At 44.1% G+C, this 288,358-nt stretch overlaps 2 protein-coding genes and 1 long non-coding RNA gene across 7 annotated transcripts; 1 reads left to right on the top strand and 2 right to left on the bottom strand.

The window, feature by feature from the left end:
* Positions 1–54,255: 54,255 nt before the first annotated feature.
* On the bottom strand, positions 54,256–81,213 carry LOC134354223 (ARL14 effector protein-like). 3 transcript variants are annotated; one of them, XM_063063121.1, is made up of 3 exons: positions 81,069–81,213; positions 62,460–62,596; positions 54,256–54,983 (listed from the first exon to the last, which is right to left on the bottom strand). In XM_063063121.1, exons 1-3 carry the CDS (start codon positions 81,198–81,200, stop codon positions 54,755–54,757), a joined length of 498 nt encoding a protein of 165 aa, XP_062919191.1. In that variant the 5' UTR covers positions 81,201–81,213; the 3' UTR covers positions 54,256–54,754. The 3 variants fall into 3 exon arrangements, with proteins under 3 accessions (XP_062919191.1, XP_062919193.1, XP_062919192.1); XM_063063123.1 differs by having other exon boundaries at positions 80,947–81,103; XM_063063122.1 differs by lacking the exon at positions 62,460–62,596 and having other exon boundaries at positions 80,947–81,122.
* Positions 81,214–81,538: 325 nt separating this feature from the next.
* On the top strand, positions 81,539–97,454 carry LOC134354222 (uncharacterized). The gene is made up of 3 exons (XR_010019733.1): positions 81,539–82,127; positions 89,060–89,130; positions 97,214–97,454. It is a non-coding gene; the product is annotated as an uncharacterized LOC134354222 (long non-coding RNA).
* A 13,559-nt stretch (positions 97,455–111,013) lies between these two features.
* On the bottom strand, positions 111,014–259,667 carry mapk8ip1b (mitogen-activated protein kinase 8 interacting protein 1b). 3 transcript variants are annotated; one of them, XM_063063118.1, is made up of 12 exons: positions 235,075–235,242; positions 177,374–177,479; positions 157,117–157,344; positions 154,497–154,578; positions 150,568–151,380; positions 140,814–140,889; positions 134,887–135,059; positions 132,919–133,031; positions 121,058–121,177; positions 118,415–118,485; positions 115,603–115,701; positions 111,014–111,920 (listed from the first exon to the last, which is right to left on the bottom strand). In XM_063063118.1, the coding sequence occupies exons 1-12, from the start codon at positions 235,101–235,103 to the stop codon at positions 111,848–111,850; spliced, it is 1,983 nt and encodes a 660-aa protein (XP_062919188.1). In that variant the 5' UTR covers positions 235,104–235,242; the 3' UTR covers positions 111,014–111,847. The 3 variants fall into 3 exon arrangements, with proteins under 3 accessions (XP_062919188.1, XP_062919187.1, XP_062919189.1); XM_063063117.1 differs by lacking the exon at positions 235,075–235,242 and adding an exon at positions 259,474–259,667 and having other exon boundaries at positions 111,015–111,920; XM_063063119.1 differs by lacking the exon at positions 235,075–235,242 and adding an exon at positions 214,475–214,557 and having other exon boundaries at positions 111,015–111,920.
* Positions 259,668–288,358: the final 28,691 nt, after the last annotated feature.

Here is a 288,358-nt window from a genome sequence, read left to right as displayed (position 1 = left end):
CTGGTGTATAATGACACCCAGGTCTCGTTGCACCTCCCCTTTTCCTAATCGGCCACCATTCAGATAATAATCTGTTTTCCTATTTTTGCCACCAAAGTGGATAACTTCACATTTATCCACATTAAATTGCATCTGCCATGAGTTTGCCCACTCACCCAACCTATCCAAGTCACCCTGCATCCTCTTAGCATCCTCCTCACTGCTAACACTGCCACCCAGCTTCGTGTCATCCACAAACTTGGAGATGCTGCATTTAATTCCCTCATCCAAGTCATTAATATATATTGTAAACAACTGGGGTCCCAGCACTGAGCCTTGCGGTACCCCACTAGTCACCGCCTGCCATTCTGAAAAGGTCCCGTTTATTCCCACTCTTTGCTTCCTGTCTGCTAACCAATTCTCCACCCACACCAATACCTTACCCCCAATACCGTGTGCTTTAAGTTTGCACACTAATCTCCTATGTGGGACCTTGTCAAAAGCCTTTTGAAAATCCAAATATACCACATCCACTGGTTCTCCCCTATCCACTCTACTAGTTACATCCTCAAAAAATTCTATGAGATTCGTCAGACATGATTTTCCTTTCACAAATCCATGCTGACTTTGTCCGATCATTTCACCGCTTTCCAAATGTGCTGTTATCACATCCTTGATAACTGACTCCAGCAGTTTCCCCACCACCGACGTTAGGCTAACCGGCCTATAATTCCCCGGTTTCTCTCTCCCTCCTTTTTTAAAAAGTGGGGTTACATTAGCCACCCTCCAATCCTCAGGAACTAGTCCAGAATCTAACGAGTTTTGAAAAATTATCACTAATGCATCCACTATTTCTTGGGCCACTTCCTTAAGCACTCTGGGATGCAGACCATCTGGCCCTGGGGATTTATCTGCCTTCAATCCCTTCAATTTACCTAACACCACTTCCCTACTAACATGTATTTCGCTCAGTTCCTCCATCTCACTGGACCCTCTGTCCCTTACTATTTCTGGAAGATTATTTACTATTGTGGACTGAGAGTGGGAAGGGGCAGGGAGAAACATAGAAACATGGAAAATAGGTGCAGGAGTAGGCCATTCGGCCCTTCGAGCCTGCACCACCATTCAGTACAATCATGGCTGATCATCCAACTCAGAACCTTGTACCTGCCTTCTCTCCATACCCCCGATCCCTTTAGCCACAAAGGGATCTAACTCCCTCTTAAATATAGCCAATGAACTGGCCTCAACTGTTTCCTGTGGCAGAGAATTCCACAGATTCACCCACTCTCTGTGTGAAGAAGTTTTTCCTCAGCTTGGTCCTAAAAGGCTTCCCCTTTATCCTCAAACTGTGACCCTTTGTTCTAGACTTCCCCAACATCGGGAACAATCTTCCTGCATCTAGCCAGTCCAACCTCTTTAGAATTTTATACGTTTCAATCAGATCCCCCTTCAATCTTCTAAATTCCAGAGAGTATAAGTCTAGTTGATCCCATCTTTCATCATATGAAAGTCCTGCCATCCCAGGAATCAATCTGGTGAACCTTCCTTGTACTCCCTCTATGGCAAGAATGTCTTTCCTCAGATTAGGGGACCAAAACTGCACACAATACTCCAGGTGTGGTCTCACCAAGGCCTTGTACAACTGCAATAGTACCTCCCTGCTCCTGTACTCGAATCCTCTTGCTATGAATGCCAGCATACCATTTGCCTTTTTCACCGCCTGCTGTACCTGCATGCCCACTTTCAATGACTGGTGTATAATGACACCCAGGTCTCGTTGCACCTCCCCTTTTCCTAATCGGCCACCATTCAGATAATAATCTGTTTTCCTGTTCTTGCCACCAAAGTGGATAACCTCACATTAATCCACATTAAGCTGCATCTGCCATGAATTTGCCCACTCACCTAACCTATCCAAGTCACCCTGCATCCTCTTAGCATCCTCCTCACAGCTAACACCGCCACCCAGCTTCGTGTCATCGGCAAACTTGGAGATGCTGCATTTAATTCCCTCGTCTAAGTCATTAATATATATTGTAAACAACTGGGGTCCCAGCACTGAGCCTTGCGGTACCCCACTAGTCACTGGAGAGGAGAATTATGGTTGGGACAAGGGGAAGGCAGCAGGAAGAACTGGAGAGACGTTCTATAATGATCAATAAACCAATTGTCTGGAATCAAATGACCTTGTCCAGTGTCTCAGGAACGGTTGTGTCTGCACTCACGCCATCCCCACCCTACCCCTGGCACTCCTTCTCTGCCACCTGTCCCCCTCCCCTCCCGCAGCACTCCACCCTCACTATTCCCGACATCTTTGCTCCTGCCAGATTCACAAAAACTCTCTCCACTCCATGTTGACAAACACAGTACTATGCAAAAGCCTTAGGCACCCGTTAGTCTTGCGAGATTATGGATCTGCGCCTGGAAAGTCTTCACTCTCCAGGGCGCAGGCCTAGGCAAGGTTGTATGGAAGACCAGCAGTTGCCCATGCTGCAAGTCTCCCCTCTCCACGACACCAATGTTGTACAAGGAAAAGGCATTAGGACCCATACAGCTTGGCACCAGTGTCGTCGCAGAGCAATGTGTGATTAAGTGCCTTGCTCAAGGATACAACACGTTCCCTCGGCTGGGGCTCGAACTCATGACCTTCAGGTCGCTAGTCCAATGCCTTAACCACTTGGCACCCTAGCTATATATATGTTCCTAATACTTTTGCATGGTACTGTATGTCAATAGATACTCAGTGGGAGTATCCTGCTTCACGGCCTGGTAAGGAAACACCAATACCGAGGAACAGGGAGGACTTCAGAAAGTCAACCCAATTTATCAGAGGTGAAACCCTCCCCATCATTGAACATCCACCGTACATGGAGTGCTGCCACAAGAGAACAACATCTAGGGATAAGGACCCCAACCATCCAGCCCATGCTCTCTTCTCGCTTTTGCCATCAGAAAGAAGGTACAGGAGTCTTAGGTCCCCACACTACCAGGTTCAGGAACAGTTATCACCCCTCAACCATTAGACTCTTGAACCAGGATGGATAACTTCACTCTCCTTCACTTGCTAAATCACTGAAACTTTCCCACAACCTATGGATTCACTTTCAAAGATTCTTCATCTCATGTTCTCAATATTTATTGCTTATTTATTATTATTATTATTTTGTTTATTTGTTTTTACTGAGAATGTCCAGAAGAAAATGAATCTCAGAGTTGTACATGGTAACATATATGTATTTTGATAATAAATTTACTTTGAACTTTAATCCCTGCAAATCACCATTGACCACATATACAACAGTTCCAGCCACCTTTCAATGGATATCCTGTAGTGAGTGCCATCAAAGCCTTTGACCCATGCAAAAAGCGTAACTCTGGAGTGTGAAGGACAACTCACTCCTACACAATATTGCCAAAAACTACTCTAATCACAACCTGGTATGGAAGTTGTCCTGTCCAAGACCGGAAGAAGCTGCAGGAGATCGTGAACACAGCCCAGCACATCACACAAACCAATCTTCCGTCCGTGGACTCACTTTACACTGCACGCTGTCAGAGCAGTGCTGCCAGGATAATCAAGGACACGACCCACCCAGCCAACACACATTTCATCCCTCTTCCCTCTGGGAGAAGGCTCAGGAGCTTGAAGACTCGTATGGCCAGATTTGGGAACAGCTTCTTTCCAACTGTGATAAGACTGCTGAATGGATCCTGACCCGGATCTGGGCCATACTCTCCAAATATCCGGACCTGCCTCTCGGTTTTTTTTGCACTACCTTACTTTTCCTTTTCTATTTATGATTTATAATTTAATTTTTTAATATTTACTACCGATTTGTGCTCCAGGGAGCGCAATGTGCAGAATCAAATATCGCTGTGATGATTGCACGTTCTACTATCAATTGTTTGGCGACAATAGAGTATAAGGTATAAAGTAACACCATCTCACAGAACATGACCTTCACCATTCAGGGCATCAGAGACATGCCAACACTACCCCCTACAGGCCTCGTTCCAAGCCAGATACAGAAAAACTATCATAATCTCTCGCATTCCACACAGACTGCTGACACAACTCAGCAGGTCAGGCAGCATTAATGGAGAGCAATAAACATCAATGTTTCAGGCCAAGACCCTTCTTCAGGACCGGGAAGAAACCAGAATAAGGAAGCGGGAGAAGGGGAAGGAGGACAAGCTAGAAGGTGACAGGTGAAGTCAGGTGGGTGGGGCAGGGGGGGGATGAAGTGAGAAGCTGAGGGGTGATAAGTGGTAAAAGAAAAAGGCTGGTGAAGGTGGAATCTGATAGGAGAGGAGAGCGGACCACGGGAGAAAGGGAAGGAGAAGGGCCATTGGGGGAGGTGACAGACAGGCAGAAGAGCTAAGAAGCCAAACTAGGCCTCCCTGATTGCCTGATATAAATCCAACAACACAGATGCAACACACACAAAGTGCTGGAGGAACTCAGCAGGTCAGGCAACATCTCTGGAAATGAATAAACAGGGGACATTGTGGGCAAAGCCCTTTCTTTAGGACTGGAAAGGAAGGGACAGAAACTGAAATAAGAAGGTAGTACAAGCTAGTGGGTGATGGGGAAGGTGAGTGGGTGGGGGAGGATGTTTGCAGTAAGAAGCTGATAGGTGGAAAAGATAAGAAGGAATCTGATAGGAGAGGAGGTTGGACCATGGGAGAAAGGGGAGGAGGAGGGGCACCAGAGGAAGCTAATGGGAAGGTGAGGAGAAGAGGAGAGGTAGAGGGGAGCCAGGATGGGGAATGGAAAATGAGAGAGGGAGGAGGTGGAGAAATTACTGGAACCAAACAGAATATGAGTGTACTCCTGGAGCCTGAGGGTAGCCGTGGACCAACATGTCGGAACGAGAATGCGAACGTGGTAGAATTAAAATGGTTGGAAATCCTGCCTGTTGCAGACAGAGTGAAAGTCGTCCACAAATCTACTGATTTGGATTTGCAGACCACTTTGTTGAGCACTGGAAAGTTGGGGAACACCCAGCAGTCCTCATTGAAGGGACTGTTTCTGGGCGTCAATGTCGTCGAAGGTCTATCCTGGGTTCGGCATAGTGATGCAATTACAAAGAAGGCACAATAGTGGATATATTTATTTGTTTGCTTGTTTATTTATTGAGATACAGAGTGGAATAGGTCCATCCAGCACTTGAGACAGACCACCCAGCAATCAACTGATTTACTCCGAGACTAATCACAGGACAACTTACAATGACTAGTTAACCTACCAACAAGTAACAGTGAGAATAAACAAACTCCTTAGAGGCAGCAGTGGGGATTGAACCCAGATTGTTGATACCCTAAAGCATTTTGCTAACCACTACACTACCGTTCTTCTCATCAGGAATTTGAGGATATTTAATATTTCACGAAAGACACTCACAAATTTCTACTGGTATACTGTGGTGAGCTTTCTAACTGGTTGCATCACTGTCTGGTATGGTGGGGCTAATGAACAGGATCAGAAAAAGCTTCAGAAAGTTGTAAACTCAAACAGCATGGAGTGGAATAAACAGCCACATTCTGAGCTGAAATCCTTCAGCAGGACTTTATTCCTCTCCACAGATGCTGCCTGACCTGCTGAGTTCCTCCAGCATTTTGTCTGTGTTGCTTTGGGTTTTCAACATCTGCAGAATCTTGAGCTTGGATTCTCGTATTGACCAGGGACTTGTCTCTGAAATGGTTACTTCTGTACTGATATCTTGCTTTGCACAACAGGGGGGCTTTCCAATGAATGGCTTCTGCCACCTTCCTTTCCAGTCCTGTAGAAGAGCCTCACCCGAAAACATAGACTGTTTCTTCCCCTCCATAGCCACTGCTGAGTTCCCCCAGCATTTCGTGTGCTGCTCCCATTTACTCACACACAGAGAACTTTACACAGATTTTTTTAAAAAACTTTGCTGCAAGCCTACTTTCAGCTCTGTTAATAAATCTGTAACGAGTTAAACAACTCCGCCATTGTTGGTCCCAAGACCGGCTGTGAAGGAAGGAGGTTTGAACATGGGGCTGGCAACCCCATCCTGTGAAAAAAACCAGAGCTACAGAAACGTCAACAGAAGCTGCAAAGACCTCATCCCCGGGAGAGGAAGGATTTTCGCCTGGAAGACGTATGAAGGTGTGTGGTGAAAGCGGAAGCCACAGAGCAGATCCACCTTTGGCCCAGAAGTGAGCACTCCTCTGAGGCTGCTGTGTGCAGCCTTCGCCCCATTTGAGGTGATAGGCTTAAGAAGAACGACCAAGTTAAACTCATCCCTTTTTAATAAAAAGATAAAGCAATTATGCCCTTCCACAGTGCCTGTTTGTGCTGTTTCATGGAATATTTTATATAATTAATCGGACAAATAAATTTGAGTAGAATGTGATCCCTAATCAAGGTAGAGCTATTTGCTGACAGCTCCCGACTAGGAACCCAACTCCTTTTCTTAAACTAGCCATTAATAAGCAACAATATTTCTTTTGTCTTGCACATTCTCTGCTCTGCAAGTATTTCAGTGAACGTGGAATTAATCTGCGTTGAAAAAAAATTCTTAAAATTAAAAATAGCAACCTGCAATATTTCACTTTGCCAGTGATCTCGAGGGGTCTATATTTATATAATGATTTGAGAAGCATTAAATTCTGCAGAGTATATGATCCTCACAGCCAATTACTCTCACGAATGAAAAAAAACAAGGGAAATTTATCCCTCTTGCTAGCTCTGTTTGCCCGGTATGTTGACGTCCACATCGGCGCAGTAACCGCATAGACAGCAGCTGTTTCTTCATCTCCGCTCAGTAATGACAAAGGGCCGACTCAAGGTCGTTGCCAGGTCATGATTCTAACAAGAACTCCTGATGAAGTGATATCCTGTCCGCCTGACAGCGTCACGAGACTTTAACAGTGAACTTCGGGATTGAAACTCTCGCAAGCCGACACAATGAAATGTGGTTTCCTCAGGGAGAGGGACACGGAATGGAAACAGCATTAAACTGACACAGTAGAAGTATTTGGACAGCAGGAGACCGTTTAGTCTCTCGACTCTCGAGCTGGTCTCGATTTCAATAAGATCACAGCAAACTCTGTGACCCTGCTCCATCTACACACCTTTCCCCCACGACCCCTTCATACCTTTGACTGACGAGCTTCAACCATAGTTAACCATACAATTTTAAAAATTCATTTGGAGATGGTTGCACTGGTGAACGTGCAAAGAACACCAATCTCTTTGGATGGTTCAATGGCAAATAAGATGAGCCATAGATTTTAAACGCAAGCAATTCTGCAGATGCTGGAAATCCAGAGCAACACACACACACACACAATGCTGGAGGAACTCAGCAGGTCAGGCAGCATCTATGGAGAGGAATAAACTGGCTGAGATGCCATCACCCCAAGCAGCACGTTCCAGGTACCCACCACATCCTTCTAAAAAACCTGCGTCCTTGAACATATCCTCTATCACTTTAAATGTATATCTTCCTATAACCCTCTGTGTAACTCCATGCATCCCTGGAATGTTGTGTCATGGAAGTCAAGATCACGGTTACCAAGTTTAGTGGGAAAAAACTACATATTGACACTATCTATACACCTTACAGTCTCATACTGTCCAAGTAATAAAGTCCTACCTCTCCCTATGACTCAGTTCCTCAGGTTCTGGCAACATCCTTGAAAGACTTCCTGGTGCTTTTGCAGATTTTTTCCTCCGTCATGATCATCAGTATGCGTCATGAGTGATCATGGTCTTTCTTGGCAAATTTTTCTACAGAACTGCTTTGCCATTGCATTCTTCTGGGCAGTGTCAATGATTTAGGTAATGGAATTGACGGCTTTGCGGCAAAGTTTGTGGATGATACGAAGACAGGTGGAGGGGTAGGTAGTGTTGAGCGATTGCAGCAGGACTTAGACAAATTGGAAGAAAGGGTAAAAAGTGGCAGACGGAATACAGTGTTGGGAAATATATGATCATGCATTTTGGTAAAAGGAACAATAGTGCAGACTATTATCTAAATGGGGAGAAGGTTCAAACATCAGAGGTGCAGAGGGACTTGGGAGTCCTCGTGTAAGACTCCCAGAAGGTTACTTTACAGGTTGAGTCTGTGGTAAAGAAAGCAAATGCAATGTTGGCATTTATTTCAAGGGGAATAGAATATAAAAGCAAGGAGATGATGCTGAAGCTTTATAAGACACTGGTCAGGCTGCACTTGGAGTATTGTCAACAGTTTTGGGCCCTGTGTCTCAGAAAGGATGTGTTGTCATTGGAGAGAGTCCAAAGAAGGTTTACAAGGAAGATTCTGGGAATTTAGAGCAGGGATTCCCTACCTTTTTAAGCCATGGACCAATACTACCCAGCAAGCGGGTCCATGAACCCCAAGTTGTTAACCCCTGATTTAGAGATACAGCATAGAAACGGGTGTTTCAGGCCCATCGAGCCCCTGCTGTGAAATTACACCCAGGTGACCAATTAGCCTACTAACCCCTACGTCCTTAGAACGTGGTAGGAAACCATTGCACCTGGACGAAACCCACGCGATCACTGGGAGAACAGTGTCAGGATGCTCTAAGTAAGCGGCAAAAATAATAGGAAATACAGAAACCGCTGTGCTGTAACTACTGGAAAACTCACTGAATAATTATATGTACTTAGGTGATTATCTAAAAATATAAGTAGACATAGAAAAGTTAAACTACAAGAAAGCTAACAATTCTACCGGGTTGTTCGTGTTGTAATTATATTACACTAACTGTTACACTACCATGAAACCTGGTAGATTTCAGTAGCAGGTATCACAAAACTTGAGGCAGTTTAAATGGTGTGGCATGGACTAGATGGGCTGAAAGGCCTGTTTCTGTGCTGTACTTTTCTATGACTCTCTTTTATAGATTAATTATTGTCACTGGAATGTTTGCTCTAGTCTCCAGTCTGAATATGAGAATTTCCACGACTGCTTTTTCCCTGTCTTTCTTTTACTCCCCTAGCTCCCTCTTGTTCGTTTTTTTGTTCTTGTAGCATTTAATAACAAAATGACTGTAATCAACAGGTTTCATTCCTCTTTTTGACTTCCAAAGAACGTTTGTATTTTCTTGTGTTGCCATGAAGCGAGTTCGAGATCTCTGCCTTTTTAATATTGTCAGATAATTTAAACTTGTTACCCTATTTCAGTCTGCTTTGGGTCTGCACTACCCTTTCTATGTAAATATTCTGTTCTGCAGTATTATCAGATCTAATATTAACAATTGAGCTGGCATCAACTGCAGCCTTTGGAAGCATTCCAGATTGCTCCAGCCCTCTGCGTGCAGAAGACTTTCCTAATCTAAAAGTCTGGCTCTAATTTTCAGACTCTGCCCCTGGTCCCAGACTCTAAACCACCGGAAATAATTTTTCTCCATAGACTCTCAGTTCCCCTTAATATCCTGAAACCTTAACTTCAAATTCCAGGGAACAATAATCTGACTTTCTGTAAGCTCACATCACAACTTATACCCGATCGACATAACCAGGGTACATTTTCAAGAACAATGGAAAATTTATTACGATTCCTGCCTGCATTGAATAATTATATATGTACTTAACCTCATTAAAGGAAAGCTATAATGATTAAATCTTTGCCATTATAAACATACTTGAGTTTTCCTGGCAAGACTGTTGACTCCAGGAAATGCATGTGGATGGGCTCACTCAATTCCAGTTATTAACTTCATTATTCAATTGTCTGCCTGTCTGCGTTTACACCTATGACTGTGTGGCTAAGCACAGCTCCAACGCCAACACCATGGTTAAGTTTGCTAATGACACCACTGATATGGGCCGTATCAAAGGTGGTGATGAATCAGCATACAGGAGGGAGATAGAAAATTAGGCTGAGTTGTGTCATAACAATAACCTCTCACTCAATGTCAGCAAGACCAGGGAACTGATTGAAGACTTTAGGAGAGGGAAACAGAGAGAAACTGGAAGGTACAAGAGCATCAGGACATGCACCACCAGGTTCAAGAACAGTCAGCCTCAGCCATCAGGCTCTTGAACAAAAAGGGATAACTACACTATGTTCCCACAACCAATGATCTCACCTTGTCTTGTTATTTCATGCTCTCGTTATTTTTTTGTTATTTATTTGCACCGTTTGTTGTCTCCTGCACTCTGGTCGATCTTTCATTGATCCTGTTATAGTTACTACTCTATAGATTTGCTGAATATGCCCATAAGAAAAGGAAAATGTATGTGGTGACATTTATGTACTCTGATAATAAAATGTACTTTGAACTTTGAATTTTGAACCTACCTTCCTCCTCACCTGGCTTCACCTATCACTTTCTAGCTGACATCTTCCCCACCATCACTTCTCTTTCTGACCTCTTCTCCCTCCCTTTCTAGTCCTAATAGTGAGTCTCGGCTCGAAATGTTGACTCCTTATTCCTTTCTGTAGATGTTGTCCATCCTGTTGAGTTCCTCCAACATTTTCTGCGTGGTGCTCTTCCTGTGTCAGACCAGTCAGCTCCAAAAAAAATTCCAGGATTTTGGCATGAAATACAGTGGAGCCAGATCGAGATTCAGTAATCCTTTCCATACAACCTTAAGACATAGGCTATTTGGCCCATCGAGTCAGTTCTGCCATTTTATCACGGCTGATTTATTTTCTCTCTCAAGACCATTCTCCTGCCTTCTCCCCGTAACTTTGATGCCCTTACTAATCAAGAACCTATCAGCCTCTGCTTTAAATATACTCAATGATTTAGCCTCCACAGCCATCTGTGCCAATGAATTCCACATAATCACTACCCTCTAACTAAAGAAATTCCTCCTCCTCTCTGTTCTAAAGGGATGTCCCTCTGTTCTGAGGCTGTGCCCTCCAGTCCTAGACTACACCATTTAGGAAACCTAAACACAAAATAATCTGCAGATGCTGGGGTCCCCCACCATCCTTATAGGGCCCCTATCCCTTACCTCTTCAGTCCTGACGAAGGGTTCCGGCCCGAAACGTTGACTGATCGTTTCCACGGATGCTGACCCACCTGCTGAGTTCCTCCAGCGTGTTGTGAGTATTACCATTTAGGAAACATTCTCTCCATGTCTACTCTATCAAGGCCTTTCAGTAGTTTGATAGATTTCAATGAGATCCCAGCACATTCTTCTAGATGCCAGCAAGTACAGGCCCGGAGCAATCATACGTTAACACTTTCATTTCCAGAATCATTCTCGTGAACCTCCACTGGACTCTCTCTAACACCAGCACATCTTTTCTTAGATAACAGCCCCAAAACTGTTCACAATCTTTCAAGTGCCTCAGCATTACATCCTTGCTTTTATATTCTAGTCATCCTGAAATGAATGCTATCGTTGCATTTGCCTTCCTCACAAGTCTAAGCTAAGATGGTGTGAGTCTCCAGAATCAGATTAATTATCACTGATGTATAATGTGAAATTTGTTCTTTTGTTGCAGCTTTACTTCTCATTGAGGAGATCAGCTGTGGGAATTGTCAAGTTGCTGAGTGACAACATCTCTGAAAATCTATCCTGGGCACATCACATTGATGAAATCACAAAGAAGACACAACAACGGCTATATTACATTTGGAATTCGAGGAGAATTAGTATGTCGCAAAAGACTCTGCAAATTTCTGCAGATGTACCGTGGAGAGCTTTCTAACTGGTTGCGTCACCGTCTGGTACGGTGGGGACACTGCACAGGACCAGAAAAAGCTGCAGAAAGTTGCAAACTCAGCCAATTCCATAATGGGCACTAGCCTCTCCACCACCGAGGACACCTTCAAAATGAGATGCCTCGTGAAGGCATTAAGAACCCCCATCACCCAGGACAAGGAGAAGGTACAGGAGTCTGAAGACACACACTCAACAATTCTAGAACAGCTTCCTCCCTATCGCCATCAGGTTTCTGATTGGACAATGAACCCATGTACACTACCTCACTAATTTTTTTTCTTATTTTTGCTCTTTTTTTGCTCAACTTATTTAATTTATTTGTATATATATTATTGTATAGATCATTGTAATTTATAGTTTTTTTATTATGTATTGCATTGTACTGTCTGTTGCGGCAAAACAACATATTTCACAACATATGCCAGTGACTCTTTGTAACTATTTTACAAAATCTCATAAATGAATTACTCTTGAATTTTCATTACCAACTAATAAGTAGATCATATTCAAATTACAAAATGAATAAATGCTGTCCTTCTTGCAAATAATTTGCTAACCAACAATTAATTATCAATGGTTAGTTAAAAGCAGAAAATGCTGGAACTTCTTTTTAAGGTGACCAGAGGAAAGTATGGGGGTGCTGTCAGAGATAGGTTTCTTTACACAGAGAGTGGAGGGTGTATGGAACGTCCTGCCAGGAGTGGTGGTAGAGCCAGGTACATCAGGGGTGTTTAAGAGGCTTTTAGATAAATACATGGCTCATAGAAAAATAGAGGGCTATGTGGGAGAGAAGGATTTGATTGATATTAAAGTAGGTTAAAATGTCAACACAACATTGTGGGGTGAAGAGCCTGTACTGTGCTGTACTGTTTTATGTTCTATGTCCTATTTATCACCAAATCAGACAGCATCTACTAAGAGAAAAATTTTAGGTGAATTAATTACTCATTCAATTTAATTGAGGTATATGGAATCTCTAGGGAGACGAAACTTATCTGGTGAAAAGACTTGTCGGGTCCAATCTAGGGTACACTGCTTCGACAAGTGGGCTGAACCAGGTTTGGGTAGCTGATGGACCCCACACCCCAGTAAAATAGGGACTGTCCTATCCTAGCATTCTAAAAATCCTGCCCTAGTTAGCTCTGGCGGACCCACCACACAAGACCAGCAGTGAGATCCAACAGCCAGAAGGGTCTTTCTGCAATGCTCCATGAAGAGCAAGGGGCATAACAAGGCCCAGAAGAGGTTATGGTCTTCCAGTGAAGCCAAGGAAGGCCTATGTGTACCACTGGACCTGGACTTCCAAGGTCAAGACAGTGGGACTGCCCCAGTGCAACATTCTTTCCACTTTAAAAAAAATCACAGGCACAGGTTTCAACTGTCATCAACAGTACAACAGACAGGCAATCAATTGAACCACAGTTAGCATCATTTAAAACCCAAGCAGAAAAACAATTAATATAAAGGGTTAATTATGAGAAGGCATCAAAACCATTGACCCACTGAGCACCAAGTTCAAGCTCTATATAAATTTACCACTGAGATCAGTTACTGAGGTCAACATAAGTTGGAGAAATTAATTTGTTAAAAAGGGTTCATGTAAAGCTGGCAAAGTAACAGCAGTGGACAGCGAGACTGCTAAATAGATTACAACCCGTATGGATGTAATTTGTATTATTTCCAGATCTGAAATGTCCCGATCGTTATTTGACAGTCTGGATAAACTGGTGACTCTGTTCCTCTGGGAACCTAGTGTGAGGCTTCACAGATGTCAGGGTGATAAATCACCATCTGTAAAGGTGTTGTTCCCTGCTCCTGAGGAATTTCACCTTCTCCGCCATTAAGAACATGAGCACAAGTAGGTCACCAAGCCCTTCGCTACAGTTCCACTACTCAATAGTCTGATGCTTTTACAATCCACACAGTATAAAGACAGTAAAATATAGGAGCTATTTGGCCGATCAAGGCTGCTCCGCCATTTCATCACCCCCTCAGCTTCATTTTCCTACCTTCTCCCCATAACCTTACTAATCAAGAACTTACCAAACTCCACTTTAAATATACCCAATAACCCAGCTTCCACAGCTGCCTGTCTCAATAAATTCCACAGATTCACCACCCTCTGGCTAAAGAAATTTCTCCTCATCTCCATTCTAAATGGACACCCTTCTATTCTGAGGAGATACCCTCTGAATCTAGATTCCCCCACTAGAGGAAACATCCTCTCCACATCCACTCATTTTGGTCTTTCAACATTCAATAGGTTTCATCAAGATCCACCTGCCACCCCATTCTTCTAAATTCTCGCCAGTAAAGGCCCAGTACCATCAAAAACTCCTCATATGATAACACTTTCATTCCCAGAATCATCCTCGTGAACCTCCTCTGAGTAAGAAGTCTGCGTCCAGTGGCACATCCTTAATTAGATGGTGCCCAAAATTGCTCACAATAATCCAAGCGAGGCCCCGCTGGTGTCTTATAAAGCTTCAACATTACATCTCTGCTTTTATATTCTAGTCCATTTGAAATGAATGCCAACATTGCATTTGCCTTCCTCACCACCAACTCAACCTACCAGTTGGAAGTTAAGAATGAGGAATAAAACCTGTTTCTTCTGGTTGTTTCTGAACAAGGATTGTTAGGCTGAGTAACAGTTTCTTCCCCCAGGCTGAGAATTCTGAACACCCTGCTACCGCCCAGTACACACTACGAGCAAAGTGGTTAGCACAACGCCATTACAGCTCGGTGTGTTCCGGAGACTGGAGTTCAATTCCACTGCCATTCTGTGTGGAATCTCTGCTCATCCTCCCCATGGAATGCGTGGGTTTTCTCCAGGAGCATAGCTCAAATGCAATCTATAAATTTGCTGATGATACAACCATTGTTGGTAGAATCTCAGATGGAGATGAGAGGACATAGAAGTGAGATATGCCAGCTAGTGGAGTGGTGTCGCAGCAACAACCTGGCATTCAACGTCAGTAAGACATAAGAGCTGATTGTGGACTTCAGGAAGGGCAAGACGAAGAAACACATACCAATCCTCATAGAGGGATCAGAAGTGGAGAGAGTGAGCAGCTTCAAGTTCCTGGGAGTCAAGATCTCTGAGGATCTAACCTGCTCCCAACATATCGATGCAGTTATAAAGAAGACAAGACAGTGACTATACTTCATTAGGAGCCTAAAGAGATTCAAAAACTCAAAAACTTCTATAGATGTACCGTGGAGAGCATTCTGACAGGTTGCATCACTGTCTGGTTTGGGTGGTGGGGGGAACGGGGAACTACTGCACAGGACCGAAAGAAGCTGCAGAGGATTGTAAATTTAGTCAGCTCCATCTTTGGTACCAGCCTACAAAGTACCCAGGACATCTTCAAGGAACGGAAGGAGCGGTGTCTCAGAAAGGCAGCGTTCATTATTAAGGATCTCCAGCACCCAGGGCATGCCCTTTTCTCACTGTTACCATCCGGTAGGAGGTACAGAAGCCTGAAGGCACACACTCAGCAATTCAGGAACAGCTTCTTCCCTTCTGCAATCCAATTCCTAAATGGACATTGAACCCTTGGACACTACCTTACTTTTTTAATATGTATTATTTCTGCTTTTTGCACCATTTAAAATTTATTCAATATACATATGCTGTAATTTATTTATTTATTTATTTATTATTATTATTTTATTTTGTTTTTTTTTCTTCTATATTACGTATTGCATTGAACTGCTGCTGCTAAATTAACAAATTTCACGACACATGCCGGTGATAATAAACCTGATTCTGATTTTCATTCCTTTCATCGTCCTAAGACATATCGGGTAGGTTAATTGTTCATTGTAAATTGCCCTGTGATTAAGTTAGTGGTAATCGGGTTTGTCGGAGGTTGCTGGGGTTGTGTGGCTTGAGGGACCAAAATAATCTACTCCGTACTATATAGCTAATTAAAGAAATAAATTTGCAAGAGCGCCAGTACCATTTTACTGTTGTATATTTAACTACATGCCATACAATATATACATCTTCTGTCAACTTGTACATCTACAGAATATCTTTTTTCTATTAACACTATTGTGTTAATATTATTTTATGTGGTATATGTATTGTGTTTTTAATCTTGATCCCAGAGGAATGTTGTTTTGTTTAGCTGTATACATGTGGACAGTCAAAAGACCATAAACTTGAACTTGAAGTGTTATGAGAATGAAGAAGAAGAAGGGAGAAGAAACTTGAGAAGGAAGAATGAAGAAAGAACAGGCAGGGGAAGAGAGCCCAAGGAAAAGTGTGCAAACCAAGGTATCTGCAATGGTTCTTGAGGACTGGAAAATTTCAAGAAGGGAGGCAGAAGAAAATAAATTATAGGCCAGTTAGCTTGAACTCTCTGGTTAGGAAGATGCTGGAGTCGATTGTTAACGGTAAGGTCTCAGGGTACTTGGAAGCTCATGATAAAATAGGCATGGCTTCTTCAAATGAAAATCTTGCCTGACAAATCTGTTAGAGTTCTTTGAGGAACTAACAAGCAGGATAGACAAAGCTGGATGTTGTGTACGTGGATTTTCAAAAGGCATTTGACAAGGTGCTACACATAAGGTTGCTTAGCAAGTTGAGAGCCCTTGGTATTACAGGAATAATTCTAGCATGGATAGAGCATTGGCTGATGGGCAGGAGATAAAGAGCGGGAATAAAGGGAGACTTTTCTGGTTGGCTGCTGGTGATTAGTGGTGTCCCACAGGAGTCTGTATTGGGACCAATTCTTTTTACATTATGTGTCAATCATTTAGATGACAGAATTGATGGCTTTGTGACCAAGTTTCCAGATGATACAATTATAGGTGGAGGGGCAAGTAGTGTTGGGGAAGCAGGGAATTTGCAGAAGGACTTAGTCAGATTGGGAGAATGGGCAAAGAAGTAGCAGGTGGAATATGGTGTCGGAGAGTGGGGTCATGCACTTTGGTAGAAGGTATAAAGGCATAGACTATTTTTCAAATGGGGAGAAAATTCAAAAATCAGAGGTGCAAATGGACTTGGGAGTCCTTGTGCAGAATTCCCTAAAAGTTAACTTGCAGGTGGGATCTGTGGTAATGAATGTCAATGTAATTTTAGCATTCAGTTAAGTGGAGTAGAATAAAAGCAAGAAGATAATACTGAGGCCCTATAAGCCATTGGTCAGACCACTCTTGGAGTACTGTGAGCAGTTTTGGGCCCTGTATCTAAGAAAAGATGTGCTGGCATTGGAGAGAGGGCCTGGAAAAGGTTCACGAGAATGATTACAGGAATGAAAGGGTTAACATATGAGGAACATTTGATGGCTCTAAACCTGTACCAACTGGAGTTTAGAAGAAAGAGCAGGATTTCACTGAAGCCTACTAAATATCAAAAGGTCTAGATAGAGTGGATGTGGGGAGAATGTTTCCAACAGTGGGAGAGTCTAGGACCGGAGGGCACAAGATCAGAATAGAGGGACGTCCACTGATAGCAGTTATGAGAAAGAATTTCTTTATCCAGAGGATGATGAATCTGTCAAACTCATTGCCATAAGTGGCTGTGGGGGCCAAATCATCAGGTCTATTTAAAGCAGTGGTTGATAGTTTCTTGGTTAGTTGGGGTGGCAAAGATTGTGGAGGGGGGGAAGGCAGGCGAATGGGATTGAGAGGGATAACTCAGGCATGATGGAATGGTAGAGCAGACCTGATGGGCTGAATGGCCCAATTTTGCTTCTATGTTTTATGGTCTTACGTGACAAATAAATGAATATGAACATCTCGCAAGGTTCAACAATCACCATCTTCCCATTCCCTATCAGTTCACATCCCACTGTGCCTGCTTTTCAAGTTCTGTAAATGTCCAATTACTCAGGGAGTAAATTTAGATTCAATTAATTGTGGTGTCCATCAAGAAGGTACCATGAAAGGTATGCGTGAAAGAACTGTCCAAACCATATATTGCTGGTTTTATTGATAGGTTGGTAAGGCAGCTAAGACAGTTGTTTTACGCCACTGTCCAAGGGCACAATTCCATTCAGAAGGCCAATCCAGTTGCAAAGCTCTATGCATGCCTGTCTCTTCAGGTATGGATTTCTTTGCACACCTGTCTCCTAGTTGTCAAACACTGGAAGCAGCTGTGTGAGCAGGGATCCAATCGCAGACCCAGTACTGTGCACGCAGTGATATTAATTGAGTAGCAAATCCTGAGGTGCAAACCAAGTCAGTATCAAGTTCAGGCAGAGATCAAAACATCCAGAGAAATCAAAAAATCAGATCGGGAAATAGGCAGAATCGATATTCAGACAGCCAAGTACAGATATGAATGCTGGAAAGGCTCAGGGGAATTTATTGGCACAATCTAGCAACAAACAGGTGAAAACACAGGACTGAAATACACTGAGCAATAAACAGAGAGGCAGATGATAGGTGGCAGCAAAACAGGTAATAATGAGAAACAGGTGAGAGGCAGAGTACTCAGTAATACAGGGGCCGGAGTAGAGCAGGAGTGGGGACAGGAGCACATGGGGCGTGAAAACAAACAAGAGCACATGGCAATACAAAACCACAGACTGACGGCTAGGGGGAAACACACAAAAAGACAAAGTTCAACTGGAGGTACTGACAGGTTCACTATGGCAAAATTCAGAATCAAAATCAGTTTTATTATCGCTGACAAACTGTACGTCAAGAAAATATTTGTCTTGTGACTGCAGTGCAGTGCAAGAGAAAAAGTATACTATAGGTTACAAATGGTGAAAGTGAGGAATGATGAGATGTGGTTCATGGGTTCACGGACCATTCAGAAATCTGATGACGGAGAGGAAGAAGCTGTTCCTAAAACATTGAGTGTGTGTCTTCGGGGCTCCTGTACCTCCTCCCTAAGCTTAGAAAAACAGAAGGCTATGCAGTGGGGAAATTCTAGGCAGTTTCTAGAGTAGGTTACATGGTTGGCACAACATGGTGGGCCAAAGGCCCTGAAATGTGCTGTAGATCTCTATGTTCTATATTCTATATTCTAAAGGTAGTAACAAGCAGAAGCATTTCCTGGGTGCTGAAGGCCCTTAATGATGGATGCCACCTTCCTGAGGCATCACCTCTTGAAGACATCCTTGAGGCAGGAGAGGGTAGTGCCCATGATGGATCTGGCTACAACCTTCTGCAGCCACAAAATAATCTGCAGATGCTGGGGTCAAAGCAACACTCACAACACGCTGGAGGAACTCAGCAGGTCGGGCAGCATCCGTGGAAAAGATCCGTCGACATTTCGGGCCGGAGACCTTTGTCCTGACGAAGGGTTCCGGCCCGAAACGTCGACGGATCTTTTCCACAGATGCTGCCCGACCTGCTGAATTCCTCCAGCATGTTGTAACCTTCTGCAGCCTCTTGCCCTCTGGTTCATTGGAGCCTCTATGCCAGGCTGTGATGCAACCAGTCAGAAGGCTGAATCATGAATTCCCACATATGTCTGTGTTGAGGTGACAAAGTGATCCATATTTATCTATGTTCCAGGTGTAAAATTCTAACTGTGCTTGTTCTTCAGTGAAACGTTGGTGCTAAACTGGGATGAATGAACGAAAACTGAATATTGGAATTAAAAGTTAATGCTCTTTGATCTCACTCGGAATATTGTGCTCAGTTCAGCCTGTCTCATTACAGGAAAGATGTGGAAGCTTTAGAGAAAGAGCAGAGGAAACTTATCAGGATGCTACTTGGATTCACACCACCAGGTTCAAGAACAGCTGCCACTCCTCAACTATCAGGCTCTTCACAACTCGGCTGGGGTGGGGTGGGGGGTTGGAGTTCCCATGTTTTTGATGTCACTCATTCTTTGGAATACCTTGTGTTTTCATAGATGTCTGCGAAGACCAAGACTTTCAGGTCGTATACTGTATGCAATCTCTGATATGAAGTGGAACTATTGAACTACACTCACATTGAGATATTCCCACAACCAATGATTTCACTTTAAGGACTCTTTATCTTGTTATTTCATATTCTCATTATATTATTATTTATATTTACATTTGCACAGTTTGTTGTCTACTTGATCTTTCATTGATATTGTTACAGTTACTATTCTATAGAAATGCTGAGTATGCCTGCAGGGAAATGAATCTCAGGGTGGTATGTGGTGACATATATGTACTCTGATAATAAAATTTACTTTGAACTTTTGAACTTTGATTGGAAGGCATATCTTATGGGGAAAGGTTGAATGAGCTAGGGATTTTCTCATTGAAACAAAGGAGGATGATAGAGGTGTATAGGGTGATAGGAGTCATTGATACAGTGGATGGACAGTGCCTTTCTCCCAGGCAAAAAAGGCTAATATATGAGGGCATAATTTTAAGGTGATTGGAGGATGTCAAAGGTAGGATTTATAAACACAAAGTAGCGGATAGAGGCAGAGAAGTCCTTCCATTGGTCGGTATCAGCCACAGATATTCCGTCCTAGCTGTTTGCATCAAAGTTGATATGCAGGTCAGGACTGCACGATATGAGAGCAAGCTGTTGCCCGTGTAGCAAGCTCCCCCTCTCCACGCAGCTGATGAATCCATAGGAACAGCAGAGACTGATACAGTTTGTCACCAGCAGCATCTCCGGAGTTGCCAGTCAGCATTGAAGTCAATGTAGGACTGTGTTAGGGACTCCGGCTCCAGATTTTTCCTCGGGGTATAATCCTGAAGCCTCCCCCATGAATGGGATAGCCTTAAGGCAGTGGAGGTTTGAGATCAGAGTTTTTCTTCTCCTAGATGAACTGCCAACTACAGCTGACAAGTCCCATCTGAGGGTAGAGTCGGATACATTAGCAAATTTAAGAGACTCTTAGGCACACGTATGAAAGAAAAATGGATGGCTGTGTGGAGGGAAAAGCTAAAGTGAGATGTATCAGGTTTACAGGGGAGTACAGCACCATGAGAGAGGAGAGGAACTGATCAAAGCTGATTGGACACTAACAGGGATGACAGCAGAGCAGCAATGACTGGAGTTTCTGAAAGCAATTGGGAGGAAAGGAAAGGAACATCGCATCTGGAGTTTCTCCGGTTAGCGGACGATTTCCCTCCACGCCTCTCTGACGTAGTGGGGAACCGCGTACAAGGCAAGTTACAGCAGTGGTTTGCCATTGCTTTTTGCCGGCTGAGTTTCCAAAGAGATCACCAGCTCATAACCCAGCACGGATGGAAAGCGTGCAGGGGAGCCGGCTGGATTCGAACTCGGGACCTTTCGTCCCAAACTCCGGCACTGCTGCCACTACGCCACCAGAAGGCACAGGATAAATACATACCAAAGGAGAACAAGTATTCTAAAGGCAGGATGAAGCAACCGTGGCTGACAAGACAAATCAAAGCCAACATAAACGTCAAAGAGAGGGCATATAATAGAACAAAAATTAGTAGGAAGTTAGAGGATTGGGAAACTTTTGAAAATGAACAGAAGGCAACGAAAAAGCTCATAAAGAAGAAAAAGATTGAATTCGAAGGTAAGCTAGTCAATAATATTAAAGAGGATACCAAAAGTTCTTTCAGATGGATGAAGTGGAATTCTTTGGGAAATAACAAGCAGGATAGGCAAAGGAGAATCAGTGGAAGTTGTGTCTCACTTGAAGTATTCTGCCCTTTTAGGCCCTTTATTTAAGAAAGTGTGTGTTGACATTGAAGAAGGTTCAAAGGACGTTCACAAAAATGATTCCAGGACTGAATGGCTTATCATATGAGAAGCATTTGATAACTCTGGGCCTATACTTACTGGAATTCAGAATAATGAGTGGAGATCTCATTGAAACCTATCAAACGTTCAAAGGCCTCGATAGAGTGGTTGTGGAAAGAATGTTTCCTATCATGGGAGAGTCTAAGATCAGAGGACACAGCCTCTGAATAGAGGGAATGTCCAATTAGAACGGAGATGAGGAGGAGTTTCTTTAGCCAGAGAGTAGTGAATCTGTGGAATTTGTTGCCATTGGTGGCTATGGAGGCCAAGTCATTGGGTATATTTAAGGCAGAGGTTGATAGGTTCTTGATTGGTCAGGGCATGAAGGGCTACAGGGAGAAGGCAGGAGATTTGGGCTGAGAGGAAAAATGGATCAGCCATGATGAAATGGCAAAGCAGACTTGATGGACCAAATGGACTAAGTCTGCTCCTGTATCACAGAGCCTTATGGACTAGAAAAGTGGACAAAACTGTAGGTGAGGTCAAAATGCAGAAACATGATCGAACAATCACAAGCACAAAACGTTCTGCGGATGCTGGAAATCCAGAATAATGCACACAAAGTGCTGGAGGAACTCAGCAGGTCAGGCAGCATCTATGGAGAGGAATAAAGAGCCCGACATTTCGGGCTGAGATATGCCCTGATGAAGTTTCTCCACCTGAAACATCAACTCTTTTTTTTTTGCGTGTGCCTGCGTGCGTCCGTGATGATGTCTTTTTCATGGCTTTTTACAAGGTGCAGAGCGAGAGAGAGACTATGTGGCACGCCACTCCCCACACAGACACCTTTGCAGTATTTTCCATTTATTTTACGAGGTCGAGTTGCAATCTCGACACTCAACCCGGCACGGATGGAAAGCGTACTCAGTAGCGGACCCGACTGGTTTCGAACCCGGGAACCTCCGCTCCCGGGTCCGGCGCCGATGTCATTGCGCCACCAGCCGGCCCGAAACATCGACTGTTAATACTTTTCTGTAGAGGCTGCCTGGTGTGCTGAGTTCCTCCAGCTGTTTTTGTGTGTTAAGAAGGAACACAATCTGGAATTTCTTTTCAGTAACGAGTGACTGAGGAACTGTGAAGGACCATTGAGATATAGGTGAAGTGAATTACTAAAGTGACTGAAAAGGAGAGACAATAGACAATAGACAATAGGAGCAGGAGTAGGCCATTCGGCCCTTTGAGCCAGCACCACCATTCACTGTGATCATGGCTGATCATCCACAATCAGTACCCCGTTCCTGCCTTCTCCCCATTTCCCTTGACTCCACTATCTTTGAGAGCTCTATCTAACTCTTTCTTGAAAGCATCCAGACAGTTGGCATCCACTGCCTTCTGAGGCAGAGCATTCGACAGATCCACAACTCTCTGGGTGAAAAAGTTTTTCCTCAACTCCGTTCTAAATGGCCTACCCCTTATTCTTAAACTGTGGCCTCTGGTTCTGGACCCCCAACATCGGGAACATGGTTCCTGCCTCTAGCGTCTCCAATCCCTTAATAATATAACCATATAACAATTACAGCACGAAAACAAGCCATCTCGGCCCTTCTAGTCCGTGCCGAACTCTTACTCTCACCTAGTCCCACCGACCTGCACTCAGCCCATAACCCTTCATTCCTTTCCTGTCCATATACCTATCCAATTTTACTTTAAATGACAATATTGAGCCTGCCTCTACCACTTCTACTGGAAGCTCATCCCACACAGCTACCACTCTCTGAGTACAGAAGTTCCCCCTTGTGTTACCCCTAAACTTTTGCCCCCTAACTCTCAACTCATGTCCTCTTGTTTGAATCTCCCCTACTCTCAATGGAAAAAGCCTATCCACGTCAACTCTATCTATCCCCCTCATAATTTTAAATACCTCTATCAAGTCCCCCCTCAACCTTCTACGTTCCAAAGAATAAAGACCCAACTTGTTCAACCTTTCTCTGTAACTTAGGAGATGAAACCCAGGCAACATTTTAGTTAACCTCCTCTGTACCCTCTCAATTTTATTGACATCTTTCCTATAGTTCGGTGACCAGAACTGTACACAATACTCCAAATTTGGCCTTACCAATGCCTTGTACAATTTTAACATTACATCCCAACTCCTATACTCAATGCTCTGATTTATAAAGGCCAGCACACCGAAAGCTTTCCTCCCCACCCTATCCACATCAGATTCCACCTTCAGGGAACTATGCACCATTATTCCTAGATCCCTCTGTTTACTGCATTCTTCAATGCCCTACCATTTACCATGTATGTCCTATTTTGATTCATCCTACCAAAATGTAGCACCTCACACTTATCAGATTAAACTCCATTTGCCATCTTTCAACCCACTCTTCTAACTGGCCTAAATCTCTCTGCAAGCTTTGAAAACCTACTTCATGATCCACAACGCCACCTATCTTAGTATCATCTGCATACTTACTAATCCAATTTACCACCCAATCATGTAGATCATTAATGTATATGACAAACAACATTAGACCCAGTACAGATCCCTGAGGCACACCACTAGTCACCGGCCTCCAACCTGACAAACAGTTATCCACCACTACTCTCTGGCGTCTCCCATCCAGCCACTGTTGAATCTATTTTACTACTTCAATATTAATACCTAATGATTGAACCTTCCTAACTAACCTTCCGTGTGGAGCCTTGTCAAAAGCCTTACTGAAGTCCATATAGACAACATCCACCGCTTTACCCACGTCAAATTTCCGAGTAACCTCTTCAAAAAATTTAATAAGATTTGTCAAACATGACCTTCCATGCACAAATCCATGTTGACTGTTCCTAATCAGACCCTGTCTATCCAGATAATTATATATACCATCTCTAAGAATACTTTCCATTAATTTACCCACCACTGACGTCAAACTTACAGGCCGATAATTACTAGGTTTACTCTTAGAACCCTTTTTAAACAATGGAACAACATAAGCAATTCGCCAATCCTCTGGCACCATCCCCGTTTCTAATGACATTTGAAATATTTCTGTCAGAGCCCCTGCTATTTCTACACTAACTTCCCTCAAGGTCCTAGGGAATATCCTGTCAGGACCCAGAGACTTATCCACTTTTATATTCCTTGAAAGCACCAATTCTTCCTCTTCTTTAATCATCATAGTTTCCATAACTTCCCTACCTGTTTCCCTTACCTTACACAATTCAATATCCTTCTCCTTAGTGAATACCGAAGAAAAGAAATTGTTCAAAATCACTCCCATCTCTTTCGGTTCCACACATAGCTGTCCACTCTGATTCTCTAAGGGACCAATTTTATCCCTCACTATCCTTCTGCTATTAATATAACTGTAGAAACCCTTTGGATTTATTTTCACCTTACTTGCCAAAGCAACCTCGTATCTTCTTCGAACTTTTCTAATTTCTTTCTTAAGATTCTTTTTACATTCTTTATATTCAAGATGCCATGCCCATTTTGAGCTTTGACTGCCATGGCCCACACACTCCTGTTTCGGGTCAAGTGGATCAATTCATTGGTATTCATTTCCTGTTCTCTGGTTGCTGTCTCCATCATCATTTGTCTTTGTCTTCCTTTTGCTTTCTTCCCTTCAATCTTTCCCATAATTACTGTGCATTCTAACTCCTCTTTCCTAATCACATGTCCAATGAAGTTACCTTGCCTTTTCATGATCTCATACACTATTTCTCTTTTTGTGTTTGCTCTGTTCATGACATCCTCGTTAGATATTCGTTTTGTCTATGATATTCTTTGCATCCTCCTCAAATACCACATCTCTGCTGCTACAACTCATTTCCTCATGTTACTAGATATTGTCCAACATTCTGAGCCATATAACATAACTGGATAAACGTAATATTGCAGTACTCTGAGGCAGGTTGTCATGCCTGGTTTAGTATTGGTCAGTATACTCTTCATTCTTGTAAAGGTGTGTTTTGCCATCCCTATTCTTCTTTTAATGTCCAAGTCGCACCTGCCATCCGATGTCACCCAGTTTCCTAAGTAGCAAAAGTTCTTTACTTGTTTTACGTCTTCCCCATTTATTCTCAGCCTGCAGATAGGATTCTACTTCTTTTCGGTTATCACCATACTTTCTGTCTTTATGCAATTGATAGATAGACCCATTTTTGCACTTTCTTCAACAATTATATCAATTAAGTTTTGTAGTTCTTCCTCCATACTTGCAATTAACACAGTGTCATCTGCATATCTGAAATTATTGATGTTTTCACCGCCAACTTTGATTCCCAAGATGTTTCTTATATTTTGTAATATTGCTTCACCGCACACATTAAATAAATCAGGGGAGAAAACACACCCTTGTCTAAAGCCTGTCTTGATTTTCATAAACTGACTCACTTCTCCATCTGTTCTTACAGCGGCAGTTTGTTCCCAGTACAGATTTCTGATTAGGTGGAGGTCTTTCGAATCTATATCTAGAGTTTTCTGTAATATTTCAAATAATTTATTGTGCTTCACTTTATCAAATGCTTTTGTGTAGTCGATAAAACAAACAAAAATAGCTCGTTCTGATAGTATCCTTAACATCAATATTGCGTTTCTTGTACCTTTGTCTTTCACAAAACCACATTGTTCTTTACGTATTTCAGCTTGTATCTTACTTTTAGCTCTTGTCATCAAAATTCTTAGAAGTATTTTGGTGATATGACTCATTAAACTTATGGTCCTATATAATTCACATTCTATTGCTCCAGGTTTCTTAGGAAGAGTGATAAATACTGATTTTTTCATCTCTTCTGGTATTATTCCAGTCTCATAAATGTCATTGATTAAATCAGTAAGTTTTTCAATTCCATAATCTTCAAGGGTGGTAATTTGTTCTATTACTAATTCATCAGGACCTGCTGCATTTCCTTTCTTCATCTTATTTATTGCATTACGAACTTCAGATTTTAAATTACTTGGACCTTCAATGTTTTTCTTAATTTCTGGTTTTTTGCCTCGATCGTCTTCAAACAATTACTGAGTACACTCAGTCCTTCTATTCATAATCTCATCTTTTTCCATGATAATGGTACCGTCCTTTGCTTTCAAACGTCCACCTGAAGAACAGAGGAGCTTCTTACCAATGATATTCTTGATTTGATAATGTAACCTTTTTGGATCAGTAATAGGGATTCTTTCTATTTGCTCACATTCCTGGTTTAACCATTCTTCTTTGGCTTTTTGACATAAGCTTTTAATTTTTTTATCTTAAGGACTTATATTCTGTAGGATTTGCTTTCTTCCGTCTCCTTTCTTACATTAGATTTTTGATTTCATCTATCATCCATTTACTCTTTGTGCTTTTATCTTTTTTAGGAATCACTGACTTTGCTGATTCTACCAAGGCATCCTTTAGAGAGTTAAATTTCATTTCTACATGATTGCTATCATCTTCAACAGATTCTATTTCTAGACTTTGAAATCTATTCCTTACTTCAATTGTAAATGTTTGTCTTAAGTTTTTTTCTTTAATTAATTGCAAGTAGTCACGGGATTCTTCAGGTTTTTGCTGCTTTAGTTTTTTAAGTTTTACTTTTACATGACATAATACTGGGTTATGGTCACTATTACAGTCTGCACCTGGATATGTTTTGCATTGAGTCTCTAAGTTTCTAAATCATCAAAGTTGCTGGTGAACGCAGCAGACCAGGCAGCATCTCTAGGAAGAGGTACGGTCGACGTTTCAGGCTGAGACCCTTCATCCTGACGAAGAGTCTTGGCCTGAAACGTCGACTGTACCTCTTCCTATAGATGCTGCCTGGCCTGCTGCGTTCACCAGCAACTTTGATGTGTGTTGCTTGAATTTCCAGCATCTGCAGAATTCCTGTTGTTTAAGTTTCTAAATCTTTGGTTTATAGTAATAAAGTCAATTTGATTTCTAGTGTTATAACCTGGACTTTTCCAGGTCCACAAGTGTCTTGGATGGTTTTTAAAGTAGGTATTCATAACGACCTGATTATTCATCTTGCACCATTCGACCCATTTCTCACCTCGTTCATTTCTTTCCCCTAGTCCAAATTTTCCTATGGTATTTCCATCAACGTTTAGAGATACAGGGCGGAAAAGGCCCACGCTACCCAGCAACTCTTTTTTTAACACTAGTCTAATCACAGAACAATTTACCATGTCCAATTATCCTACCAATCGGTATATCTTAAGAATGTTTGAGGAAACCAGAGCACCCAGAGGAAACCGACACACACATGGGAAGAATTTACAAACTTCTTATAGAGGGCACTGGAATTGAACTGTGAACTCTGACGTCCTGCACTGTAATACAGCTAACCACTACGCTACTGGTGCCCAAAGTACAAGATTGTCAGATCAAGAACGCATCTGATTATACTATGAAACCATTCAATAATCTGATTACAATGGGGTTAGAGCTGTCCTTGAGCCTGGTGGTATGTGTTCTACTTGACAGGAGGAGGAGAAGAGAGGAAGTCTGCTGTGGGTGGGATCTTTGATTATGCTGGCTGCTTTACTGAGGCGGGGAGAAGTCTAGGCTGAGTCCATGGAGTGGAATCCGGTTTTGTGATTCACTGAGCTGTGCCCACAATTCTTTGCAGTTTCTTGTACTGCTGGGCAGAGCAGTTGCCGTACTAACTGGAGATGCATCCACACAGAATGCTTTCTGTAGTATATCAATATAACTTGGTAACACTTTAACAGAGATTCAAGAGGCAGATTTTCTTGCTCTGAGAGTGGTTGACCATAGACCACGAGACCATAATATGTAGGAGCATAATTTGGCCATTTAGCCCATCAAGTATGCTCTGCTATTCCGTCAAGGCTGATTCCAAGTCTTAAGTTCAAGTTTATTGTTATCTAACAGTATATACATATATCTATATACACAGCCAAGTGAAACAATGTTCCTTTGGACCACAGTGCACCCACAAAACATAGATCACACACAGCACACATAACAAAATATTTCAATAAATAAGTTAATAATATATAACTCAAAATGCATATAGTGTGCAACACAGGTAAACAGTAATAGCTCACCATTGTAGTGTGAGACTTTGGTGGTGGCAGCATATTCATCAGTCTCAGAGCCTGGAGAAAGAAGCTGGTACCCAGTCTGCCAGTCCTAGTCCTGATCTCCTGTGGTGGGTCAAAGAGATTGCAGGATGGGTGGTAGAGATCCTCAACAATGCTTTGGGACCTTCATCAACAATGCTCCCAGTAAGTGCCACAAATAAGGCATTATCCCTCCCAACCCCACTCTCTTGTCTTCTTTCTGTTATATTCGATGCCCTTGCTAAACAAGAGTCTATCAACCTCTGCTTTAAATATACCCAATGATTTGGTCTCCACAGCCATCTGTGGCAATGAATTCCACACATTCACCACCCTCTGGCTAAAGAAATTCCTCCTCATCTCTGCTCTAAAGGGATGTCCTTGTAATCTGAGGCTGTGCCTTCAGGCCCTAGACTCCCCCAGTATCGGAAATATCCTCTCCACATTCACTCTGTCTAGGACTTTTCAATATTTGATAAGTTTCAATGAGATCCCCCTTCATTCTTTTAAACTCTAGTGAGTACAGGCCCAGAGCATTCAAACGATACTCATACATTAACCCTTTCATTCCTGGGATAATTTTCGTAAACCTCTCCAGCACCCTCTCCAAAACCAGTATAATATTTATATAAAGGGCCCAAAGCTGCTCACAATACTCCAACCGTGGTCTGAGCAATGTCTGAAAAAGCCTCAGCATTTCGTCCTTACTTTTATATTCTAGTCCTCTCTATATTAATGCCAGGCATGTGCTGTCAGAGGAGGAAAAGAGATTTTAAAGGTTAACTTTAAAGATTAGCTTTAGTGGGATCAGATAAAATTAGTTTAAGAGACATTTCCCTCCACAGAAGCTGACTGACCCACTGAGTTCCTCCAGCATTTCATGTGTTGGTTCATATTCTAGCTTCTGCAGTCTCCTTTGTCTCCCTATAACCCAGTCCCTCGAGTCCCAGAAACATCCTCGTGAATCCTTCAAGAAGGGAAGTATACCATCATTCCTTGGTCTGAACATAGTCTTTTCTCCAGGGTAGGCGAGTCCAAAACTAGAGGGTACAGGTACAAGATAAAAGGGGAGAGATTTAAAAGAGACATCAGAGGCAACTTCTTTACACAGATGATAGTGAGAAACCTGGAATGAGTTGTCAGACGAAATGGTTGAAGGTGGGTACAAAGTTCAAAGTTCAAAGTACGTATACATTATACAACCTTGAGATCTGTCTCTCCACAGACAGCCACAAATACAACCCCAAGATACATTTTCTTGCAGGCAATTACAGTAAATATGAAGAAACACAATTGAATCAATGAAAAACACGCAGGTAAACAAAGACAGACATACAACCAATGTGCAAAAGACAACAAATTGTGCAAATGCAAAAAAAAAACAAAACGATAATAATAAATAAATAAATAAATAATATTGAGAGCACAAGTTGTAGAGTCATTGAAAGTGAGTCGATAGGTGTGGAATCAGTTCGGTGTGGAGGTGAGTGAAGTTATCCACTCCAGTTCAGGAGTCTGATCATTGAGGGATGATAGCTGTTCCTGAGTTGCAACATTGCAACACTTAAGAGGTACAGTATCTGGATAGGTAAATGGAGGGGAAAGGCTTGGAGAGTAATGGACTGAACATGGGCAACTGCAACTAGCAGGGAAGATGCTGTGGTCAGGATGAACTGAATGGCCCGTTTATGTGTTGCTTACTTTATGGCTCCATATCAAAGTCCTACGATGGGTTCAACACTAACTAGCAACTCCTGCAACACCATTGGTGCCAAACTGTATCGGTGTCTGCTTCCTTTGGGTTCATCAGCTGCGTGGAGAGGAGAGCTTGCTACATGTGCAACACCTTGCTCTTCACGTCATACTGCCCTGGCTTGCTCATCATGTAGACAACTACAATGCAATATCCAGGATCAACCCTGACCAACGAAGGACCTCAGTGACTCTATGACTCCATACCAAAATGTGACTTCATACCAAAATTGTCAACTTCCATCTGCCCAGAGAAATGGCCATCTGCGCGAAGCAACTGGTTTTAAGGCACCAGTGACCCACCTTTGCCCCTTCTCCTGTCGGTAGAAATGGTTCTGCTGGGCTTAGTACCTAAGCCACATGTGAAAGCCAGGAGCTGAACTTGTTTGTCAGAGGCTGTTTGAGACACAAGACATTGGGAGCATTTAATAGGTAGTGGGAGCTTATCCTCACTACCACCCCCAGGTATAACAACCATAAGGAACTATATATGTATATATTTATATAAATTACATTGAACAAGTGGCAAAAAGAGAGAAAAACAGGTGATGTTAATGAGCTGGTTCAATGTCCATTCAGAAATCTGATGGTGGAGGGAAAGAAGCTGTTCCTAAAACATTGAGTGTGTGTCTTCAGGATCCTATACCTCCTCTCTGGTGGTAGCAATGAGAAGAGATCATGTTCTGGGTGATTGACTCCTTAATGACAGATATGTAGGTTATGTTTCAGGAGTGAACACCAAGGAAAAATCCAGAGCTGGAGCCCCTAAGGCAGTCTTATGTTGAGTTCAACACTGACTGGCAACTCCTGCGATACCATTAGTGCCAAACTGTATCAGTCTCTGCCAATCCTTTGGATTCATCAGCTGTGTGGAGAGGGGGAGCCTGCTACATGGGTGACAGCTTGCTCTCCACGTTGCACTGCCCTGGCTTGCATATCACGTAGACAGCTAGGACACAATATCCATGCTTGGACCCGACCAGTGGAGGGCCTCAATGACTATGACTCCATGGCCTGTACGTGACTCCATACCAAAGTTGTTAACTTCCATCTGCCCAAACGGCCAAGATGGTCACGCAGTTCGGGGGTTAACTGAGGAAGGGCAATAGATGCCAGTTTGTCAGGGACATCCGCATCCTGTGATCACCTAAATAGAAGTTCAAAGTTCAAAGTAAGTTTATTATCAAAGTACATATACATCACCATATTCTACCCTGAGATTCATTTTCAGTTTTGGTCTCCAAATTTGAGGAAGAATATTCTTGCTATTGAGGGAGTGCAGCATAGGTTCACAAGGTTAATTCCCGGAATGGCGGAACTGTCATATGTCAAAAGATTGGAGCGACTGGGCTTGTATACTCTGGAATTTAGAAGACTGAGAGGGGATCTTATTGAAACATATAAGATTATTAACGGATTGGACACGCTGCAGGCAGGAAGCATGTTCCCGCTGATGGGTGAGTCCAGAACCAGAGGCCACAGTTTAAGAATTAGGAGTAGGCCATTTAGAACAGAGTTGAGGAAAAACTTTTTCACCCAGAGAGTGGTGGATATATGGAATGCTCTGCCCCAGAAGGCTGTGGAGGCCAAGTCTCTGGATGCTTTCAAAAAAGCGATGGATAGAGCTCTTAAAGATAGTGGAATCAAAGGTTATGGGGATAAGACAGGAACTGGATACTGATTGTGGATGATCAGCCATGATCACAGTGAATGGCGGTGCTGGCTTGAAGGGCTGAATGGCCTACTCCTGCACCTGTTGTCTGTTGTCTATTCTTGCAGGCATTTACAGTAAATACAAAGAAACACAATTGAATCAATTCAAGACTACACCCAACAAGACAGGCAAACAACCAATGTGCAAAAGACAACAAACAGTTCAAATACAAAAATATACTGGCAATAAATGAATAATCCTTAAGTATGGAGAACATGAGACACAGAGTCCTTGAAAGTGAGTTCATAGGTTGTGGGAACAGTTCAGTGACGGGGTGAGTGAAGTTAACCCCTTTGTTTCGAGAGACTGATGGCTAATAACGGGTCCTGAACCTGGTGGTATGAGTCCTGAGGCTCCTCAGAAGCAGAAGTCATCACCACCTCTGTAGGCTTCGCTGTCTGCAGATTTGGTTTCCTACTTAAAGGATTAAAAATCACAGCCAGTTATTTAAAGCGACGGGATGATGTAGAGCACAGCACGGAGTGTAGAATCTGTGTCACAGTGCTTCACAAATGTGTCAGCCTTACTTCTACCCCTCAACCCGTTTCCCAAATGCAAAGTGAAAAGTCCATTCATCAAACAATTACAGCCGATGGCTGCGCTCTCTGGCCCTGCCACCCAACCACAGGGACTCCCGAGGATCCGGGAGTGAGCCTCCTCCATGTTAATTCCACAGCCTGCCTCGAGACGATGCTCGAGTGATGTCTGAGTGATGAGGAGCCCACTGCAGAGGCAGGCAGCTGGCCAGAAATTACTATTGACATTTCAATTTTCCACGATTTTTCTTCTTTGATTGCATAATAGGGAAAATTTACATTTGAATAAAGTGCAAATAGTACACGTATCTGCGAGTTTCACAGAATGTCAGAGCGTTTTTTTTTCCAATTACAGATCTATTTCAGATGGTATGATGCAATTAAAGGGTAATTGGTTACAAGATCGCCAGCAAGGTTATGATCCCTTTCTCTGTAGTGGTACTGCCTTTAATACCTTTTTTTTACTGGAACGGAGAAGTGGTGTATGGTTCAAGTGGTGGCTACGTAACTGAGACACCTTCCTTCTCTGACACTCTCAGGCTGAAGATGAGCAACACCTCACCTTCCAGCTGGTAGCCTCCAACCTGATGATATGATCATCAATTTCTCTAACCTGGTAGTTCTCCCCCTCCCCCCTTGCCTGGTCTTCTATTCCCCACTCTGGCTCCTACCTCTTTTGCCCGCTCTACGTCGATGCATCAGGGGTTGATACGGCAACTGCTCTGCCCAGCGACGCAAGGAACTGCAGAGAGTTGCGGACACAGCTCAGCGCATCACGAAACCAGCCTCCCCTCCATGGACTCTGTCTAAACTTCTCACTGTCTCGGTAAAGCAGCCAGAATAATCAAAGACCCCACCCACCCTGAACATTCTCTCTTCTCCCCCTCCCCGTTGTGCAGAAGATACAAAAGCCTAAGAGTATGAACCACCAGGCTCAGGGACAGCTTCTACCTTGCTCTTATTATTTTTTATTTCAAAATATACTTTATTCAAAAATAAAATTATGTACAGTAAACCATTCAATGACTCTCAATCCTTTACAGTTGTTTCCATTACGGTCTATACATTTCCACACTTCCAGCCACCCACGTGGTAATCTGTTGTTTCACCTTTCCACACCATAGTTGAGGGGTATACTCCCCGCCACCCGACCCCTCCCACTTCCGCGGGAGACGAACCCTAAACCGTGGTCCTTTCCCACCGGGCCCTTGCGGTAGCTGCACCAGGTTTCAGTGCGTCCCTCAGCACGTACTCCTGCAGCCGAGAATGTGCCAGTCGGCAGCATTCTCCCACGGACATCTCCATGTGCTGGCAGATCACCGAGTTTCAGGCCGACAAAAGAGAGTCTTTCACCGAGCTGATGATCTGCCAGCAGCACCGGATGTTGGTCTCCGTGTGTGTCCCCGGGAACAGCCAGTAGATCAGAGAGTCCTCTGTTACGCAGCTGTTGGGGATGAAACGTGACACTAGCCCATCTTATAAGACTTTTAAATGGTCCCCTAGCATAATAAGATGGACTTTTGACCAGACAGTCAATGGCCTTGCACCTTAGGGTGCCACGGTAGTGTAGTGGTAAGCTATTGCAGCTCAGGATGTCAGAGTTCAATTCCAACATCCTGTAGAAGAAGTTTGTACGTCATTCCCATGTGTGCGAGTTTGCTCCAGTTTCCTCAGGCATTCTTAAGATGCAGTGGTTGGTAGTCATTGTAAATTGTCATGTGATGAGACTAGTGTTAAATAGATGGGTTGCTGGGTGGTGTAGCTCGTTGGGACAGAAGGGCCTGATCTGCGTTGTATCCCTAAATAAATAAATTATTGTCTGCCTGCACTGCACTTTCTCTAACTGGAGCACTTTTCATTCTGAATTCTGCTCTTGTCCGAGCTCAATGCACTGTGTAATGATCTGATCTGTACGAACAGTGTGCAAGACAAGCTTCTCACTGTCTCCGTACATGTGAGAATAATAACCAACTCAAATTCCAATTTCACTCATTTTAAAACTTTACCCTCTTGTTTTCCCATGAGAAAAAATGGGTAGCGGGGTGGAGATAACTCCTTACCCACAAAAGTGTAATGTGCTCCTTCCCTCCACTAGCCTGTAGGTCACCCTTGGGCAGGGTGTAGCACCTGCTTAGATCCCCAGTCAGGGTCACGTGAAGCTGTGGGAGCAGGTGGGCATATGACAAGTCCTGGTTATGCAACCACTGACACCAGGCAGACACTCATGTAAAGACACTGCCCAGAAGAAGGTAATGTCAAACTACTTCTGTCAAAAACAATTGCCAAGAACAGTCATGTTCATGGTTAAGACCATGATCACCCACATCAAAAGACAGGGCACATAATGATGATGGGGAAATAGTCAAAGTTATTTTCCCATTGCAGAAATGTCAAATATAAGAGGGCATAATTTTAAGGAAAGAATGGGAAAGTTTAGAGGGTATGAGTGAGACAAGAGGGTGGTAGGTACCTGATACACACTGCCAAGGGAAATGGTAGGAGCAGATACGATCCCTGAACTGGCAGAGGATGGAGGGATACTGACCATAAGACATATGAGCAGAGTTAGGCCATTCATCCCATCAATTCTTCTCTGCCATTACATCACGGCTGATTTATTATTCCTCTCCATCACAATCTCCTGCCTTATGTCTTCTCTGCATAACCATTGACACCCTGACCAATAAAGAAGCTATCAACTTCACCTTTAAATACACCCAATGACTGGGCCTCCACAGCTGTTTGTGACAATGAATTCCACACATTCACCACCCTCTGGGCTAAATAAATTCCTCCTTACCTCTGTCCTAAAGAGGCACCCTCCTAACCTGAGGCTATCTGAACTTGCACAGTTTCTTATCCATTGATCCTGTTTACAGTTACTCTTCTATAGATTTGCTGAGTATGCCCACAGAAAAAAGAATCCAGAGTTAAATGTGGTGACATGTATGTACTCTGATAATAAATTTTACTTTGAACTTTGTGCCCCCTGTTCCTAGACTCCCTCACTATAGGAAACATAATCTCCACCTCCACTCCATCTAGGCCTTTCAATATTCAATAGGTTTCAATGAAATTCCCCATCATTGTTCTAAACTCCAGCAGTTACAGGCCCAGAACCATCAAGCGCTCCTCAAATGTAAATCCTTTAATTCCGGAATCTTGTGGATGACACCTAGGTTGGGGGTTTAGTGGACAGTAAGGAAAGCTATCAAAACTTCTGACATGATCTGGGCTCGTTGGGAAAATGGGCTGTAAAATGTAATGCAGACAAGTGTGAGGTTTTGCATTTTGGGAGGACTAACCAGGTTAAGGTTTCCACAGTGAGCAGTGGGTCACTAAGGTGTGTGGTAGAACAAAGGCATCTGGAAATACAGATTCATATTTCCTTGAAAGTCACATCGCAGATAGATAGGGTTATAAAGAGAGCTTTTGGCATATTTGTCTTCATAAATCAAAGTATTGAGTTCAGGTGTTAAGATGTTAAGACACTGATGAAGCCTAATTTGGAGTATTATATGCAGTTCTGGTTACTTACCTACAGAAAAGATAAAAGCTTGAAATAGTGCCAAGAAAATTTACGAGGATGGTGCTGGAACTTGAGAACATGAGTTACAGGAAAAGAGTGAATACATTAGCAGTTTATTCCCTGGAGTGCAGGGGAATGAGGGGAGATCTTGTAGAGGTATACAAAATGATGAGATACAAGATCTTACAGAGGTATACAAGGCGATGAGATACAAGATCTTACAGAAGTATACAAGACGATGAGATACAAGATCTTATAGAGGTATACAAGGTGATGAGATACAAGATCTTACAGAGGTATACAAAGGCGATGAGATACAAGATCTTATAGAGGTATACAAGGCGATGAGATACAAGATCTTACAGAGGTATACAAGGCGATGAGATACAAGATCTTACAGAGGTATACAAGGCGATGAGCTACAAGATCTTACAGAGGTATACAAGACGATGAGATACAAGATCTTATAGAGGTATACAAGATGGTGAGGGGCATTGCAAGGGTAAACCTGTGTAGCCTGTTTCCTCTCAGGTTGCCTGAGTTGAGAACTAGTGGTCATAGGTTTAGGGTCAAAGTTGAAATATTTAAGGGGGAATTTCTTCACTCAGAAGCTGGCAAGAGTGTGAAACGAGATGCCAGAGGATGTGGTATATACAGGTTCAATTGTAATACTTAAGAGAAGCTTGGATTAGTACTTGGATGGGAGGTGTAAAGAGAGCTGTGGTCTGGGTGCAGATAGATGGGAATAGGCAGAAGACCTGACTGGCACAGATCTGATGGCCTGAAAGGCCTTTTTCTGTGAGATGCTTTATGACTCTACGTGCAGACGTATGTAATTAGTTAAATTGACACCCTTCCTCTGTGTACAATGGGCTGAATAACTTTCTTCTGTTTCTTGTGCTCTTTTGCTACCCTGAAATATTACAGCCTCCAGTTTTTTGTAGATCTTGCGTTCTGATCACATATCCATCAGAACTATCAAGTATATGGGGGCGGTGGGATTCTCACTGGAACTAACTGAATATTGAAAGGCCAAGATGGAGTGGATGTGGAAAGGATGTTTCCTATCGTGGAGGAGTCTGGGACCAGAGGGCACAGCTTCAGGATAGAAGGACATCCCTTTAGAACAGAGATGAGCAGGAATTTTTTAGCCAAAGAGTGTGTCTGTGGAACTCTGTCGCAGATGGCTGTGAAGGCCAAGTCATTGGGAATATTTAAAGCAGAGGTTGATGGGTTCTTGATCAGTAAGGGGGTCAAAGGTTGTGGGGAGGAGGCGGGAGACTGGGGTTGATTGAATGACGGAGTAAACTCAATGTGCTGAATGGCCCGATTCTGCTCCTGTGTTTTAGAAACATAGAAACATAGAAAATAGGTGCAGGAGTAGGCCATTCGGCCCTTCAAGCCTGCACCGCCATTTATTATGATCATGGCTGATCATCCAACTCAGAACCCAGCCTTCCCTCCATACCCCCTGACCCCTGTAGCCACAAGAGCCATATCTAGCTCCCTCTTAAACATAGCCAATGAACTGGCCTTTGCTGTGGCAGAGAATTCCACAGATTCACCACTCTCTGTGTGAAGAAGTTTTTCCTAATCTCGGTCCTAAAAGGCTTCCCCTCTATCCTCAAACTGCGACCCCTCGTTCTGGACTTCCCCAACATCGGGAACAATCTTCCCGCATCTAGCCTGTCCAATCCCTTTAGGATTTTATACGTTTCAATCAGATCCCCCCTCAATCTTCTAAATTCCAACGAGTACAAGCCCAGTTCATCCAGTCTTTCTTCATATGAAAGACCTGCCATCCCAGGAATCAATCTGGTGAACCTTCTTTGTACTCCCTCTATGGCAAAGATGTCTTTCCTCAAATTAAGGGACCAAAACTGCACACAATACTCCAGGTGTGGTCTCACCAAGGCCTTGTACAACTGCAGTAGTACCTCCCTGCTCCTGTACTCGAATCTTCTCGCTATAAATGCCAGCATACCATTCGCCTTTTTCACCGCCTGCTGTACCTGCATGCCCACTTTCAATGACTGGTGTATAATAACACCCAGGTCTCGTTGCACCTCCCCTTTTCCTAATCGGCCACCATTCAGATAATATGGTCTTATGATCATATATATATTTAAAATATAGAAACAGAGCCATCAATGCTCATCAGAGGTGAGTTAATTAATCACAGGGTTGTTTTACACCCCTGTGGAACATAACAATCACAACTCCTTCTGTCCAGATTTCTTGGCCATTGACCAAAGCTTGTCCATAAAGTACCTCGTCAGAATTAGATCTTATTACTAAACTTCAGTCGTTTCAGTTCACTCTTACAGATGGGCAAAACAAACATTTTTTTAAAAATCATTAATGCGCACACTTGCAATAATAGATCTGAGGTTTATTTTTCTGCCTTCGATTCTATTTTACAAATGCAATGTTAGTGGGCAAATAAACACATGGAATTAAAGCTGGTAGGATTTATTGATTTATGCACATTTTCTTTCTTATATTTGACAAGTGATTATATAAGCCATACTATAGTATACTGACGTTGATAAATTGCTTGCCCTCTCACCTCTAATTTTGTGCAATTTTGAAAATTTAAATCGATAAAAATGAAAATAGGTGCCTAAGCATAACATCAATTTTATCCGCTGGAATGAGTAAAAAAAAGGCAAATTCTGCCAAGCATGGATGCAAGGAAGAGAGGCACTGTCTTGGGACGGTATTTTCAAAACCATGGGATGGTTATATTTCATTAGGAGTCTGAGGAGATTTGGTATGTCACTAAAGACTAGTGCAAAGTTCTACAGATCTACCATGGACAGCGTTCTAACTGGTTGCATCACCGTCTGGTAAGGACGGGCCACTGCACAGGATCGGAAAAAGCTGCAGAAAGTTGTAACTCAGCCAGCTCCATCATGGGCACTAGCCTCCCCAGCATCGAGGACACCTCCAAAAGGCGATGCCTCAAAAAGTAGGCATCCATCATTGAGAACTTCCATCAACCCCCAACTTCACTTGCCCCGTCGTTGAAATGTTCTCACAACCAGTGGACTCACATTCAAGGACTCTTCCTCTGATCTTCTCAATATTTATTGCTTATTATGTATTATTATTATCATTTCATCTTTTTGTATTTGCACAGCTTGCTGTCTTCTGTACTCTGATTGAATGCCATAGCTGAGCAGTCTTTCATTGATTCTGTTATGGTTAGTATTCTATAGATTTATTGAGTATGCACACCAGGAAATGAATCTCGGGGTTGTATATGGTGACATATATGTACCTTGATAATAAAATTTACTTTGAACATTTTAAATTATTATGTGTTGCAATGTACTGTTGCTGCATAACAACAAATTTCATGACATATGCCAGAGATATTAAACCTGAATCTGATTCTAATTCTGTCCCAAAGCACTTTACATCTGATGAAATACTTCTCAGGCATTGTTATTTCTGTAATATTATACTGTATACGCGTTAGGCATCAGTGTGAAGCAGATCAGATCTGCTTTTATTTAAGCCCTGTTACTCAGGGCAATGGGAAAGACCTGCAGCTCTCTTCAACAAAGTGTACAGGGGTGTTTCACTTCCATTTCGAAGCCAGACACATCTAACACTGTAGCCCTCCCCAAGACCTGCGCGAGGAATGTTTACGAGAATGTTCTTGCTCGTGAGAATGTTTCTGGGAATGAAAGGGTTAACATATGAGGACCTTTTTGATGTCTCTGAGCCTGTACTCGCTGGAGTTTAGAAAAATGAGAGTGGACCTCATTGAAACTTTTCAAATATTGAAAGGCCTGGACAGAGTGGACGTGGAGAGGATGCTTCCTATAGTGGGGAGGCTATGACCAAAGGGTGCAGCCTCAGAATAGAGGGGTGTCCATTTAGAACAGAGTTGAGGAGGAATTTCTTTAGCCAGAGGGTGGTGAATCTGTGGGATTCATTGCCTCAGGCTGCTGTGGAGGCCAAGTCACTGGGTGTATTTAAAGTGGAGCTTGAGTAGTCAAGGTGGTCAAAAAATTACAGGGAGAAGGTTGGAGAATGGGTTTGGGAGGGATAATAAGCTATGATGGAATGATGAGCATACTCAATGGGCTGAATGGCCTAATTTTGTTCCCATATCTATGGAGTGTTGGCCTTTTGATGAATTCCACATTCCAAAGCACCTTATAGTCAACAATGAATTTCTTGGAGCTCAGTGCTGGAAACGCTGCAGATAAGATCAGAATGGGCAGGTCTGAATTTCTGAGAGTGACACAGTAGTGTTGCGGTTAAGATTCAAGATTCAAGATTCAAAAAACTTTATTGTCATTCTAACCATACATCAGCTCTGCAGGGCAGAATGAGACAGCGTTTCGCAGGAGCAGTGCAATCATAACATAACAAACGCAACACTAAATAATAAACATAACAATAAATAGTAAAACACAACAGCCGCATGTCAGTTAAAATCAATTTATAAGTGTCCAGTGCAAGTGAAAAGTGTCCAAAGCAGAGTCAGGTGGAGCAGCTATTTAGCAGTCTGACTGCCTGTGGGAGGAAGCTGTTTAGTAGCCTTGTGGTTTTAGTTTTGATGCTCCTGTAACGTTTGCCTGATGGCAGAAGAACAAACAGCTCATGGAGAGGGTGTGAGGGGTCTTTAATGATGTACCGTGTCTTCTGGAGGCATCGACTCTGAAAGAGGTCTTGGACTGAAGGTAGGGAGACCCCAATAACCTTCTCTGCTCCCCTAACCACCCTCTGCAAGGCTTTTTTGTCGACAGCACTGCAGCTGGAGTACCAGGTTGTGATGCAAAAGGTCAGCACACTCTCAACCACACCTCTGTAGAATGTAGTTAAGATGTTAGTGGGGAGTGATGCTTGTTTAAGCTTCCTCAGAAAGTGCAATCTCTGCTGGGCCTGTTTCACAATCCCAGTGGTGTTCCTGACCAAGTGAGACTTGGTCTCACTTTAGTTTAGAGTGATTATGATCAGGGTTCAATTCCTACTGCTTCCTGTAAAAAGCTTCTATGTTCTCCCCACAAATATATGGATTTCTTCCAGGTGCTTCAGTTTCTCCTCACATCTCAAAAGACATACAGGTTAGGGTTAATGAACTGTAGGCATGGTATAGTTGGCGACATTTGCAGGCTGCCCAAAGCACATCTTCAAACTGTTCTGATTGTTGATGCAAACAATGCATCTCACTGTATGTTTCAATGTACATGTGACAAATAAAGCTAATCTTTAATCTTTCTCATGAGGAACAAGACCTGAAATGTCCAAACTTCAAAGTTCAAAGTATATTTATCATCAAAGTACATACTACATGTCACCATTCACAACCCTCCACAACCCTAAGATTCATTTTCTTGCAGACATTCACAGTAATTACAAAGAAACACAATAGAATCAATGAAAAACTATACATCACTGGACAAACAACCAATGTACAAAAGCAAATAAATTGTACAAATACAAAAAAAAAGTAAGTAAATAAATAAATAATATTGAGAACATGAGTTGTAGAATCCTTGAAAGTGAATCAATAGTGTATGGAATTAGCTCAGTGTTGGGTTGAGTGAAGTTATCCGCTTTAGTTCAGAGGGGTAATAATTGTTCCTGGACCTGTGGTGTGGGACCCAAGGATCCTGTACATCCTTCCTGATGACAGCAGCAAGACAAGAGCATTACCTAGATAGTGAGGGTCTTTGACAGATGATTCTTTCCTGTGTCAGTGCTCCTTGTGGATGTGCTCAATGGTGGGGTGGGCTTTACCCGTGACGGACTGGGCTGTATCCACTAACTTTTGTGGGCTTTTCTGTTCAAGGGCATTGGTGTTTCTATGATGCAGCCAGTCAGTATTCTATCCACCATCCATATATAGAACTTTGTCAATGTTTTAGATGACATGCTGAATCTTTGTAAACTTCTAAGAAAGTAGAGGTGCTGCCAAGTTTTCTTTGTAATGGCACTTGCATGCTGGACTAAGCACAGATCCTTTGAAGTGATAACGCCAAGAATTTTAAAGTTGCTGCCCCTCTCCACCTCTGGTCCCCTGATGAGGACTGGCTCATGGACCTCCTCCTGGAGTCAATAACCAGCTCTTTGGTTTTGCTGAAGCTGGGAGAGAGGTTCTTGCCTTGGCATCATTTGAGCAAGATTTTCAATCTCCCTCCTGCAGTATATACAGATTTGTCACCACCTTTGATTCAGCCCACAACAGCCGTGCCATCAGCAAACTTAAATATGGCATTAGAGCTGTGCTTAGCCTCATAGTCATAGGTATAAAGTGAGTCAAGCAGGCGGCTAAGCACACAGCCTTGTGGTACTCCTGTGCCAATGGTGTTTGTCGAGGAAATGTTGCTGCCAGTCCAAACTGACTGAGGTCTGCTAGTGAGGAAATCCAGGATCCAATTGCTCAAGGAGGTCTTGGCCTCGGAGCTTAATTTTGAGTGAATGATAATTTTCAAAGTAAATTTATTATCAAGGTACCTACAGTTTATGTCACCATATAGTACCCTGAGATTCATTTTCTTGCAGGCATTTACAGGAAAATAAAGAAATACAACAGAGGTTATGAAAAACTATGCATAACGAACACTGCATGAAAGTGAATCTCCAGGTTGTGAAGTCAGTTGGGAGTTGAGGTGAGTGAAGTTATCCACACTGGTTCAGGAGCCTGGTGGTTCAAGGGTAATAACTGTTCCTGAACCTCGTATGTGTGGGTCCTAAAGCTTTTGTACCCCCTGCCCAATGGTAGTAATGGCTAGGATGGCAGGGTTCTTGAAGTTTTCTGATGACTCTGCCATAGTTGGATGCATCAGCAAGGGAGATGAGGCTGAGTACAGGGCTACGGTAGGAAACTTTGTCACATGGTGTGAGCAGAATTATCTGCAGCTTAATGTGAAAAAGACTAAGGAGCTGGTGGTGGACCTGAGGAGGGCTAAGGCACCGGTGACCCCTGTTTCCATCCAGAGGGTCAGTGTGGACATGGTGGAGGATTACAATTACCTGGGGATACGAATTGACAATAAACTGGACTGGTCAAAGAACACTGAGGCTGTCTACAAGAAGGGTCAGAGCTGTCTCTATTTCCTGAGGAGACTGAGGTCCTTTAACATCTGTCGGACGATACTGAGGATGTTCTACGAGTCTGTGGTGGCCAGTGCTATCACGTTTGCTGTTGTGTACTGGGGCAGCAGGCTGAGGGTAGCAGACAACAACAGAATCAACAAACTCATTCAGAAGGCCAGTGATGTTGTGGGGATGGAACTGGACTCTCTCACGGAGGTGTCTGAAAAGAGGATGCTGTCTAAGTTGCATGCCATATTGGACAGTGTCTCCCATCCACTACATAACGTACTGGTTGGGCACAGGAGTACATTCAGCCAGAGACTCATTCCACCGAGATGCAACACAGAGCGTCATAGGAAGTCATTCCTGCCTGTGGCCATCAAACTTTACAACTCCTCCCTTGGAGGGTCAGACACCCTGAGCCAATAGGCTGGTCCTGGACTTATTTCCATCTGGCATAATTTACATATTATTATTTAATTATTTATGGTTTTATATTGCTATATTTATACTCTATTCTTGGTTGGTGCAACTGTAACGAAACCCAATTTCCCTCGGGATCAATAAAGTATGACTATCTATCTATCTATCTATCTATCTATCTATCTATCTGTGGTGGATGCTGCTTCCTTGTGGCAGAGCTCATTGCAGATGTGTTCACTGATGTGGAGGGCTTTGTGTCTGGTGGACTGGCCTGTATCCACCACTTTCTGTAGACTTTCCCATTCCTGGGCATTGGTGTTTCCATTCCAGGCCACAATTCAACCAGTCAGGATACTTCGAAGTTTGTGCATCTTTAGAAGTTTGTCAAAGTTTTAGATGGCATGGCAAATCTATGCAAGCTTCTACAAAAATAGAGGTGCTGTCATGCAACACACATCAAAGTTGCTGGTGAACGCAGCAGGCCAGGCAGCATCTCTAGGAAGAGGTACAGTCGATGTTTCGGGCCGAGACCCTTCGTCAGGACTAACTGAAAGAAGAGCTAGTAAAAGATTTGAAAGTTGGAGGGGGAGGGGGAGATCCAAAATGATAGGAGAAGACAGGAGGGGGAGGGATGGAGCCAAGAGCTGGACAGGTGATTGGCAAAAGGGATACAAGAGGATCATGGGACAGGAGGCTCAGGGAGAAGGAAAAGGGGGAGGGGGGAGAAAACCCAGAGGATGGGCAAGGGGTATAGTCAGAGGGACAGAGGGAGAAAAAGGAGAGAGAGAGAAAGAATGTGTGGATATAAATAAACAACGGATGGGGCATGAGGGGGAGGTGGGGCATTAGCGGAAGCTTGAGAAGTCAATGTTCATGCCACCAGGTTGGAGGCTACCCAGACGGAATATAAGGTGTTGTTCCTCCAACCTGAATGTGGCTTCATCTTTACAGTAGAGGAGGCCGTGGATAGACATGTCAGAATGGGAATGGGATGTGGAATTAAAATGTGTGGCCACTGGGAGATCCTGCTTTCTCTGGCAGACAGAGCGTAGATGTTCAGCAAAACGATCTCCCGATTCAGCAAAACGTGCTGTCATGCCTTCCTTGTTAGGTTCTCAGGACAAACCCACTGACATGGTAACACCAAGGAATTTCAAATTTAAATATCCCCTCCATTCTTTCCTGAATGTTGCCTGTGCATTGAATCTCTTAAATGGAAGTGGTCTTGAACCTCACTGCAAGGAATAAAAAAGGAGGTCCAAGACGACTAGAGATGGGCCTCTTCCGTACACATGCAAGTGGACACAGATGCCAATACTCCAAGTACAGTATGTACAGAACTGCATACACACACACACACACACACACACACATACACTACTAACACACAAAATCTCAGGTACACACTTGCAAACACACAGACAAACATTTACTCTGATTCAAATGTGCTCTCTCGTACACACATTCGTACAGTCACAATCACCTTGTTGCACACACTTCCTCTCATGCACTCACATTCTCTCTCAAACACGTTCGCACTCTCCGTCTCTCATACACACACTCACATTCACATACACACTTATTCACACACACACACACACACACACACACACACATATCGTCGCTAATTAACAGGACTCCGACACATGCACACTTATTCCTCAACCACACTTTACTTGTACACTTTGAGAACAGCACGGTCTCTGTCACCACACTGTTCTGAATTCTGAATGCCACTTTTATACAGAGTTGACGACCAGTTACGGATATTGGCCATTTGGTAAATTGTGTATGTTTGACTTTCTACTTGCAAGATCAATCACCATTCACAATACAGGTGTTAAAAGTCAACTCAGCATACAAGCTGACAACTGATGATACTTTGAAGTTAGTAAAGCAATTGTCCCTTAGTTGCTGAGTGTTTCGTATCCTTTCATTATATTGTTATTTTGTCTCCAGTAACACATAGGTAGATATGCAAAAGGTGGCTCTGCTCTTCAAAGACCCTTTCTTGCCTGGACTACTTGCGTTTTATCTGTATCTACGCTTGCCTGGACATTAATTAACCCTTGCCTTGCCACAGCTTCTACACACACATTCATTCACTCCCTATGACACACACAGACATAGGTATGCGCTTGCTCACACACACACATATCCTCACACAGATACAGACACACATACACACAAGCACACTCCCTCTCTCTCCCTCTCTCTCTCTGTCTCTATCTCTCCCTCTTGCTGTCTCTGTCTCTGTCTGTCTTTCTCTCTCCCTCCCTCTCTCTCTCGTTCCCTCTCTCTGTCTGTCTGTCTTTCTCCCTCCCTCTCTCTATCCCTCTCCATATCTCTCTCTCCCTCTCTCTCTCTGTCTGTATCTCTCTCCCTCTCTCTCTCTCTCTCGTTCCCTCTCTCTGTTTCTGTCTGCCTCTCTCTCTTGCTCTCCCCTCCCTCTGTCTCTCTGTCTCTCTCTCTGTCTCTGTCTTTGTCTCTGTCTCTCTCTCTCTCTTTCTCACACACACACACACACACACACACACACACACACGCAGGCGCACACAGGGTGTGGTTTTGTTGTCCCCATGGTTCCAGCCGCTCGTGCTCCCACACTCTGGAGATGGAGTTATCTTTTGGGAGTAAACTCCTCACCCTCTGCTGCCAATGTCATTCGGAACATTCCCTAGGTCTCCATCTCCTGCTGTCCCCGAACCCACAGCTCCTCACTCCTCCGTTTAAAGACAGTGGGGGAACCACATCCTATACTTCATTGGTATGGAATTGTCTGTCACAGGCTCGTCGCTTCCTTCCATTCAGTCCATCATCGTGCTGTGTTGCTTCAGGAGGCTGACAGTATCATCAGGGATGCCTGTCACCCTCACCATTCACTTTTCTCTCTTCTACCTTCTGGGAGAACATGCAGCAGCTTGAAAGCCTAGACATCCAGACTCAAGGACAGCTTCTTTCCCATTGCTGTCAGACTCCTGAATCGTCCTAACTCTCATCCTAACCACCCTGCATCGGCTTCCTGGATCTTTCAGAATTGATTTTAAAGTTCGCTATTTGATTTTAATGCTCTTAATGGTCTGGGGCTAGAGTACATCACAGAGTCACTTTTGTTTTTTCATGCTGCCTGAGCTCTCAGGTCATCGTCCGCTGGTCTCTTAAATTTAAACAATCTCCCTCAAAAGATAATTGGCAAGTCAGCTTTTTTGAACTATGCTCCGAAACTGTGGAATTTAATGCCTAAAACTATAAGGAGGATGAGGGGTGACCTGATAGAGGTGTAAAAGATAATGAGAGGCATTGATCATGTGGATAGTCAGAGGCTTTTTCCCAGGGCTGAAATGGCTAACACGAAAGGGTACAGTTTTAAGGTGCTTGGAAGTAGGTACAGAGGAGATGTCAGGGAAGTTTTTTACACAGAGAGTGGTGAGTGCGTGGAATGGGCTGCTGGCGATGGTGGTGGAGGTGGATACAATAGGGTCTTTTAAGAGACTCCTGGATTGGTACATGGAGCTTCGAAAAATAGAGGGCTGTGGGTAACCCTAGGTAACTTCTAAGGTAGGGACATGTTCGGCACAACTTTGTGCTGTATGTTTTCTATGTTTCTATGTTTCCGTAAGGGAGGCAGACTCAGTTGACACTTTTAAACACCAGCTCAAAACTTATTTATTTAACTTTTGTTTTAATTAACATCTTTTTGTCTTTTATTTTCTTTTATTTTTTTATTTTATTTTCATGTTTGCACTTTATCCCATTGTAAAGTACTTTGAACTTCATCATCTGTATGAAAAGTAGGCTATAAATAAGTTGCTATTATTATTATTTTTGTTTTTTCTCAGCTCAAGATGGTAAAACCTGAAATACAGGCATAGCCAAGCACGATCATTTCCCAATTGCTAGGAACTTTCAGACTATTCTAGTAGTGTTTAGTATTGTGGCTTTCTGGAGATTTGCATAAATATTGCTGTGTCGGCCTAATTGTTTAATGCTATTGTGTAGTGACTTTGGGATGATCCCAGTTGTAGATATTACTATCAGGACAAAGCATACCCTGTTCATGTTCCATAGTCTTTCAAGTTCGTCTTTTAATGCAGCATATTTCTAGTGTTTTTCAATTGTTTATTTCTGTATGTTATCTGTGTTTGGAATGGTTATATCTACTAACTATCTATTAACTGTCTTGTTCATCCTGAAACATCATATCCGGACAGTTATAGTGGATTGGCCTATCTGTAATAATGGATCAGTCAGAATATAGTTTGCAGGACTCTGTCACTAAAACTGGATCACACTAGTAAGCTATGTTGTCTTTTATGAGTTTGTATTTTAAAGCAAGATTATGATGAACTTGGTTGTGCCAGTGTAAAGCTGCAGCAGGATCCTGTAATGTGTTTCTGGTTTCTCTTGGCATTTTCTGCATTTATCAACTTGAATTTGTTGGTCTTTTCTTATGTATTTTTGATCATTTTTTGTGTTAACCACTGGTCCTGTATTGCCACAAGGAACCCCTCTGTATCTGGGAAGAGTCTCCAACTCTGAGCCAGGCTTTTGACGCTTCCTTATCGACATCGAGTCTGCTCGGATCATGGGAATGTCTTCCACGGAGGGTCATATTGGTTAACTTTTTCTTCAATAGTGATCATTTCTTCATTTTTCTGGGTTCAGTGGTGTGTACTTTTTATCAGAATTGTAGATGCTCGAGTGGAGTGCTGAACCCTGTTTTCACTGTTGAAAATATGTCCCTTAGAAATTTTATCTGACTGTTGTGCAAATTTATTATGTCTGTTATTCCTCTTCCACCCTCTGTCCTAGATACTGTTAACCTAAGTGTGTTTGAGTATACACAGTACTTTCTAAAATCTGTCATTTCAGTTCTTATTTTCCTTCGTAAATTTTCTAGATTGGTTTCAGACTGAGATATTATGCCAAGAGAATGTGTTAATATAGGCACAGTGAACAGCTTATTGCCTTTGTTATATTTTTACAATTGAACCCTGTTTGACAGATTTTCTTAAGCTTGAATTAAATTCTGTTGAAAGTTTTTCCTTTACAGCACTATGGTCTATTTCCTTTGCTTGTTGATATCCCAGATACTTACACATTTCATATTCATCCATCGGTTGTATTGGATCCCACCGTTCCGTTTTATATTCTACTAGTTCTATGGCAGCTTTCTCCAGACAGTAGAAACGGTTCCACCTGGCTTAGTAACTGAGCCATATGTGCAGGCCAGGAGCTGGACTTGGTTGTCACAGGCTATTTGAGATGTACACCTTTGGGAGTATTTAATAGATAGTGGAAGTTTATACCCACTAAATTTTCCTCCCTCCCCCACCTCCAGCTATGCTAACCTTAAGGAACCAGTTTATATTAATCATAATTTTATTGAAGCAAATGGGCCAATATTATGCTGAAATGTGCAAATATAACCACAAACAACAGAACCATCTGCATTTATTCAGCTGTTCATACTCTCTGAAGCACAATAAACCAGGGAAGGAAGTAACGTTTTGATAATTATTAATCCATAGACTCTGCAATGAGTCTTTCAACACTAGTGCTATTGAGTAGATCCAGCTCCTGAAATTAAATGCTTTACTGACACCTAGTGAGCACTAATATAACCACAACGCCGTAACATATACTCAGTGGCCACTTTATTAAGTACTTAGTAAAGTGGCCACTGAGTGTACATTCATGGTCTTCTGCTGCTGTAGCCCATCCACTTCAAGGTTCGACATGCTGTGCATTCAGAGATGCTCTTCTGCACACCACTGTTGTAACGCATGGTTATTTAACCATATGACAATGGCCCCTTCTGGTTTAAGATGGCACTGAAGATGAGTGACAGATACTGTTAGTTGAAAAGGCAAGAAATTTGACTAAAAACATTATTAATAACACCTTTTCTGAAGGAAATTGTGGTAAACTATCACTTGCTCTTCTGCAACGTCCACTCCTCTCTCCACAGCACCGAGGCTGTGAGACTATTCCGGCTGCTGTGCTTCATGTCTTCGAGCTTTGAGGTGATAGCTCCGCTCATATGATGAACTGAGACCAAGCATTTGGGCCTACTCCGGGCTGCTCCGACGATTTGGATTGAAGGACTCAATTAGGTTGGGCATGCTGTTGCTCGCTTCTATTGTTTGCATGATTAGTGTTTTTTTTCTCTTTCTCTGCACATTGGGTGTTGGTCTGTCATTCTTTAATTGGGTTCTTTCGGGTTTCTTGCTTTGAGGCTGCCTGTAAGCAGACAAATCTCAAGGTTGTATAATTTATACATAGCAACACACCCAAAATGCTGGAGGAACTCAGCTGGCCAGGCAACATCTATGGAAAATAGTACAGTCGACATTTCAGTAATTTATACATATGTACTTTGATAATAAATGTACTCTGACTTTAGTTGTACTGTCACATTCCTGTCAGCTTGAACCAGTCTGGCCGTTCTCCTCTGGCTTCTCTAATTAACAAGGTGTTTTTGCTCAGAGAACTGCCACTCACCTGATGATTTTTGTCAACTCTAGAAACTGTTATGCGTAAAAATCTCAGGAGATCAGTAGTGTCCGAGATTCTTAAACCCCGTCTGGCATCAACAATCATTCCGCTATCAAATTCACTTAGATTACGTGCAGACATGCTGAAGGGTTTCGGTCAGAGACGTCGACTATACTTTTTTCCATGGACGCTGCCTGGCCTCCTGAGTTCCTCCAGCATTTTGTGAGGTTGCTCGGATTGCCAGCATCTGCAGATTTTCTCTTATTAACTCACACTTTTAGATTATTATGAGAACACTCAGTCCTCCTTTATTGTCATTTAGAAATGCATACATGCATTAAGAAATGATACAATGTTTCTCCGGAGTGATATCACAAAAAACAAGACAGACCAAAGACTAACACTGACAAAACCACATAGTTATAACATATAGCTACAGCAGTGCAAAGCAATACCATATTTTGATAAATTTAAATAATTTGATAACTTGATTCTTATGTTTGGTCAGAACAACAACTGAACCTCTTGACCATGTCCGTGTGTATTTATGCACTGAGCTGCTGCCACATGATTGGATAAGCGGATATTTACATTAACGTGCAAGTTGTACAGGTGTACCTAATAAAGTGGCCACTGAATGTATGTCGTGAAGTTTTATGTTTTGTGGCAGCACTGCATTGCAAGATATAAAAATTGCTATGTCACAGAAAAATAAATAAGCGCTGTAGGTTTTCTATGGTTCACTGGTGCGAAAGAGTAACAATGAGTAATAGTGAAGTAGTGTTTATGGATTCATGGACCATTCAGAAGTCTGATGGCAGAGGGAAAAAGCTGTTCCTAAAACAGTGTGAGGGTCTTCAGTTTCCCATACCTCCTCCCCAATAGTAGCAATGAGAGGAGGCCGTCCCAGATGGTGAGAGTCCTCAACAATGGATGCTGCCTTCTTGAGGGACCAGCTCTTGAAGATGTTCTTGACAGTGGGGGGGGGGGGGTTGTGTCCATGAGGGAGCTGGCTGGATCTACAAGCCTCTGCAGCTTCTCCTGATCCTGTACATTGGAGTTTCGGTACCGGATGGTGATGCAACCGGTCAGAATGTTCTCCACCATGCACGTGCAGAAATTTGACAGATTCTTCAGTGGCATAACAAATCTCCTCACACTCCTCATGAAGTATAGTCGCTGGTGTGCCTTCTTTGTGATTTCATCCATATGTTGGCCCGAGGGTTGAACCTCTAAGACGTTGATACAAACTGCTCACTTTTTCCACCACTCAGTGAGGACTGATGAGTGTTCTCCAAACCTCTCCTTCCTGAATTTCACAATTCCTTAGCCTTGCTGACGTTGCATGCAAATTTGTCGTTGCAACACCACTCTAGCTGCCAATCTATCTCACTCCTGTGCATATCCTTATCACCATCTGAGATTCTGCCAGCAACAGTGGTGTCATTGGATTAAATATGGTGTTTGAGCAGTGCCTAGCCAAACAGTCATGAGTGTAGGTCAAATAGGGCAGATCACACAACATTGTTATTACCGTTCCTCCCTGACTGTGGTCTCCTGATGAGGAGGTTAAGGATCCCTTTGCAGAGGGAGGTAGATACCCGGTTTTGAAGCTTGTTTCAGGGGACCCTGTGCTCACCATATCAGTAAAGTCAGAAGTAAGACTATCACACACCAGTCAACATTGAAGAGTTTGCTGTGGAAAGGGTGAGCAGCTTCAAGTTCCTGTGCGTCAGCATCTCAGAGGACCTATCCTAGGTCCGTTACATAGATGTGACCATGAAGAATGACATGGGTAGGACCATGTCTGCAAAGGCAATTCAGGGCATTAGGCACTAAGTTAAAGAGCAGGACCTCCAGGGTTGTGATTTCAGGATTGCTATCCATGCCATGTGCTAGTGAGGCCAGAACTAGGAAGATTATATAGTTTAATACGTGGCTAAGGAGCTGGTATAGGAGGTTTTTGGATCATTGAGCTCTCTTTCAGGGAAGGTGGGACCTACACAGAAGGGACGGTTTGCACCTGAACTGGAGGGGGCCTAATATCCTAGCAGGAAGGTTTGTTAATGTTGCAATGGTGGGATTTAAACTAGAGCTGCAGGGGATTGGAAACCAGAGTACCAGAAGTTAATGGAGAGGAATCAAAAGGTTGGGCATGGTGCGCCTAGTGTCCTGAGCTGCATATCTTTCAATGCAAGAAGTATCATAGGAAAGACAGATAATCGTGCTGAAGACAAGGTAGCTGGTTTACAAACAGAGGCTATGTGCAGTGAGTAGAGGGTGCTGGTAGGGTAAAACTGCAGTCAACAGGATGAGTGGCAACGTAAAAGGTGGACAAAATCAAGAAGGGTAAATACAGGACAGAGGTGTTATATTTGAATGCATGCAGTATATGGAATAAGGTAGATGAACTTGCAGCACAGTTGCAGATTGGCAGGTATGATGTTGTAGGCATCACTGAATTGTGGCTGAAAGATTACAGCTGGGAGCTTAATGTCCAAGAATACACATTGAATCAAGAGGACAGGCACGAAGGCAGAAGAGACAGCATTGCTCTGTTGGTAAATAATTAAATTAAATCATTAGAAGAAGGTGACATAGGGTTGGAAGGTGATTAATCATTATGGATAGAGCTAAGGAACTGCAAGGGTAAAAAGATCCTGTTGTATACAGGCCCCCAAACAGTAGTAAGAATGTGGCCTGCTAATTACAAAGTGATACAAAAAATGCGTGCCAAAAGGATGATGTTACAATAGTCACAGGGAAACTTCAATATGCAGATAGATTGGGAAGATTAAGTCGGTGCTGGATTACAGGAGAGGGAATTTCTAGACTGCCCACGAGATGTCTTTTTAGAGAAGCTCGTGGCTGAGCCTGCTGGGGATCAGCTATTCTGGATTGGGTGTTGTGCAATGATACAGAATTGATTGAAGAGCTTAAGGTAAAGAACTCTCAGGGGAAAGTGGTCATAATATGACTAAACTCACCCTGAAATTTGAGAAGCTAAAGTCAGATGTATCAGTATTATGGTGGAGAAATTGGCCAGAATTGATTGGAAAAGAACACTGGCAGGGATGATGGCAGAGTAGCAATGGCTGGAATTTCTGGAAGTAATTCAGAAGACACAGGATATATACATCCCAAACAGGAATAAGTACTCTAAAGGAAAGATGACAAAGCCGTGGCTAACAAGTCAAAGCCAATATAAAAGCCAAAGAGAGGGCATATAATAGAGCTAAGTGGAAGGTTAGAGGATTGGGAAGCTTTTAAAAATCAACAGAATGCAACTAAAAAAGTCACGAAGAAGGTAAAGATGGAATACAAAGTAAGCTAGCCAATAATATTGAAGAGGATACCAAAACTTTCTACAGATACATAAAGTGTAAAAGAGAGGTGAAAGTAGATATTGAACCATTGGAAAACAATGCTGGAGAGGTAGTAGGTTCATTGGTCACCTGGGTGCAATTTATTTATTTATTTAGCGATACAGTACAGAGTGGGCCCTTCAAACCATGCCACCTCAGCAATCCCCAAAAACCCAGATTAGCCCTAACCTAATCTCAGGACAATTTACAATGACCAATTAATCTACCTGGTACACCTTTGCACTGTGGAAGGAAAGCAGAGGGTCCAGAGTAAACCCATGCATTCCACAGGACATACAAAGACTCCTAACAAAACCGTGCCCGAATGGAATTCCAAACTCTGGAACACCTCGAGCTGCAACAACATCACGCAAACTGCTATACTAGGATATATAGTGAACATGGACTTCAGCAACCAACCTTTAGATCTGAAGCAACACACACAAAATGTTGCAGGAACTCAGCAGATCAGGCAATATCTATGGAAATGAATGATCTCGGCCCAAAATGTCGACTGCTTATTCATTTCCAAAGATGCTGTCTGACCAGCTGAAATCCTCCAGCATTTTGTGTGTGTTACCTTGATAGCCAGCATCTACAGATTTCCTTGTGTTTGTCCTTCAGATCTGAATATGGATTGTAGGTTAAATTTAAAATACAGCACGAGACAGTAAAATACAGACCAGGGAGACCAGGAAACCGGCACTTAACTGATTTGTCTGCATATGCATGAATGCAATCGACATCCCATTGCATGAATATGACAGTAATTAACAATTACTTTGGGTGAGTTGGCAGTAAGATCCAGGCATTTGGAAACTACATGTAGCTCAAAAGAAGCATTATGAGAGAATTGTAACTATAGAAATCATCCTGTTATCTTTGTTCTTTAACATAAAAAAATGTGCTGTAATATTCAGTCAGGGAGTCTCTCCCTCTTTCTCTCTATCTAATGCATCAATTCAGTACATGTAACTCACTCAAAGTGCCCCACTGATAAGGAAATGGTGCATTTGGAAAAAAAATGAGCAGTCAGACAAACAAATAGCGTCCAGCAGCTTTAATATGCAGCAGCACAGCGTCACAGAAAGAAACAGCTTTATTTAATAGCCAAGGTGGAAACAACTTAGTCTTGACAATCAAAATACAATCTTCCATTGATTATTTTTAATTACCCAGTAATTCAAAGTGAATGAAAATTAGAAGTTATTGCTTAAAAAAATTTGAATTCAACAATTCAAATTGGTTGACAAGTAGAAGAGGAAGTTAAACTCTTCTAGCAAACATTAGCACTTACAGCACATCACATTAACACTGCCCATTATATATTTAAATTGCTCTAACATTAAAAACTATTAAATATGCTAGTATATCTTTAGAGATTTGTGACAGGTTTCCTTTCTGCAGAAAATACCTTGGATCAAGTGCCAGCTAAATACCAACACTTTTACAAGGATGCAGTTCCAATGGGTTGCAGACAAAAATGGCACATTTTAGGTTAAATTTATAAATAAAATCTTTTATAACTACCCCACCCCAGCAACCTAGTTAACATTTTTATTTCGAATTATTTCGCCGCCCTCCACTTCAATTTGCTCGTATAACCATTTTCGGTCACAACGACATTCAATGCCACACTTCTGGGATCCACAGTTGGGACAGGGGTAGAAGCAACCCAAACAATGCTCGTCCAAACAATCACATCTATCCAGTCCACTGAAGATGAGGAGTCCTTGACTGTCATAAACTTTGCTTTTTACGGGCATCGTCTGCCTGCAAGAAAAAACAGTGAGTCTAAGCATTCAAGTACACACCAACTTAGAACCACAAAGCCATGAACTATAAGATGATACAACACTATAAGAGCAGAAGTAGGCCATTCAACCCATCAAGTCTGCTCTGCCATTCCATCATGGCTGATTTTTTATCCCAGTCAACCCCATTCTCCTGCCTTCTCCATGTAACCTTTGACACTCTCACTAATCAAGTCTGCGGTAATGAATTCCAAGGATACCCTTCTATTCCAGGGGTTCCTAACCTGGGGTCCACGAACCCCTTGCTTAATGGTCTTGGCCCATGGCATAAAAATAGTTGGGAACACCTGTTCCATTCTGTAGCTGTGCCCTCCGTTCCTGGGCTCCCTCAATCTATACAATCTTTTCTGCATCCAACCCTCCCCTACACCTTCACTCTGCCAGATCCACAGATTTGTGCAGCACAGGACAGTGTAAAGAAATGATCTTTATAGAATCAAAGGGCAGAATTCAACAAGTGGTAAAAGAAAATCATGCCTTGCATGGTACAACTATTCTACAAACATGAGGTGTTTTGCACATTTGTCAACCTTAAAAGCACATGATACTTCCGTTTACAGAAACTATATTTCATTATTTTGTATGTCTACATCATATTCTGAATAAACTTCAAGCTGATCTCGTCTTTTGCACCTACAGCTGTATGTCAAATGGTACTGCAGTGCTGTTCCACACGGTGAATTTTAAACTTATTGATCACGTCTCATTATTGGCTACACACTGCAGTTATTAACATACGACACCTTGAAACTGACTCACTGTTCAATAAGTTCATGGCTCAACTCAACTGTCTGGGCTTCTCGCTGTATCCCTTGATCCCATGAGATTCCAAAGATCTAATCGATCTAAATCTTGAATATATTTATCAACTAAGCCCTCAGAGCTCACTGAGGAAAGCATTCCAAAGAGGTAATTTCAAATTCTCAATCACCAGCAGCGAAGCCCTTTACCTTTAATTCTGACCTCTCGATCTATACGCCCCAGACTTGGAAAAGCAGCCTCCCTGTACTGACTGCAAGTCCTCAGAAGAGGTTTTATATTTTATAAACATTTTGTAAAGATAAATTCTCTTTGAAGAATTATTTAAATATGGCAATTATTTAGTTTAATTTTATTTCTTTAAGCATATTGCTTCCTTCTCTATACAAGAAAGATGAATCGTAATGTAATACAATAGAATTAAGCTATTTCCCTTTGCCATACACAGACACACTCTACACTCCTGCAGGTATTATTTATGACTGACCTTGACCTTTTTCAGTTACAGACCTTCACAGATATTCTCAGTCTAAAGAAACATTCCATTAATAATGGAAAAGCAAAGATAGTCTTAATCCTTTTACTTTTCTTTTGGTTTTGACCAAGAACAATTTACATGGATGCCTGCAATGCTTTGTCTCTGCCCCATTTCCATATAAAATTCAAGATCAAGATTTAAGATTGTTTAATGTCATTTCCAGCATACAAGTGTAGAGAATGAAATAATTGTTACTTCAGATCAGATGCAGCACAAGTAAAAATTCAATTAGATAACACAATTTTTTTTAAATTACAATAGATAAAGACTCACAAGATAGCTTATATACATTGATTGATTGTACGTCCATAAAGTGATGCTAGGCACTGGAGTGGCTGTACTAAGGTGACTGACAGGAAATGATAAAGTAGTGGTGGTTGGGGGTGTGGAGGGGTGGGTTAGTGGGTGGAGGTGTTGATCAGTCTTACTGCTTGGGGAAAGTAACTGTTTTTGAGTCTGGTAGCCCTGGTGTGGTTGTTACGAGCAGGATGGGTGGGATCCTTAATGATGTTTCTGACCCTTTTCCAGCACCTTTCTGTATATACTGTAGGCATGTCCTTGAAGGCACATAGGCTGGAGCCAGTGATGCGCTGAGTCAACTCGGTGAAGAGCTAAAGGAATGTCAAGAAGAAACCAGATAATCGGAAAATAAATTTAAACTGAACAGGATTTAGAAAGAGCAGCAAGATTTATTTTGGTTAGAAACAGAAGAGATTTGCAAATGTGGAAAATCCAGAGCAACACACACAAAATACTGGAGGAACTCAGTAGGTCAGGCAGCAACTATGGAGAGGAAGAAACAGTCAGTGTTTCAGGCCGAGACCCTTCACCAGGACTGGAAAGGAAGAGTGAAGATGCCAGAATAAGAAGGTGGGGGAGGAGTAGTATAGGCTGGCAGTGATAGGCAGAAGAGGCAAAGAGCTGATAGTAGAAGAGAGCGGGCCTGGGGACAGAGGGAAGGAGAAGGGGCACCAGAGGGAGGTGATGGGCAAGGTGTAATTTAGAGAAACAATCCAACTTTCTTGCTATGGAGGCTTTCAACTTAAAGCAAAGAAATTATTAAAAACATCAGCAGTTTTGTTTTGATTCAGGCTTGTAGTTTAGATGGCTGAAGATAAAACAGAAACTGCTACAGGAATTAATACAAGTAGCTCTTTGATTAGGAACATAATTAATGATGAATTATTCCCATCTTACCATTGCATGTGCAGAATTAAAACCATGTGGCTCAAAGTGTAACTAATAAGATCTTTAACAAGTAAACTAGCCTGGTATTTCATTAACCTGGTAGACCCGAAAATGGATTCCAGAGCAGTTACAAATGCAGTTTGTAAGTGATCTGATATTACATAATCTGCTTGAGAATTATGTGAAAAAAAATACCCAGTAAGGATAGTGGCATGCCTGTGTTTCTCGCAATCTCAATCAATCTGTGATTAATATGTCACATGCACCGCAGGTGAAAGCAAATTACCGACCCACGGATAGATTTGATGACACCGTTTTAATGATGAGGTTGCTAGTTTTCTGGATACGTTTGCAGAGGGCCAAATAATACACAAGCAAGCAGCTGGAATGCTCGTGTGTTAGACTGGCTCACAAAATCTAAACCAAAATCCTTTGTGATCTGATGGGCCTGTACCTATGCTGTACAGTTCTACGTTGACAACATTTTCCCAAACCAGCTATAAAGTAAATCAAAAACACCCCAAAACTCATCTCTCCTACCTATACAACGTCCAGATCCCTCCATCTTCCTCATATTCATGTGCCAATCTAAATGTCTCTAATGTATTTGCCTCTATAGCCATATCAGGCAGCACATTCCAGGCATCCACCACTGAGTAAAAAAACTTACCAGCAATATCCCCTTTGACCCTACCCCCTCTCACCTTTAATGCATGCCTTGTGGTATTAGACATTTCTACCCCTGGAAAAAAGATACTCCCCCTCTATTCTATCTATGCCTCTCATAATCTTACAAACCTCTATCAAATCTCCCCTCAGCTTCCACCACTTCAGAGAAAGCAACCCAAGCTTATCCAGCCTCGCATGATAACACATGCCCTCTAAACCAGGCAGCATCCTGATAAACCTCATCTGCACCCTCTCCAAAGAATCACCATCCCTCCTATAGTGGGTGACCAGAACTGTATGCAGTACCCCAATTGTCCATAAGGGTTCACAAAGAACATATCCATGGAAAAATAATTTTCTGGCATTTTTCAGACATAGGAGTAGAATCAGGCTACTCAACTCATTAGTGTGCTCTACCATTTGATCATGGTTGATATGTTCATCCTCTCAGCCCTATTCACCTGCATTCTCCTATAATCCTTGACATCCCTACTAATCAAGAACCTATCAACCTCTGCTTTAAATATATCCAATTACCTAGCCTCCATAACCCTCTGTGGCAATGAATTCCACAGATTCACCACCATCTGGCTAAAGAAATCCCTCCTTATCTCTGTTCTTAAGGGTACGTCCTTCTATTCTGAGACTGTGCTCTCTGGTCCTACCCTTTCCCACGATTGGAAACGTACTCTACAGCACCTTGTAAAAGTATTCAGCCCCCAACCCTTTGTTCACACAAATGAGTATTACAACCAGAGATTTTGATCAACTTAAATGAGAATATTTACTTGTGAATCACATGCTCCTTTTTTCCACAGTAGAGACCAAAAACAGGGAAAATTATAAAGCATGCAAAACTAAAAATTCTAAACCTGAAATGACAGTAGTTCAAAAGTATCCATCCTCTTTGCTCAGTGCTTAGTTTAACTACCTCTCACTGCTACTACAGCCAGTAGTCTATTGGATAAGTCTCTACTAGCTTTGCACAACACGATGGAGCAAGATTTACCCATTCCTCCTTGCAAAATTGCTCAAACTGTTGCAGGTTAGTTGGGGAGCAGTTGAGACAACAATCTTGAGGACTTGCCAGAGATGTTCAGTAAGGCTAAGGTCAGGACTGTGACTGGGCCACTCAAGGACATCAAATTTCTCCATTTGAAGCCACTCCATGGTTGCTCTAGCAGTGTGCTTTGGGTTGTTGTCCTGCTGAAAGACAAAGGGTGTCGGCCCAAAAAGCAATATTTTGTGTGTGTTGCTTGAATTTCCAGCATCTGCAGATTTTCCCTTGTTTGACACAAACTTCCTCCCCAGTTTAAGCTTTACCAGCAGAGGCTAGCAGGTTTTTATCCTGGAGCTTTCTGTATTTAGCAGTATTCATCTTCCCATCAAGCTTAACCAGATTTCCAGTCTTTGCTGCTGAAAAGCATCCCAATAGCGTGATGCTACCTCCACCATACTTTACAATAGGGATGGTGTTACCTGGCTGATGTGCAGTTTTAGGTTTGCGCCACGTGTACCGTTTAGTGTTGACACCAAAAAGTACCACTTTAATCTCATCTGACCACAGCATCTTCTTCCACATCTTTACAGTATTTTCTAGTGATGCTTTGCAAAGTCTTTAAAGGCAAGGAGATGCTTCTATTTTAGTCTTCCCGTTTTGTACAAGGTCTGAGAGATTGTGGAGCCATGAACTTCATTTCCAGTTGCAGCCACCGACTTCTACAGCTCATTTGCATCACGACAGCCTCTCTTACAAGTGTCATCCTTCTCCAGCAACGAAGTTTAGAGGGGCGGCCTGACCTAGGCAGTGTGGCTGTGGTTCATATTTTTCCCCCAATTTTTCACGATGGACTGCACTGAACTCTTGAGGTATGTGGTATGTTCAACACCTTTGAGATGGTCTTGTACTCTTCCAAAGATTTGTGCTTCTCTATTATCATTTCCTTGACTTGTCTTGAATGCTCTTTTGTCTTCATTTTGGTTTGATCTGTTACAAATCTACCATACTGTTGGACTTTACAGACAAAAGGAAGAATTCATTGAAAAGAAGTGATCCTCCAGTTTTCTACAGCAACTAATTGGGTGAGTTGGTAAGGTAGTACTTTGCACCTGAAGAAAGTTAGCATAGTAATTGAAAGGGGGATGAATACTTTTTCAGCCTTACAGTTTTGGTTTTTACATTTTTAGTTATTTGACAAGTTTTGGATTTTTTCTTTTGATTAGACATCATGCACAACGTTTTGTAGATTAGCTCAAAAATCCTACTTCGATATATTTTAAGCTTAGAAAATGAGACGGTAAAATGTGAAAATGGTAGTGGGGACTGAATACTTTTTCAAAGCACTGTATCTAGACTCTCAAAATTCTATCTATGCACGGTGCCTTTACAAACATATGGAAACTTCTGTTGTTACAAAGCACAAGATTGTTTTACTATCCATAAGTGGAACCAAGTTTAAGGATAAATTTTGTACCAATTTTTGTACCTCCTCCATCCATATCTTTCCCAAAACTAAAACATTAAAAACCATCTTAACCACCACCAATAGAACTTTATCAAAATAAGTTATTTTCTTTCATCAGAAGCAGGCCTGGACCAGACTTAATCATTCCCCGTAATGAAGGTACCATGGTAGTGTAGTGGTTACCATGACACTATCACAGCTCAGGTCTGAGTTCGGAGTTCAATTCCACCGCTACCTGTAAGGAGTTTAAACATCCTCCTTGAGGTTAATTGTGATTCCATACCAGCACCAGGGATGGCAGGTTTGCTGTTTTGAGGAGAGACTGCAGTGACCTAGTATCTAGTATGTATTCTCCAAAATATATTTGCAAAACCACGGTAGTGTAGCGATTACAGCTCGGGTTGCCGGAGTTCGGAGTTCAATTCTGATGCAGTCTGTAAGGAGTTTGTACGTCCTTCCTGTGAGTGTGTGGGTTTCCTCCTACAGTCCAAAGACTGGTAGATTGTCCTGTGTTTAGGATGGGGCTAAACACGTGTGTTGCTGTGGTAGATTGTCCTGTGTTTAGGATGGGGCTAAACACGTGTGTTGCTGTGGTAGATTGTCCTGTGTTTAGGATGGGGCTAAACACGTGTGTTGCTGTGGTAGATTGTCCTGTGTTTAGGATGGGGCTAAACAGGTGTGTTGCTGTGGTAGATTGCCCTGTGTTTAGGATGGGGCTAAACAGGTGTGTTGCTGTGGTAGATTGTCCTGTGTTTAGGATGGGGCTAAGCAGGTGTGTTGCTGTGGTAGATTGCCCTGTGTTTAGGATGGGGCTAAACAGGTGTGTTGCTGTGGTAGATTGCCCTGTGTTTAGGATGGGGCTAAGCAGGTGTGTTGCTGTGGTAGATTGTCCTGTGTTTAGGATGGGGCTAAACAGGTGTGTTGCTGTGGTAGATTGCCCTGTGTTTAGGATGGGGCTAAGCAGGTGTGTTGCTGTGGTAGATTGTCCTGTGTTTAGGATGGGGCTAAGCAGGTGTGTTGCTGTGGTAGATTGCCCTGTGTTTAGGATGGGGCTAAACAGGTATGTTGCTGTGGTAGATTGCCCTGTGTTTAGGATGGGGCTAAGCAGGTGTGTTGCTGTGGTAGATTGCCCTGTGTTTAGGATGGGGCTAAACAGGTGTGTTGCTGTGGTAGATTGCCCTGTGTTTAGGATGGGGCTAAACAGGTGTGTTGCTGTGGTAGATTGCCCTGTGTTTAGGATGGGGCTAAACAGGTGTGTTGCTGTGGTAGATTGTCCTGTGTTTAGGATGGGGCTAAGCAGGTGTGTTGCTGTAGTAGATTGTCCTGTGTTTAGGATGGGGCTAAACAGGTGTGTTGCTGTGGTAGATTGTCCTGTGTTTAGGATGGGGCTAAGCAGGTGTGTTGCTGTGGTAGATTGTCCTGTGTTTAGGATGGGGCTAAACAGGTGTGTTGCTGTGGTAGATTGCCCTGTGTTTAGGATGGGGCTAAACAGGTGTGTTGCTGTGGTAGATTGTCCTGTGTTTAGGATGGGGCTAAGCAGGTGTGTTGCTGTGGTAGATTGCCCTGTGTTTAGGATGGGGCTAAACAGGTGTGTTGCTGTGGTAGATTGTCCTGTGTTTAGGATGGGGCTAAGCAGGTGTGTTGCTGTGGTAGATTGCCCTGTGTTTAGGATGGGGCTAAGCAGGTGTGTTGCTGTGGTAGATTGCCCTGTGTTTAGGATGGGGCTAAGCAGGTGTGTTGCTGGACAGTGCAGCTTGTTGGGCCGCTCTGTGTCTCTGAATAAAGAAAGAATGTCAAAAGCACATCACCATGTTACCTGTCTGCATTAGACTGATTTGGCTGCTTCGTCTGCTGCTTCCGTTTCACTCTCCGACTGGTTTCCGGAGTAAATTCTTTTATCTGACGGCCTGGATTTGCAAACTGTAATGACCTAAGTGCTTTTGTGGTCCGTGCCTATGGGAATTAAATGCGATCAAAAAGATAAAGAATATTCATACAAAGACAGCTTGCTTCTGACCCAAGCTTGTTGCAGAATAAAAAGAGTGGGTTGTGTCAATTCCAGTCCCTTTCCCCTCCCTCTTCTCAGCTAGAGAACCTTGTCAGATCCCTCTTTAGTACCAGCATTCACCTCAAGAGGCCAGAATATAAAAGCAAGGGATGTGATGCTGAGTCTTTATTAGGCATTGGTTAGACCACACCTGGGAGTGATAGGAGCAGTTTTGGGCCCTTATCTAAGAAACGATGTGCTTGCATTAGAGAGGGAGCAGGGGAGGATCACGAGAATAATCCTGGCAACGAAAGGGTTAAAGCATGAAGGGCTATGGGCCTATATTTGGTGGAGTTTAGTAAAATGGGGTTGGGGGAGATCTTATTGAAACTTGAGGGATATTGAAAGGCCTAGATAGAGTTGACATGGAGAGGACATTTTCTATAGTGGGGGAGTCTAGGAGCAGAGGGCATAAACTCAGAATACAAGTACCACCTTTTAGAACAGAGGTTAAATGAAATTTCTTTAGCCAGACAGTGGCAAATCTGTGGAATTCATTGCTACAGGGGCCTGTGGAGGCCAAGACATTGGGTATATTTAAAGTGGAGGATGATAGGTTCTTGATTAGTAAGGGTGTCAAAGGTTATGGGAAGAAGGCAGGAGAATGAGGATGAGGAGTATAATAAATCAGCCATGGTGGAATGACAGAGCAGGCTCAATGGCCTGAATGGTCTAATTCTGCTTCGATGTCTGATAGTCTCCCCAATTCAGTCGTAACAGTACCCAAAACTTTCCTGAACAATAGCACACTGTAGCTTTCTGAACTTCTGCCAAACAGTGAGGAAATTTGTTCAACAGCAATTAATAATGTCTCCTGGCTCTTTTTTGTCATTCTTTTTGTTACAGTAGGACAAAAGTCAACTGTGACATCAAATCATTGTGACCACCAGGCCCTTTCAAAGGAGTGCATTTCAATGTGGAACAGAGTTTGAGAAGTGTTTTTTTTATATAATTTATACTACAATCCCTGTCATTATCCTGGCTATATACTTAATTTTACATGGTCATGTGCTACAGTACCTTTCTCTCAAGCTATAGTATGCACTGAACTGTGGCCCACTGTAATGGTTAAGTGGTTCAATTTTAATTCCACAGACTGTTGTATATTATCCCCCAACAGTTTGGAACATTCTAGTCATCAATTATTTCCTTAAATATCAGCATTTATCATAACTGCACAACTAACTTCACAAGAAAAGCACGGATAAAAACATTCAGCCTTTGTTGTTGTAGGAACGAAAGATAAGAGGTGTAGAATACAATAAGAGGCATAGATCAAGAGGTTGGCCAGAGACTTCTTCCCAGGGTTGAAATGGCTAATACAAGGGAGCATAATTTTAAGGTGACTGGATGAAAGCATAGGGTGATATCAGAGATAGGCTCTTTACACAGAGAATGGAGAGTCCATGGAACATCCTGTCAGGGGTTATGGTAGAGGCAGACACATTAGGGACATTTTAGAAACTCTTAGATGTGTGCATGGATGAAAGAAAAATGGAGGGTTACGTTGGAGGGAAAAGTTAAGATTTATTTCAGAATAGGTTAAAAGGTCTGCACTACATCGTGGCTGAAGGGCCTGTACTGTGCTGTAATGTTCAGTGTTCCATGTGTTCTGCCTTAAAAAAAATTTAAAGCAACTTTGCCACCTTAAATCAAAGCAGTAACTACTTTATCAGCTGGGTGGTATTCAGAATTTTAGTTTCAGTTTATTTTTTTGAAAAATACCAGGAATTGTTCTTAAACCTAATCAACACAAGGTCAGAAGATAGGTGTGTAGTGGAGAATATATCACAGCCTGGTATGGAAACACCAATACTCTTGAACAGAAAAATCCTGAAAAAGTAGTGGATACGGCCCAGTCCATCATAGGTACAGCCCTCCCTACCATTGAGCACATCTACATGTAATGTAATGGGTGACTTCAATCTACATGTAGACTGGGTGAACCAAATTGGTAAAGGTGCTGAGGAAGAGGATTTCTTGGAATGTATGCGGGATGGTTTTTTGAACCAACATGTCGAGGAACCGACTAGAGAGCAGGCTATTCTGGACTGGGTTTTGAGCAATGAGGAAGGGTTAATTAGCGATCTTGTCGTGAGAGGCCCCTTGGGTAAGAGTGACCATAATATGGTGGAATTCTTCATTAACATGGAGAGTGACGTAGTTAATTCAGAAACAAAGGTTCTGAACTTAAAGAGGGGTAACTTTGAAGGTATGAGACATGAATTAGCTAAGATAGACTGGCAAATGACACTTCAAGGATTGACGGTGGATATGCAATGGCAGGCATTTAAAGGTTGCATGGATGAACTACAACAATTGTTCATCCCAGTTTGGCAAAAGAATAAATCAAGGAAGGTAGTGCACCTGTGGCTGACAAGAGAAATTAGGGATAGTATCAATTCCAAAGAAGTAGCATACAAATTAGCCAGAGAAAGTGGCTCACCTGAGGACTGGGAGAAATTCAGAGTTCAGCAGAGGAGGACAAAGGGCTTAATTAGGAAGGGGAAAAAAGATTATGAGAGAAAACTGGCAGAGAACATAAAAACGGACTGTAAAAGCTTTTATAGATATGTAAAAAGGAAAAGACTGATAAAGACAAATGTAGGTCCCCTGCAAACAGAAACAGGTGAATTGATTATGGGGAGCAAGGACATGGCAGACCAATTGAATAATTACTTTGGTTCTGTCTTCACTAAGGAGGACATAAATAATCTTCCAGAAATAGTAAGGGACAGAGGGTCCAGTGAGATGGAGGAACTGAGCGAAATACATGTTAGTAGGGAAGTGGTGTTAGGTAAATTGAAGGGATTGAAGGCAGATAAATCCCCAGGGCCAGATGGTCTGCATCCCAGAGTGCTTAAGGAAGTGGCCCAAGAAATAGTGGATGCATTAGTGATAATTTTTCAAAACTCGTTAGATTCTGGACTAGTTCCTGAGGATTGGAGGGTGGCTAATGTAACCCCACTTTTTAAAAAAGGAGGGAGAGAGAAACCGGGGAATTATAGGCCGGTTAGCCTAACGTCGGTGGTGGGGAAACTGCTGGAGTCAGTTATCAAGGATGTGATAACAGCACATTTGGAAAGCGGTGAAATGATCGGACAAAGTCAGCATGGATTTGTGAAAGGAAAATCATGTCTGACGAATCTCATAGAATTTTTTGAGGATGTAACTAGTAGAGTGGATAGGGGAGAACCAGTGGATGTGGTATATTTGGATTTTCAAAAGGCTTTTGACAAGGTCCCACATAGGAGATTAGTGTGCAAACTTAAAGCACACGGTATTGGGGGTAAGGTATTGGTGTGGGTGGAGAATTGGTTAGCAGACAGGAAGCAAAGAGTGGGAATAAACGGGACCTTTTCAGAATGGCAGGCGGTGACTAGTGGGGTACCGCAAGGCTCAGTGCTGGGACCCCAGTTGTTTACAATATATATTAATGACTTGGATGAGGGAATTAAATGCAGCATCTCCAAGTTTGCGGATGACACGAAGCTGGGTGGCAGTGTTAGCAGTGAGGAGGATGCTAAGAGGATGCAGGGTGACTTGGATAGGTTGGGTGAGTGGGCAAACTCATGGCAGATGCAATTTAATGTGGATAAATGTGAAGTTATCCACTTTGGTGGCAAAAATAGGAAAACAGATTATTATCTGAATGGTGGCCGATTAGGAAAAGGGGAGGTGCAACGAGACCTGGGTGTCATTATACACCAGTCATTGAAAGTGGGCATGCAGGTACAGCAGGCGGTGAAAAAGGCGAACGGTATGCTGGCATTTATAGCGAGAGGATTCGAGTACAGGAGCAGGGAGGTACTACTGCAGTTGTACAAGGCCTTGGTGAGACCACACCTGGAGTATTGTGTGCAGTTTTGGTCCCCTAATCTGAGGAAAGACATCTTTGCCATAGAGGGAGTACAAAGAAGGTTCACCAGATTGATTCCTGGGATGGCAGGTCTTTCATATGAAGAAAGACTGGATGAACTGGGCTTGTACTCGTTGGAATTTAGAAGATTGAGGGGGGATCTGATTGAAACGTATAAGATCCTAAAGGGATTGGACAGGCTAGATGCAGGAAGATTGTTCCCGATGTTGGGGAGGTCTAGAACGAGGGGTCACAGTTTGAGGATAGAGGGGAAGCCTTTTAGGACCGAGGTTAGGAAAAACTTCTTCACACAGAGAGTGGTGAATCTGTGGAATTCTCTGCCACAGCAAACTGTTGAGGCCAGTTCATTAGCTATGTTTAAAAGGAAGTTAGATATGGCCCTTGTGGCTACAGGGGTCAGGGGGTATGGAGGGAAGGCTGGGTTCTGAGTTGGATGATCAGCCATGATCATAATAAATGGCGGTGCAGGCTCGAAGGGCCGAATGGCCTACTCCTGCACCTATTTTCTATGTTTCTATGTTTCTATAATGCTGTCACAGGAAAGCAGCATCCATCATCAGGGATCCCAACCACCCAGGTTATGCTCTCTTCTCACTGCTCCATCAGAAAGAAGGTACAAGAGCCTCAGGACTTGCATCACAGGTTCAGGAACAGTTATTACCCCTCAACGATTTCAGGCTCTTGAACAAATGGGGATAACTTCACTCAACTTCAGTGAAATCTTCCCACAATCAATGGACTCAGTTTCAAGGACTTACAACTCCTCCCTTGGAGGATCAGACACCCTGAGCCAATAGGCTGGTCCTGGACTTATTTCCTGGCATAATTTACATATTACTATTTAACTATTTATGGTTTTATTACTAATTATTATTTATGGTGCAACTGTAACAAAAACCAATTTCCCCCAGGATCAATAAAGTATGACTATGACTATATTCTCGATATTTATTGCTTATTTATTATCTTTATTTCTTTCTCTTTGTATTTGCTCATTTCATTGTCTTCTACACTCTGGTTGAATGCCCAATAGATTATTGAGTATGCCCACAGGAAAATGAATCTCAGGGTTATACATGATGACATATATGTACTTTGATAAACAGAGAAACAGAGAAAATAGGTGCAGGAGTAGGCCATTCGGCCCTTCGAGCCTGCACTGCCATTTATTATGATCATGGCTGATCATCCAACTCAGAACCCTGCCCCAGCCTTCCCTCCATACCCCGACCCCCGTAGCCACAAGGGCCATATCTAACTCCCTCTTAAATATAGCCAATGAACTGGCCTCAACTGTTTCCTGTGGCAGAGAATTCCACAGATTCACCACTCTCTGTGTGAAGAAGTTTTTCCTAATCTCAGTCCTAAAAGGCTTCGCCTTTATCCTCAAACTGTGACCCCTCGTTCTGGACTTCCCCAACATCGGGAACAATCTTCCTGCATCTAGCCTGTCCAATCCCTTTAGGATTTTATACGTTTCAATCAGATCCCCCATCAATCTTCTAAATTCCAACGAGTACAAGCCCAGTTCATCCAGTCTTTCTTCATATGGAAGTCCTGCCATCCCAGGAATCAATCTGGTGAACCTTCTTTGTACTCCCTCTATGGCAAAGATGTCTTTCCTCAGATTAGGGGACCAAAACTGCACACAATACTCCAGGTGTGATCTCACCAAGGCCTTGTACAACTGCAGTAGTACCTCCCTGCTCCTGTACTCGAATCCTCTTGCTATAAATGCCAGCATACCATTCGCCTTTTTCACCGCCTGCTGTACTTACATGCCCACTTTCAATGACTGGTGTATAATGACACCCAGGTCTCATTGCACCTCCCCTTTTCCTAATCGGCCACCAGTCAGATAATAATCTGTTTTCCTATTTTTGCCACCAAAGTGGATAACTTCACATTTATCCACATTAAATTGCATCTGCCATGAATTTGCCCACTCACCCAACCTATCCTGCATCCTCTTAGCATCCTCCTCACAGCTAACACTGCCGCCCAGCTTCGTGTCATCCACAAACTTGGAGATGCTGCATTTAATTCCCTCATCCAAGTCATTAATATATATTGTAAACAACTGGGGTCCCAGCACTGAGCCTTGTGGTACCCCACTAGTCACTGCCTGCCATTCTGAAAAGGTCCCGTTTATTCCCACTCTTTGCTTCCTGTCTGTTAACCAATTCTCTATCCACATCAATACCTTAGCCCCAATACCGTGTGCTTTAAGTTTGCACACTAATCTCCTGTGTGGGACCTTGTCAAAAGCCTTTTGAAAATCCAGATATACCACATCCACTGGTTCTCCCCTATCCACTCTACTAGTTATATTCTCAAAAAATTCTATGAGATTCGTCAGACATGATTTTCCTTTCACAAATCCATGCTGACTTTGTCCGATCATTTCACCGCTTTCCAAATGTGCTGTTATCACATCTTTGATAACTGACTCCAGCAGTTTCCCCACCACCGACGTTAGGCTAACCGGTCTATAATTCCCCGGTTTCTCTCTCCCTCCTTTTTAAAAAGTGGGGTTACATTCGCCACCCTCCAATCCTCAGGAACTAGTCCAGAATCTAATGAGTTTTGAAAAATTATCACTAATGCATCCACTATTTCTTGGGCTACTTCCTTAAGCACTCTGGGATGCAGACCATCTGGCCCTGGGGATTTATCTGCCTTTAATCCCTTCAATTTACCTAACACCACTTCCCTACTAACATGTATTTCGCTCAGTTCCTCCATCTCACTGGACCCTCTGTCCCCTACTATTTCTGGAAGATTATTTATGTCCTCCTTAGTGAAGACAGAACCAAAGTAATTATTCAATTGGTCTGCCATGTCCTTGCTCCCCATAATCAATTCACCTGTTTCTGTCTGTAGGGGACCTACATTTGTCTTTACCAGTCTTTTCCTTTTTACATATCTATAAAAGCTTTTACAGTCAGTTTTTATGTTCCCTGCCAGTTTTCTCTCATAATCTTTTTTTCCCCTTCCTAATTAAGCCCTTTGTCCTCCTCTGCTGAACTCTGAATTTCTCCCAGTCCTCAGGTGAGCCACTTTCTCTGGCTAATTTGTATGCTTCTTCTTTGGAATTGATACTATCCCTAATTTCTCTTGTCAGCCACAGGTGCACTACCTTCCTTGATTTATTCTTTTGCCAAACTGGGATGAACAATTGTTGTAGTTCATCCATGCAATCTTTAAATGCTTGCCATTGCATATCCACCGTCAATCCTTTAAGTGTCATTTGCCAGTCTATCTTAGCTAATTCACATCTCATACCTTCAAAGTTACCTTCAAATCAACCCTTCAAATGTTGATAACACATTTACTCTGAACTTTGAAGTTGTACTCTGGTGGGGAAACACCACTGGGGCAGAAATCGCATCACACCAAAGTCCAAATCTGAGGTGTAGACTACCCTTGGGCAGAAGTCCCACAGACTGCATTGGCTTATTATTGCCACATGTACTGAAATACAGTGAAAAGATTTTGTTTTTTGTGCACTGCAGGCAGATCATACCATACAAAATTACAGTGAGGTAGTAAGGAGAGAAACAGAATGTAGAATGCCGTGCTGTCATTACAGAGAGAGTGCTGTGTAGTTAGACATATAAACTGCAAGGACAACACATAGGTCGATACATTTTGAAAATTCAATAAAAATTATATTAAAAAAAATAGGTAGATTGAGAGAGCAAGAATACATCTTTGAGGACAGTCTGTTCAATTAGCAGTGGGACAGAAGTCATCTAGATCTGGCAGTACATATTATCTTCCACTGATGTGGGGGGAGGGTGGGGAGGAAGAGAGAATGATTATGTTGGCTGCTTTCCCGAGGTAGCAGAAGGTGGAAACAAAGTCATAGGAGGAGAGGTTGTTTTAAGGATACCCATCGAAGTGAGTTATTTGCTCAATATAACTTTAACAGATACCAGCTAATCTTAAAGTAATAGAACACCACAGCACATAAACAGGCCCACCAACCTAATCACCTGCCTAGCCCCTGTTGCCTGTACCTGGACCATATCCCTCCCATCTATGCACCTATCCAAACTTCACTTAAATGTCACACGTCAAACTGCATCCACCACTTCCACTAGCAGCTTTTTTCACCCTCTGGGTGAAGAGTTTCCCCTCCAGATTCCCCTCATCTTTCACCTTTCACTCTTCGCCCTAAACCTACCATCTCCAGTTCTAGATTTTACACAATCTGAGAAGAAAAAGCCTGCATACATTCACTTCATCTATACCCCTCATCATTTTGTATCCCTCTATAAGATCCCGATGATCCTTTTCTACGCTAGGGGCAAATTTCACTATTCTTTTCCATGCCCTCTGTGGTCTTCATGTCCACTATTCTTTCCCAGAAACTTTCAAGAAGTCCCAAGACTCAAATGCAGGCATGTCCCCACATGAGCTGCTCCCCTACAACTCTAGAAACATGGAGCTCAATGCTGAATGGAGCTTGCGTGCTCTCTGTGTGGGTTTCCCCTCGATACTCTAGCTTCACCCACAGTCCAGAGATACACAGGCTGCTGGGTTATTGGGAGACAGAGTGATGCCCCTAGTACGAGTGAATGGTAGAACCTGGGTGGGATTGATGGGAAAGTGAGGACAATTAAACACAATAGTGTAGGACTGGCATGATGGGTATTGGATCATCTGGGAGTTGGGCTAAGGGCCCAATCTGCATGAATCAATCACCTAATGACCGACAAGTCAAACACTGAAAAGCTGTTGGAACTTCCTGATGGGATAATGATCTATTATTTGAAATTTTCAAAGTTCAAAGTAAATTTATTATCAACATACATATATGTCTCCATGTACAACCCTGAGATTCATTTTCTTGAAGACATTCAGTAGAAGAAATACAACAGAATCAATGAAAAACTACACACACAAACTAACAAGTAACCAATGGGCAAAAGAAGGCAAACTGAAAATAATAAATAAATAAATACTGAAAACTTAAGTTGCAAAGTTTTTGAAAGTGAATCCATAGGTTGTGTTAAGTAGTTCAGTTCAATGTTGACATGAGTGAAGTTATCCCTCTGGTTCAGGAGCCTGATGGCTGAAGAGTAATCACGATTTCTCAACATGGTGGCACGTGGCCTACGGTTCCTGCACCTCCTTCCCGATGGCAGCAGCAAGAAGAGCTGGTAGGGGTCCATGACGACGGATTCTACTTTCTTGTAGCAGATGCTCAATGATGGGGAGGACTTTCCCCATCATTGAACTGGGCGGTATTCATTACTTTTAAATGAGTACCCAACTATTCTCAACTACTCAAGTTACTCAACTCAAAGCCAAAACTAGCACAGAACATTTTATAGAATTGCCCATTAATCCACAAAATGATGTAGGCTGCTATTCCCAATTTGTGCCGTTGGTCAATTTTCATATTATTTCAAATTCATGATCTGCTTGCCAACATCTGCTGTAAACCTGGGCTGCTTTAGAAGCAAAGAATTATTGCAATAATTTAGTAGCTTTAAAATTGTTAAAGACAATTCCAGAATCTCAGGTGGTGACGAGAGGGCATTCAGGAGCAAGGTATACCAGCTTGTTAACTGGCGTCGTAACAACAACCTTGCAATCAACTTCAGTAACGCCAAAGAACTAATTGTGGACTTCAGAAAGGGAAAGATGTGGAACACACACCAGTCCTCATAGAAGGATCAGAAGTGGGAAGAATGAGCAATTTCAATTTCCTGGGTATCAATATCTCTGAGGATCTAACCTGGACCCAATATATCGATGCATCTACAAAGAAGGCACAACAGTGGTTACATTTCTTCAGAAGTTTGAGGACATTTGGTATTTCACCAAAAACACTCCCAAATGTCTACAGATGTACCAGAGTGAGCATTCTAATGGCTGCATCACCGTCGAGTATGGGTGGGAGGTTTACTGCACAGGCTTGAAGTAAGCTGCAGATTTGTTAACCTTGCCAGCTCCATTATGGGCACTCACCTCTGCAGTATCCAAGACATCTTCAAGGAGTAATGCCTCAAAAATATGGCATCAATCATTAAGGACCCCCATCACCCAGGACATGCCTTGTTCTCACTGCTACCATCTGGTAGGAGGTACAGAATCCTGAAGGCACACACTCAACGATTCAGGAACAACTTCTTCCCCTCTGCCATCCAATTCCGAAATGGACATTGAACACACGAACACTAGCTCACTACCTTTTACATTTCTATTTCTGCACTAATATATTTAATTTTTTTTATATTTTGTATGTTTTTCTGATTCTGAAGATGCCCCTTCAATTTTGTCCTTTTTTAAAGAAACAAATCAAGCATCAAGGAGCACCACTGCAGAAGGGCCTGATGCCTGATGAAGGGTCTCCACCTGAAACATTCACTCTTATTCCCATTCCACAGACACTGCTTGACCTGCTGAGTTCAACCTGCTGTTTTGTATATATGTTACCTGTCACTGCAAACTCCACAACAGACAGTCCCAAACCCGGCTGTGAAAGGAGGAGAGTTGGGTATGCAACTAGCAACCCCATACCGTAAAAACCCAGAGCCACAGATATGCCAGCAGAAGCTGCAAGGACCTCACCCCTGGGAAAGGAAGGATACACCAAGATGGGGTGTACCTGGAAACAGCGTGAAACTCTGGCACAGGACAGAGGACTCTGGCAAGCTACTGTCGGCGGCCTATGCCCCAGTAAAGGTGATGGGCTTAAGTAAGTAAGTAACCAATCACTGCATCGATTTGAAAGATGCTGCACTTCATAACATTCATGCTTTCACTCGGATAACAATACACCGGTTTTCTCTGCTAATGTAAATTTGGCAGTCATTCAAGCTACAATGGGTCGGCCATAACCAGAGATGTGGCTGGAGAATGAATTTCTCCTGCTTGTATTAAAAGTTGCACTTATTTAAAAACCCTTACAAATGTGCACTTGCTCGCCAACCTTTTCCCTCAATAAATCTCTCAGCTACAATTAGAATAGGGGACAAAGGCACTGTCAATGTTGACAATAATCATTTCTTACACACCTTCATGCAAAAATACTCTTCGGAAACTCATCATCATTCTGACTGCTCTAACAGCTCCTTTGGGAACTGGATGCGCTCTAAAACCTCATCACGCCATCCCCAACGAGGGCTAAAAGTGAACAAAAAGCAATAAAAAGCACATGCCAAATACAAGTGCCAGCTGTTGAAAAACATAGCAGATGAAAATGCAAAGAGAAGCAAGTGCCTTATTGCCCACAAACAAGAAAACTAATGGAAATTGGAGTTCAATTTGACATAACGGTGAGTCAGAGTAAATTATGGAGATAGAGAGCTTAGTGACATGGTGTCATGACAAAAATCTTTACCTCAACGTCAGCAAAAGTCAAAGCTGGTCATTGATTTCAGGAAGAGGGAGGGAATGCACATGCTCCTCTTTACATCAGCGGTACTAAGATTGAGGGAGTTGAGAGCTCCAAGTTCCTAGGAGTAAAACATCACCAAATCCCCGCCCTGGTCCAACCATGTAGATGCCATGGCCAAGACAGTGCACTAGTAACCAATCAGAACAAGTTGGACCAATATAAACACGAGCATTCAGCAGAAACACTCAATTACGCACTGACGTCACCTTGACTGGTGATGAAAATGTTTGTGACCTAATCTCCAGGCTCGGCGAACAGCCCTACAAACAAAAAACAGTTCCTCAGGAGGCTCAAGAAATTCAGCATGTTGCCACTGAACCTGATAAACTTCTACAGGTGCACCCCAAAAAGCATACCATCAGGATGCATCACAGCTTGGTATAGCAAATCCTCTGCCTGAGACATCAAGAAGCCGAGAAGAGGTGAGGACACAGCACAGAAATCACAGAAACCAGTTTTCTCTCCATCAACACTGTCAACACTACTCACTGACTCTAAAAAGCAGCCGACATAATCAAAGATCCCACCTACCCCAGACATTCACCCTTATCCCACCAGGCAAAATACATAAAAGCCTGAAGGCACATACCACCAGGCTCAAAGACAGTTTCTATCCCACAGTTATAAGACTTTTGAATGGTTCTCTTGTACTTTAAGGAGTGTTACCTTTACCCTACTGCTCAGGTTTCCTGTACAACACCACTTCCATCCCTCGTTCATTTGATTTGTGCCGTGTCACATGACATGGGCGATCACAATCTTTCCACAGCCATGATAGTTCTTGGCGATTTTTTCTCCAGAAGTGGTTTGCCATTGCCTTTTTCAGGGCAGTGTCTTTACAAGATGGGTGACCCCAGCCATTATCAATACGCTTCACAGATTGTCTGCCTGGCATCAGTGACTGCGTAACCAAGACTTGTGATCTGCACCGGCTGCTCATACGACCATCCACCACCTGCTCCTGTGGCTTCACATGACCCTGATCAGGGGATAAGCAGGTGCTACACCTTGCCCAAGGGTGACCTGCAGGCTAGCGGAGGGGAGAAGCACCTTACACCTCTTTTGGTGGGGACGGATCTCCACCCCACCACACAACTACATCTCTGTTTTACGAATAAGAAAGCGGCCACTTACAACTGAGGAATTTTTTCTTGCAGGGGTAAGGAATCTCTGCAATTTTCCATCCTGTCATATATGGAGGTAAGATGACAGAGTTATTTAAAGAAGCAGACTGTTCTTGTTCTGAAAGATGGGAAAGAAGGGCTACAGGGGAGACATGAAGCTGGTCATATTGAACAGTGGGTAGGCACAGAGGGCCAGGTTCTTGCTCTGTTCTTCATTTCACGTGCTCTTCCTCTATGTTCACACAGGCTTCATTTGTGTCAGAACCTTAGATCCTATGTTCTCTTATACCTCTATATTCTCCTTTATGACCCCCTTCCTTTCCAGTCCTGATGAAGCATCTCGACCTGTTTATTCATTTCCATAGACACTGCCCAACCTGCTGAGTTCCTCCAGCATTTTGCACCTGTTGCTTTGAAGCAAATTTATGCCATATGGCTCATCGAATCTGCACTGGCATTCCATCATGGCTGATTTATTATCCCTCTCAACCCCATTCTCCTGCCTTCGCCCCGTAACCTTTGACATCCTGTCTAATCAAAAACCTATCAAACTCCACTTTAAATATGCCTAATGACTTGGCCTCAACAGTCATCTGTGGCAATTAATTCCACAGATTCACCACCCTCTGGCTAAATAAATTCTTCCTCATCTCTGTTCCAAAGCACCATCTTTCCATTCTGGCACAGTGCTCGCTCGTCCTAGACTCTCCCACTATAGGAAACATCCTCTCCATGTCCACTCTATCTAAGCCTTTCAATATTCGATAGGTTTCAGTGAGATCCCCCCACATTGTTCTAAACTCCAGCAAGTACAGGCCCAAGAGTCATCAAATGCTCCTTATATGTTAACCCTTTCTTTTCTGTAATCACACTTGTGAACCTCCTCCGCATCCTCTTCACTGCCAACACATTCTTTCTTAGATACAAGGCACAAATCTGCTCATAATGTAGTCTGACCAATACTTCATAAAGCCTCAGTAGTATACACTTACTTTTATTTTCTAGTCCTATCCAAATGAATATTAACATTGCTTTTACCTTCCCTACTACTGACTCACCTGCAAGTTAACATTTAGGGAATCCTGCACAAGGACTCCCAAAAACTTTGCACATCTGATTTCTGAATTCACTCTGTTCAGAAAGTAGTCCATGTCTTTATTACTTCTACCAAAGTGCATAACCATACACTTCCCTACACTATATTTCATCTGCCACTTCTTTGCCATTTATCCTAATCTATCTAAGTCCTTCTGCAGCCTCCCTGCTTCCTGAACACCACCTGCCCCTTCACCTACCTTTGTATCATCTGCAAACTTGGCCTCAAAATCATTGATTCTGTCATCTCGATCATTAATATAAAATATAAAAAGCAACAGATCCAACATCAACCTCTCCGAACACAACTGATCACCAGCAAGCAACCTGCTTTCCTTGTTTTCTACTCTTTGCCTTCTGCCAGTCATCCAATCTCCTGCCCACACTAGTAATACTGTGGGCTCTTATCTTGTTTAGCAACCCCTTTAAGAGATCTTTAGATTCAGCTTTTTAAAAGCAATTGGTTACCCGTCCTAACATGGGCACACTCTCTTTATATCAGTATCTGTCTTAACCTGTAGTAAAGTGCCAAGCATTTCAACCTGTTTAAGTCACTGCGTGAAGATCATAACAAAGACCACACAGTGTTGTCCACAGATGCCAGATTCCAATGACATTTGTCATGCTGTCAAATCTTTCCATTCAGAAATTGGAAACTAACTGAGGTACATCATACCATCAGTGAAGAGGGGAACGTCAACAGAATTTGATTTCAGCTACTAATGTGGACATAGTTACCTGTCACAGCAATAACAAAATCACTTTTAAGGACTCTTCATCTCATGCTCTCGTTATTTATTTAACAACATTATTTCCAGTCTTCTCCTATCATTTTGGATCTCCCCCTCCCCCCTTCAAATCTCTTACTAGCTCTTCTTTCAGTTAGTCCTGACGAAGGGTCTCGGCCCGAAACGTGGCCTGTACCTCTTCCTAGAGATGCTGCTTGGCCTGCTGCATTCACCAGCAACTTTGATGTGTGTTGCTTGAATTTCCAGCATCTGCAGATTTCCTCGTGTTTGCATAATTTCATTTTTATCTTTTGTATTTGCACAGTTAGTTGTCTTTTGCACATAGATTGTTGTCTGTCCTGTTTGGGGGGGGGGGGGGGCCTGGGTCTTTCATTGAGACTATTATGTTTCTTGGACTTACTGAGTATGCCCACAAGAAAATAAATTTGGTGACATATATGCACTTTGGTAATAAATTTCCTTTTAACTTTGAATGATAAATACACTGAATACATTCCGTAATGCTGGAAATCCAGAGCAACCCACACAAAATACTGGAGGAACTCAGCAGGTCAGGCAGCATCTATAGAGAGGAATAATGCTGCCTTATTCTTCTCCATAGCTGCTGCCTGACCTGTTGAGCTCCTCCAGTATTTTGTGTGTGTTGTTAATATGGAGAGGATGCAGGAATTCAAAATACATGCTCAGGGCTTATCACCCTGTATTTTAATCAAAAAGTGCCAGAGTTTATCAACCACTACTCATATCCGGGAGTGAAAAGAAACCCAAAATAAAGCAATGCCTCTAAACAAAACAGCAACCAATTTGAGTGCTGGAGAACCACCAGTAACAGAGTCAGGTATATGCAGCACAGAAACAGGCCCTTCGTCCCAAGCTCAATCACACAAACCAAGGTGCCCTCCTAAGGGAGACCCTTCTTTCCATGTTTGGCTTCGACACAAACACTCCGAAAGTTTATGCCATGGAACCCCTGGCCTAAACATTTCCTGTACATGAACCTGTCCAAATCACTTCAAGGTGATTGAAGGGGCCATCAGAGGCAGGTTCTTTACAGAGGGCATGGTGGGAGTGTGGTACGTCCTGACAGCGTTGGTGGTACAGGCAGATACATTAGGGATATTTAAGAAACCTTTCAACAGGCTCATGGATGATAGAAAAATGGAGGGCTGTACAGAAGGAAGCAACACACCCAAAATGCTGGTGGAACGCAGCAGGCCAGGCAGCATCTATTGGAAGAGATACAGTCGACGTTTCGGGCCGAGACCCTTCGCCGTACGAAGGATCTCGGCCCGAAACGTCGACTGTACCTCTTCCAATAGATGCTGCCTGGCCTGCTGTGTTCCACCAGCATTTTGAGTGTGTTGCTTGAATTTCCAGCATCTGTAGATTTCCTTGTGTTTGCCGGATAGTTCCATCTCCGAGTAGGTTAAAAAGGTCCGCACATCGTGGGCTGAAGGGCCTGTACTGCGCTGTAATGTTCTATGGTCAAGTCTCTCTTAAACTTTGTAATTGTTCCTGCCTCAACACTTCCACTGGCAGTTCGTTCCGTATACCCACCACCCTCTGAAACACCTGGCAGAGTTCTCTATCACCTTAAATCTATCCCCTCTAGCTTTAAGGGGACCTTATTTACATCTCCAATGATTTTATCTTTATTTAACCTCTAGGGTGGTGGGGTGGACATACGTCACTACCAAAGGAAGTGTAATGTGCTACAGCCCTCCGCTAGCTTGCAGGTCACCCTTGGGCAAGGTGTAGCACCTGGTTAGCACCGCACCCCCCCCCCACAACTGATCAGGGTCACATGAGCCATGGGGGCAGGTGGTGGATGGTCATATGAGCAGCCTATCACAAGTCCTGGTTATATGACCACTGATGCCAGGCAGACAATACCTGAAGAGTATTTTTAATGGCTGGGGGCAGTTGTCTTGTGAAGATACTGCTCAGAGGAAGGCAATGTACCTCATAAGGCATGATGATGATGATGATGATATAACCTCAGCCCCCTCTGTTCCTAGGAAAGCCATTCCAGCTGATTCTCTCCTTATAACTGTGGCCTAGTCCCAGGGAGTAGAAGGTATGCTGACTGGGTCCAGGAAAAATTCGCAAGAACGATTCTGGGAATGAATAGCTTAACATACGACAAACATTTCACATGTGGAGCTGAAAGTGAAGTTTAAAAGGACTGGGAGGAGATCTTGTTGAAGCTTATCAAATACCGGAAGGCCTGGATAGACTAGATATGGAGAAGAAGTGCCTGTTAATAGGTGAATCTAGGATCCAAGAGCACAGCCTCAGAACAAGAGGGACATCCTTTTACAACTGAGATGTAGAGGAATGTATTCAGCCAGAAGGTGGTGAATCTCTGGAATTGCAACAGAGGCCTTTGGAGGCCAAGTTATTCGATGTATTTAAGGCAAATTGATGGGTTCTTGATTAGAAAAGGCAATTTGGGGAAGGTGCAAGCAAAAAGAAATCAGTCATGATTGATTGAATGGACGAGCAGACTCAATGGTCTGAAAGGCCTAATTCTATTCCTGTTAGGAGATGAGAAACAGCAGATACTGAAATCTGATGCAACACACAAAATTCTGAAGAAACACAGTAGGTCAGGCAGTGTCCATGGAGGGAAATAGACAGTCGACCCTTTGAAGGTCTTGGTCCTAAATATAAACTCAGAGGACGCAGCCTCAAAATAGAGAGGCAGCAAATCTGTGGAATTTGTTGCCATAGTCGACTGTGGAGGACACAACATTGGGTATATTAATGCATAAGTTGATAGATTTTTGATTAGTCAGGGCACTTAAGGGATACAAGGAGGTTGGAGCTGAGAGGGAAAATGGATCAGAGATGATTAGCAGACTCAATGGGCTAAATGGTCTAGTTCTGCTCTTGTATCTGATGATCTTACGGAAATGTCAACTGCCTATGCCCCCTCCCCACACAGATGCTGCCTGACCTGCTGAATTCCTCTCTATTGCTTCCTGTCTGTCTGTGTCTTGTTTTACGGCGGTTGGCACCCAGCTTAATGGTGCATTACCACCACCCTCTGCTCTGGAGTGTGCAAAAGATGTACATTCTAAACCCCTTCACCCAATCTCACACACACACCCTAACCTATACTTTATCCTCCCATCTTTGGCCATCCTAGTACACTATTCCTGTTTATCCATCATATCCTATAAAAACCCCCTGTACCCCTTAAGAAAGCTAAAAATACCCTAACCTGTGTTCTCTCACCCATGCCCAGCAAACCCTTTTAATATGAATTCCTGCACCCCCAATTCCCTTAGTTTAATTCTCATCATCTCTCTCTGTATCCCACACTTCCTGCAACTCAGAACTACATGTTCTACTGACTCCTCTTCCTGACATTCCTCACACAATCCTGTCTGGTGTTTCCCTATCATTTTCAATGTTTTGTTTAATGCAGTGTCCCAGCCTTAACCTAGTCCACACAATTTCCTCTCTTCTGTTTCCACTACCTACCCTAGTACCTGCAACACTTTTTTGCATTTGATATAAAAGCCTCCCTTTCCCCTCCCTGTCCCAGCTTTCTTGCCATATTTGGTTGATTTTTTCCCAGATTACACACTTAACCTCTGCTTTACTGATACTACTCTATTGCTTCCTGTATGGCTCCCAGGTCTTAAGGAGTTGGGGAGGAAAGAGTTGGGGACAAGGCCGAGTTTCAGGGAAGGGGTGGAGCTTACCACGACGGACAAGTCATAGACAGGGGGCGTGTCCAGCGGCACGTGGGGCGGGGCCAAGCAGCAGAAAGGGGAAAGTAGCCTAAAGAACGGGGCGTGGCCAATTCGAGAGGCGGGGCATGTCAGAGGGGCGTGGTCTGCAGATTGATGACCGAAATGTGGGGGGAGGGACCGCACCCGAAGGTCGGCGACGGCCTTCTCCTCGCCCTCGGCCCACTCCGCCACTCCCCCCTCCCCTCCCGCGATCGCTGCCCAGCAGTCAAAGCTCGGCGAATATACTTCACCTTGCTGCCGGACGCCGGCTGAGCTCGCTGGGCGCGCTTGCCGGCGTTGTGACGGGAGCCATTGCCACTGCCCGCGGACGGAGGCCTTTCGCGCTCCATCCGCGCCTGCTCGCCCTGCTCACCTGCTTCCGTGGCCTCAGTTCCCCTTTCAGTTTCCGCATTTTGCCGCCCCAGGCGACCGTTGAACGACGCCTAGCTGCAGCGCTCCAACCCGGGGGGGGGGGGGAGGCGGCAGAAGGCGGGGCAAACACCATCAATGACACCAATCGACAACCAGACTAGTTGACAGTTCTCATCTCCTATTCGTCTATCGAGCTGCTAATCAACTCACCGAGTCACTGGAAGGCGGAGCTATAAAGGTTGATTGCCAGTATTCTCTACCAATGGTAATTAAATGCTCTACACTGATAGGCTGATTATGATGTCCATTATGTCTTCAGCCCAATCTGGGGTAACCGCGGAGTGTACGCCCCCTGCAAGGAGGCGGGATTGCACATGATTGACAATACAGTGCACCAATGACGTTAGGAGCTGGAATGAAACTGACTTCGCTGGGGTGACCACGAGGAAATCTGCAGATGTTGAAGTGAATGGCTTTCGGCAAAGTCGATTTCGGGAAGTTGCTTTGCATTTAATCAAACGAGAATAGCTCGGCAAATTGAGGTGGCGAACATCGAAACCTGCCACATACATTCCCTGACTGCACCCAAGTTCGTATTTCTGGTCTGCATGAATAAAGTGAGGTCTTCATTGGTTGGGGGTCGACCATGTATGTTTTGTCCTAGCTGTCTACAAATACACAAGCCAGGGCAATACGATACAGAGAGCAAGCTTTTGCTCATGAAGTAGGCTCCCCCCTGTCCAGGTAGCTGATGGAACAGCAGAAGCCGCTACAGTTGTAAATGATGATTTCAATACCCACTGCAGATGCTTGAAGTCCAAAATAAAATGGGAATATCCATTTCTGACGAAAGGTCTTCGACCTGGCTCGTTACTGCCGTTTCTCTCACCAAAGAAGCAACCTTACGTACGACAAACAACAGGAATTCTGCAGATGCTGGAAATTCAAGCAACACACATCAAAGTTGCTGGTGAACGCAGCAGGCCAGGCAGCATCTATAGGAAGAGGCGCAGTCGACGTTTCAGGCCGAGACCCTTCGTCAGGACTAACTGAAAGAAGAGTGAGTAAGGGATTTGAGAGGGGGAGGGGGAGATGCAAAATGATAGGAGAAGACAGGAGGGGGAGGGATAGAGCCGAGAGCTGGACAGGTGATAGGCAAAAGGGGATACGAGAGGATCATGGGACAGGAGGTCTGGGAAGAAAGACGGGGGGGGGGACCCAGAGGATGGGCAAGAGGTATATTCAGAGGGACAGAGGGAGAAAAAGGAGAGTGAGAGAAAGAATGTGTGCATAAAAATGAGTAACAGCTGGGGTACGAGGGGGAGGTGGGGCCTAGCGGAAGTTAGAGAAGTCAATGTTCATGCCATCAGGTTGGAGGCTACCCAGACGGAATATAAGGTGTTGTTCCTCCAACCTGAGTGTGGCTTCATCTTTACAGTAGAGGAGGCCGTGGATAGACATGTCAGAATGGGAATGGGATGTGGAATTAAAATGTGTGGCCACTGGGAGATCCTGCTTTCTCTGGCGGACAGAGCGTAGATGTTCAGCAAAGCGGTCTCCCAGTCTGCGTCGGGTCTCACCAATATATAAAAGGCCACATCGGGAGCACCGGACGCAGTATATCACCCCAGTCGACTCACAAGTGAAGTGATGCCTCACCTGGAAGGACTGTTTGGGGCCCTGAATGGTGGTGAGGGAGGAAGTGTAAGGGCATGTGTAGCACTTGTTCCGCTTACACGGATAAGTGCCATGAGGGAGATCAGTGGGGAGGGATGGGGGGGGACGAATGGACAAGGGAGTTGTGTAGGGAGCGATCCCTGCGGAATGCAGAGAGAGGCGGGGAGGGAAAGATATGCTTAGTGGTGGGATCCCGTTGGAGGTGACGGAAGTTACGGAGAATAATATGTTGGACCCGGAGGCTGGTGGTGTGGTAGGTGAGGACCAGGGGAACCCTATTCCTAGTGGGGTGGTGGGAGGATGGAGTGAGAGCAGATGTACGTACGAAGTAGCTGCAAACTTTCCCTTCCGTAACATCACGTTGTTTGACTGCAGACTGCACCCAGTAGAGTGCGGAAAAGGTTGAGGGTTGACCAATTGTACTTAAGCACGATTTAAATACCAGAAGCTACTAAGAAATGCGGGCTTGCGAATCTTAATTACTGCTTGATTCCAGCCGAGATCAATGGTATTCCATTATTTCGAGCAATTCTTTAACATGAACTGTACAATGAACCAAACGTACTGTGGGCGTGGTTCTTTGACTGACAGAATTAAATTTACCCAGTCATCCAAAGGTTGTGAGGGGAAGGCGTGACTTTTGGGAGGCGGTCCGAAAGTTACCCTGAGAGGAGGGGCACGGTCTAGGACAAGGCCATTCAGCCCATCTAATCTGCTTTCGTATTTTTGCATTTTTTAAATTTATTTGTTTATGCAGGATCTGGAAATCAACGGCAAGACCAGAATTTGTTGCCTATTTTCTAATAGTCAGAATCAGGCTTTATTATCACTATCTCGCATACTGTGAAATTTGTCATGAGGCTTCAAAACAGTGCAAAGGTTCCTTAAGGTTGTTATAGCTGAGGGTGGTAATGGGGACAAGCTCCCAATGGTGTGCATCTCAGATAGCCTCTGACATCCAAGTCCAGTTCCCGGCCTTCACGTGTGGTTTAGCTACTAACCGTTTCTACTGACAGGAGAAGGGTCAAAGGTGGGTTACTGGCACCTTAAAACTAGTCACTTCATGCAGATAGAGCTCATTAGCTGTGGTTGGCTGCTCATCCAGGAGAAGGAAAACTCTGATCTCAAACCTCCACTGCCTTATGGCTATACCCACTCATGGGGAAGGCTTCGGGAGTAAATCCCGGGGGAAAATATGGAGCTGGAATCCCTAAGGCAGTCCTACATAGAGATCAATGCTGACTGGCAACTCCTGTGACGCTGCTGGTACCAACTTTATTGGTCTCTGCCTTTCTTTTGGGTTCATCAGATGCCATGATCTTATTGAATGGCAGAGCAGGCTCGACGGGCCAGAAAGCCTACTCCTACTCCTATTTCTTATGTTCTTATGTGTGGAGAAGGGGTGCTTGCTACATGGACAACAGCCTGCTCTCCACATCACAATGCCCAGGCCTAGACAGATAGGACACTACATCCGTAGTCAACTCTGATTGACAGAGGCCCTCACCTCACCTCACTTCACAGAGCAAAGACATAACATTTCTATAAATCACTAAATAAATAAATAGATAGATAGATAGATAGTGAAACCAGACAGGAATAATGAGATTCATGGAACGTTCAGAAAACTGATGTCAGAGGGGAAGAAACTGTTCCTGAATCATTGAGTGTGGGTCTTAGGGTTTCTGTACTTCCTACTAGTGGTAGAAATGAGAAGAAGGCATGTCCTAGATGTTGAAGTTTCTTTGAGATGTATGATGCCTTCTTAAGTAGCCACCTTCAACTACCGCAAGTTGTCTATGCCATTGGTGAGAGTATTCCAGAGTTTCACCTCACAACATTGAAGGATTTGTCATAATCCTACCTCAGCAATTAAACACTATGGACTATTGCTTGCACTATCATGCATAAGTCTCTGATTGAGGTTTTTTGGCACCAATGTCTGGCAATTCAATAATAATTTATGAATTATTTATATTTTGTGCATTGTCTGAACATACAAAAAAAAGTGCCTGAAAAGGGGCAGAAATGTCATAAAGGATCTTACCCACCCTGCTCATAGTGTTTGTCCTACTCCCATCAGGGAGGACGCTACGTAGCATCCACACCAGGACAACCAGACTCAAAACCAGTAACTTTCCCCAAGCAGTAAGGCTGATCAACACCTCCACCCACTAACCAACCCCTCCACACCCCCAACCACCACTACTTTATCACTTCCTGTCAGTCACCTTATGATCCGGAGTAAGAATTATTTTGTTCTTCTTTACACTTGTGTCGTCGTCGTGGCTGTCCCTCGAGGTCAAGGATGATGGTCTTCATTCTGAAGAAGTGGCCCACAGAGCGAAGATACCTGTTAAACATGTACTTGATGTTGCACTCCAAGAAGCACACGATACTTCACAAATCAACCAACTGATTCCAATGGCATGGAAACCACGATGATGGAAGCTGATGGATTTGTTGCAGCCTTCATCCGCCTTCACAGCCGTTGAGTTCGAAGTAACTTCGTCCACCTGTTCCACCGTTGAGGTCTTGGTTGGATTGTTCTTTGTCGGGGACCTCACCCTCGACCTTACCGCCATGGGTGACCCTACCAGGAGCATAGCTCCAGACAGCATTGCTCTCGGGATCACAGGACCACACAAACTTCTCCACCACGACAAGATGACAATCCACGGAGGAGACACTTGTGTACTGGAAATGACATTAAACAATCTTGAATCTATGTACCTGTGATGCTGCTGCCAGCAAGTTCCTTGTTCACATGACAATAAACTCAAGATGCCATTTTTACAGTTTATCAGTCTTCATATATCACCTAAAATAAAAGAATAAGAGAAAATAAAATAAAAGAACACTGAGGCTGTCTACAAGAAGGGTCAGAGCTGTCTCTATTTCCTGAGGAGACTGAGGTCCTTTAACATCTGCCAGACGATGCTGAGGATGTTCTACGAGTCTGTGGTGGCCAGTGCTATCATGTTTGCTGTTGTGTGCTGGGGCAGCAGACACCAACAGAATCAACAATCTCATTCGTAAGGCCAGTGATGTTGTGGGGATGGAACTGGACTCTCTGACGGTGGTGTCTGAAAAGAGGATGCTGTCCAAGTTGCATGCCATCTTGGACAATGTCTCCCATCCATTACATAATGTACTGGGTGGGCACAGGAGTACATTCAGCCAGAGACTCATTCCACCAAGATGAAACACTGAGCGTCATAGGAAGTCATTCCTGCCTGTGGCCATCAAACTTTACAACTCCTCCCTTGGAGGGTCAGACACCCTGAGCCAATAGGCTGGTCCTGGATTTATTTCATAATTTACTGGCATAATTTACATATTACTATTTAACTATTATGGTTCTATTACTATTTATTATTTATGGTGCAACTGTAACGAAAACCGATTTCCCCCAGGATCAATAAAGTATGACTATGACTATAAAATGGCTAATCCAACAAAAAATTTAGCCCCCTCCCCCGCCACTGCTCTTTGATATGAAAACCATGGATTGCCTACAGGGACACCACCTTCTTCCTCTATAAATTTTACTTTGAGTACCGAACTAAATTCACATCAGCCTTTTCAAGATTCAAGATTGTTTATTGGCATTCATCAGCTCACGAGTATAAAGGAGAACAAAATGATTGTTACTCCAGATCTGATGCAGCATAAAAAACACAGTACGCATAAAGAACATAATTTTTTTTAAAAACACAATAAATATAAATACATCTGATTAGTTTATATACACTGAGTGGCCAATTTATGAAGTACACCTGCTCGTTAATACAAATATCTAATCAGCTAATCATGTGGCAAAAACTCAGTGTGTAAAAGCAGGCAGAGGTTCAGTTGTTGTTCAGAGCAAACAGAATGGGGAAGAAATGTGACTATGGAACAATTATTGGTACCAGGCAGGGTGATTTGAGTACCTCAGAAACTGCCAGTCTGGGATTTTCATGCACATTGGACTCTAAAGTTTACAGAGAGTGGTGTGAAAAACAAAAAAAAATCCAGTGAGCAGCAGATCTGTGGGTGAAATTGCCTTGTTAATGAGAGAGGTCAGAGGAGAATGGCCAGACTGGTTCACGTTGACAGGAAGGTGACAGTAACTCAAATAACCACGCGTTACAACAGCGGTGTACAGAAGAGCATCTCTGACTGGACATCACATCAAACCTTGAAGCGGATGGGCTACAGTAGCAGAAGACCATGAACATACACTCAGTGGCCACTTTATTAGGTACAGGAGATACCTACTGAATTAGCCACTAAATGTATATTCATCGCAGAATTTTAAAAATGTTAAAAAGAACATCCTTAATGATCAATTGTTTTTGGAAAATAAAGAATGTTCTCACATCACAAAAGGTGACATCATAAACTGGTAATTATGTTTTGCCAATAGTCATTCAAATGATTCTCTTGAACGTTTGAAAGTTGATCCAATACTAATGATTATGATTGCACGTAAAATATTGTATTTAAATACCCTGCTGCTTAGTTCCTTGGTTTAATGGAACAATGAACACGCAAATTGGCAAAAAGTACAACTGTTTGAGGAGACATTATTTCAACAGTCTTTTATTTTTTACTGTTCTTTTTGACGTGGCTGCCATGCTGACTCTTGACCGGTAGGTTACTGGCAATGGTCAATATCAATCGTTTCTAACGTTAACTTATCAGAGCGCATCCAGTTAAGGTGTATGAAGGAAAGGTAAGAGGAAATGTCAGAGGTTCCAGGGGTTCCCAATCTTTTTTATGCTATGGATCCCTACCATTAACTGAGGGGTCCGTGGACCCCAGATTGGGAACCCCTGCTTTATACGGACAGGTAGGTACCTGTAATGCATTGCCAGGGGTAGGGGTAGAGGTTTTGATAGGGACATTTAAGAGACTCTAAGATAGGCAAATGGATGAAAGAAGAATGGGCAGTGTAGGAGGGGAGGGTTAGATTGATGGTGCTTTATAGAGGTTTATATAGGTTGGCACAGTATCCTAGGCCAAAGGGCCTGTACTGATGTGTACTGTTCTCAGATTAGATTAGCTTTATTTGTCTCATGTACATTGAAACATACAATGAAATACTTTGTCTGCATCAAATCAAATCAAATCAAATCAAATTGAGGACTGTGCTGAGCAGCCCACAAGTGTCGCCATGCTTCTTGCGCCAACATAGAATGGCCACAACTCACTAACTGTAACCCATACGTCTTTGGAATGTTTGAGGAAATGGGAACATTCAGAGGAAACCTGCGTAATCACAGCAAGAACGTACAAACTCCTTACAGTCAGTGGTGGAAATTGAACCCAGATTTTATTAGTAAATGTGGCAAGATTGTGTCAGTGAACCATGGCGACATTCTCCAGTGTACATACAATACTTCTAAATATACCAAGTTGGTGCAGTCTTTCATTGACAATATAATGATTATTATTCTATTATGGATTTATTAAGTATGCCCACAAGAAAATGAACCTCAGGGTTGTATATGGTTCTTTGATAATAAATTTACTTTCAACTTTGAAATTTGAACTTATTATTGTTCTAGTTGTAGCAGCATTACGCTACTACTCTCTGTTCCCGTTCTGCCCCTAAAGTGTTCTATATTACAAGGACTGAAGAGCTGTAACCTACAAGGCCATGGGCCCAGAGAAGGGAAGTGTGATTGCTTGGCAAAATTGCTGACTTCTTTGTTATTCACTCAGTGGCCACTTTATTAGTTACACCTGAACACTGGCTCGTGAATGCAAATATCTAATCAGCAAATCATGTGGCAGCAACATAATGCATAAAAGGACGCAGACGTGGTCAAGAGGATCAATTGTTGTTCAGACCAAAGATCTGAATGGGGAAGAAATGTGATCTTTGTGTTAGTGACTTTGACTGTGGAATGATTGTGGGTGCCAGACCAAGTGGTTTGAGTATCTCAGAAAGTACTGATCTCCTGGGATTTTCACTAACAACAGTCTCTAGAGTTTACAGAGAATGATGCAGAAAACATCCAGTGAGTAGCAACTCTGTTGTCAAAAACTATCTTGCTTACGAGAGAAGACACAATGTAGTAGCTAGCACAACACTATTACAGCTTGGGGTGTCAGAGTTCAGAGTTCAATCAATACCAGTGTCCTCTGTGAGAAGTTTGTATGTCCTTCCTGTGAGCATGTGGGTTTCCTCCTCCAGTCCTAACACATACGGATCAGGGACCTCCTGTACCTGATAAAGTGACCAACGATTGTACATTACTTTGATTGTTAATCAATGTCACAGGTCTCTTATTGACCCCCTTTCTCTCCCTGTTTCCCTTTCAGAGTGAAGCAGGATGGCAGTAAAGATGAAGCAAACATTGACTTACCGAGAGACCGCTTTGGATACTTTGATGGTGAAGTTAATCTCTTTATGTTGAAAGCTGTATTTACGGGACACCTCTCACAACCTCGGGCTGTGATAATGCACCCAATGAAATGGTGTCAGTGTACAACATAGGAAGTATGGTGGACAACTGTGCATACAGTTGTTACTAACATTCTCGTTACTACCATCGGGAAGGAGGTACAGGAGCCTCGGGTCCCACACCAGCAGGTTCAGGAGCAGTTATTACCCTACAACCATCAGGATCCTGAACCAATGTGGATAACTTCACTCACCTCGACACTGAACTGATTCCACAAACTACAGGCTCGTTTTCAAGGACTCAGCAATTCATGTTTTCAGTATTATTTATTTTACTATTTATACAATTCGTCTCATTTTTGCACAGTTTGTCAGTGTTTGTTTACGCATATTTTTACATAAGTTCTATTGTATTTCTTTATTTTCCTGTGAATACCTGCAAGAAGATTAATCTGAAGATAGTGTATGGTGACATATATGTACTATGATAACAAAATTCACTTTGACCTTTGACACAAGTAATCATAGGATCCAGGGAGACCGAGCTAACTGAATATGCAATTGTCTTGACAGGAAGCAGGGGTTGATATTTCTCACAATGGAGACCTGTGATCAGTATTGTGTCTCAGGGATTAGTGCTGGGCTCATGTTTGTCATTTATATAAAATATTTAGAACATAGAACAGACAACATAGTTCAGGCCCTTCATCCCACAATGTTGTGCCAACCTTTTAACCTGCTCTAAGATCAACTTACCCCTTCCGTCCCCCAAAACCCTCCATTTTTCTACCATCCATGTGTCTGTAAGACCATAAGATATAGGAGCATATTTAGTCTACTTGGTCCATCGAGTCTGCTCTGCAATTTCATCATGGCTGATCCATTTTTTCTCTTAGCCCCAATCTCCTACCTCCCCTCACCACCCCCATATCCCTTCATGCCCTAACCAATCTATCAACCTCTGCCCTAAATATACATAGAGATGTAATGCCCTGGTTCTCACCTTTAGTGTTACGCTGTAGGTATTTCCTGTAGCAGTTCTATAATAGCTGTTTGTTCTGCTTTCAGCCTGATTGAGTTGTTGTTGAAGATGAGGGATGATGCGGAATGTATGCCATCCAATTAGGATGGTGGAACTGGGGGGAGGTTTTTATTGGTGAGGGACACTAAGGTTAGTCTTGGATCTTTTGTTCGGCGGGAGATGAAGAGAGAAGACGCTGGGAAGAACCAGTCATAGGATACAACCCGATGAGAGACCTGTTTGTTCGAGATGAATTACAAGTGACGTTTGGAAGATGGTGTGTGCTTTCACACTGACTGAAGACCCAGCACGTGAGTGACAGAAGTTCAAGATGAGCTCCAACTTGTGCACGTTTGACTGTTTAATTATAATGGGCCCTTTTTATTTTTCTTTCTTTTCTTTACTAACCCTTTAGTTAAGTAAGATTCATGAATATAATTCCTGTAGTGGTATATAGTGTGCTGTGTGTTATTTCTTGGCACTGAATTGTAATCAGCATCATCAGGTGCCGTGCCCAGTTTGAGCTTTGACTGCCATGGCCCACACACTCCTGTTTCCGGTCAAGTGGATCAATTCATTGGTATTCATTTCCAGTTCTCTGGCTGCTGTCTCCATCATCATTTGTCTTTGTCTTCCTTTTGCTTTCTTCCCTTCAATCTTTCCCATAATTACTGTGCATTCTAACTCCTCTTTCCTAATCACATGTCCATTGAAGTTAGTTTCCTTTTCATGATCTCATACATGATTTCTCTTTTTGTGTTTGCTCTGTTCATGACATCCTCGTTAGATATTCGTTTCGTCCATGATATTCTTTGCATCCTCCTCAAAAACCACATCTCTGCTGCTACAACTCGTTTCCTCATGTTACCAGATATTGTCCAACATTCTGAGCCATATAACATAACTGGATAAACATAACATTTCAGTACTCTGAGGCGGGTTGCCATGCCTAGTTTAGTATTGGTCAGTATACTCTTCATTCTCGTAATAGTGTCTTTTGCCATCCCTATTCTTCTTTTGATGTCCAAGTCGCACCTACCATCTGATATCACCCAGCTTCCTAATTAGCAAAAGTTCTGTACTTGTTTTATGTCTTCCCCATTTATTCTCAGCCTGCAAATAGGATTCTCCTTCTTTTTGGATATCACCATACATTCTGTCTTTTTGCAATTGATAGATCAACCCATTTTTGCACTTTCTTCAACAACTATATCAATTAAGTTTTGTAGTTCTTCCTCCGTACTTGTAGTTAACACAGTGTCATCCGCATATCTGAAATTATTGATGTTTTCACCGCCAACTTTGATTCCCAAGATGTCTCTTATTTTTTGTAATATTGTTTCACTGTACACATTAAATAAATCAGGGGAGAAAACATACCTTTGTCTAACGCCTCTCTTGATTTTCATAAACTGACTCACTTCTCCATCTATTCTTACAGCGGCAGTTTGTTCCCACTACAGATTTCTGATTACGCAGAGGTCTTTCGAATCTAGATCTAGAGTTTGCTGTAATATTTCAAATAACTTATTGTGCTTCACTTTATCAAATGCTTTTGTTTTATCGACTACACAAACAAACAAATCCTTTTGCACTTGAATAGCTCATTCTGATAGTATCCTTAACATCAATATTGCGTTTCCTGTTCCTTTGTCTTTCACAAAACCATATTGTTCTTCACCTATTTCAGCTTGTATCTTATGGGAATTCGTGGGAATTAGCGAAGTTCGTTGGATAGGTGCTGGAACATGTCAGAATAGAAATAAAACACTAGTTTATTCTTGTGGAACATCCCATACTAATGGAGTAGGAATTCTTATGGATGAAAACATAGCAAAAAGTGTTTTAGGACATTGGGCAATATCAGAAAGAGTGCTCCTTGTTAGATTCAGAGGACAACTATTTGATTTAGCAATTAAACAGGCATATGCACCAACAACAGATGGAACAACTGAGGATATAGATAAATTCTATGAAGAGCTTGAACAAGCAAAGAATGGATGCAAATCTCAATGTATTGTTATTGTCATGGGAGATCTAAATGCTAAAGTAGGACAAGGTGCTGATGGAAATACCATAGGAAAATTTGGACTAGGGGAAAGAAATGAAAGAGGTGAGAAATGGGTCGAATGGTGCAAGATGAATAATCTGGTCATTATGAATACCTACTTTAAAAACCATCCAAGACGCTTGTGGACCTGGAAAAGTCCAGGTGGTAACACCAGAAATCAAATTGACTTTATTACTATAAACCAAAGATTTAGAAACTCAGTGACTCAATGCAAAACATATCCGGGTGCAGACTGTAATAGTGACCATAACCCAGTAGTATGTCACGTAAAATTAAAACTTTACGAAACTAAAGAAGCAAAAACCTGAACAATCCCTTGACTACTTGCAATTAATTAAAGAAGAACAACTTACAATTGAAGTAAGGAATAGGTTTCAAAGTCTAGAAATAGAATCTGTTGAAGATGATAGCAAGCGTATAGAAATGAAATTTAACTCTCTAAAGGATGCTTTGGTAGAATCAGCAAAGTCAGTGATTCCTAAAAAAGAAAAAAGCACAAAGAATAAATGGATGACAGATGAAATCAAAAATCTAATGGAAGAAAGGAGATGGAAGAAAGCAAATCCAATAGAATATAAGTCCTTAAGATAAAAAAGTTAAAAGCTTATGTCAAAAAGCCAAAGAAGAATGGTTAAACCAGGAATGTGGGCAAATAGAAAGGATCCCTATTACTGTTCCAAAAAAGATTACTTCCACAAATCAAGAATGTCACTGAGTTGTAACAGGGCGGCAAGTTACACAGCATCCACACAAACTGGGGTCTGGGGTGGGAGAGTTGTCTCAATCTCACAGGTTTGGTGGGGCCGGAATGTGTCTTCCCTAGACTTGCGCAGCCAAGGAAATTGGTGGGGTTTCAAAGACTTGGCCTCCACAGCTGTCTGTGGCAATGAATTCCACAGGTTCACCACTCTCCGACTATAGAAATTCCTCCTCATCTCCCTTCTAAAAGGACGCCGCTCTCTCTGGTCTTAGACACTCCTACCATAGGAAATATCCACTCCATACCCACTCTATCAAGGCCTTTCACCATTTCGCCATTCCTTGCCCATCCTCTGGTCTTCACCCCTCCCCCTTTCTTTCTCTCTAGGCCTCCTGTCCCATGATCCTCTCATACCCCTTTTGCCAATCAACTGTCCAGCTCTTGGCTCCATCCCTCCCCCTCCTGTCTTCTCCTATCATTTCGGATCTCCCCATCCCCCTCCCACTTTCAAATCTCTTACTAGCTTTTCTTTCAGTTAGTCCTGACGAAGGGTCTCGGCCTGAAACGTTGACTGTACCTCTTCCTAGAGATGCTGCCTGGCCTGCTGCGTTCACCAGCAACTTTGATGTGTGTTGCTTGAATTTCCAGTATCTGCAGAATTCCTCATGATTGCGCTTTCACCATTTAGTTGGTTTCAATTAGGTCACCCCTCATTCTTCTAAATCCAATTACTACAGACCAAGAATCATCAAACATTCTTCATATGACAAGCCATTCAATCCTGGAATCATTTTAGTGAACCTCCCTTGAACCTTCCAGTTTCAGTACATCCTTTCTAAGATAGGGGCCCAAAACTGCACACAATACTCCCAAGTGTGTACTCACCAGTGCTTTATAAAGTCTCAATGTTACAACCTTGCTTTTATATTCTAGTCCTCTTGAAATGAATGTTAACATTGCATTTGCCTTCCTCACCACAAACTCAACCTGCAAATTCAGCAACTTTGATGTGTGTTGCTGCAAATTAACCTTTAGAGAATCCTGCACAAGGACTCCCAAGTCCCTTTGTACTTCAGTTTTTTTTTGTATTTTCTCTCCATTTAGAAAATAATCAACCCTTTCATTTCTTCTACCAAAGTGCATGATCATACACTTCCCAACATTGTATTTCATCTGCCCCTTCTTTGCCCATTCCCCTCATCAAAGTCCTTCTGTAACTTCTCTATTTCTTCAAAACTACCTGCCCCTCCACCTATCTTCATTTCATCTGCAAACTTTGCAAGAAAGCCATCAATTCCATCATCCAAATGATTGACATATAATGTAAAAATAATCAGTCCCAAAACAGACCTCTGTGGAACACCGCTAGTCACCCACAGCCAGACAGAAAAGGCTCCTTTTATTCCTAGTCTTTGGCTCCAGCCAATCAACTACTGCTTTATCCATGCTAAAAATCTGTCTTGAATTTCTGCCTTTCTAACAGGAATCCTTCTTTATTCAAAGAATTCCAAGAGATTTTCCCTTGAAACCATGCTGACTATGGCCTATTTTATCATGTGCCTCCAAGTAGCCCGAGACCTCATCCTTAATAATCAATTCTAACATCTTCCCAACCACTGGCCTATAATTTCATTTCATTTTTTTCCCTCGCGCTCTCTCTCTCTCCATTTGCAATTTTACAGTCAGGGTCACATTACACATGAAGCCATGGGAGTAGGTGGTGGATAGTCATATGAGCAGCTGGTGTGTATCACAAGTCCCGCTTATGTGACCACTGGCACCGGGCAGACAATCTCTGAAGAGTACTGATAATGGCTGGAGTCACCCATCTTGTAAAGACATCGCCCAGAAGAAGGCAGTGACAATCACTTCTGTAGAAAAATTTGCCAAGAACAATCGTGGTTATGAAAAGACCATGATCGCCCACATCTTACGACATGGCACATAATGATGATGATGAACGTACCTGCTTCTACTCTTTAGATGAGAATGTACAAAGTGTGATTAGTAAGTTTGCTGAAGGCACAAAAGTAGGTGGCATCATAGTGAAGAAAGTTATCAAAACTTGCATGGGGATCTTGATCTGCTGGGTAAGTGGGTCAAGGAATGGGAGTGTTTGTCCAGTAGGGAGGTGTCGCATTTTGGGAAGATAAATCAGGGCAGGACTTTCACCATCAATGGGGAGTGTTGTAGTCAGTCAACACCTTGGCAGGAGAAGTGTCTCGACCTGAAGCATCAACTATCCATCTCCCTCCACAGGGGGCCATAGTAGTGAAGCAGTTACTGTGATGCTATTACAGCACCAGGGTCAATTCCCACTGCTGTTCTGTAAGGAGGTTGTACATTTTCCCTGTGACAGTTCAGTTCAGTTTCCGTTTGTTGTCATTTAGAAATGCATGCATTAATAAATGATACAACGCTCCTCCAGAATGATATCACAAGAAAACACAGGACAAACCAAGACTAAACTGACAAAACCACATAATTATAACATATAGTTACAACAGTGCAAAGCAATACCGTAATTTGATAAAGAGCAGACCATGGGCACGGTTAAAAAAAAAGTCTCAAAGTCCCGATAGACTCATCATCTCATGCAGACGGTAGAAGGGAGAAACTCTCCCTGCCATGAACCTCCAAGCGCCGCCAACTCGCCGATGCAGCACCATTGGAAGCACCCAACCGCAGCGGACTCTTGAGTCCGTCCGAAAACTTCGAGCTTCCGACCAGCCCCTCCGACACGGCCTCTCCGAGCACCATCCTCTGCCGAGCGCTTCGACCCCGCCCCGGCCGCTGAACAACAAGCAAAGCCGAGGACTTGGGGGCCTTCTCCTGCGGAGATTCTGGACCACACAGTAGCAGCAGCAGCGAAGCGGGCATTTCAGAAGTTTCACCAGATGTTCCTCCGTGCTCTCACATCCGTCTCCATCAAATCAGGATTGTGCACAGCACCCTACTTAACAAATAATAGACATTACCACCAAAGTGGCTGCTGCGAGCTGTGTCGCGTCGCCATCTTCCCGCCATTTAATACAGCATGGGTTTCCTCCGGATGTTCCGGTTTCCACCCACATTCTTAAGATGTACTGGTTGGTAGGTTAACTGGTCACGTATGTGTAATTCGTCAGCGCAGTTTTGTTGGGCCAGAAAAGTCTGCTACTGTGCTGTATCTCTTTTTAAAAATAAAAAATACTGCCTGACCCACCAAGTTCCTCCAGCAGCTGGTTTTTCCTTGCTCTAGAATTCAGTATCTGCAGTCCCTTGTGTCTCCAAACAACAGTAAGCTTTAGAGCCCCTCATCATCACTTATCATCATAATAGGTGTCTCTGCCCCACTTTTCTGCTTCTCTGTAATCGCAAACTTCCCTGTAGTGCTGCCCCCAGTGTTTGCTCAGCTGTATTGTGGCCAACTACAGATTTCTGCAGCATCCATGGACTCAGGGTCCTGGACTATATATTTTTTGTGTTTAACTGTATTTTATTGATATCTTATGTGTGCTTGCCAATTTATATGTGCCTTGTGCTGTGTATGACTGTTGGTACTGTATTTTGTACCTTAGCTCTGGAGCAATGCTGTTTTGTTTGGCTATATTCATCTGGGGTTGAATGACAATTGAACTTGAACTTAAACTTAATTAGGCTATCTCACCCATGTCTAAATTCCAAAGTTCAAAGTAAAGTTCTTATCAAAGTACATATGTCACCATATATGACCCTGAGATTCATTTTCTTGTGGGCATTTGCAGTACATATAAAGAAAAAATAATGATAATAATAAATAAGCATAAATATTGAGAACATGAGGTGAGCCCATGTGGAAACAGTTTAGTGATGGGGTGAGTGAAGTTGAGTGAGGTTATCCTCCTCGAGGTGTTTACTTTTTTCACACAGAGTGGTGGGTGCGTAGAATGCACAGCTAGTGGTGGTGGAAGAGACAGATACGTTAAAGATATTTAGAGTACTCTTAGATAGGCACATAGATGAAAGAGTAATGGAGGGCTATGTGGGAGGGAAGAGTTAGATTGACCTTCGAGTAGGTTAAAAGGTTGGCACAGCACTGTGGGCTGAAGAGCCTGTACTGCACTGTTCTATGTACTGTATATAACCCTAAACATTTTCTGAATGGGAGGAGAGGAAAATCTGTTGCCCTATCAAGAGTCCTAACGTGGTGCTCACAGCATTGGGTGTCGAATCCTGGCAATCTATGTCAACACACCAATAGAAAGCAAGCACAACGTTATGAAACAATTTGCTAATTATTTTTTTGCTTAACCTTTCAGAGTATGGAATCAAACCAATCATTCCCCGGCTGAGCAAGCAAATAAAGAAAGCACCGTTGTCATTCTTGCAGAAAGCAGGACGAAGCAAGAGGGACGACCCAGACATGGAGGACTATTATAATTATCTTGGATAACTACTTGTATCAGAATATTTATACTTTATTTTCTAGCTGTGAATGAAACATGAAGTTTGGGAACTGTGTAGATGTGAAACCAAAGTGCGTGTATTTTGTTTTGGACATGTTATATAAAGTGTTTTATTTGATTATCTCAAAACAAAGACCATTTAAAATTATTTTTATTATTGCTTTCTTAAGTGTATTGACTTCCAGTGGGATTTACAATGTGCAGAGTATACACTGATGTCTCACTCAGCGAGCCATGCAACATGTATGAGAATGTTATTAAAAAGACTATTGGGAGGATGTGACTGTGGCTAAGTTCGACACCAATGCTCACATTCATCCATTTCTGCATCGATTCCTCCGTATTAACCAAGATCAGGAATCTAGAAGATTATCCCTTCTCTGCTTTTCCCTGCCAAGACAATTTGTAGGTCCTCAGCAAGCTGAGAACTTGAACCAATTCCTCTATCCACTCTCAGGTCAGCGTGGGGAGGGAAGTCTAGGTTTGACAATATCTACATTTCTTGGGAGCATATCAACAAGATAGTGACACCTTCTTGCTTTTTTTTCACTATTTGCAAGATTTGTCCTCTTTTGCAAATTGGATATGTGGGAGTCCTGTTGTGTGTTTTAGTGAATTCTATTGTGTTTCTTTGTTTTGTGAGTGCGTGCAAGAAGGTGAATCTCAAGGTTATATTTGGTAATAAAAATGTGAACTTTGAGATGCTCAGGACAATCCCCATTTCCCCAGCATTTTTACTGGTGCAGAATTAAGTTGCTCTGTGAACAATACCTTGCCTAAAAGGAGCTTGCTTAGCAATCCCATCTTGTTGCTCAAGAGTCTGCGACATTTTCAATAGTTCTGTTTTGGTTTGAAAACTCAGTGAATGAATGGGGTGAGACCCCATGGTTTCTGCTGAGTAAGAGAAGCTGTTAAATGCTTTGGTGCACGCTAGCAGGTCAACATGTATGTCTTTTATTTCGCCGATAACTGATTACTGAATCATCTATTAATCCAGGGGTTCCCAGCCTTTTTTTATGCCATGGACCCCTACCATTAAGTGAGAGGTCCATGGAGCCCAGGTTGGGAACGACAGTATTAACCATTCGTTGATGGTATTGTGTCAAGCTGTTAATTCATTTTCAACGCGTGTATTCCTGTTTATCAAACTGGAGTTCAGAGAGGAAGAGTGCAATCACAGTCCTCCTTGTATATTGAAAGGAGCAACTCCATGGAATTATGCTGAATTGCAGCAGTAACTCAAAACTGAGTTGTGTCTTAGATTAGCAAACACGAGGAATTCTGCAGTTGCTGGAAATTCAAGCAACACACATCAAAGTTGCTGGTGAACGCAACAGCATCTCTAGGAAGAGGTACAGTCGACGTTTCGGGCCGAGACCCTTCGTCAGGACTAACTGAAGGAAGAGCTAGTAAGAGATTTGAAAGTGGGAGGGGGAGGGGGAGATCCAAAATGATAGGAGAAGACAGGAGGGGGAGGGATGGAGCCAAGAGCTGGACAGGTGATTGACAAAAGGGATATGAGAGGATCATGGGCCAGGAAGCCCAGGGAGAAGGAAAAGGGGGAGGGGGGGAAAAAGCCCTGTTTAAAATTAGAAACCAAAAATTGTCTGTTAGAATAACTTGAGGATTGACTTAACCTTAATTTGTGTTGAAATGAAGGGTCTCAGCCCGAAACGTCGACTGTACCTCTTCCTAGAGATGCTGCCTGGCCTGCTACATTCACAAGCAACTTTGATGTGTGCTTGAATTTCCAGCATCTGCAGAAATCCTGTTGTTTGCACAATAAATTTATTATCAGTTTGGCTTTTAACTGTGTGTTTTGCACATTCCTTGAGTTAAATGAGTCTTTGGAAATAAGGCAGAAGAGTTGATCATTGCTGTATTTCTTGATGTGAGGAGAGAGAGGGAGGGAGAGGGAATGGTATGGAGGAACCACTGCAAAGGATCAGAAAATGCTGCAGAGGGTTTCAAACACAACCATCTCCACCATGAGCATGAACCTCCCCTCCATGGAAGCCACCTGCAAAAGGCAGAGCCTCGAGAAGGCAGCATCCATCCTTAAGGATCCCCATCACCCAGGACATGCCCTCTCCTCACTACTACCCTCAGGGAGGAGGTACAGAAGACTAACACTCAATGTTTTAGGAGCAGTGACTTCCACTGCGCCAACAGATTTTTGGATGGACAATGAACACGGCCTCATCATTTTTCCTCTCTTTTTGCTCAACTTGTTTAATTTTTATATACTTATTTCTCATTGTAATTTATAGTATTTTTATGTTTCCCAGAGGAAACCCACACGGTCATGTGGAGAACGTACAAACTCCTTAAAGGCAGTGGCGGGAGTTGAACCCGGGTTGCTGGTACTGTAGAGCGTTGTGCTAACCACCACACTGCCATGTCACCCATGTCAGGACTTGAGAACCTAAGTTGTAGGGAAAGGTGGAATAGGTTTGGACTTTGTTCCTTGGAACAGAAGAGGATGATGATAGATTTGATAGGTGTATACAAAATTATGAGGGGTATAGATAGGCTAAATGCAATAAGGCTTTTTCCATTGTTTCGGTGTGACTAGAACTAGAGGTCATAAGTTAAGGGTGAAGGGGAAAATGTTTAAGGGCAACATAAGGGAGAACTTTTTCTCTCAGAGGATGGTGAGAGTGTGGAACAAGCTGCCAGCAGAACTGATAAATGCTAATTTGATTTCAACATTTAGGAGAGAATAGAAGATGGATAGATACATGGATGGGAGAGGAATGGAGGGCTCTGGTGTGGGTGCAGGTCGATGGGATTAGGCAGAATCATAGATTGACATGGATCAGGTGGTCTGAAGTGCCTGCTTCTGTGCTGTAGTGTCGTCATCTAATATAACCCTGGCTGATCCATTGACTTGACATAGACCAACAAAAGCAAATTGCCAACAGCTACAAGCAGCTCAAATTGACGTCACCTTTTGCTCGGGCAGCGACCTTGGCTGTGCAAATGTGCTCCAGAACCCAGACTGTCAGCAAGAAATGTCAATGAAAATGACTTAGTAAATCACAAACACCCCAAGGCATGAATCTCCAAATACAACTGCAGATGACATCATGATGTCATGACTTACTGCTTGGGTAAAAGTTGCTACCCACTACAACACTGAACTGTTCCCACAACTTATGGACTCACATTCAAGGACTCTTCATCTCACATTCTTGATATTATTGCTCATTAAATTATTATTATTATTTTGCTTGTTTTTTGTTGCTTCTTTGTATTTACATTGAATGCCCACAAGAAAATGAGTCTCAGGGTTGTGTATGGAGACATACATGTACTCTTACAATAAATTTACTTTGAACTTTGATCAGCACATCCACTCACTGACCCACGCCAGCACACTCTCCCACCACCACTACTTTATCATTTCCTTTCACCTTATGTACAGACACCCCTGGACATACAATCATCTATGCTATAAGCTGTCTTATGTATTTATATTTATTGTGTTTTTTTAATATTGTGTTCTTTATCTTATTAAGTGTTTTGTGCTGTATTGACTCTGGAGTAACATTTATTTTATTCTCCTTTACACTTGTGTACTGGAAATGACATTAAACAATCTTGATTCTTGAATCTTGGGGTTCAGAATCAGATTTAATATCATTGGCATATGTTGTGAAATGTGTCGTTCTGCGGCAGCAGTACAATGTAATACATAATAATAATCTATAAACTACAATAACTATATATAATGTGGCAAAGTCGTTTCCCATGGTGGGGGAGTCTAGTACGAGAGGGCATGACTTAAGGATTGAAGGGCGCCCATTCGGAACAGAGATGTGAAGAAATTTTTTTAGCCAGAGGGTGGTGAATCTATAGTATTTGTTGCCACAGGCGGCAGTGGAGGACAAGTCATTGGGTGTATTTAAGGCAGAGATTGATAGGTATCTGAGTAGCCAGGGCATCAAAGGTTATGGTGAGAAGGCGGGGGAGTGGGACTAAATGGGAGAATGGATCAGCTCATGATAAAATGGCGGAGCAGACTCGATGGGCCGAATGGCCGACTTCTGCTCTTTTGTCTTATGGTCTTATGGTCTATATATGCATTGCAAGAAGAGATCCAAGAAAAATAGTGAGGTAGTGTTCATGTGGCCATTCAGAAATCGGATGGCAGAGGGACACTGTCAGATATTGGTAACGTGGGCCGCAAGTCTGGTTACCTGGTTTATTGGCAAACGTCGAGTTCCGACAGCGGAGGAGTTGCAGGGTCTTGGTCAGAGCAAGGACTAGGCCTCAGGCTGTGGTGTCGCCCGTTTGTGGCTGGCCGGGTGAGGGGTGGGGGGGGTGCAATTGGAGCTGCCCTCAGTGTTCACTCGGCAGAGGACAGGCTGTGTTGTATTCGGCTGCAGATCGCTGTGGCGTTCATTGGCTCAGGGACTTTGAGTGTGTTCTTTTTTGTTTGACTATGTTTTACTGCTGTCTTATAGATGCTGTGTGTGTGTGTGTGTTGTGCTGTGCAGATGGCAGGGGCTTGGTCATCGCGAGGAACAGGCCTTGTGACACCAGTTTGCGGCCATTAGGGGAGAGGCATCGGAGTCGGTGCTGCCCTCCAGTGGTCTCTCGGCAGAAGACCGAAGTATTGTGTTTGACAGTAGACTGCTGCAGCATTATTGGATGGAGTTGGTGACTTGGACAACTTTTTTTGTGTGACTGTGTTTTACTGCTATCTCATGTGAGCTATATGTGCCTTGTGCTGTGTTTTGCACCTCATCCCTGCACTAATGCTGTTTCACTGTGTATCCATGTATGGTTGAATGACAATTAAACTTGAACTTGAACCAGCTGTTCCTGAAATGGTGATGGAGAAGAAGGGCGTGTTCTGGATGATGGGGTCCCTAATGATGGATGTATTGCCTTTTGAAGGTATCCTCGTCGCTGGGGAGGCTAGTGCCCATGAAGGAGCTGTCCGAGCTTACAACCTCCTGCAGCTTTTTGAATGAGAGCACAGCAGCAGATGAGTTTTCCAGTGGAATAGAAACCAAAAGCTGGGGAGTGGTAATCCACAAACGCGAGTTCGATTCCTCCCCAGCGGCAGCCGGAGAATCTAAACTTTATTCAAGTGAGTTAATTGCTGACATTAGTAATGGCGATTATTGAGTTAGTATGTTTCGAAAGCTAACCAGTTCACTAATATTTTTCACAGTCCTGACGAAAGCTCTTGACCCACAGATGCTGCCCATTCTGCTGAGCAACTGCGGCAGAGTGACTGTTTCTCCAGGTTCCGGCGTCCGCAGTCTCGTGTCTCCAGCCTACCTTGTTAAATGTGTTTGACCGATATGAGGCACCATCTCCACGTGAGAGGTGACTTGACAGAGATGGATAAGAGGCACAGAGTGGACTTCAAAAGCCTTTATCCAGGCCAGAAATGGCTAGTACAGGAGGGTTAAATTTTAAGGTGATTGGAGGAAAGTATGGGGCGGAGATGTCAGAGGTAGGTTTTTTTCTCCCCCACAGAGAGTGGTGGGAGCACAGTGGGCGCAGATACATTTGGGATATTTAAGAATGTCTTAGATAGGCTCATGGATAATTGAAAAATAGAGAGCTGTGTGGGAGGGAAGGTTTAGATTGATCTGAGAGAAGGTTAAAATGTCAGCACAACATTGTGGTCCAGACGGCCTGTATTGTGCTCTGTTCCATGTTCCATGTGATATACCTTTTTCAGGGATCAACACCTCATCGTGGCGGAGGGGCTTGTCCCTGAGATGCTGGGAGTGACATTGTCTGGAACTTAGCCCCTAGTAGGGTCACCCATGGCAGTGAGGTCAAGAGGGAGGCTCCGAACAAAAAGCCATCCAACCAAGACCTGAACGGTGGGGCTGGCGAAAGGCGGTGACACATCACAGTGGCAGTGAAAGTGGAGGAAGGCTGCAGCAGAGAAGGGTCCCTGCTCCATGCCACAGGACCCCAACCCTGATCCATCATGGACCATAACATCACCCTCCCCATGTTAAACAAAGTCACGCCACAAGTGTTTTCCATTAGGGGTATCCACCCTAATATCCTGCATTACATTCCATGGTGAACAGCAAGTGGCAAAGGGGGCAAGATCGTGAGGTCAGTCTCAAGTTTAAGACATACCAATCAACAATGCCTTAGGAGAACATCATACTCAACTCAATTGATCACACTACCACTCTGTAAACTGCCTGTTACACTGCTGGCATTTAAGGCAGCAATGGATGTCCTCCGTCCCTGGTGATGTTCAGGGCTTGCTTCATCATGTCAGTAGCCTCCACTCGGTGTTCACTACAGTCGTGCAAATCCCGGGTGAAGACTCAGGAATGCCGTCACACTCAGAAGTAGAAGGATTCTTCGTTGCTGTACCCATAACAGTTTTGTTTTACCAGTCGGGGTTGTTATCTCTGAGATGAACCCCCAAACCTGGAGGATTGGTGGACCCCTCCTAGTCTGGCTTTGACCCTTTGACCTGTTTGGCATGGGTGATCTTATCAAGAGCCAAAGCATAAAGCCCTGACTCCAGCCAACATAGCTCTCTGGATCATGGAGGCATGCACACCTCCAAACCACAACAAAGTTGTGACTCTCTTGGAGGTACCACCACATGATATACTTTAAAATGCCCTCTGAAATGGTCAGTAATCTGTTCAGTTGAAGTATATTCATAGGCTAGACAATAAATGTCCACTTGCAGTGAAGACCATAAGACCATAAGGCATAGGAACAAAATTAGGCCACTCGGCCTATCGAGTCAGCTCTAACATTCCATCATGGCTGATTTATTATCCCTCTCAACTTCATTCTCCTCCCTTGACACCCTTCCTAGTATCTTTCCTGCAATATCAAGAGCCCTCTTGTTAAGCAACCTTGTCACAGGCCTTCTGAAAACCCAAGTAAACAACATCCACTGACTCCCCTTTGTCTATTCCTTATAGAATTCCACCAGATTTGTCAGGCAAGGTTTCCTCTTAAGGAAATCATGCTTAATCTGCCTATTTTATCATGTGCCTCCAAATACCCTGAAACCTCATTCTCAATAAAGAACTCCAACACCTTTACAAACACTGAAGTGAAGCCCACGAACAAGCAATTAATAAACTGGACCAACAAAAATTGTGTTTTTCTCAACAAAAAATTCTGGGTGGCGGTAGAACAGGAGAAGGTGACATACCGGCAAGTTAAACCAAAACAGGGAAAATAATAATGAAAATAATGAAGGGTCTCAGCCCGAAACGTCGACTGTACCTCTTCCTAGAGATGCTGCCTGGCCTGTTGCGTTCACCAGCAACTTTTATGTGTGTTGCTTGAATTTCCAGCATCTGCTGAATTCCTCGTGTTTACAAAAATAATGAATTCACCTGCTCTCTGATTCGGCCGTGGAACATGGAACTTGGGCCAATGGCAGTAGGATGGGTGGATACTGATGTCCTGTGACAGTAGAATAGCCAATCAGGGATGTTAAACTAACTCGGTCCATGTGGTTGATGGCGCAGAAGAACAGTTGAGAAGTCAGGAGAGGGTCAGAGTGTCTGGGAGAACACTAATGAGTCCTGATAAAACAATATCAGCTGCTGGATGTAACCACCTGCTGACACAATCAGCTCCATGGTCTGAGTCCAAACTAATATGCTACAAAATCAAGTATACTTTAATAGATAACTGCATGGTTCCCTCGTATGATAAGATGGACTCTTGACCTCACAATACCTCGTTATGATCTTGCACCTTATTGTTTACCAGACCGCACTTTCCCTTCAGCTGCTAAGCTTCATTCTGCATTCTGTGCGACAGACACAAAATGCTGAAGGAGCTCAGCAGGTCAGGCAGCATCCATGGAGAGGAATAAACAGTCAACATTTCAGGTCAAGACCCTTCATCAGAACTGATTACTCCCGTCTTTAGATGATGCCTGATCTACTGAGTCCCTCCAGCATTTTTGGTGTCTTGCTCTGGAGTCCCAGCACCTGCGGAATCACTTGTATTTATGATTCTGCTTACTGTTGTTGATTCACCTGGCACTGCGTAATGAATAGATGTGCACATGCTGTATACAAGACGAGCTTTTCGATGCATCTCAGTACATGTGACATTAACCACTTCCAAACATGCAGAGGTAAGTACTCGCCAAGAGGACCACAACCTTGCAATGGTTTAGAGGCTTGTGTGCCTCAGCGACCCAGACAGCTATGTTGGCTGGAGTCAGGACCTTGTGCATTAGCTCTTGGTAGGGTCACCCATGCCAAGCAGGTCAAAGGGTAGAGGCCAGACTAAGAGTGGCCCACTGGTCCTCCAAGTTTAGGGGTTCAGCTCAGGGATAGGTCAAACAAAACTGTTAACGGAAACTGCAATTCAGAATCCTTCTACACCTGAGTGGGTCAAGGACCGGCAGAGATGGAGTAACGGGCAGTAAGAAAGTAGGTAAGAGATAAGCACGTGGATAGGTCAATTACTGCTCAGGAGTTTACTGCTCGCAATGAAAAATAAAATTAGTGTGGTAGCGTAGTGGTCAACATAACGTTATTGCAGAGCTAATGATCCAGCTTCAGTTCTCACTGCTGTAAGGAGTTTGTATGTTCTCCTCTTGAACGCGTGGGTTTACTCCCACAGTCCAAAGACTAAGTGTTAGTCATTAGTCATTATTTAGTGATATAGGCGTAACTGGGTGGTGTAGTGTTATCGGGCTGAACGGGCCTGTTTCTGGGCTGTATCTCTAAATAAAAACTTTTTTTAGAAAGCTATCACCATGTGATTAAAACCAAAATATTTGCGGGGATAAGACTATGTTACCGTGGCAGAAATCTTCAGCTTCTGCAAGAAAAAAAAAGAACTTGAATCCAGGGAATTTTAAATCTCGATATTCGATTCTACTTGCAGTTCTTCAGATAATGCAGATGTCCTTGTCTGGATCCAGCAAGACCAAAGCAATGCCCAGACATGGGCTGATAAGAATTATATAAAATTATAAGGGGTATAGATCAGGTAAACACAAGCGGGCTTTTTCCACTGGGGTTGAGTGAGACTAAAACTAGAGGTCATGGGTTGCAAGTGAAAGGTGAAATGTTTAAGGGGAATCTGAGTAGGCACTTCAGAGGGTGGTGAGAGCGTGGAATGAGCTGCCAGTGGAAGTATTGGATGCAGGTTTGACGGCCACAGTTAAGAGAAGTTTAGACAGGTACATGGCTAAGAGGGGAATGGAAGGCTATGGTCTAGGTGCGGGTTGATGGGATTAAGCAGTCACAGTTCGGCATGGACTAGATGGGCCGAAAGACCTGTTTTTGTGCTGTAGTGCTCCATGACTCTAATGGCCTTCTCCCACTAGAATCCAGTCAGCTTCCTTTGAATGGCATCACCATTGACTAGGTTCTCTGTTATTAATAGCCCGGAGCAAGGGGGCCACAAGTGACCAGAAATATAATTAGAGCAGCCACAACTATGTAACAGCTCTGAGACCTGATCAGAGAGCAGATATGCTGCAGGGAGCAACTCACCTCCTCACACCTCAATTCCTCCCTCCCCCCAACCAAACACAAGCCAGAAGCTTGACTGAACACTCTACTCTTGCCTGGCTGAGGGATATCCCAACAATAACAAAATGCTCAACACTAAAGCAGCCTACTAGATCTATCTGCTGCCTTCTCCACAGAGTGAGTCATCTACAAAATGTACTGTACTTTCTCACCTCAGCTAACTACACAACCTATATTATCTGGCGTAGCACAATTAGCATAACACTAGTACACCACCAGCAAACACCGATCGGGGTTCAGTTCCTGCCTGTCTGTAAGAAGTTTATACTTACTCCCCTTGACCACGTGGGTTTCCTCTGGGTGCTCTGGTTTCCTCCCACATTCCAAAGATGTATGGTTTAGGGTTCAAGAGTTGTGGGCGTTCAGTGTTGGTGTCGGAAGCATGGAGATTCGCCATGACATCTGAGCATTTGACAAACTTCTATAGATGTATAATGGAGAGTATATTGACTGGCTGCATCACAGCCTGGTATGGGAACATCAATGTCTATCTCTACAAAAGGTTGTGCATTCAGCCCAATACATCATGGGTAGAGCCCACCCAACCATTGAACACACCTACATGAAACACTGTTGTAACGAAAGCAACATTCATCATCAGAGATCCCCACCACTTAGGTCATGCTCTCTTCTCGCTGCTGACATCTGGTAGAAGGTACAAGAGCCTCAAGACTCATACTATCAAGTTCAAGAACAGTTATTACCCCACAACCATCAGGCCCTTGATCAAAAGGGGATAACTAAAGTCACTTGCCCCATCATTGAGATATTCCTACAACCAATGATCTCACTTTAAGGGCTCTTTATCTCATTATCTTATGTTCTTGTTATTTATATTTGCATTTACACAGTTTGTTGTCTTCTGCACTCTGGATGATCTTTCATTGATCCTGTTATCATTACTATTCCATAGATTTGCTGAGTATGTCCTCAGAAAAATAAATCTCAGGGTTGTATGTAGTGACATATATGCACTTTGATAATAAAATTTACTTTGAACTTTGAATGCCTGCAGGCTGCCCAGCACAATCCTTGCTCATTTGATTTGACACAAACAATGCATTTCACTGCACCTTTCAATGCACATGACGAAGAAAGCTAATCTTCTTCTTTAATTGGGTTCACCTTGAAGTCAGTCATCTTATTGATTTAGGTTTAAATTCAGATTAATTTGTAAAAAGGATCTAGTGGTTTCCCAGCATACATGATGAATAAACTCTTCTTGGGCATCCAGCCGGGCACAGGTATCGATTTTAACCCACATTTCGATGACAAGCTCTGCCATCTTCATCAGGGATGACCCCTGGGCACGTGTAGCTGAGTGGTATTTATGCCCGTCATCCATCCCTCCTGATTGGTTAGTCCTCATCCAGTCACATTTCCGCTATCCTACATTGCTTACAATCAAATTCCAGTTCTTAGAGCGAGACCTTCGTCTTTGTTAAAATTCTTTTCCTTTAGTTTTTTCTCGATGGCTTCTTTCATCAGATAGTCCCAGAAGCCAGTAGTACTGTACTGTCAAAGACAATCCTATGGCCATTGTGAATGCAATGTTCTGCTACTGCCAATTTCTCCGGGTAACCCAAACGGATTCACCTCCTGTGCTCCACCATGCATTGCGTCTGGCCAATATACACCACTCCGCGTTCACAGGGAATCCTGTAAATGCCAGCCGTCCTGAGTCCCAGGTCATCTTTGACCTGCATAAACTGTGCCTTAAGCTTTCTTATGGGTTTGTGGATGGTATTAATCCAATTTTTCTTCAGGATTCTGGCGATCCTTCCAGAAACTGGAAATGTAGGGAAGATATGCGGTAGTGACAAGTTCCTCCTTGTTGTAAGTTTTCCTGTTTTTTTTCAGACTGCCAGCAGAAATATACAAGACACTTCTGCCTCAGGCATCAGTACCACCAAGACTTTACGGGCTCCCTAAGACACACAAAGGGAGATCCCCCCGAGGTCTATCATCAGTGGGATAGATTCTCTGACTCACTACCTCACTAAGCATTTAACAACCATGCTGTCTCCCTTTGTTGGGGGCTGTAAGCATCATATCACAAATTCAACTGATTTCATAAAAATGATAACCACCATCCAGCTGTCCCCAGAGGACATAATGGTCAGTTTCGAAGTTGTGTTCCTGCCCATGAGAGTTCCCATTAAGAACAATTTGGTCCTCCTGCGGTCGAGGTTTGATAAGGGTACCATTGACCTTTTTGAACACATCCTTATATCAACATACTTTCTCTGTAAGGGGAACTACTACAAACAAATGCACAGAGTGGCCACAGGATCACCCTTGTTGCCAGCTACTGCTAACTTCTACATGGAGATCTTTGACGAGAGGGCTCTGAGTTCATTGCCCTTACGCCCCAAATGCTTCTTCAGATACGTCGATGACACCTTTGTAGTGTGACCTCATGGACTTCAGGCACTCCAACAGTTCCACGACCATCTGAACAGTGTACATCCAAACATTCAATTTACAATGGAGATGGAGAAGAATCGTTGCCTCCCGTTCATGGACATTCTAATATGATGGAAACCAGATGGTAGCCTTGGACATGGCGAAATTCACTCATATGGACTTATACCTCAACAATAACAAAACAGAGTACAGTCAATGTTTCGGGCCGAGACCCTTCGGCAGGTCTGGGAAAAAAAGCAAACAAGTTGGGTCGAAGGATCAGTTTATATGATGTTTTACATTACAACAGCCATTAGCTTCACCTTGCCAGTGATACCTGTAAGTGAATAAAATAGATCAGAGAATCCCATGTTGTAAATACCTGAGTTACATACCATCGCTCTAATAATTGTAGAGGAAACCAATCAGGAAATGGGAATATCAAGAAACATAGATCCCTACAGTATAGTACAGGCTCTTTGGCCCACAATGCTATGCTAACCCTTTAACCTATTTTAAAATCAATCTAACCCAGGGGTTCCCAATCTGTGGTTCATGACCCTTTGCTTAATCGTATTGGCCCGTGGAATAAAAAAGATTGGGAACCCCTTATCTAACCCTTCCCTCTCACAGAGCATCCACGAGTCTATCTAAGACCCTCTTAAGTGCCCCTAATATATCTGCCTCCACCACTACCCTATGCACCCACCACTTTGTGTAAAAATAACTGACAACCCCCCTATATTTTCCTTCTATCACCTTAAAAGTTATGCTCCCATTTTCACCGTGGGAAAAAGTCTCTGGCTGCCCACTCTATCTATGCCTCTTATCATCTGGTACACCTCTATCAGCTCACTTCTCATCCGCTTTCGCTCCAAAGAGAAAAGCCCCACCTCGTTCAACCTTTCCTCATAAGACATGTTCTCTAATCCAGGCAGTATCCTGGTAAATCTCCTCTGCACCCTCTTTAAAGCTTCCACATCCTTCCTGTAACGAGGCGACCAGAACTGGGCACAATGTTTCAGAAGCCTAACCAATGAACATAATCTGGGGATCCGTTGCATAATCAGCACCCGAGTATATGCTGTAAAACTCACCATATGCCAATGACATACAACATTGGGCAGCTGAATATAAGATATCGGAGCAGAATTAGGCCATTTGGCCCATCAAGTCTGTTCCACCATGGTTGCCACCCTTGGCACCCTGTGCTCTTTAGCTGCATCCATTCCTCATTGTTTAAGAAATAAGACCATAAGACACAGGAGAGGAATTAGTCCATTTCACCCATTGAGTCTGCTCCACCATTCCATCAAGACTGATTTATTATTCCTCTGAACCTCATTCACCTGCCTTTTCCCCATAATCTTTGATGCCTGACTAATCAAGAATCTATCAAACTCCACTTTAAAAATGCCCAATGACTTGGTTTCCACAGTTGTGAGATTCACTGCACTCTTTCTAAAGAAATTCCTCCTCATCTCTGTTCTAAAGAGACATCGTCCTATTCAATTGCCTATCTACACCTTTCAGTATTTGGTAAGTTTGAATGAGATTCCCCCCTCATTCTTCAAAACTCCAGTGAGTAAAAGCACAGAGCCATGAAACACTCCTGACATATCAACTCTCATTCCCGAGATCATTCTAATAAACCTTCTCTGGACCTTCTCTAATACCAGCAAATCTGCTCTAAAGATCGATCTTTATTGTCTCACATACTTCAAAACTCACAGTGAAATGTGTCATTGGTGTCAACAACCGACACAGTCAGAAAATGTGTTGGAGGCAGCCTGCAAGGGTCGCATGCTTCCAGCACCAGCATAACATGCCCACAACCTGTACATCGTTGCGATGTGGAAGGAATCCAGAGCACCCGGAGGAAACCCACGCGGTCACAGGGAGAAAGTACTAATCCTTTACAGACAGTAGTGGGAATTGAACCGTGATGGATGGCACTGAAATGCGCTATGCTAACCCGCTCGCTACCATGCCATCAACATTCTTAGACATGGGTCCCCAATACGGTCTGACCAATGCCTTATAAAGCCTCATATGTGTGATGACTTCAAAGAACCAGAATGGAGAGGAATATGCTGTCATCAAACCTTTAAATAAACCATGTTACACACTTCATGAACAAATTTTAAGAACTTTACACAGAATACTATCAATGAACAAAGCATAACGTTATCGTTACAACAGATCTTGTAACTCCTCGTCGCTTTGGCGTCATCTTCTCCCAGCCAGACCTGAACACCGGCCCACTGCGTATCATACGCATCACAAGGGTTATGAAGCAAGCAGGAACAGTTTGGTCATGAACCAATGGGGCACTAGATGGATGGATTGGGATAAGAGTCACAAACTCATGACGGTGTATTCTGTAGATTCTTGAGGAATGGCTAAAAGTAACAATAGGTAAAATGGTTTCAGTTGAGATGGTGCACACTTCTGGATCCTGATATTGAGCCATTGGCTCAGTCTGTCCATGCATCACACTGGCTTGAGAATGAGATGTGATGAGACCAGAGCGTTTGGAGACCTCCAGAGACATCTACTCCAGATAGATGTCTTCTGTTGGACACGTGTACTCGATGTATTCCTTGTAGAACAGCTGGAAGGCCCTCCTACAAATCAAACAGAAACACAAAGCTTTTACTCTCAAGATCCAAAACACCAGAGAATCTGCAGATGATGGAAATCTAGAGCAACACACAGAAAATGCTGGAGTAACCCAGCAGGCCAGGCAGTGTCTGTGGAGGAGTATAAATAGTTGACGTTTCAGGTTGAGAAATTTCATCTGGGAGGCTATGCAGACAGAACATGAGGATAATTTGACTTCCCATTCCCATTCTGACATGTTGGTCCATGGCCTCCTCTACTGCCTTGATGAGGCCACTCTCAGGGTGGAGGAGCAACACCTCATATTCCAACCTGATGGCATGAACTTCGATTTCTCTGACTTCTCTTAATTTCTTCTCCTCCTCCTCTTTTTGTCAATTCCCCACTCCGGCTAACTTCTCAATCCTTCTCTTCTCTTACACGCCTATCACCTCCCTCTAGTGCCCCTCTTCCACATCCCTTTCTCTCATGGTCCAATGTCCTATCCTATTAGATTCCGTCTTCTTCAGCCCTTTACCTATCTAAACTATCACCTCGCATGGGAACTATCATGATGGGCCAATGAACGACATGTTAGTCTTTATGTATTTATGCACATTTTACTCCATCTCCATACTTCAACCTCTAACTTTATTTTTAAATAATTCGTTTCCTTTATAATTGTTAATGTTGCTTTTTTTTTGCATGTCCCACCAACACACCACAGCATATCCCTGGCAACACACCCAAAATGCCGAAGGAATTCAACTCAGCAGGCCAGGCCACATCTATGGAGATGAGCAGCATATCCCTGGCAACACACCCAAAATGCCGAAGGAATTCAACTCAGCAGGCCAGGCCACATCTATGGAGATGAGTGAACTGTCACTGTTTTGGGTTACGACCCTTCAACAGGAACAGAAAGGAATGGGGGAGAAGTCAGAATAAGAAAGTGAGTGAGGGGAGGAAGAAGTACAAGGTGGCAGGTGATAGGTGAAACCGGGAGAGTGGGAAGGGTTGATGTGAAGAGCTGGGCAGTTGATTGGTGAAGGAGATAACAGGCTGGAGAAGGGGAATCTGATAGGAGAGGACAGAAGACCTTCTCCCCTTCCTTTCCAGTCCTGATGAAGGCTCTTGGACTGAAACATCGACTGTTTACTCTTTTCTATAGATGCTGCTTGACCTGCTGACTTCCTCCAGCATCTTGTGTGTATTACTTCGAATTTCCAGCACATTGAACCTGGACCTTTGATCCTTATTGGGATGAAACTTTTATTCAAAACCAGCAAAGTCTGTGTCATTGTACATAGAAATTTGGCAGGCAGGAAAATAGTTGCGTATTATGTTGCCCCGAAAGGTTTCAGATGCAAATTGCCATGGGGTGAAAGGGAGAGAGGTAAGGAAGGGACGATTATAACTGGAGTAGTAACTAGGAGAGGACCAATTCAGATTCATCATAGAAAACATCTTATCTGGATGCTTCACAGATTGGTAAGGCAACTCAGAAAGTTGTGAACAAAGCCAATCCATCATGCAAGGTACCCCCCGCCCCCACAGCCCACTGACTTTGCCTCAGGAAGGAAGCCATCATAATCAAGGACCCCTCCCACCTTTTTCAATTTCTCTTCTCCCATCTGCCATCAGGCAGAAGATAAAAGAGCTCCAATAGGTATGAGGCTCAAGGACAGCATCTACACACAGTGGCCACTTTATTAGGTACACTTGTACGCCTGCATGTTAACGCAAATATCTAATCAGCTAATCATGTGGCAGCAACTCAATGCATAAAAGCATGCAGGTATGGTCGAGTTTCAGCTGTTGTTCAGACCAAACATCAGAATGGGGAAGAAATGTGATCTAAGTAACTTTGACTGTGGAATGATTGTTGGTGCCAGACAGGGTGGTTTGAGTATGGACAGTGTACCAACGGTATGCCAAGGAACTGAACCAGTTTCAGACAGTTGGCCTCAGAAAGCTCCTCAACATTAAGTGGCAAGACAGGATTCCTGACATGGAGGCACTTACCAAGTTGGGCCTGACAAGTATCTACACCATCCTCGTGTAGTCTCAGTTATTCAGGCCACATAGTTCATGTGTCAAACCATTGACTACCTAAGAGACTGCTTTACAGCAAACTACAGAAAGGAATATGTTCCTGTGGAAGCCAAAGGAAACAGTATAGAGACACCCTGATCTCCTGGGATTTTCATACAAAACTATCTCTAGAGTTTACAGAGAATGATGCAAAAAAGAAAAACAAATCCAGAGAGTGGTAGTTCTGTGGATGATAACACTTTATTAATAACAGAGGTCAGAGGAGAATGTCCAGGCTGGTTCAAGCTGACAGGAAGGCGACAGTACCTCAAATAACCACACGTTACAACAGTGGTGTGCAGAAGAGCATCTCTGAACACACAACACGTCAAACCTTGAAGTGGATGGGCTACAGCAGCAGAGGACCACACAGGGTTCCACTCCTGTACCTAATAAACTGGCCACTGAATGTAGATTTCAAGAGAGTCCAACTTGATTGAATATATGTTGTTTGTAGAGCCATGGAGCATTGCAGCATCTTGTCCATGCCAAATTGTTATTCTGACTGTTCCCATCAACCTGCACCTGGACCACATCCCTCCACACTCCTCCCATCCACGTACTTAACCAAACTTCCCTTAAATATTGCAATCAAACCCACATCCACCACCTCTGCCAGCAGCTCGTCACACTCACACCAATCTCTGAGTGAAGAATTTCCCCCTCACATTCCCCTTAAGTATTTCACCTTTAACCTATGACCTCTAGTTCTGGTCTCACCCAAGTTCAGTGGAAAAAGCCTGCTTGCATTTATGTCCCTCATAATTGTTTATAATTCTGTGGAACTTATCAGCCCAAATCTCAGTCTTGCTGGATCTAGGCAAGAACATCTTCATTGTCTGAAGAACCGCAAATGGAATTGAATATCAGGAATTAAAATTCCCCAGTTTTGGATGTTTCAAGTCACTTTATTTTTCTCAGAGAAGCTGACAATTTCTGCACAGTATCACAGTCTCTTCATTTTGTTTTTAATCACATGGTGATGTTTATTTTGTATAAGTTAACCTATCACCAAGATCATTATTGTGTACTCCTCTATTAAATCTCCCTTCATTCTCCAAAATAAAGTCCTAAACTATTCAACCTTTCAGGTAACTCAGGTAATCAAGTCCATGCAACATCCGTGTAAATTTGACTTTTGTTTTACTTTTTTTTTTACTTTGCTTGTGTTTTTACTTGAGTTTCAAGATCATTTAGTATCATTTCTAATACACAAGTGTAAAGAAATAATTGTTATTCTGGATCTGATGTAGCACAAAAAACACACTGATAGATAATCAATAATAATTTAAAAACACAGTAAATATAAATACATAAGATAGCGTATATACATAGATTGATTGTATGTCCATAAAGTGATGCTAGGCACAGGAGTGTCTACACAAGGTGACTGACAGGAAATGATAAAGTAGTGGTGTTTGGGGGTGTGGAGGGGTGTGTTAGTGGGTGGAGGTGTTGATCAGCCTTACTGCTTGGGGAAAGTAACCGTTTTGAGTCTGGTGGTCCTGGGGTAGATGATACATAGCCATTATCTTTTGGCATTTCTGACTACACTGCTGAACTGACATCTCTGACTTCAGGCACCAGAGGGGTTGAGACAAAACAATGCCTTACCCCACTGACTCCGCAATCGGCTTTGTTGAATCCTCGGAGACAAAAACGTGGCAAGCAAATCGGTGATCTGAAGGATGTTTGGTGATAAACCCAAAATATCTGAAAGGAGAGAGAGGAAAAAAAACAAAGGAAGATGAGGAGGATTTTCAGGGGCAGTGGCTATTTGACATGCTGTGCTGGTAGACAACACAACCCATTTCTGGAAATGAAAATTTTGGAGCAACTCAGCAGTCCAGGCAGCAACTGTGGAGGAGGATAAACAGACAATGTCTCAGGCCCTGATAAATCCTGCCCCAATGGTAATTTCTTCTCTTTGCCCCTCCTCCTTATTTTCCATTCCCCATTCTGTTCCTCTCTTACCCAGTCTCATCTCTCCTCCCATCACCTCCCTCTGGTGTCCCTCCTCATTCCCTTTCTCCTACAGTCCACTCTCCTCTCCTATCAGATTCATTCATCTGCAGTCCTTCACCTTCCCACCTTCTTACTGCATACCCCCTACCCCACCCACTCACTTCCCCCCTCACCTGGCCTCACCTATCGCCAGCCGGCTTGAGTTTCTCTCCCTCCACCACCCCCCCCCACCTTCCTATTCTAGCTTCTTCTCCCTTCCTTTCCAATCCCGATGAAGGGCTTTGGCCTAAAATGGCAACTCTTTATTCATTTCCATAGATGCTGCCTGACCTGCTGAGTTCCTCCAGCATTTTGTGTGTGTTACTCTGGATTTCCAACATCTTCAGAGTTTCTTGTCTTTATGATTTGCCATGAAAGTGGTTTCCTGGATGTCTTTATTTGGCCATAGATATCTCTCAAATACAGAACAAATATTGTTCTGGAACTGTCCCAGTGAAGATTAAGTTCATGAGTTTTGTGGATTTGGACCTGTAGGCATTTGGGTAAAGAGATACCCTTTTGAAATTCACAAGATGTCTCTCTGCAAGTATGTCCGGATTGCCAGCAATTTCACTGACACCTCCTACACGGCTCCCAGAGACAGAATGAGGGTCTGGAACTAACATGCCATGTCTGTTGTCATCCAGTGACCATGTGTGTTCCTCTCTATTAAACAGGCAGGCTCTCCCAAGGACCACCCACCTACCTTCCCCCTCACTTATCACCTGCCGGCTCGTATCCCTCTCCCTCCTCACACCTTCTTATTCTGGTTTCTTCCCCCTTCCCCCTTCCCTCCCGGTCCTGATTACAACCCATTCCGACTGCTTTGTCTCCAGCAGCAGTAAGCTTCTCCTGATCATGTGTTTATCCAATTACTTCTGAGGAGCTCCCACTGAGTTGTGACCCACTACCCTTTCAGAAACAGCATCTACTTATTTATGTATTTAATCATTTGCTCCAGCAACCCCCAACAAAGCTGATTAACCCTAACCTAATCACGGAACAACTTACAATGACTCATTAATCTTCCTGGTACATCTTTGGACTGTGGGAGGAAACTGGAGCACCCGGGGAAAACCCAGGCATTCTATGGGGAGGACCTGCAGAGAACAGCACCGGAATTGAACTCTGAACTCCAGAACACCATGCGCTGTAAAGGTGTCAAGCTAACTGCTAAACTTTCGTGGTTCCCACAAAATTTAGATCACTAAAGCTTGCTGGTTGGCATGGAAGATGGATCGAAGAGTCTGTTTCTATGCTGAAGTGTTCTATGACTCTATGAGAAAGGATGCTCTCCAAATGACGTAACGTGCTCACTGGCCTTTGGGAACCCATGGCCCATGGATTCTCAGGAAGGTGGAGAAGCATCGGCTCTATCCAGGTGAAGGGTGGATGAAATACCTCAGCTTTCTTCGTCTGAAGCATAAGGAAACCCAGCAAAAACAACAGAAGGTGGACACTACTTCCCACGCCCCCTGCCCACCTGTCTGATTTCATCAACCACTCCTTTGCCCACAGAACTAGAATGGAGGTAAGCCATCCTTCTCTAGGAACAAAGATGGACAACGAGGTGGAGGAGGTGACAAGGTGGAGGGCGAGGTAGAGGAGGAAAAGGAAAAAGCCAAGCAGGAAAGGAGGGAGGAGGCAAGCAGGAGCCAAGCTGGGGAGGCAGGGGGTGGAGGAGGGAATGGGCAAAGGAGAAAGGGAAAGGTAGAAGGGAAAAGGAGGGAGGTAAGAGGCCTGTCTATCTGAGTACATGAGCTATTACATATGTATTAATTAGGGTCAAGTGGGTGTGAATTCTCAAATATCTTGATTCCAATCAGGTTGGGTGGGGCCCCTCAGGATGGCTGGGTTGGTATTACTTCAGGTGTCCTCCACCTTAGATCTATGTTTGATGTTTCATCCTTCTTCAGATGACTTGAGGTGGTCAGCTGATGACTTGTTAGACGTGTACCCTGGATTTTGATGGCCATGATTGCTTTGGCTTCTGATTGGCTGTGGTTGAGGTAGGGGTGGGATTGGATTGCCTGTGGTCAGACTGCACTCTTGATAGGTCGCTCCAGAATGATGGATGTATTAAAGAACCTTGGTAAGGCACAGTAGCGTAGTGATTAGCACAACGCTTTACAGCACTAACAATCGGGGTTCAATTCGCTTCACTGTCTGCAATGAGTCTGTATGTTCCCCCTGTGACCACATGGGTTTTGTCTGGCTGCTCTGGTCTCCTCCAACATTTCAAAGACATACCTGTGTACAGGGTAGGGGTATTGAGTTGTGAGTATGCTATGTCAGTGCCAGAAGCACGGCTGCCCCCAGCACAATCCTCCGACTGCCTTGGTTGTTGATGCAAACGATTCATTTCACTGGGTGTTTTGGTGTACATGTGACAAATAAATTTATTTCCTTAAATCTCACTTACTTGGTGTTCTTTGGATGATATCCACAGAATGAAACGTTCTTCAACTGGAAGAAGTGACTGCATTTACTGCCCTGCCACAAGGTAACAGAGAAGAAAAATTAATGACAGCAAAGGCAGCTCAGTGGCACAGTGGGGAGAGCAGCTGCCTTACGTGCCAGAGACCCAGGTTCAGTCCTGACCTCAGGCACTGTATGGGTGGGTTGTGTATGTTCACCCTCTGTGGATTTAATCCAGGTTCCTTCTCACGTCCCTAAGGTCACCCTACATTATCGCTAGAGTGTAGGCGAGCGTCAGAGAACTAGATGCAGTCACTATGCAGAGCAGGCATTTCAACAGGCAAGGCAGAGATGGTTACAGTCCTAATGATTTGGTGCAGAAGGGAAAAAGGGTCAGCATGGATTTGGTGGTTTAAATGGCTGTTCCGATGCAACATAACTCTCATCTAAAGATCTAAGTGAAGGAGTTGTTGAAAATCCAGCTTATAGGATTGTTATCTGAGATAGCATAGTCTAAACAGGCTAAATGTGGTTGAGAGGAATCTCAATTCTGGATTGGTTAGGGAGCTTAAGATAAAGGAACCCTGAGGAGACAGTGATCGTAAAATGATAGAATTCAACCCTGCTGTTTCAGGAGAAGCTGAAATCGGATGTATTAGTATTACAGTGGAGTAAAGGCCATGACAGAGGCATGAGAGAGGAACTGTCCAAGGTTGATTAGAAAAGGACACTAGCAGGGAAGATGGCAAAACTGCAATAGCTGGTGTTTCTGGAGGAAATCTGGAAGGCACAAGAAAGATACATCCTAAAGATAAAGGGAGGATGAGGTGACTGTGGCTGACCACGGAAGTCAAACACAGCATAAAAGCTAAAGAGAGGGCATGTAATAGAGTAAATATTAGTGGGAAGGTAGAGGATTGGGAGGCTTTTAAAAACCAACAGAAGGCAACTAAAAATGCCATAAAGGGAGAACAGATGAAATATGAAGGTAAGCTAGCCAATAATAGAATGAGGATACAAAATGTTTTTTTTTCGGATTAGTAAAAGAGAGATGAGAATGCACATCATACTGCTGGAAAATGACACCGGAGAGGTAGTAATGGGGAACAAAGAAATGGCAGATTAATTTAATAAGTACTCTGCATCACTCTTCACTGTGGAAGACACCAGCAGAATGCCAGAAATGCCTGAGTGTCATAGGGCAGAAGTGAGTGTTGTTGTTATTATTCAGGAGAAGGTGCTTAGGAAGTTGAAAAGCCTGAAGATAGACAAGTCACCTGGACCAGCTGGACTACACTCTAGGGTTCTGAAAGAGGTGGCTGAAAGATTGTGGAGGCACTAGTAATGATCTTTCAAGAATCACTAGATTTTGGGATGGTTTCTGAGGACAGGAAAACTGCAAATGTAACTCCATTCTTTAAGAAGGGAGGGAAGCAGAAGAAAGGAAACTATCGGCCAGTTAGCCTGACTTAGGTGGCTGGAAAGATGTTGGAGTCTATTATTAAGGATGAGATTTTGGAGGCACATGATAAAATAGGCCAAAGTCAGCATGGCTTTCTAAAGAGGAAATCTTGCTTGGCAAATCTGTTGGAATTCTTGAGAAAATAACAGACAAAGGAGAGTCAGTGAGTCAGTGAATGTTGTTTACTTGTATTTTCAGAAAGCCTTTGACAAGGTACATGAGGCTGCTTAACAAGATAAGAGCTCATGGTATTACAGGAAAGGTATTGTCATCAATAGATGATTAGTGGACTGGCAGGAGGCAAAGGGTGGGAATAACAGAAGCTTTTTCTGGTTGGCTGCCAGTGACCTCAGTGTGCCTCAGGAGCCAGTGTTGAGAACACTGCCAATGACTTGGAAGAATAAATTGATGGTTTTGTGGCCAAGTTTGCAGACAGTACAAAGATAGGTGGAGGGGCAGGTAGTGTTGAGGAAGCAGGGAGTCTGCAGAAGGACTTAGTCAGCTCCATCATGGATACTAGCCTATATATATATATATATAAACACGCTGTAAGGTTTCACTGCTAATGTAATGGGTTTTCTGTAACGTTCCACTGCTAAGCAGCAATGGTTGGGTTATGACTAGAGATAACAGGGCATGTTAGCCAATGAGCAGGATGTTGTTCTTTCTTGTGTGTCTGGGAGCCGGGAATTTGTGGTCTTTTGTCAGGGAGAGATGAGGAGAGAAGACGCGAATGGAGAGAGTTGGTAGACCGCCAGACAGGGTGGACTTGAAGCGAGGGTCCGAAGATCAGCGACGATTCGAGGAGGTCGATGGTGGATGAACAGGCTTATCAGTAAGCTCCAATGTTGCGCATTTGACTGTTTCATAAGAATGGGCCATTTTTCTTTTTTTGTTTTCTTTACTAACCATATAATCAAATTAAGAATTATAAAGTTTAATCATTTAATTACATGTGTACTGTTTGTTATTTCGGGTACTGATTTGTTACAGGGGACACATCGCGCAGCATCCACCCAAACGAGATTTCTTAAGTTTGGCCGGGCCGGGGTGGGGGGAGGGCTGTCATCCCCTATATTAAGTTGCCAGTCGAAGCGAGAGTTATAGTTTTTGCTGTTATATGGTACATTTGATAATCATAAACTAATTTATTCTATTTGTAGAGATGTGACAGCCAGGACTTACCTTCTCATAGGCACCAAGTCCCTCGAGTTCCACGGCTATTTTAATACCCCGCATGCTAATCTCCAACACACAGCTGGAAGGAGGGTTGAACTGTACCGTCAACCTTCTTGTTGTTGCAATCTATCAGGAGAAACACAAAGAAGTTGAGACATTGTGGTTAAAAGAGCAATTTCGCTCAATATCACCACATTTACTCTAAGATTCACACAGAATGAAAAACAGATCTGCATTGATATCGCATCTTTCATGTCTCTTTTAGGATGTCACAATTTGTTTTACCTACAAGAATCACTTTGGAGGCACCCCTTATATGCAAAGGAAGCTTACACAAAGAGTAAAATGATAACCAGCAAATAATCTGCCTTTCTTTTTTTTCTTTTTCAATCTTTTTATTAGTTTCATAAATATAAACATAACATAGCAATAATACAAATTGTTGGAAATACATTGTTATACTTAAAATGAGTAATTATAAAACCAAATAGTATAAATTGACAAAACTCCCACTCATGTAGGACTACAATGAATAATACAGGACAAAAAAAAACTGGAGAAAAATCATGAAAAAGAAAAAAATATATAGAAAAAAAAAACAAACCCCACTCCAAAAAAAAACTAAACTAAACAGAATTAGTCAACTAAACTAAAAGACTTGGGCAATTCTAACAACGTAAAAATGGAAGAGAAGAAAATCTTAGTGTCGACGACTCCATTCCTCTCAACCAACACTACAGAGAAATAAAATAAGTTTGGAAATAGTCAGATCACATCATATGAAAATGCTGAATGAATGGCCTCCAAGTTTTTTCAAATTTAATGGAAGGGTCATAAACCACACTTCTAATTTTTTCCAAACTCAAACACAACATAGTTTGTGAAAACCAGTGAAATACAGTAGGAGGGTTAATCTCTTTCCAATTCAGCAAAATGGATCTTCTAGCCATTAAAGTAAGAAATGCAATCATCCGGCATGCTGAAGAGGTTAAATGATTTGAGTCTATCATTGGTAACCCAAAAATAGCAGTAATTGGATGAGGCTGTAAGTCTGTATTCAAAACATCCTGATGGTCAGTCATTTCAGTTCCCTTTCCCACTTCCAAACCAACGTGTCTGTCCACAGTCCGCTCCACTGCCAGGTCACATCCAAATGAGAATTCAAGGAACACCACCTCATATTCCACCTCCAACCTGGTGGCATAAACATCAGGCAGAAGACAGAAAAATCCAAATGCAGGCACCAGCATGCTCAAGGACAGCTTCTACCATTAAATAGTTTCCTAATACGTTAAGCTGGACTTGTGACCTCATAACCTACCTCATTATGATCTTGCACTTTATGGTTTTCCTGCACTTGCACTTTCTCTGTAGTTGTTCCACTTCATTTTGTATTCTGTTATAGTTTTACCTTGTTCTACCTCAATGCACTGTATAATGATCTGATCTGTACAAAGTATGCAAAGACAACTTTTTCACTGTATCTCAGTACATTTGACAATAATAAACCAATTCCAAGTCAAATTCTCAGACTTTTAGCAACCGCTCTCCTCTGTCCTCTTTCCCACCTCTCTTTCTTCTTCATCCTCCTGATTGAACCGGCCCCCATCCACCTACATCTCTCTGCTTCCCCATCCTCTCTATCCGCCCACCACCCACACACTCCTCCCACTAGTTCTCCTCCTCACCTCCCCCCTTATTCTGTGAACCACCTCTCTCTCCATTTGTTGTGTCAGTGCATGACAGTGAGGTGTATGGGGTGTCAGGGAGGGGCAGCACCTCTGGTGGGGTGCGTCCTTTTCAAGGCGGTTAGCCCACCTTCGGTCCCCACCTGGCACTCAGCTCTCACCTGTGGCTCCCTGTAGCTGTTTGCATGCGACAGCGGCCATACCCCGGGCAACGGCTTCGACAAGCCGGCTAAACCAGGTGAGGGTAGCCGACGGGTCTCAAACCCTCGGTGAGATAGGGAGTTGTCTATCCCAGCATGTGAAGACAGACTCCGGCGGATTGAGCGGATGAGACCAATAGAAGGTCTAACGGTCGAGAAGACGGTCTCTGCAAGCGTCATGGAACGTGTAGAGCAGGACAAGGCACAGAAGACACCCTGGTCATCAACTGCGCCTAGTCCCATCAGCAGCCGTCTCGACTCTTGTCTTGCCACTGGATCCAGATGGGAATTGGGAAGAGAGAGTGAGGCTGACGCTGCGCATCACGCGCTAGTCTCGACACCATCATAACGGTGTTGAGGTCCTCATCGACGTCAACGATGGACGAACAACACATATCGATTAAATAAAAGCACGTGCGTGGGAGATGGCTTTAACTAGTGTATTCACATTGCAATGAGAGAGAGAACAATGCGCATATGTGGACAATAGGTCAATATGTAGTGCTGGAGCAGCTGTCATTGCTCTATAAGAAATAGATCCATACATTACAATGAAATACAATGTTGGAAAGTGTATGGTTATGCACTTTGGCAGAAAAAATAAACGGGCAGACTATTATTTAAATAGGGAAAGAATTCAAAGTTCTGAGATGCAACGGGACTTGGGAGTCCTCGTGCAGGATACCCTTAAGGTTAACCTCCAGGTTGAGTTGGTGGTGAAGAAGGCGAATGCAATGTTGGCATTCATTTCTAGAGGAATAGAGTATAGGAGCAGGATGCGATGTTGAGGCTCTATAAGGCGCTGGTGAGACCTCACTTGGAGTACTGTGGGCAGTTTTGGTCTCCTTATTTAAGAAAGGATGTGCTGACGTTGGAGAAGTACAGAGAAGATTCACTAGAATGATTCCGGGAATGAGAGGGTTAATATACGAGGAACGTTTGACCGCTCTTGGACTGTATTCCTTGGAGTTTAGAAGAATGAGGGGAGACCTCATAAAAACATTTCGAATGTTGAAAGGCATGGACAGAGTGGACGTGGCAAAGTTATTTCCCATGAAGGGGGAGTCTAGTATGGGAGGGCATGACTTAAGGATTGAAGGGCGCCCATTCAGAACAGAAATGCGAAGAAATTTTTTTAGCCAGAGGGTGGTGAATCTATGGAATTTGTTGCCACGGGCAGCAGTGGAGGCCAAGTCATTGGGTGTATCTAAGGCAGAGATTGATGGTATCTGAGTAGCCAGGGCATCAAAGGTTATGGTGAGAAGGCGGGGGAGTGGGACTAAATGGGAGAATGGATCAGCTCATGATAAAATGGTGGAGTAGACTCGATGGGCCGAATGGCCGACTTCTGCACCTTTGTCTTATGGTCTTATTACACTTCCTCCCCCTTAAGATTAATGGAACATAAAACTGTATATGTACAAAACATTCAATTTCCCTTTCATAAACCTATATTCCAAATAAATATGCTTTCACCATTACAGTCCATAACTAATTTCACAGTTCTAAAGGTTCAGTCTTTTGGGTGGTGTTCTGTTTCTTTCAGGATAGCGCCTCTGGACCTGTGGAGCAGCATCAGGTATGCCAGGTGTCTTGTCAATGATAACATTCTCATTGCGTCTCTGGACCTGTGGGGTGACATCAGGTTTGGTAAGTATTTTGTCTACGACAATGTTCTCACGTTGCTGTCAGTGACATGATCACTGAGAGGTAAGTCTGGTGGCTGTGATGTGTCTGCCTCGTTGGATGCAATTGATTCAGGTACGTTGTTTGGTTGAGCATCCAGTATCTGGTCCACATGACGTCTCCATATCTCATCTCCAACATGCACCGTGTACATCAGTGGTCCAGCTACCCTACCAGGTGTCCCCTTGTTTTCTCGGTAATCATGCGCTAGGACCTCCCGTCCAATCTCGAAGCTCCTTGCTGCTTCACTTGGCAACTAGCTGAACTGTTTATTCTGCACTTCCCGCTGGAGGTTTGGTTTCGGGAGAACCATGTTTCCTGTTCAGGAACAGCATTGCAGGTGTTTGATTTGTCATCGCATGGACAGAGTTCTGTACACAAAAAGGAGGTTGTTCACCTTGTGCTGTAGAGAAATGTTCTCCATGCCCATCACTTTAATGAACTTCTTTCAGCTAACCCAATTATTTCTGGGTGGTGAGGAGCTGACTTGAAATGTCCAATGCCATTTTTCTTCATGAACAGTCGGAATTCTTCTGATGTGTATTGTGGTCCGTTGACACTCACAATTTGTTTTGGTAAGCCATTTCTGGTGAAGATTGTCCTCAGAGACGGTCTTTGCTGAGGGGGTTGACATCATTGGTATAACCTCCAGCCATTTTGAATGAGTGTACAGAGCAAACAAAAACATGAAGTCCATGACTGGCCCAGCAAAGTCGATGAGTACTCTTTGCCATGGTGATGACGGCCATCCAACAGGTGCAATGGTGTCTATGGGGCAGCATTCTGAACTTTTTGACATCCCAAACAGCTTTTGGTCAAGTCTTCAGTCTCTTTATCTATTCCCGGCAACCACATGTAGTTCCGGGCGAGACTCTCCATCTTGACTCTACCCAGGAGTCTCTCATGCAGATTTTCTAACACTCTGTTGCACAGTTTAGAGGGAACCACAACACGAGAGCCACACATCAGCGTTCTTTGTCATATGACAGTTGGTCTCATCTCACTGAGAACTCCGGAAACATGGGGTTACCATGAGCCGGCCATCCTTGCACAGTGATCTCACAAACTTTTGACAATGTCGGGTTATTCCTTGTTTCCCTTTGTATTTCAGAATTTGTTACGGCAACTGGTCCACCAATGCGGTGTGGAACATTTCTGTTGGGTCACAGTATGAAGACTTTTCTTCTTCAGTTGCCAATAGTGGAAGACGTGACAAGCCATCAGCATTGCTGTGTTGCTTGGTAACCTTGAACTCTATGTCAAGGGTCCCCAACCTTTTTTGCACCACGGACCGGTTTAATATTGACAATATTTTTGCAGACCGGCCGACCGGTGGGGGGGCGGGGGGGTGTTCAAGTCGGGTTAAACTCACCTCAACGTGTCTTTTACAGTTAGGGTTGCCAACTTTCTCACTCCCAAATAAGAGACAAAAGTAGCAGTCAAATCCCGGGACACTTTACCCCAGGAAAGACTACCATCACCATGAAGCCTTGCGCGGGCACCTGTGTGCGCATGCGTGATGTGCGCATGTGGGTACGTGCCGTTTTCTTTCCCCACAAATCGGTTTTGCCTTCATCTTCCTGACTATACTGCACATACATTATTTCTACTTTATATAGGCTGTTTATTTATCATATCATTCCTGCTTTTATTATAGGTTAGTGTTATTTATTTTCTGTTTTATGTGTTATTTGGTATGATTTGTTAGGTTATTTTTGGGTCTGGGAACGCTCAAAAATTTTCCCATATAAATTAATGGTAATTGCTTCTTCACTTTACACCATTTCGGCACAAAAGGTTGGGGACCGCTGCTCTATGTCATAAGGGTGAGCTTCCAGGAACAGTGCCCAACATTGTAACCAGTAGCAGTCATCACTGGAACGCCCTTCCTGGGATTAAATGGATACAAGGGGCTGGTGATCTGTCACTAGTGTAAACCTTTGTCCACAGAGGTAGTGGTAGAACTTCTTTATTCCCCATACTAGACTAAAAGCCTCTCTGTCGATCTGTGCATAGTTGTGTTCTGTGCTTTCCAGTGATCCTGAAGCAAACGCAAGCGGGCATTCAGATCCATTTTTCATACTGTGTGACAAAACAGCTCCAGTGCCATAAGGGGGTGCATCACACACCAGTCTGACGGGCAAGGATGGGTCATGACAGAGGAGCAATTCATCGGATGCTATTAGTCTCTTAGTTTTCTTGAATGTCTTTTCACATCTTTCTGACCATTCCCACTTTGCTCCTGTCTGTAACAGTGTGTTCAACGGGTGCAGCACTGTAGTAATGTTTGGGAGAAACCGGTGTAGTAGTTTACAAGGCCCAAATATGACCTGAGTTGTGACACATTTTCCAGTTTGGGTGCCTGTAGCACTGCTTCAATCTTCTCTTGTGACATATGTAAGCCATGCTTGTCAATGACATGTCCACAATGTGAGATTTCATGCTTGAAAAACTCAGATGTCTCTCTTCGCACACAGACCATACTCACTCAGCCTGGTAAGCACCCTACCAAGGTTCTGGAGGCGCTTTTCGTCATTTTTGCCAGTTACGATGATGTCATCAAGGTAATATTCTGCTCCTGGGATAACTTGGAGCTCTTGGTCCATTGCGCTTTGCCAAATTGCTGGAGCTGATTATCCTGGAACAGTCCCTTGTGAGTGTTTGTGAGGAACTTCCTGCTTAACTGCTTGATCTTCATTTGTCGATAGGCTTGTGGCAAGTCAATCTTTGAAAACCTCTCCCTGCCTGCCAAAGATGCAAAAATGCCTTCTATTCTTGGCAGGGGATACTGCACAGTTCACAGCATTGGGTTGATGTTCACCTTGAAATCCCCCCATATGCGAACAGCTCCGGCCTTCCCTTTCTTAATTACCAGGACAATAGGCATGGCCCAATTACTCCACTCAGCCTTGGAGAGAATTCCAGGCACCTCCAAGCTCCGCAGTTCAGCACTCAATTTAGGGCATAGTGCATAAGGCACCAGACGTGCTATATGGAATCTTGATGTTGCGGTTTCATCCAGTTCAATTCTGGCTTTCATGCCTTTGAGTTTTCCTTTTGCCTTCTCAAACACCTTCTCATTAGCATTCAGCTGAGCCAGTCTCTGGTTAGTGCTACCATTTGGACTGCCATTGTCCGTTGATGCCACACTGAGAACTTTGACTGAGTGTCAGTCTAGTTGGATTTTTCTTAACCATTCACATCCAAAAAGTACTGTCCCTCCACTTTTCAATTTATAAAGCTCTAACTGTTGTGTTTGGCCCCCATATGTCACATTTACTTTCAGTTTGCCTTAGAGAAGCACTTTATTGCCTGTGTAAGTCTTTAGCATCACTGAGGTCTTCTTTAATGATACCTTAGAAAACAGTCTGTTATAGTCAGCCTCTGGAATTATAGACAAAGCTGACCCTGTATCCAGCTCCATTTTCAGTTTTACACCAGACATATTATTGTGATCCAGATGATTTTGTGATGTGCTGAGTTACACAATGCAGTTCTAGGCATGACAGTTCACCTTTGTCAAACTCTATGTTGTCTGATTCTGTTTTACATTCGGTAACTTTATGCAGGTGCTTAATTCTGCATTTAAGATTTTTCACTCAGTTGTGCTTTTTGTGTGTCTTGCACATGCTCTCTATACGACCTTGAACGTGACACCCTCTGCAGCATTTTTCTTTGAGTGCTTTGACTATGCCATGCCATGTAAATCTGAGGAAAGACATCTTTGCCATAGAGGGAGTACAAAGAAGGTTCACCAGATTGATTCCTGGGATGGCAGGTCTTTCATATGAAGAAAGACTGGATGAACTGGGCTTGTACTCGTTGGAATTTAGAAGATTGAGGGGGGATCTGATTGAAACGTATAAGATCCTAAAGGGATTGGACAGGCTAGATGCGGGAAGATTGTTCCTGATGTTGAGGAGGTCCAGAACCAGGGGTCACAGTTTGAGGATAGAGGGGAAGCCTTTTAGGACCGAGATTAGGAAAAACTTCTTCACACAGCGAGTGGTGAATCTGTGGAATTCTCTGCCACAGCAAACTGTTGAGGCCAGTTCATTGGCTATGTTTAAGAGGGAGTTAGATATGGCCCTTGTGGCTACAGGGGTCAGGGGGTATGGAGGGAAGGCTGGGTTCTGAGTTGGATGATCAGCCATGATCATAATAAATGGGCGGTGCAGGCTCGAAGGGCCGAATGGCCTACTCCTGCACCTATTTTCTATGTTTCTATGTTTCTATAAGCCTGGACCTTAATGCATCAGAAAGTCCATCTCTAAGGTCACAGTACTGGGAACATTTGTGCAGTTCTGCAATGCATTCAGAAATGCTTTCATCTTTTGACTGGTTCCTTTCGTAAAATCTAAATCTCTCAGCTACTGCCAGCAGTTTAGGGCTGAAGTGATTTTGTAAGATTGTAACATTTTCATTGAATGTCTTGTTTGCTGGCTTTGCAGGGGTTACTAGGTTGTCTAACAGACTGTACATCTTGCACCCATTAAGCTAAGAAGTGCAGGGGCTTTCTTTTGCTCCTCCACATTGTTCGCGTTACAATACAGTTCAACCTTCTCGACACACGACTTACAGCCTTCATTAACACCATCAAATTTGTCAACTTTCACAACTCAAGCCATCACCATGTTATTTTCACTTTAAATTCAGCGCGTCTTTCACTGTTACTATGCACTGTACACACATTTGTTAGCATCTGTGACGACTTTCTCATGCTGTTTAACTCTCATTGTTTTGTCCCGTGACTGTCAGTGCAGCTGATGATCTTTCCTGAAATTCAGTTTCATACTCATCGCCAATTTGTTGTGTCTGTGCACAGCTACAAAGCAACTAAATAAAAGCATGCATGGGGGAGATGGCTTTAACAGGTCTATTCACATTGCAGCAAAAGAGAGAACAATGTGCATATACATAGAACATAGAATAGTACAGCACATTACAGGCCCTTCGGCCTACAATGTTGTGCCAACCCTCAAACCCTGCCTCCCATATAACCCCCCACCTTAAATTCCTCCATATACCTGTCTAGTAGTCTCTTAAACTTCACTAGTGTATCTGCCTCCACCACTGACTCAGGCAGTGCATTCCACGCACCAACCACTCTCTGAGTAAAAAACCTTCCTCTAATATCCCCCTTGAACTTCCCACCCCTTACCTTAAAGCCATGTCCTTTTGTATTGAGCAGTGGTGCCCTGGGGAAGAGGCACTGGCTATCCACTCTATCTATTCTTCTTATTATCTTGCACACCTCTATCATGTCTCCTCTCATCCTCCTTCTCTCCAAAGAGTAAAGCCCTAGCTCCCTTAATGGATAGACAACAGCCAATGCGCAGACAACAGATCAATACGTAGTGCTAAGGCGGGTCACCATTGCTCTAAAAGAAATTGTTCCATACTTTACACCTATCATATTCCATCATTCATCATCTTTGTCAATTTCACCTATCATCTCCCAGATTCTACCATTATTCCTGCCCTCATCTGCCTGTCAACCACCCCCTCAATAGATCCACCTATCACCTGCCAGCTCTTTGTCTGCCCCTTCCCCCATCCACCTCTATGCACAGCTTCTTCTCTACTCCATCACATTTAAGGGGAATCTGAGGGGGGGGGGAATGCCTTCACTCGGAGGGTGGTGAGAATATGAATGAGCTCCCAGTGAAGATGGTCAAACTTGGATGGCCCGGTAGCATAGTGGTTAGCACAGTGTTTTACAACACAGGCGACCTGGGTTCAATTCCTGCCACTGCCTGTAAGGAGTTTGTACACTCACCCCGTGACCACATGGGTTTTCTTTGGGTTCCTCCTGCAGTCCAACTGGTCATTGTAAATTGTCCCATGGTTAGGCTAGGATTAAATTGGGGGATTGCTGGGTGGTGTGGCTCGAAGGGCTGGAAGGGCCGATTCTGTGCTGTATCTGAATACATAAACAGCTTGGATTGGTACATTGACGGAAGGGATTTAGAAGGATCTTGTCCAGGTGTAGGTCGATGGGACTAGGCAGAAGATCGGGTCAGCATGGACTGGATCAGCTAAAAGACCTTTTTCTATGCTATGGTACTCTATGAGTATAAAATTACTTGTCAAAACTACATGGAAACTTGATTAATAGAGCAGGATACGGGGTCAGATTCTAAGTGAATTAGAAATATTTATATTCTAAATCCATTAAGCATATCTGTCAGTGCCCTTGTACAGTTTTAATAGCTTTACAGTCACGTAAATTTTGCAGAACCTGTTTTGGTAATTAAACTTCACCCTGGGGACGTGGATTATGGGTGGATCCTATGGCATTTTCATAAACTAGCAAAATATCCTGCGAAATTAGTTTAACACTGAAAAATAGCTTTCCTCCATTATGTCCTAGGTTTAGAGAAAATAAGAAGTCAAACATTTGATACATCCTTTAAATTTGAAGAAACCTGGCGACCTTTTATTCAATATTTTCATATGGTTTGATTCATTGCTCTTCCAGTTACTTTCTCGAAACTTTGGATTTGATCAGAAAGTTTCTCTTTCTTCTTGCTTTTACTGTCAGTATGGGCTGCCCAGTCCCCTCTTTTTTTCTCTTTTTCTGTTTCTTTTTTTTACCTTTTGTTTTTGTTTATAGAGAAAAGTGGGTTTATATATATAATTATAAAAGTTTCTTTATCTTTTTTTTTCTTTTTATGAAATGATAAGAGGAGAATTGATTATCTTATTTTTTATTATATATTATTAGATTAACATCAGGTATGATCTTGATAGTGTCTATTTTACCTTTTATATGTACTGTTATCGATATAGGTATTTGAGATAATTCTCCTCTTGTTTGTATATATGTACTTTTTTTTTAATTAATAAAAAGATTGATAAAGAAAAGAAAGAACACTGAAATCATGTGACACAAAGATTCTGCAAACGTTGGCATTATGTTAAGAGACTGAGCAAAATGCATCAAAATAACTGAGCAAAAGCTTTAGCTGTTTACGCTGGAGTGTGCACGCAACTGATTGGCGTACATCTTAGATGAGAATGGTGCAGCCATTTTAAAATTATCTGTCTGGCTGGAATATAGTCCGTGCAGGATGTAATTGAGTGGAACGTGCTGAGTTAGTGAACCATGTCAAGAAGATTCGATTGTCTGGTATCTCTTACTTCCCATGCAAGTTTGGGATGAACTTCCACTCATTTGCTTGCAAGAATACAATATTGCCAGAAATTCATCTCCACTCCATCTCAAAAACAATCCCAACTGGAAAGGAAGGGGGCCGAAGCCAGAATATGGTGAGAAGAGGGGGAGGAGTACAAACTGGCAGATGCTAGGTGAGACCAGGTGGGGGGGGAAATGAGTGGGTGGGGGAAGACATTAAATTGAGAAGCTGGGTGGTGATGCGTGGAAAAGGTAAAGGGCTAAAGGAGGAGGAATCTGAGAGGAGAGTGGACAATGGGAGAAAAGGAAGAAGGAGATCCAGAGGGAAGTGACAGGTAAGAAGAGAAGGAGTGAGAGAGCAAACAGAATGAGGAATGGAAAAAAAGAAGGGGAGGAAGTGATTACGAGAAGTTAGAGAATTCCATGTTCATGCCACTAGGTTGGAGGCTACCTAGATGGAATATAAAGTGTTGCTCTGCTACCCTCAGTTTGGCCTCATCGTAGGAGTAGAGGAGGTGATGGACTGAGATGTTGGAATTGGAATGGGAAATCAAACTGAAATGGGTACAATGATAACTCTGTTTTCAATGACTGTGACTGAAGATCAAACAGCAGCCTCATGCCCTTTTGTGTCAATGCTCCTCTTAGATTGAATGGAGAGATTGACTCATCCAGTGAAGGAGAGAGTCGTCCCTGCCTGAAAACAACACTCCCAAAAGTGTGCTACAAAATGGCGTGCCCAAGAATCCATGAAACCTGCGTCCTGTTGACACGCAGGCAAACACGGTGACCACCGCCCAAGCAGTGGCCTGGATCCATTAGTGGGCGCCACGATGGAAAAGCAGTTAGAACGAAGTTCTTGCAGCTTGGGGTGTTGGAGGTCAGAGTTCGGTTCTAAGGTGTTTGGATGTTTCTCCCCACGAACCCATGGGTTTCCTCCAGGTGCTCTGGTTTTCTCCCACAGTTCAAATTCGTACTGGTTAGCAGGTTATTTGGTCAATATAAGTTGTCCTGTGATGAGCCTGGGGTTAAATAGGTGAATTGCTGGGCAGTTGTGGCTCATTGGGCCAGCTGCTCCACGCTTTATCCCTAAATAAAATAAAATTGTTAAAAATGATGGAAGACATGCCTTCTATTGATTAGACTTCACCTTACCTTCTGCATGGCTGCACACAACACATCGTTCCCTTTATGGTAGGGCACTTGCACCGAGCCCAGGAACTTTAGATGGAAGTTATCTACCCAGTCATTCTTTTCAGCTATAGCTGCTAAGAGATGGAACATACAATTCAGATTAATAAATATATGTTATTGATATAATGCTGCCTGTTTAAAAATAAATCAGAGCTTTACACTTGGACTGCAAATGTGTCATTATACTTTCATAAGGAACAATTCAGCACAGGAACAGGAGCAGTCCCCTCAGCACGATGCTATGCTGAACTAATTCAGTTAATGATACCGAATTAATCCAATCCCTTCTGCCTACACACGGTCCATATCTCTCCTTTCTATAAATATCCATGTGTCTATCTAAGAACTTTTTAAACACCTCCATCACATCTGTCTCTACCTCTACCCTTGGCAGCACATTGCAGGTACCCAGCACCCTCTGTGTAAAAAAACACTTGTCCCTCATATCTCCTTTGAACTCAATCCCTCTCACCGTAAATGCATTTCAAGTTTCAAGTTGAATTTTCTTGACATTCAGCTGTACACGTGTATACAGAAAAATAAACCAATACTCACCTGGGACCAAGGTGCAAGACACAATACATACGGTCACACACAGCATATGCAGTCACAATGTAATATTAGCACATCTCCCCGAGTGACGTGGCCTCAAGACTGACAGGTTGACATAAAGTGCAAGGTGCATGTTAATGTCAGACAGTAAAATGTTATCCATCCTGGGATAAAATTACTGTCTGTCTGCTCCCTAAAGTTGGTTCCATAACGTTGTTATAGCCAGATGTAGTAATCTGGATAAGCTCCCACTACCTATTAAATGCTCCCAAAGGTGTGCATCTCAAATAGTCTCTGACAACCAAGTCCAACTGGCCTTCACATGTGTGGCTTAGCTACTAAGCTGGGTGGAACCATTTTTATTGACAGGTGAAGGGGCAAAGGCAAGTTACTGGTGCCTTAAAACTAGCTGCTTTGGGCAGATGGGGTTCATCAGCCATGGCTGACATCTAGGAGAAGGAAAACTCCGATCTCAAACCTCCGCTGCCTTGCGGCTATACCTACTCACGGGAAAGGCTTCAGGAGTAAACCTTTAGGAAGATATCCGGAGCTGGAGTCCCTAAGGCAGTCCTACATTGAGCTCTACACTGTCTGGCAACTCCTGCGATGCTGTGAGTACCAAATTGTATTGGTCTCTGCTATTCCTTTGGGTTCATCAAATGCATGAAGAAGGGGAGCTTGCTTCATAAACAACAGCTTACTCTCCATATCGTTCTTCCCAGACGTGCGTGTCTAGACAGCTTGGACCACAACATCCATGGTTGACCCTGACTAATGGAGGCTTCACTCACTCACTCACTGTCTGCTCCCATCTATTCCTATCATAATCTTATAAATGTTTGTCCAGCGTCTCCTTATAGTTCCTGCCCTCTAATCCAGACAGCATCCTGGTATACCTCTCCTTCCCCTTTCCAAAGCTTCCACATCCTTCCTGTAAAGGGGAGACCAGGATTACGAGAAATAAAGTGAAGGGAAAAATTGGGCGCCATGGTAGTGTAGCGGTTAGTGCGAGGCTGTTACAGCTTGGGGCATCAAAGATTAGAGTTCCTGTGTCCTTTGTAAGCAGTTTGTATGTCCCCCTTGTGGAATGTATGGATTTTCCCTGGGTGATCCGGTTTCCTCCCACAGTCCAAAGATGTACCAGTTGGTAGGTGAATTGGTCATTGTAAATTGTCCTGTGATTAGGCTAGTGTTAAATCAGTGGGTTGCTGGTGGCATGGCTCAAAGGGCTGTGCTGTATCTCTAACTAAGTAGCTAAATAAATAAATACATATATCTATACATACAATATTTTAATAATTGTAAATTCCTCTGTTTCCTCATGGGTCTAAGTACGCTGCTTTAGACAAGTGGACACCTGGGTGAGGGGTTAGGTACCTGCAAAGTGCTCTGGTTCTGTGGCCACTTCGAGTGCATAGTACGCTGGGAAGATTCCTCTGTCGCCCGTTCTCATGTTGTAGGCTTCATACCAGTAGTCATCAGCCTGCACCTCCACCAGCAAGGGGTCGTCCACCTCCAGTTCCAGCTCATCGTCGTGTCGTGGTATGAACCTAGTCAGTATGAGACAGGGCAATGTAAGGAATAGAAGATCTCACCTGGGTTCAAGGGTGCCTACGTGACCCATAGATTGCTGGAGTCCCCCATTACCTGCCATGTACTGAAAGGACTAGATAGAGTAGAGGGTGTATCCAGCAGTGGGAGAGTCCAGGATTAGAGAGCAAAGCCTCAAAATAAAAAGACAACCCTTTTATTAGTATGGAAATACTATATCCCATGAACAGCAAAGCCAACAAAAAGTAATGGACACAGGCCAGTCCATCAAAGACAAAGCTCTCCTCACCACTGGCACACCTACAAGGAGTGCTGCCACAAGAAAGCAGCATCTATCATGAAGGTCCCATCACCACACCGTCCATCATGAACGACCCATCCCCACACCGTCCATCATGAAGGACCCATCCCCACACCGTCCACCATGAAGGTCCCATCCCCACACTGTCTATCATGAACGACCCATCCCCACACCGTCCATCATGAACGACCCATCCCCCTACCATCCATCATGAAGGACCCATCCCCACACCGCCCATCATGAAGGACCATCCCCACACCATCCATCATAAAGGACCCATCCCCACACTGTCTATCATGAAGGACCATCCCCACACCGTCCATCATAAAGGACCCATCCCCACACCATCCAGGTCAAGCTCTCCTATCACTACTACCATCAGGAAGGAAGTACAGGAACCTTACTGCAGGTCCCCCACCTCCACGTTCAGAGTATCACCCTTCAAACACCAGGCTCCTGAACTGGCATGAATAACTTCACTCATCTCAACAATAAACAGATTCCATAACCTACAGGCAACACACATAAAAGTTGCTGGTGAACGCAGCAGGCCAGGCAGCATCTATAGGCAGGACCCTTCATCCTGAAGGGTCTCGGCCCAAAACGTCGACTGTACCTCTTCCTACAGATGCTGCCTGGCCTGCTGCGTTCACCAGCAACTTTTGTGTGTGTTGCCTGAAATTCCAGCATCTACAGATTTCCTCGTGTTTCCATAACCTGCAGAGTCACTTTCAAGGACTCTAGACTTATGTTCTTAGTACTATCTATCTATCTATCTATTTATTTATTTATTCGCATGATTTGCCTTCTTTTGGACATTGGATGTTTGCCAGTCTTTGTTATTCGTAGTTTTTCATAAATTCTATTGTATTTCTTTTATTCCTGTAAATACCTACAAAAAATGAATCTCAAGGTATATGATAAAATATATGTATAATAAATTAATGTTGAACGCTGCTGATTTAAACCTTGGAGTCTCTCATTACCTATTGAATATTAAAAAGGCCAAGATAGAGTGGACATGGAGAGGATGTTTCCAATGGTAGGGAAATTAGGGTCAGAGGGCACAGCCTCAGAATACAAGGATATCTTTCGGAACAGAAACAAGGAGGAATTTCTTTTGTCAAAGGGTGGAGAATCTGTAGAATTTATTGCCACAGACAGCTGTGGAGTCCAATTTATTGGGCATAATTAAAAGGAGGTTGATAGGTTTTTGATTAGTGAGGATGTCAAAGGTTATGGGAAGATGGTAAGAAAATGGGGTTAGGGTAAATTAATCAGCTTTGATCGATTGGTGGAGCAGATCTCATCATACTAGGGAATCATTCAATCATCTTGTAACAGTAGGATAGAAGCTGTCCTTGAGCACGGTGGTATATGCTCTCAGACCTTGTATCTTCTATCCAATGGGATGGGGGAGAAGAGAGAAAGTCTGGGGTGGATGGGGTCTTTGATTATGAGGCAGCGAGAATTATAGACGGAACCTATGGAAGGGAGGCTGGTTAACATGATGTGCTGAGCTGTGCCCAGAGCTCTAAGCAGATTCTTGTGGTTTCAGGCAGAGCAGTGCCATGACGCATCTGGATCTGATGCTTTGTATGGGGCATTGATTTTTTAAAAAGCCATAGCTGTCACACATTTGTGATCGAGAAATAAGAAATATGAGCTAATTAAGATGTTAAAAGAAGTAATAATTCAGTGACCCATGGGTGGTATATCTAACTACTGTTTCCATTAATTTAATGAAATTGGCTGGCTATTCCATTTATTGGTGACACATATTAAATGATGCTGATCACACACACTTGTATACAAATACTAATGTGTTTGATCCTCTGTTATGATAACACCAGAATTAAAACCAAGTACTTTAACTCTTCCACAGAAAAGATCAGAATCAGATTTAATATCACTGGCATTTATCATGAAATTTGTTATTATGCGTTAGCAGTACATTGCAATACATAATAATAAAACTGTAAATTACAGTTTAAAGAATATCATTAAAGAGTTCAATTAAATACATAGTGTAAGAGAGAGAAATAAGTAGTGAGGTAGTGTTCGAGGGTTCAATGTCCGTTCAGAGGGGAAAAGGCTGTTTTTGAATCGTCGAGTGTGTGCCTTCAGGCTCCTGTACCTCCTCCCTGATGGTAGCAGTGAGAAGAGGGCACGTCCTGGTTGACGGGGGTCCCTAATGATGGGTGCCACCTTTTTGAGACATTGCTCCTTGAAGATGTCCTAGATGCTGGGGAGTCTAATGCCCATGATGGAGCTGACCGAGTTTACAACATTCTGCAGCTTATTTCAGCTTTTATGAGGAGGTTTTGAAGGAATGAGCTAAAAGCATTAACTAACAAGGGAAAATCTGCAGATACTGGAAATCTGAGCAACATACACAAAATGCTGGAAGAACCCAGCAAGCCAGGCAGCATCTAGGAAAAGAGTACAGTTAATGTTTTGGGCTGAGACCCTTCGACAGGTCTGAGTGTGACTGGTCTAATATTAACTGTTCTCTCTGGTATAAGATTGCTTCATTTTAATAGCATCATCTTTGTTATAAAGTGCTGCCATTTATTAGCTCTGAGTCTGATAAACTAGACTCTACAATGTTAAACCTCTCACAATTTTACACGGAATTGATAAAGAGCCAGCCTAACATTCATACGCGCAACGTTTTAGGAACAGCTTCTTCCCCACGGCCGTCAGATTTCTGAACAGAGAATGAATGCCCGAACACTATCTTTCTTTGCTCCCTTTTTGCACTGTTTATTTAAATATATATACAGTACTGTGCAAATGACTTGGGCACTTGGCTCTATATATATATATATGTGTGTGTGTGTGTGTGTGTATGGCTATATACGTACATATAGCCAGGGTGGCCAAGTAATTTGCACAGAACTGTAGCAATTTTATACTGTACTGCTATCACACACAAAAAAAATCATGTCATATGGGAGTGATGATAAACCTGATTCTGATATGGGTCTCTGTTGTGGACTGAGAGTGGGAAGAGGACAGGGAGAGGGGAATCATGGTTGGGAAAAGGGGAGGGAGCAGGAAGCACCAAAGAAAGATTCTGTAGTGATCAAATAAACCTTGCCTGGTGTCTCTGCATCCACCCCACCCCACCTGCCCTGGCACTGCTTCTCTGACACCTGTCCCACACACCTCCCATGGCACTCCTCCTTCGCCATTCCCAACACCCAGATTTACAAATTCTCTCCGCTCCATGTTGACAAATACAGCTCTGTGCATGTCTTAAGCACCCTCGCTATATAGGGTGTAGAATTGTTATTTTTCTTAGTTTAAATTATGCTTGTTTGTATTTCTATACAATCACCTATATAACTGTGGAAACGTCTTAGGCACCCTAGATTTTTTATATGGTTTCTGATGGTATGGCCTCCACACAGACCTGTTCAACATCATTGAGGCTGTCTGCAATTACCTGGAGAGACAGAAGCAAGCGAGACAGTCGAAGACTGCAGAAGAGCTATGGCAAGTTCTCCAAGATGCTTGGAACAAGCTACCAGCCAATTTTCTTATAAAACTGCACAACAGGGTACCTAAGAAAATTGATGCAGTTTTAATGGCAAAGGGTGGTCACGCCAAATATTGATTAGATTTATTTTTTTTTACTGTTTGCTGCTCTTTAAAGAAATTTTTTTGATAGTTAGAAACTTTTCATTTCATTATTTTTGAAAATATCTTCTCTTTACGGATGTTTTTTACATGTACCTAAGACTTTTGCACAGTTCTGTGTAATTGTCCAGTGAATCTTCCAGGAATTGTGGTATGGATGCTTCTGTATTTTCCTTAGTTATTTCTGGACAGATACCATACCATTTGAATCTGGCTAATTCTTATCGCTGGAATGTTGTTACTTTTTTAGTCAGAGCTGTATTTTTGTAGCGTGGCGGGATGAAGATACGCCTCTATCCAAGGAGGTGCAAGGCACTCCCAAATTGGCCACAGTTGTTGCATATCCAGGCAGCGCTGCTGGGATCTACAACCTGGCTCAGGACAATCCATGGGAAGAGGTACAGTCGACCGTCTTGGCCCGAAACGTCGACTGTACCTCTTCCTATAGATGCTGCCTGGCCTGCTGCGTTCACCTGCATTTTTTCTGTGTGTTGCTTGAATTTCCAGCATCTGCAGATTTCCTCGTGTTTGCACAGGACAATCCATGTTGAGTATCAACTCACCAAACTTAATGTCTCTCAACTCGGAGTTATTCCCATCAGCCTCTGTATCCAGCATGTTATTCTACAATGGGACCCATCCCTCCACAACCCCGACTACCACTGCTTTATCATTTCCTTTCAGTCACCTTGTATACAGACATTCCTGTGCCTACCAACTCTTTACGGACATACAAACAATGTTCATAAGCTATCTTATGTATTTATATTTATTTTATTTTTATTACTATTATGTTCTTTATCTTATTTTATGTTTTTTTTTGTACTGCATCAGATCCAGAGTAACAATTATTTTGTTCTCCTTCACATTTGTGTACTGGAAATGACATTAAACAATTATGAATCTTGAATCTTCCACTAAGCACATCTTTCCCACACCCACCTCTCTGCTTTCCACAAGGAATTGCTTGCTATGCAACTCCCTTGTCCACTTGTCCCTCCTCACTGATCTCCCTCCTAGTACTTATCCCTGTGAGCGGGACAAGTGCTACACCTGCCATTCACCTCTCACCCTCACCACCATTCAGGCCCCAAACAATGCTTACAGGTGAAGCGACACCTTGCCTTTGATGCCCCTCCTCCTTTCCTTTCTCACATGGTCCACTCTCCTCTCCTATCAGATTCCTTCTTCTTCAGCCCTTTACCTTTTCCATCTATCACCTCCCAGCTTCTTATTCACACCTCCCCCATTCCGCTCACCTGGCTTCATCTATCTTCTACCAGCTTGTACTCATTCCCCTCTCCCCATCTTCTTATTCTGGCCTCTGCCCCCTTCCTTTCCAGTCTGGATGAAGGCATCTCAGCCTGAAATTTATTCCCTTCTACAGATGCTGCCGGACCTTCTGTGTTCTTTTTTCAAAGATACAGCACGATAACATGCCCTTCCGGGCCAGTGAGCTCACACCGCCCAATTACACCCATGTGATCAATTAACCTACTAACCCGTACGTCTTTGGACTGTGGGAGGAAACCAGAGCACCCGAAGGAAACCCTCATGGACACGGGGAGAACGTACAAACTCCTTACAGACGGCAACAGCTCTTCCAGCATTTTCTGCATGTTGCCCTGGGAGCTTCTCCCCAGTTACGCACAAAATTATTGCAGTGCTAAGAATTCATGCGGATACCAAACATGAAAATCGATGATGGAAATGGTAATTTTGGTGAAAGGCAAAGAAAACTGGGGTGGAGAGCTGTAGGTAAAGCCAACACTGACCGTGCACACTGGGTAGATAAGGACGTCCTTACCTGAATACGGCTCTGTGCGTCTGATCTCGTTCCTCTCCATTTATTCTACACGAAAACAATCCAAAGGATTCCGCACCTGCAAACACATGGAAATTTACTGGGAAGGAGGCAGAGAGTAGAAAGCACGGAAGCAGGCCCTTTGGCCCAACACGTCCATCCCAAACTAGCAGCCTATTTAAACTAGGCCCTTTGGCCCAACACGTCCATCCCAAACTAGCAGCCTATCTAAGCTAGGCCCATTTGGCTCATATCCCTCTAAAACTTTCCTACCTTGCAATTGTCCAAATGCCTTTTAAATGTAACTGTGTCTCAACCATGTCCTCTGGCAGTTTGTTCCGTTATACAACACCAACTATGTGAAGAAGTTGCCCTTCAGGTCCCTTTTAAAGCTTTCCCCTCTCACACTAAACCTATGCTCTCTGGTTTTTGGTTCCCTTTCCCTGAGAAGACAGTGTGCATTCACCCTATCTATGCACCTCATGATTTTTATACGTAATTTCACCCCTCAGTCACTTACACTCTTAAGGTATGAAGTCCTGACCTGTCCAACCTCTCCTGGCTCTTGGGTCCTTGAGTCCTGGAACAGCCTCATGTTTACTTTGTATATACACACTGGCATATATATATTTATGCACATTTAATTCCATAACCACTATGTTATTTTTATATAATTATTTATTCTTTACAACTGTTGAATGACGTTTTTGTTGCATGTCACACTAACAAACCACAGCAAATTCTTAATACATGAGAATGTATATGGTAAATAAAACAGATCCTTGAATAGAGTCATAGAAAACTACAGCACAGAAGCAGGCCCTTCTGCCCATTCAGTCCATGCTGAACCATTTAATGTCCCTAGTCCCATCGACCTGCACCTGGATCACAGCCTTCCACAACCCTCCCATCCATTTATAGTACCTACCCAAACTTCTGTTGAACGTAGATATCAAAATTGCAACCACCACTTGCACTGACAGCTCATTCCACACTCTCACCACCCTCTGAGTGAAGAAGCTCTCCCTCATGTTCCCCTTAAACATTTCACCTTTCACCCTTGACCCATGACCTTTAGTTGTAGTTTTTTTAAATTCAGTTATGGGACTTGGGCTTCGCCAGCTAAGCCAGCATTTATGGCCCATCCCTAGCTGCCCTTAAGAAGGTGGCCTTGAACCGCTGCAGTCACTGAGGTGTAGGTATGTCCACAGTGCCGTTGGAGAGGGAAAGCCATGATTTTGACCCAGCGACAATGAAGGAACGACAATATATTTCCAAGTCAGGATGGTGAGCGACTTGGAGGGGGACTTCCAAGTGATAGTACTCCCAGGTATCTGTTGTTTTCATCCTTCTAAATGGTAGTGGTCATGGGTCTGGTAGGTGCTGCCTTAGGAACTTTGGTGTGTTGTTGCAGTGCATCTTGCAGATAGTACACACTGTTGCAACTGTTCGTCGATGGTGGGGGGATTGGATGCTTGTGGAAGGGGTACCAATCAAGTGAACTGCCTTGTACTGGATGATGTCGAGCTTCTTGAGTGTTGATGAAGCTGCACTCATCCAGGCGAGTGGTGAGTATTCCACTACACTGCTGACCTGAGCCTTGTAGATGGTGGACAGGCTTTGGGGAGTCAGGAGGTGAGTCACACGCCACAGGATTCCTAGCCTTTGACCTGCTCTGGTAGCCATGGTGTTTATATGGCTAGACCAGTTCAGTTTCCTGTCAATGGTAACCGCCAGGATGTTGATAGTAGGGGATTCAGTGATGGTGATGCCTCTGAATGTCGAGGGACGATGGTTAGAGCCTCTCTTGTTGGAGATGGTCATTGCCTGGCACTTGCGTGGCTCGAATGTTACTTGTCAGCCCAAGCCTGGATATTGTCCAGGTCCTGCTGCATATGGGGATGAACTGCTTCACTATCTGAGGAGTCACGAATGGTGCAGAACATTGTGCAGTCATCTGCGGACATCCCCACTTCTGACCTCTTGATGGAAGGAAGGTCATTGATGAAGCAACTGAAGATGGTTGGTCCTAGGACACTTCCCTGAGGAACTCCTGCAGTGATGTCCTGAGGATGAGATGATTGACCTCCAACCACCACAACTATCTTCCTTTGTGTCAGGTATGATTCCAACCAGCGGAGGGTTTTCCCCTAATTCCCATTGACTCCAGTTTAGCTCGGGCACCTCGATGACATACTCAGTCAAATGCTGCCTTGATGTTGAGGGTTATCACTCCTACCTGACCTCTGGTATTTAACTCTTGGGTCCATGTCTGGACCAAGGAGGTGATGAGGTCAGGAGCTGTGTGGCCTTGACGGAACCCTAACTGGACATCCGTAAGCAGATTATTGCCGAGTAGGTGCTGCATGATAGCTCTGTTGATGGCCCCTTCACTTTGCCGATGATTGAGAGTAGGCTGATAGGGCGGTAACTGGTTGGGGTGGACTTGTCCTATTTCTTGTGTACAGTCCATACCTGGGCAATTTTCCACATTGCCGGTTAGATGCCGATGCTGTGTTGTACTGGAACTGCTTGGCTAGTGGCACAGCAAGTTCTGGAGCACAAGTCTTCAGGACTATTGCCGGGATTTTGTCTGAGTCCATAGTCTTCGCAGTATCCAGTGCTTTCAGCTGTTTTTTGATATCACGTGGAGTGAATCAGATTGGCTGCATACTGACTGATATCTGGGATGCTGGGGACTTCCGGAGGAGGCCGAGCTGGATCATCTACTCGACACTTCTGACTGAAGATTGTTGCCTCAGCCTCACCTTTTGCACAGGTGTGCTCTGCTTCTCTATTATTCAGGATGGGAATATTTGTGGAGTTGCCACCACCACTCACGGCTGGATGTGGCAGGACTACAGAGCTTAGATCTGATCCGTTGGTTGTGGGACCACTTTGCTCTGTCTATCACTTGCTGCTTAAGGTATCTGGCATGCAAGTAGTCCTGTATTGTGGCTTCACCAGGGTGCCACCTCATATTGAGGTATGCCTGTTGTTCTCCTTCTCCTGCACTCTTCATTGAACCAGGATTGATCCCCTGGCTCGGTGGTGATGTTAGATTGGGGGATATGCTGGGCCATGAGGTTACAGATTGTAGTTGAGTACAATTCTGCTGCTGCTCATGGCCTACAGCGCCTCAGAGATGCCCGGACTTGGGCTGCTAGATCTGTTCACTCTATCCCATTTAGCACAGTGGTATTGCCACATAACGCAGAGAAGGGTCTCTTCAATGTGGAGACAGGATTTAGTCTCCACACACAAAATAATCTGCAGATTCTGGGGTCAAAGCAACACTCACAACCTGCTGGAGGAACTCAGCAGGTCAGGCAGCATCCGTGGAAACAATCAGTCGACGTTTCGGGCCAAAACCCTTCGTCAGGACTGTAGAGGGAAGGGGCATTTCCTACCTATAACCTCCCTGCCTCCCCTCCCCCACCCCTTGATCTTTCCCCTTACTGGTTTTTCACCTGGAACCTACCAGCCTTCTCCTTCCCACCCTCCCCGCACCTTCTTTACAGGGCCTCTGCCCCTTCCCTCTACAGTCCTGATGAAGGGTTCCAGTCCGAAACATCGACTGATCGTTTCCACGGATGCTGCCCGACCTGCTGAGCTCCTCCAGTGTGTTGTGAGAATAATTTTCCCACAACTGATGTTGGCTCACTGGCCTATAATTTCCTGGTTTATACTTACAGCCTTTCTTAAACAGTGAAAGAGCATTAGCTGTCCTCCAGTACCGCCCCTGTTGCTAAGGATGATTTTAATATCTCTTCTAACTGGTCTCCTGAGTAAACACAGACGCAAAGAATGCATTTAAGGTCTCCCCCATCTGATACCCCTACCATCCATGGTCCTATCTAAACTTCTCTTAAACATTGGAATCAAGCCCACATGTATCACTTGCACTGGCAGCTCACAACCCTCTGAGTGAAGAAGATTCCCCTGATGTTCCTCAAACTTTTCACCTTGCACCCTTGACCCATGACCTCTATTCGTAGTCCCAGTCAGTCTCAGTGGAAAAAGTATGCTTGCATTTAAACTATCTATACCCTCATAATTTTGTATACCTCTATCAAATCCCCTCTCAAGCTTCTACGGTCTAAGGATAAAATTTTAAGCTATTCTATCCTTCCTTATAACTCAGGTCCTCTGTACCCAGTAACGCCCTTGTAAATTTTCTGCGTACTCTTTCAACCTTGTTTACATCTTTCCTGTAGGTAGATGTCCAAAACTACACACAATACTCCAAATTAGGCCTCACCAATGTCTTATACAACTTCAACATAACATCCCATCTCCTGCACTCAATACTTTGATTTATGGCCAATGTACAAAGAGCATTCTTTATGACCCTTTCAACCTGTGCTGCCACTTTCAATGAATTTTGGACCTGTATTCCCAAAATCTTTTGTGCTACCACACTTCCCAGTGCCCTACCGTTCACTGTGTAGGACCTACCCTGGTTGCTCCTGTTGAAGTGTAACACCTCACACTTGTCTGCATTAAATTCCATATGACATTTTTTAGCCCATTTTTCCAGCTAGTGCAGATCCCACTGCAAGCCACGATAGTCTTCCTCGTTGTCCACTACACCCTCAGTCTAGGTGTCATCTGCAAATTTGCTGATCCAGTTAACCTCATTATCATCCAGATTGTCGATATAGATGACAAACAACAACGGACCCAAGATTGATCCCTTCAGCACCCCACTAGTCACAGGCCTCCAGTCAGAGAGACAACCATCTACTACCACTCTCTGGCTTCTCCCACAAAGCCAATGTCTAATCCAATTTATTGCCTCATCTTGAAGGCCAAGCAACTGAAACTTCTTGACCAAACTCCCAAGTGGGACCCTGTCAAATGCCTTGCTGAAGTCCATGTAGGCAACATCCACTACCTTGCCTTCATCAATTTTCCTAGTAACTTCTTTGAAAAACTCTTTCAGATTGGTTAGACACGACCTACCATGCACAAAGCCATGCTGACTATCCTTAATCAGTTCATATATATCCAAATACTCATATATCCGGTCCCTTAGAATACTTTCCCAAAACTGCTATCAGGCTCATGGGCCTATAATTTCCTGTTTTATTTTGAGAGCCTTTCTTAAACAGCGGAACAACACTAACTATCCTCCAAGCCTCCGGCACTTGCCACAGGATGAGTTAAATATGAGTTAAACATCTGGCAATTTCTGTATTTGCCTCCTGCAGAGTCCGAAGAAACACCTTGCCAGGCCCTGGGGATTTATCCACCCTAATTTGCCTCGACAGCAAACACCTTCTCCTTGGTAATCTATATAGGGTCCATGACCTCACTGCTGCTTTGCCTCACTTCTATAGACTGTGTCTGTCTCCTGAGTAAATACAGATGCAAAATAACATTTACGATCTCCCCATCTCTTTGGGCTCCACACATAGGTGACCATTCTCATCTTCCAGAGGACCAATTTTGTCCCTTGCAATCCTTTTGATCTTAACATATCTGTAGAACCCCTTAGAATTCTCCATTAACTTGTCTGAAAGAGCAACCTCATGCCTTCTTTTCGCCCTCCTGATTTCTTTCATAAGTGTTCTCTTGCATTTCTTATACTCCTCAAGTACCTCATTTGTTCTTACCTGTCTATAACTGCTGTGAACCTCCTTTGTTTTCTTAACCAGGGCCTGAATCTCTCTCAAAAACCAATGTTCTCTAAACCTGATATCCTTGGCTTTTATTCTGATAGGCATATGCAAGTTTTGTACACTCAGGATTTCACTTTTGAAGGCCTCCCACTTACCAAGTACAACTTTTCTAGAACACAGCCTGTCCTAATCCACACTTGCAAGGTCCTATCTGATACCATCAAAACTGTCCTTTCTCTAATTTAGAATCTCATCCCGAACACCAGACGTATCTTTTTCCATAATTATCTTGAAACTAATAGCATTGTGATCAGTAGAGGCAAAGTGTTCCCCCACACAAACTTCTGTTACCTACCTTGTCTCATTCCCTGATAGGAGATCATGTATTGTATACTCTCTCATTGGGACATCGATGTACTGATTAAGGAAACTTTCAAAAGCATGAAATCACGTACCAACAAGCTCAAGGACAGTTTCTGTAATATAAAACTCCTGAAAGGACCTCTTGTACATTTAAGATGAACAACGGATCTCACAACCCACCATATCTTAGCCTTTGCACTCTATTGTCGATCTGCACAGCACTTCCTCCGTAACACTAGATTCTGTGTCATATTACTGCTTTACCCAGGACCAACAGACTCAAAAACAGCTACTTTGCCCAAGCAGTAAGGCTGATCAACACCTCCACCCACTAACCCACCCCTCCACACCCCCAACCACCACTACTTTATCATTTCCTGTCAGTCACCTTATGTACAAACACTCCTGTGTCTAGTATCACTTTATGGACATACAATCAATATGTCCACCCACTAACCTGCCCCTCCACACCCCTGACTAACACTACTTTATCATTTCCTGTCAGTCACCTTATCTACAGATACTCCTGTGCCTAGTGTCACTTTACGGACATGCAATCAATCTGTGTATATAAGCTAACTTATGTAGCTGCTCTCAGGATGAGGCTTTTCATTCTAGGACGAGGGAGACATCTTCCTTTTTTAAAGAAAGGGGCTTCCCTTCCTTTCCTTCCTCCACTATCAACTCTGCTCTTAAACGCATCTCCCCCATTTCACGTACATCTGCTCTCACTCCATCCTCCCACCACCCCACCAGCCTCCGGGTCCAACATATTATTCTCCGTAACTTCCGCCACCTCCAACGGGATCCCACCACTGAGCACATCTTTCCCTCCCCCCCCCCCTCTGCATTCCGCAGGGATCGCTCCCTACACAACTCCCTTGTCCATTCGTCCCCCCCATCCCTCCCCACTGATCTCCCTCCTGGCACTTATCCGTGTAAGCGGAACAAGTGCTACACATGCCCTTACACTTCCTCCCTTACCACCATTCAGGGCCCCAAACAGTCCTTCCAGGTGAGGCAACACTTCACCTGTGAGTCGACTGGGGTGATATACTGCGTCCGGTGCTCCCGATGTGGCCTTTTATATATTGGTGAGACCCGACGCAGACTGGGAGACCGCTTTGCTGAACATCTACGCTCTGTCCGCCAGAGAAAGCAGGATCTCCCAGTGGCCACACATTTTAATTCCACATCCCATTCCCATTCTGACATGTCTATCCACGGCCTCCTCTACTGTAAAGATGAAGCCACACTCAGGTTGGAGGAACAACACCTTATATTCCGTCTGGGTAGCCTCCAACCTGATGGCATGAACATCGACTTCTCTAACTTCCGCTAAGGCCCCACCTCCCCCTTGTACCCCATCTGTTACTTATTTTTATGCACACATTCTTTCTCTCACTCTCCTTTTTCTCTCTCTGTCCCTCTGAATATACCTCTTGCCCATCCTCTGGGTCCCCCCCACCCCCCCTGTCTTTCTTCCTGGACCTCCTGTCCCATGATCCTCTCGTATCCCTTTTGCCAATCACCTGTCCAGCTCTTGGCTCCATCCCTCCCCCTCCTGTCTTCTCCTATCATTTTGCATCTCCCCCTCCCCCTCCAACTTTCAAATCCCTTACTCACTCTTCCTTCAGTTAGTCCTGACGAAGGGTCTCGGCCTGAAACGTCGACTGCACCTCTTCCTACAGATGCTGCCTGGCCTGCTGCGTTCACCAGCAACTTTGATGTGTGTTATTTATATTTATAGTGTTTCTTAAAATTATTATTGTGTTCTTTATCTTATTGTGCTTTTTTGTGTGCATTATATCCAGAGTAACAATTATTTTATTCTCCTTTACACTTGTGTACTGGAAATGAATTAAACAATCTTGAATCTTGTGCTACCTCGATGAATTGATATTGTGAAATGAACTGTATTTGGTGGTGTGTAAAACAGAGTTTTTCACCGTATCTTTATGTCAATATCAGGAAGTTTGAAAGAGTGCAGAGAAAGTTTACAAGGATGTGCCCAGGACTTGAGGATCTGAGCTCTAGGGAAAGGTTAGGACTTGGTGAATAGGAAAGGTGAATAGGTTGGAACTTCATTTCATAGACCGTAGAATGAATGTGGATTTGATAGAGAGTACAAGATTATGTGGGTATAGATAGGGTAAATACAAGCAGTCTTTACCCACTGAGGTTGGGTATACTAGAAACATAGAAAATAGGTGCAGGAGTAGGTCATTCGGCTCTTCGAGCCTGCACCGCCATTCAGTATGATCATGGCTGATCATCCAACTCACAACCCTGTACCTGCCTTCCCTCCATACCCCCTGATCCCTTTAGCCACAAGGGCCTTATCTAACTCCCTCTTAAATATAGCCAATGAACTGGCCTCAACTGTTTCCTGTGGCAGAGAATTCCACAGATTCACCACTCTCTGTGTGAAGATTTTCCTCATCTCGGTCCTAAAAGGCTTCCCCTTTATCCTCAAACTGTGACCCCTTGTTCTGGACTTCCCCAACATTGGGAACAATCTTCCTACATCTAGCCTGTCCAATCCCTTTAGAATTTTATACGTTTCAACAAGATCCCCCCTCAATCTTCTAAATTCCAGAGAGTATAAGCCTAGTTGATCCAATCTTTCATCATATGAAAGTCCTGCCATCCCAGGAATCAATCTGGTGAACCTTCTTTGTACTCCCTCTATGGCAAGAATGTCTTTCCTAGAGGTCATGGATTAAGTGTGAAAGGTGAAATATTCAAGGGGAATTTGAGGGGGAATTCCTTCACTTGGAGGGTGGTGTGAGCTGTCAGTGAAAATGGTAGATGGGAATATGCAGTATTTTTGTTTTTGCACGTTTTTAAAAATCTATTCAATATATGTAATTGATTTACTTGTTTATTTTTTTTTCTCTCTGCTAGCTTATGTACTGTATTTAACTGCTGCTGCTAAGTTAACAACTTTCACGTCACATGCTGGTGATAATAAACCTGATTCTGATTGTGAGTTGAATTACAACATTTCAGACAGATACATGGAAGGGAGGTGCTTGGAGGGCTGTGGCCCAGGTGCTGGTTGGGGGGACCTGGCAGAGGTTCAGGTTGACACGGACTGGTTGGGTTGAGGCACCTGTTTCTGAGTTGAGGTGCTCTCTGACTCAATGTGACAATAATACACTAATATCAAAGCCCTATGAGATATTCCACCACATATTCACTGACTGCCACTCCCTGGCATCTGTCCGTGAAATCTACTATCAGATTTCTGAATAATCCAGGAACCCCAAAACACTACCTCATTATTCCTCTCATAAACATAACAGGTTCTGCAGATGTTAGAAATCTTGAGAAGGGTCGCAGCCGGAAATGTCGATAGATGTTGCCTGACCTGCTGAGGTTCCTCCTGCAGTTTGCGTGTGGCACTCTGAACTTCCAGCATCTGCAGAATCCCTTGAGTTTACATGCACAAAATGCAGGAGGAACTCAGCAGGTCAGGCAGCATCTATGGTGAGGAATGAACAGTCGACGTTTCAGACTGATGAAGGGTCAGCTGTTCACTCCTCTCCGTTGATGCTGCCTGACTTGCTAAGTTCCTCTGGCACTTTACGTGTATTCTTCGATATTCCCCTTACATACTTACTTAATAACTTAATTGTTTTTTATGCCATTGCACTGTAGTGCTTCCTCAAAACAACAAAGTTCATCTCATTAACGACAGTGGTATTAAACCAGATTCTGATTCTGCCCAGTAAACTCACCACAGCCCTGAGGCCAAAGTTACTCACTGGAGGCTCTTGACCGTCCGCTCATGAAGACGTTGAGGAACTTCTTGGAGAAGGGGATGTCCGCCTCCGGTGTAGAGTTCTCCGACGGGCAGATGGATTCACCTTTCCCCGCGCCCTCCTCATCAGCGGCTGACTCATAGGGCGAGGAGACGCAATTATCGTAGACAGTGGCTGAGTCGCTGTCGTCGCTGTAGGCCGAGTAGCAGTGCTTCAAGCTGACCAGCTCCAGCTGGGAGTCCTCATCCACCACCAGCGTGTACTTCACCGAGTCGTAGGACAACACGCTGTCTGAGCTGACTGAGACCCGCGGGCAGTGCTCGCTCGAGGCCAGGGAGGCGCGGACCAGTGAGGGGCGTGTGCCGGCAAGGGCCACGGCCTCCTCCTCACCGATCGAAGGCCCGGCCTTCCCAGGTGCAGCCGTGCACTGGGCGAAGTCGGCGTCTGAGCCAGTGGACATTCTGTTGCCATTGGAGCGGCAGAGGGGGGGCCGCTCGCCCTCCGAAGAGTCCGAGTTCCTCTGCACCGGGGTGAGGTAGATCTCCTCGGTGGCTTCCAACTCCACCTGTGCCTGGTAGTGGAGGCGATCCTCACCTTGGGCGCCGCTCCTGGACCGCTGCTCAGCGCAGGGTGCCGACGAACATCCCACAGTGGCGGGAGCTAGCGTCTCGCTCTTCCCCGTCGGAGCCCGCCTGCTACCACTGGCCTGGCTGCTGCTGGTGGTGGTGGTGCTGCTGGTCCCCTTGTCAATGGTGCCTCCCACCGTCTTGGACTCATCGCCAAGGCAGACGTGGTCATGAGCTGATCCGGCCTCCCCTGAAACACATGGCTTTTATGTTTTCATTGGCTGCCTATCCCACCATTAACTCTCCCAAAAATCACCCCACAGGTTCCACCCACAATCATCTCCCCATTGTTAACTCCCCAACAATCTCCCCACCAGTAACCTCCATGAACAATCTTCCCATCGGTAACTCCCCCAACAACTTCCCATTGTTAACTCCCCAACAATCTCCCCAGCGGTACCTCCCCAACAATTCCCTCACCGGTAACTCCCCCAACAATTCCCCCCACCGGTAACTCCCCCAACAATCCCCCCCTCACCGGTAACTCCCCAACAATCCCCACACCGGTAACTCCCCCAACAATCCCCCCCTCACCGGTAACTCCCCAACAATCCCCACACCGGTAACTCCCCCAACAATCCCCCCTCACCAGTAACTCCCCCAACAATCCCCACACCGGTAACTCCCCCAACAATCCCCCCCTCACCGGTAACTCCCCAACAATCCCCACACCGGTAACTCCCCCAACAATCCCCCCTCACCAGTAACTCCCCCAACAATCCCCCCACTGGTAACTCCCCCAACAATTCCCCCTCACCGGTAACTCCCCAACAATCCCCTCACCGTTAACTCCCCCAACAATCCCCTCACTGGTAACTCCCCAACAATCCCCACACCGGTAACTCCCCCAACAATCCCCTCTCACCAGTAACTCCCCCAACAATCCCCCCACCTGTAACTCCCCCACCAATCACCCCTCAACAGTAACTCCCCCAACAATCCCCCCTCACCGGTAACTCCCCAACAATCCCCTCACCGTTAACTCCCCCAACAATCCCCTCACTGGTAACTCCCCAACAATCCCCCTACCGGTAACTCCCCCAACAATCCCCACACCGGTAACATCCTCAACAATCCCCCCACCAGTAACTCCCCCAACAACCAACCCATTGTTAAATCCCCCAACAATTCCCCCCCACTGGTAACTCCCCCAACAATCCCCCCCCACCGGTAACTCCCACAACAATCCCCCCACCGGTAACTCCCCCAACAATCCCCCCGCCGGTAACTCCCCAACAATCCCCACACCAGTAACTCCCCCAACAATCCCCCCCCACCGGTAACTCCCCCAACAATCCCCCCACCGGTAACTCCCCAGCAATCCCCAAACCGTAAACTCCCCCAACAATCCCCCCAACGGTAACTCCCCCAACAATCCCCCCGCTGGTAACTCCCCCAACAATCTCCATACCGGTAACTCCCCAACAATCCCCCCACCGGTAACTCCCCCAACAATCTCCCCGCCGGTAACATCCCCAACAATCCCCCCTCACCGGTAACTCCCCAACAATCCCCCCACTGGTAACTCCCCCAACAATCCCCCCCTCACCATCCCCCTACCGGTAACTCCCCCAACAATCCCCCCACCGGTAACTCCCCCAACAATCCCCCCCTCACCGTTAACTCCCCCAACAATCCCCCCTCACCGGTAACTCCCCAACAATCCCCACACCTGTAACTCCCCCAACAATCCCCCCTCACCGGTAACTCCCCAACAATCCCCTCACCGTTAACTCCCCCAACAATCCCCTCACTGGTAACTCCCCAACAATCCCCCTACCGGTAACTCCCCCAACAATCCCCACACCGGTAACATCCTCAACAATCCCCACACCAGTAACTCCCCCAACAACAAACCCATTGTTAAATCCCCCAACAATCCCCCCCCCACCGGTAACTCCCACAACAATCCCCCCACCGGTAACTCCCCAACAATCCCCCCACCGGTAACTCACCCAACAATCCCCCCGCCGGTAACTCCCCCAACAATCCCCCCCGCCGGTAACTCCCCAACAATCCCCCCCGTCAGTAACTCCCCCAACAATCCCCACACCGGTTACTCCCCCAACAACAAACCCATTGTTAAATCCCCCAACAATCCCCCCCCCCCACCGGTAACTCCCACAACAATCCCCCCACCGGTAACTCCCCAACAATCCCCCCACCGGTAACTCACCCAACAATCCCCCCCCGCCGGTAACTCCCCCAACAATCCCCCCGCCGGTAACTCCCCCAACAATCTCCCCGCCGGTAACATCCCCAACAATCCCCCCACCGGTAACTACCCAACAATCCCCACGCCGGTAACATCCCCAACAATCCCCACAACGGTAACCCCCCAACAATCCCCCCACCAGTAACTCCCCAACAATCCCCAAACCGGTAACACCCCAACAATCCCCCCACCAGTAACTCCCCCAACAATCCCCAAACCAGTAACTCCCCAACAATCCCCCCGCCGGTAACATCCCCAACAATCCCCACACTGGTAATCCCCCAACAATCCCCCCACTGGTAACTCCCCCAACAATCCCCAAACTGGTAACTCCCCAACAATCCCCCCACCGGTAACTCCCCCAACAATCCCCCCACTGGTAACACCCCCAAAAATCCCCACACCGGTAACTCCCCCAACAATCCCCCCATTGGTAACACCCCCAATAATCCCCACACTGGTAACTCCCCCAACAATCTCGCCACCTGTAACTCCCCCAACAATCCCCCCAGTGGTAAATCATCTCTCCCATCCCCCAATCCCAGTCCTCCCACCTCCTCTCCCCTCTCCCAATCCGAATCCCAATCCGACTCTGCTTCTGTGACCCCACACCCTTTCTCCTCCTCCTATCCTACCCCCTCCTCTCGTCCTACCGTACTCCCTCTCCTCCTCCTACCCCAGCTCTGGCCGCCACCCTGTTAGTGCAAGCCATGCCTTTACCCCACATTTGAATTTTACTCTTCTCCTCTCTGCTCTCCTGGTCCTCTCCACCCACCCCCCTCACTAACCGTTCCCCCCCCCCCACCCCACTAACCGTTCCCCCTGGCCAGCATCAGCTGCTAGGCTCTCCATGCACTGGGGTAGATTTTAGCCCACTGAAGGCTTCAGTGCTACCTCCCAATGATAGATATTTTCTCTTTCAAACCAAACTAGCCCTTTAAGCATCTGCAGAATTCCTGTTGTTAGCCCTTTAAGTAACTCACTGACTGGAATTCTACTGGATTAGTGACCTGGCTGCAACTCTTTGACTTTCAACGCCCTCAGATCCAGAACGGGCAAGCCCAGGGAGCCCGCACTGCGGGATCACGTACCTGTTTTGAGTGGGGAGGTTGGCCGCGAGACTCTTTCCTGCCAGCTGTATTTTTTGCCGAATGAGTTATTGTTCAGTGTGTCCTGCAAGTAGGGGAAACAAAAGAGGTCACATGTTGGGCTGGAATGGGAGAGGCAGTTGACACACTAGGCCACGCGATATCCTTTCAATAGGTTGCCGGGCAACGCTAAACTATGCAGATCTTTCCAGCAGAGCAACCTTGTCGAGCTGATGCAGAGACCTGGGTTGAGGGCTGCTGAGGCTCTGAATCAAGCTCGGACAGCCCTCACCCCAGGTAGTGCGACACCATTGCAGCTCGGGCCATTCCAGAGTACGGAGTTCAAATCCGACAGCATTCTGTAAGGAGTCTCCGTACGTCCTTCCCGTTAAATGCGTGGGTTTTCCCAGGGTGCTGCAGTTTTGTCCCACTGTCCAAGTCGTACCAGGTAGGTTAACTGGTCATTGTAAATTGTCCCATGATTAGGTTAGTGTTAATAGGGTTTGTCAGGGGTTGATGAGACAGCATGGCTCAAAGGGCCAGAATGGCCTGCTTCTCGCAGTAAATAAATAAAACCAGGGTTGAAAGGTGTTACTCACTGGAAGCATTTCTGTGATCATCACTACTGCTTTGTACTGTCACTCTGACGGATTTTTCCACAAGGCATAGGAGAAGAATCAGGCCGTTCAGTCCATTCTGTCTGTTCTACCATGGGCAGATTTATTATCCCAGTCACCCCCATTCTCCCGCCTTCTCCCTGTAACTTTAGATGCCCTGACTAATCAAGAACCTTTAGGAAATCCTGCATGAGGACTCTCAAGTCCCTTTGCACCTCTGATTTCTGAATTTTATCCCCCATTAGATAAATAGTCTACGCTTTTATTCCTTCTACCTAAGTGCATGAACATACACTTGCCTACACTGGATTCCGTCTGCCGCTCCTTTACCCATTTTCCCAATCTGTCCAAGTCCTTCTGCAGACTCCCTGCTTCCTCAACATTACCACCTATCTTCGTATTGTCCGCAAACCTGGCCACAAAGCCATCAAATCTGTTACCAAGTCATTGACATATAATGTGAAAAGAAACGATCCCAACATGGACCCATGCGGAACACCACTTGTCACCTGCAGCCACACAGGAAAAGGCCTCCTCTATTCCCTCCCTTTGCACCCTGCCAGTCAGCCAATCTTCTCCTGATGCCAGTATCTTTCCAGTTCTAAATGACTCAGATTCTGATCCATTTATCTATCACATGTACATCGAAACATACAGTGAAATGTGTTGTTTGTGTTAACAACCTGCACAACATAAGGATGTGCGGGGGCAGCCTGCAAGTGCTGCCACACATTCTAGCGCGTGGAGTCCTGACCTACTCCTCGGGAGACCACACTCAATATGATTGGTAATACAGTTGCATCTTATTTTAGGGACATCTCTGTCATCAGATTTATGAACAATCCAAGGGCCCATGAACACAATCTCACTATTCCTCTTTAGTACTATTTATTTATTTTATTATTGAACTTTAAGTTTTATTTACTGCTGTCACTAAACAACAAATTTCACAACACTCTATACATCAAGGATAATAAATCTGATTCCAATTCTTTCTTGCACAATTTATGTTAATAAATGTTTGCATTTCCTGTGAATGATGCTATGTGCCTGTGTCAAAGTTACAATTAAAATTAACTTACAAAATGTTACTATAAGTTGTGCAAACACCAGAAAATCTGCAGATGCTGGAAATCCAGAGCAACACACACAAAATGCTGGAGAAACTCAGCAAGCCAGGCAGCATCCATGGAAAAGAGTGAACAGTCAATGTTTTGGGCCAAGACCCTTCTTCAGGACTCATGAATAAAGGGTCCTGGCCTGAAACGTCGACTATTTACACATTTCTATAAATGCTGCCTGGTCTGGTGAGTTCCTCCAGCATTTTGTGTGTGTTACTTGTGGGTAAGCTACATCGGCACTGGACGTGTGGACTGGAAAGGAAGGGGACAGAATTGAAGGAAAGAGGAAGCAATGGTCTAGTGCTCCACAGTGGGGTCCTGTGCAAGGTGCCTTCCCCTCCCTCTACCTCCTTATTCTGTCTTCTGTCTCCTTCCCTTCCAATCCTGATGAAGGATCTGAGCTCAAAACATGGACTGTTGATTCCTCTCCATAGATGCTGCCTGACTTGCTGAGTTCCTCCAGCGTTTTGTGTGTGTTGCCCAGGACAATGCTGGTCTTGCTTTGCTTGGGGCAACAGCTATGTACCTGGGACAGTCTAAAACCTGCCTTTATTACAAAGCAGTGCCCGGCTGTGTACTGGCTAAGGAAACAGGATTGAAGAAGCAGGATTAACAAATGCCCTGACCGAAGTCCATATGAACGACGTACACTAGTCTCATCAACAACCTTCGTCACATGTAAACATAAGAATTCAGATGCCCCAGTCTGCAGCAAAATCAGCAAGCACAAAGCTCCAGACCAGTCAGTTAACAACATGCCTCAGGAAAACATTAGGAGCTGAAACGTCAGATGGAATAAATGAATACTCAGAAAACTTCAACAAGGCAGGGTCATCTTAATCCCGGATAAGAACAGCAAAGGGACTCCGGGCCCTTCCTCCTTACCTGTGTGCGTGGGACCTGTGGGAATAGGTTTAGGGTCGTCGGCCTCTTGGGTCTGTAGGATGCCATGCTGACAGGGTTGGCCTCCTGCCGTGGGCCATTGTTTTCTTCCTCTTCCTCCACCTCATCCACGGCGTCAATCAAATCCAGCTGCAGCATCTCCGCCTGGATTGTGCGCATGTCACTTCCGCTCGTGGTGGCAGCATTGTTGGTCTCCAGGGTTACACGGGACTGATGGGAGGAGAAGGTCAGACAGAGAAATGTCAGTAAGAACTGATTCGGTGCCAGGGAAGTACGTTTTAAGACTGCAAACCAGTGCCAAGTAAGGGTTAAAATCTTCTGGCCGTGAGCGAGGACAATGATGTAATTGCTCCTGTTAATCTGGAAGGAAATCTCCTTGCTGGTCGGAGAGAAATGTCAAAAGCAGTTAAGCACGTTTAATCTGAAACAAACACACAACAGCAGCAGCAATGGCTGATAGGAACAGGTGTCCACTCTGCCCATTGTAGCTGTACTGGATCTTCAAAGAAATCATTAGATTAGACCCACTTCCCTTCGGCCATTCAGTTCCTGAACCAACTGGCAATAACACTAATCACTGCACTTCAGTAGCACTGTGACTACTTTGATCACTTCGCATCAAAATTGGACTTTTTTTGTTCTGACATATATAACATATAAGATTATTAAGGGATTGGACATGCTGGAGGCAGGAAGCATGTTCCCATTGATGGGAGAGTCCAGAACCAGAGGCCACAGTTTAAGAATTATGGGTAGGCCATTTAGAACGGAGTTGAGGAAAAACTTTTTCCACCCAGAGAGTGGTGGATATGTGGAATGCTCTGCCTCAGAAGGCAGTGGAGGCCAAGTCTCTGGATGCTTTCAAGAAAGAGATGGATAGAGCTCTTAAAGATAGCGGAATCAAAGGTTATGGGGATAAGGCAGGAACTGGATACTGATTGTAGATGATCAGCCATGATCACAGCTCAAAGGGCCAAATGGTCTACTCCTGCACCTATTGTCTATATTGTCTGATTGTGTTCATTCTTGTAAAAATTGTGTATAATCTGTTTATCCTCTTTTTTTCTTGTGACTGTTGTGTATCTGATGCTCTGTGCCTGTGACTCTGCAGCAAGTCAGATTTACACTGAACCTGTGCCCACCTGGACTTGTGCAGATGACAACAAACTCGACTTTGACTCTTATGTTTCTCATCATTACCTCAGCAGGTCAGGCAGCATCTACGGAAGGAAATAAACAGTCGACGTTTCAGGCAATATTATTTATTGCAATGTACTTCTGCTGCAAAACAACAAATTTCACAACATATGCCAGTGATATTAAACCCGATTCTGAAAACCTATGACCACTTTATACAGCACCAGGTGTTCTGTTGTTCAAATTGCGTCCTTTGTTGTAAAAATTCAGTACAATTAGTGTTTAATTTATGTTCTTCTTGTGAATACTGCATCTCTGACATTATTTACTTGTGATGCTGCTGCAAGTAAGGTTTTAATTGTACCTGTGCATACACGGTCAAATTTCAAATTATGTACAAGATAAACAACCTTGAGATTCATCTCCTTACAGGCAGTCACAAAACAAAGAAACCCAAAAGAACTCATAGGAAAAGAAATGTCAAATACCCAATGTGCAGAGAGAGAAAAAAACAAATTGTTTAAACAATGAAAGCAAGCAAACAGTATTCAGAACAAAAGTGAGTCCATAGACACAGAGCCAGAGCAGGCCACAGCCTTGGCTTCAGTTCAGTGCAGAGCCAAGCAAACGTCCTGAATCCCTCACAGAGCCCAGAGCAGCCAGAGTAGGCCACAGCCTCGACCTTAGTTCAGTGCAGAGCTGAGTGAACATCCTGGATTCCTCAGACACAGAGCCCAGAGCAGCAGAGCTGAGTGAACGTCCTGGATTCCTCAGACACAGAGCACAGAGTAGGCCACAGCCTCGACCTCAGTTCAGCGCAGAGCTCTCAGACATGGAGCACAGAGCAGCTGACAATAAACTTGAATTTGTCTCCACTCCCCTCTACCCACAGTCCAGTGGATTATCCCCTCCACCCCACACTCAACAGATTTATCCTACTAAACCATAGAACCATAGAAACTACAGCACAGAAACAGGCCTTTTGGCCCTTCTTGGCTGTGCCGAACCAAACTGTGCCAAACTTGTGAATTGGCAATAAACTTGACTTTGTCTCCACTCCCCTTTCCCCACAGTTGTGCAGATTATCTCCTCCAGCCCACACTCCACAGATTTATCCTACTAAATTTAGGCATGGTCATAATGTCATTAACTACTTGTTGGCTATTGATCATAAATTCTGATAGATGATCTGGAAGAAAATCCAGGAAAGCTGAATATCTTAACACCCATCCCAGAATTACGTACAACAAGAATGAAATCTGACTTCTAGCAAAACTCTATCTATGATCAAGAATCCCCACTAGCTTGGTCACACTGCAGGAGGTAAAGAAGCCCGAAGTCCCACACCACCAGGATCAGGAACAGTGGGATTCTTGAATTGACCTGCCCAACCTTAACCCTACGTCAGCCGCAGGACCCCACAGACCACCTCTTGCACTGCAATGGACTCGCCTCTATGGTAACACAAGAGGTACCCCACAGTATTTAGAGTTCAGCACGGGTCATCTGATACGTTAATGTCCAGGGATTTAAGGTTGGTGACTCTCTCCATCATCGTTCTTCATTGTAGATTGGTGCATGCTCCCCCTCCTTCCACTTCCTGAAATCAATAATCAGTTCTAAGTTCTAAATGAAGATATTTTTATTTTCTCCCTCTTCATTACCTTGTATAATTCGTCTGGTACGGAGGGGCCACCGCACAGAATCGGAGAAAGCTCTGTGAGAGAGAGTGAGACAGACGAGCAGGGAGAGAGAGCGAGAGAGAGGGAGGATGGGAGAGAAGAGCAAGGGGAGAGAGAGGGAGGGAGAGAGAGGAGAAAGGAAGAGACAGGAGAGTGAGAGAGAGAAAAGACAGGAGGAGGTAGAGGTAGAGAAAAGAGGGAGGGAGAGGGAAAGAGAGAAAGATAAGAATGAAAAGAGGTAGAAGAGAGGAGAGCGAGAGAAAGAGAGGGAGAGTGGGATGGAGGGAGAGTGGAAGAATGTGAGAGGAGAGAGGGAGAGAGTGGGAGAGGGGAGAGAAGGGAGTGGGAAAGAGGGAGACAGAGATAGGGAGAGGAAGGGAGAGTAGGAGACAGCAAGAGAAGGAGTGGGAGAGTGGAAAAGAGGGAAAAAGAGAAAAGAGAAGGACAGTGGAAGGGAGGGACGGAGAGGAGAGTGGAAAGGAGGGAGGGAGGGTGGGCGAAAGAGGGTGAGAGGGTGAGAGCACGGGAGGGAGAGGGAGGGAGGGGTAAGGGCAGAGAGGCAGGGAGGCTGTTTGTGAATGTTGAAACATTGCATCAGTTTAATTTGGTAAATCTAGTCACCTCTGGTGCCTAATCCTCAATGCAGGATTCAGTTGATCCAAATGGAGCAGTCAGTGGATTAACTCTGACCTTGAACTTCCCCAAGTTAATGAGTGGAGACAATAGCCAGGAGCTCAGCTCTCGAGTTCCAGACACTGGGCCTTGCTGGATACCGCTGTGAGACAGAGATCGAGTGTCAGCGGAGTGAGGGGCTGGAGTGGGGGTGGGGGTGCACCCACTTCCCTGCCTCCTCCAGCCACTGGTCTGAGGATGCGCAGAGTGAAGAATCTGGGTTGAAAAGCAGGAAGCAGATGGTCTCTGGGAAACACTGGTCATCGCCTCTGGGAAGAGAGACAACAAAAACTGCACCATCTGATAAAACATCTTTAAGTACAGCAGCTGCCAGTCACCGTTACTGGGATCTATCAAAGCAAATGCAAATATTAGCGGCTCTAACAATGCCAATTAGCTTCCTCTAGAGGGCTAGGGAACAGCTTGAAAAGGGAGCAAGATTTCTTGCAGCACACCATCAAACAATGCCCACCAGACAGCCAGATGGGGGTTGGCACGGAGTACTGAATCAGTTGATGACAGGGCCATTTACAGAAATTTGCCACAGCGTCATATTGAAGAGATGTAGATTAGCTTTATTTGTCACATGTACATCGAGGCAGCATCCATCATTAAGGGCCTTCACCACCCAAGCCATGCCCTCTTCACATTGCTGCCATCAAAAAGGAGATACAAGAGCCTTAGGTCCCACACCACCAAGTTCAGGAACAGTTATTACCCTTCAATGATCAGACTCCTGAACTGGAGTGGGTAACTTCACTCACCTCAACACTGAACTGATTCCAAAACCTCTGGGCTCACTTTCGAGGATTTTTAAGGCTCAAGATTTCCAACATCTGCAGAATCCCTTGTGTTCTGGAAAGTGGACATCACCTTCCTGGCAAATTGTGGGATTAGTGACAGGAAAACTGTGAGACGGAGTACAAAGGGAGGGGACTTGCAATGAATTGAATCAAATGCAGCCTCAGTCAGTTATCTAAGCCTTTTGTCTCAGAACGAGACAACGGCTGCCTCAGCAACTGGCTGTTGTATGCAGTGGCATAGTGAGTGACGATGTTCTTCAGCTGCAGGCTGACCATTAGCTCACTGTATCCATCTCAGCAACTTCAGAGTCAAAGTCAAGTTTTAGTGCCATTTCAACAAGTCCATGTGGGCAGCAGCATCACAGCACAGAGCTTCAGATACACAGCATTCGCAAGAAAGCAAAATCAGAATCTGGTTTAATATCACTGGCAACTTGCCATGAAATTTGTTAACTTAGCAGCAGTACAGTGCAATACACGAGCCAGAGTGTGGTGAATCCATGGAATTCCTTGCCACAGGCAGCTATGGAAGCAAAGTCTTTACATATATTTAAGGCAAGGGTTGATAGTTTCTTGATTGGTCAGGGCATGGAGGGATTCAGGGAGAAAGGCAGGTGGTTGGGGCTGAGAGGAAAATTGATCAGCCGTGATAAAATAGCGGAGCAGACTCAATGGGCCAAATGGCCTAATTCTGCTTCTATATCTTATGGTCTTATGATAAATATAGAATAAGTAAATAAATAAATTACGGTATTATATATTAAATAGTTAAATTAATCAGAATTAGAAGCAGGTTCATTATGACCAGCATTTGTGAACTTAGCAGCAGCAGTAAAATGTAATATATGAGAATAGAGAAAGAAAAAAATAAGTAAATCAATTACAGTATGTACATATATGTATATTAATTGGTTCAAATAGTGCAAAAACAGAAATAATATGTATTTTTAAGAAGTGAGGTAGTGTTCATGGGTTTAATGTCCATTTAGGCATCGTATGGTAGAGGGGACGAAGATATTCCTGAATTGCTGAGTGTGTGCCTTCAGGCTTCTGTACCTCCTCCCTGACAGTAACAATGTGAAGAGGACATGCCCTGGGTGATGGGGGTCTTTAGAAATGGACATTGCTTTTCTGAGGCACCGCTCCTTGAAGATGTCTTCGATACTATGGAGGCAAGTACCCAAGATGGAGATGACTAATTTTACAACTTTCTATAGCTTCTTTCGGTCCTGTGCAGTAGCCCCCTACCCCCCCATACCAGACAGTGATGCAGCCTGTCAGAATGCTCTCCACAGTATATCTATTAAAGTTTTTGAGTGTTTTAGTTGACAAACCAAATCTCTTCAAACTCCCAAAGAAATATAGCCACTGTCTTGCCTTATTCATAGCTGCTCTGATATGTTGGGACCAGGTTAGATCCACAGAGATCTTGACACCCAGGAACATGAAATTGCTCACTCTCTCCACTTCTGATTCCCTCTATGAGGATTGGTTCATGTTCCCTCGTCTGACCCTTCCTGAAGTCCACAATCAGCTCCTTCCTCTTACTGACATTGAGTGCAAGGTTTTTGCTGCGACACCACTCTAGCTGGTATATCTCACTCCTGTATGCCCTCTCATCTCCATCTGAAATTCTACCAGCTATTGTATCATCAGCAAATTTATAGATGGCATTTGAGCTATACCTAGCCACACAGTCATGGGTATAGAGGGAGTAGGTCAGTGGGCTAAGCACACACCCCTGAGGTGTGTCAGTGTTGATCGTCAGTGAGGAAGAGATATTAAAACCAATCCACAGAGATTGTGGTCTACCAGTTAGGAAGTCGAGTATCCAACGGAGGGGGAGGTACAGAGGCCCAGGTTCTGTAGCTAATCAATCAGGTCTGTGAGAATGATGGTGTTAAACATTGAGTTCTGGTCAACAAACAGCATTCTGACAAAGGTGTTTGTATTGTCTGAGTGATCTAAGGACGTATTAAGAGCTATTGTGATTGCATCTGCCGTTGACCTATGGTGGTGTGGTGATAGGCAAGTTGCACTGGGTCCAGGTCCTCGTTGATGCAGGAGTTCATTCCAGCCATGACCAACCTCACAAAGCATTTCATCACCGTAGATGTGAGTGCTACTGGGTGATAGTCATTAAGGCAGCTCACACTACTCTTTTTGTGCACTGGTCTAATTGTTGAAGCGGGAAGGAACTTGCAACGTAGCAGTCAGAGGTTGAAAATGTCTTTAAATACTCCTGCCAGTTGGTTGGCACCAGTTTTCAGAGCCTTACTGGGTACTCCATCGGGGCTTGCTACCTTGCAAGGGTTCACCCTCCTTAAAGACAGCCGAACATTGACCTTAGCAGATGACGTACCTTCTGGTTCATCCATGGTTTTTGGTTTGGGAATGTACAGCAAGTTTTCGTAGGCACACACTCATCCACACAGGTTTTAATGAAGCTGGCAACAACTGCAGCATACTCATCCAGATTCAAAGATGAATCCCTGAATACAGTCCAGTCTACCGATTCAAAGCAGACCTGTAAACGCTCCTGTACTTCCCTTGTCCATACCTTCTTGGTCCTCATAATAGATTAAACATAAACTAAATTAAATTATACACAACTTTTACAAAATAGAAAAGCAAATAGAATAAAATTGTCCACTGTAGTACAAAGTGGCCATAGTGTTATTATACTGAGCAGTGATCAGTGTTTAAGGTTAGGCCAGTTGGTTCAAGAACTGAATGGTTGAAGGGAAGTATTTGTTCTTGATCCTGGTGGTGTGGGACTTCAGGCTTCTGTACTTCCTGCCCAGTGGTAGCTGCAAGAAGATGGCATGGCCCGGATGGTGGGGATCCTTGATGACGGATGTCACCTTTTTGATGTAGTGCCTCTTGTAGACAGTGCCGATGGTGGGGAGGGATGTGCCAGTGATGTATCGGGCTGAGTCCACTAACCTCTGCAGCTTCTGTAGGAGGGAATCTTTAGATTGATCTTGGGTGCATTCAGTGGCCAATTTATTAGGTATATCTTATAATATGAAATATTGTCACCTTCCTGTCAGCTTGAACCAGTCTGGCCATTCTCCTCTGACCTCTCTCATTAACAAGACATTTTCACCCACAGAACTGGCGCTCACTGGATTTTTTTTTTGCACCATTCTCTGTAAACCCCAGTGTGAAAATCCCGGGAGACTGGGAGTTTCTATGATACTCAAACCACTCCATCGGGCACTGATAATCATTCCACGGTCAAAGGCACTTAGATCACATTTCTTCCACATTCTGATTATTTGGTCTGAATAACAACTGAACTTCTTGACAATGTCTGTGTGCTTTTATGCACTGAGTTTGTGCCATGATTGGCTGATTAGATATTTGCATTAACAAACAGGTGTACAGGTGTACCTAATAAAGTGGCCACTGGGTGTAGGTTGAAAGGTCAGCATAACTCACAGGATGAAGGGTCTGTACTGTTCTAAGTTTTTACATTGCTGTGCAATTGAGCTACCAAAGCGGGCCATGATGCAACCAGCCAGGATACTTTCAACAGTACAGCTGTAGAATTTTGTTAGTGTTCAGTGATAAGCCAAATTTCCTTAACTTTCTCTACTAATTTACATTAATTTAGTCTACATCACTCCGATTCAAACCACCTTCAACCATCACTTAGAATTATCCTCTGAACTAAACATCCTGGATGGCCTTCACCAATTTTTATTGAAGTACCATAGAAAACAACCTATCCAAACAATCACGGCTTAGTACGTCAACTGCTCTGTCCAGTACTGCGAGAAAGGACAGAGGGTTGTGAACATAGCTCAGACCATCATGAAACCAGTCTCCTCTCTACGGACTCTGTCTACAGTTCTCACAGCCTCAGTAGAGCAACAAACGTAATCAGAGACCCCACTGACCAGGGACATCCTCTCTTCCCCCTCTCCCCATCAGGCAGAAGATACAAAAGCCTTAACGCACATAACAGCAGGCTCAAGGACAGATTCTAGCCCACTGAAAGTTGAATGTTTTCCTCGTACGCCAAGATGAAAAGAGGCAACTTTTCCCTACACAGAAGGTGATGCATATATGGAAAGAGATGCCAGAGGAAGTGGTAGAGGCAGGTCGAATTACAGTTAGGGGACATTTTGGCAAGTACATGGAAAGGAAATGGACCTAACCTAGGGTCCACAGACCTCTTGCTTAATGATATTGGTCCATGGCATAAAAAGGGTTGGGAAGCCCTGGCTTAGAGAAATGTGAGCTCCAGACACAGGTAAATGGATGCACCTTGATCAGGACTGATGAGCTGGGACAGATGGTGTGTTTCCATGCTGTATAATGCAATGATATTTTTGTCTGTGCCACCAGACTGAAGACAGCTAAAGGCCAGAAAGAAAGCTGAGGCATTTTTTGAGATGAGAAGGTAGCCGTTTGATGTGACACACACACCCTAAAGCACATTACATCAACAAAGTATTTCTGCTCTGTGCATCAATGTTGCAGGAAATGCATCTGACAATTTGAACAGTGTGAAAATAACCAAATAATCAGCCTTTTGGTAATGTTGGACAAAACTAACTCATCCTGCACTGATTCAACACATTCCCAAAAAGGCAGGGCCTCTGACAAATGCAACACTCACCCAGGACTGCACCCGGGTTGTCTACTTGATCTTCTCACGTGGGGCACCATCCCTCAACCCCCACCATCCAGGCCATGCTCCCATCTCACTACCCATCAGACAGAAGGTACAGGAGCTTTCGGTTCCACACCATCATGTACAGGAACAGTCAACCTTCAATCAACAGGCTCCTGAACCAGTGAGGATAATTTCACTCCACCTTAGCTCTGAAAAACTCCATAACCCATGGACTCAGTTACAAGGACTCTACAGCTCATGTTCACAGGATTATTTATTTCTATTTTTATTTGCTCCATTTGTCTTCTTTTGCACATTGGTTGCTGGTGTTTTATGTATATATTTTTGTAAACTCCAATGTATTTCTTTATGTAAATGCCACCAAGAAAATGAATTTCAAGGTAGCACAGATTGCATACCCCTTAGCCAGAATGCTTGGGGCCAAAAGTGTTTTGGATTTCAGAAATTTTGTGGGATTTTGGAATATATAATGAGATAGCTTGGAATTGCTAGTATTTTAACACTGAATTTATGTACTACCAGTAAACAGACTTTGTCTTACACATACACAGTCTTTGTTCATCACACATATGTACTGATGTTTGTCAGAAATCTAATTCAGTGGTTAGATTTTCATCAGCGACGATCTTGGCAAACTCATCACGGAAGTTCTCTGCTGCTTCGTGATCGGCAGACACTTTATCAGCATAAATCTTTAAAAATTTAATGCTGTGCCTTTTTTAAAATTTCTGCAACCAGCCTGCTGAATATTCACAATGACCTTCAATATTCCGTTTGTTGTGATGGATCTTTGCTTACTTTGTGATCAGCATACCGTTAAGTGGCATATAATGACAAATCCACTCTTTCAATACACAATCGAGATCTTCATTTTTCACTTTATGCAGTGTTTTTCTATTTTTCATTAGCTGTTCATTACATATGTGAGGTCAGTTGCCAGAACTGTCTGTGGTATACAGGGACCTGCGCATCATCTGGGAATCATCCCAGCGCCTTGTGGAATTTTCATTTGTGATGTCTTGTCAATGCTCAAAAAAATTTTGGATTTCAGAGGTTTTCGCATTTTAGAATTTCAGGTAAGGGGTACTCAACCTGGATATGGTAACATACACGAATAATAAACGTACTTTGAACTTTGAATTCCTCTAGCGGTTTGTTTCTTGACGTAGAGTGTGTTGGAGCATTAGAGAAGATAATATCCAATTATCCACTAATCTGGTACCCCAAACTCCCAAGCTAGCTGGTTTAATTAAGCTTTACGCTCACACCCAATGCAGTTTCTGTCTCCTCTGAAGCAGTGACCAGAGGAAACAATGACAAGGACACAATGACTAAGACACAATCTACCTCATCGTGCCCTTGCACCTTATTGGGCCTGTTTCCGTGCTGTATGAATCTATAACTCTTTCCCTGATTTGTGGAACAGCATAAAAAATATTGCAATCTCTCGGAGTATAATGACCCAGTCTGTATTCTGTATGTACTTCACAGAGAGAAAGAGAACCATTACCAATGCACTTGCCAACTAATCGGAAAATCCCAGTCCACCTGCCCAATGATCTTCCACAAACTATGGGCAGCACAAGCAGGCCATTCAGCCCATCACATCCATACCAACCCAATCTTCTGTCTAATCCCACCTACCAGCACCTGGATCACAGATCTCCACACCCCTCCCAACGATGAATCTACTCAAACCTCTCACCACTTCTGCTGGCAGCTCGTTCCACACTCACACCACCCTCTAAGTTCCTCCTTAGGTTCCTCTTAAATATTTCACCTTTCACCCTTAACCCATGACATCTAGTTCTAGAACATACAAAGCATATAGAAGTGTACAGCAGAGGAACAGGCCCTTTGGCTCACAATGTTGTATCAAACCAAGTAAATTAGCAATCAAATGGCCAACTAAATTAATCTCTTCTACCTACATAATGTCTATATCCTTCCATTTTCCTCACATTCACATGCTTATCTAAATGTCTCTTAAAAGGCCCTAATATTTTTTGCCTCTACCACCACGTCAGGCAGTGTATTCCAGGCATCCACCACTCTCTGTGCAAAAAACTTGCCCCTCACATCTCCTTCGAAATCACCTCTTCTCACCTTAAATACCTGCCCTCTGGTATTAGGCAATTCAACCCTGAGAAAGAGATATTGCCTACTCGATCTATGCCCCTCATAATCTTACAAACCTCTGTCAGATCTTCCCTCAGCCTTCGCCACATCAGAGAAAACAACCCAAGTTTGTCCAACGTCTTGTTCTAGCCCATGCCCTCTAATCAGGCAGCATCCTGGTAAACCTCTTCTACACCCTCTCCAAAGCCCCAACATCCTTCCTATAGTGGGGTGATCATAACTCGAGTTTTATAAAGCTGTGACATAAATTCCTGAACTCTTTTGAACTTTTGAACTCAAAACCTCGACTAATAAAGACATGCCCGCCATATGCCTTCTTAACCACTCTGTGTAGCCACTTTCCAGGGAATTATGAACTTTGATCCCAAAACCGCTCTGCTCATCTACACTATTGATGGTCTTGTTCATACAGTGTACTTTACTTTTGATCTACCAATGTGCGACACTTCAGACTTGGCCTGGTTAAACTCCATTTGCCATTTCTCCGCCCATATCTGCAACTGATCTATATCCCATTGCATTCTTTGCCGGTTTTCTACGCTATCCACAGCACCACCAATCTTTGTATCATCTGCAAACTTACTAACCCACCCATCTACATTATCATCCAGGTTACTTGTATACTTCACAAACAGCAGAGGTCCTAGTACAGATACCTGTGGAACACCACTAATTGCAGACTTCCAGCTAGAGTGAGTCCCTTCAACCACTCCCCTCTGTCTTCTACGGGCCATCCAGTTCTGAATCCAAATGGCTAATTCACCATGGAACACATGCATTTTAATCTGTTGGATGAGCCTTCCATGAAGGGTCTTGTCAAAGGTTCACTTATTTATGGACAACATATGCATGTACAATACAACTCTGGTATTTGTCTACTCCTGATAGCCATTAAATACAGAAGACCATGGGTGTTGATGAAACAAAAAACATCATCTCCATACCCAACTAGCATGAAAAAGAAGCGAAACATAACGCGCAAACCCCAAAATTCCCCCTCGCCCGCAGCAAAAAACAGCCACAATAACAATCAATGAACCCCCACACAAAACAATCCCAGAACCCCTCACTTGTAGAAAAGAACAGTGGCAGGACCACCAAACCCACAAGCCCCCTCTTACACACAAAAAAAAACAGATCACTCACCCGCCAATTGTCCACAAGAAAGAAAACACTGAAAACCTTAAGGTAACCAATATGAAGTGCAGTCCAATAATCACATCAAGCTCAGAATATGGGAAATGTATGTTCATCTGCACACGAGGAGAGCAGTCGCACAAACTCAGTCCATACGCAAAAGCAGACCACTGACCCGGGTCCGAATGCACTGATCCGGCTGCTGACCATCTCTGCTGGGAGCCATCTCTGACCCCTTCCGCCTTTATCCTGATGCTTCAATCTTCCTCGCCACTTCGAGATGGAGACATTCATAGCTCCGCGCCTTGCCTCTGGTATTTCCACGAGTCAGCTTGCGTTCTCGGACCTTTTGCCCCTCCCCCCCCCATCTCTGATCTTCATGAGACATCTCTCCAGATATTGGACCATGCTGGTTCCTTTAATCAAGATTCAAACTGTACATCACAGACACCAATGGTTTCCATAACATAAACAAGACAAAAAGAACAAGCAGAAGGCATCGAAAACGTGAAATATTTGGAAAGATTTGGTATCTGAAAAATGTCGCCCAAGGAACTGTAGTTTGCTGGTGCAATCTTGACTGAAAGTCATTAAAATGTCATTTTAATAAAGGTCATACACCGTGTAGACAATATCCACAGCCCTACCTTCATCAATCACTCTCATCGCATTGTCAAAATGACAATCACGTTATTAGAAGCAACTTGCCCTGCACACTGTTTCTCCCTCATTCGGCCATGGTTTTCCAAATGTTCATAAATCCTTCTCCTAAGATTTCTCTCCAGTAACTTCCCTACCACTGATGTGAGACACACAGGTCTATAGTTGGCAGGATTATCCTTGGTTCTGCTTCCCTGCTTAAACAATGGAACAACTTTAGCTAATGACCAGACCTCCAGGACTTTGCCTGTGGCTAGAGAACACAGAGATACTGGTCAAGGCACAGCAATCTCTTCACTTGCCTCTCTCAATAACCTGGAGTAAATCCCACAAGGCCCCGAGAACTACCTCCTCATTTACCTCAAAATGTTCTAGCATATCAATACACTCAGCACTGATCTCCCTATCCTCCACATCCTCCTTGGTATATGTAAAATACTCATTAAGGACCTCATACATATCCTCAGCACCCAAGTAAATGGTCCCTTCTTTATCCCTGAGCGGTTCCACCCTCTCTCTAGTTATCCTGTAGGTCTTGATGTATGTAATCAATGGCTTAGGATTCTCTTTAATCCTGCTTGCTAAACTTTCATGGCCCCTCCTGGTTTTCCTAATTCCCTTCTTGAGTTCTTTTCTGGCTTCTTTATTATCCTCGAGGGCTCTGTTTGATTTTTTTCTTTTTCTTCTTGACCGAATTTATCACCTCTCTCAACATCCAAGGTTCCCTTAACTAGTCGTCCTTGTCCTTCCGCTGGACTGAAACATGCCTGTCCTGTACTCTGTGCAGTTGGTCTTTAAACACCCTCTACATGTTGGACGTGGATTTGCCTCAAAACAGAGTGGTAGCATACTCCTGCCACTCCTTTGCCCATTCTCCCAACCCTCTGCTTCATCACTACCTGCCCCTCCACCTATCCTCGTAATGTCTGCGAACGTGGCCACAAAGCCATCAATTCTGTCTTCCAAACTATTGATCTATAATGTAAGAAAGAATTGGTCCCAACACAGATCCCTGTGAAACACCACTGGTCACTAGCAGCCAACTGGAAAAGGATCCCTTTTTCCACCCACTCTTTGCCTCCTGCCAATCAACCAACACTCTATCCATACAGGTATCTTTCCTGTAATTCCATGGGCTCTTAACTTGTTAAGTAGCCTCATGTGTGGCACCTTGTCAAAGGTCTTCTGAAAATCTAAGTACACCACATCCACTGACTCTCTCTACCTGCTATTTCCTCAAAGAATTCCAAATAATTTGTCAGGCAAGGATTTCCCTTGAGGAAACCATGTTGACTTTGGCCTATTTTATCATGTGCTTCCAAGTGCCCCAAAATCTCATCCTTAATATAGACTCCAACATCTTTCCAACCACTGAAGTCAGGATAACAGGCCTGTAATTTCCTTTCTTCTGCCTTCCTCTCTTCTTAAAGAGTGGAGTGACACTTGCAATTTTTCAGTTCTCCAGAACCATGCCAGAATCTAGTGATTCTTGAAAGATCATTTACTAATGCCTCCACAATCTTTACAGCCTTTTCAGTATATTCCATCTAGTCCAGGAGACGTAGCTACCTTCCGACTTTTCAGCTTCCAAGCACCTGTTCCTTAATAATAGCAATGACACTGCCCCCAACACACTCGCATTTCTCGCATTCTGCTTGTGTTTTCCACAGTGAAGGTTGATGCAAAATATTTAAGTTTGTCTACCACTTCTTCTTCCCCCATTACTACCTCTGCAGTATCATTTTCCAGCAGTCCGATACCCACACTCGCTTTTCTTTTACTCTTTATATGAGAAAGAAACTTTTGGTATCCTTTTTTATATTATTGGCTAGTTTACTTAGCTTACACCAGTGAGTAAGAATAGGATGGTTTGGTAGATCAATGCGTGGCTGAGGAACTAGTGCTAAGGGCCGGGATTCAGATTTCTGGATCATTGGGATTTCTTCAGGGGAAGGTACGACCTGTACCTTACAGCTTAACCTGGGGGCTGGGGGGAACCAATAACCTTGTGGGTAGGTTTGCCAGAGCTGTTCATGAGGTACTTGGCAGGGTGACAGGATTCAGAGCAATAGGGCTGAGATTGGGTTCATTGGTTTACAGAGGCAGTGTGTAGTGAGACTGCTAGCAAGGAGAGGCTGACAATGGGGCAAAATTGCAGACAACAGGATGAGTAGCGATGTAAAAGGTGGACTAAATTGAAAAGAGTGAATACAGGACTGGTGGTGTTATATTTGAATGCACGCAGTGTACAGAATAAAGTAGACGAACTTGTAGCCCAGTTACAGATTGGCATGTATGACGTTGTGGCCATCACTCAATTGTGGCTGAAAGAACATTATAGTTGGGAACTTCATGTCCAAGGACCCAAGGACAGGCAGGTAGTCAGAGGGAATGGCATGGCTCTGTTGGTAAAAAGTGAAATTAACTCATTAGAAAGAGATTACATAGGATCAGTAGTTGTAGAATCATTGTGGGTAGAGCTAAGGAACTGCAAAGGCGAAAAGACCCTGATGGTAGTTATATACAGAACCCAAACAGAAGGAAAGATGAGATCTACAAATTACAACAGGAGATAGAAAATGCATATCAAAAGGGCAATGTTACGATAGTCATGGGGGGGTGAGGTTTAAATATGCAGGTAGACTGGGAAAATCCAGTTGGTGCTGGATCACAAAAGGGGGAATTTGTAGAATGCCTATGAGATAAATGGCTTTTTAGAGTGACTCGTGGTTTAGCCCACAAGGATGTCACCTATTCTGATTGGGTATTGTACAATAAATAGGAATTGGTTAGTAAGCTTAAGGTAAAGGAACACTCAGAAGCCAGAGATCATAATATAATAGAATTCATCTTGCAGTTTGAGAGGAAGAAGCTGAAGTCAGATGTATCAGTATTGCAGTAGAGTAAAGGGACTTACAGAGGCATGAGAGAGGAGCTGGCAAATTTGATTAGGAGGGGATACTAGCAAGAATGACAGCAGAGCAACAATGGCTCCAGTTTCTGGGAGCAATTCGGAAGGCTTCGGAAATTATAGATACATCCTAAGAAAGAAGTAGTACTTTAAATGCAGGATGATGCAACTATAGCTGACAAGAGAAGACAAAGCTAATATAAAGGTCAAAAAGAGGGCATACAATACAGGTTTTTTAAACCTGGTGCATAAAGTCCATAAGGAACTGACTCTAACTCATTCCATGACCAGTCCCGACAGGCCCCAGTTGCTTTTTAAACCTAGTGTGTAAAATCCACAAGAAACTGTTTCCAACTCACTCCACAATCTCCTGCTGTGTAGACAAGACCCTTTATGTGCATATAACAAATCTACAGTACTCTGCAAAAGTTCAGGTACAGATATGTAGCTAGGGTACATAAGACTTTTACACAGTACTATATTTTGGTTAAAATAGGAAGGTGGTTGGGAAACAGGAATAAGAGTACTCAGCTTTGTATTAGCTCAGTAGTACCCACCACCCTCTGTGTGAAATTTTTTCTCTGTATTCTTTCAACCTTATTTACATCTTTCCTGTAGGTAGGTGACCAAAACTGCACACAATACCCCAAATTAGGCCTCACCAACGTCTTATAATATCCCATATCCTTTACTCAATGTGCCAAAAGCTTTCTTTACGACCCTAACTACGCCGTCACTTTCAATGAATTACATACCCTGTGTTTCAAGGTCCCTTTTATCTTATAGCACCCCTCAAAGCCCTACCATTCACTGTGTAAGACCTATCCCAACTGGTCCTACCAAAGTGTAACACCTCACACTTGCCTGCATTAAATTCCATCTGACATTTTTCGGCCCTTTTTCCACCTGGTCCAGATCCTGTTGCAAGCCACGATAACCTTCCTCACCATCCACTACGCCCCCAATCATAGTGTCATCCGCAAATTTGCTGATCTAAGTTAACCACATTGTCACCCTCATCATTGACATCAATGACAAACAACCATGGACCCAGCACCACTCCCTGTAGCACTTCACTAGTCTCAAGCCTCAAGTCAGAGAGGCAACCATCTACTACCACCCTCTGGCTTCTTCCAGAAAGCCGATGTCTAATCCAATTTACTACCTCATCCTGAGTGCGGGTGACTGAACCTTCTTGACCAACCTCCCATGTGGGACCTTGTCAAATGCCTTGCTAAAGTCCACGTAGACAACATTCACTGCCTTACCTTTATCAACTTTCCTGGTAACTTCCTCAACAAACTCTATCAGATTTTTTGGACCTACCACACACAAAGCCATGTTGACTATCCCTAATCAAACCATGTCTATCTAAATACTCATAGTCCTTTAGAATATCTTCCAAAACTTTCCCACTACTGATGTCAGGCTCACTGTCCTACAATTTCCTAGTTTATTTTTTTGAGCTTTTCTTAAACAGCAGAACAACATTGGCTATCATCCATTCCTCCGGTACCTCACCTGTTGCTAAGGATGATTTAAGAATCTCTGCTAGGACCTTTGTAATTTCCGCACGTCTCCCACAGGGTCCAGGGGAAAGAGATTTATAACCTCAGGATGATAATCTCAAGCCATGGAGATTTATCAATTTGCCCCAAGACAGCAAAGAACTCCTCCTCTGTAATCTGTACTGCGTTCATGCAGCTAATGCCACTTTGCCTCACTTCTATAGACTCTGTGTCCTTCCCCTGGGTAAATACAATGTAAAAAAAAAATTATTTAAGATCTCCTCCATCTCTTTTGGCTCCACACATGGATTACCATTCTAAATTTACAGAGGATTAATTTTGTTCCTTGCAATCCTTTTGCTCTTAACATTTCTGTAGAATCTCCTTTATCTTACCTGCTAAGGCAACCTCATGATTTCTTTCCAAAGTGTTCTCTTGCTAAGGGTGCAAAAAAAGATTGCACTGTACTGCAGCAATTTTATGTATTGTACATAATGTACAAAACAAATTTCATGGCATATTTGAGTGATGATAATCCTGATTCTGATATGGGTCTCTATTGAGAACAGAGTGGGAAAGGGGCAGGGAGATGGGAATCATGGCTGGAAGAGGGGAAAGGGAGAGTGAAAGGAGTGGGAAGTACCAGAGAAACATTCTGTAATGATCAATAAACCAATTATTTGGAATCAAATGACCTTGCCTGTTATCTCTGGGCTGGGTGTATCTGCACCCATACCATCCCTCACCCCAGCACTCCTTCTTTGTTCCAAACCCCTCCTGCAGCTCTCCACCCTCGCCATTCCCAATATCCTTTGACCCCGCCAAATTTTACAAAATCACTCTCTGCTTCACGTTGACAAATACAGTACTGTTCAAAAGTCTTGTACACCCTAGCTATATATATGTGCCTAAGACTTTTGCACAGTATTGTAAATACAAGCACAATGTTTAAAATACATTTAGACAGGAACGTGGATAGAGTAGTCCTAGGAAAGTTATGCACTTCGTGGTAGACCTGTGCACTTGCTCAAGAATGCAAATATTTAATCAGCCAATCATGTGGCAGCAACTCAATGCATAAAAGCATGCAGACATGGTCAAGAGGTCCAAACATCAGAATGGAGAAGAAATGTGATCTAATTGACTTTCACTCTGGAGTGATTGCTGGTGCCAGACAGGGTGGTTTGAGTATCTCAGAAACTGCTGATCTCCTGGGATTTTCAGGCACAACAGTCACGAGAGTTTACGGAGAGTAGCGCAAAAATTTAAAAAAAACATCCAGTGAGGAGTGGCAACTCTGTGGGCAAAAATGCCTTGTTAATGTGAGAGGTCAGAGGAGAATGAGCAGACTGGTTCAAGCTGACAGGAGGACGACACTAACTCAAATAACCACACATTACAACATTGATCCTTGAAATGGATGGGCTACAGAGGCTGCAGATCACAAACATATTCTCAGTGACTAGTTTATTAGGTAGTGGAGGTACTTAATTATATAGCCACTGAGTGCACAATTACATGGTCTAAAAGACAACTTGTCAGGTACATGGATAGAAAAGGCCTACAGGAATACAAGTCAAAGACAGGCCAATATGACTAGCTCAGACAGACACTTTGGTTGGCAAGGACAAATTGGGCCAAAGGGCCTGTTTCCATTGTGTATGACCCTGCTCTTCCATGGTGCAGAACCAGTTTGCAAACTTGGTCAACACATATTGGAATTGACAAGAGACAGCTTTTACTGCACTGTTCCCTCTACAGAAATTGCTAAAAATGTTACATGTTGTTACAAGCGGTTTAATAGGTATAAAATCATATTCATTGCTGCTGAATAACTCTCTATCTCTGAAAATCTTCATCCTTGTAGACTTCTATTTACCCACAGTTAGAATAAGATTTTGTGTACTTTGTTTATGATAAGCCTGTTATTATCTTAAATATTGGGAAAAAAAGATGGAGCTTTCTTCTTTTTTTTTGTGCCATGCTTAAAAGTTAAAAATTATAAGCGTTTTATTTCCTGATCCCACCTTTCAGAATTCATCAGTCTGACTGACTTCCTAACTTACTTGACACTATCACCGTAATGAGCCACTGTAGCTTCCCCGCAGAGAGAAGTTTACATCAAGAAAGAGAAATTCTGGTCTACAGAAGTGTTTGTTTATCACAGAACCATTAAGGCACAGGAGGAGATCACAGGTAAACCAATCCCATTCTCTCATAGGCTTGCAAATTAATTTCCTGATATACAAAGCTATGAGGGTACAGGCAGGGTTAATGCAAGCAGGCTTTTCCCCCCACTGCGGTTGGGTGAGACTAGTACTAGAGGTCATAGGTTAAGAGTGAAATGAGAGATATTTAAGGGGAACCTGAGGGGGATCTTCTTCACTCAGAGGGGGGGTGAGAGTGTGGAACAAGCTGTCTACAGAAGAGGTGGATGTGGGTTTGATTTTAACATTTATTTGAACAGTACAGTGCAAACCTCTGAGGCACATATATATATATAACTAGGGTACCTAAGACTTTTGCACAGTACTGTACATGGATGGGAGAGGTATAGAGGTCTATGGCCCAGGTGTGGGTCGATGGGACAGCTGAATAACACTTCAGCGCAGACTAGCTGGGCTGAAGGATCTGTTTCTGGACTGTAGTGCTCTATGACTCCTTCAAGTGCCTGCCCAACTCCCTATTGGAATTTTAAATATATCCTGTTTCCCCTGAGGTAGTCCTAGTGAATCTATTTATAGCTTTGCCTAAGTCTTTTAGCTAGAATTTTAATCCCATCTACCTTGAACTCATGGGAAGACCTTCCCTTCTAGTCATCCGGTTTAAACTCGACCCAACCCTGCTCACCTCTGTCAAATCTCCTCTCACCATTGCACCCTTGCCCAAAGCCCTCACTCGTTTGCTAACATCCCATGCGCCCCGTCATCGCGAGCTCTTACCCGAGTTGCCAGACCATCCTTACAGTGCAGACTGATCCCGCATTCATCCGTTATTTCCGACAAGTCTTCATCTTCAAACTCTTCCAAACTTATGTCATGGGTTAACCTGCAGTGGGAAATGAACAAAAGGCCAGGTCAACACGTGGAAAACTGCTCATCCACACACAATGGCAACATTCGACAGCTGATACTCTGTCTACGTGCCTCCCTGCCTCGGTAAAGCAGCCAGCATCATGAAAGACTCCAACCACTCTGGATGTTCTTCCTTCCCCCCCCCCCCACCCATCGGGCAGAAGAGCTTGAAAACATGTACCACCAGGCTCAAGGATAGCATCTACCCCACTGTATCATTAGCTCAAAATGACCTCTTGTATGATAAAATTAACTCTTGACCTCACAATCTACCTCCTTTTTAAAAGATTCAAGATTGTTTATGGTCATTCTTCAGTGCATGAGTGTAAAGGAAAGCACAATGAAGTGAAAACAAAATTAATGCAAAAGAGTTACAATTCTCTGGAACATTCCCACCACTGTCTGTAAGGAGTTTGCACCTTCTCCCCGTGACCACATGGATTTCCACCAGGTGATCCGGTTTCCTCAAACAGTCCAAAGACACACCAGTTGCTAGGCTAATTGGTCATTGTAAATTGTCTCCTGATTGAATTAGGGCAGGGGTGTCGAACTCATTTTAGGTCACGGGCCAGATTGGGCAAAATGCGACTTCACGCGGGCCGGATCAGTTGTGCGCGCATGCGCTCCCACAGCTTTCGTTGCCTTCGTTTTTTTTCAACCTGCTCTCATGTGTCTCAGTCTCTGCTATAACTACGAAGTGTTTCACTTTATGAATTTCGTTTCTTATGAAGAAGACTGCCTAGCAAGCATTATTTTTATGATTGGTATTAAGTTACAGTCGTAGGCTACAAGAAAGTTGTGAAGAGAGAGCAAATAAAAAACAATGCTATTTTGGCTAAGATTGTTTTGGGAGCCACACCCTTTCCATTAATAAACTATTTGAAATCGAACATTAGCAGACACAAATGTAGACCTAACGAAACAAATTGTGAATGTAGGCTACGCAACTGCACCTAATTTTTATTAGCCTGCTTCCAGCAATCAAACTCAGACAATGAACACAGATAGCCTCTAATTTTTATTGAAGTGATCACATTTACAATAATAGAATAGTCAGAAAATGAATGAATCACAATATTATGACACTCAATATTTCATAATGCATTTTGCTTACTTATCACAGTGCATCAAACAGTGTCACTCATTTTTCACTTGCTGCTTCCAGTCACCTGACATCTCTTGGCTTTAACCAGCCTGTCAACATTAGGGACCAGTTTCTGGGCAGTTGTGATTTTCATAATGTCATTTAGATGTCTGTGTGTCAGCTGCGAGCGCAGTTTGGATTTGTTAATGTTCATTATGGAGAATGCCTGCTCACGGAGATATGTTGTCCCGAACGTGCAAAGGATCTTTGAGGCAAAGTCTGTCATCTTGGGGTACATCGGTCCCAGGTATTGATAGAATGAGTCCAGACCCACAGTCTCAAATTTATATTTCAAAGCTGAGTTACACTGAATTTCAATTAGTTCCATTTGGAGTTCCCCCGGCACATCTGATGCTGCGTTGACGGCAAACGGCAAGCAAAATAGTGAGAATTCCTTCTCGAGCTGAGTGAAGACTTGGAAATGATTCTGAAACTCACTTTTCAGCCGTGATATTTTGTCCTTGTACCTGTCATTATTTCCATGAGTGACACGCACAGACTGCAGAAGGGAAATGAGCTGGGTTGCTCCGGGATAGTTGTATCTCCCACAGGCCTAATTTAATTTGAAGGCACAAACGCTGCCGTAGTATTCCGTAACAAGTTTGTTGCAGCCTTGCATGTTAACATTAAGCACATTTAAGTGCTCTGTTATATCCACCAAAAATGCAAGATCATGAAGCCAGTCTGGGTGCCACTGGCTTCCTTTTCTCATTCATGAATAGCCCAGTTTCCGCACGTAATTGAATAAAAACGCTTGAGCACAACCCCTCTGCTCAACCAGCGGACTTCAGTGTGGTAGGGTAGGCCGTGTCCAATATTACTTTCGGACAAAAGAGTGTCAAATTGCCAACGGTTGAGTCCCTTGGTTCTAATACAATTAACCGTTTTGATTACTACATCCATGACATTGTCCATTTTCAGGCTCCTGCTGCATAACACCTCTTGGTGTACAATACAATGAAAGTTCCAGAATTCCTACTCTGGATTCTCTGTCTGAACTTTCTCTCTGAGTTTCGCAACACCACCTGCCTTTTTCCCGACCATGGACGGTGCGCCATCTGTTGCCACGCTGACAGCGTGACTCCAGTCAACCCCCATTCGTCCAAGGCCTCAACGAGGCTGGAGAAAACGTCGTTCGCAGTTGTGGTGTTTGTCATGGGCACCATCTCCACAAACTCCTCGGTGACGGTCAAAGACGCATCAACACCACGAATAAATATTCCCAATTGAGCTACATCAGTCACGTCGGTGCTGTCATCAATTACAATACAGAAGGCAATAAATGACTTCACTTTGTCTTTTAGTTGACTGTCCAAATCTCCTGCAAGGTTCCCAATTCTCTCTGCCACAGTATTTCTTGACAAGCTGATATTACCAAAAGCCTGTCTCTTCTCAGGGCACACCAGCTCAGCCGCCGTCAGCATGCATGCTTTGATGAATTCCCCCTCTGAGTATGGCTTCGACGCAGCAGCTATTTTGTTGGCAATAATATAGCTGGCCTTGACAGCTCCATCATGAGTCTCTCGACTTTTGGTGAACACTTGATTGCTGTTTTTTCAGAGCTGCTTCAAGCTCACTTACTTTTTGTGTTCTGAGTCCTGCGTACTTGTCATATTTTTCTCCGTATGACGTGTCATAGTGTCGTTTGATATTGTACGCTTCTGCCACAGCCACTTGTTGCCAGTATGTCAGACACACAGGTTTGCCGTTAACCTCACAGAAGAAAAAACGATCTTTCCAATTATCGTTGAATATTCAACCTTCAATGTCAACATATTCTTTTCTTGGAAAGCATTTTGAACTACAGCAGTAACCGGGAGGAGAGAGCAGCACACCGCGCATGTGCAGCCCTCCGGTGAAAAATGATATCGTATCCATTAAATAGGGGCCGTGGACAATTCTGATTTGATGGAGATGGACGTGAAAGCACAGAGGAACATCTGGAGAAATTTCTGAAATGCTCGTTCGCTGCTGTCGTTACTGCGCGGTTGGGAATCTTCTGGAGGGAAGGCCTCAAAATCCCCAGCTTTGCCTGCTGTTGGCGACCGAGATTGAGGTTGAATCGTTGGGACAGAGATGGCGCTCAGTACTCGGTGTCGGAGAGCTGATCGGAGCTCGAAGTTTTCGGATGACTCAGAGACGGACTGTGGTCGGCATGGCAGGGAGAGTTTTTCTTCCTTCTCCCGTCTGCGTGAGATGTGGGATATTTGAGAGACTTTGAACTTTTTACTGTGCTCATGGACTTCTTCATCAAGTTATGGTATTGTTACACTGTTGTAACTATATGTTATAATTATGTGGTTTTGTCAGTTTTTTCAGTCTTGGTCTGTCCTGTGTTTTGTGATATCACACCGGAGGAAATATTGTATCATTTCTTAATGCATGCATTACTAAATGACAATAAAAGAGGACTGCCTGTCTTCATAATCTAAAACAGTCTCAGCCTTGCTACAGGTGTTACCCCCTGAGTACTCTGTGTGTTTATACTGTGTCTGATGATGTAAGTGGGACCCTAGTGGTCTTCAGTGCAGGGTGGTAGGTGCTTATGCACAGTGGGTGGTTAACTGCTGCCTATTGTTTTCTAAGTACACATAACAAGCTGGCGGCACAGACAGTGGTGGGAGAGAGGGCAGCGAGGGAGAGAGAGCGGCTGCCGTACAGATACATAATAAATGGTCATGAATATACTTTCTTTTTTCCCCAAATCATCCTGCGGGCCAGATTGGACCCCTTCATGGGCCAGTAGTTTGACACCCCCGGACTCAGGGTTGCTGGGCAACATGGCTCAAAGGGCCAGAAGGGCCTATTCCGTGCTGTATCTCAATAAATACAACAAACAAATAAATAAATCAAACACAATGAGCACAACGAACACAATATATACAACTATATCAACCCTATCATGATTTTATATACCTCAACAAATTTGAACCCCGTTCTTTTCATTTTTTATTTAATCTGTTGAATTTATTTTAGAGATACAGTGTGGAGCAGACCCTTCCAGCCGCTTTGCCCCAGCAAGCCCCGACAAATTCAATTAACCCTAATCAAATCACAGGATCATTTACATTGACTAATTAACCTAATTGGTACGTCTTTGGACTGTGGGAGGAAACCCGAGCCCCTGGGGAAAACCCACACATTCCACAGAGAGGACAGACAGAGACTCCTTACTGACAGTGCTGGAACTGATCACCAAACTCCAGAACACCCTGAGACATACATAATGGCCACAATGCAACCCTGGTGCCTATGGTAGCCATTCTCCTGCCTATTCTGGTCAGATGCTGGTGATCTTGCACGCAGTAGCCCCTCCAGGTCCAACCAACGGAGCAAATGTTCATCCTTTACGTGTTTCTTACAATCACAAGCCATTGTCGGATATTAAGAACACCAAGTACTGCAAGTCCTCCTCACAAGCAAGTTGCTGGATAGCAGTGAAGCTGCACAACATGGGCTTATTCTGTACCATGTCGGTGCCTGCTACAGTCACCCAGGCAAGAAGACGTTGGAAGTGGTGCGCAGTGCGACAAACGGTGTAAGTGGTCCCAAGACCCTGATGGACGTTGGTAGTACAAACTACTGCAAGTCTGGTTCGTTGGCAAAACTATTAGTGGGTAGCTGTGTGGCAGGGGCTAGGCTCTCATGGCACCACGTGATCTGTTACAGCCAACCAGGGGAAGGAGTGGGAGAGAGAACAGAGGCGTGATGGACTTGCTGGGATCTGTGCTGAGTTGCGGGCTAGCCACTCTCGTCGGGGCTCACTCCGTAGATGGTTCGTGGCTGACGCAGCGCAGGACAAGCTGCGTTGCTTTCATCTGCGGCTGACCCAGTGTGAGCTGAGGAACTGCTGCGTGCTCGTTCTTGCAGAAACATGGCTCTAGTACAGCACCGCATACACCAACAATCTTCAGGCCATGCCACTCTTGTGCTAATATGCTTGCAACTGCATGTGCTGGATCATAACTATATGTGTTCTGTGTGACTGCATGTACTGTGTTTTGTACCTTGGCCCCAGAGGAAAGATGTTTCATTTACCTAGCTGTATACATAGGTATAGTTAAATGATAATTGAACTTGAACTTAAACTTCTCCCCATAACCTTTGATGTCATTGTTAATCGAGAACCTATTAGTCTCCATTCTTAAATACATCCAATAACTTAGCCTCCATATCTGCCTGTGACAATGAATTCCACAGATTTATCACACACTGTCTAAAGAAATTGCTCATCTCTGTTCTTATCAACATCATTCTATTCCGAGGCTTTGCGCTCTGGTCCTAGACTCACCGTCTGTTGGAAACAATCTCTCCATGTCCATTCTATCCAGGTCTTTCAGTTTTCCCAACATTTCAATGAGCCCACCCCCGCCCCACCTTATTCTTAACTCCAGCTGGCCATCAAACGTTCCTCCTATTTAACTGCTGACCTTGCCTTTAATCACACACATGCAGAAGCCTCTTAGAACCTTCTCCATCATTAGCTGCTCCACACCTCACTACCATTTCTGGAAGATTAAATCCAGCATACTGAAGGAGTGGCAATGTGCTTCTCAATCAGAATGCTCTGAGACTTGGACATCCCATTCCCAGGTGAGCTGAGTGGGTGCCTGCATGTTACTCCCATATCCTTCTAGACCAGGGGTTCCCAACCTTGGTTAATGGCAAGGCTCCCTGGCACAAAAAGGGTTGGGAACCCCTGTTCTAGACAGTAGAGGCCATGACTGTCAAAGAAGCAGCAATCCAAGAGGTCCACAAGCTCTTCTGAATGCCAAGGCAAAGACGTTTACGAACCAAGAGCTGGTAAATGAAATTAGAACAGACGGCCAGCATCGGAATAGAAGACTGAGGGGCCTTGTCACATGCAGGATGACTGTGTACAAACAACCATTAGCTACGTGTTGGGATGGATGTACAGACTTTGTAGGGATGTCCCTGCAGCAGGAGGGAGTCTCACCTCAGGGGTTATTTCAGCTATAACGTAAAGCAGTTTCAGACCATGTGCATTGTGCAGAAGTGATGTGCTTTGTAAATGTGACATGAACAGGTTCATATTCCTGCAAATGCGATGTGCGTTGGTGCTGCTGCCTCAGGGTAATATATCTTTGCAAATTGGCCCATGGAACCAAACAAAATGAGACACTGAGCTGCATCAGGAGTTATTCCAAGGACAAAAGCATTTTAAGCACAGTCCTGATGAAGTGTCTTGGGTGGAAATGTCAACTGGATCATTGCATCAATGCTGCCTGACCTTGCTGTTTCCTCCAGCGTTTCGTGTGTGTTGCTTACGGAGAGGCAAACCAATCTGCTCTTCCAGGCCACCAACCCCAGCGCTGGAGCCCAGGTTGGACTCCATCAGGAACAGAGTGGGTCACGAGACTCACATCTCCTCTTGCAGTGTTCACCTCACCATCTACCCCGTTGTGATCGTGCACCTTACTGCCCACCTACACTGCACTTTCTCTGTAGCTGTAACGCTTTATTGTGCATTGTTATTGTTTTCCCACGTACTCCCTCAATGCACTGATGTGAAGAAGTGACCGGTATAGGTTTCATGAAGCTTTTCTCAGTACTTCAGTACTATAATAATAATAATAATAATAATAATAATAAACCAATTCCAATATCTAACAACAGACTCCCAAAACGCACTTTCTATTCCGAGCCCAGTCATGGGAGAAAATCATGGGCTGGCACAGTAATTAGTGACTAGCCAAACACTTCACAGCACCAGTGACCCGGGTTCAGTTTCAGTCATGTCTGTAAGGGGTTTGTACCTTCTTCCCATGACCATTTGGGTTTTGTCTGGTTTCCTCCCGTATTTCAAAGACATACTGGTTAGGGTTAGTGAGATGTGGGCATGCTATGTTGGTGCTGGAAGCATGGCAAGATTTGCCGGCTGTCCCCAGCACATCCCTGGACTGTATCGATCATTTCACTGTATGTTTCAATGTACCTGTGACAGATAAAGCTCATCTTTAAAAAGGTCACCGAGTGGACCACTAATCCAGACTTTAGTTGTCAAGGGGACCTGTGCAACCATGAAATTTGAACAATATTCCACCCAGGACATGTCCTCTTCTCATGACCTACCACTGGACAAGAGGCACAGGAACCTGAAGACCACACCCAATGTTTTAAAAACAGCTTCTTCCCCTCTGTCATCAGATGTTTTAATGGTCCTAAGCCTGGTTCATGGATACCTTGTTATTCCTCCTTACACTATTTTAATTAGCTTTATAACTTATAGTAATTTTTATCTGTTGCTGCCAGAAAGCAACAAATTTCACAGGATACGTCAGTGATAATAAATTTGATTCTGACGTCTGCAAACGTGTGCAGTTTCAGTAGTATTGTCTTGTCATTGACCAATTTGGAATATTTATTTACATCAGTGAGATGGAGGTGTACTGGGACATATGGCTCACACTTCACAAAGTACAGGAATCTGGAAATTTACTCAGTAGGAAGAGTCTGGGAATAGAACATAGAATAACTTTCTCCAGTAGAAACAGGGAGATATCTCTGAGAAATGCAGAAACTGGAAGATAATTATAATCAAATTATATGTATGAATTCAATGACAGACACTGACAACAGTGGGTTTGGTAGTGGAGTGATGGAAAGCAGACTACACTGAAGGGGAGTTACAGAGGTACAGAGCTGTGCAAAAGTCTTCAGCACACATATATAGCTAGGGTGCCTAAGGCTTTTGTACTGTAATGTAATTGTCAACATGGATTGGAGAGCGAGTTTGTAAAGTTGGTCGCAGCAAAGAATGTTGGGAATGGCGAGGGTGGCGTACTGCGGGAGGGTGTGGGACTGGTGGCAGAGTACCAGGGCAGGTGGCTGCGCAGGTGCAAACTCCAGGCAAGGTCATTTAATTCCAAACAATTGATTTATTGATCATTACAGAATGTCTCTCTGGTGCTTCCCGCTCCCTCCCCTCTCCCTCCCCTTTTCCCAACCATGATTCCCCTCTCCCTGCCCCCTTCCCACTCTCAGTCCACAATAGACACCCATATCAGAATCAGCTTTATCATCACTCCCGTGGCAGCGGTACAGTACAATAAATAAAATTAACTATATTAGTGTGCCGAAGACTTCTGCATAGTAATGTATCTCCTCTGGGAATCAAGTTGTCATGGTCTGAAGCCACTGCATTAGAGTCACACTGGAATGAAACTGACTTTCTCCCCAAATTATCCATACTGACCAAGATTCCCATTTCAGCCAATCCCATTTTCCCCATGTTTGACCCATATCACTCTAGACCAGGGGTTCCCAACCTGGGTCCAAGATCCCAAGTTCGGAACGTTATTGTACCTGCCTCAACCACTTCCTTTGGCAGCTTGCTCCACATACACACCAAACTCTGTGGGGGGGGGGAGAGAGGGGCAGGGGGGAGAGAGGGGGAGAGAGAGGGGGAGAGAGAGGGAGAGAGAGAGGGAGAGAGAGAGGGAGAGAGAGAGGGAGAGAGAGAGGGAGAGAGAGGGAGAGAGAGGGAGAGAAAAAGAGAGAGAGAGAAAGAGAGAGAGAGAGTGCGAGAGCGAGAGCGAGAGAGAGCGAGAGAGAGAGAGAGCGAGAGAGAGAGAGAGCGAGAGAGAGAGAGAGCGAGAGAGCGAGATAAACAAACCTTGGTAGATTATAATTTCAGTACTCAGAGCAGATGGCTCAGATATCACCAGGAAGCTAATAACCAATGGTTCATGCATTCTTAACATCTGCGAGACATGTCAACTGGATCAGTTCCCTCAATAGCATCTCAACATTCTGTTAACTGTAAACTTTCCTGTAGCTCTCCTGAAGCTCACTCCAGTGTAATACCCTCACTGTCCCTGCACAACATCTGTTAAATGGTCTTTCCTGCTCTCCTCCTCCTGTTGGTAATTACTGAGTCTGTTCAGATGCTCACATTTATTTCAGTTTGATTATTGATGATTCTGCATGTGACCGTTCTGCTAATTCTTGATTGCTGATGGCTGTTTGCACTATTGTCTTGCAAACTGTTAGTCCCTATTGTGTTGACTGTTATGGCATTGTCCTGTGTTTTATGCTTGGCACCGAACCACAATCGATTCTGGTATGGTTCACATAATGGCGATGAAGTGATTCTGATTCTGACGGTATTAAGTATCACCCACTCTCTGCACTGTGGGGAAGAATTCAACTGGAAATGCAGAACCAACTGCAAAAGTCTTAGGCACATATATTATACATATCTGGGGCACCCAAGACTTTTGCACAGGACTGTCAACGTGGAGCGGACAGCGAGCCTATAAATCTGGCAGGAGAAAAGAATGTTGGGAATGGCAAGGGTAGAGCACCATGGGAGGCATGTGAGATAAGTGGCAGAAAGCTGGGGGGGGGGAAGAGGTGGTGTGAATGCAGACACACCTAGCCCCAAGGCACCAGGCAACGTCATTCGATACCAAATACAGGCCCTTCGGCCCACAAAGAATTACTTTCTGCATTACTTTTTTTATATACAGTATTCCTTACTGTAACTTGCAGCAATTTTTATGTATTGTATTCTATTGTGGCCACAAGACAACAAATCTCACAACATATCAAGACTTTAAGTTTGTTTAATGCCATTTCCAGTTCACAAGTATAAAGGAAAACAAAATAATTGTTACTCCGGATCTGATGCAGCACAAAAACAAAACACAATAAAATAAAGAGTACAATAGTTAAAAACACAATATGCAGTAAATCCATAAGATAGTTTACATGCATACATGGATTGATTTTATGTCCATAAAGTGACGCTAGGTACAGAAGTGTCTGTACATAACGTGACTCTGACAGGAAATGATAAGCAACCCACATCAAAGTTGCTGGTGAACGCAGCAGACCAGGCAGCATCTCTAGGAAGAGGTACAGTCGACGTTTCGGGCCCAGACCCTTCGTCAGGACTAACTGAAAGAAGAGCTAGTAAGAGATTTGAAAGTGGGATGGGGAGGGGGAGATCCAAAATGATAGGAGAAGACAGGAGGGGGAGGGATGGAGCCAAGAGCTGGACAGGTGATTGGCAAAAGGGATATGAGAGGATCATGGGACAGGAGGCCCAGGGAGAAGGAAAAGGGGGAGGGGGGGGAAACCCCAAAGGATGAGCAAGGGGTATAGTGAGAGGGACAGAGGGAGAAAAAGGAGAGTGAGAGAAAGAATGTGTGTATATAAATAAATAATGGATGGGGTACGAGGGGGAGGTGGGGCATTAGCGGAAGTCAGAGAAGTCAATGTTCATGCCATCAGGATGGAGGCTACCCAGACGGAATATAAGGTGTTATTCCTCCAACCTGAGTGTGGCTTCATCTTTACAGTAGAGGAGGCCATGGATAGACATGTCAGAATGGGAATGGGATGTGGAATTAAAATGTGTGGCCACTGGGAGATCCTGCTTTCAAGTAGTGGTGGTTGGGAGTATGGAGGGGTGGGTTAGTGGGTGGAGGTGTTGATCAGCCTTACTGCTTGGGGAAAGTAACTGTTTTTCAGTCTGGTGGTCCTGATATGGATGCTGTGCAGCTTCCTCCCTGATGGGAGTGGGACAATCAGTCCATGAGCAGGGTGGGTGGGGTCCTTTGTGATCTTACTCCCTTTTCCGGCACCTTTCTGTATATACAGCCTTGATGACAGGCAGGCTGGTGCCAGTGATAATAAACCTGATTCTGATTTTCCCCGCGACAGCGAAGGTTTCCGCTGAGTGTTCCAGTTTATATATTAATTGACCACAGTAAACTCCCTCGGTGTACTGGCGAACAGTACCGTGAGCAGAGTGGGGGGAGAGTAGATTACAGGGAATTGCTTTATGAACTGGCACATTCTCAATGGGCTGAACAGCCTTCAGTACTGTAAGGCAACAAGGAAAGAGTAATTTGTGGGACAAATAGTTGGGTCACCAAACACAGGGGCACCAAGGTAATGCAGTGGTTATCGTGCCACTATAACAATTTGGGGTGTCGGTGTTCCAGTTCGATTCCAGCGTCGCCCGTAAGGAGTTTGTACATTTTCCCCACAAGTGTGGGTTTCCTCCCACAGTTAAAAGACATACTGGTTTGTTGCTTAATTGGTCATTGTAAATTGGCCTGTGATTAGACTCGGGTTACATCGGTGGGTTTCTGGGCCATGTGGCTCATTGGGCTGGAAGATCCTGTTCTGCATTGTATCTCCACATTAGTAAATCTAAATAAATAAATATTTACATAGTGTACTGGTTGGGCACAGGATTACACTCAGCCAGAGACTCATTCCACCGAGATGCAACACGGAGCGTTATAGGAAGTCATTCCTGCCTGTGGCCATCAAACTTTACAACTCCTCCCTTGGAGGGTTAGACACCCTGAACCAATAGGCTGGTCCTGGACATTTCCTGGCATAATTTACATATCATTATTTAATTATTTATGGTTTTATATTGCTATATTTATACTCTATTCTTGGTTGGTGCAACTGTAACAAAACCCAATTTCCCTCAGGATCAATAAAGTATGGCTATTACATTGTCCGTGTTCCAGATGTTGGTGTTAGACAGACAGAGAATAGTCAACCTGTCCATACAGTTACAAATTATTCCTCTGCAGGGGACAGGGTTTCAGATTTATGGTCCAGTGGGATCTCTTTTGAGAAGGTACAATCTGTACAGAAGGATGGGTTATACCTGAACCGAAGGGGACCAATATCCTTGTTTGCTAGAGCTATTGGGTGGGTTTAAACTAATACTCAGGGGAGTGGGAACTGCAGTCCCTGCCTGAGGACAGGGATGTTGGTTTACAAGCAGACATTGTGTATAGAGACTATCAGCAAGGATGAGGCAAAATTGCAATCAGTGGAATGTGTTGCAGTGTAAAAGGGGGACAAGATTGAAAAGGGAGACAAATACAGGACTGAGGGTGTTATATTTGAATGTATGCAGTAAGTGAAATAAGATAGATGACCTTGTAGTGCATTTAGAGATTGGCAGGTATGACATTGTGGGTATCACAGAGTCATGGCTGAAAGATGATTGTAATTTGGAGGTTAATATCCAAGGATACACAATCCAGTGAAAGGACAGGCAGACAGGCAGAGGAGGAGGAGTGTTCTGCTGGTAAAACAAAAATGAAAGAGGTGACACAGAATTAGACCATAAAGCCATAAGATATAGGAGCAGAAGTAGGCATTCGGCTCATCGAGTCTGCTCCATCATTCAATCATGGCATTCATAGCAAGAGGATTCGAGTACAGGAGCAGGGAGGTACTACTGCAGTTGTACAAGGCCTTGGTGAGACCACACCTGGAGTATTGTGTGCAGTTTTTGTCCCCTAATCTGAGGAGAGACATTCTTGCCATAGAGGGAGTACAAAGAAGGTTCACCAGATTGATTCCTGGGATGGCAGGACTTCCATATGAAGAAAGACTGGATCAACTAGGCTTATACTCGCTGGAATTTAGAAGATTGAGGGGGGATCTTATTAAAACGTATTAAATCCTAAAAGGATTGGACAGGCTAGATGCAGGAAGATTGTTCCCGATGTTAGGGAAGTCCAGAACGAGGGATCACAGCTTAAGGATAACGGGGAAGCCTTTTAGGACTGAAATGAGGAAAAACTTCTTCAGACAGAGAGTGGTGAATCTGTGGAATTCTCTGTCACAGGAAACAGTTGAGGCCAGTTCATTGGCTATATTTAAGAGGGAGTTAGATATGGCCCTTGTGGCTAAAGGGATCAGGGGTTATGGAGAGAAGGCAGGTACAGGGTTCTGAGTTGGATGATCAGCCATGATCATACTGAATGGCGGTGCAGGCTCAAAGGGCCGAATGGCCTACACCTGCACCTATTTTCAATGTTTCTATGGCTGATCCAATTCTTCCAGTCATCCCCACTCCCTTGCCTTCTCCCATACCCCTTGATGCCCTGGCTAATCAAGAACCTATCTATCCCTACCTTAAATGCACGCAATGACTTGGCCCCCGCAGCCACTCGTGGCAACAAATTCCACAGATTTACCACCCTCTAACTAAAGTAATTTCTCCACATCTCTGTTCTAAATGGACGTCCTTCAATCCTGAAGTCGTGCCCTCTTGTCCTAGAATCCCCTACCATGGGAAATAACTTTGCCATATCTAATCTGTTCAGGCCTTTAAACATTCGTAATGTTCCTATGAGATCCCCCTCATTCTCCTGAACTCCAGGGAATACAGACAAGAGCTGCCAGACGCTCCTCTTTCATTCCTGGAATCATTCTCGTGAATCTTCTCTGAACCCTCTCCAATGTCAGTATAATTGGAAGATATAGAATCCTTGTGGGTAGAATTAAGAAACTGCAAGGGTAAGAAGACCCTGATGGAAGTTATCTACAAACCTCTGAACCATAGCTAGGATGCTGTCTACAAATTACAGTGGGAGAAAGAAAAAGCATGTCAAAAAAGCAATGTGACATTGGTCATTGGAGATTCCAATATGCAGATAGGTTGGGAAAATCAAGTTGATGCTAGATCCCATGAGAGAGAATTTGTGGAATACCTTCGAGATGGATTTTGGGAGCAGATTGTGGTTGAGCCACCAGGGGGATCAGCAATTCTGGATTGGGTGTTGTGTAGTGAACTGGCTATGATTAGGGAGCTTAAGGTAAAGGAACCCTCATGAAAAAGTGATCTAATACGATATAATTCACCCTACAATTTGAGAGAGAGAAGCTCAGATCAGATGTATCAGTATTATAGTGGAGTAAATGGAATTTGAGGCACGAGGGAGGAGCTGGCCAAAGTTGATTGGAAGGGGACACTGGCAGTGATGATGGCAGAACAGCTATGGCTTGAGTTTCTGGGAACAATTCGGAAGATGCAGAACAGATACATCCCAGAGAAAGTATTCTAAAGGCAGGAAGAGCAACTATGGCTGACAAGGGAAGTCAAAGCTGACATAAAAGCCAAAGAGAAAGCATACAATGGGAAATTAGAAGATTAGGAAATTTTTAGCAACCAACAGAAGGCAACAAAAAAAAACCATAAAGAGGGGAAAGATAAAATATGAAGGTAAGCCCGCTAATAATATCAAAAATGATTCCAAAAGTTTTTTCTTGATACATTAAGTGTAAAAGAGAGGCAAGAGAGGATATTGGGCTGCTGGAAAATGACACTGGAGAGGTAGCAATGGGAGACAAGGAAATGGTGGACGAACTGAATAAGTATTTTGCATCAGTCTTCACTGTGGAAGACTCTAGTAACATGCTGGAGGTTCGAGACTGACAACGGACAGAAGTGAATGTAGATGGTGCTCGGGAAACTGAAAGGTCTAATGATAAGCAAGTCACCTGGAGCTGATGGTTCTCACTCCAGATTTCCGAAAGAGGACGCTGAAGACATTGTGTAGTAATGATCTTTCAAGAATCACTAGGTTCTGGCATGGCTCCAAAGGACAGGAAAATTGCAAATGTCATTCCACTCTTCAAGAAGGGAGGGAGGCGCATGATAAAATAGGCCAAAGTCAGCATGGTTTCCTTAAGGGAAAATCTTGCCTGACAAATCTGTTGAAATTCTTTGAAGAAATAACAAGCAGGATAGATAAATGAGATGGATATTGTGTACTAGCATGGATAGAGCATTGGCTGATTGGCAGGAGGCAAAGAGTGGGAATAAAGGGAGCCTTTTCATATTGGCTGCCAGTGACTAGTGGTGTTCTGCAGGGGTCTGAGTTGGGAACAATTCTTTTTACGTTGTATGTCAACTATTTGGACGATGGAATTGATAGCTTTGTGGCCCAGTTTACAGATGATACAAAGACAGGTGGAGGGCAGGTAGTGTGGAGGAAACAGAAAGGCTGCAGAAGGACTTAGAGAAATTAGGAGAATGGGCAAAGAAATAACGGGAAGTAAATGGTCATACACTTTGGTAGAAGAAATGAAAAAGTAGACTATCTTATAAATGGAGAGAAAATTCAAAAATCCGAGGAGCAATCGATTTGGGAGACCCTTTGCAGGATTCCCTAAAGGTTGAGTTGGTGGTGAGGAATGCAAAAGCAAAGTTGACATTCATTTCGAGAGGACTAGAATATAAAAGCAAGGTGTCATGTTGAAGCTTATAAAGCACTGATGTTGCCTCACTTGGGGTACTGTGAGCAGTTTTTTGCCCCTTATCTAAGAAAGGATCTGCTGACATTGGAGAGGGTTCAGAGGAGGTTCACGAGAATGATTTTGGGAATGAAAGGGTTATCATATGAACAGTGATTGAAGGCTCTGGGCCTGTACTCGCTGGAATTTGGAAGAATGCGGGTGGATCTCATTAAAACTTATCGTATGCTGAAAGGCCTAGATAGAGGACTAGATAGAGTGGATGTGAAGAGGATGTTTCCTTTGGTGGGGAGTCTAGGACCAGAGGGCACAGCCTCAAAATAGAGTGATGTCCATTTAGAACAGAGATGATGAGCAATTTCTTCAGCCAGAGGTTGGCGAATCTGTGGAATTCATTGACACAGATGGCTGTGGAGGCCAAGTCAGTGGGTCCATTTAAAATGGAGATTGATAAATTCTTGAATAGTCAGGGTGTGAAAGGTTACAGTGAGGCAGGAAAATGGGGTTGAAAGGGAAAGGGATCAGCCATGATGAAATGGCAGAACAGACACGATGGGCTGAATGCCCCAATTCTGCTCTTATGACGAATATGAACATTTGATCTTATTACTTATGTTTAACTTCCCAGCAACTTTTATGTCTTGCATTGTATTGCTGCTGCAAAACACAAATTTAATGACCTATGTTGAATAAACCTGAAAGCTCCACATCCATGTATTATCAAAGTATGTATACTATACACAGCCTCGACATTCGTCTTCTTATTGGCAGCCACAAAAACAAAGAATTCCCAATAGAACCCAGCCAAGGTGCGAGAAAAGAACCAATCATGCTAACAATAAAAAGTAAACGAATAACACTCTGAACTAAAGGTCACAAAGATGAGTCCACAGCCACGAAGCCAGTTCATCACTGCAGCTGATCCAGGAGCCTGTTAGTTGCAGGTCACAGCCTAATTCAGCGCAGAGACCTGTTAATCTCACGAAGCAGCGAGTTGAATTCGGTCCATCCCTTACCTCCAGCACAGATATTTTTAATCTGGCCCTGCGCTTAAATCTGCCAAACATCGTCTCACTCCATACTCTCGGGGTTGGGCCCTGTCACTTCAATTCTGCCTCAAGTCGACGGGAGGAGAAGATGGCAGTGCACCGCGCGTGCGCAGCTCTCTGGTGAAAAATGATATCATATCGGTTAAATAGGGGCTGTGGACAATTCTGATTTGATGGAGAATGGACGTGAAAGCACAGAGGAACATCTGGAGAAATTTCTGAAACGCCCGTTCACTGCTGTCGTTACTGTGTGGTTGGGAATCTTTTGGAGAGTAGGCCTCAAAATCCCCGGCCTTGCCTGCTTTTGGCGACCGAGAAGGAGGTCAAATCGTTCGGACAGAGATGGCGCTCAGTACTCGGTGTCGGACAGCTGATCAGAGCTCGAAGTTTTCGGATGACTCAGAGTCAGATTGTGGTCGGCATGGCTGGGAGAGTTTTTCTTCCTTCTCCTGTCTGTGTGAGATGTGGGACATTTGAGAAACTTTGAATTTTACTGTGCTCACGGACTTCTTCATCAAGTTATGGTATTGTTACACTGTTTGTAACTATATGTTATAATTATGCAGTTTTGTCAGTTTTTTCAGTCTTGGTTTGTCCTGTGTTTTGTGATATCACACCGGAGGAAATAATGTATCATTTCTTAATGCATGCATTACTAAATGACGATAGAGGACTACGTGTCTTCATAAACATAATCATAATAAAGTCCTCTCTAGCAATGGCCAAACATAGGCTTGTTCCTCCCTCTGGGGCCCAGACCTCTCCACCTCGATTCGGCCCATACCCAACCTTTTCATTCTGCTCCGTCCGCTCTAGCAATGGCCAAACACAGGTTCCTTCCTCCCTCTGGGGCCCTAGCCCGGGGCCTGCCACAACTGCATTGCACCTCCAAGACTCTAATTCAGTAAATTCGCCAGAACACCGCACAACTGCCAGGTTATACAGGTGGTTCAGAAGCACATCTTCAAGAGGGAAGTTACAGGCTATGTAAACTTAAATTCACCGGACCGAATAACCACAGCACAAAAAGATAGTTACTTATCTTTTCACCAGTTTATTTCTTCGAGCTCAGCTGGCAAGGGAACTTGGTCCCGACATCAGGAGGAGAGGTGTTCTCATCCCTCTGGCAGTTCAAACAAGTTCACTGCTCGACTTCCAGAATTGTTGCAATTTATAAGGCCACCAATACAAAAGAATAATCAGTTCAATAGACAATCCAGCTACTCAAATAGAGCAAAACTTAATAACTTAATAAGGAGACGTCTTTTGTAGATCTGGGTGAGCTTTAACCCTTATCTAGCTCCTAAGAAGCAGCTGTGAGACATCATCTTAAACATGCTGTAGCCATTCATAAACCAGAATACACAGACACATTCGGTACTCAACCTTAACCCATTATTTACAGGAGTCTGAGAATCCCCCAATTCCCTTAAAACTTTATCAGCTATTGCTTGCGGTGATTGTTGTCCAGAAAAAGTGTGATTAATAGTTAGTTAGATTTGCTTCTGATTCTGATTTCATCTGAACATCCTGTTGGACTCCTTTGTCAATCATTTTAAACCTTCGTATGTTGCAGTCACAGAGTCATACAGCATGCAAACCAGCCCTTCGGCCCATCTGATCCATGCCAGTCAGAATGCTCAACTAAGCTTCCATTTGCTCTGCTTTAGCCGATACCCTTCCAAAATTTTGTTTATTTATTGTATTTGGCGATACAGCATGGAATAGACCCTTCCGCCCCTTCGAGCCGCGCCACCCCAGCGACCCCTGACAACCCTCATTTAACCCTGACCTAATCACGGGACAATTTACAACGACCAAGTAAGTTTGCTGGTACATCTTCGGATTGTGGGAGGAAATCGGAGTGCCTGGAGGAAACCCACGCCTTCCACGGGGAGGACTGCAGACTCCTTAGATGACACTGAAATTGAACTCTGAACTCTGAGCTGTAATAGCAACGTACCAACCGCTACACTACTGTAACACCCAACCCAAGTAGCTGTCCAAGTGTCTTTTACATGTTGTTATTGTACCCGTCTCCATCACTTCCTCTGCTATCTATCTCATTGACACTGCAAAACAGCTAACGTATTCCAATTCACACCTTCTGATTATACGTGGAAATATTCAAGATGGGAAGGTTTCAATTTTATATTTATAAAGAAAACCTTTTTTTTTCCCAGTCTCTTAGTCAATCAACACATTCCTTCTGCTTGTTCTATTTATATGCCTCCTTTGATATTTAATGTGTCCCCTTTCCACCCGGTGCTCAGTCCCTGCACTAGAATTTCATGATCCATCAATCTGATTGATTAAGGAGTTACTTTCCCCACTCACTCAGGTCCCCATGGTCTGTCTACAGCGCTGGAGCTGTAGAAGCTGTCACCTCACACACACTCCAAAGGTGATGCGGAAACCTTAAGTGAAACTGTTACAGGTGTGCCAGTTGTTCTTCCTGTGGAGCAGACGGGGTATCATAGTCACAGAACACTACAGCAGAGGCAGGCCCTTCAGCCCATCCAGTCTGTGCTATTAATCTGCCTGCTCCCATCAACCTGTACCTGGACCATAGCCTTCCGTACCCCTCCCATCTATGCACCTACTCAAATTCCTCTATAATTGAACCCACATCCACTACTTCCACTGGCAGCTCGTTCGACAAGAAGGGGAGGGGGAGAAGGGGAGGGGGAGAAGGGGAGAAGGGGAGGGGGAGAAGGGGAGGGGGAGAAGGGGAGGGGGAGAAGGGGAGGGGGAGAAGGGGAGGGGGAGAAGGGGAGGGGGAGAAGGGAGAAGGGGAGAAGGGAGAAGGGGAGAAGGGAGAAGGGGAGAAGGGAGAAGGGGAGAAGGGAGAAGGGGAGAAGGGAGAAGGGGAGAAGGGAGAAGGGGAGAAGGGAGAAGGGGAGAAGGGAGAAGGGGAGAAGGGAGAAGGGGAGAAGGGAGAAGGGGAGAAGGGAGAAGGGGAGAAGGGAGAAGGGGAGAAGGGAGAAGGGGAGGGGGAGGACTGCTAAAGGCCCAAGAGTCACCAAGCCCTGGCAAGAACCACAATGCTAGGTGCCTCCTCACTTCCTAACCTTCCTCCCAGGACAAAAAGCCAACCTTGCTGGGGGAGGGGGGGGTTAAAATCAATCCAGAAATAACACAGGAAAACAGACACTGGAAAATTTCTTTTGATTCCTTTCAAGTGTTACAAAGTTACTTACAAGATCAAATTGGAGACACCTTCAGCATCACTTACCACGGGAGGAGTGGCGATGTAGATGTGATAAACAGAGAGACAGACAGAGGGAGGCAGACCAACAGACAGAGACTCACAGGGAAAGACAGACAGAGAGAGAGTGAGAGAGTGAAAGGAAAACAGGGAGACAGGATTTGTTTACAGATTTCATTCTAAAAATCACGAGTCACTTTGCTTTTATCTCCACTGAAGTCGAAATGAGGCTACATCTGCACAAAGATGAAGATTACGCATTGCCTGACTGCAGGCAGAGGGACCTGTGAAGACCTTTTTATATTGGAGCTTCTGGGCAAGTGATTTATGCAGACTATGTGCTTCACAGACAATGATAATTCCTTCCCACTGGCAGTGCTCTGTTGCAGTCCAACACACAGGAGGTAAATGGGAAGGTTGCCACAACTTCACTGGGTGTCTGCACGCAGCTACGGACACCTTCATGCTAGTGCAGAGCGCACTGTGGTGGAACACACAGGCACATCTCTAGATCAAGTCCCTCTCAACACACGGACCAATCCCGTATGGCCACCTCCTGTTTCCTTAACAGATAGGAGTTCACCATGTGACCCATCCAGCTACGTCAGCTCCCAGAACAATCCCATTATTTGTAATAGTTAGGAGCAGGAGAAGGCCATTTGGCTCATCCAGTCTGCTCCACCATTCAATGGCTGGTCCGGCTGTTGACACAGCTCCACCTACCTGCCTCATCTCCATAACCCTCAACTCCCCTCTGATGCAAAATTCTAGCTAATCTAATCTTCTTGAGGAAATTTAGAAATAATAAATAACTTCATTCACCCAGGCAGAGTATCCCTGTGCTAGAGAGAGGGCAAAGGAGATTCACTAGGATGGCTTGGTCAACATAGACCAACTGGGCTGAATGGCCTTTTTCTGTGCTGTGTAACTGTAAGGCACCAAGATGTTGCCTGGAATTGCAGGGAGCTTATTTAAAAAGGTGGGGTTGGACGGCCTGCATTTGTTTAACCCAGAGTAGAGCAGACTGAGCTGAGGGTGGGGGGAGACCTGGATAGAGGCACAGTATGGTTGGGTTGTGTTGTTCTCCAATCTTGACAATTTATTTGCAAATGTTTCATCACCATACAAAGAGACATCAAGAGTGCGCTATTAATTGACAGTGCACTGATGATGACTCTTCATATGTGATGAAATATTTCCAAGTAAATTGTCAGTACTGAAGAACAACTCAATCCAACTATCAATCACCCAAGCTACACTTCTTCCAAATTGTTTCCAGATTCAGTATATAAAATATCAACAGCACAAACAAGTAAATACTAAGAATATCTTTCTTTCATGGAGTCATACATCACAGAAACAGGCCATCTGGCCCAGCAGGGCCATACTAACCAAGAAGCCCCATACTAACTGGTCCCATTTGCCAACCTTTGAAACCTTTCCAATCCATGTACCTGTCCAATTGTCATTTAAAAATAGTCTCATCCACTTCCTCTGGTACATAGATACCACCCATCGTGTAAAGGTTTGCCCATAAAGTTCATATCAAATCTCTTCACTTTCACCTCATGCCATCTGGTTTTTGATTCCCCAACAGTGAGGGGAAAAGCCTAAGTGCATTCACCCTGTCTATGTCCCTCATGATTTTACACATCTCAGTCTCCCACACTCTAAGGTAGGAGTTCCCAACCTTCTTTATGCCATGGACCAGTACCATTGAGCTCGAGGTCTGTGGACCCCAGGTTGGGAGACCTTACCCAAAATGAAGTCCCAGCCTGTCCACCCTCTCCCTGTAGCTCAGGCAACATCCTGGGTAACTCTTTTCTGCACTCTTTCCAGTCTCACAGCATCTTTCCTGCTCAAAGTTCAAAGTAAATCTGTTATCGAATTACATAAAGGTCACCATATACAACCCTGAGATTCATCTTCTTGTGGGCATTCACAGTAAATACAAAGAACCACAATAGAATCAATGAAAAACAGCACACAACAGACAATCAACCAATGTGCAAAAGATCACAATCTGTGCAAGTACAAAAAGAAAACAAAAACAATAAATTAATAGGCAATAAATATCAAATAAGCAATAATATTTCAAAAACAAATAGCTGGGCAGCAATAGAGACATGTCTAAGACAAGGGGGCACAGGTTTGAGATGATAAATAGGAGGTTTAGAGAGCATCAGAGGGGGAATATTTCATTTTAAACATGTTATATCTAGAACATACTACTCAAAGAGATGGTGGTGACAGAGACGCTCATGGTGTTTGAGAGACAACTAGACCTGTTGTATCAACAAGGTAGAGAAGGATACAGACCCAACGCTGCAAATGGGATTATTCTGGATAGTTCCAGTGGTCAGTAGGAACACGATGGGCCTAATTCTGTGCCTACAACACTATGACTTAACTCCACCATGAATGGTCCCAAGCCCGGCTATGGAAGGAGGAGGGTAGCAACCCCATCCTGTAAAAACCCAGAGCTACAGAAACATCAACAGAAACTCCAAAGACCTTATCCCTGGAGAGGAAAGGATCTTCGCCCAGAAGATGCATGAAGTCATGTGGTGAAAGCTGAAGCCACAGGGCAGACCAACCTTCTATCGGTCCAGGACAAAGGACTCTGGCGAGCTGCTGTCAGTGGCCTACGACCCAGGAGGTACAATGGGCTTAAAGAAGAAGAACAACAATAAGACTTAAAAATTGCTCTATTATTTCTTCTTTCTGAGACTCCTTCAGACATTCCAATAAAATATACCTTTTTTTATATAAATATAGCCTTTCTATAGTTTTGAATTGTGCCCTGTTTTGCCACTTGAAAAAACAGACTGTCAGCAACACACTTGTGGGGAACCAAGAGAGAACCACCTCAGTAGTGTACTGTTTACCACAACACCAATACAGCTCAGGGCATCTGGAGTTCACAGTTCTATTCCAGGCATCCTCTGTAAAAAGTTTGCATGTTCTTCCCGTGAGCACATAGGCTACCTCCGGCTGCTCCTGTTTCCTCCCACAGTCCAAAGACACGCTGGTTAGTAGGGCATTTGGTAAATTGTCCTGTGATTAGGTCAGTGGGTTGTTGGGTAACATGGCTCAGTGGGTAACATGGCCCTATTCCATGCTGTATCTCGAAATAAATAACAGAAACAAACTCAAGTAGATTGGGGGGGGGAGGGGGAATACAGGCAGATGGAATCAAGTGGGGGACGATGATGAGTCAATGTATTAAGAAAAGGAGGGTTGAGAAAAAGTGAACAAAAGGGAAAGAGGCCTTGGGTAGATACTTAAGTATCACCTTTAACACAGCAGTATGGAACAGCGAAAATGCATCACAGTGCAGGCTATTCGGCCCGCAATATTGTGCTAACCTTTTAACCTACTTGAAGATCTATCTAATGCTTCCTACTCACAAGGCGCTCCATTGTTCTTTCATCCATGTGAAATTTAAGAGTCTCTTAAATGTCCCTAGCGTATCTGTCTCAACTGCCACCCCGGCAGGGTGTTCCATGCACTTATCACTCACTGTGTAAAACACCTTCACTCCTTCATAGCCCTCCATTTTTCTTTTATACATGTGCCTATCAACAAGTCTCTTGAATGTCCTGAATGTACCACCACCTCTGGTAGCACATTCCACACACCCACCACTCTCTGTATAAAAACCTACCTGACATCCCTCTTATATTTTCCTCCAGTCAATTTAAAATTATACCCCCTTGTATTAGTCCCCTTGCACTATTCCACAAGCACATCGTTAAAGAAGAATTTGTCACCAGGTTTTCTAAGGAAACTTCAGGGACAGGTTAGGAATTGTAAACCTAAGAGGTTGGGATTAAGGCAGTCTTACCGAGAGAGAGGCGTTGACGTTTGGGAAGGGAATTCTGGAGTTTACGCTTGTGCCTGCTGTGGGTCCATCTGCTAATGGTAGAAATATTAAAATCCGGAGAAGCCTAAATTACTCCATAGGAGCTAAATAGAGAAAGGAGCAGAATTAAGCCATTCTGTGGTGTCCCACAAACAATGCAACGCTCAGGCTGTGGGATGGCACTGCAGAAATACCATCGATGAGTGTGAAGCGTCCCTCGTCAGCAAGAGGCATCAGGCAGTTAATAGTTATGATTAAGCAGGTTAGAAACAGAGGGAAGGATGAACCGGAATTTACCTCAGTCAGGTTGATTACAGACCATAAGACATACAAGTAGGAGCAGAATTAGGCCATTGGAGCCCATCGAGTCCGCTCCACCATTCCATCATGGCTGATTTATTATCCCTCTCAACCTCATTCTCCTGACTTCTCCCCAACCTTTGGTGCCCTGACTAATCAAGAACCTCACTAATCAAGGTCCTGCAAGGAGGCTGGTCAAAAAGGATCAGTAGCTCAGCATTCAGGATGAGGTAGCAATTTTGATTAGACATTGGCTTTGTACAAGAAGCCAGAGAGTAGTAGTAGATGGTTGCCTCTCTGACTGGAGGCCTGTGACTAGTGGTGTGCCACAGGGATCAGTGCTGAGACCTTCGTTGTTTGTCATCTATATCAATGATCTCAATGATAGTGTGGTTAACTGGATCAGCAAATTTGCAGGTGACACCAAGACTGGGGATGCAGTGGACAGTGAGAAAGGCTTGCAAAGGAATATGCACCAGCTGGAAAAATGGGCTGAAAAACAGCAGATGGAATTTAATGTAGACAAGTGCAAGGTTTTGCACCAGTGGAACCAACTAGTCCTACACAGTGAATGACAAGACCATTCCATCTTCCACATTGAGGAGTGTGATAGAACAAAGGGATCTGAGAACACAGGTACATAATTTATTGATTGTGTTGTTACAGGTAGATAGGATTGTAAAGAAATTTTTGGTAAACTGACCTTCATAAATCAATGTACTGAGTACAGAAGCTGGGATATTATGTTGAAGTTGTCTAAGATGTTGGTGAGGCCTAATTTGGAGTATTGTGTGCAGTTTTGGTCACCTAACTACAGAAAAGATGTAAGCAAGGTTGAAAGAGCACAGAGAAAATTTATAAGGATGCTGTGAGGTCTGGAGGACTTGAGTTAGAAGAAAAGATTGAATAGGTTAGGACTGTATTTTCTGGAACGTAGAAGATTGAGGGGAGATTTGATAGAGGTATATAAAATTATGAGGGATATAGATAGGGTAAATGCAAACAGGCTTTTTCCACTGAGGTTGAGTTGGACTACAATCAGAGGTCATGGCTTGGGGGTGAAAAGTGAGAGGTTTAAGGGGAATATGAGGGGAAACCTCACTCAGAGGATGGTGAGAGTGTGGAATGAGCTATCAATGCAAGTGGTCCATGTGAGCTCGATTTTAACATTCAAGAGAAGTTTGGACACGTACATGGATAGTCGGAATAAAAACATAGAAACATAGAAAATAGGTGCAGGAGTAGGCCATTCGGCCCTTCGAGCCTGCACCGCCATTCAGTATGATCATGGCTGATCATCCAACTCAGAACCCTGTACCTGCCTTCTCTCCATACCCCCTGATCCCTTTAGCCACAAGGGCCATATCTAACTCCCTCTTAAATATAGCCAATGAACTGGCCTCAACTGTTTCCTGTGGCAGAGAATTCCACAGATTCACCACTCTCTGTGTGAAGAAGTTTTTCCTCATCTCGGTCCTAAAAGGCTTCCCCTTTATCCTTGGATATGGAGGGCTATGGTCTGGGAGCAAGTCAATGGGAGTTGGGAGTTCAAATGGTTTCAGCATGGACTAAATTGGCTGAAGGGCCTGTATCTATAACCTATCAACCTCTGCTTTAAATATACCCAAGGACTTGGCCTCCACAGCTGAATATGGCAATGGATTACACAGATCCACCACCTTCTGACTAAAGAAATTCTGGCTACTATTCGGACGCTGTGCCCTCTGGTTCTAGACTCTCCTACTATTGGAAACATCCTCTCCACATCCACTCCATACAGGCCTTTCAATATTCAGTAGTTTTCAATGAGATTCTCCCTCTTCTCCTAAATTCCAGCAAGTACAGGCCCAGAGTCATCAAACTTTCTTCATACATTAAACATTTAATTCCTGGGATCATTCTTTGGAACCTCCTCTGAAACAGAGAGAGGTGATGGCAGATAAGGAATAGAAACAAAAATAGGAGTCGGAGAGAGGAATTACCGGAAGTTGGATTATCCCATGTTCATGCTATCAGGTCAGAGGCTACCCTGGCGGAATACAACATGTTGCTCCCTCAAACTGAGTATGGCCTCATCTTGGCAGTAGAAGAGAACATGGACTACCATGTTGGAATGGGAATGGAAAGACCATAAGACATCAGAGCAGAATTACACCATTCTTTCCATTGGGTCTGCTCCACCATTTAACCATTCTCCTCTCAACCCCATTCTCACGCCTTCTCCCCCCATAACCTTTCATGCCCTGACTAATCAAGAACCTATCAACCTATTAAGAGCTTAAGAATGGAATCAAGAGAGCCAGAAGTGGCCATGAGAAGGTCTTGGTGAGCAGGATTAAGGAAAACCCCAAGGCATTCTACAAGTATGTGAAGAGCAAGAGGATGAGTCGTGTGAGAATAGGACCAATCAGGTGTGATAGTGGAAACGTGTGTATGGAGTCGGAAGAGATAGCGGAGGTACTTAATGAATACGTTGCTTCAATATTCACCAGGGAAAAAGACCTCGGCAATTGTGGGGGTGACTTACAGCAGACCAAAACGCTTGAGCATACAGACTTTTAAAAAGAGGATGCGCTGGAGCTTTTGAAAAGTATTGTTAGATAAGTCACCGGGTCTGGACGAGATATACTCCAGCCTACTGTGGAAAGCAGGGGAGGAGATTGCTGAGCCTCTTGCAATGATCTTTGCATCATCAATAGGGGTGGGAGAAGTATCGGCGGATTGGAAGGTTGCAAATGTTGTTCCCTTGTTCAAAAAAGAGATTAGATATAACCCATGAAATTACAGACCAGTGAGTCTGACTTCAGTGGTGGGCAAGTTGTTGGAGAAGATCCTGTGAGGCAGAATTCATGAGCATTTGGAGAGACATCATCTAATTAGGGATAGTCAGCATGGCTTTGTCAAGAGCAGGTCATGCCTTACGAGCCTGACTGAATTCTTTGAGGAAGTAACAAAACACATTGATGAAAGTAGAACAGAGAATGTAGTGTATATGGATTTCAGTACGGCATTTGATAAGGTTCCCTATGCAAAGCTCCTTCAGAAAGTAAGAAGGCTTGGGATCCAAGGAGACCCTGCTGTGTGGATCCAAAATTGGCTACCCCACAGAAGGCAAAGGGTGGCTGTAGATGGTTCGTATTCTGCATGGAGGTCGATGACCAGTAGAGTTCCACAGGGATCTGTTCTGGGACCCCTCCTCTTTGTGATTTTTATAAATGACCTGGATGAAGAAGCAGAAGAGTGGGTTAGTAAGTTTGCTGATGACACAAATGTTGGGGGTGTTGTGGATAGTCTGGAGGGTGTCAGAGGTTACAGTGTGACCTTGATAGGATGCAGAACTGGGCTGAGAAGTGGCAGATGGACTTCAACCCAGGTAAGTGTTAAGTGGTTCATTTCGGTAGGTCAAGTTTGAAGACAGAATATAATATTAATGACAAGACTTGAGAGTGTGGAGGATCTGAGGGATCTTGGGGTCCATTGGACACTCATAGCTGCTGCACAGGTTGACAGTATTGTTAAGAAGACATATGGTGTGTTGGTGTTCATCAACCGTGGGATTGAGTTCAAGAGCCATGAGGTAATGTTACAGCTGTACAAGACCTGGGTCGGACCCCATTTGGAGTACTGTGTTCATTTCTGGTCACCTCACTACGGGAAGGATGTGGATACTATAGAAAGAGTGTAGAGGAGATTTACAAGGATGTTGCCTGGACTGGAGGGTGTACCTTATAAGAATAGGTTGAGTGAACTTGGCCTTTTCTCCTTGGAGTGAAGGAGGATGAGAGGTGACCTGATAGAAGTGTACAAGATGATTAGGATCATCGATCACACAAATGTTGGGGGTGTTGTGGATAGTCTGGAGGGTTGTCAGAGGTTACAGTGTGACATTGATAGGATGCAGAACTGGGCTGAGAAGTGGTAGATGGACTTCAACCCAGGTAAGTGTTGAAACCAAATTTCCCTCGGGATTAATAAAGTATATCTATCTATCTATCTATCTGATCATGTGGACAGCCAGATGCTTTTTCCCGGGGCTGAAATGGCTAACACAAGGGGGCATAGTTTTAAGGTGCTTGGAAACAGGTACCGAGGGTTTATCAGGCGTAAGTTTTTCACACAGAGAGTGGTGGGTGTGTGGAATGAACTGCAGGTGGCAGTGGTTGAAGCGGATACAACAGGGTTTTTTTAAAAGCCTTTTAGATGGGTACATGGAGCTTAGAAAAATACAGGGCTATGTGCTAGGGAAATTCTAGGCAGTTCCTAGAGTAGGTTACATGGTCGGCACAACATTGTGGGCCAAAGGGCCTGTAATGTGGTGTAGATTTCTACGTTTTAAGTTCTCCACCTGAAATGCACCCAGTGACCTGGCCTCCACAGTTGCCTGTGGTAACAAATTCCACAGTCAAATTGAAATGGGCAGCAACCAGGAGATCCTGTCTTTTACGACAGGCAAAGTGCTTGAGAAAGATTTCTCCGACAGTGAGGGGAACCAGGCAGGGCATATCGAGGATTAAGTCGAGAGAAAACAGCAGGTTAGAGAGAAGGATGGATGAACTGGGTTTCAGTTCAGTCAGAAATCACTTCCACTTCCCCTTCCCCCAGCACCATTCTAGCCTCTGTTCAGTTCAACACATGGAGCAACATTAACCTTGAAACGGCAGAGATGGCATAATTGATCAATAACTTGATGCCACTTCAGCCAATGAAATGCTGACTTATTCCAGCAAGGGCCAAACTGTTTGGTCAATGAGACACTGATCTGCAATAGCGGATCTTCAAACTTACATGGCACATTGCAGCATCAAAATATCACGCGACTCAATAGCAGGTAACAGACTTTAACTACAAGAGGAACAATATATTGCATCAAAGCATAATGTATTTAAATATTAAATCATCCACTTCAGGAGGAGACAGGGAAAATATGACTATTTTATCTTCTCTACCTCATACTGCAAGCTCCAACATTGACCAACACACCACAGCAAATTCCTAAATCTGAACTAGGTTTAATATCACTGATGTATATCATGAAATTTGCAGCAGCAGTACAGTGCAATACATAAAAAATACTATAGTCTACAATAAAAAATATAAACAAATTAAACTGGTAGTGAAAAAAAGAGAGCAAAATTAGTGAGGTAGTGTTCAAGGGTCGGTTCATTGTTTCTTCAGAATCTGATGGCATAGGGATAGAAGCTGTTCCTAAATTGTTGAGTGTGTGTCTTTACGTGTGTGTATATATATATATATATAATAAACTTGATCCATGATCCTTCTCTACTCACAAATAAATATTCTTAAACAATGAATATATCATTCACTTTAGCCAACAGTAAGCAGATTCTGGCCAGCAACACAGAAAAACATATTGGAACTGCATCGCTTTAGAAATTGCGCATCCAGTCGTTCTTCAATGAAATCATACCAAGGAAAAAATGTCTCTTTGATCCAAGTTGCTAATTTGGCATTCTTGGTAAACCCAACTCTTTTAATATTACATCTATCGTTGAGAGCCGAGGTCTTTGAACAAGAAAGCATCTGAGACTAGCACACACTGAGATATATACACTCACTCTTTCAGGAAAAGAACTCTATCTACAAAATAAATTTGTTCTCGGGGAAAAAGTTAGCCATGAACTTGCATTCCATACACTGCAGCCCATATCGGATTGGAGAATTTGCCTACCATTCTTCCCAGTGATCTTCAATCCACCTGTCGTCCTCCTCTGGATCCATTCTGGAGGGAGGAGGCATTGATCCAACTGCTTTATGCGCGATTTCTCTTACATGCCCACTGAAAAGTCCTCGGCAGACGGTCAATTAGATTCCACTTTCTCGCTGTGTCATTGGGAGACTCTAATCCATTGTTTAGTTTCAGAGAACGAGATCTTCACTGTACAAGAACCCATGAAAGAAAGCGATTTATGCCCTTAGCGCTATCTATAACCAGTATGAAAGAGGAAAGGCAGACTGAACCTGCTCTCTTAGTGCACCCTCATTTATTATTTAAAAGTTCAATCAATACATTTCATTTTCCAAGCCCTGATTTTCTATCTTTCCACTCTCTCTTCCTCTGCAGCCTACCAGATCCTGTTACGCAAATCAATAACCCAGAGCTCCTTCAATCTGCATTCCCTCCCCAGGACACAGTCAAGAGTAGCATACAACGACAAAGCAAAGGCGGTGGAAGAGAGCCATACCCAGTCACACACCAACATGAGCCCACATTAGGACCAAAAGACACAGGAGCAGAATTGGGCCATTCGGCCCATCAAGTTTGCTCTACTATTTGATCATGGCTGATTTACTTTCCCTCTCAACCCCATTTTCCTGCCTTATCCTTGTAACCTTTGACATGTTAGTGAATTACCAACTCTACTGTAACTTTGACACCACTCTCAGGTTGGAGAATACCTCATATTCCATCTGAGTAGCTTCCAATCTGATGGCACAAACATCGATTTCTCTAACTTCCAGTAATTTCCTACACCCCCCCCCCCACCCCCACTTCCCTCTTCTTCCATTCCTCATTCTGGCTCACCTCTTACCTCCTCGCTTCTCCTAAGCGGCCTTTCTCCTCCTTCTGGTAGTCCCTCTTCTCATTCTCCCCTGGTTCACTCTCCTCTCCTATCAGATTCTGTCTTCTTCAGCACTTTGCCATTTCCACCTATCACCTCCCAGCTTCTCACTTCAGCCCCCCCCCCTCCCCCACCCTCCTGGTTTCACCAATCAGCTTCTAACTTGTACTCCTTCCCCACCTTCTTATTCTAGCATCTTTCATCCTTCCTTTCCAGTCCTGATGAAAGGTCTTGGTCTGAAACGTTGACTATTCATTCCTCTCCAGAGCTGTCACCTGTGTGTTCCTCCACCATTCTGTGTGTATTGCTCTGGATTTCCAGCATCTACAGGATCTCTTGTGCTTATAAATAAATATCTACCAGTGTTACAGATTCAAAAAGGGGAAAAGCTCACCATAGGCAATAGTGACCCTTTAAACACAGAGCGAGGGGCCTCATAGTATTTTACATGCCCTGGATTCTGCCTTGCCACAGATCCAAGAGAACCTCAAGGTGAAAAAAGAATGCAGACATCAACTCACTTACAAGAGAGGCATAATCTTGACTTTGTGAAATAGTTCATCATAAAGAAGAATCACTGACATTGTTGTTAGAATCTCAGATGGAGACGAGAGGGCGCACAGGAGCGAGATATGCCAACTAATGGTGTGGTGTCACAGCAACAACCTGGCACTCAACGTCAGTAAGACAAAAGAGCTGATTGTGGATTTCAGGAAGGGTAAGATGAAGGAACACATACCAATCCTCATAGAAGGATCAGAAGTGGAGAGAGTGAGCAGTCTCAAGACCTAACCTGGTCCTGGTCCCAACATATCGATGCAGATATAAAGAAGGCAAGACAATGGCTATACTTTTATTAGGAGTTTGAAGAGATTTGCTATGTCAACAAATATACTCAAAAACTTCTATAGATGTACTGTGGAGAGCATTCTGACAGGCTGCATCACTGTCTGGTATGGAGGGGCTACTGCACAGGACCGAAAGAAGCTGCAGAGGGTTGTAAATTTAGTCGGCTCCATCTTGGGTACTAGCCTGCAAAGTATTCAGGACATCTTCAAGGAGCGGTGACTCAGAAAGGCAGCGTCCATTATTAAGGACCTCCAGCACCCAGGGCATGCACTTTTCTCACTGTTACCATCAGGTAGGAGGTACAGAAGCCTGAAGGCACACACTCAGTGATTCAGGAACAGCTTCTTCCCCTCTGCCATCCGATTCCTAAATGGACATTGAACCCATGAATACCTCCTCACCTTTATTAATATATATTATTTCTGCTTTTTGTATGATTTTAATGTATTCAATATAATTGATTTACTTATTTATTATCGTTTTTATTTTTTTTCTTCTATATTATGTATTGCATCGAACTGCTGCTGCTAAGTTATCAAATTTCACGACACATGCCGGTGATAATAAACCTGATCCTGATTCTGAAGAGAGGCCTAATCTTGACTTTGTGAAATAGTTCATCATAAACCTTAAATGTTAAGTGTTGGATCTCCATTTTTTTTTCTGATTCTTAGGGTTGTTCTGGGAGTCAAAAATGGCAAGCAGTCATAACTCCAAGATTTCAGTTTATTTTAGAGTACAAACCTACAAACATGAAGCAAGTTAAATAAAGAGCTGAGAAATGATGCCAAGAGGGGAATTAATGTCAAGGGATGTGAGACAAAAGAGTAAAGATGATGCTTCTGAAAAATCTATCATGTTTACAGATAAGAGAAATTCCTCAGATAGAGATACATAGGCTTCACAATTAAAACAATTACATCATGTGGGTAATGTGCTAAAAAGTAGCCAATGAAAAACAAGAAAGGTAATAAACCGTTAGTTTAGCTGCTATACAGCTTTCTGCCAGTGAGCGTGAAAAATACATGAGTTTGTTTAAAAAGTACAAATCTCATAAAAAGCATTATTAAAAAAAAAGACAGTAATTCGATCACTCAAGTCATGTATGACGTTCTCCTATGATGTTGTCTATTGGTGTGTGAGCAGTTTGAGTTCCTAAGTGTCAACATCTCTGTAGATCTATCCTGGGCCCAACATATTGATGCAATTACAATGAAGGCATGACAGCAGCTATATTCCATTAGCAGTTTGAGGAGATGTGGTATGTCACCAAAGACTGGCAAATTTGTACAGAGGTACCGTGCAGTTCATTCTGACCTATTGCAACACCATCTGCTATGGAGGCTTCACTGCACAAGATTGGAAAAAAAAACTGCAGCTGGGACATGCTCTCTTATCGTTATTACCATCGGGGAGGAAGTACAGGAGCGTAAACATACATACTCAACGTTTTAGGAACACCTACTTCCCTTCTGCCATCAGATTTCTGAACAGACCAGGAACCCATAAGCACTATCACAGTTTTTTGCTCTCCTTTCGCACTAAATACAGTATTTATTTTTGATATATTTCTTATTGTAATTTATGGTAATTTCCCATGTATCACACTCTACGGCTACTGCAGTTGCATCCATTCTGGGACAACTGACTCACCTTTGGTCCGTACGAGACACTAAGCTCTCACCTGTGGTACCAAGTAGCTGTTTGCATGGGACAGCAGCTATATCCTGGCACACCGCTTCGAGAGGAGGGTTAAACCAGGTGAGGGCAGCTGGCAGCCTCATAGCCCGGTGACACGGGGACATGCCTGGCCTAGCATGCTTAGTCAGCTCCGGCAGACTAGACGGACAAGATCTACAGTGAGATCCAATGGCTAGAAAGTCGGTACTGCAACACTCCGTGGAAAGCAAAGAGCATGACAAGGCACAGAGATGTCATGGTCAGCCTCGGAAACCAAGGAAGACCCCAGTTTGTGACACTTGTTCAAACCATTGAACTCAGACTTCTGAGGTCAAGAGCGATGAACTTCCTCAGTGCTTTTCCACTTCAAAAACTCTCCCACACAGTTGCCTGTCATTGTCAGACACGATGGACAACCACCACTGCTACTACAAAACAAATTTCATGACATACGACACGTCAGTGATAATAAACCCAATTCTGATTCTAAAGATGCAAAAACTTGAAGAATAGGGTCTGGCAAGACAGCCCCTCGACCTCCTCCACCACTAAGTAAGATCGTGGTTCATCCAACCTTAACCTCCACACCACTGTCTTTACCATTCTCGACTCCTTTGATGTTTAAATTTCTGCCAATATTCACTAAATCCACCTCCACAGCTCTCTTAGAAAAAGAATTTCACAAATTCACAACCCCAGGGAAATCAAAATTTCCCCTTCATCCTCAACTTCATTTTTTAAAGATTAGATTTAGTCATGGAGTCATCAGCTATCAAATCTCCCCTCATTCTCCTAAACTCTAGGGAATAAAGTGACTTGGACACATATGACAATAAACTCAACTTTAACTTCTTCCTGTTGAGGTATTTATTTATTGAGATACAGCATGAAATAGGTCCCTCTGACCCTCACAGCCGTACAGCCTAGCAATCCCCTGACTTAACCCTTGCCAATCACAGGACAACTTACAATGACCAATATCCTACCAACCGTTACGTCTTTGGACCATGGGAGGAAACCGATGCAGATATGGGGAGAACATACAAACTCTTTACAGGCAGTGCCAGGAATTGACGCAAGTCACTGGTACTGTAAAGCGTTGTGCTGTCCACTATGCTCCCTTGCCAGCCTACCTGGTTTGGTGAGGTTCAACATCCCCAGGAACAGGTCCAATTCCTCCTGCACTATCTCCGGCCATGAGTCCATCCACCTCCCACTCAGGCAATGCTTCCAGCCCAGGGAGAGCACAGTCAGAGCTGGCGTAACGTCAGAACAATGGAAACCAGCTGACAGCACCTTACACTGCGATCACATCACCAGAATATCACATATTGGTGGGATGAATTTCCAGTCAAGATCATACCAAGGCTTGGTCTCTGTCATGGCCTTGCCTTAGACTCCATTCTTTCTTGCTTTGGTTTGTAGGGATGTTTTTAGGGACAACATGGAGAGTTAGGGGTCATGTTAGAGTTTAAGGTCAGTGATGAGAGGGAGTTGGATGTCAGGTTGCAGTCCATGTCAGAGCGCTCCGAGGGTCAAATGCCCGTGACCTGCATGAATGGATGGCAGGCTCGTAGGATCTGTGGGCAAAGACCAGTAAGGATGAGGACTGGTAACAATCCAACACCTCCCCCCTCAACCACCCAACCCCAGGATGGTAAGACCTCCAGGACTGAAGCTCCATGAAGTCAGGAGACATTACAGCTGGTGACTCTTTAGGTCAACGAACCCGGAGTTCGAGGCCAGGAGTTTGGGTCCCAGTATCAGCTAGGTCTGGTGTTAGTACCAAAAATATAAGCCTGAAGGTCGAGGAGATAGACAGAGGGCCTAGATATCGAGGACTGATGACCGTAGCCTGGGTCTGCAAATGCACCGGAGACTGGAGGCAGCCTGTCCTAGGGATGGAGGCCTATCTCTCTGTGTGCATATAAGTGGGTGGGCAGGAGGGAAAGAGGCTGGTTTTGCTGCTGCTGCTGTTCTGCTGACCATTTTGGGCAGGTTATGTCGGCACCAGAATGTGTGGTAACACTTGTAGGCTGCCCCCAGCCCATCTTTAGGTTGAGTTGGCTGTTAACGCAATGACACACTTCACTGTGCCTCAATGTACACGTGGTACACTAAATGAATTTGAAATCCGAGTTTCAGAGGCCCTCGAGCAACCACTGGGGATGTATCAGTTTACAAGAAGGTCAGATAATGCATGTTAGTGGTTAGTCATCAGAAAGGGCAGATGGCGTATGCAGCTGGTGAGGAAATTAGACTAAACTTTCCACCATTACACCCCATTAACCTCCACAGAGCTCACGTTACAATGCTCACCAGTCACTCAGCATTTGAAGACACGGCTTCAGAGGCTTGCATACGGAAAGGGCTTCCCATCAAACCATCAGAATCACGGGTGGGGGAGTTTGACACATTGACAATGTCATATCACACTCCCGATGCAATGTGCAGAGCAAAGTGTGGAGAATCCCTGAATAATTATGGCTCTAGTTTTTCATGGCTGCATGTTCATGCCAGTGATGCGGCTGCAAACACACTTTCCATCGTACCTGTTCCTCACCGTACTAGTGCACAGGACAGCAAACTCGCCCTGACATCAGAATCAGGCTCATTGCTGACTTATGTTGGGAAATTTGTTGTTTTCAGTGGAAGACATTAAAAATGAATACAAACTACAATGTTGGGGCACAGTGGCAACGTAGTGGTTAGTGCGACACTATTAGAGACTGGGGGCGTTGGAGTACGAAGTTCAGTTCCAGTGCCCTCTGTAATCAAGTTTGTACGTTCCTTCCCGTGTGCATGCAGGTGGCCTCCAGGTACTCCGACTCCTCCAACATTCCAAAGATGTACTGATTACTAGGTGAATTGGTCCTGTGATTAAATTAGGGTTAGATAGGTGGGATGCCCTGCGACGCATCTCACTGGGCTGGAAGGGCCTGTTGTGCACTGCATCAAAAAGAAAAATATAGCAACAAAATAAATAAATAATGCAAAAGAGGAAAGACAAGGTGGTGTTCATTGTCCATTCAGAAATCTGATGGCAGAGGGGAAGAAGCAGCTCCGGAATCATTGACTGTGTGTCTTCAGGCTCCAGTACCTCCTCCTTGATGGTAGTAAGGAGAAGAAAGCATGTCCTGGGTGATGAAAGCCACCTTCTTGAGGCACTGCCATTTGAAGATGTCCTCAATGGTGGGGAGGGTTGGACCTGTGGTGGAGTTGGTTGAGTTTACAACCCTCTAAAACCTCTTTCAATGCTGAGTATTGGAGCCTCCATACCAGACGGTGACGCAACTAGTCAGAATGCTCTTCACCGTACATCTGTAGAAACTTGCTAGTCTTTGGCGATGTACCAAAACTCCTCAAACTCCTAACGAATTATAGCTGCTGGTGTGCCTTCTTCGTGATTGCATCAGAGAATCGGATCTTATCTGGCGATAAGATCCTCTGAGATGTTGATGCCCAGGAACCTGAAGCTGCTTACCGCTCCGTGTGTGGCTTCCCCTTCCTTAAGTCCACAATCAATTCCTTGGTCTTGCTGACATTGGGTGCTGAGTTATTGTTTCGACACCACTCGACAAGCTGATCCGTCTCAGTTTTGTACGCCTCTTTGTCAGTATCTGAGAGTCTGCCAACAACAGAACTTGAACTTCATCTGGATGCTACTCAACAGCTTGCTGTTGCTGAGTATATTACACCAGACTCCCTGAGAATCAGGGGTTCTCAACCTTTTTTATGCCATGGACCCCCATCTATTAATTAAGGGGTCCATGGACCCTAGGTTGGGAACCCCAGTTGGGAATACTGGAAGGAAGGAACGTCGACTTAGACCGTGAGAGGCCTGCGTCGGGCATTTTCATGCCGTACAAGGCGCAGACTGGAAGTCTCTGTGGGGCGCCACTCCTTGCACAGACACTAGAGCAATGTGTGATAAAGTGCCTTGCTCAAGGACACAAACGCGCTGCCACAGCTGAGGTTTGAACCAGCGACCCTGAGATCACTAGACATATGCCTTAACCACTTGGCCACATGCCCAACGAATAATGATCTAACTAAACCAAACTGCTCCCAGACTTTGATCAAGGTAAACTTTGACCCATGTATCCGTATCATTCCCAGCTCCGCTTTCATCAGGGTTTCTTGACGCCACCACCACCTCATCTGCCAATGACACCCTTAGCTGTGCCATCATTACTGCCAGATAAGTACTCTATCCAATTGCTATGAACATAGAGAATTCCTACCAGAAGAGGGCAGCTTCTCCAGATCCAACTGGGTGCCTGCCTGGAGGTTTGTTGTGTGATGTGGGAGAATCAAGAACTTGGAGCTTCTGTTAAAAAAAATAAGGCCTTTTAAAGATGGAGAGGAGACAATTTTCTCTCTCCTCCTTTTGGGCAGAAGATCCAAAACCCTGAAAGTGCACAACCACCAGGCTCAAGGATAGCTTCTATCCCGCTGCTACCAGACTGTCGAACAGACCTTGTGCTCAATACGATTGGCTTTTGACCTCACAATCTACCTCATTATGAACTTGTACTTTATTGTTCACCTGCACTGCACTTTCCCTATAACTGTTGCACTTTATTCTGCATTCTGTCATTGTTTTCCCTTGTTCTACCTCAATGACCATGAAATGATCTGGTCTGTATGAACAGCATGCAGGACAAGCTGTTCACTTTATTTTGGTACAGTTTTGATCTCCTTTAATAAGAGATAGGCTTATCTTTGAGGCAGGTCAGAGGAAGTACATTCATGGAATAATTAGGAAAAATAGTATACTATTCGGCCCTTTAATCCCACTTCACTATTTAATGAGATCCCAACTTGATCCGATTATACATTCCGCAACACTGCCCTCCAACGTTACACTCACCCCCCCCCAGCTCATAAAAAGCCCAAACTCACAACCCAAACTTGGCCATCAAAATCTGTTTCCACTTTATTTGAGTCATACAGCACGACAAGATACAAACAGGCATTTCAGCCCACAGCCCACAGCCCACATAGTTCATGCTGACCCGTTTTCCTGCCCAGTCCCATTGACCTGCACCCAGACCAAGGCCCCTTGTCCCCATCCATCCATGTGCATCTCCAAATGGCTCTTAAATATTGAAATCAAACCCACATCCACCACTTCCACTGGCTGTTCTTTCCACCCTCTGACTGAATAAATCCCCTCTCAGATTCCCTTAAATACTTCACCTTTCACTCTAAACCTATGACCTCTCATTTTCATTTCACTCAACCCGAGGGGAAAAAGCCGCTTGCATTTACCCTATCTATACCCCCCCCCCATAGTTTTGTATTCTCCCCTCCTTCTCCTGCTCCAGGGAATATGGTCCTTGGAGGAAAAGTGTACAAAGACTTTATTTTGCATGCCATCCATACAAATCATTTCATTACAACAGTACATTGAGGTAGGACAAGGGAGAACAACAACACAATGCAGAATACAGTCTTACAGTTACAGAGAAAGAGCAGTGCCAGCAGACGATGATGTGCAAGGTCATAACAAGGTAGATGTGAGGTCAAGAGTCCATCTTATCATACTAGGGGGCTGTTCAATAGTCTAATAACAGTAAGACAGAAGCTGTCTTTGGGTTGGTACTACGCACTTTCAGGCTTTTGTATCTTTTGCCCAATGGGAGGAGAGAGAAAATCGCCTCATGTCCTTCTTAAAAGGTCCATATTTATAAATGGTGACTCTAAATTTCTGACTCTCCCATATCACACAACAAATCTCCAGGCATGCACCCTGCTGGATGTGGAGGCCATGTTGGTCTCTTGCCTTCCTCAATCTCACTTCTGAGGTTCTAAGCTCAGATGATAATGCACATCTACTGACTCAGAGTCAGATGAGTAACATTCGGAACAACCAGACAGACAGACGCTGTATGGAAAGCATCAGATAATGAGCAGAGAAAACAGCCAGGCTGTTGGCAATGTGCCACTTCAGAAATTCAGCAAAATCCCAACTAATGATCACCACTGGGACACATCCCAGATAAAATTCACAAAAGATAGTTTCAAGCCATCATGAACTTGTTCCATTTGCTATGGATACTGCAAAATGGATGAGGCAGCTGTATTCAGAACATCAGTATTCCCGTCCCCTCCTCCTTTCGGATTGAGTACGGTCACTGGTCAGGTGGCTATGGTGAAGGTGCTCATGTTCTTCAACCTCCCCGTCACGAGCTACCATTTGTGGTCAGTGGTCAGCGTGATCAAATGAGGTTCAGAAAGTCGTGGAGACACAGAAAACAGCAGACGCTGGAATCTGGAGCCAAAAAAAAAGAACCAACGAATTGAGGAACACAGCAAGCCAGGCGGCATCTGTAGAGGGAAACGGACAATTGATGTTTCAGATTGAGAATGGAAGGTCTCCACCAAAACATTAATTGTCCATTCCCACCCCTCCTCCCACAGATTCTGCCTGACCTGAGTTCTTCCAGTAATTTGTATTTTTTGCTTTAGGAAGTCCAAGTCCCAGTGCAGAACTGAATACACAAAACTTTGCCCCATGACACCATCAGTGGACACCATATGTTCTGAGTAATCTGCTGACCACCATCTATTCTCATCGTCACTAATCTTACACTTCAGAAATACTTTCAGATTCAATCCCCTTCCCACTCAAGCCACTTCCCTTTCAAAGCACATCCCATTCAATCCCCTAGTGACAAAAGTCCATCAGTCTCTTACCTGGATCTATTCAATAACTTGGGTTGAGACTAGAAATTCCAAAGAGTTACAACACTGCAATGAATGAGTTTCTTTTCAACTCAAAACCAAAATGGCTATTTCTTAACGCCATTAATTATCACCAATGCACAGAAATACACTCACTTGCCACTTTATTAAGTACGGGAGATAGGTAACACGGTGGCCACAGAGTGTATGTCTGTATATTTGTCGTCTTCTGCTGCTGTGGTCCGTCCACTTCAAGGTTTGATGTGCTGAGACTTCAGAGATGCTCTTCTGCACACCACTGTTGTAAAGCGTGGTTATTTGAGTGACTGTCACCTTCCTGTCAGCTTGAAACAGTCTGGCCATTCTCCTCTGACCTCTCATTAACAAGGTGTTTTCACCCACAGAACTGTGGCTCACTGGATTTTTATTTTTGTTTTCGCACTGTTCTCTGTAAACTCGAGATAGTTGTGCATTAAAATCCCAGAAGATCAGCAGTTATTGAAATACCCAAACCACCCCGTCTGGCACCAACAATCATTCCACAGTCGAAGCCACTTAGATCACATTTCTTCCCTATTCTGATGTTTGGTCTGAACTACTGTGGTCTGTGGTTTAATGTTTATATTCTAGGTTTTTCGCTTGGTTTTTGCCTTTCGTGCGTTGGGTGCTCGATGTTGGTTCCATGGTGTTTCTTTGTGTCGTGGCTGTCTGTGGGAAGTCGAATCTCAGGGTTGTATACTGCATTCAAACTTTGATGGGAAATATACCTTGAATCTTTCAACCGAACCTCTTGACCAAAACTTGAATTAGTGAGGTATACAGGTGTACTTAATAAAGTGGCCACCACGTGTATACAATTCTGCTCGAGAAAACTGTTTCGACCCTTGCAGTTTGGAGAAGAAGCTTGAGCCAAATCCCTTTTGGCTGAAACTCAATTCCATCTACTTGGAAAATCTTTGTTTGAGTTAGGTGACTGAAGTTAATGAAGCAAAACTAAATAGTGTGGCATATCATTTCACTAATTGACGCTAACCACTCTTAATGCCCACAATAACTCATTTTACAACTCGTTAATGTTTAAAAAAAAGGGAAGTATAGTGGACCCTGGTTAGTGGGACAGCAGCTTTCAAAGACTGCTCTCAGCCAACACGATGATTTAATGGACCATTACCCTGTGTGTAGATATCAGCCAAGATGTCATGGAGAGGATTCTAATTGGTTTAGATCCTACAGCTGGGATAAGGCCTGAGAATCTGTCCCCTCTCTCAGGAACAATGTGCAATGCGCAAGACACGTGCACTATCACAAGTGCTGCTTCTGAGACACCGGAATTGTATGGCAAAGATACAGGCTCTTCAGCCCAGCTAATCCATGCTGACCACAGTGTCCACCCATCATTATCAACATTATGTTCAGTTAATGTGGAATGCCACAAGTTTGATTCGCTGACTTATTGGTGGGGGGAAGGGGCGGACAGGGTGGCAACTGTGTGGCCTCAGACAGAGTGAGGACTTGGCCTCAAGTCGCAGTGTTGCCCGTTTACAGCAGCCAGGAGAGAGGCGTTGGAGCCAACGCGCTCCACTGGGGGTGGTGTGGCACAGTGTCCCGGCTAGAGTCGATGCTGCCCACCAACCACCCCCCCGCCACCCAGTATTCACTCGGCAGAAGGCAGGTTGTATTGTGGTTGACTGCAGGTTTCTGTAGCACTCAAGGACTCAGGGCCTGGACCATTTTTTTGTGTGATTGTATTTAACTGATATGCCACATGTGCTTGCTATCTTCTATGTGCGAGGATTAGGCCTCAGGCCATGGAGTCACAATGTTGCTATCTTTCACGTACTACATGTACTTTGTGCTGTGTGACTGTTGGTCCTGTGTTTTGTACCTTGGCCCCAGAGTAACACTATTTCCTTTGGCTGTATTCAGGTATGGTTGAGTGGCAATTAAACTTGAATCATTATGTGCCACGCTGTATGACGTGGGCGATCATGGTCTTTGACCATGATTGTTCTTGGTAAATTTTTCTACAGAAGTGGTTTGCTGTTGCCCTTCTTCTGGTCCCAGTCCAGCTAGTCCCAATCACCTGCATCCACCTCAGCCCCACACCTCCGTGTACCTATCCACGTGCTGGGTGAGGTAAATGATACTAATGTACCTGTCTCCACCACTTCCTCTAGCAAACCCTCCCCATATTCTATGAGATAAAGTCGACCTGATATCCCCTTTAAATCTTTCCTCTCTCACCCTAAGCTCATACCCTCAAGGTTTGGACTCTCCTTCCCTGGGGAAAGCACTGATAGCATCCACTTGATCTGTGCTTAAACTCATCCATAAAGTCCCCCTCATTCCCCATGTTCCAAGGAATAAAGACCGAGCTTGGTCAGCCTCTTGACTTGGTAACATCCTTCCAAATCTTTTCTGCAGTTTAACCACACCTTTCCTATTGGGTGGCAGGGCGGCGATAAACCTCTACCAAAATAGGTGTAGGGCACTCCTTCCCTCCATTAGCCTACGAGTCACCCTTGGGCAAGTTGTAGCACCTCCTTCGACCCCACCGATCAGGGTCACATGAAGCCATGGGAGCAGGAGGTCGCGTGAGCAGCTGGTGCACATCACAAGTCCTGGCTACGTGACCACTGACGCCTGGCCGACAATCTCTGAAGGGTATTGATAATGGCTGTGGTCATCCACCTTATAAACATAGAAACATAGAAATATAGAAAATAGGTGCAGGAGTAGGCCATTCAGCCCTTCGAGCCCGCACCGCCGTTTATTATGATCATGGCTGATCATCCAACTCAGCACCCCGCCCCAGCCTTCCCTCCATACCCCCTGACCCCCGTAGCCACAAGTGCCATATCTAACTCCCTCTTAAATATAACCAATGAACTGGCCTCAACTGTTTCCTGTGGCAGAGAATTCCACAGATTCACCACTCTCTGTGTGAAGAAGTTTTTCCTCATCTCGGTCCTAAAAGGCTTCCCCTCTATCCTCAAACTGTGGCCCCTGGTTCTGGACTTCCCCAACATCGGGAACAATCTTCCTGCATCTAGCCTGTCCAATCCCTTTAGGATCTTATACGTTTCAATCAGATCCCCCCTCAATCTTCTAAATTCCAACGAGTACAAGCCCAGTTCATCCAGTCTTTCTTCATATGAAAGTCCTGCCATCCCAGGAATCAATCTGGTGAACCTTCTTTGTACTCCCTCTATGGCAAGGATGTCTTTCCTCAGATTAGGGGACCAAAACTCACACAATACTCCAGGTGTGGTCTCACCAAGGCCTTGTACAACTGCAGTAGTACCTCCCTGCTCCTGTACTCGAATCCTCTCGCTATAAATGCCAGCATACCATTCGCCTTTTTCACCGCCTGCTGTACCTGCATGCCCACTTTCAATGACTGGTGTATAATGACACCCAGGTCTCGTTGCACCTCCCCTTTTCCTAATCGGCCACCATTCAGATAATAATCTGTTTTCCTATTTTTGCCACCAAAGTGGATCACTTCACATTTATCCACATTAAATTGCATCTGCCATGAATTTTCCCACTCACCCAACCTATCCAAGTCACCCTGCATCCTCTTAGCATCCTCCTCACTGCTAACACTGCCACCCAGCTTCGTGTCATCCGCAAACTTGGAGATGCTGCATTTAATTCCCTCATCCAAGTCATTAATATATATTGTAAACAACTGGGGTCCCAGCACTGAGCCTTGCGGTACCCCACTAGTCACCACCTGCCATTCTGAAAAGGTCTCGTTTATTCCCATTCTTTGCTTCCTGTCTGCTAACCAATTCTCCACCCACACCAATACCTTACCCCCAATACCGTGTGCTTTAAGTTTGCACACTAATCTCCTGTGTGGGACCTTGTCAAAAGCCTTTTGAAAATCCAAATATACCACATCCACTGGTTCTCCCTTATCCACTCTACTAGTTACATCCTCAAAAAATTCTATGAGATTCATCAGACATGATTTTCCTTTCACAAATCCATGCTGACTTTGTCCGATCATTTCATCGCTTTCCAAATGTGCTGTTATCACATCCTTGATAACTGACTCCAGCAGTTTCACCACCATCGACGTTAGGCTAACCGGTCTATAATTCCCCGGTTTCTCTCTCCCTCCTTTTTTAAAAAGTGGAGTTACATTAGCCACTCTCCAATCCTCAGGAACTAGTCCAGAATCTAACGAGTTTTGAAAAATTATCACTAATGCATCCACTATTTCTTGGGCTACTTCCTTAAGCACTCTAGGATGCAGACCATCTGGCCCTGGGGATTTATCTGCCTTCAATCTCTTCAATTTACCTAACACCACTTCCCTACTAACATGTATTTCACTCAGTTCCTCCATCTCACTGGATCCTCTGTCCCCTACTATTTCTGGAAGATTATTTATGTCCTCCTTAGTGAAGACAGAACCAAAGTAACTATTCAATTGGTCTGCCATGTCCTTGCTCCCCATAATCAATTCACCTGTTTCTGTCTGCAGGGGACCTACATTTGTCTTTACCAGTCTTTTCCTTTTTACATATCTATAAAAGCTTTTACAGTCCGTTTTTATGTTCCCTGCCAGTTTTCTCTCATAATCTTTTTTCCCCTTCCTAATTAAGCCCTTTGTCCTTCTCTGCTGAACTCTGAATTTCTCCCAGTCCTCAGGTGAGCCACTTTCTCTGGCTAATTTGTATGCTTCTTCTTTGGAATTGATACTATCCCTAATTTCTCTTGTCAGCCACGGGTGCACTACCTTCCTTGATTTATTCTTTTGCCAAACTGGGATGAACAATTGTTGTAGTTCATCCACCTAGAAGAAGGCAAAGGCAAACCACTTCTGTAGAAAGGTTTGCCAAGAGCAATTATGGTCATGAGACCATGATCGCCTATGTCATATGACATGCACATGATGATAATAATGATTGTTCTAACAGGGTGACCAAACCCATACACAAATTGTGATAGGTTTGTACATTAGTTACTGTCTCCAAGGCAGATGAGATCCACTGATTGCTCATCAGCAGGTTTCCCTTGTTATTAGATTCAGTTATGTCCAAAACTGCACACAATACTCCAACTGTGGCCTCTTCAATGACTTACACAAACGTCCCAGCTCCCACACTCAAAGCCATGACTGATGATAGCCAGCATGCCAAACACCTTGTCACTATGCTGCCCATGTTTGATGCTACATTCAACAAACTAGACACTTACACTCCTAAGTTCCTCCATTCCATTGCACTCCCTCGTCCCAATACACTCCCTCATCCCTCCTTTCCAACACACTCCCTCGTCCCTTCGTTCCAATACACTCCCTCGTCCTGTAACATTGATTGTACAAGTTCTACAGAGGAGCCTGAAGACTGACACCCAACGATTCGGCAACAGCTTCTCCCCCTCTGCCATCCGAGCTCTGAATTGCCTGTGAATTAATGAACACTGCCTTGATAGTCCATTATTTTGCACCATTTATTTATTTTTAGAATTCTTAACAATTTAATGTCTTTGCAGGGTACTGCTGCCGCGTAACAACCAATTTCACATCTTATGGGTCTTGGCCCGGAATATCGACTCCTTATTCCTCTCCATAGACGCTGCCTGACCTGCTGAGTTCCTCCAGCATACTGGGTGTGCTGCTCTGAATTTCCAGCATCCGCAGAATCTCTCATGTTTAAGTTGTGAAGTCAAGGCTCCATTTTATCATACAAATGCATTCAAATTCCGATAGATTACTGAGTTACTGTAAAGTGCCGGAGAATCGAACAGTACATTGATGTGTGGGTGTGAAAGATGTTGTGGGGAAAATCAGCTGGAGGTCGTAAAATTATTGGCGAGATGGTAGAACCAACGGTCAAAGAGTAAATAACGAATTAGTTTGGAAACCTCAATATATCCTCAGTGACGCCCTCTGTTGGTCAGAGTCATGGAATTGCGTCCTAGCTCTATACAGGATTGGACGATATGAAGAGCAAGCTGTTAGTCATGCACCAGGCTTCCCCTCTTCACACAAATCCAAAGGGACAGCAGAGACCGATACAGTTTGGCACCTGCAGCGTCACAGGAGTTGCTAGTCAACATCGATCTCAACGTTGGACTGCCTTAGGGATTCTAGCTCCAGATTTTTCCCTCGGGGTTTACTCCCAGATCCTTCCCCATGAGTGGGTAGCAAGGCAGCAGAGGTTTGAGATCAGTGTGTTCCCTCTCCTAGATGAGCTGCCGACCACGGCCGACAAGCCCTATCTGCCCGAAGCGACTGGTTTTAAAGTGCCAGTAATCTACCTTTGCATCTTCTCCTGTCGGCCACATGTGAAGGCTGGACTTGGTTGACAGAGGCTATTTGAGACACATGCCATTGGGAACATTTAATAGGTAGAGAGAGGTTAATTTCCCCACCCCAGCCCATCACCACCCAGCTAGGACAACCGTAAGGAACTCATAGACGTTCAGTGGCCACTTTATTAGGTACACCTGTACACCCTCTCGTTAATGCAAGTATCTAATCAACAAATCATATGGCAGCAGTTCAATGCCTGAAAGCATGCAGACTTGGTCAAGAAGTTCAGTTATTGTTCGGACCAAACATTAGAATATTTATGACATAAAAATCTGCAGATACTGGAAATCCAAGTAGCACACACAAAATGTTGGATGAACTCAGCAGGCCAGGCAGCATCGCTGGAAAAGAGTAAACAGTTGACGATTCAGGCTGAGACCCTTCATCAGGACTGGGAAAAAAAGATGAGAAGTCAGAGTAAGAAGGGGGGAGGGTGGTGAGGAAGATGTACCATGTGGTGAGTGATTGGTGAAACTGGGAGAGAGGAAGGGGTGAAGTAAAGAGCTGGGAAGCTGATAGATAAAAGAGATAAAGGGCTGGAGAAGGGGGAATCAGAATAACTAAGAAGTATGATCTAAGTGACTAACTATGGAATGATTGTTGGTTTGAGTACCTCAGAAACCGCTGATCTCCTGGGATTTTCATGCACAACAGGCTCTAGAGTTTAAAGAGAATGGTGAGTGAAACAAAAAAAAACATCCAGTGAGTGGTAGTTCTGTGGGCAAAAATGCCTTGTTAGTGAGAGAGATCAGAGGAGTAAGCACGAGGAATTCTGCAGATGCTGGAAATTCAAGAAACACACATCAAAGTTGCTGGTGAACGCAGCTGGCCAGGTCAGAGGAGAATGGCCAGAGTGGTTTGAGCTGACGGGAAGGCAACAGTAACTCAAATGAGCACACGTTACAACAGTGGTGTGCAGAAGAGCTTCTCTGAATGCACAACATGTCGGATGGAAGACAGTAGCAGAAGACCATCAACATACACTCAGTGGCCATCTTTTTAGGTACAGGATGTACACAATAAAGTGGCTACTGAGTGTAATTAAATCTAAACAACTGGTTTTATGAAAGGTAAATCACATTTGATGAATTTGCTCAAATTTGAAGATTAGCCTTTTTGTCACTTGTACATCATACAGTGAAACGCATCGTTCGTGCCAAATCAAATCAGCAGGGATTATTCTGGGCAGCCTGCAAGTGTCACAACATTTGCAGCGCCAACATAGCATGCCCACAATTTACTGATCTAACACGGTCCGAGGATGTGTTGGGGGCAACCCACATGCATTGCCACACTTACGGGGCCAACTCAACAGCAAGAAGAGAGCATTTACTTGGTGTGTTGCCACAAGAAAGCAGCATCCATCCACCAAAGAGCTAGTTAGGAGTGCCCTCTTCTCACTACTAACATTGGGAAGGAGCCTTAGGTCCCAATACTACAATACAGAAACATGGCCTTCGACCCATCTAGTCCATACCAGGTCAGGAGTCTGATTATTGTAGGGTAGTGACCGTTCCAGAACTTGGTAGCATGGGAAATGGAAAGAATATGGCACAGCTGTAAATCTGCCTAGAGCAGGCCGTCCTCAAAAACTGAGTGACTGTGCAAGAAGGGGACTAAGGCGCGAGGCCACCAAGAGACCTATGACAAGAAGTTACAAGCTTCAGTGGCTGAGATGGGAGAGACTGCGCATACAACTGTTGTCTAGGTTTCTTCACCAGTCACAGCTTTGGCCATCAGACTAATCGCTACGTTTGCCGTAAGCCAAACACTGCACATCATCAAAGACACACCGTCCCTACCATGAAGCTTGGTGGTGGCTGAATCATGCTGTGGGGATGCTTCACTGCAGCAGGCCCTGGAAGGCTTGTGAAGATAGAGGGTAAAATTAATGCAGCAAAATACAGGGAAATCCTGGAGAAAAACTGATGCAGTCTGCAAGAGAACTGCAACTTGGGAGAAGATTTGTTTTCCAGCAAGACAATGACCCCAAGCTTAAAGCCAAGGCTACACGGGACTGACTTAAGAACAACAAAGTTAATATCCTGGAGTGGCCAAGTCGGAGTCCAGATATCAATCTCACTGAGAATTTGTGGCTGGACATGAAAAGAGCTGATCACTCATGATCCCCATGTAATCTGACAGAGTTTGAGCAGGTTTGTAAACAGGAATGGGGAAAAATTGTAGTGGCCAGGTGTGCAAAGCTGATAGAGACCTACCCACACAGACTCAAGGCTGTAATTGCTGCCAAGGGTGCATCTACTAATACTGACTTGAAGGGGGTGAGTAATTATGTAATTAATTATTTTGTGTTTAATAATAATAAATTTAGACCAATTTGTAGAAACGTGTTTTTGCTTTGACACAAAAGAGTCCTTTCTGTTCATCAGTGTCAAAAAGGCCAAATTAAATCGACTGTGATTCAATGTTGTAAAACAATAAAACATGAAAACTTCTCGGGGGAGGGGGGAGTAAATACTTTTGTATAGGCATTATATGTCATGAAATTTGTTTTTTTTCCAGCAATAGCAGTACAGTGTGCATTAAAATTAATACAGTACTGTGCAAAATTCTTACTTACCCTGGCTATGTATAATGTGCCCCAGACTTTTACACAGTACTATCCAATACATACTTTGATGATAAACTTACTTTGAACTTTGAAATGTACCCCATGGTGGGTGGGCTTTGATTACGATGGACCGGGCTGTACGTATCATCCATTTATGTACAGTATTTGGCCTATAACCCGTAAGCCTTCCCTATACATGGAGATATAATGGAAAATACAAACGGAGCATTGGTGGGCGGAAGGCTGGGGAGATGGAGTCAGAGAGAAACAGACTTAGTTTTCTTTTGTTAGTTATTTGTGGCCAGTGACCTCACTACAGATTCATGTTACCGACAGCCACAGTGACAGGAGATTGCTGTCACTGCATCCAGAACAAAGCTCTTTTCAGTGTCAAACAATGCATTTGTTGATTTTTCTTCCCCACCCTGAGGTAACCAAGCGACTAGCACGCAGTTCTGGACCTGACAATGACATCCCACCGAGCCAACAAACAACCTCCACTTTGTTCACCGAGGTCCACAAAATGTCACCTTCAGCAGCCCACTTCCTTTTCCTGATCCCCTCTCACCCATCGTCTTCTCCTCACCTGCCTATCACCTCCTGGTGCTGTTCCTCCTCCTTCTCCCACAGCCTACTCCATTCTTCCAACAGATTCCTCCTCCTTCAGCCCTTTACCTCTTCCACCCAACACCTCCCAGCCTCCTACTTCATCATCCCTCACCCATCCACCTTCCCCCTCGCCTGGTCACCTATCACCTGCTACCTTGTGCTCCACCCCTCCCCTACCATCTTTTTGTGACTTCTGCCTCCTTCCTCAGCCCGTAATGTTGACTGTTTATTCCTCTCCACAGATGCTGTCTGGCCTGCTGAGTTCCTCCAGCATCTTGTGTGTGTTGTTCAACATTTCCAGCATCTTGGAATTCCTTATGTTAATGAAATGCTGGAGCAGCTCAGCAAGTCATTACAGAACAGCGCAGGAAGAGGCCCTTCAGCCCACAATGTCTGTGCTATCTTAATCCCATATGTCTGGATGTGGACAAGATGTGTACAGTGTTCCCTCAGTCAGCATCTTCCAGATAGATCATGAAAATGTCTTTTTTTTTTAATGTCTTTTACATCTTTTACATTTGTTTTCACCTTAAATGTGTTTCTGGAACTATTAAGGGCCTACAAGTTAAATTAAATTAAAGGCATCCGTTAGTCTTGCGAGACCATGGATCTGCGCCTGGAAAGTCTTCACTCTCCAGGGCACAGGCCTGGGCAAGGTTGTATGGAAGACCAGCAGTTGCCCATGCTGCAAGTCTCCCCTCTCCATGACACCAATGTTGTCCAAGGGAAGGGCATTAGGACCCATACAGCTTGACACCAGTGTTGTCGCAGAGCAATGTGTGATTAAGTGCCTTGCTCAAGGACACAACACGCTGCCTCGGCTGGGGCTCGAACTCACGACCTTCAGGTCGCTAGTCCAATGCCTTAACCACTTGGCCACATGCTCACACAATTTACAGTTTGGAGATTGGTTGAGTGATCCAGCGCTTTGCTGTCTCCAAGAAGATTCCAGAAAGTAAGCGCATACTAGGAGAGTCTCGATGCAAAGAAACTTTGAGACAGGTGCAGGCCAATGTTTGACTCCATTTTGCTGGTTAAAGCATCCATTAATGGCTGATTAAAGCGTCGAAGCAGATTGAGACATCGAGGTGAATGTGGAAGAGCGAGCGAGGGTTCAGCACTGACAGCCTTCCTTTTGATTGCTGCTGAGAAGGAATCTGTAAGCGGCCTATCACTGTGCGGTTCACTGTGGCAGGCGGGTAGGCCTCGCTACCTCTTGTGGTGTCCCGCTCTTTCGATGAAGGTCGGTCATATCAGAGGATGATATTGTGGTTCTGTGGTTATAGATTGAACAATTATGTTTATGGACTGTGGACTCTTTCAGACTCGTGGTTTTACGTTTTTTTAAATTCCCCGATCCTTTTCCATTTTCTTGTCCGAGGGGAGGGTGTTTGTGGGTTGATGCTCTGTCAGTTTTTTTTTTGCTGCAGGGCATGGTTGTTTTTTTGGGGGGTGACGTTCCTGTTCTGTTTTGTGTGTGTGAGGGGGGTGTAGGGGAGGGGGATGATCAGGATGGTGTTCTTTATTTTTTGTATGGAGGGGTGGGGTAAGTTTGATGTTTCTCTCTGAACAACTTCTATGTTCTCTCTTTGTTTTGTGGCTATCTGCAGAAGACAAATTTCAGAGTTGTATACGGATACATGTTTCGATGATAAATGAAACTTTGAGCCTTTTGGACTTTGTCTCTCTATCTCCATCTGCCCATGTGCCTGACTAACTGCTTCTCAAGTATCTGCTTCCATCTGCTCCCCAGCAGCACATTCATATCTCTGACTTGCCTCACACAACTCCTTTAAACATTCCCCCCACCCCACCACTGACTGGTTGTCTGTTGTATCCGATCATGACGCACAGATTTGCGCAGTTCTGTAGCGTGTTCGTACGTGGCTGCTGAGTCCAAGTTGTGAGCGGCATTTTTGAGGCTGAGTTGCTAGCATGACGTTCAACCCAGCACGGGTGGAAAGGTTGCAAGGAGCTGGCCAGGTTTGAACTCGGGACCATTCACCTCAAAGGCCAGTACTGATGCCACTACAGAAATGGCCGACATTGTGAACAACATGGACGTCCACAACAGGGACATGAAAACTGTGCTGGATCTGGAGGTGGAGCCGCTGCCACTGCTTTCCTTCTTTGTTGGGCAGCGATTAGTACTGCTCAGCGTCTCACCTTCAGACTGTTATGAGCGGTTCTAACCAAAGCTCGCCAGCCACTCCAGTCTCACGCACTCTGCCCCTGCCATTTTGGTACAAGCCCAGCACGTGCAATGTTACCTTTCACGCAGGCTTTGAACCCCTTCCCCGGTGGCAGCTCACCACATAGTAGCTACTTGGGGATTCAGTAATCCTTCATGTGTTCCGAAGCTGTGCTTTTACAAAACATTGCCTCAACACTGATGGTCCCTCCCATCGAGGACCTCTAATGTGCGACTCGGTCCTGCCAACTGATACCAACTACGCCTATGGAACACTGTCTAGCATCTTGAAGTGTCTTCTGTATACAGTCCAGGTTTCACTTCCATACAGGAGACTGCTGAGGACAACAGCTTCGCACACCTTCAGTTCTGTGGATAGGCGGATGTTGTGCTGGTTCAACACATGCAACTGCGGTTGACCAAGGCTCTGGATGCCCTTGAAAATCCTGGCACCGATTTCTCTGTCATTTCCACATGTGGCACTGACCCATCATTAGCACAAAGCTAAGTAATTGGTATTTCCACCCCTGGAGAAAAGCCTGCCTAAGATTCTCACAAATGTATATCTTTTTCTCAGGTCTCCCATAGCCTCTGACACTCCAGAGAAAATTATCCAAGTTGGCCCAAACTCTCCTTGTCGTTAAAACTCTTTGATCCAGGCAACACCATGGTGAACCTCTTCTGCACCCTCTCCAAAGTGTCTACCCCATTCATTAATTCATTACCACCGACGGCTGTGGAGACCAAGTCACTGGTACATTTTTGGGAGGGTCTTGATTTGTAAGGCTACGGGAAGAAGACAGGACGATAGGTTTGAGAGGGATAGTAAATCAGCCATGATTGAATGGTAGAGCAGACTTGAGGGGCTGGATGGCCCAATTGTGCTCCTATGTCTTATGGTCCTGTTGTCTTATCCCTGAAATGTGGTGATGAAAACTGCACACATCATTCCAAATGTGGCCTAGCCAATGCTTGACATAACATCAACAGAACTTCACACCTTTTCCCAATGAAGGCAAGTACATTGCATACCTTCTTTTCTACATTCGAAGTACACTTATTATCAAAGCATGTATGCAGTTTACAATCCTGGCATTTGTCTTCTCACAGGCAGCCATGAAACAAAGGAAATCATGGAACCCAATGAAAAACATCAAACCCCAAACATGCAAAAAAAAAGGCCAATTTGCGCACACAGCAAAAAAAACCCAATGAATATAAAACATCAAATCACAAAGGTAATGAAACAGTGCAGGAATGTTCAGTTTCAGCTCAGTTCACACTAGCAGTGTGCTGTTCATTGACTCCAGGCCACACAGCCAGTCCGCCCTGATCAAAATCGCACACAATAGCAACAAAAAAAGTGGCCAGAAACGAAGCATATCATAGTGTGAACTACATTATGTCCAGTCCACAAATCGCATCGATTTAAACACTGCCCAAGAGGACCCAACACCATACTCTGACAAGAGGGAGAGAGAAACTGATCGAATGCGGGCCACACAATCCACTTGCACTGTCACCTCTGAGAGCTATCAGCTTGCACCTCAAGGTCCCTCTGTACATCAGTACCTTTAATGGTCCTGCCATTTAGTGTACACTTTCCTCTTGCATTTGACCTCACACATGTCTGCATTAAACTCCATCCACCATTTCTGCTCCCAAACCACCCCCCCCCCACCCGGTGATCCATCAGAATGATGGTCTGGTCTGGTCATTTACCGTTGTTTACAGGGCCTTGCTGTGCTGAAACGGGGAGCTGTGAAGCTCATGAAGTCTGCTAGGGAAAAGTAAATACGTGAAATGTGATTCAGATTCTGCAGATTCTGATTTGTTTATCTCGTGTACATCAAAACATACAGTGAAAAGCATCGTTTGCATTAACAAACAATCTCAGGATGTGCTGAGGCAGCCCACGAGTGTCGCCACACATTCTGGCACCAACACAACATGCCCACAATGTCCAGCAGAACAGCACAATCAACAACAGAAGTTCAGAGCAAATTTATTGTTAAAGTACATATACTTCACCATATATAATCCTCTGACTCATTTTCTTGCAGGCATTCACAGGAAGTAAAAGAAACACTGAAACATGAATCAGTGAAACATGGCCCCAGCAGACGGACAATTAATGTACAAAAGACAACAAACTGTGCAAATACAAAAAGGAAAAAAATAAATAAATAAACCTCGAGAACACCAGATGAGTCCTTGAAAGTGAGCTCATAGGTTGTGGGAACATTTCAATGGGGGGGAAAGTGAAGTTGAGTGAAGTTAGCTCCACTGGTTCAAGAGTTTGATGGTTGAGGGACTGGGCCCTATCCATTACTTTTTGTATGCTTTTCCTTTCAAGGGCACTGGTATTAAAAGATAAATACGTTAAAAAATGCTCACGGTTTTCAGCCACAATCAGGCTCCAGATGTATGGAGTTCAGCTACTACTTATAAAAGAGAAATTCAGATTTATTGATCACATGTACACTGAAACATAGAGTGAAACATGCGTAACAATCAACACAACCTAAAGATGTGCTGGGGGCAGCCCACAAGTGTCGCCAAGCAATCTGGCACCAACACAACACGGCCACAAGTCTCGGCAGAACCACACAGAATGCAACCAAACAACAGTGAGACAAGCCCTTGTCCGCCCTCTCACACAACCATTCACACAGACCCGCCAACCCCAGGGCTGGTCTCCAGGCCTCCAGTCACCAGCTTTCGGTCATCAGCCTTTGACATCCAGACTTCTGATCAATCTTCCGTCTCTGATCCTCAGTACTGACCCCCTCTGTCATCAGATTAGATTATGAGGACACTCAGTCCTTGTTTTTTGTCATTTAGAAATGTATGCATGCATTAAGAAATGATACAATGTTCCTCCAGAGTGATATCACAAATTTCTAATCAGCCCATGAGCTCTGCCTCTTTATTCCTTTGTTTCGACTGTTTATCTTTTAATTTATACTAATTTTAAGTCTTTGCACTGTACTGCTGCTGCAAAACAACAACTTTCACCTCATAAAAAACAGCAATAATAAAAGTGATACTGGTTCTTTAACCTCTCAGCTAAGAAGCCAACATACACTCAGTGGCCAATTTACGAGGTACCTCCTGTACCTAATAAAGTGGCCACTGAGTGTATGTCCGTGGTCTTCTGCTGCTGTAACCCATCCCCTTCTAGGTTTGACATGTTTTGCATTCAGAGTTGCTCTTGTGCACATCACTGTTGGAACGTGTGGTTATCTGAGTTACTGTCACCTTCCTGTCAGCTTGAGCCAGACCAGCCATTCTCCTCTGACCTCTCTCATTAACAAGGCATTTTCACCCACAGAACTGCCACTCACTGGATGCTTTTTGTGTTTCGCATCAATCTCTGTAAATTCTCAAGACTGTTGTACGTGGAAATCCCAGGAGATCAGCAGTTTCTGAGATGCTCAAACCACCCTGTCTGGCACCAACAATCATTCCCTGGTCAAAGACACGCAGATCACATTCCTTCCCCATTCTGATATTTGGTCTGAACAACAACTGAACCTCTTGCCCATGTCTGCATGATTTATGCACTGAGTTGTTGCCACATGATTAGCTGATTAGATATTTGCATTAATGAGATGGTGTCGAGGCCACTGGGAATGATAAGAGTGGCCACTGGCTGTAGAATCAGGCATTAATCATTATTCCCAGTTAGCTCAAACTCACTAAATGTTTGTACAGCCAATTAAAGGTACAAGATCAGCAAAAAAAAGAGCAGGAACATTTTCAAGAGAGTGTGCATATATTAATGGTGTCCTTGGGAGGGCCTGCCTGTTTAATAGAGAGGGAACACACATGGACACTGAATGACAACAGACATGACATGTTAGTTCTGTCTCTGAGAATCATGTAGGTGTCTGTGAAATTGCTGGCAATCCAGTTATACTTAGCTTCCCTTATCATTGCAGAGAGACGTCTTGTGAATTTCAAGAGGGCACTTCTTTATATTTCTTTAACCAAACGCCTACAGGACCAGTTCCACAAACGTCACAAACTTAATCTTCATTGGGACAGTTCGAGAACAATATCCATTCTGTATGTGAGAGATATCTACGGCCAGATAAGGACATCTAGGAGGCCACTTTCAGGGCAAATCATAAACACAAGAGATTCTACAGATGCTGGAAATCCAGAGCTACACACACAAAACGCTGGAGGAACTCAGCAGGTCAGGCAGAATAAAATGTCAACTCTTTATTCATTTCCATCAGGATAAGAAGGGTCTCGGCTCGAAACGTCAACTGTACTCTTTCCCATAGGTGCTGCATGGCCTGCTGAGTTCCTCCAGCATTTTGTGCGATGCTCAGATTTCCAGCACCTGCAGATTTTCTCGTTTCCATATCAGTTGATATTACAGTTTAACTATTATCTATCTACAATACTGTGCAAAAGTCTTAGGCACATATATATAGCTAGAATGCCCAAGACTTTTGCACAGTAAGTACTTAGTAATTTTATGTATTGCACTATACTGGTGCCACAAAAAAAAATTTAATGACCTATGTGAGTGATAATGATTCTGATCTGGGTCTCTATTGTGGACTGAGAGTGGAAAGGGGGTAGGGAGAGGGGAATCATGGTTGGGAAAAGGGGAGGGAGCAGGAAGCACCAGAGGGACATTATATAGTGATCAATAAACCAATTGTTTGGAATCATATTACCTTGCCTCGTGTCTCAGGCTGGGTATGTCTACACCTGTACCACCCCCCCCACCCGACACTCCTCCTCTGCCACCTGACCCACACCCCTCCCATGGTGCTACACCCCCACCATTCCCAACATCCTTTGCTCCCGCCAAATTTACAAACTCACTCTCCACTCCACGTTGACAAATACAGTACTGAGCAAAATTCTTAGGCACCCTTTCTATATACATGTGTGCCTAAGATTTTTGCACAGTATTGTGTATAGAAATTTTCAGCTGTCTTCCAACGGGATGAGAGTTCACTATTCCCACAGCCTTTACAGTGAACGTCTCACCTTTAGCAAAGGTTCAATACAGTACTCGTATAAAAACAACACACATGAAACACTGGCAACACACACCAGCTGCTGGAAGAACTCAGCAAGCCAGGCAGCGGCTATGGAGTAAGATCAACAGTCGACATTTTCAGGCCAAGATACTTCATAAGGGTCCTCGTGGAGAGTCCAAGCCTGAAACACTGACTGTTTATTCTGTATTCTGTTATTGTTTTGACCTGTTCTACCTCAATGCACCTGTGTGATAAACCAACTGACTAAACCCACTCGCTCCGGACATTTTCTTCTCCCCTCTCCCATCGGGCAAAAGATACAAAAGCCCAATAACATGTACCATTGACTCAAGGACCCCACTGAAATAATACTATTAAATGGTTCCCTTGTACTGGACTCATGACCTCACAATCTATCTCAATATGATTTTGCACTTTATGTTTCACCTGCACTCTCTCTGTAACTGTTACTCTTCATTCTGTTGTCGTTTCGTCTTGTTCTACCTCAATGTACTGTGTAATGATCTGATCTGTATGCAAAACCAGCTTTTCACTGGAATTCAGTACATGTAACAATAATAAAACAGTGTTAGGTGAGACTACAACTAGAGATCATGGGTTAAGGGTGAAAGGTGAAATGTTTGAGGGGAAACACGAGGGGAAACTTCTTCACTCAGAGGGTGGTGAGAGTGTGGAATGAGCTGCCGGTACCAAGTGGTGGATGCAACTTTGATGTTGACACTGAAGAGAAGTTTGAATAGGTACATGGATGGTAGGGGTGTTGAGGGCTATGGTCTGGGTGCAGGTTGATAGGACTAGGCAGCTTAAATGGTTTGGCATGGACTAGGAGGACCAAATAGACTGTTTCTGTGCTGTAGATTTCTATGACTCTAATACCAACCTATACCACTGCCCTTTCTGTATAAAAAAAGTGCTCCCCCTCAAGTTTGCTGTCTTGGATGTTGGTGCAGGCAAATAAAATAGAGGCATGCGAGAGGCTACAAAGAATGTCACCCTCGACAGTCTCCCTTCTCCCATTGACCAGAAGATACAAAAGGCTGAAAGCACCTACCACCAGGCTCAAGAACAGCTTCTATTCCACTGCTGTCAGATCCTGTATGATAAGGTGAACCCATGGCCTCACAATCTACTTCATTAGGATCCTGCACTTTCCCGTCTACCTGCCCTGCACTTTCTGTGTAGCTGTTACACTTTATTCTGCACTGTTCATTGCTTTTCCTCAATGCACTGCATCATGATCTGATCTACATGAACAGTATACAAGACAAGGCAATCACTGTGTCTTGCTACCTGTGGCAGGAATAAACCAATTCCAAGACAATCCTCCCATCCTATCTCACCCCGTCTTCCCGTGGCAGAATCTCCCCGCCTAGTGCCGTGCTTTTGCCAAGCCCTTGCAGGCTGCTCCCCGTCCCTACCTGAGAGCCACGCCTGGCATTGCAGGCATGGCTGATCCCCGGGCCTCGAGACGTGATGACTCCGAGACTCCGAGTCCTGGTATGTCTGCCCTGGGAGCTCCGTGCTCAGGCCAGATAGTGAGGACTGATATCTCCCTCCATTACAGGATTTGTACACTCTTCTCCAAGCTGCGTTCTAAAACACTTCGTTTTCAGGACAGCTCCTTCCCGTTCTTCCCTCTCTGTATCGTCATCTCTCTCCTGCCTCTCAGTGGGAGTCGGGTGGAGTGGTGCTTTGTAACCAAACTCTTTTGCTGCGAGTGGTTCAGTCACGAACCGGCTCTCACACAAACAGCTCATTCTCAATCTCAGCAACACAGAAATCATTCTTGTTAAAGCCAGTGCTGACAGCACTCGCCTCTGCCTTATCGTCACCCCTGATTCATCAGCATATTTGTGTCATGCCGACTGCTAGATAACCAGGCACGACCTCCCATTGCACAGGAGGAAGACAAAGCCCATTGTCCACCTGAACTTTCAGATTTCTCAGTGTACAGTTCCTGCCCTCATCTCAAACCACCATTTCAACATATTCCTTCTCCTTTGTGACTCTGCTCGCTCCTCTGTCCTCAGTTTTAATTATTCCATCAAAGTTCCCAAATTTCTCTCATCCCCCTCCCTGTCTCTGTCCCTGGACCCACTGAGCTCTTCAACATTTTGTGTTGGTCACACTGTTGGCCTTTAAGTTAACCCTTTCCCTACTGCTCCCAGAATCTCTCAGTACAGAAACAAGCCCTTCGGCCCATCTGGTCCATGCCGACAAAGATTCCCATCTATTCTAATCCTATATGCCTGCATTTGACCCGTAACCCTCTAAACCAGAGGTTCCCAACTTGGGGTCCATGGACCCCTCGGAAAACTATTAGTCCATGGCATAAAAAAGGCTGTGAACCCCTGCTCTAAATATTTTCTATCCATGTACCTGTCCAAGTAACTTTTAAATGTCATTAATGTACCTGCCTCAACCACCTCCTCTGGCAGTTCATTCCATTCACAGACTACCCTCTGGGTGAAAAAGTTACTATCCCTCTCACCTTAAACCACAAGACCATAAGGCATAGGGGTAGAATTAGGCCATTTGGCCCATTAAGTCTGTTCTACTATTTCATTACAGCTGATCCATTTTTTTTCAGCGCCAATCTCTTGCCTTCTCCCCATATCCCTTCACGCCCTGACCAATCAAGAATCTATCAACCTGTACCTTAAATATACCCAATGACCTGGCCTCCACAGCTGCCTGTGGTAATGAATTCCACAAATTCACCACTCTCTGGTTAAAGAAATTCCTCCTCATCTCCATTGTAAATGGATATCCCTCTATTCTGAGGCTGTGTCCTCTGGTCTTAGACCCTCCTATTCTCTCCAAACCTACTCTGTTGAGGCCTTTCAACATTCGAAAAGTTTCAATGAGATCCTCCCCTCATTCTTCTGAAATCCAGTGCGTAGAGGCCTAGAGCCATCAAATGCTTTTCATATGACAAACCATTCGATCCTGAAATCATTTTCAAGAACCTCCTTTGAACCCACTCTGAAGTAAGCACAACCTTTCTTGGAAACAGAGCCCAGACTACTCATAATGCTCCAAATGAGGCCTCACCAGTGCCTTATAAAGCCTAATCACTACATCCTTGCTTTTATATTCTAATCCTCTCGAAACCTGTGCCCTCCAGTTTTTGATTCCCCAATCCTCCGCCACTCATGATTCTGTACACCTCTATCATCAGCAGGATCTCGTACTTATGAAGTATTATTTCCTTCTGTACTTTCGTAGACTCAGCATCCCTGACCCCTCAGAGACAAGACAAAATAAATAAGCGATACTGAAATTAGCCCGGCAAAATTTCACTTGCTATTATTGTTTGTTCTGAGCGACGTCGCAGTTGCCAAGGCAACACTGATTGACAGGAACACAAGAGATTCTGCAGATGGTGGAAATCCAGAGCAACACACACAACATGCTGGAGGAACTCAGCAGGTCAGGCAGCATCCATGGAAATGAATAAACAATTGGCATTTTGGGATGAGACCTTTCATCAGGCCGAAGTCATTGGGTATATTTAAAGTGGAGATTGATAGGTCATAGTCAGAGTTATAGTACACTACAGCACAGAAACAGGTCCTTTGACCCATCTAGTCTATGCCAAGCTAGTATTCTGCCTACAACCATCAACCTACACCTGGACCATAGCCTTCCATACCTGCCCCGTCTATATGTCTATCTGTCTGTCTAGGTACCATATCCGATGTGGACTTTGGTGACCATGGTTTTCCATATAGATCTATCCGTCGTTTTTTGGATGACTTCCATTTCCTCGATGTGTAGCCACCTGGCTATGCTTTTGATGTACATAAGCTGAGATCTTCCTCCAGGTTTGCTCCCCTCGATCTTTCCAGAGAGTATGAGTTTTCTATATACTTAACTAAATTTCACTTACGTTTTAAAATTGAACCCAAATCCTCTACTTGGCCTGGCAGCTCGTTCCACACATCCACCACTCTCTGAGGGGAACACCTCGTATTCCCCTTTGACTCTCAACCCATGACCTCTAGTTCTAGCCTCACCCAATCTCAGTGGAAAAAGCCTGCTTGCATTTGCTCTCTCTATACCACTTATAATTTTGTACACCACAAACACAAGAGATTTTGCAGATGCTGGAAATCCAGAGCAACACACACAAAATGCCAGAGGAACTCAGCAGGTCAGGCAGCATCTGCGGAGAGGAATACAAAGCCCCGATGTTTTGGGCCAAGGACCTTAATCATGTATTTATGCACATTTCATTTCATAGCCATAACTCTAACTTTATTTTTATATAATTCTTTATCATTGTTAAATGTTGTTTTTGTTTCTTGCATGTTGCACCAACACAAATTCCCAATACATGTAAATGTATATGGTGAATAAAGTTGATCCTTGATTGCATAAAACCATGTAAAATTAAAAGCGGCCACTCTGACATTGAGCTGATAAACACAGAACATGGAAGTGTATAGGCCACAGAACATCAAACAGTGACAACACAGTTTGGACCCTACAGCCCACGAAGTTGTGTTGACCTTTTAACCCACTCTTAAGATCAATCTAATCTTTCTCTCCCATGTAGCTCTCCATTTTTCTATCATCCATGTGCCCATCTAAAGAGTTTCTCAGATATCCTTAATGTGTCTGCCTTTCCCGCCATACCTGGCGGGGTGTTCCACGCACCCACCAGCCTCTGAGTAAAAAAAAATCTTACCCCTGACACCCCTCCTACAATTTCCTCCAATCACGTTAAAATCATACTCCTCGTATTAGCCATTTCCACCCTGGGAAAAAGTCTCTGGCTATCCACTCTATCTACGCAACTTATCCTCTTGTACATCTCTGTTAGGTCTCCTTTCATCATCTTGATTGCAATTTTCACCAAGTATCCTCCTCCTGCGTATGAGCCATAGAAACATAGAAATCTACAGCACATTACCTGTTCTTTGGCCCACAATGTTGTGCCGACCACGTAACCTACTCTAGAAATTGCCTAGAATTTCCCTGTTGCAAAGTCCTCTTTTTTTTCTAAGCTCCATGTACTTATGTCAGTCTCTTAAAAGACCCTATTGTATCCTTCCATATCCTTCTATTCTCTTTAAATTGTTGTGACTATCTGAAAGCCTCGTAATTCCACCTGCCTCCACTACTACTCCTGGTAGCCCACCCTAGGCACCTACTATTCCTTGTGTAAAAAAAAACTTGCCTCTCAGATAGCTTTCAATTCCCACGCCCCCCCCCAACAACCTTTAAAATTATGTCCTCGGGTGACTGATATTTCTACACCGTGGGAAGAATTCTCACTGCCTACCCTATCTGTGCCTCTTGTGATTTTAGAAACCTCTATCAGTTCTCCTTTCAGCCTCCAACACTATAGAAAGAACAACCCAAGTTTGTTCAACCTTAACCTTATACCTCACACCCTCTAATCCAGGCAGTATCCTGGTGAACTTGTATACACTGGAATTTAGAAGGATGAGAGGGGATCTGATTGAAACATATAAGATTATTAAGGGATTGGACACGCTGGAGGCAGGAAGCATGTTCCCGCTGATGGGAGAGTCCAGAACCAGAGGCCACAGTTTAAGAATTAGGGGTAGGCCATTTAGAACAGAGTTGAGGAAAAACTTTTTCACCCAGAGAGTGGTGGATATGTGGAATGCTCTGCCCCAGAAGGCAGGGAGGCCAAGTCTCTGGATGCTTTCCAGAAAGAGATGGATAGAGCTCTTAAAGATAGCGGAATCAAAGGTTATGGGGATAAGGCAGGAACTGGATACTGATTGTGGATGACCAGCCATGATCACAGTGAATGGTGGTGCTGGCTCGAAGGGCCGAATGGCCTACTCCTGCATCTACTGTCTATTGAACCATCTCTGCACCCTCTCCACAGTTCTCCACCTTGTGCTGGCTCTTTCATAATACAAGACCACAAGAAACAGGAGCGTAATTATGCCATTCGGCCCATTGAGTCTGCTCAACAATTTGATCATAGCTGATTTACCTTCGCTTTCAACCCTACATTCTCCCTGTAACCTTTGGGGTCCATACTAATCAATATCTGGCATTCAGATCCATAATTCCTTGAAAGTAGCATCACAGGTAGATAGGGTCGTAAAGAAAGCTTTTGGCACGTTGCCCTTCCTAAATCAACGTGTTGAGTACAGGAGTTGGGATGTTGTTTTGAAGTTGTGCAAGACACATCAGAACCAGCACATTTCAGCCCAAATAAGTGGCTGCCTGAAGTTTCATAGAAATAATTAAAAAGGTACAAAAAAAACCTGAAGTTTAATTGAGTAACAAAATTTGTATTTAATTGAAATACATAATTAAAACATTACTAATACTACTACAGTTCCATAAAACTGTGTGCTGGTTCTTAATGGTTATCAAAAGAGGAATAGATCTACAGCAGACGCAACCTTAATGGCTCTTCACGCGGCCTTAGATCACCTGGACGATATAAATAGCTATGTCAGGATGCTGTTCATTGACTGTAACCCACCGTTTAACACCATCATTCCCACAGTCCTGATCAAAACACTACAGAAACTGGGCCTCTGTACCTCCCACTACACCTAGATTCTCGACTTCTTGACCAGAAGACCACTATCTGTGTGGATTGATAATAACATCTCCTCACTGATAATCAACACTGGTGTACCTCAAGGACACGTGTTCAACGCAATGCTCTCCTCTCTCTATACCCATGACTGTGTGGCTAGGCATAACACAAATGCCCTCAATAAATTTTACTGATGATACAACCACTGTTGGCAGAATCTCAGATGGAGATGACAGAGTGTACAGGAGCAAAATATACCAGCTGGTTTGAATGGTGTCATAGCAACAACCTTGCACTCAATGTCGGTAAGACCAAAGAGCTGATTGTGAACTTCAGGAAGGGCAAGACGAGGGAACAATCCTCATAGAGAGAGTGAGCAATTTCAAGTTCTTGGATGTCAATATCTCTGAGGACCTAACCTGGTTCTAACACTTCAAAGCAGCTATAAAGAAGGTAAGATTGCAACTATATTTCATTAGGGGTTTGAGGAAATTTGGTTTGTTACCTAAAACACTCAAAAATTTCTACAAATGTACTGTGAAGAGCATTCTAACAGGTTACATCACAGTCTCAGATGGCAGAGGGGAAGAAGTTGTTCCTGAATCACTGAGTGTGTGTCTTCAGGCTTATGTACCTCCTTCCTGAGGATAACAATGAGAAGAGGGCATGTTCTGGGTGATGGGGGTCTTTTTGTAAAACTTTTTGTAAAATTAGTCTGCTCCATTTTGGTTACTAACCTCCGTAGTATCCAAAAAAAACTTCAAGAACAGGTGTCTCAGAAAGGCAGTGTCCATTATTAAGGACCCCCATCACCCAGAACATGCCCTCTTCTCATTGTTATCCTCAGGAAGGAGGTACATAAGCCTGAAGACACACACTCAGTGATTCAGGAACAACTTCTTCCCCTCTGCCATCTGATTCCTAAATGGACATTGAACCCTTGGACACTACCTCACTTTTTTAACTAGTTCTACTTTTGCGCTATTATTATTAAATTTAACTATTTAATATATATATATACACACACTTACCATAATTTATTTTTTCTTTTATCATGTATTGTATTATACTGCTGCTGTTGACAAATTTCATGAAATATGCCAGTGATATTAAACGTGATTCTGAATCCACTCAGTGTATGCCACCGCAGAGAACAAATCAGTTCTGAATTGCCTTACATCTCGTCAACTATCAGTGACAAAAATCACTGCTTTTTGAACATAAGTACATGCAAATGACGCTATTTTAAAATGGTTCACTCTGAGCACCGTGCAATGTCTAATGGCCACACAAGAGCACGCGACTGAAGCTAGTTGGAAACTCATAAACACAAGAGATTCTGCACATGCTGAAAATCCAAATCAGCACACACAAAATGCTGGAAGAACTCGGCAGGCCAGGCAGGATCTATGGAAATAAATCAACAGGTGACATTTCAGGCCGAGACCCTTCATCAGGACTGAAAAGGAAGGGGGTAGATGCCAGAGTATAAGGGTGGGGTGGGGGAGTGAAGGAGGATAACTAGAAGGTGACAGGTGAAGCCAGACGGGTAGCAAAGGTAAAGGGCTGCAGAAGGAGGAATCTAATAGGAAAGCTCCATTATGGGCTCTAGCTTTAATATTTTTGATATGTGCTTTGATAATAAATTTACTTTGAACTTTAGTCTCCCCACCATTGAGAACGTCTTTGAATGGTGATGCCTTAAGAGGGTGGCATCCAACATTAAGGACCTTCTCCATCCTCTCTTCTCATTACTACCATTAGGGAGGAGGTACAGGAGACTGAAGACACACACTCAGTGACTTAGGAACAGATTCTTCCCCTCTACCATCAGTTTTATGAATGAATCATAAACCCATGGACACTACCTCACTTTTTTGCCCTACTTTCTTTAAATTCTACTTTGTACTTTTTGTTTAAAATGTATCAGACTGTACTGCTGCTGTAAAACAACAAATTTCACAACACGTGTCAGTGACAATAAACCTGATTCTGAGAGTACAGAATAAAGTGAAACAGGATAGAGAAAGTGCAGCTCAGGTAAACAAGAAAGCGCAATATTTCCTATGCACATAACAATGCACCCCATGTAAATGCCACAAAACACAGTCTTTGTTCCTAGCTCAATCTCCTCATCGCAGCAAACATTTAAATTCCCCCGAGGCTGATTGCTTCTGTAGTTAGAGGGAACAATGAAACACAGTGTATCCTCACCATTACCCCGAGCACTGCCAGCTGAGGCTATTCCACACTAGACCGGATAATTTTGAAAATACCGGTTTCAAGTAAAAACGACAGGCATTCACACCAAGCGTTTTTCAAAACATCTCCGTCCACATTAGAACAGATATTTGAGTGAATCTCCTCCCCATGCGCAGGACCAACAGAAAAGAAGCGAAGAGGAAACGGTATACTTGATGCTCATTTGTCCAGTTACAGACTAGAAAAACTTTTAACGGAATTGCTATTGGCTCTCACACAGGAGGACTTAAAACTAAAAAACAACAAATACTGGAGCGTATGGAGGCAACCGACAGGGAGTTCACGGACAGTATGACCCAGTTGACGACGAACATTGAAAAACTGACTAACTCTGTTGCATTAATAAAGCACCTTGTTAAATGTATAAAACATGACTGCATCAGTGTTATCTTGTATTTCCATACAACGTTACATTAGGCTGTTACACATCTATTGTCAGAGAAGTACTTGCATAAATAGGTAAACCACCTTCATATAAGCAAGGACAGAAAACAGGGCAAAGTGAGTATACTTATTCAGTAAGCTATAGGTCAAAGTATTTGGTGAGTACATTTCTATCTCTTCTGGCTTCAGTCTCGTTGCCGTCTGTTCTGAAATTGTTAGGTTGTGTGGGGGGTTGCGTTCAAGAAAACAATGAAATGCCGCGCTGCTGCCATCTGTTGCGGCACGTCACGGCAGCGTTTTTAAATAGTCAAAAAAGCTCACTTTACAATTTAACTCTCACGCCGTTCACACCGACTGCGCGTTATAACAGCCGTCCAGCAGTGCTTGCGCAGTACCAAGCAGAAGCAGAAAAGGCATTGGTGTTGTGGTGTTGTCATGACAGCATTTTAAAATATCTCCATTTACCCCGTCTACACTAGAACACGCAACAATCGTTTTCAAATTTAAACACTCTGGAGAGTGTTTTAGAAAAGCTCTGTTTTCGGGGGATGAAAATGCCGTTTCAATGTGGACAGAGGATCAAGATGAAGAGAAAAAGCTTTGTTTTCAAAATTATCCAGCGTAGTGTGGACGGAACCTGAGACGTAGTATGGGAGAGGTGGCGCCAATGTCGAAACGGAGAGGCTTTTATCAGAATCAGAATCAGGTTTAATGCCACTGGCATAATGTTGGGACATATGCCTGTACTGTTCTTTGGCAGCAGTACATAGCAATACATAATAAAAAAAAACTATAAATTACAATAAGAAATACATTTTAAAAATTAAACTAAGAAAGTAGTGTAACCAGTTGGAATGCCCTCCATGGTACATCTGTATAAATTTGTGAGAGTCTTTAGTGTCACATCAAGTCTCCTCAACCTCCTGATGAAATGTGGCCACCATTGTGCCTTCTTTATAATGGTGTCAATCTGTTGGGCCAGGATAGATCGTCAGTGATGTTCATTCCCAGGAAATGAAGCTGCTCTCCCTTTCTGCGGCTGAATGTTCACCGCCAATATCACCATGGTGTACCCCTTTGCTTTTGTCGTGAGTGTTCAAGGATCATGGGCTCTCTTCGTTCTTTAGTAAAGACTAACATCCCACTTGCTTCTCTGAGTGTTTTCGGTAGCTGTAAATTCCATTCTCATGACTTGTTCAGGAAGTCACAGGGTCTACCTCAACATTAATCAAACAATCATTCATCATCATTACGTGCTGTGTTGCATGATGTGGGTCATCTTAGCCTTTGACCATGCTTGCTCTCAGCAAATATTTCTACGAAGTGGTTTGCCATTGCCTTTTTCTGGACAGTTTCTTTAGAAGAAGGGTGGCCCCAGCCATAATCAATACTCTTCAGAGATTGTCTGCCTGGCATCAGGGGTCCCATAACCAGGACTTGTGATATACACCAGCTGCTGATACAACCATCCACCACCTGTTCCCATGGCTTCGCATGACCCTGATCGGGGGCTAAGCACGTGCTACACCTTGCCCAAGGGTGACCTGCAGGCTAGCAGATGGAAGGAGCACATTACACCTCCTTTGATAAAGACGTATCTCTACCCTGCCACTCGAAATCAATCATTGTCCTTCTAAATAATATTCCACTCATCCACTATCTGGTCAAGATGTTTCCGAGCTGCGCTGCCTGTCCAGATCATGGCTCAGACCTACATCACTTTCTTAGGGTTGCAGGGCTGGTTTTGTGAACATCACGGGGAGTTGTGGGGGTCAAGTTAGGGTTTTAGAACAGGCATGAGAGGTCAGGGACAGTAAATGAATAGACCATTGGATATAGGAGCAGAATTAGACCACTCAGCCCATCCAGTATGCTCTGTCATTCCACCATGGTTTATTATCCCCCTCAATCCTATTCTCCTGCCTTCTCCCTGTAACCTTTGATGCCCTTACTAATCAAGAACCCATCAACCTCCACTTTAAATATACCCAGTGAAATGAAAGGTCTGGGGCAGGAGCTGGTGGTAAGAATGCTCCAGAGTCTAAAGCCAGTGATAATTCGGGAAGGTCGGGTCTGCAGGCGTTGAGGAAGAGGGGCTTGTTTTGCTGTTGTTTTATTCTGTTGTTGTTCTGCCAAGCATTGTGGGTACACTTTGTCAGCACATGAATGCGTGATGATTGCACTGTTTGTTCAAAATCAGAATCAGATTTATTATCACCGGCATGTGACATGAAATTTGTTAACTTAGCAGCAGCAGTTCAATGCAATACATAATCTAGCAGAGAGAAAAAAAATAAATAAAATAAAACATAATAATAAACAAGTAAATCAATTACACATATTGAATAGATTTTTTTTAAATGTGCAGACATACTGTATATTAAAAAAAAGTGAGGTAGTGTCCAAAGCTTCAATCTCCATTTAGGAATCGGATGGCAGAGGGGAAGAAGCTGTTCCTGAATCACTGAGTGTGTGCCTTCAGGCTTCTGTACCTCCTACCAGATGGTAACAGTGAGAAAAGGACATGTCCTGGGTGCTGGAGGTCCTTAATAATGGACGCTGCCTTTCTGAGACACCGCTTCCTAAAGATATCCTGGGTACTTTGTGGGCTACTGCCCAACGCAAACAACACATTTCACTGTACGTTTTGATATAGAGGAGACAAATAAATGAGTCTTAATCTGAACTGCAGGGGAAATAATGCCCCATTCATCCCGATATACTCCATCCACAGCTCTCGTGCACACTTACATCTCTTAAACATCTTCCACACAACTCAGTTTTAAACCCAGGTTTGCGGCAGCAAGTCTAGCTAGAAAATTTACTTGGCAATACAGCGCGGAGTAGGTCCTTCTGCCCTTCGAGCCATGTCTCTACAGCAACCCCTGACCAGCCCAGTTAACCCCAACCTAATCCGCAGACAATTTACAATGACTAATTAACCCACGCGGTGCATCTTTGGACTGTGGGAGGAAACCCACGCATTCCACAGGGAGGCCGGACAGAGACTCCTTACAGAACAGCGCTGGAAGTGAACCCTGAACTGCGAGCTGTAATAGCGTCACACTAGCTGCTGCACTACAGGGGTTAGCTCACATTTTTAAATGAAGGAACTATAAGAATAACAACAACAACTTATTTGGAGAGCACTTTTCATACAGATTATATAATTCAAAGTGCTTTACAATGGGATAAAGTACAAACATGAAAGTAAAAGACAAAATGACGCTAGTTAAATGCAAAGATAAATAAATAGGCTTTGAGTTGGTGTTCAGAAGTGTCAACTGGTCTGCGTCACTTACACTTTTAGGTATTGAGTTCCACAATTTAGGAGCATAGTCCAATTATTTTTGAGGGAGATTATTCAAATTTAAGAGACCAGCAGACGATGACATGAGAGCTCGAGCAGGATTACAAAACAAAAATGCTTCTGTGATGCACTCTGGTCCCAGAGCATTGAGAGCTTTAAAAACAAGTAAGGGAGCTTTAAAAACAAGTAAGGGAACTTTAAAGGGATACAGGAAGCCAATGCAGAGCAGTTGGGATGGGAGTGATAGGTTCCCTCATTCTGGTTTTAGTTACCCGCCTGGCAGCCGTGTGCTGAATGAGTTGAGGTTTGTCAATGGATAGCTTTGGAAGGCCAGTGAGCAAGTGTAAGATGCAAGTAGAGAGCGGCCACACTGCCCATCGGGGTAATGCATCACATAGCACAGCTATCTTGCAACTCCTGCAATGCAAGTTTGATCCTCACCTCCAGTGCAGGCTAGATGGAGTTTGTAGGCTCTCCATGACCATGGTGCTGGTCTCCTCCCCCCTCACAAGGACGTGATGGTGAGTTAGACAAACCTCTGTGTCGGCAAATGGAGGAGAGTCAAGGGGAGTGAATGAGAGTGAATAATCTGCAGAGCTTACTGGGAAATAGGGAGGAGGAGAATGGGACTCATGAGATTGCCTGCCAAAGAGCCAGCATGGATCAAAAGGGACAAATGGCACCCCTCTTGGTTATTACAAGTAGCAACAGTTCTCCCCCCCACCTCCCCCACACCCCATCTGAAACAGAACTATTTGTTCCAACTTTCTTTTCTAATCACAAGAACTGCAGAGGGTTATAAACTCAGCCAGCTCCTTCAGGGGCACAAATGTCCTCACCATTGAGGACATCTTTAAAAGGCAGTGCCTCGAGGCAGCGGCATCCACCACTCAGGCCCCTCAGCTCCCAGGACATACCCTTCGAAGGGTCTCGGGCCAAAACGTCAATTGTACTTTTTCTATAGTTGCTGCCTGGCCTGCCGAGTTCTTCCAGCATTTTGTGTGTGTTGCTCATACAGCTGTAACATGATGTTCCAACCCCTGGGGGCTGGAGGCCGATTACTACAAGTCAAGCAGTCTGAGCCAGAGAGTCTGGAGCCAAGGACTGGATTTGGGGCGGAGGTAGCCTGTCCTGGCGTTGGAGGTCTATGTTCGTGAGCGGTTAGGAGGGTTGGAAAGGGATTTGTTTTGCTGTTGTCTTGTTTTATTCTGTTGTCATTACTGCTTGTGCTGAACATTGCGAGCATGCTATGTTGGCACTGGAATGTGTGGTGACCCTTGTGGGCTGCCCCCAGCACATCCTAGGCTGTGTTGGTTGTTAATGCAAATAACGCATTTCACTGCGTGCTTCAATATAGTTGTGATAAAGAAATGAATCTGAACCTGTCCTGTACTCTACTCCGCCATGGACGGTGCCAATCACGACTCTGAAAGGAGGAGGATTGAGCTTGGGGCCAGCAACCCTGTCCTGTAAAAACCCCGATCTACAGAAACACCAACAGAAGCTCCAAGGACCTCATCCCCGGGAGAGGAAGGGTCCTCGAAGATGGGCTCCATTTGGCAACAACTGGAAAGACTGGTCCAGACAGAGGACTCTGGCAAGTTGCTGTTGGTAGCCTACACCCCGGGAGAGGTGGTGGGCTTAAAAGAGAAAGAAGAAGAAAAGAATCTGAACTCAATATCCTGACAAATGAAGGCACACTTGCTAGACACTTTCTTTACAACTCGATGTTACTAATCTCACAGGAACTACGTACCTGTACCCCGAGGTATCTCCGTTCTACAATATTATTTTGCTGCATTTGTTACAGTCACAGAGTCCAACAAGGCAGAAACAGAAAGATATTTGATTAAATTTCTCACCATTGAGCAAAGTAGAGTACAGCACAAGAACAGGCCCTTCAGCCCACAATGCCTGTGTTGAACACCGAGCCAAATTAAATTTCTGCCTCTACATAATCCATGAGGCCAAGTCACTGGATACATTTAAAGAGGAGGTTGATAGGTTAAGGGTGTCGAAGGTTATGGGGAAAAGGTTGGTGAATGGGGCTGAGAGGGAAAGTAAATCAGCCATGATTGAATGGCACAGCAGAGTCAATGGGCTGACTGACCTAATTCTGCCCCTATGTTCTGTGGTCTCATATCCTCTTCATATTGAAATTCCTATCTAAAAGCCTCTTAAACAGCTATCATATTTGCTTCTCCCACCACCCCGGCAGCTACCCACTCTGTAAAATAAATTACCCACATATCTCCTTTACACTTTCTTTCAAAGATTCAAAGAACATTTATTAGCTAAGATGTATAAATTATACAACCTTGAGATTTGTCTGCTTATAGGCAGCCACAAAGCAAGAAACCCTAAAGAACCCAGTTAAAAAAAGACCAACACCAACGAGAGCACAAATCATGCAAACAATAGAAGCGAGCAACAGCATTCTGAACCAGAGTGAGCCCTCAGATCCAAACCCCCGGACAGCCCAATGCCTCAGTCTCAGTTCCTCATATCAGTGGGGCAAATTGCTGCGAAGCTCACAGACATGAAGCTCAGCAGCTAGTACAGTCTCACAGCCACAGTGCGAAATCGGCCCGACCTTTGCCCTCCGTCATGTACCTTAGTCCTATGTCCTCTGATGTTTCACATCTATTGCCTGGGAAAAAAAAGATTCAGACTATCTATGCCTCTCATAATTTTATAACCCTCTACCAGGTCTCCCTTCAGCCTCTTATGTTCCAGAGAGAAAAGCCCAAGTTTATCCCACCTCTCCTTATAGCTCAAGCAGAGAGTCACAGAGCACTACAGCACAGAAACAGGCCCTTCGGCCCATCTAGTCCATGCCAAACGATTATCTGCCTAGTCCCATCGACCTCCATACCCTCCCATCCATGTACCTCTCCAAATTTCTCTTAAAGGTTGAAATCAAACACTCATCCACAACTTTCTCTGGCAGCTTGTTCCACACTGTCACGTACCCCATGACGGGTTAAAGAACCAGCAGAAATAGAAAACACCTTGGAATCTGGTATTACTGTTAACTAATACTCATTTATTAGTAACTACGCAATACATAATAAAATTCAGATATATCAAACAGGTTAGCAATGATTATGTATATAAACCAAGCTTCTTCAAACCTAGGGGTAAATGGATACAGTATTACAGTGATGAGTAAAGTTCAGTTCAGTTCGTGGTAGTGATGGAGAAAGGGAGGTGTTGTGGTTGTTCGACTATGCAGATGCCGTCGATTCTTCCCGAAATCCTTTAGAAGTCACCGAATGTGACCACAACAAGGGGACGGTTTTCTGTGGTGGAGTTATCAACCCAGGCGAGGGTTGGTCACACTAATAACTTCCCACCGGTCACACCTTTTCCACACTGCGAGAGCCACTGATCGATCCTCCAAAAACCCACCTTTCTGGGGGCACAACAAGCTCATCCAGTGTCCAAAATTATGTGTCTGTCTGTCTACCAGCTGACCTTCTATTTACCTCACCATGCTGAACACCAGCTGTCCATCAAGTAGCTCCTCCCTTCTCTCGCTGTAGGAGCTCAGAAGCTGGCAGTGTCCTTACAGAAATTCCAAACAAACTGTGAGCAGTCTTCGTCACTCTCTCTCTTAGTAACAAGGTGTTTGTGCTGTGCAGCTCTCTCTCTCTTTTTAAAAGCACAGTTCATAAGGGATAATTCAGGATCCCGTCACAACACTCACATGACCCTCTGATTGAAAAGGTTTTCTCTTCTGTTCCCCTTGAACATTTCACCTTTCACCCTTAATCCATGGTCTCAAGTTCGACTCACACCCAACCTCAGTGGAAAAAGCCAGCTTGCATTTAACCTATCTATACCCCTCATAATTTTGTATACCTCTATCAATTGCGCTCTAGGGAATAAAGTCTTAACCTCTTCAACCTCTCCCTAACACTCAGGACCCTAAGACCTGGCAATATCCTTCCAAATTTTCTTTGCATGCTTACAACCTTATTGACATCTTTTCTGTAGGTAGGTGACCAAAACTGGACACAGTACTCCAAATGTGGCCTCACCAACATCTTATACAATTTCAACATAACATCCCAACTCCTATACTCAGTACTTCGATTTACAAAGATGCTGAGATACATCCGAGGATGCACTGGGACATGTCATCGTGATGCAACCTGGGGTCATCGGGTGTTCCAGGCTTTTTAAACATCAGGCAAACCTCGCCAAGGTGACCTGGACAGAGTTGATCAGGCCCTGGCTTGTGTCACAGCAGCATTAGTCCGCCTCCACGTCCGCCTCTCGATCCATTGCCATCTGGACACTCGCTCCGGGTCCTCTGTGACAGCCTTGATGGATCTTTTCTTTGCAGCCCCCGTAATGCCAAGGAGAGAGTTGGTTTAGCAGAGCCAGCAGCCAGCAAAGCCTCAACACCCAACCTCTATCGGCTCGCAGCATACCCACCACCTCTCACTCCGGTACTGCTCCACCAGCTCCAGGTATTTGGCTCTCTTACACTCAAACGCCTCCTCAATCCAGTCCTCCGAAGGCTCTGTCAGTTCTAACTGCCTAGGGATTTCTGACAGAATGACTAAGTCAGGACTCAGTGAACATGATGCAATGAAGTCAGGGAACTTTAATTGCTTGCCAAGGTCAACCTTCAATTGTCAGTCAGACACTATGGCAAGCAAGCCTGCTGGAGATCTGGGTTGACAGAGGAGCTTACTGTTGTTAATGGCTGAGGAAATACTTTCTGACACTGCCTTCAGCACCCAGTCGGGCATCAGCTCTAGCAGCCTTCTCCCACGGCTTTTGGGCAGCTGCTGAAGAAGGTTGTTCCAGGGTCCCTCTGCCAGGCCAGAAAGGAAAAGTTGGTGCCTCGCTTTGCCCCTAAGCAAAAAGGTTTGCTGGACTAGTTAGGACATGGTTCACAGCCTGGATCATGAACTTGATGTGCTGGGGTTCTACCTGCCAGATGTTCGACCAGGAGATCTTCCACTTCAGCGCGCCCTCCCACCTGTCCAAGCTCCCTGCTTGGATACTACCACCCTTCCATCCTGGTGGTACCCACTTCCCCTACAGCTGCCCGCAGTTTGTGTCTGTCCCTGCCCTAGGCCCTGTCGAAGCAGGTTGAAGGGAAGCTGCCCAACCCAGCCTGACCTGACACCTCTGTCCCCTACCAAATCCCTGTGCCTCAGATGTGACTCAACTATCCACTACATCCCAGGCCTCCCATTCCCTGCCCATATAGATCTCAATGCCTGCTGATGAGACTTTGGGGCTGCTGGAATGTCTGTACAGCAGCAATTCTCTTGTATGGGGAAACTAGGAAGTCCTCGTACAAGTTGCTGAGAGGAAGCCACAGTTTATTCCTCTTCCCACACAGAGCAATGTTGCTCAGGCTACGTGGGAGGCCCAGCCGTCTTTGAAGGTAGCCATTGATCTTTCTTTCAAGAGTCTCAACTGTTGACATGGGTACATCATATACCAGCATGGGCCAGAGAATTACAGGGAGGATGCCATGTTGGTAGATCTAAGCCTTGAACTTGCCAGGTAGGACTGACATGTCCACACTGGACAGCCAGATTTCTAACTCCTTGGTGGTCTTCTGGATGGCAGCTGAATCTCTTTGGATGCGGCCAAACACCTTCGCTAGGCTCTTGACTGGTTTTTTATAGGCAGATGGGATAGCAATACCATCCAAGGAGAAATGGGGTGTCTGTGAGTCTGCCTTTCTTTAATTCCAGAGCCCTGGATGCCTCTGGCTTAAAGCTCATCCTTGCCCATGTGACGAGCCTCTTTAGCTCCTGGAGGATCCATCTGCTGCCTCTGACTGATGTAGTTGAAACCGTGAGATCATCCATGAAGGCTCTGATTGGGCGCTGCTGCACGCCTGTCTTAGAGGGCCTCTACACTCCGCTTCAGCTGCCTTAACCACCATATTCACTGTCAGAGAGGAGAAGATCACTGAGGTTGTATATTGATTATAATACCCTTCTCGGGCCGGTGCCAGCCCGACGTGGTCATTCCTGAGGAGACTCTCTGAAGTTCTCCCAGTAGTCCAGAATGCTGTCCTTTATCTTCCTCGGAACATGTAATCACTTCAGTGCAATCTCCACCAGCTTGTGTCATAATGACCTATATGCTTTGGCAAGGTCTAGCCATGGTACAACCAGGTCTCCCTGATCAGCTGGAAAACCACACTAGTGTGTTCCGGGCACCCTGGCGCTCTGGGAATTCCTCCTTTCTGTACAGATGTATCAATGTAGCTATTTTTGAGGAGAAACGCTGTCAGGCGATGGGAAACCACACTGAAAAAGATCTTCCCTTCCACACTGAGCAGCAAGGTGAATATAAATGTTCAATGTCCTTGGAGTTCTCCTCTCTGGGGATCCATACTCCCTCTGCACACCTCCACTGGACCATGACCTAACCCCTACGCTAGATAACCCAAAGAAATTTCCAAAGTAGCTGGAAGAGCTTCGGACAGTGCTTGTACACGTTGTAGGATACTCCGCTGGGACCAGGATCAGAATTAGCTCTGGCTGTTCTGGCTACTTCGTGGATCTCCTTACAGCCAGGCTCCTTGCCATTGAACTCAACCACAGCAGGAGCAGGGTTTGCTAGGGTGCTATGGCTTCCTGGCTCTAGCTCCCTCTCTGAGACACTGAGGGAGTTCTGCAGGTGCAGATCCATCTATTATTTGGAGCATGTGAGGTGCCCACTACGCTCATGTCCCAGCAGCTGCTTGGCAAATCCGTAGGGTTTCTCAATAATGGCAGCACATTTACTGGTTCATTTTTTGTTTTCTCTCTCTCTCTCTCTCTCTCGTCTTCCATGCCATCCTGCCCTGCGCAGTCCCGTAATCTTACAGGACGTTACAGAGCTTGGCAGATAGTGGTTTCTCCTTTTCACCTGCCCCCACCCCCAGTATTGTTTAGCCAGGGATCGGAGCTCTCAACAAAGCTCATTCATTTTGGCTGCTCTATGATTTATTATGTAGAGAGCTTTGCTGACTTTCTTCTCTGTTAGAATCTCTCAGTAGCAAAGTTGTCATGATCTGGAATCGTCTGTTGATATCTTCCTTAGCTACTGTCCAAAGGCCAAAAGCTCACTTTACAACCCTACCAACCTTGTGGCGTCACTTTCAAGGAATTATGGATCTGTATTTCCAGATCCCTCCATTTTCTGCACTCCTCAGTGCCCTATCGCTCACCATGTAAGCCCTACCCTGGTTTGTCCACCCAAAGTGCAATACCTCACAGTTGTCTGCACTAAATTCCATCTGCCATTTTTCAGCCCGTTTTTCCAGCTGGTCCAGATCCCACTGCCAGCTTTGATAGTCTTCCTCGCTGTCCACTCCACTCCTAATCTAGGTGTCATCTGAAAATTTGCTGATCTGGTCTGCCACATCATCATCCAGATCATTAATATAGATGACAAACAATAACGGACCCAGTACTGATCCCTGTGGTACACCACTAGTCACAGGCCTCCAGTCAGAGGGGGTAACCATCTACTAGCACTCTCTGACTTCTCCCAAGAAGCCAAGGTCGAATCTAATTTTCCAGGAATTTACACAATATTTTGAGACCAGCACTTTGTTATTTCCACATTGAAATACATGAATCGATTCCTCGAACCACTACCTGCAATGTTAGTATTTTAGAAAGAGTGAAACATTAACCATATTGGCATACGCTCAGCAGCCTCTTTATTAGACACACTGTACATCTGCTCATTAATGCAAATAACTAATTAGCCAATCATGTACCAGCAACTCAATACATAAAAGCATACAGACATGGTCAAGAGGTTCAGTTGTTATTCAGAATGGGGAAGAAATGTGATTTAAGTGACTTTGACCATGGAATGATTGTTGGTGCTCAGAATCTCAGAAACTGCTGATCTCCTGGGATTTTCATGCACAACAGTCTCTAGAGTTTACAGAGAATGGTGTGAAAAACAAAAAGCATCCAGTGAGTAGCAGCTCTGTGGGTGAAAATGCCTTGATAATGAGAGAGGACAGATCGGTTCAAACTGACAGGAAGGTGACAGTCACTCAAATAACCACGCATTACAACAGTGATGTGCAGAAGAGCATCTCTGGATGACCAACATGTCAAACCATGAAGGAGATAGGCTACAGCAGAAGACCATAAATATACATTTCAGAAACCTGACAAAGTTAACGGGGAGAACAGGTTTCAGGAAGAGATTATAGAGACTTCATCAGTAAAATGTACATCCACAAATGGCAGTGAGGCTAATACGGGAGAGTTAAGAGGGATTTAAGTGTTTAAAAGGCATTTAGACAGGCCCATGAACGGGCAGGGAATGTGGGATAGGGACTGTGAGATTAGTCTCGATTAGCATCATGGACCAAAGATCCTGTTCTTGTCCTGCACTGTTCCATGATTCCTGAATTGCAGGGCAGGAGAAATCTAGATTGAAAAACTGCCTAATGCATGTAAGGAAAATTCCAACTGTCTTTCACAAGCCAGCCAGAGCTCATACTGACAACCAGATGGAACAGCACACACCACCTCAACTGAAAAACTCAACAGGGCACAATATCTTGGAGCAGAAACGCAAAGGGATGGAATAACAGAAAGTGACTCATAAAGCACATCGTAACATTCAAAACCAGCCGCCATGGTACTGCAGCGGTTATTGCGATGCTATTACAGGCCGGGGTGTCGGAATTCAGAGTTCAATTCCAGCTTCCTCTGTAAGGAGCTTGAACGCTCTCCCAGTGATTACCTAGATTTCCTCTGGGTGCTCCGGTTTCCCCCACATTCCGAAGACATGCCGGTTGGTAGGTTAATTGTCCCATGATTAGGCTAGGGTTGAATAAATGGGTTGCTCAGCAGTGTGGCTTGTTCAGCCGCAAGGGCCTGCTGCCCACTGAATCTCTAAATAAAATATACAAACGATCGAGGAATCCAACGGGTCAGGCAGCATCTGTGGAGGGAGGTGAACCTTTCAGCTTTAAGACCCTTCATCTGGATTCACCTCAGTCCAAATGAAGGGTCTCAATTCGAAACGCCGACCATCCATTTCCCTCCACAGATGCTGCCTGACCTGCTGAGTTCCTCCAGCTAACACATGCAAAATGCTGGAGGAACTGAGCAGGTCAGGCAGCACCTACGGAGATGAATAAACCGTCGAAGGTTCAAGCTGAGACCCTTCATCAAGAGTGGAGAAAAAAAAAGGAGAAGACTTTTGTGTATGCTTCTCCAGATTTCCTGCATCTGCATTCTCCTGTGGCTCCACAGAATGAAGAACAGTATAACACAGACCCTTCGACACATGACACCATCCAAATGAAACAGGAAGAGTCCTAGAAAATGTAACAGAATCTGTCTAATCCAGAGGTCATTCAAACGACAGCTCGGCAATCCTTGCTTGCTACAGAGCCACTAACATCCTTATAACCTCTCAAAGCACTTAAATTCCTGAGAAATGCTTTGGAGTTATAAAATTTTTCTTTTAGAAAATGTTGCCAGCCTATTTGTGTACAGCAAGCCCCCATCACTAAAAATGTTTTCAGTCATTGGGGTTGTGAGATCGTTTTGTCCAGGTCACTGGAGTGGCTCCTGAGCAGTGGACAATGCTGCAATCTACCATCTCCAGCAATCCGAGTTAGACACAGGAACAGAATTAGGCCATTCGGTCCATAGAGTCTGCTCCACCATTCCATCATGGCTGATTTATCATCACTCTCGACCCCATTCTCTCGCCTTCTCCCCACAACCTTTGATGCCCTGACTAATCAAGAATCTATCAACCTCCCACTGTAGTCCAGATTAAGAGTCAGAGCCCGAAACATTGACTCCTTTCCGTATATGCTGGCTGGACAGCTGAGTTCCTCCAGTATTGTGTGTGTGTTGCTCTGCTTTAAATATACCTGATGACTTGGCCTTCACAGCCATCTGTGGCAATGAATTCCACAGATTCACCACCCTCTGGCTAAAGAAATTCCCCCTCATATCTGTTCTAAAGGGGCACTTTTCTGTTCTGAGACTCTGTCTCGGATCGAGGATCAGATTCCCCCACTGTAGGAAATATCCTCTCTACATCCACTCATCTAGGACTTTCAATATTCAATAGGTTTTAATATAATTGCCCTTCATTCTTCTAAACTCTACATCAGAAGTTCCCAACCTTCCTTACGCCATGGACCAATACCACTGAGCAAGGGGTCCACAGGCCCCAGGTTGGGAAAGCCGACTCCATAGAGTACAGGTCCAGGGCCGTCAAATGTTCCTCGTGCAGTAACTCTCTCATTCCCAGGATCATTCCTGTGATCAGTCTCTGGACCCTCAGCTGCTGCCTGTGTGGGGTTTGCACGTTTTCCCTGTGACGGTGATGTTGTAGGCGTGGTCCCCCCGCCCCGTTACTCCAGATTCCTCCCCTATCTCACTAACCGGTGGGTCGGTAGATGAATTACTGACTGTGAACTGCCCTTGGAGAGTGCAGGTGGGTGATAGAATCTAGGGAGTCTGTTGATGGAAGTGTGTGTGTGTGTGTGTGTGTGTGTGTGTGTGTGTGTTTTGGGGGGGGAGGAATTGAACAGAACAGAATTAATACAGAGCAACGCACACAAGATGCTGGAGGAACTCAGCAGGTCAAGTAGCATCTTTGGAAAAGAGTAAACAGTCAACGTTTCAGGCCAAGACCCTTCTTAAGGACTGGAAAGGAAGCAGTGAAATTAGAGTACGAAGGTGGGGGGGGGAGAGGAAGAAGCACAAGGTGATGGGCGAAACCAGGAGAGGGGAAGGGGTGAAGTAAAGAGCTGGGAAGTTGACTGGAGAAAGAGATAAAAGGTACCTCCCTCTGGTGCTCCTCTCTTTTCCCTTCTTCCATGGTCTTCTGTCCTCTATCAGATTCCCCTTTCTCCAGCCCTTTATCTCTTTCACCTATCAACTTCCCAGCTCTTTACTTCACCCCTCCCCCTCTCCTGGTTTCACCCATCATCTACCACCTCGTACTTTTTCCTCCCTTCCCCCCACCTTCTTACTCCTCATCTTTTTTTTCTTGTCCTGATGAGTGGGCACATGGTCAAGTGGTTAAGGCATTGGACTAGCGACCTGAAGGTCGTGAGTTTGAGCCCCAGCCGAGGGAACGTGTTGTGTCCTTGAGCAAGGCGCTTAATCACACATTGCTCTGCAACAACACTGGTGCCAAGCTGTATGGGTCCTAATGCCCTTCCCTTGGACAACATTGGTGTCCTGGAGAGGGGAAACTTGCAGCATGCTGGTCTTCCATACAACCTTGCCCAGGCCTGCGCCCTGGAGAGTGAAGACTTTCCAGGCGCAGATCCATGGTCTCACAAGACTAACAGATGCCTTAATAATAAATGAAGGGTCTTAGCCCGAAATGTTGACTGTTCTACTCTTCTGTTGTTGCTGCCTGGTCTGCTGAGTTCCTCCAGCATTCTGTGTGTGTTGTTTTGGATTTCCAGCATCTGCAGATTTTCTTGTGTTGAATATTAATGCAGGGCAAGCGTCAGTGGTTGGATGGTGGATAGTACAGACACTGTGGGCCAAAGGACCTGTTTCCCTGCTATATGGCTCTATATAGCATGACTCTAACCTCTCCCATCCACCTGAGCGGACACGCAGAGTGTCTGCGTGATATCACAAATCTGTTGTGGGCAGTAAGGCACGGTTTTCACAGCATTGATGGCCCAGATTCACTCCCGTTGTATGTTTCCCTGTGGCCACGCGGGTTTCCTCCAGGTGCTCCGGTTTCCTCCCACAGTCCAAAGACAGGTTAGAGTTAGTAAATTGTGGGCATGCCATAGTGGCGCCGGAAGCTTGGCGACACTCGCGGGCTGTCTCCAGCATGTCCTTGGACTGTGTTGGTCAGTGACACAAATGATGCATTTCACTGTGTGTTTCACTGTACACTCAAGTGTCACTTTACAGTTCACATTCTGTTATTAGGTACTGCTCGTAAATGCAAATATCTGAACAGCCAATCATGTGGCAGCAACTCAGTGCATAAAAGCATGCTGACATGGTCAAGAGGTTCAGTTAAACATCCTACTGGATTATGTGCCTGTGGTAGTCCAGAGACTGTCCAGCATGTTTTGCTGAGCTGTAATCAATACAAAATTGAAAGAAGCATGCTGTTCAAGAGGCTATCTGGCTTAAATTTATTTTGGTTTTCTATTAAATCTTTGTTTGGCCATCAAGAGAATCAACATCTGATTTAAGAGCCTAATTATTCAGTTTATACGCGAGACTAGGTTGTATTTGAGTTCTTTGAAGTTCTATAATTAATTATACATCCTGGGGAGGGCTGTAATACGCCTAGATGCGTTTAAACAGCCGGAAATAGAAGAAGAAGAGGTTCAGTTGTTCAGACCAAACATCAGAATGAGGAAGAAATGTGAACTAAGTGACTTTGATTGTGGGTGTTGATGTCAGACTGGGTTGGTTTGTGTATCTCAGACACTGCTGATCTCCTGGGATTTTCACCTCTAGAAAATGATGTAAAAAGCAAAAAAAAAAACACATCCAGTGAGCGGCAATTCTGTGGGTGAAAACGCCTTGTTAATGAGAGAGGTCAGAGGAGAACGGCCAGACTGGTTCAAGCTGACAGGAAGGTGTCTGTAACCGCCAGTTACAACAGTGGTGGGCGGAAGAGCATCTCTGAACGCTCAACACAACGTCAGACCATGAAGCAGACGGACTACAGCAGCAGACCCCACTAGGCTCTACTCCTGTCCCTAGTAAAGTGGCCACTGAATGTCCATGTGACAAATAAAGCTCATGTCTCAACCCAAAGCAACCTTTCCCTCAAAGGGTTAAACATGCCGGCTCGATGCTGAGTGTGTGACACACACCCCGAGATCAAGAGCTCCCACCTCTCGATCAACGCAAACATCACAGCTGCAGGTTAGTTCAACACGTCAAAATAACAATAATTAATATAAATACAATATTCCTGCAACATTTAAAAAAAAACACTGCTGCGGTTTCAGCGAGAGGTCTGGCCGCCTCTTAACTGGGTAATTAAATCTCACCCTCGCCTGGTTTCCCTTCCCAGATACCAGCCCACGCCCTGAATTCTCTCTCCCGGCAGATAACGTGATTGCAAAACATAAGTTGCACAGAAAACAACCGTAAAAAGAAATTATATTTAAAAAAATAAACGCCCCAATTATTTCCAAGGTAGAGTGAGTGAAGATGCGAGAGGGGAGAGGCAGGTGCGACACCCCCACGCCCCTGGCATCTTTCTCGGTTAAACAGATATTCTTTCTGGACCATTCTGGGCAAAGCTGCTTCTGATTGAGGTCGGGCTCGAGTAACAGCGAGACGCCGGGTTTACCTGCAGTTTCCCGGCGAGGTGATGCGCAGCCCCAGGAAGGGGGAGGCGGGCGGGGAATTTATGGAGTCCATATCCGCCATCCCTTCATTCCTGCCGCCGAAGAGATACCGAGCTCCTTCACTGCGCCAGCCCGGAGTGTCGCCACCGAGCCCACACCATCGCCGGCTCCCCGCTTCTGTCCATCAGCGGGTCCTCCTTCGTCCCCCTCCCGCCCCCCAGACCCCCTTCCTCGCCCACCTCCCCTGCCGGTGCAGGGCTTTTCCAAAGTGTGTGATGTGTTCCACCGTAATACGACGTGGTCGGGTCACACCCAGGCAGGCAGCGCTGGAAGACCTCCCCCGCCGCCCTGCTCCACCAACTCCTGGGATCCTCGCAAAGCCGGCATCAGTCTGTGATGCTGCCGACTCCCCCGGGATGATTCTGACAGAAATCATTGGGTGTCAATGGATTTCTAAAAAATCTATAAACATGTTCATATCTGTATTTACAGAATATTGGAATAAATAAGATGAAGGCAAGATAATAGAGAATGGGTGACAGATGCCTGTGCAAGACATTGGAGATGGACCAATGGTGAAGGAGTATAGGTTGACCTATTGATGTCAGGAGGTCAAGTGGAGATGACCAAATAGAGCTGGCACTGTCTCTCTAGCAAAGGGATGCAATTTGTCCCAATGCCTCAACTACACCCAGGACATCACTTCTCATGGCTTATGTTTTTTTGAGTGACTATGCTTTTTTTTGGGGTTCGGTATTTTGAATTGAGCTGTGTATGTCTTGCCACTTGGCCCCAGAGGAACCCTGTTTCATTTGGCTGTATTTATCTATGGTTGAATGACAATTAAACTTGAATTTGAACAACTTAGCACTATGCTCGGGTTGTGAGTTAGCACAAATGAGCAACACAGTGATGGTGGAACTCATTGTGTCAGGCAGCGTCCATGGAGTGAAATGGACAGTCAACGTTTCAGGTTGAGACCCTTCACCTGGACTGTAAGATGAAAGGGGAAATAACCAGTATAAGGAGATAAGGGGGGAAGTGTATCCCAGATTGGAAATGGAATTGGTTGATTATTGTCACTTGTACTGAGATACAGAATAAAGCTTGTCTTGCGTACTGTTCATACAGATCAGATCATTACACAGTGCATTGAGGTGGAAAAAGGTCAAGCAATAACAATTGCAGAATAAAGTGTAACAATTATAAAAAGAAGTGCAGTGCAGGTAAACGATAAAGTGCAAGATGATAATGATTTAGATTGTGAGGTCAAGAGTCCAACTGATTACACTAAGGAACTGTCTTCAGATTTATTTATCCCAAGTACATTGAAATTTACAGCAAAATGTGTCATTTGTGTTAACAACCGACGCGCCTAAGTATGTGCTGGGGGCAGCCCACAAGTGTCGGCACACATGCAGGCTCCAACAGAGCTTGTCCACGATGCTCAGCAGAATAACACAGAACACAACTGAAGTTTCACGTTGAATGTTTTGTGTGGAATGACGTTAATGTGAAATCTTGACTTGTCCATTTCCCTCCACTGATGCTGCCTGACTCCCTGAGTTCCTGCAGTTTGTTTACCAAATTTCCCTCCAGATTCCAGCATCTTCAGTCTCCCGTGTCTCCTTTGTATTGCAACATTGACCACTACTCTCAGCTAAGGTGGTTACATCTAAACCAGGGCTTCCCAACCTTTTTTATGCCATGGGCCAATACCATGAAGCAAAGAGTCTGTGGACCCCAGGCTGGGAACCCCTGTAACAGGGATGGTGTGTAGAGTGGAGTGAACTGGAAGGGGGGTAAGACATAGAAACAAGAACAATACTGCACAGGAACAGGCCCTTCAGCCCACTATGTTGTGCCGAGCCAATTAAATTAGTAATCAAATTACTCAACTAAACTAATATCTTCTGCCTACATAATGTCCATGTCCTTCCATTTTCCTCATATTCATGTACCTATCTAAACATCTCTTAAAAGACCCTAACGTACCTGCCTCTACCACCATCCCAGGCAGTGCATTCCAGACACCTCCACCTCTGTATGAAACAACTTGCCCCTCACATCTCCTTTGAAGTTACCCTCTCTCACCTGAAACACATGCGCCCTGGTATTAGACATTTCAACCCCTAGGTAAAGGCACTCCCTGTCTGCTCTATCTCTGCCTCTCATAATCGTATGAACCTCCATCAGATCTCCCCTCAGCCTCCACCGCTCCAGAGAGAACAATCCGAGTTGTCCACTCTCTCCTTCTGGCTCATTGTACTTTAATCCCCATCTCCCAGTGAGAAGGTTTGAGGGTTTGGACTAATGGTTTGTTCAAAAACCTCCTCACCAGGTCAGTCTGGTGATGAATGTTTGTCCTATGAAAAGAGATATTATATCATTCTTTGGAGAGAAGGAGGATGAGAGGAGACATGATAGAGGTGTACAAGATAATAAGAGGAATAGATAGAGTGGATAGCCAGCGCCTCTTCCCCAGGGCATCACTGCTCAATACAAGAGGACATGGCTTTAAGGTAAGCGGTGGGAAGTTCAAGGGGGACATTAGAGGAAGGTTTTTTACTCAGAGAGTGGTTGGTGCGTGGAATACACTGCCTGAGTCAGTGGTGGAGGCAGATACACTAGTGAAGTTTAAGAGACTACTAGACAGGTATATGGAGGAATTTAAGGTGGGGGAGTTATATGGGAGGCAGGATTTGAGCATCGACACAACATTGTGGGCCGAAGGGCCTGTACTGTGCTGTATTGTTCTATGTTCTATTCTTTATTCTTTATAAGTGTTGAATGATATTCTTTTTTGTTGCAACAACACACCACAAGAAATTGCTAATACATGTAAGTGTTATCATCATCATTATATGCCATGTCGTATGATGTGTGCAGTTATGGTTTTTTCACCATGATTGTTGCTGGCAATTTTTTCTACAAAAAGTGGTTTGCTATTGCCTTCTTCGGGCAGTGTCTTCACAAGGTGGGCGACCTCAGCCATTAACAATTCCCTTCAGAGATTGTCTGCCTGGCGTCAGCAGTTACAGAACCAGGACTTGCGATGTGCACCGGCTGCTCATGTGATCATCCACCACCTGCTCCCGTGGCTTCTTGTGACCCTGAACGGGGCGCCACACCTTGCCCAAGGGTGACCTGCAGGCTAGTGGAGGAAAGGAGTGCCTTATACCTCCTTCGGTAGAAACGTATCTCCACCCCATCATTTAAATGTAATTGGTGACTAAAGTTGATCCTCCATCCTTGATCCTTGGGAGATAGGCCCACGTAGCTCCTGTACTGCCAGCTGTGTCCAGCCACACAGTTGTGGGTGCAGTTGGCTGAGCACGTGTCTTAGAGGTGGCCGGAGTTGATTGTCAGTGAGCAGGAGCTGCTACTTCTGACCCACACTGACTGTAGTCTCCCAGTGAGGAAGTCAAGGAACCAGCTGCAGAGGGAGGCCCAGGTTTTGAATCAGAATCAGAATCCCTGACAGATGTCTTGATATTTGCTGTTCTGTGGCAGAAGTACAGGCAACACATGTAATAGAGTTTAAATCATAATAAGAAATACATGTTCACAAAATACATAAGTAGTGCATTAAAACAAGAGCGGAAAGTAGGGAGGTAGTGTACATGGGTTCATTGTTTGGAAAGCTGATGGTAGCGGGGAAGAAGCTGTTCTTAAAATGTTGAGTGTGTGTCTTCAGGTTCCTGTGCCTTCTCCCTGATGGTAGCAATAAGAAGAGGCAAGTCCTGGGTGATGGGGGTTCTTAATAATGGATGCTCCTTTTTGAGGCATTTTTTTAGGCATCCGTTAGTCTCGGGAGACCATGGATTTGCGCCTTGGAAGGATTCCAGGGTGCAGGCCTGGGCAAGGTTATATGGAAGACCGGCAGTTGCCCATGCTGCAGGTCTCCCCTCTCCATGACACCGATGTTTCCAAGGGAAGGGCATTAGGACCCATACAGCTTGGCACTGGTGTTGTCACAGAGCAATGTGTGGTTAAGTGCCTTACTCAAGGACACAACACACTGCCTCAGCTGAGGCTTGAACTAGCGATCTTCAGATCACTAGACCGACGCCTTAACCACTTGGCCACGCGCCAACACCTTTGTGAAGGCATCTTTGAGGCATTACCTTTTGAAGATGTCCTCAGTGGGGGGGGGAAGGCTGGTGCCCATGATGGAGCTGTTTGAGTTTACAACCCTCTGCAGCTTTTTCTAATCATGTGCAGTCACAATGGTCCATACCAGAGGCTTGTTGATTAGTACGGAGGGGATGGTGGTGTTGAACACTAAGCTGTAATCAATAAACAGTAGCCTCATGTAGGTATTGCTGTTGTCCAGGTGACCCAAGGCCAAGTGGAGAGCCAATGAGATTGCATCTGCTGTGGACCCGTTGTGGTGGTGAGAGTTAAGGCTGATTTATACTTGTGCATCAAATCGATGCGTAGGTACGGCGTAGCCATGAACCCTACACAGAGCTTACGCGGATCCCTACGCCATAGCCTGACGCGCACCTCTCCCAAAATGTAATTATGCATCGCGGCAACGCAGACCGCAACAACTGTGATTGGTCCGCTTGGTAGCATCGCATTTCCTCCTACGCCGCAATAGCTTCCCATTGGGTGACTGAAGGGCAGGGGAGGAACTCTGGCTGCAATGCTTTCCATAAAGCTTTACAGACCTCCAAAATTATGGAGGACACATTTTGCTTTTACGAAAAAAGACGCTCGCTTCTTGTTTACCCCGAGAAAGACTACCATGACCATGAAGCCTTGCACGGGCAGGTGTGTGCGCATGCGTGACGTGCGAATACGTGATGTGCTCATGCGTGTATGTGCCTGAATTGCAGAGTGATGCAGACACACCAATGCACAAGTATAAATGCTCACAACGACGTAAGCTAGTACGCACAAGTATAAATCAGCCTTCAGAGTCCCAGCACTGTTCCCTGTGGGGCACCACTGGTCACAACGTTCCCATCACAAAAGCAACCCTCCTCTTTCCGGGCCGACTTTAAATCCAGGTCCCACAACAAAGAAGGGTAGTGTGGACAGCCAACGCCTTTTTCCCAGGGGCAGCAGTGGCCAATACCAGAGGACACCCAGTTCAGGTGAGTGAAAGAGAGTGTGTAGCCAACAGAACAGAGCGCAGACTCTATACAGTCTCAAGCTGAATAAAACCTTAGATGCCTGCACTCCCCTTTATAGAACACTGTCTGATTAGACTTGATACCTAGTTAGCCCATTTCTTTGCTTTACTTTTTAGATTAGTTGCACGGTAGGTTTTTTTGGGGGGGGGGTTGGGTTTTTTTTCTCTTCCTTATTGACATGTATGAAAATTAGTATACTATTATATTATCTTGTTATTTTATATCTAAACTGCACTGTTTGTCCTAACTTCTTTTTGTGTATTAATATCTCTTGTAAAGTTATATTGCAACAGTGTATTAGTGCCTACATGGTTTACCTTTTGTGTACTAATTCAATAAAAAGATTTAAAAAGAAAGAAAGATTAGACTGTTTAATTGTTACTTTCTTTGTGGTTTAACAATTAATTACCTGCTATTGCATGTAACTATTTAGTATATTCCCTAGTGGTTACAGTATGTATTTGTTCAATGTGTCTCCTAGTGGTTACAGTTCTGGGAGCTTCTCTGGTGCTACATTATTTGAATAGGGACTATCTGGTTGACTCTTATCTGTAAGTTTGAATGGAATGTTCCTTATCTATGGAATCTAAAAAGAGCTGGCCACAGGACTCTGCCATCATCTTTTTGCTTCTCTCTCCCTTCACAACTAGTTTCTGCTACTCTGACTATTTTCACATTTCTTTGTTCTATTAGCACTCAATTAAACAGTCAAGAAGCAACAAGTTTTGTGTCTCTTTCCTGACTTCCAAAATAACCTTGGATTATAAACATCAGAATCCAAAGACATAGAACATAGACCAGTACAACACAGCACAGGCCTGATAACCCATGATGTTGTACCCACCTTTTAACATACTCCAGATCAATCTCACCCTTCCCTCCAACATAGCTCTCTGTTATTCTTCTGCCTATCTCAATGTGGAAGACTAGTGAAGCAGGAGTCAAGATGATAATCTGCCAGAGACAGTGTGCAGATATCCAGATATCCTTGAAAGACCACCTCTTATACAGCTTTTCTGTTCAAGCCTGGGAACCAAGGTCACCAAGCATACCAAGATGAGATAAAGATACAAACAAAGATTCTAGGGCAACACTTGGTATTGGACAGTTATTTTACCAATTCTAAAGCAATATTGCCCTTTAACGTGTAGATTTGGTTGGTTATTAACTCCTGAAATATGTATTATGATTGGTACTTAAGTATGCACATGATGGGATTCAGAAGTACTCTAAATTCTTATAGGATAAATATCTGTATCCAACAAGCCATTTTCTGTATAAAAATAAAATTCAGAACGGTTTGGTGACAGGATCGTGCTCCTCGTGCACAAGTAAATGAAGTGTGATTGAAGAATGAGTGCATATTGTCTCAATCCAGTCACTCAGCAATGAGAAAAGTAAAGGGGGGGGGATGTCGGAGGTCAGTTTTGTACACAACAGTGGTGGGTGCATGGAACACACTACCGGGGGTGGTGGTAGAGGCAGATGTATGAGCGGCATTTAAGAGGCCTTTATGAACATGGATAATAGAAAAGTGGAGGTTTTGGGCTGCGTAGGAGGGAAGGATCTTGGAGTAGGTTTACATAGGTCAGCACATGATGGGCCGAAGGGCCTGTGCTATGCTGTACTGTTTTTGTTCTATGTTCTGAAAGCAAGATCCTTCCTCTGAGAAAGTGCAGTGACTGGAGTTCTGTTGTTTTATACAAGTGAAGTGGCTGCACATTCAAGTTCCTACCCCAATGACAGCTCTAGATATATTGATTTCATGAGGACTTCCTCATTTGTTATGGAACATGGAACATTAAAGCAAAATACAGGACCTTCGGCCCATGATGTTGTGCTGATATTTTAACCAAAGATCAATCTAATTGTTTTCCCCTGGATAGCCCTCCATTTTTCTATCATCCATGTGCCAGTTTAAGAGTTTCTGAAATGTCCCTAATGTGTCTGTCACCACCACCACCCCTGGCAGGGCGTTCCACATGCTCTCTGTGTAAAAAAACTTAATTTTGACATCCCGCCTATACTTTCCTCCAATCACCTTAAAATTATGCCTCCTCGTATTAGCCCTTTCTGCCTTGGGAAAGATCTCTGGCTGTTCACGCAACACACATCAAAGTTGCTGGTGAACACAGCAGGCCAGGCAGCATCTCTAGGAAGAGGTACAGTCGACGTTTCAGGCCGAGACCCTTCGTCAGGACTAACTGAAGGAAGAGTTAGTAGGAGATTTGAAAGTGGGAGGGGGAGGGGGAGATCCAAAATGATAGGAGAAGACAGGAGGGGGAGGGATGGAGCCAAGAGCTGGACAGGTGATTGGCAAAAGGGGATACGAGAGGATCATGGGACAGGAGGCCCAGGGAGAAGGACAAATGGGGGGGGGGAGGAACCAGAGGATGGGCAGGGGGTATAGTCAGAGGGACAGAGGGAGAAAAGGGAGAGTGAGAGAAAGAATGTGTGTATAAAAATAAATAACGAATGGGGTATGAGGGGGAGGTGGGGCATTAGCGGAAGTTAGAGAAGTCAATGCTTTTTGCTGGCTGTTCACTTTGGCTCTTATCATCTCGTACCCCTCTATCAAGTCACCTCCCATCTTCCTTCAGTCCAAAGTGAAAACCCTTAGCTCACTCAACCTATCCTCATAAGGATGTTTTCCCCTCTTCACTGTATATGTTTTTGTAGCGTAGCCATTGGTGTAACACCTCGCAGTGTCAGCAACCCAGGTTCATTTGCCACACTGTTGGTAAGGAAATTGTTTCTTCTCCCCATCACCATGTGGGCTTCCTCTGAGTGCCTCGGTTTCCACCCACAGTCCAAAGCCTTTGTGAGCATTCTATGATCCTTCCTGATCTCCTTGTTCTGTTGATAATTATCAAGTCTGTTGATATGTTCTCATTTATTCCAATTTGATTTTTGAGATGTGACCATTCTGCTCATGGCTAGTTGCATTACTGTCTGGTAAATTGTTGGTTGCTATCATGTTGTCTGTTATGTATTGTCCTGTGTTCTATGCTCGACTCTGAACCGCAATCGATTCTGGTATGTTTCACATACTGGCAATAAAGTGATTCTGATTCTGACGGCGCTAGAAGCGTGGCGAAACTTGCAGGCTGCCCCCGGCACAATCCTCGGACTGGGTTGGTTGTTGGCGTAACCATTGTTTCAGTCTACAAGTGACAAATAAGGCTCACCTTTATCTCTATTTATTCTTACCGTGTACAATGTTCACTCTGTAGCTTCACATGGGCAAGAAATTTTGTTGCACCCTGGTGTATATGACAATAAATTCACCTGAATCTGCATCTGGCTGGAGTTATCAACAGCACAATAATCCCACTCAGAATTAGTACCACGAAAAAGACATGACTGAAAGATATAAAGACTAACATGAGAATTTATTAAAATGTTTATTGATCTGAAAGGTTGCTTTAGAACAATGGCCTTGAGGAATAATTGAGGGCCGCCACTTTAGTGTAATGGTTATCATGACGCTATGACAGCTCAGGTTGTTAGAGTTCAAAGTTCATTTCTGATGTTCTCAGTAAGCAAGTTTGTACGTTCCTTCCTGTTGACACATGAGTTTGCTCTGGGTGCCCTGGTTTCCTCCCACAGTCCAAAGATGTACCAGTTGGTCATTGTAAATTGTCCTGCGATTAGGCTGGGGTTAAATTGATGGTGCGGCTTGGAGGGCTGGAAGGGGCTGTTCCACATTGTATCTCTAAGTAACTAATTTACAATGCCTTCTAAGTGATAAAGATGTTCTAAAAGATCTAAGTTCCTGTAGTTTCACTCTGCAATCTGTGGCCTAATTAATTCTTACTTTGGAAACATGAAGTTTGCAGTTTCTGTTGAGGAACTGATTCAGATAGAGGCCAGCCTGGAGAGGCCCAAATTAAATAATTGTTTAATATTCATCCCTTTTCATTTCAGAATCCAGTGCCAGCTTCTTGGAGCTACAGAAGACTAAAGACAAGCACGGTCTCTCTAGATGTAAAATTAACAAGTTTTCCTGGAGTTTTCAGATATAGATTTTGCAACAGGAGTTGACATTACTGTAGGAAATATGGTAATTCATTCTAATTTCCAGACGTTCCAAGCTCGGTGAAATATAGAACTGGGCCTCATCAGAAACTGATTTGCAGATTACTGAGAGACATAAGGAAAAGATGGGAGACACAAGGAAGAGGGGGAGACAATACACATTGTGCAGACTGTCATGCAAGCATAGCAGTTAGTGCGATTGCTTCCCAGCTGCCAGCTGTAATTCAACTGCAGCCGCAGCCTGTAATGAGTTTGTACGCTCTTCCCATGACCATGTGGGTTTCCTCCAGGTGCTCCGGATTCCATTCACATTCCAAAAACATACGGGTTAGGGTTTGTAACTTGTGGGCATGTTACGTTGGCGTTAGAAGCATGGTGAAACTTGTGGGCTGCCCTAGCACATCCTCACTGATTTGGTTTGACGAAAAACAATGAGGTTCACTGTATGTTTCGATGTGCATGTGAGCAATAAAGCTAATCTTTCACCTTTACCATGTGTGACGAGAATACACATAGATAAGATGTTAGCTGTCCTGTGTGATCAGCAGTTGGTCTGCCACCTGTCTTCAAGAGAGAGATAAGGAACACAATGAAACAGCATCTGGAGATGTGTAATGAAGGGACGGGAGAGAGAGAGCTGTCTGGAGCGGCTCCCCCTTTGAACCCTGAACTGTTTGAAGTGATGGACAGGCGATACCCCAGCAGGGGGATAAAAAGGGACAGGTTCGCTAAGGCGGACACACACGACACCCGAGGTAAAGAGACCCTGGAAGCGGTGCGCCTCTCACAAGTCGGTGGGAAGTATCGGACAACGCACAGGGTGGAAAGGTACGATCAGCGGGAACCCGGTGTGTGTCCGCCCTTGCTTGGGTGCCGGGTTCACTGCAGAGGATCGACCGCATCTGGAGGAGGGGTCACAGTCGGTGACCTCAGGTGACATCACCAAGGACCTGCCCAAAAGCTGCTTGTGAGCAATTATCACCGGTCTGTGAGTGGAAGCCGTTTCTGAATGATCAGTCATTCCCGTTCTCTCTCTCTCTCTCCCCCAACGTTGTCCATCGCCATGGCAATGATTACTGCGAACTGAACTAAATTGGACTGAACTTTTGAGTCACTTTGAAATTTGGTCATTTACCCCTAGACAATGATAGAGCTTGATTGATGCTGTTATCTTAATTCTGTGCACATGTGTGTTTATCATTGCTGAACTGTTGCATTTATTATCCTTTCGATTACTGTGTTGCTTGTTTCTTTAATAAAACTTTCTTAGTTCTAGTAATCCAGACTCCAACTGAGTGATCCATTTCTGCTGGTTTGGCAACCCAGTTACGGGGTACGTAACACATGTCTTTCCTATAATGGGGCGACCAGAAATGGAAACAGTATTCCAAGTGTGGCTGACTGAAGTTTTATACAACTGTAGAATGACTTTTTTACTCTTATACTCAATATCCCTAACAATGATGGCAATCACACCATACTCCTTCTTTACCACATTATCCACTTGTGTAGCCACTTTCAGTGAACTATGGATTTTGATCCTGAAGATCCCGTTGTATCTCAATGCTATTAAGGGGTCAAACATTAACTGTACATTTTCTCCTTTCATATGACCTACCAATGTGCACCACCTCATACATCCCCACACTAAGCTCCATCTGCCACTTCACCCATGTCTATAACTGATCTGTATCCCACTGTATTCTTTCATGATTTATCAACTGTCCACAACTCCACCAATCATGGTGTCATCCACAAACTTGTAGGCAACACAGTAGCATAGTGGTTAGTGTAATGTTTACTGCACCAGAGACCCAGGTTGGGTACATGTGACAAAGAAAGCTAACCTATGAAAGAAAATCCACTCGTTTACATTTTCATTCATTTCAATGACTGCTGGCTTACTTCAACCAGGTCTTTCTAAAACCTGTTGACCATCAACAGTCTGCAGCAACAAACAATAAGACCATAAGGAATAGGAGCAAAATTAGGCCATTCAGCCCATTGAATGTTCTCTGCCATTTCATCATGGCCGATTTATTATCCCTCTCAACCCTATTCTCCTGCCTTCTCCCCATTACCTTTGATACCCTTGCTAATCGCCTATCAAACTCCGCTTTAAATATACCCAACAACTTGGCCTTCATGGTCATCTGTGGCAATGAATTCCACAGTTCACTACCATCTGGTTAAAGAAATTACACGTCATCTCTGTTTTAAATTGACATCCTTCTCTTCTGAGGCTGTGTCCTCTGGTCCTAAACTCCCCCACTGTAGGAAACATCCTCTCCATGTCAACTCTATCTAGGCCTTTCAATATTCGATAGGTTTCCCCTCATTCCTCGAAGTTCTGGAGAGTCGTCAGGTGCTCCTCGTACATTTTCATTCCTGGGATCACTCTTGTAAAGCTCCCCTGAGCCCCTTCCAATGCGACCAGATCCTCTCCTAGACAAGGGACCCAAAACTGCTCACAATACAAAAATCTGTGGTCTGATCACACACCACCAGGTTCAGGGACAGTTACTACCCCTCAACCATCAGGCTCTTGAACCAAAGGGATAACTTCACTCAACTTCACCTGCCCCAATTCCCACAACCTATGGACTCACTTCCAGGGACTCTTCATCCTGTATTCTTGATATTTATTGCTTATTTATTAATTATTGTTATTTCTTTCTTTTTGTATTGGCAGCGTTTGTTGTCTTTTACACATTGGCTGAATGTCCAAGCTGATGTGGTCTTTTATTGATTCTGTTATGGTCATTATTCTACATATTTATTGAGTATGCCTGCAGGGAAATGAATCTTAGGGTTGTATACGGTGACCTGTATGTACCTTGATCATGAATTTACTTTGAGCTTTGATCAATGCCTTATAAAGCCTTAGCACTGCATTCACTCAGACGGTGGTGAGAGTGTGGAGAGAGCTGCCAGCACCAGTGGAGCATTTGAGCTTGGTTTCAACGTTCGAGCGAAGTTTGGATAGTTACATGGATGGTAGGGGTATGAAGGGCTATGGTCATGGTACAGGTTGTTGGGAGTAGGCAGTTTAAAATGGTTTTGGCATGGACTAGATGGGCCAAAGGGCCTGTTTCTCTGCTGTACTTTTCTATGACTCTGTGACTCCACATTCTTGTTTTTATTTTCTAATCCTAAGGTGATCGGTCAAGGAAATGTCAATGTTTTGGGTTAAAACCCTGCATCAGGACCCTGCAGGATGTGATGTAAAGTTCTGGCCCAAAATGTTAACTTTTCTTGTCCCACCCGCCCCCTTCCCCACAGATGCAGCCTGACCCACTGAGATCCCTCAGCAGAGTTCTGCTGTTGTTGAGAGTGTTTGGTAGTAACACCATTGTGCCAGCAGAGGGCAGCCTCATGCTGTTTAAATATACATTCCCTCTTCATGCACGGTGTTTTTCTCCACATAAACTTCACATTTGCTTTCTGTGATATCCTCTCCTTCCTCAGGGAAGGAATCTACAGGCACAACCCTGAATATCAAGTTGGTAAACTAATAAATTGGGTTATTATTCTCTCGTGTCACATAGTAGTGCGATCACCCGGGTTGAGTACGATGTTCTCCTAATGTGTTGCCTGTTGGTAGGTCTAGACATCAATCCAGGATCCACAGGCTCTGCTGCAGAGTAGGCGAGGGTAAGTGGTGTCTGTGGTTAGTGGCTGGGTCTCGTGGTTGTTTACACCTGCCGTTTGTTCTCTGCAGCACAGTGGAGGTCGTTCTCACATAGCACAGCTCCCTCTTGAGCAGATTTCCTCCAGGTGTATCTATTGAGTGAAATGTCTTCCCAGATTTTAGGTATAATGTTGAATTTCTTCAGGCTGATCTTGATGTTTTCTTTGAAGCGTTTCCTTTGTCCACCGGAGTCTCACTGACCTTCCTTCATTTGGGAGTAAAGGACCTGTTTGAGGAGACATGAGTGAGGCGCCCTAACGACGTGATCTATCCATCGGAGTTGGTGTTGCTTTATCGTGGTGGAGATACTGTGTATGTTGGTCTCCTCCAGTACACTGACGTGAGTGTGTCTGCCCTTCCAGTTGGTCCTCAAAGGTGTCTGGTGTATTGTTCCAGGGCTTTCAAGACCAGGATCACTGTGGGTGGCCCATGGTTCAGCTCCTGACGGTAATGTTGGAAGCTTAATTTAAACATATATTCAACTTTCACACAATCTATACAATCTCCTTCAAATTTGCTGGTACGTTGTCCTCTCCTTCCACAGGCAAGGACAAACACAGGGCACTCTGTGTAGTCCAAGGCACCACCCTGAAGATTAGATAAACTGGTTTATCATTGTCACGTGTACCAAGGCCACTAGTAATGTCAAGCTAAGCTCCTCATCAGAAGAACATCATCTCGGTATGGAATCCGGCACAATACCATGAGGTCCACGTGGATATTTCATTCAAAAATGAGACCTGTTAAGATGTTGTGCCCATAACCTTGGACTATACACAATGTCAAGGTTCCATTGTCCGATGATCCTTAAAGGGGCGAGGGGGGATGGTCAGAGACCACAACCTCACAGAAAGTAATGTTCTGGAAGGTTTTGGAACTTTTATTTGCATGCCACCTATACAGATCATTTCATCACATCAGTTCATTGCGGTAGTACAAGGGAAAACAATAACAGAATCCACAATAAAGTCTTACAGTTACAGGGAAGTGTCAAGTTTATGTAGACGATAAGATGCAAGACCATAACGAGGTAGATTGAGAGGCCAAATGTCCATCTTATTGTACTATGGAATTTAATTAACTCTTAATTGCTAGTAAGACTCTGAATAATCTAGCTCCCCCGTAACATCCATGAGGGGATAGATGCTCCATAAGATTTGGTTAAGGGACCACAGTCAACGTAATGAAATGCCAAGATGACTGAGAGCTTGTTTGGTGATGTAACAATTATGGAAGTGAGAGAAATTAAGAGATGGAGAGATTTACAAAGCAAACTTGATGGGCCAAATGGCCAAATTCTGCTTCTACAGTATATATTAGTGTACCTGGAGTACCTAGGACTTTTGCAGAGTATTTGTCAAGGTGGAGCAGGGAGCGAGTTTGTAAGTCTGGCAAGAGCAGAGCATGTTGGACATGGTGAGGGTGGGTGACGCAGTAAGGGTGTGAGACAGGTGGCAGAGAAGGAGTGCCAGGGGCAGGAGATGGCACGGATGCAGACACACCCAGCCCTGAGACACCAGACCAGGTCATTTGATTCCAAGTAATTGGTTTATTGGTCATTACAGAATGTCTTTCTGGCACTTCCCACTCCCTCCCCTCTCCCTCCCCTCTCCCTTCCCCTTTTCACAACCATCATTCCCATCTCCCTGTCCCCTTCCCGCTCTTGGCCCACAATAGTCATAATCAGCTTTATCATCACTCACATATGTCATGAAATTTGTTTTTTTGGGGGGGGGCAGCAGTACAGTGCAATACATAAAATTACTACAGTACTGTTGGCCGTGGCGGATTTAAAATCTGGAAGAAAATGTCAAACTCAGATAGGTCAAGGACAGTGGAAGCAAACAGATCAATTGTCTTTGTTCTTGCCACATGTTTGGAGATGGAGGCTATTTTGTGAACTGTTTTACATCCTATATTTTGTGAGATGAAGTTGCTTTGGTTGCTGTGTTTTAAAGTAAAAGCAATATTGCTTCAGGTGATCTACTGGACTAGAGATAATTTCCAAATAATAAGCTATTTGTGAGGTGTTTTAATATAGCGTGCAGGTTTGTGAATGTTGGGGTTGGTGCCTGCCCGGAGTGATTCGATATGGTTACTGAAGAGAACAAAGAGCCGTAAATTACCGATAATCGCTTGCTGAGAAGAAGGCAATAAATGGATGCTGGCCTGGAGCAGAGCCAATAAAACATGTTTAAGGTCAATCAGATGATCGACAGCCAAGGACACTGGAAGGAAATATTTGAATTGGTTAGGAACGAATATAAAAGAGGAGGCTATGGAGGTGCATTCAGCTATAACACTCTAGAGAGACCCATCACTGCAAGGAAGAACCCACACATCAGGGGCTAGGAGAAGAAAGGATCTGGCAAATGGAGATCCCCTATTCCAGTGTTATAAATTGGACAAATTGTCTGAGTGAGTATTGGTACAGAGGGAATAGCAGAATTCATGTCCTAAATTGTCGGCCCGAGATCAACATAGCTCCGTTGTTGTTTGTGCAGAGACTATGAAGTGTGAGCTTCAAATAATTACGAGTTGCATAGTGAGTTTCCTAACCTAGTTCGGTTGCTGAATGGTCAACAGCACTGTGCAGAGGTCTGAGGCCCCCGAGCTCATGTACCTCAGACATTTGCACAGTGCTGTGAGTCTTATAGTCTTTTAAACTGGAGAGGGTGCAGAGGACATTGGTGGGACCAGAGGGCTTGAGTTAAAAGGAAAGATTGAATAAGCTGGGGCTGTTTTCACTGGGGGGGGGGAAGCTGATGAGTGAACTTATAGAGGTGTATAAAATCATGAGAGGTATAGACAAAGTGAATGGCCACAGTCTTATTTCCAGGGTAGGGGAGTCTAAACTAGAGGTCATAGGTTTAAGGTGAGAGGGGGACAATTTAAAGGAGACTGAGGGGGAAGTTTTTTCACACAGATGGTGGTTGGTATACGGGTCCCAGAAGTCCTGTGCAGAATGCTTCACCTCTTGAGACAGTGGCAATTGTTCAAAGGTTCATTTATTGTCAGAGTATGCATGTACGATACAACTCTGATATTCGTCTTCTCCACGTAGCCGTGAAATACAGAAAAACCATGGGAGCTGTTGAAAGAAAAGACGTCAACACCTCCCCCCACTCTAGCAGACAGAGAAAGAAATAGAAACAAAACTCGATAAACCCCAAAATCCCCAAACCCTCCCCCACATAAAAAATACTAACAGGTCACCCATTCCACGTGGAAGATGGCACCAAAACCCCCAATGCCCCCACCCCTCCCTCGCAGAAAAACCAGCAACAATATAAAATCAAACCCCAACCCTCCACTCGCAGAAAAGCAGAAAAGAACAAAGACAATAACATCAAACCCCAACCCCCTCACTCACAGAAAACAACAGCGATAATAACATCAAATCCCCAACCCCCTCACTCACAGAAAACAACAGCGATAATAACATCAAATCCCCAACCCCCTCACTCACAGAAAACAACAGCGATAATAACATCAAATCCCCAACCCCCACAGTCACAGAAAACAACAGTGACAATAACATCAAACCCCCAACCCCCTCACTCACACTCAAAGAACAAACAGATCGCCCACATGGAATAATGACAAGAAGAACATCAGTCCGCAAATCTCTAACTTCTCCCTCTCACAAAAATTAACATATAACCCACCCGCCAATTGGCAACAAGAAAGAAAACACTGAAAACTGAAGGATACCAATGTAAAATACAGTCCAATAATCTCAGAATATCGAAAGCATCTTCCCATCGATTGAGTGACCTTTGGGTTACTAAGAGCAGTGTGGTCAATAGGTCATGAAACAATGGTCCAGTTCCAACACAACCCAACACATAGTCAACTGGCCAAAATGACTTCATGGGACTTCAGTCAACATAATGGGATGCCAAGGTACAACGGCAGATGACTGAGAGCTTGGTCAGTGAGATAAGAATTATAGAGGTGAGAGAAGTGGAGAGGCAGAGAGGTGTTGGGACAGAAATTCAGAGATCACCTGCGGTGGTCCGGGCAGGAACTCAGGATTATCAAAAAGCAGAGAGTTCCGGAATTATTGGTGAGAGTTCACTGAGTAACAAAGTATCTGTATTGTTTAGAGTGCCCTTTCCCACCATCGGACAACACAAGAGTGAGGGGGGATTTGGGGGGAGATAGAGAGAGATAGGTAAAGAGGGAGAGGGGGAAGGAGGGAAGGGGGAAGGAGGGAAGGGGGAAGGAGGGAGAAGGATGGGGAGAAGGAGGGAGGGGGAGAGAGAGAGAGGAAGGTTTAAAGTGGGGAGAGGGAGAGAAAGAAAGAGAAGAGGGAGGGAGAGAGAATGAGGAGCGAGGGAAGAGAGAGAGGAGAGTGCAGAAAAAGAAGAGAAGGAGAAGGAGATAGAGGGGGAGAGCAGAAGGAAAGAGAGAGGGAAGGAGGTTTAGAGAGAGGGAGAGAGCAGATGGAAGGAAAAATGGAGAGAGGTGGAGGAGGGGAGGGGAGAGAAAGAGAAGACAGAGGGAGGGAGAGATGCAGACAGAAAAGAGTCGACATTTCAGGCCGAAACCCTTCATCAGGACCTCACTGTGATGAATTGTGAATGCTTGTGAAGGGTCTTGGCCTGAAACATCGACTCTTCATTCTTCTCCATGGATGCTGCCTGACCTGCTGAGTTCCTCCAGCATTTTGTGTGTATTGCTCTGGATTTCCAGCATCTTCAGATTCTCTTGTGTTTAAGAGAGAGAGGAGAGTGGGAGAGAGATAAAGAAAGAGAAGAGGGAGGGAGAGAGAAAGAGAGAGATATAGCATTCTGTTTAATTGCTTAATATCTTATTTTTTGTTATTTAGATCAATTGGTTGAGCAAGGGAAAGATTTTTCTTATAAATTTGGTGGACATAAGTATCGGCACTCCCAGGGCACGTAAGGATTGCGAGAGCCATCTGTCCCCTGGAGTCTCCTTTGGAAACGCTGTCTACTGAGATCATTATTGGATGACTGGTAGGTCAATTAGCTACAGATTACTACAGATCTTACATAGATCTTAGTTAGAACAAGTTAATTAGTACAGATCCATACTGTAGGTTCAAAACACGCTGGACCACAGGAGCTGCTGAATCATAGAATGTCAGACTAGTTTCAACCTGTACTCAAATAATCAAAGTATTTTTAATTCAAGGGTTTAAAACAAGCAACAGATTTACTTAAAACATATAAGTTCTGAAAATTAACTTAAAACAGTTTATTTTAAATAAAGTGGGAAAAGATCATTGAAATGTTCCCACAACATGTGGATTCATTTTCAAGGACTCTTCATCTCATGTTCCTGACACTTATTGCTTAGTTATTTATTAATATTGTTTCTTGTTTTTGCATTCACACAGTTTGTTGTCTTCTGCACACTGGTTGAATGCACAAGTTGGGCGGTCTTTCATTGATTCTATTATGATTATTATTCTATTATGGATTTATTGGGTATGGACACAAGACAATGAATCTCGGGGTTGGATATGGTGACATATATGTACTTTGATAATAAATTTACCTTGAACTTTAACCTTTAAATTCCCCGTGTGTTAGAGAGTCCGTTCACATGAAGAGACCAGACATGATGACTCACTCACTGCTGAGGGGCCAGATGTAAAGCGAATGCCAAATGGTGAATGTGGGAATAAGGAAAGAGTTGAGGTGCCCCAGCTATCCTGTACATGGGGGAAAAAAGACTGCAAACTGAAGATTAGCTTTGTCACACGTACGTTGAAATATCTAGATGTACAGTGAAATGCATTGCTCACGCCAATGACCGGAACAGTCCGAGGATGTGCCGGGGGCAGTCCACAAGTGTCACTGCACATCTGGCGGCAACATAGCATGCCCACAGCTTACTAACACAAACCCGTACGTCTTTGGAATGTGGAAGGAAACCGGAGCACCTGGAGGAAACCCACGCAGTCACGGGAGAACGTACAAACACCTTACAGACAGCGGCGGGAGCTGAACGGCGATCACTAATCACTGATGCTGTAAAGCAATGCACTGACAGCTACGCTGTATGCGGCCCCATGTCTCAATCTGTTTTGCAGTATCCAAACAAAATCAGACCCTGAGCCACGTATAGGGGAAAGGGTGCGGGTGAGATTCATGAGGATTTTGCCGTGACTTGAGGGACTGAGTCATTCAGAGAAGTTGAACAGGTTAGGATTTTATTCATTGGAATTTCAGAGAATGAGGGATGATCTTATAAAATCATGAGGGGCACAGATAGGTTGAAAGCGTTTAGCCTTTCTCCGAGGGTTGGGGAAGTCCAAACCAATAGGACATGGGATGAAGGTGAGAGGAGAGGGGTTCAGTAGGATCTTGAGGGGCAACTTCTCCACCTAGTGGATACTGCATATATACAATGAGCTGTCAGAGATAGGTTCACCACCAACTGTTAAAAGGTATTTGGATGGGAAGGGTTATGACAAATGTGGGCCAAATGTAGGCATATGGTACTAGATGAGATGGGCACAGTGGTGTGACTGAAATTCATTTCTCCTCATCTGCCCTTCATCTCCATCTGATTCCCTTCCTCCTTCCCTTTTTCCCGTGGTCCACTCTCCTATCAGATTCCTTCTTCTTCAGCCTTGTACCTCTTCCCTCCCAGCTTCTTACTTCATATCCCACTCTGTCACCCACCCACCTTCCCCCTCACCTGGTCTCACTTATCTCCTACACACAGAGGTTCTGCAGAAGCAAGAAATCCAGAGCAACACACACAAAATGCTGGAGGAACTCAGCAGGTCAAGCAGCAGCTATAGAAAAGGAAAAAAAAAACAGTTGATGTTTTGAGCCAAGATCCTTCATCAGGACTCATTTAGCACCTGCCAGCTTGTACGCCTTCCCCTAACTGAAGCACTACTCACATCTTAAAAGCAGTTGAAATCGTTACATCAATGGAAACAGCAGACAGAGACGCAATTGAGTTTCAGTCAGGAATGAATGTGAGCGTGAACAAAATTGCAATGTCTAAACAGAAACTGTCCTGGTCAAACAAATTGTGTTTCTATTGTGGCAGTGTCTCACATACACCAGACCAATGCAAGTTTAAAGGTGAAACTTGCAGAAGATGCAACCAAGTAGGATGTATACAAAGAGCATGTCAGGCAGACAAAATAAATGAACTGCACAGGGAAGAGAAAAAGATAAAAAGTCCAGTTGCTGTTTCAAAAGGAGCCCTAATCAGTATGCTGTTGATGAAAATGTTGATAGTGATGAGAATGACACAGGGTTAGGTAGCTTTTGGATTTATAATGTGTAAACTAACAAGAGGCAATCAATATTGCTTACACCAGAAGTGAATGACAAATTAATTAAAATAGAATTGGACACTGGCTCAACGGTTTCAGTCATTCCACAAAGTGAGCTTGAATGGCAGTTGAATTGAAGCCTGCAGGTCTCCAACTAAGAACTTATACCAGAGAAAAGATAGCTCCTATGGGAATGGCATTTCTAACAGTGAGATGCAAAAACTAACAAGCCACATTGGGCTCATATGTAATAAAACAAGAGGGCCAGCATTGTATGGTCATGAGTGGCTGAGACAACTACATCTTGATTGGAGATCCATCCAATATTTGCATGCCACATCCTCTGCAAAAGAGTCAATTGAATTAAGAAAACTACAGAATAATGCCACAGCAGTGTTCAATCTTCAAGTACAGCATTGGTAAACTCAGACATATCAAGAGCCAGCTGTCCTAGTAGCTAAGAAGAATGGGTCTGTCAGGATCTGCTGTGATTTTAAGATTACCATCAACCCAGCACTAAAAGTAGATCAATACCCTCTGTCCAGAGTAGAGGGTATTTTTGCAAACCTTTCTGGAGGGGAAACACTTCAAAAACAGTGGACAGCTGAGGGTTACCTGCAGATGGAGATGGAAGAGTCCAAAGTGTTTCTCACCATAAGCACTCACAAAGGGCTTTACCAGTATAATAGGCTTATTTTTGGAGAAGCATCTGCACCTGTTTGTCAGTCTTTGTGTATCGTTTTTCATTGATTCTGTTGTATTTCTTTGTTCTATCGTGAATGCCTGCAAGAAAATTAACCTCAGGGTAGACTATGGTGACATACATGTACTTTGATAATAAATTTACTTTGAACTTTGAACATTACTTTGTGGTTCTTGAACTTAACCCTCTGGGTAATGAAGCCCAACTCACAACATGTCTTCTTAACCAACATGTTAGTGTCCGTAGCAGAGATACATGATTGTAGACTCTCTCACATAAAATTGGCAAATAAGAAAGGACAGGTAAAGATAAGCCGTACCGTGTGTTTCCCACTTCCAGGGTGTTGTCAAGTGAGTACATTTATGGGTGATGTGGGACATTGACCATCTGACTACCTGCATTTTGCAGTTGGAAAACCCAATGTCTGTTCCTGTTGTAAGAGCAATTGCTCCACTCTGGAGTAATTATCTTCTGTCCATCCTGCCTGATCCTCCCCCATTGAACTTGCATCAGACTTCCTTCTAATGCCTGCCCCGTCGCAATATAACTGCACACTTTTCCTTGTGAGCGTGCTGAAAGTTACAGCAACTGAGAGATGTTCTTCACTGCCCGATAAAGAAGCTGAACTTCAATCTAGAAATTTAGGCCGGTCTCCAGTGTAAGTGAAGGAACTTGTGCACAGAAAGCTCTCGCACACAGCAAGGTAATTCAAATCAGAAGCACGAGACTCTGCAGATGCTGGAAATTCAGAGCAGCATACACAAAATGGTGGAGGAACTCAGCAGGTCAGGCAGCATCTATAGAGAGTAATAAAGAGTCGACATTTCGAATGAGACCCTTCATCAGGACTGGAAAGGAAGGGGGAAGAAACCAGAACAAGATGGTGGGGGGAGAAGAAGGAGTAAACAATTTTTAGCCGATGTCCCTTTAAGATCAAAGCTCTTCCGACACCTCTTCACCTGATTGATTGAAATCTCATCTCCCGGCCCAAGAGAGAAGAGAAGCAGGTGTCAAACCACAGGAGCCTTTCTAGAATATCGCAGGGTACAAAAGGTTTTGTTAATGTAAGCTGACCCAGAGGAGGGTGACTGGCAGAGGGATAACCGTACTGAAACCAGACACCTGAATTTCATCAGGGTCTTAGGTTGCTGTGCATCGAAGGCAGCTACCCTCTCATTACTGCTGTCAGGGAGGAGGTACAGGAGACTTAGGTTCCACACCACCGGGTTCAGAATCAGCTATTGCCCTCCAACCATCAGACTCCTAAACCAGTGTGGATAACTTCACTCACCTCAACTCTGAACTGATTCGACAACCTACGGACTCACTTTCAGGGACTCTACAACTCATGTTCTAAGTATTAATTAATTATCAATCATCTATATATCTCTCTATTTATTTATTTACTTACAAAGTTTGTCTTCGTTCGTACATTGTTTGGTTGTCAGTCTTTGTTTATGCATAGTTTTTTTCATAAATTGTATTTTTTTTCCTGTAAATGCCAACAAGAAGATGAATCTCAGATGGTAACATATATGTTGTCGATGTTCCTTTCTGTGTCTAGAGGTGCACTGGGTGGCAGCCTTGCTGTTTCTTTGGCGTTTTTATCTGTTTTTTACAAGACCAAGTCGCTTGCTCGACGCTCAACCCAGCACGGATGGAAAGCGTGCAGGGAGCCGGCCAGATTCAGATCCAGGAGTACTCCCCTCAAAGTCCAGTGCAGATGCCGCTACACCTCCGGCCAGTGATATATACTAAATTTACTTTTGCTTTGGCTTTGCACTAAACTAACAACATTTAAATGATTTGGTTATTTCTACACTGCTGTTTGTCCATACTTGCTGCACCAGAATATTTCATCGAAAGCAGCGCCATAGGTAGATGGTGAGATGTAAAGGATGTTTGGCAAGCTGGCCTCTATCAGTCAAGGCGTTAAGTATAAGAGTTGGGACATCACGTTGCAGTCATATAAATCATTGGTGAGACCACGATTGGAGGACTGTGTACGGTGTTGGTCCTCCAAGTGGACCACAACCTTGTGGTTTGGAGGCTTTCGTGTCTCAATGACTTGGCTGAAGTCAAGGCTTTATGCTTTGGATCTCGGTAGGGTCACCCATGCCAAATAGGTCAAAGCATAGAGGCCGGTGTAAGACTGGTCCACTGGTCCTCTGGGTTTAGTTCAGCGCTAACAACTCTGACTGGCAAAACAGAATTTTTACAGAACAGCTCTGAAGAATCCTTCTACATCTGATTGCGATGGTATTCCTGAGTCTCCACCTGGAATCTTCAAGACTGATGGTATTGAGGTCCAAGCTACTGACACGATGAAGGAAGTCCTGAACGCTGCCAGAGATGGAGGACCTTCATTGCTGCCCTAAATACCAGCGGCATAACGGGCTGTGGAGAGTATGGTGTTGGTCACCCTGCCATAGGAAGGGTGTGGTTAAACTGGAAAAAGTTCAGAAAAGATTTACAAGGACGTTGTCAGAACTAGAGTGTCTGAATTAAAGGGAAGGTTGGACAGGTTAGGTCCTTATTCTTTGGAATGTAGGAGAGTGACGGCCGACTTTACAGAGGGGTTTAAAATGATCAGAGGCAAAGATAAGCTGGATATCATCAGATCTTGCTTAGGGTAGGGGAGTCCAAAACTAAGGGGCAAAGATTCAGGGTGAAAGGGGAAAGATTTAAATGAGATGTGAAGGGTAACTATTTCCATACTGAGGGTGTAAGGAACAGGCTGCTGGAAGAGGTGTTTGAGATAAGCACAAAAGTATCATTTGAGAAGAACTTTGAGGAGTAGGACTCCAGAGTGATATGAGGTGAACACAGAAAATTGGGACGAGATGGGTGGGCACCATCGTTGGCATGGTCTGTTGGGGCCAAAGGGTCTATTTCCATTCTCCATTGCTCTATGACATTACTGCCAATGTAAAGCTTCCAGCTAATCTCTGCACTACAAACTGAAGTTATTGGAACCACCTTGGCACTGCAGAGATTAAGTCTACATGATTAAAGATCCTTTATCAGTGCAGGTAACCTGGAACGTCTAAGCCAAGACTTGTCCAGACATTTCCTAAATACTGTAAGTGCCTCTCCTTCCTCCTCTCACTCAGACAGTGTGCTCTAGGCACTCATTATTCCCTGAGAGTATTAAGTAATTGGACCGAGCAGTGTTTACCATTCTCTGCAAGTTCCAATGGCCCAACTTCATAGTGCACATTACTGGGAGACTACTGCCATCAGGAATAAGGTACAGGAGCCTCAGGACTTACACCACCAGGTTCAGAAACAGTTATCACCCCTCAACCATCAGACTATAATACTATAAGACCATAAGATATAGGAGCAGAATTAGGCCATTTAGCCCATCGAGTCTGCTCTGCCATTTCATCATGGCTAATCCAATTTTCTTCTCAGGCCCACTCTCCTGCCTTCTCCCCATATCCCTTCATGCCCTGACCAATCAAGAATCTATCAACCTCTGCCTTAAATGTACATAGACTTGGCCTCCACAGCTGCCTGTGGCAAAGAATTCCATAATTTAATCTCTCTATGGCTAAAGAAATTCCTCATCATTTCCATTCTAAAAGGACACCCCTCTATTCTGAGGCTGTGTCCTTTGGTCTTAGGCATTCCCACCATAGGAAACATCCTCCCCACATCCACTCAATCAAGGCCTTTCACCATTCGATAGGTTTCAATGGGGTCACCCATAGTTCTTCTGAGTTCTAGTGAATACAGGCCCAGAAGCATCAAATGTTCTTCATGTGACAAGCTGTTCAATCCTGGAATCATTGTCATGACCTGCCTTTGAACCCTCTCCAGTTTCTGTACATCCTTTCTAAGATAAGGGGCACAAATCTATTCACAATTCTCCAAGTGAGGCCTCATCAGGGCTTTATAAAGTTTCAACATTACATCCTTGCTTTTATATTCAAGTCCTCTTGAAATGAATGTTAACATTGCATTTGCCTTCCTCACCACAGACTCAACCCGCAAATTAACCTTCAGGGAATCCTGCACAAGGACTCTCAAGTCCCTTTGCACCTCTGTTTATTGTATTTTCTCTTCATACAGAAAATGGTCAACTCTTTTCATTTCTTCTACCAAAGTGTATGACCACACACTTCACGACACTGTATTCCATCTGCTATTTCTTTGCCCATTCTCCTAAACCACCTAAGTCCTTCTGTAGACTCTCTACTTCCTCAGAACTACCTGCCCCTCCACCTATCTTCATATGTCTGCAAAATTAACAACAAAGCCATCTATTCCATCATCCAACTCATTGACATATAACATAAAAAGAATTGATCCCAACACAGACCCCTGTGGAACACCACTGGCAGCCAACCAGAAAAGGCTTCCTTTATTCCCACTCTTTGTCTCCTGCCAATCAGCCACTGCTTTACCATGCTAAAATCTTTCCTGAATTTCTGCTATGCTGGAATATTCAAGGCAAGAACCATGTACTTGTAGTTTGTTAAGTAGCTTGTAATACCATGGGCTCACAGCCTCAAGTGTGGCGACTTGTCAAAGGCTTTCTGAAAATCCAAGTACACAGCATTAACTGATTCTCCTTTGTCTATCCTGCTTGTTATTTCTTCAAAGAACTCCAACAGATTTGTCAAACAAGATTTTCCCTTGAGGAAACTATGCTAACTATGGCCTATTTTATCATATACCTACAAGTACCCTGAGACCTCATCCTTAATAATCGACTGACCACTGAGGAAAGACTAACAATACTATAGTTCCATTCTTCTACCCGTCTCCCTTCTTGAAGAGTGGAGTGACATTTGCAATTTTCCAGTCTTCTGGAACTATTCCAGAATCTAGTGATTCTTGAAAGATCATTACTAATGCTCCCACGATCTCTTCAGCCATCTCTTTCAGAACTCTGGGGTATGTACTATCTGGTCCAGGTGACTTATCCACCTTCAGACTCAGTTTCCTAAGAACCTTCCCCCTTGTATGGTAACTTCATACACTTTATGCCCCCTGACACCTGGAACTTCCACCATACTGCTAGTATCATCCACAGTGAAGACTGATGCAAAATACTTGTTCGTTTTGTCTGCTATTTTGTTGTCCCACATTACTACCTCTCCAGCAGCATCGTTTTCCAGCAGTCTAATATCTACTCTTGCCTCTCTTTTACACTTTATGTATCTGAAGAAACTGGTCTCCTCAGACTCTTGATCCACAGGGGATACTTCACTCAACTTCACTCAACTTCACCGAACTGTTCCTATATCCTATGGACTCACTTTCAAGGACTCTTCATCTCATGTTCTCGATATTTATTGATTATTTATTATTATTTTTTTTATTTGCACAATTTGATAATTTTGCACATTAGTTGATTGTCTGCCCTGTTGAATACAGTCTTTCATTGATTCTGTTATGGTTTTTGGACTTACTGAGTATGTCTGCAGGAAAACAAATCTCAGGGTTGTATATGCCCTATGATAATAACTATACTTTGAAACATGAAGGCACAATTCTTATCTCTGGGCTAATTTTAACAGTCTTCTTAAATTAACTCTCCATCGATAAAAATGAAGATGAAAATCCCAAAGAAATAATTTCAAGTAAGACCAATCTTCTCCCCAGCTTTCTAGGCAATTCTCACTGCTGCCTTCGGGTAGGAGGTACAGGATCCACCGGTCCAACTCCACCAGGTTCAGGAACAGTTATTACCCTTCAACCATCAGGGTCTGGAACCACCATGGATAATTTCACTCATCTCAAATCTGAACTGATTCTATGACCTACAGACTCACTTCCATGTCCTCTACTGCTCATGTTCTCAGTATTATTTATTTACATGTTTTGTTTGTATTTGCACAGTTTGTCTGGTTTTTTGCACATTCATTGTCAGTCTGTTTTTCATTGATTCAAATGCATTCTTTTTATTTTCCTATAAATGTCTGCAAGAAAATAGTGTATGTGGTGACATATATGTACCTTGTTCTGCCCATTCACCTCCTCCCTCACCTCCAAACAGTCCTTCCAGGTGAGCCAACACTTCACCTGTGAATCTCCTGGGGTCATCAACTGTGTCCGGTGCTCTCGATGCTGCATCCTTTACATTGGTGAGACCTGTCGTAAGGTGGGGGACTGCTTCGTTGAGCTCCTCCGCTCCATCTGCAAAAAGCGGAACTCCTCAGTCCCCAAACATTTTAGCTTCAGTTCCCATTCCCGTTCCAGCATGTTGGTCCATAGCTTCCCCTTGTGCCAAGAGAGGCAATACACAGGGTGGAGGAGCAACATACTATATTTTGTCCGAGTAGTCTCCAACCTGGTGGCATGAAAATAGATTTCTCCTTCCAGTAAAAATAAAATTCCCTCACCCCCCCCCCTTCTTCTATTCCCCACTCTGACCTTCCACTTCTTCTCACCTGCCTATCACCTCCCCCTGGGTCCACTCCTCTTTCCCTTTCTCCGATGGTCCACTCTCCTCTCCTGTCAGATTCCTTCCTCTCCAGCCCTTTATGTTTCCCAACCACCTGGCTATCAACTTTGAGCTATCCTCCTTCCCCTGCCCCCACCTTCTTATTCTGGCATCTTCCCACTTCCTCTCCTGTCCTAATGAATGGTCTAGGCTCGAAACGTAGACTGTTTATTCCCCTCCATAGATGCTGCCTAACTTGCTGAGTTCCTCCGGTGTTTTGTGTGTGTTGCTTTGAAAATAATTCTACTTTGACCTTTATCTCAAAATACTCCTTTGCCTTTAACAATGACCTGAGGCTATGGGAGTTTGTTTTTAAAAATAGTCCAGATGAAGAGTCTCAAGCTGAAACATCAACTTTCATTTTCTTCCTTGGATGCTGCCTGGCCCACTGAGTTTATTTATTTATTTATTGATTGAGATACAGTGAGGATAGGGTTACCCTAACCCTTCCAGCCCTTTGTGCTGTGCTGCCCAGCAAACCTCTGATTTAATCGTAGCCTAATCACCGGACAATTTACAATGACCAACAGGTACATCTTTGGACTGTCGGCGGCGGGGGGGGGGGGGGGGGGGGGGTTGGGAACCAGAGCACCCGGAGGAATCCCACACATTTCACCCGGAGAATGTATAAACTCCAACTCCATACAGGCAGCATCAGCAGTTGAACCTGGGTTGGCCATACTGTAAGGCATTGTGCTGACCACTACATTACCATTCCTCCAGAATCTGGTGTGACCCTCCAGATTCCAGCATCTGCAGTCCCTTGTGTCTCCAATATTTATCTCCATTCAGTCTCACAGCAACATAAATCATCTAGTCATTATCATGTCTATTTATTATATATATACAGGCATCCGTTAGTCTCGTGAGACGGTGGATTTGCCCCTTGCAAGGTTTCCAGGGCACAGGCCTGGGCAAGGTTGTATGGAAGACTGGCAGTTGCCCATGCTGCAAGTCTCCCCTCTCCATGCCACCAATGTTGTCCAAGGGAAGGGCACTAGGGCCGATATAGCTTGGTACCGGTGTCGTCACAGAGCAATGTGTGATTAAGTGCCTTGCTCAAGGACACAACATGCTGCCTCAGCTGAGGCTTGAACCAGCGACCTTCAGATCACTAGACAGATGCCTTAACTACTTGGCCACGCGCTAAGGACCATATCAAAGTAAATTTTTTATCAAAATATTTATATCATCATATGCTACCTTGAAATACATTGTTTTGCAGGTATTTCAGAGTCAGGTTTCATATCACTGGCCTCTATCATGAAATTTGTTATTAATCAGCAGCCGTACATAATATAATAAAAACTGTAAATTACAGCAAGAAGTGTAAATATGTGTATATATTTTACAAAGTTAACTTAAATAAGTAATCCAAAAAGAGAAAAAAAAGTAGAGGTAGAGTTCATGGGTTCGATGTCCATTCAGAAATTCAATGGCAGAGGGGAAGAAGCTGTTCCTGAGTCATTGAGTGTGTGTCTTCAGGCTCCTGTACCTCCTTCCTGATAGTAGCAATGAGAAGAGGGCATGTCCCAAGTGATGGGGTCCTTAATAATGGATGCTGCCTTCTAGGGGCATCAC

This window comes from Mobula hypostoma, chromosome 11 (assembly GCF_963921235.1).
Source record: "Mobula hypostoma chromosome 11, sMobHyp1.1, whole genome shotgun sequence".
In the NCBI taxonomy this organism is placed as follows: domain Eukaryota; kingdom Metazoa; phylum Chordata; class Chondrichthyes; order Myliobatiformes; family Myliobatidae; genus Mobula; species Mobula hypostoma.
The sequence above is the reverse complement of the archived record's forward strand: the minus strand, read 5'-3'. Positions and strand labels throughout refer to the sequence as shown.

Bases quoted from the DNA above. Each gene is read 5' to 3' on its own strand.
- LOC134354223 (XM_063063121.1), bottom strand. From the start codon at position 81,200: ATGGTGTTTGCCCCGCCTTCTGCCGCCTCCCCCCCCCCCCCGGGTTGG. The intron at 62,597-81,068 runs GTGAGCAGGGCG...TAATTCCCATAG, and splicing joins AACTGAGGCCACGGAAGCAG to GCACGGACCACAAAAGCACT. The intron at 54,984-62,459 runs GTAACATGGTGA...TTTTTCTTGCAG, and splicing joins AATCAGTCTAATGCAGACAG to GCAGACGATGCCCGTAAAAA.
- mapk8ip1b (XM_063063117.1), bottom strand. From the start codon at position 259,553: ATGGCGGATATGGACTCCATAAATTCCCCGCCCGCCTCCCCCTTCCTG. The intron at 151,381-154,496 runs GTACGTGATCCC...CATGTGTTTCAG, and splicing joins AACCTCCCCACTCAAAACAG to GGGAGGCCGGATCAGCTCAT. The intron at 118,486-121,057 runs GTAAGTCCTGGC...ACCTTGTGGCAG, and splicing joins GACTTGGTGCCTATGAGAAG to GGCAGTAAATGCAGTCACTT.